We start from the raw sequence: 239,951 nt of genomic DNA, 5'->3' as shown, positions 1-239,951 counted from the left end.
AGTACATTTGAAGGCAAATACTTTTGTACTTTTACTCAAGTTGAGGTCTAGAGTATGGACTTCTACTTTTACTGGAGTAATATTTTACCTTGGGTGTCTCTACTTTAACTCAAATACATGGTTTGTGTACTTCGTCCACCTCTGGTAGACAAACACTGAGAACTGAAACATTGTAAGGGGGAGCGAGGAGGCGGACGCACACGCTGAGATAAGCGAGATTTATTATGGGCAAATCCAGGGTCGTGGTCAAAACAGTCCAGGTTCATGTAGCTGATATGGACAGATCGAGGGACAGACATGACAAAAACTAGAATCGAGACATCAAACAGAGACCAATACAATCATACAAAGACCAGATACAAAGACTGGCAAACGCAAGGGGCAAACACAGGGCTTAAATACACGGAACATTGAGGGACAGGTGAAAACAATCAGGGGCGGAGTTACAAAACGAAAACAGGAACACATGGACGGGACCGGGAGGGGCCAACCGTGACAAACATCAGCAGATTTCAGAAATTCAGACAGTCCTGCAAATCCAGACAGTCCTGCAAATCTCTGACCTCATGATTGAACTCTGTTATGATTCTGTACGAAATAATTCAACTCAATTCCTGAAATTTCAAATTTCACTACAATTCAGTTCAATTAAATTATCATGGTTTGATTATAAATCATTTCTAAAACTACACTGAATAAATGAACAGCAAACTTTATTATGTATGTATTATTTGTTTGTAATAACATTCTTATTGAATATTATTATAATTGATTAGAACTAATTCAACATTATTGTAAAAAGACAGGAGGCTGAGCTGGAGGTGGCGGAGATGAAGAAGCTGAGATTTTCGTTGGGAGTGAAAAGGATGGACAAGATTAGAAATGAGCAGATCAGAGGGACAGTGAAGGTGGAGCAGTTTGGAGATAAAGCCAGAGAGGCCAGGTTGAGATGGTTTGGACATGTGTTAAGGAGCAATAGTGAATATATTGGTCAAAGAATGTTGGAGATGGTGCTGTCGGGTAGAAGGAGAAGAGGTAGACCTCATTGAAGGTTTATGGATGTAGTGAAGGTGGACGTGGAGATGGTTGGTGTAAAAGTAGAGGAGGCAATGGATAGGGCAAGATGGAGGCAGTTGATCCGCTGTGGCAACCCCTAAAGGGAGCAGCCGAAAGAAGAAGAAGAGTAAAGTGGATCAGGTCAGAAGTTGATAATCTTTGAGGTTTGAATTCATGTATTTGTAATTGTTGCCTTTTTAGAAAATAGAAATTTAAACAGGTTTAATTGTGTTTTGTTATCACATTAAGTGCATTTTAGTTTACAATTTTGCACAACTGCTACATTTGGATGCCACTACTGTAGATTTTTCTAAAAAATGAGGAGGTTCCTGAGCTGTTCAGCAAGTCCTACCTGAACACAGATTCTTTTGTGCCTGAAAATGTGTGGAGGTATAATATATTGAAACAGGCTAGTTGTGGTTTGTGACAGTGTATGATTCACTGTCATCTATAAACATGGACTAAAGTACATCAGCCCCTCTTCACAGGCTCATAACTCCGGATGTGAGTGTTGTATGATCTCGTGTTGAGATGGAATGGAAAAGGCGGCTCTACATATTCAGGAGGGGTTTGAACTGGATTTCTGAGCTGGATCATCACAAAGACACACAGACAGATATAGATGTAGAGAATCTGAGGCATGGGTGAGTCTGTGGAGCCCAGAGGAATAACTGTAAAATATTTGTAAAACTTTAAATTCACTGCTAGATTATTATATAGGCCTCTAGTGCGGGTCAAGAAATATCACCAACAGGTTGACCCACATTACAGAGGAGGTGTGCCACCAGCAGATGAAGTACATCTTCACCTGCAGGAAGAGAAATCAGTGAGAGACACTGTATTTCCAAAAGTACTCTGTCGTCTGCCTTCACACGCATATGAACTTGAGTGACATCCCATTCTTAATCCACAGAGTTTAATATGATGTCAGCCCACCCTTTGCAGCTATAACAGCTTCAACTCTTCTGGGAAGGCTTTCCACAAGGCCTAGGAGTGTGTTTATGGGAATTTTTGACTGTTCTTCCAGAAGCACATTTATGAGGTCAGACACTGATGTTGAATGAGAAGGCCTGGCTCGCAGTCTCCGCTCTAATTCATCCCAAAGGTGTTCTATCAGGTTGAGGTCAGGGCTCTGTGCAGGCCAGTCTAGTTCTTTGGCGGTGCTTTACACCACTGCATTCCATGCTTTGAATTGTGCTTGGTGATGTAAGGCTTGGATGCAGCTGCTCGGCCATGGAAACCCATTCCATGAAGCTCTCTATGCTGTTCTTGAGCTGATCTGAAGGCCACATGAAGTTTGGAGGTCTGTAAAGATTGACTCTGCAGAAGGTTGGTCAACCACGGAAGTGATTGGAACACCTGAATTCAGTGATTTGGATGGGTGAGTGAAGACTTTTGGAAATATAGTGTACTTGTGTTGGAATATTAGCCTCAGTATTTCTTGGTATGTGATCAAACAGATAATAAGCAGCATCACACTTTCACTTATAGGCATAAAATTTATCATAAAGCAGGTACAGATGACGGAAGAGGTCCAGAGCATGGACACAAACTTACTCTGAAGTGGACTTGGAGTAGGCCTGCAGGTAAACCTGCCAGTTGTTCAGCACCATGATGTTGTACAGCAGAACCAGAGCAGACTGAAGATGACAGTAATGAAAGAATCAGGCAAAAGTCCAGCACATTAAACAAGCTTATCACCCCAATCTAAACAGAACCTCGTATCTCTGAGGAAGTAACTTTACAGGACAAGGAAAATGTTCTTAAAGGCCAGTGTTAATGTGTCCCGGAGGGGACAAGGGGCAAAAATAAAACTTAATTTGAGTGAACCTTTTGCAATTCATATTCGTTCATCTTTTCTTTTTCTTTTTGTGTGCGCATGTTTTTTATTCCCGCTGAAATAAAATCAGTGTAGTACATACAGACCATTTTATGGGTCCTATGTAAAAGCTGGCTGTTCCCTGAAACTGCCTGCCAGGCTCTGACGTGTTATATTGATGTGATGATGGACTGTGATGCTCATTAGGTCTGATTCTGATCTGGGGGCATTAGGAGGAAACTGCAGCATCAATCTAGCTAATCAAAACCGCCAGACAGTTTCACGGAACAGCCTGTAGAGTCATCGGTGCAGCTGGAGTTTCACAGTGAAATGAAGGAGGACAATAAACTACAAACAGAACTTTCATTAAACTTCACTTTCTAATGATCATATTCACAAAGGTTGTAAAGTTACTTCCTCAGAGATCTGAGGTTTTGTTCCAACTGTGGTGATAAGCTTGCTTATAAAGAAAATGTGCATGATTTAAAAAAGAAAAGAAAAGAAAAATACTGGCCACAAATAAAAGAAAATGACCATGAATTCAGGAAAAAATGCACATTACTAAAAGAAAACAGTCAATAAATTATAAAAAATTCATGTCAAAATTGACAATGTAGAAAGCAAATTTTCAAATGATGTAAAAGAAAACTGATACAAGGTTCTGATCCTACAGCAGTGCCATGGTTCTGTAAACTTAGTCAGAACATCTCTCAATAGAACAATTAAACACGGAGGGTATTCTGATGTTCCAACAGAATCGTTCTGAAAGTTCTGTATAAAGATGAGCTTTATTGATCAGTGTACGTGCTTACAGTGGACTGTGTATTGATTTAGTCAGTATACAGTCAGGGCTCAGGACTCACTGTTTTCCTAGCCGTCTCGAAAAATATTGACCTGCTGTGTTGACATTACTCTTCCCTAGAATTCAAATTTCAGGCAGCAGCACATAGAACACATGCTTAGCACACACACACACGTGCACACACACACACACACACTCAATGCTTACAAACACAGCTGTAGTCCATTAAAACAGTTACACTATATTTCCAAAAGTATTCACTCACCCATCCAAATCATTAAATTCAGGTGTTCCAATCATTTCCATGGCCACAGGTGTATAAAACCAAGCCCCTACGCCTGCTGACTGCTTCTACAGACATTAGTGAAAGAATGGGTCGCTCTCAGGAGCTCAGTGAATTCCAGCATGGTACCGTGATCGGACACCACCTGTGCAAGTCCAGTCATGAAATTTCCTCACTACTAAATATTCCACAGTCAACTGTCAGTGGGATTATAACAAAGTGGAAGCTAGTGGGAATGACAGCAACTTGGACACGAAGTTGTCGCCCACGTAAAATGAAAGAGCGTGGTCAGCAGATGCTGAGGGGCATAGTGTGCAGAGGTCACCAACTTTGTGCAGAGTCAATCACTACAGACCTCCAAACTTCATGTGGCCTTCAGATCAGCTCAAGAACAGCGTAGAGAGCTTCATGGAATGAGCTTCCATGGCCAAGCAGCTGCATCCAAGCCTTACATCACCAAGCGCAATGCAAAGCGTGGAACGCAGTGGTGTAAAGCGCTGCCACTGGACTCCAGAGCAGTGGAGACGTGTTCTCTGGAGTGACCAATCACGCTTCTCCATCTGGCAATTTCATGGATGAGTCTGGGTTTGGCGGTTGCAAGGAGAACGGTACTTGTCTGACTTCATTGTGCCAAGTGTAAAGTTAGGTGGAGGGGGGATTATGGTGTGGGGTTGTTGTTCAGGAGTTGGGCTCGGCCCTTTAGTTCCAGTGAAAGGAACTCTTAATGCTTCACCACTCCCGACTTTGTGGGAACAGTTTGGGGACAGCCCCTTCCTGTTCCAACATGACTGCACACCAGCACACCAGTACACAAAGCAGATCCATAAAGAAATGGATGAGCGAGTTTGGTGTGGAAGAACTTGACTGGCCTGCACAGAGACCTGACCTCAACCCAATAGAAAAGCTTTAGGATGAAGTAGAGCAGAGCAGAGACTGCGAGCCAGGCCTTCTTGTCCAACGTCAGTGTCTGACCTCACAAATGCGCTTCTGGAAGAACGGTCAAAAATTTCCTTAAACACACTCCAAGGAGCGTCCTTTCCCCAATCAGCCATGCTCCTTCATTTTTAAATAGCTAGAATAGCGGCACCACAAAACCAGACATGATCTCCACTTTTAAACTGGGCGAGCGACAGAGAGCACCACAGCTTAGAACTTCAGATTGAGCAGCGTTCAACTTTCACTTCAATAATTAACACTTTCAGACCGCTAACCCCTCACGCCTTTTCCCTCTTTTTGTTTTCTCCCTCTCTCTTTCTATTTCTTGTCCTACACAGGTTCTCCTCAGCCCTTTCAACATGGCGTCTTCCCAGGACCGAGCTCTCCAGGCCCTGAGCTCAGAGTTGGCCCGGCTGGACCGGCAGATCACCGCCCTCCTGAAGAGGCAGGACGGGCTCCTTCAGCAGAAGTCGCAGCTCGAAGTCTCCCGGGAAGTTTCCCCCTCTGTGGTCGCGCCAGCTTCGACTCTTCGAACACCGGGAGACGCCGTTCTCATGCCAGCCCCAGCCCCACCTGGTCCCTGGGAACGCCAGCGCCGCAGACGGCCTTCCAGACCTTCACCGCCACCCCAGCCGGTCTTCACCTCCTGCAACCGATTCGCTGCCCTCAGCTCACCGCCTACGCCTTCACCTACGCCTTGGGCCCCGTCGCCCGCCCCAGCGCCTCGGTACTCTGCACAGGACTCGGTTTATGTTATTGGTAGTTCTATTGTCCGCCATGTTAGAGTCAGAGGTGTAAACAGCCACGCCACTGTCTCCTGTTTTCCAGGCGCCCGGGTTTTAGACATCGCCAAGCGCCTCCCCTCAGCCCTCCGCAGACGCGACGCCTTCGGGACCGTGGTTATCCACGTCAGGACCAACGTCATCTCCGGCCTTCTTCCCACCTACCGGCGGGGATCCGAGCGGTTCAGCAGAACTCTCACAGAACATCGAGAGGGCCATCCGCTGACTTCAAAGCGGTCACATAAGTAACGGCAAAAATAGAAACGTTACTACTCATCATGCTAATGTTACTGCTAGAAATAAGCCGATTGGTAGCACTTCTACAAATGCTTATTTGACTTGTGTTGCACCATGTAATTTTAAACATGGACTAAGAAGTGATTAAAGCCTTAATCTGAAATTAAAACCTTAAGCAGCCGTTCATTTTGATTGGTGGATGTGGCAGTATAAGCAACAGCAGCATGACTCTCCACACTAATCACTGTCTGCGTGCCAATGTTTCACATTATGAGTGAAAACTAATGCAACTCAAAGAGCGAATGATTCCAGATGTATTTGAGGATCTCCTAATGGGATCTAAAGGTGTCCCACAGGAAGGCAGTTGCTGCTAATGACAACAATCTTCAGCTTGGTTTTCGTGAATTTCAGTGGAAGCCTGTTTTTTCTGCAGATAAACTCGACATTATGTCTTAAACTCAGTGTAACGGAGCTCTCGTCCGTTCCATGCTGTAAGCTATTGTAAGGGACAAAAACACAAGACAACCTCCAAGTTTTAAAGACTCTTTTATTGTTACCCACATAGCTGCAGTGGCAAACACCAGGCGGACCTTTTTGAGACTCTGCAAATCAAAACAATTGTGATTACCTTGCACTGTTCAGGGTGGCCAACTGATGGTGTAGAGAATGACCAATTTATCTATGACTCTATTTATTTAAAAGAACTGTTTATTTTGAGATGAGTTTGACTTACCTGCTTGTTCCAGCATGGCAGCAGCCTGTTGCAGGTCAAAAGACCCGAGCCTAGGGGGGTTGTGGGTTATGTAGTCTTGGGGTTGTCCTATAAGTGGTGTGTTCCATCTCCCATGCTTGAGCAGGGGAAGGGGGACCAGCTTTCATGGTTCCAAATAGTAGTTGCAGTAGGAATGCTTTAATATTAAATGTTTATATTTATATTAAAATATTGATTACATAATAAAATAGATTAACTAAAGTAAAATGTATAAATATAAAGTGAATTTGTACATTTGAAAACTTACCTGCAAACTTACCTGTGGTTGGTTTAATCCAATAGGTTGAGGGGTTTGTAAAATGGAGAACTCGCAGGTTTGGTTAGTCAGGGTGAAGCTGGCTTGGTGTGCAGTTCTGTTTGAAAGGCCATGGTTGAAGGCATTTTTTTTTTTATGAGTTTGTATCAAGTTGATCAGTTTATTTTGTTTTGTTTTTTTTATTTTTATTTTCATTTTTTTGAATTAATTATTTTTGGGATTTTGGAACACCGTGCACTTTGTACTATGGACTTAATAAACCTTCCTGCATCGGAACTTCCAGTTTTCCAGTGTTTTTAAACCTCCACTCAGCTATCCTGTAACACTCAGAATAGGTTTTATTTAGAAAATGACCATATTTAATTTCATTATTATTATTATTATTATTATTATTATCAGTATGACGACATTAAAACATATTCAACTTGTTGTCCAGCAGTACTTAGTTAACTGTTTTTCCTCATTGAACCAAGACAACAGTGTCGTGGCAGAGCGGCACTCATGTTGTTAATAGGCTAGCGATGTATATCAGCTCTGTGTCAGCAGAAGGGCGCCGTTTAGGCAGCACTGAGAAGAATGTTTAAAATATATATAACACCTGTTGGTAATTTTAATCAAAATATTTTAAAAACAAATCGCTGCTGTCAGAAGAAAACATTGTATCTCCAATTTTGTCATTTTTCAGTTTTTGATGTAATTTGAAAATGCCGGTCATCCTTTACATTGTGTGTAGATTTTATGAAGGATGGACCAAAAGAAACGGCCCAAAATGACTTGGGGAAAAGCCATCTGGTTCCACTGACTTACATTAAAAGTAAAGTAGGCTTTTTCCTTCTCCTGTAAAGTTCCCATTTTGGAGATACGTTTTCTTCCAACAACAGCGACATGCTCTGTATTATTCTGCACGCTGTAGTTTTACAGTAAAAGTTCAATAATAATAATTACTTAAATCTAAAGCTTTACACAGAGAATTACTGGAGTAGCTGGTTAGCCTGTTAGTTCAGTTAGTTATCCACCAAGCTGTCCATCCTCAATCAACTAGTTCAACAAAACTGCCGTTCTATATGGAGGATATTTAGTGTTCAGCTGTTACTTCATTTATTCACAGTTTATAGCTATAAAACTTGATTTAGTGAAATCTGCTGCTATTTATGTTCTTTTATTTCAGTGATGTACACAAAAGCTACTTGAGTGCTCGTAGCGCCTCCTTGGGGGGAGAACCGTTAACCACCAGGGACTGAGTTACGACAAAGTCCTTATACATTTTTTATGCTCTATATTATATGGGGGTCAATTTAAACTTCCAACTTTTGAATCTTAAATTTAATCCCTGAATTAAATTTGATCTGACTTTATAGAAACGGTGCAACAAGATTAAATATAATCTAGATTTCCTGCAAAAGTGATCTGTAAATAATGGATTAAATCAATGTAAGTTTGATGCGACATGATAAACAGATAATTCTTGATTTATTCCAAGATTAATCCTTGCTGGTGCAGCCAACCCACAGTGCTGTTCATATAAGGGCAAAGCAGCTGCAGATACAGACTGATTGCTCTGTTAGTTTCAGGTCCAGATTAAGAGCCTTTGGTCATTAGAGTTATGGTGCCCTGCCCTCACGCACTCTGCAAACATTACAGTCTCACTATCGCACAGGCCACGTATTCACTGATTCACTTTGTCACTGTTTTGCTGACTTCTACTATTCATTTTGAACTCCTCATCAAACAGCTTGTTCTAGATAAACTTACCGAGTCAGAACTGCTCACAGTGGTGGTGATAGGAACCAGACGTCCCCCTCTAAAAGCTCCTCACAGAAAGTTCCTACATGAAATGGTTCTGAATTCACTGCCTGATGACTGAGATGCTGTTTTATGATAGTTTAGAGAACTTAAACTCCATTCATGGTGGAGGGATACATGCAGGGCGCTGTGCGGCAAAATAGTCTCCAAAGAAAACTTATTATTCCAGATTTTCCACTATTTTCCATCATCAACATTCCATATAAACTCAGAAGACTCATATAGGTTCACTGGTGGTTCTGGACGATAAATAAAATGCCTGTTCCTATCACCACCACTGTTAAGATATCTGAACCATTTCACACCAAACCGCCCTGAACTGCTCTGATTACACCTCACACACGGGATTATACAGACATAACTTGGGTTGCCTATAAAAATGTGTTATCTGATAATTACAATTTTAAAAGTTTTTAAAGTGCCATTTTTTTGGAGCAATCTTTTGTGCCTCCATGCGGTCACCCTCACACATATGGTAGATCTGGCCATGGCAGAGGTGGACGGACTACACAAATTAAGTACTTGAGTTAAAGTAGAGATAGCCAAGGTAAAATATTACTCCAGTAAAAGTAGAAGTCCTTACTCTAGACCTCAACTTAAGTAAAGTACAGATACATGAAAAAACTACAGTAAACTACAGTACAGTAACTACAAAACTACAGTACAGTAATGAATTACATTTACTTAGTTACTGTCCACCACCGGGCCATGGTTAGTTTGCTGTGGCTGTAAGATTATAGTACAAATCAATATTTAAATGTGACCCGCAGCTGGATGGCTCATTATCTTCAACAGAGTCACTGAAACCTGAATTTTGACAGATAGAATTCCATAAGAAAAGTAACACTGTGCATTTAAAGTGACCTCTTCCTTTAAAAGTGACCAGCCATGATTGGACAGTCAACATTAACGTTGAGGATGACCCGTAAGAAGTGGAAAACGATGAGCATGTTTATGAACTGAGCCGTTTCCTACAGAGACAGCACACCTTTCAGACTGGAGCTTCTGCAAAACACACACACACACACACACACACATACACACACACACACACACCAGAGGATCAACCTCCAACATTAACTTGCTAGATAAAAACACATCAGATAGCTAACAATAACAACATAAACATGCTTTGTGTGTTCACATCTAGGGGTAGGGGGTCCTGATTCTTGTTGAGATGGAGGGATACGGCAAAGTGTTAGAACTACATGGCCCTCCAAACGGAGGTTTTTCAGAGACTCTCCAAATAAAGTCTTATAAGGAAAAAAGAAAAATGGCCATATGGCTGAATAAGAGACCAAATGTGAGAACTCTCTTTGTTAAAAAATGAACCATCACTATAGCAACCGTATCTTATTGTCATCTCAGTGTAATATGGCCCTTTTCTTCTTAACAAACATTAAAACCGCTAGTAATATGCTGATGTCTCGGTAGCTTAATTTCCCATTCCACCTAAATTGGAACAGCAAGCCGGTGAATAGCTAGCTGCGTTCTGAAGCCTGGACTGCAGCAGCAGGAGTGCGGGTCCTTGGTAGGACTGTCCAATGAAGACTCCTCCTTAGTAGCCTGTTGTTCACTCAAATGGAGCAGCACCAATGACACTGCATGGTGACACCACTAGGGCGGCGCCAAACTCACAAGGGAGCTGGTGAGAAAAGGGAGCCACTGCATTGAGTTTACTACGTTTGAATTTTTTCGGAAATGGAGGAGATGATCTTAACTAGTGCAATAATCTACATATTTACAAACACTTCTAAATAAAATACGATATATGGTCAAATTTTAATTAATCAGTGGTTTTACACTTTATAAGGTAATGAAGATGAATTCAAGGACATGAGCATTTTACACTTTAAAACAAGCTCTGCTCCAACGGCTTCATTTTCCGTCATTTTCCGTGATTCCGTGATGATTTTCCGTTTTTTTTTCTCCTTTGCGTCATTCATGCTCAGAGAACTGTGGGTAACCGAAGGCCTGGAAGGAAACATCTGATGTGACCTTGAAAAACAGCCCACTATGACACAGTGGCCAAGAAACACAGCCAAGCTGCTGACTTCAGTTACTCAACTGTACTTTTTTATTTGAGGGTCCCATTTCATACGGAAGATTTCAACCACTACCCCTTGTAAGGCCAAAGACCGATCTGTGATTCAGTGCAGCAGAAACAAGGACTCTAGCCATGAGAGAGAAAGAGAGAATGATAACATTTGCTAATCAGTAAAATAAAAAAAGACCTTTACTCTTATTTTTAGGGGCCGGGACTCAATGTAGGGGTGCTTGAGCAGCACATGCTGTAGCTGAGACGGTCACAGCCTGAGTCGGGGTAATGAGGATGATTGATATCCATGTGTTTATTGATCAGTGACTGAATGAGGAGAACAGTGACCTCTAACAGCTTCAGCTTCTGCCAGAGCTGACGATACACACTCCAAAAACATGGTTCTTCAAGGATTCTTTAGTAATGAAAATGGTTCTGTGTAGAACCATGAACACTCAAGGAACCCTTTGTGTCACGATTGGCCCCTCCCACTCCAGTCCATGTGCGTTTTTGTTTTGGTTTGGCCCATGTGTATTTGTTTTGGTTTTTAGTCCAGCCCCCTCGTTTCAAGACTCCACCCCTGATTGTCTCCACCTGTTTTCCACCTGTCCCTCGTTTTCCCTGTGTATTTAAGCCCTGTGTTTGCCCCTTGTCTTGACTGGTCTTTGTTTGTTATCTGCTGTGTTGGTGTCTGAATTGTTATCTGCTGTGTTGGATGTTCTGTTTGTTCTGCTGGATTCTGGATTCTGGATTCTGGATTCTGGATTCTGGATTCTGGATTCTGGATTGTCTGTCATGTCTGCCCCCCAATCTATCCGTGTTGGCTCATTGACTGTCAATGTCTGGACTGTCTTGACCGTGACCCTGGATTTGCCCTTAAAAAAATCTCCGCATATGCGTCCAACTCCTCGCTCCCCGTCACACTACGCATGATTTAGAAGTTCTTTGCATGGTGAAATGGTTCTTCAGAGTGATGTAGAACGTGCTGCAGATGGTTCTATATAGCACCTTTTTTTTAAAAAAAAAGGAAGTCAAATGTAATCCCTAAAACAGTTCTTCTATTGTTACAAGCTTGACTGAAAGACTATCTTATCGTATCTTAGAGTCGATGGTGAAGAAGAGCATGGATCTCACCAACTGGAGCTCTACAGGACGTATACCTGAAGAACCTTTAACAGAGGAAAAAAACAGACAAAGGAGTCCTGTCTGTTCTTGTTTTACTCTCACTCGTTTTCTACATCACTATCTATCACTGCTGTCAGAACAAAACCTCAAATCTCCAAAATCATAACTTTTTCATTTGTCCTGTTTGATTTTGTATGATTTTAGTCTTTATTTGATCATGTAGTTCAGCTCATTTTAGTTAAAACTGATTAAATTCCATTTTATTTTATTTTCTGTGCCTTTGGGCTGTAAAAGCTGGGCTGCGCTGAAAATAAGTGTCACCCTCGATGTGTTCCAGAGTGAAAAGTTTAACTCTGCATTTTGGCCAGCAGTAATAACACTAGTGCACCTACGAGCAGTAGAAGAGTGAAGCAGCTGTCAAAGATGTTGATCCAAAAGGAGACAAACCTCCTCCAGCCTGCGGCCACCAGCCTCGCTTCCAGCTCGGATGCATAACAGCCGACGGAGAAGCAGTTTATTAACTTTTAGATGAAACAGAACAACCAGCTCAGTTATTTTTCATCATGCATATTAAATATTGTTGTTCTGCAGGTTTGCATGTTGAGCTACATGTACCTCAGTGTAGTGTCTCGATCGCTGTGTCAGAGTCTTCTGAGAGTCCATCACCAGCACTGTCTGGAAAAAAGAAGCCATATCGGAAAACTGGTGATGGATGGGAAAGGTTTGTGATGGTCGTGCAGCATTTGACCACTAGAGGTCAACGTGAGAGCTGATTTCACACTCACAGGTCACTGAATAGCCAGGGATATTTGGTTAAGTTGAATTAAGTCATTTATGACCAAATACTTCAAAAAATACAGCAAGAAAATTAGACGCAGATTTTTTGTTTTGTGAGAGCAGCTGAAATTTGGCATGAGGCCACTGTGGCACTCACTGCCTGTCCAACCAACATCTTGCATTTTAAATAACGCTTATTGTTTCATATCTCAAATATTGATCAAAGCCGCAATCTTGGAAAAACAAAACAAAAAAAGGTCCTAAAAATAATTCAGGCAGTAACTTTTAAAAATCTTACACACATCCATACGTTACCCAAATATTACTGCAACCTGGCTAGTTCTGAATCAGGCAGTACCATTTGTTTACTCCAGCTGTCGTAGTTAAGAGTCATTTTGTTGCTGTTTTTTTCTGAAGTCTTCGGTCCGAATGGGTTACTTGTTTTGTAAATGTTACACTTTTTCCTGAAAAAGTTAATGTTAATGTTAATTAATGTTAAAAATTATGTTAATTAATGTTTGATCATCTTTCATAAAGTGATAAAGGTGTGTGCTTTCTTGCTGCGTACAAATGCCTATATCCTTAAATTCAATTACAATTAAATCACATTTTCTGGTCAGTAAGTGTGATTTTATAGTGTTGCTCCAGTAAAAACACTGTAATATTAGAATAAATACAAATACAGCAGTCAGTAATCAGAATTTGCTGTTTTCAGTAAAGTTCTAAAAATGTAGGTGAGAACCGGTGAGGTGTAGGTGAGGACCGCAGTGAGAAGACCGCAGTGAGAAGAACAGTTAGAAGAACAGTTAGTGTGTGTGTGTGTGTCTCTTACAAAAATGCAGATGATGTTAGCGAGAGCCACTGTGTTGGTCATCAGAACGCTGAATGTTTTACTGCTGGAGAAACACTGGAGTGCACTTAGGAACCTGGAGGAGTACAGCGGAACTGCAGGCTGCTAAGCACAACACAAACACACAGACACACAACAGTCCTTCATCAACACCACTATTACACAGTTTATAACCCAGTAATTACATCTGACTTTGACTGTTTTTGCAAGATTGACTCTTCACTTTTCTTTAACTTTTTTGCAAGAACGCTTTTTCAATCTTTTTAATTCGCTACCCACTTTTTACATTAGAGAACAGATTAAATTAAAACTAAAACTTTGATTTAACTTTAATTAATTAGTAACATTTGTTTCACATTGTCAGGTACTTCGGAGCGGAGGACAGGGAGCTCTTTGGTCCCGACACCACTTTATTAGAAACACCCACCGTGTATTTCCACTCACTGGCTGCTTTATTAGAAACACCCACCTTGTGCTTCCACTCACTGGCCGCTTTATTAGAAACACCTACCTTGAGTGAGTGGAAGCACACGGTGAGTGTTTCTACCCTAACCATAACCCAAGTGAGACAGTATCAAGAGAACCTCCCTAAGAACTTGAGGAAGAACCACTGAGAGGAGCCGAGACTCAAAAGGAATAACTCCTTAAGACTTACAGTATAATATCAATAACTACTGTACACAGTATAGTACAGGATGAGTAATAGTAGACTAATAAAGAGTAAATGTTTAGTCTTCACCTTTGGCAGGAGTGACTGACCAGTTCCTAATGATCTGAGGGTTCTGCTCGGCTCATATCGCTGCAGCAGGTCAGATAAAGACTGCTCCTGACCATTAAAACGTTTGTAGAGAAGTAACAGCTCCTAAGTCTATTCTGGAGCAGACTGGTAGCTCATCTGGTCCAAATATCATAGAACTGTGTTTTGTATCAGTCTGTTATCAGACATTTTCATCAAAATTGAGTTTTTTCACATTATGTCACATTATGACAAGTTGTGTGCATTTTTGGGCTCTTCAACTAAAAAACAAAAGTGTTCGATTCCCAATGTCAAACTCTGACGTAGTTCTATAAGGTTCTATCTGCAAGCCAATCAGCACCAATCAGCTCAATGACTGCGGGAGTTATATGAATAAATATTAAATATTATACAGAAAACTTTGTATCTCCATTTCTGTCATTTTTGACAATTTCAAAATACCTGTTGCATTTTACATTGTGTGTAAATTTCATGATGAATGGACCAAAAGAAATGACCCAAAATGACTCGGAAAGACGTCTGGTTCCATTTACTTACATTAAAAGTACAGTATGTCTTATTTCTCCTGTAAAGTTACCATTTTGGAGATACAAGATCTTGTTCTGACAAGTAATTATACTTAATCTGCAGTGCTTTGTGGTATGAAAAAAATAAAATTTATCCTAAAACAAGAAATAAATGATGAATAAATAAACAATACAAATTAATGTCATAAGAATTTCTTAGAAAGCATTAAATTTAAGGTTCTGATCATATGGACACTCTGATAGAACACTAATTTTATGTTTTAATCAAATTACGAGTGTAAATTGTTTGTGTTCCTTTAAAATCGTTGCTTCTGTACATGTCAGACAGAACCTTATAACTCCAAGCAGATTCTGTTTGCATTTGGCCTGTTCCAAAAACCCATTTACAGATTTGTTGGGATTATAATTTTGTACATTTAGAATAACTCTGAGTGTCTGACATTGTCATGTATGAAGAGGCATGTTCCACATATCAGTTTACATTTACGGCATTTGGCAGACGCTCTTATCCAGAGCAACTTACAATTTGATCATTTTACACAGGCGAAGGTGGTGTTAGGAGTCTTGCCCAAGGACTCTTATTGATATAGTGTAGGGTGCTTGTCCAAGCAGGGGATTGAACCCCAGTCTACAGTGTAGAAGGCAGAGGTGTTAACCACTACACTAACCAACCAATAGCAGTTCTGCTATTTGGAAATCAAAATCTTTGAAGCTCCGTATTTTAAACTGCACAGGACGCAGACGGAGCCTCACCATTCCAAGAGGACGATTTGTAGCAGAGATGTTTCAGTTTGCTTGTATAGAATATACGAATGCTTCTCAAATAGTTTGAGTTATATAGTAAAAAATCTGAAGGTGTTGTTTTGTGCCCCGTTCTCCTCCATTAGACTTTCTAAGACACGACTGCTCCCTGATCCCCACACGGGGCCTCCAGAGCGGGCAGCACAGGTCAGAAGTCATGGATAGGGAGGAGAGCAATGACTGCTTTCAGAGCTCCACACAAACACCCAGAGAGACAGTTAATGCTTAGAGAACGCAGCTACTGAGAGGAACAACAGAGCATGCTGTAATAATTAGGAAGATGTGGATGCTTCATTAAAGGGCTCATAACTTACATTTTCTCATACTTAAAAAGCAGAGCTGCTTATAACTTCAACTTGAACAGGCAGGGCTAAACTGCCCTCCAGCCTGAATGGGTAAATATTTGTAAATGAGTTTGTTTTTGTGGCATTAACTCAAAATGGACTGTTTTTCAATATAGTTTAAATATCTGGCCTGGTGATCAGTATGTTTTGAACCTTTTATACGTTTACCATGTTTAAATACTATATCAAACTTACTTATTTAAAAAAAGCTGAAAAGGAAGTTTGCCATGATGTGTGCTCCTTCATATTTATACAACAGTTAGTTCTAGTCATGCAAGCTGATTGGTTGAGAAGCATTTCTTTTCACAAACACTGTATCACTCTGCTGAGCAATGACTTGGACAGCTGTAGGATTCGTCAAACTAAATGGGCTGTAAGAAGCTTTACAGACTGGCTGGAACGAAACAACATTAATACTGACCTGGAAAAACTGACAAAACTGAGCTGAACTTGATATTGTGGCAGTTTTATGGCTCAGTCTGTATCTCAGAAGGTGAGGCTTACAGCAGACTGTGCAGCGAGTGGGCAGAGGTTATTACTCTGATGTAGCCACAAGCTGCTTGTTAAGGAACTATAATTTGGTGGAAGGAACTGAACATTAAAACATATTAAAAGCTGTATTCACGGCCCAGTTGATTAATTTCTTACTTTATTTATTTAACTGTTGTGTAAAAGAAATAAAACACATCACTTATAACATCACGGCTGTGATGATCTACAGAAACCAAATCACAGCTGTGATGTTATTTCGCGATAACACACTCCCTCTCGTGTTCTATTGTTTAATAATCACATTAAAATAAATTCCTTACCACTGGTAGATCCTTGAAAAGTACCATCTGTATATCTGAATTGACCTTCGGTCCATGATTGATTTATGATTGATGGATCTATACTGAGAAAATAAAATTACACAAAAAAACAATGACATGAACAGCATCATTTCCAACTCTACACAAAACACATTTTGATGAGACTGATGTTGTTTAGTAATAGTTGATGTTTTCATATGTTAACAGCATCTTCTGTCAGTACCACAGCCTGCTGCAGTTTCAGCTCCTCTTCTGGATTGAGCCCTCCGGTGTTAGAGCCCTCACAGCGGGGTGAATGGGTGACGACTCGGCGGTCTAGCCGGAAAGCTAAGGCTAATGCTAACGCTGAGGCCAAAGCTAGCCCACCGGAACACCACGCTCCTCCGATTCACGTGTCAAACAGGTTTGCCCCACTCAGTGAAGCACCCACTGTGAAGCCTGTTAAAAGTACTCTGGTTATAGGAGACTCGATTGTCCGACACGTGAAATTAGCTACTCCTTTAGGGGCGCCAGCAGTAACTGTTAGATGTTTATCGGGACCCAGAGCACCAGACATTAGTGGCAACCTTAGACTGTTAGCTGATAAGAGATATTCGAGGATAGTTATTCATGTAGGGGCCAATGATATCCGTCTGCGGCAGTCTGAGATAACTAAGGCTAATATTAGAGAGGTGACTAAACAGGCCCAGACGATGTCCGATGCCATAATTTACTCTGGCCCCATCCCAATGCGGCGCGGCACTGAAGCCTACAGCAGGCTTTCGGCGTTAAACTGCTGGATGTCCAAGTGGTGTTCCGAAAATCAAGAGGGCTTTGTAGATAATTGAATGCGTTTTTGAGGGCAAGCCTGGTCTTATAGGTAGGGATGGTGTCCACCCCACGCGGGAGGGTGCTGCCTTACTTTCATGCAGCATAGCTCATAGTCTTTTAGTTAGTCGGCAGAGTAGTGTAAACTGCTGACAGTCCAGAGCCAGGACCAGGCCGCAGACAGACAGGTTAAACCGAACGTCTGCGATCTGCCTTGAGGTGTCACCCAGGTTCAACTTTATAGATACTGTGTCTTTGCCCCGAATTAAAACTAAATTTAATCATAGAAAAACTCAATCAGCCCGTTTAAACAACCTAATCAACATATGTCCGTATTCTGGTGATAACACCTTAGATCTAAAATTTGGACTACTCAATATAAGATCACTAAACTCAAAAGCAGCCATCGTAAATGAAATTATAAGCCATCATAAATTTGACATTTTCTGTCTTACTGAAATGTGGGTTAGACCAGATGAATATGCCGCTTTAAATGAAGCCACGCCTGTAGGCTATAATTATGCACATAGGCCAAGATTATTAGGCAAGGGAGGTGGAGTACCAAATCTACCAAAATACTCCAGATATTAGTCAGAAACATTGCAACACTTTTACTTCCTTTGAGGTCCTTTCTATTCACATTACAAATCCGGTCACAAAAAAGAACGCATTTTCATTATTTAACATTTACAGGCCACCAGGGCCCTACTCTGAATTTTTAAAAGAATTTAGTGATTTCGCTGCAAACCTGGCTGTGTGCAACGATGAAGGAATAATTGTAGGAGATTTTAATATTCACTTTGAGAAGGTAGATGACGCACTAAAAAAGGCATTTACCTCAATTCTAGACTCTGTTGGTTTTACCCAAAATGTAACAGGGCCGACACACTACTGCCTACGTTAGATTTAGTTTTGACACTAGGTCTTAACATAGACAAGCTTCATATCCTACCGCAAACCTCAGCAATCTCTGACCATTAATTTCATATGAACTACCTCTTAGCCATAATATATGTATGTCCCCTCGTTTTTCTACAAAGCGCTCAATAAAACCTTCTACCACCCTACAATTTATAGAAAATCTGCCAGAGCTATCAACCCCAGTCTCCACTCCATCAGACCCAATGGAACTAGATTTACTAACCGATTATTTAGAAAATACTCCGATCTACTTTAGAACATGTGGCGCCACTTAAAATAAAAAGAATAAGGCAGAAAAAGCTCGCCCCGTGGTACAACAATAAAACCCGTACCTTAAAACAAACAGCTCGGAAACTAGAGCGGAAATGGCGACAAATCAAGTGGAAGTGACGGCCTTATAGAGTATAGAAATGCTCTCACAAAAGCTCGCTCAGCATATCTGGCCTTGTCGATTGAGAATAATAAATATAATCCTAGAGTTCTGTTTAGTGTGATTTCCCAAATCACAAAAAATCAGGGAGGTACTGAACCAGAAATCCCAGCAACTCTCACCAGTGAAGTTTTTATGGACTTCTTTAATAATAAAATTGAAAATATTAGACAACAAATTCAACCCACAGTATTAAACTCAACTTGGCTGTCATCTGACTTGGCTGATATAAAACAAAACACAGTTGTAGAAAAGAGCCTGGAAACTTTTTACCCACTCCCACAGCTAGAGCTAGAGAAGATTATCTATTCTGCAAATTGCACAACCTGCATACTCGATGCAATTCCCTCAAAATTACTCAAAGAAGTACTGCCAGTTATTATAAACCCTATTTTAACTATAGTAAACACGTCCCTTAGTCTGGGCCATGTACCCAAAGCTTTTAAACTAGCAGTTTTCAAACCCCTGATCAAGAAACCAAATCTTGATGTTAGCATATTGTCTAATTACTGGCCTGTTTCTAACTTACCGTTTACATCAAAGATCTTAGAAAAAGCTGTGGCCCAACAAAATTTCAATCTGGATTCAGGCCACATCACAGCACTGAGACGGCTCTAGTTAAGATAACTAATGATCTTCTTCTTGCCTCTGATCAAGGCTACGTATCCCTGTTAGTGGTACTTGACCTCAGCACAGTTTTTGATACAATAGACCACAATATCTCCTAGAAAGGTTAGAAAACATGGTTGGAGTCACAGGGACAGCATGGTTCCAATCTTACCTATCAGAACGTTATCAGTTCATTAGTGTAAACAATTTATCTTCCAGTTATTCAAAAGTAAGATTTGTTCCGCAGGGCTCTATTTTAGGACCTTTTTATTTACTCTATACATGTTACCGTTAGGCACAGTTATAAGTAACCACAGCATTAACTTTCATTGTTACACAGACGTTACGCAACTGTACATATCAGCCAAGCCTTATGACAAATACAGATTAAAGAAAATGGAGGACTGTGTAAAAGATGTGAAATGCTAGATGTCATGGAACTTCCTCCTACTAAACAGTAACAAAACATAGCTTCTCCTTCTGGGTCCAAAATTAGCAAGAAATAAACTACCAGATTTAATTTTAAATCTCGCCGACTTTCCAGTTACACCAGGCTCAGCATCAGAAAATCTTGGCGTCATAATTGATTCAGATTTATCATTCACTCTTGTGAAAACAAATATGTTTGGTACATCAGTACATTCGGATTACCATTCCGATTGCAAAAATTGCCAGACATGACAGGTTAAAAAAAAAAAAAAAAAAAAAAGATTTATCATTCGATCAACACATAGGCAGCATCACTAGGACAGCTTTTCTGCATCTTCGCAACATTGCCAAGATAAGAAATGCCCTGTCCCTGCGTGATGTGGAAACACTAGTACATGCCTTTATTACTTCCAGGCTAGACGACTGTAACGCACTACTGTCAGGATGTACGAGCAGGAATTTAAGCAAACTTCAACTAGTCCAAGCCAGGGTCCTCATTAAAACTAGAAAATTTGATCATATCAGTCCAGTGCTATCATCACTTCATTGGCTGCCTGTTAAATTCCGTATTGATTATAAAATTCTTTTATTGACATATAAAGTCCTACATGGTCTTGCTCCTGAGTACTTACAAGACCTTATTTCCCATTATGAGCCATCGCGACTACTCAGATCGCAGAGTGCTTGCTTATTAATAGTTCCCAGAATTCATAAGGCTGCAGCTGGGGGAAGAGCTTTTTCTTATAAAGCCCCCAAACTCTGGAATGATCTTCCAGAAAATGTCCGGGACTCAGTCTCAATCTTTAAGACTAGGCGGAAAACTCACTTGTTCAGTTTAGCTTTTGGTAGGTAATGTTCCCCCCTTAGATAAAGGCAGCAGATCCAGGGGTCCATGGACACAGGGAATTATAGTAAACTGAGACGCTGGTGCTGTCGTCCCGCTGCTCGCACGTAGTCACTCAGGATTGTGGACGGTGGAGCGGAGGGATGCCAAACTGTTTCAGAGTGCTGCCGTGTCTGTGTGTCCTTCTGGTTCTCTCCTTTTAGCTAAGCTGTCATAGTCAGATCTGCCGGAGTCGTTAGCCACACTCTGTAAGTGTTTACATCCCCTGTTTTACATACAAACAGACAGAATAAAACTAATTCCCTCTCCCTGCTTTTTTTCCAAGTATACAATCACCCATATGTACGGCCGGACACTGAAGGACGACTGACTGTCGAGCCCTCCTGCTACCCACTTCAGACCAGCTGCCCACGCCCCAGCTACCACCACCTGCCTTGGACTAGCTGTCCCACCCTACACTGATGTTCTCATAGACTCCTAATTATTCCTACTACCAATACTACTGCTACTATTATCACTTGTAGGTAGTTTGACCAGAGGAGGATGGGTCCCCCCTGGTGAGCCTGGTTCCTCCCAAGGTTTCTTCCTCAGTTCTGATGGAGGGTTTTTACATTTTTTACATTCTTGTTAAAACTTTGTCTTTTCTGGAATTCTGTGAAGCTGCTTTGTGACAGCATCCGTTGTAAAAAGTGTCACAAATAAATTTGATTTGACTTGATTTGGAGAAAGAACAGACACTTTGACCAGATTCAGATTGTTACAGTGTTTTCCAAACCCAGGACAGTATCAATATGCCTTTACCAGTTTTGTTGATATTGGGTGCAGTTTTTGATACAACTGACCAAGATATTTTAATAGAAAAGCTTGAAAAACTGTCAGTTTAGAAGGACAAGTTTCTGCCTTTAGGTTTTGCTTGACAGACTGCTTCCAATTCATCAGTGTAAATGGGCAGTTGAAATGAACATAGAAGAACGCAATGTGGTGTTCCACAGGGCTCTGTTTTAGGGCCCTTACTGTTCTCACTTTACAGCTCCCAAGTACATAATACATAAACAAAGTGTTGCCTTTCACTTTGTGCTGATGATGCTCAGTTTTACATGCCAGTTTAAGCTAATTCAAGGACACATAAAAGAAGCCTGTGTTAAAGACTTATAAGCCTGGAACGTCCTCCCGCTAAACCCTGATAAAGCAGAAGCATTACTGATGGGTCCTAACGTAACTCAAAAATAAGGTTGCAGATTTTGTCTTTGACATTTATTTGTCTAACCAAAAGCTGCTGTTAAATACCTTGATGCTACATAGCACTGGACAGAGTCTCATATCAATAATATCTATAAGACATTTGATCATTTGAGAACATGCTAGCTCTACACTGTCAGAGAAAAGTGTACAGTGCAAGTACATTTTTCATTCATCAAGATAGAAATGTAGAGTAAATGTACCATCAAAAGCAGATAAATAGATAGATAGATCGATCACCATCAAAAGCACATCAATGGTTTTAAAGTCTAATTGTATATCTTAAATTTTTGGAGGGGAAACTTGCATATCTGTGTGTATGGAGTCAATAAAACTAAATATAATTGCAATGCACTGTGGTACAGCTATGCTGACTAAAGGTACTGAAGGCATTCTCTTGAGGGTTCCACCCCAGAGAATGTCTAGTACCTTTATTTCTGAGAGTGTACAGAGAAATCTGTGGATGCTTTGTTCATTATGAACTAAATACTTCATTAGTTCATTATTTCAACGTGTTTCTGGCTGGCTGCTGCTGAGGAAGGCTTACCGCAAACATCTAGGATCTCTTACGCCTCAGTGAGTGGAACATTATTTATTTATAGAGCTTCTGAACTCGGGAAAAGCATTCTGGAGAATATTAGGAGTACAAGCCCAACAGGGTTTTTTTTCATCCACATTAAGAACATATTTGTCTTTGCTAGCACATTTTTAAAACTATAATACTTAATTTTTTCCTAGTCAGCCTTAACAAAAAGGGTTCCATTATGATATGGAAAAAATACTGATTTGTAACAATAGTGTAACCCTTTTTGGTGCTGTATAGAAACATTTTAAAAGGGTTCTTTAACCTCTTAAATGGTCAGGACCCACCAGCAGGCCCAAAGTTTTACTACACACATCTATAAGCTACAGCTCAGCCAGTTTGCATAGAAGTCCCTGTACTTACTGAATAATAAGCCTTAGTGTGTGATAATCCTGGGATTGTAAGGGGTTAAAGAAGCAGATACAGCTGAAGATCCACCTGCCTATGAAACAGAACCATTGCATTTACTAAAGAACACTAGAAAATCTTTTTAAAAGAATGATGTTGTTCAAAATGGTGTTGTTATTTTCATTTCAACTGGACTTCCTGTGTAAAGACCTTTTGAGAACCTTGAGATTTCATAAATAGAATAAAAAAGGGCTAATTAAATATTCATCTTCTTATACAATCCAATTCAAATCCACCTATGGTTACAGACTGTAATTACCCCCCCAAACAGATGACCTCCTGCATCTGGGATCGTCCGAGCCGCAGCTCCACGGTTTCATCAGAATGCTGCAGGGTATTAGAGCAAATCTCTCCATACTTTTGCATTATTTGAGCCAGACCCTGAGGAGAGAATCCATTGAGCTCCTGTGTCCTTCACACCATCACACTGTGTCCCTGACGCTATTTCACACCAGCGTCTGGACCAGCACGACAGCCTTTTGACACTTCCAGACGAAGATCCACAAACATCAAACTCAAGGCATCTACTATGAAACTAATGTGTGAGCTGTGTGGTCATGAGAGTGAGGAACCACATACTGATCCTTAGAGCTTAATGGGTTAATTTAATTGCTAATTCAGCCGGTCACCCAGCATAGAAATGCTGATTGACCAGCATACCAGCATCCAAAACACAAGATATGCTGGTTTTGCTGGTGACCACGGGCTACTCCACACAGCAGTTTAGCCAGATCTTAAGCCCAAAGTCAAGCTGTCCAGTATGAAAAGAGCTGAGGAGCATTCTGGACAGTCCTCATCTTTGGGCTGAAGTGATGTGGCTAACTGATAACTCTTGCTTTGTGAAACACCCCCAGCTATGCTGGTCTTTACTGGTTTTTCTAGTTGGGTCATTACAACAATAATCTGCAAATTAAATATTGTATAATAATCTGTTTAATTAAATTCCATCACTAGACGGCATTTTTGAGAAATAACGTTAATAATCACAGTATTTTATCAATTAATTTATGCTGATGCTGTTTTGCCGTTGACGTTTTGGGATCCATGATGTTTGTAGGCAATAGAAGCTCTGCGGACTACACATCCCACGATCCTGTGCGGTGCGTTTTCAATCCTTCGCTAATCGTATCATCCCCAGGCTGTGAGTGCGGGCTCAGGCCGGGATGGCAGCGTGAATCCCGTGGTTTTAGCTCTTCTGCGCCGTCAGGGACCCTCAGGCTCTCCGTTTTCGCGGAAAATAAAGGAGATAAAGCGATGAAAATGGACGTGAGCGCCGTTATAGCGCAGATGGAGACGGGCGAGCAGGACGCAGCGCTGGCCGCCTTACAGAGATACAACAAAGAGGTAAAGCTCACAAAATGGAATAAATCTGCTGGATCAGCCTGGGATTGAGTGAGATATAACGTTATATGTACGTGGATGGATGTGTCCGGATAGACCGGATAGAGAGGGGGAAGGAGCAAAGCAGCAGCACTGATTCAGCATCAGCACCCTGGAATAAAACTCATAATAACAAACACACCAGCGTAGTCTTAATGCACACTCCTAAAAAGAGGGTCCTCTAGAAAGGGAATGGTCCTATATAGAACCAGAGACGCTCACAGAACCGTTTGACGTTTAAATGGTTCATTGCATGGTGGAAATGTGTTGTATGTGGTTCTATATAGAACCAAAAGGGTTCTTCTATTAGTATGATTGCATGCTTGTAACAATAGCAGAACCTTTTTTGGTGCTATACACATTTATTGCCATACACACACCATGCATAGAACCATTTAAGCATAAAACAAGTTCTAAATAGAACCATTACCTTATATGTGTATATATAGACACACACACACACACACACACACATACATATATACATATATATGCTGGCAAATAGATAGCCAACTACAGTCTCTGTCCTGGTTATTTAGGAAGCACTGCTATTAAGCATGTGTTATTAAGTGTGTTATTAGGCGTGTTATTCCTCTCTGTTGGGTGGTTCACTCGTCTCTGTCTGACTGCCTGCATGTCAGTAAGCTGCTAAAATGCTGTGAAGCAACTAGAAACTTCCTTGATGTTTTGCCACACACACACACACACACACACACACATACACACACACACACACACACATACACACACACAAAGTAGCTGTGTTGCGTAAGTCTTCAGAATAGAAAAGCCAAAACAGACCTGAGGGACTGTGAGTGAGGATCAGCAATATGGCAAAAATTTAGCATCCTTGAGATCTCTGACATGTTTAAGAAACATTTGCTGTATATACACTATATTTCCATAAGTATTCAGTCACCCATCCAAAAAATTGAATTCAGGTGTTTGCGTCACTTCCATGGCCACAGGTGTATAAAACCCTCCATCTGCCAATCCGATGGATGAGTCTGTGTTTGTTTGCCAGGAGAACGGTACTTGTCTGACTGCATTGTGCCAAGTGTAAAGTTTGGTGGAGGGGGGATTATGGTGTGAGGTTGTTTTTCAGGAGTTGGGCTCGGCCCCTTAGTTCCAGTGAAAGGAACTCTTAGTTTCCCAAAATCATTTTTCTCCGAGTTTCTGCACCAATGACCAATAATTAGTTTTTTTCATGATTCAATTGTAGAAAATTTTGTGACATCCACTGAGAAATATCTGACACACAGCTGGTCAGTCTGTCTGCAGAGACTTGATCCTCGTAAAATATTTCAACTTTTTTTCTCAAAGTCTATTATTTTTATTTTTATTAACAGTGACCCTAAAACTCCATTGAGGCACGGTGCACTTTAGCACTCAGTGGCCCGCTCTGTTTGAGTGGTGTACTGCTTTGTGGCTGAGCTGTTGTTGCTCCTAGATGCTTCCATTTCACAATAATAGCACTTGTATATACTGTATGTATATATGCAGACATGAATAGTGTTACATAAACGTATATAAATGTCATAAAAAAAGAATGAATAAGGATGGTGTCATAGTTTGCTGCCATCCAGGTATATATTATTGTGCAGTTTATGCAGATAAACATCCGTTGTTGTTCAAACATCAGTTGTGCAGTGTTCTGGAAGTACTTACTGTACATATCATATACTCAGAGAAAAGTATTGTGTTAAAGTAAAAGCTGTACCACTTTTGCTATAGTGGAGAACCATGTGTTAGCAATGCTAAGTTTTTAATTCTAAGGGTTTTTTGGTCACAAATAGCTCTGAATTATCTGTTATGTTTTAAAACAGCATTAAACAATATTATTATGGTAAATAATTAATAATAATGAATTAATTAATGAGTGTAATAGAGATGAGAATGTATGAATACAGGAGTTAGCATGTGTATGTATGCTACATGCTAATAAACACCACACATTCACTCACGGCAGAGGCTAAAGGCTAAAGCTAACAGGCGTACAAAATCTTAGTGGCACCGGTTTATATAATAAACACTGGTTAATGTGTCTTGCAGGCAACATCAAGACACCAGCACCACAAATAGATTCTTTCAGCTCAGTCAGATCCCGGGGATCTAAACGGATTCGGTTTGATCCTGATTTTCCTGAGCCGACTGTATCGGTTAGCTTAGCTTAGCGCTCTAATCTTCTTCTGGGCTGTAGGAGGGAATTAATAGCGCTGTGCTGATGAGCGAGGCTTAGCAGCAGACCGTGCAGATATATCAGCCTGGAGGAGTTAATACAGTGAGGATCGTTAGGTTATTGATTTTTACAAAAAATATGGATATTATTGAATTTTAAAATGAGCAGCTTTGTGATTATAACACCACAGAGCAGCTGTAACAGTGAGCAGCATTGGAGTGGGAAAAGGCACCTTTTAAAACTGAGTTGTGCTGTTTATATATTAATAAAGGCGTTCATAATGAAGATTCATATTCATATTCATATGGACCCCCCCCCCCCCCCCTTCCAGTCAGCTCTCCTACTGCAAACCCAGCTTTTCTCAATGTCACTGTCATTTATTCTTGTTGACATGTTTAACGCTTTTGTTTTGCGGTTATCATAGTTGGGCAGAATACTTTGAAAAAGTAGTGATGGCTGGATACTGAATAGACCGTTCTAAATGTATTCAATAATATGTTCTAATTCAGTACATAAAATGAATGTATTCAAAAAACCATTTTGGGTACATTTACAATGCATGTTGGTAATGGATCCCGTTGATTTATCAGTCTACTCAGGCTTTAGCAGGACATTCTGTGTGTGTAAACAGGCTGTCCTCTTTAGATTTTGTCTAAGAAGCATGTCTGCTACATGTTATCTGCTGATTTTAAAGTAGTTAATAGACAAGCATTGATGTTTCTTTTGAAGTATTTTTTATTTAGTTACTATGTATTCTAAGTATTCTAATAAAAATTTTAAAATAACTGTATTCTGAATACATATTCCCAATGCTTGTATTCCGTTAAATCCTGGGGGTTATCGTTAAGTTTTTTGTTGTTACTGTTGCTTATGTAATAACTGTTAGTATTAAGAATATAACAAATTAGTACAGTATTAAAAATGTTTTATATGTAAATATGAGCCTTTGTATATGACACGCCCCTCACTCTTCAGAAGCACTATCAATGATCAAAACTAGGTATCACAGTACTGCCTATCAGAGTGAAATGGGTGGAGTCATGGGCGGGGCTTGTGCTGTAGACAAACCCACATTCAAATGTTTTTTTTTTTCTGCAGAGCTCATAAATTCTAGTGATTGTGGGTTTTGGGGTTTATTTTGTTAAATTAAAAATCAACAATGATACAGAAGCTGCAATTATCATTACATACAGTAGAATGCAAAAGTAAACACATAATTTACATGAGATTAATAACTTTCAATACAAGAAATTAATGTTATATGTGCATTTCTTCTACAGTTAAACATACTATATTAATCAAAATAAAATAAAATTTACCTTAATTACTTTTCCCCTTCGTAGTTGTGCATTAAAATGCAAATATTAAAATGTTCAAAGGTACGTCTCTGTAGAGGACCTGCTTATTTTCACTTAGAAAATCAACAACAACATGGAACTGGGTATTTTTGGTCATACTCCTGTCCAGTAAGATGTGGTGGTGTTGAGATGTTTTTGTGTTGTTTTTCTCTCTGCAGAAGAGCCAGTGCTTCTCCTTCCCCTCAGAGGAACAGGAGGACCGAGAGGTACAGCATCTCCACCACAATAAACACACCATTCATGCTTTATCCCTTTAAACTCTCAGGTCTGTGTGGGTCCACAACTCAGGTCCTCACTCTCATTACTACAGAACTCAGCTTCATAGATGACATGGAATAATTCATAGTAGACACTGAATAGTTCATAGTAAGTACTAAATAATCCATGCTCATGATACTCAATAATTCATAGTAGATACTAAATTATATAATTTGCTGACACTGAATAATTCAAACTAAATATTGGAATATTTATAGTAGTTTGCTGAATAGTTCATACTCTGTACTGAATAATTCATAATAAGTACTGAAAAATTAATGTTAAGTAGTGCAAATTTCAAGTTAGATACTGAATAATTCATAGTAGATACTGAGTAATTCACAGCAGATACAGAATAAGTTTTAGTAGATTCTAGCTGTGGTCAGAATAAGTGTTTATTGCAAGGTAGTTGCAGTTACTTGTAGTGCTATTGCATGATATGTGTTTATGAATAATTTTATTTCACCTTTCCTTCATTTATTCATTCACATCTTATTTTCAGCCTTGATGTGCACTGTTTTCGATTGGTTGTTGTTAAGCCTGTGTTCTCTCTTTTTGCATGCTGTTTGTGAAAGAGTGGAGAGCTGGAAAAGGTACACAGAAGCTCACACTGGTAGATGTAGTGGAATATTAATGCACATCACAAAGTTTATTTTCAGATTTTTTCTAGAGAATAAACTTTGAGGTGTTGTAACATGGCACTGTGGTTCATGAGGAAATCTGCTGTTTCATCCTCATCTATACTGACTTCACGAAAAAACTAAAAGCTTCATATTTTTTCTTTTAAAGGCGACAATGCAAATAACAGACCAGAGGCTTCTTCAGGGGCTCTTTAGTGAAGGCTGAGCTTATCTGCTGTATATATGAAAAGGGTTTTGTATAGCACCAAAAAGCGTTCTACTAAAATAACCTTTTTGACACTATATAAAACCCTTTTCACTAAGAGTGTAGAGCATAATAAGGCCATGCAGGTCTTGTCAACAAACGCATGGCTTTATATGAATTATTTTGACTCATAGCTCATTAAATCCCATTTTCCAACCTTTTTATCCCTTAGAATTAAACAGGCTGTTCTACAGCTGAATTTCTGTATATGGACTGTATAGACTGGGTACAATTAATAATATTTACAAATTGAACTCCTTCATTGCAAAAAGTGAGGAAAAATTTATTTTCCACAATATAGGCCCTTTAAATTCTACACTTTTAGGAAAGCTTCAGACATTGATAAATATATGAAATGGTATAAAGTACATATATATAACTCATGAAAAAGACATGCCATGAGAGTGTGTCTGTACTGCTGCATTGGAACTCAATTTTCAATGGGAACGCCAATATTTCAAAATTTCTGTGTAAATTGTTAAGATGTAATCAGAGCGGTTCTGAGTGGTTTGGTGTGAAACGTTCTAGAGAAACCTACAGAGTCAGAACTGTTCACAGTGGTGGTGATAGGAACCAGATGTCCACATCTAAAAGCTCCCTCACAGAAAGTTCCTAGATCAAGTGGTTATGAATTCACTGCCTGATGACTGAGACGCTGTTTTATGATAGTTTAGAGAACTTAAACCCCGTTTATGGTGGAGGGAGACATGCAGGGCGCTGTGAGGCAAAATAATATAAACTCGTGTAGGTTCTCTGGTGGTCCTGGATGGTAAATAAAATGTCTATATCTGTGTTGTAGTCATGGCGACGCCTGGTTCCTATCACCACCACTGTAAAAACATCTGAACCATTTCACACCAAACTGCTCTGAACCTCTCTGATTATACCTCACACACTCAGTTATGCAAGCATTTTTTAAAAATTGGTGGAATTCCCCTGTAAATATCCCCTCACATCAGCCTTAGAATTCACCTGACCCCTCCTGCTCATTCTGATGTTGTTGTCTTTTCTTCAGCGTTTGGGGAAGCTGGTTTTGGGATTTTTGGAGCGAGATCTCCAGCCATCCTGTAAGCTGGCCTGCCTGGAGACCATCCGCATTCTGTCTCGGGACAAAAGCAGCCTGGCTCCGTTCTCCAGCCGCCACGCCGTCCAGACGCTGGCCCGGCACGCAGCGGTCAGCTTGGGGCAGGGCAACCGGACGCCAGAGATGCCAGATATAGATGTGATTGTTGAGGCTCTGAAGTGTCTGTGTAACCTGGTATTTAACAGCAGCGAAGCGCAGGAGGCGGCGGCGCAGCTGCAGCTGGTGTTCGGTGTGGCGGAGAGGCTAAAGCAGTGCCGCGAGCCACAGTGGAACCATGACGTTCGCTTTTTTGATCTCCGTTTGACCTTCCTGCTGACCGCAATTCGTGTGGACGTGCGCACGCAGCTGGCCCGTGAGCTCAGGGGTGCCGCCCTACTGACCGAAGTGCTGGACGCCACACTGGGGCTCCGCTGGCTGGACACATACGAGGTGGCGCGGGCTGGAGCGGAGGGGCAAAGTGAGGTCCCCCCGCTTGGCAGGATGGAAACGGAGAGAGCCATGGAGATCCTGAAGATCCTCTTCAATGTCACGTTTGACACCAACCGCCGCAAAGTGGACGAGGTGAGGGCTGCTTCTGAACATCTGGGGACTCTAAATGACGGGGGGTCCTAGCGGTGGGACCCTATTCACACCAGTCATATTGCTTTATTTTGTACAGAAGAAAGGAAAAAATTCTTAGAGGGGAAAAACTTAATTAATGCTTAATGTATAAAATACGTAAATAGTATAGACGTGTTATGGAGTTTCATGCAATATTTTACATCTGACTGACTTCAGTATATTTATTTGTTTCCTTCTGCATCTAGTTAAGTTGGCTTGACAAAGCCAGTGTACTGTTCTTCATTTAACCTCTTAAATGGCCAGGGCCCATAGTTTTATCCTTAGAACAGCTCAGCTAGTTTGCATTGAAGTCCCTGTAGTTACTGAATAATAAGGCTTCGTATGTAATAAGCCTGAGATTTTAAGGGGTTCATTATTCTAGCTTATTCTGTTATGCTTTTTGCAGTTTACTAGCTAAAACCACAAAACTTTGCATGACCATAGCACCTATGCATGAGTAGTGCACTGATTGCAAACACAGTTTTAATGCAGCATTTGTTCAAAGCATTTGTTTTTTTCCAGAGGAAATGAATGTGAAAATATGTTAAAATTCACATCTAACTGCCACAAATTATTTCACAAAGGAAGTGTCCCATAGTGCCCCTCATACAGACTCACATACAAACTAGCACGCATACACACATATTAGCGACCACCTGGAATACCTTTGAAGAGGAGGTGGACGCATATGCTGAGATAAGCAAGATTTATTCGGGGCAAATCCATTCTCAGGGTCAAGACAGTCCATGGTCATATAGCCAACATGGATCGATCGGGAATTAGACATGGTAGATGGAAACAGACAAACACTACACTAGAATCTCATGCATCAAACATACAACCTAAATAAAACATCATAGAAACAAAGACCAACGAACACTAGGGGCAAACGCAGGGCTTAAGTATAAACAGGGATAATGACAGAAAACATGACACAGGTTGAAAACAGGTGTAACCAATCAGGGGAGGAGTCAAGAAAACAAGGGGGCATGGCAAAGAACTCAAAACAAGGAAGCACATGGGTGACTGGGAAGTAGATACAAGCACATGGATATCTGGGAGGGGCTAATCGTGACACAGTGGCTCTGCAACACCTTAGCAACCACCTGGTATTCCATAGCAATGGCCTAGCAGGACTGTGTCTTTCACGTGGAATACCATCACAACAGCCCAGTCACACCTTAGCAACTGCCTTGGATACTTTAGCCTCGGCCTAGCAACACCTTATCAACCACCCGGGATTCCATAGCAACAGCCTAGCAGCACCATATCATTCATTTAGAGTAGCATGAAATCAGCCCAGTAACACCCGAGCAACCACTTGGGATACCTTAGCCTTAGCCTAGCAACACCTTAACAACCACCTGGGATACCTCAGAATTGGTCTAGCAACACCTTAGCAAATACCTGTGATAACCGCTATGGCCTAGCAACACCTTAGCAACCACCCAAGATTCCATAGCAACAGCCTAGAAACAGTGTACCAGACACTTGGTGTAACATCACAATAGCAATAACACCTTAGCAACCAATTGGGATACCTCAGAATCTGTGCGCAAATTGTAGTCAAATAAACTGGATTTATATTATCGAAAACATGGATTCCAACCTTTTGCTGAGCAGTGTAAATGTACGGGCAGTGGTTTCAATTAAGACAGTGTTTGGAAGTGACTCTGTGGGGTTGTTTATGTCTCTGTAAATCCCTCAGTTAATCTGGTTAACGTAATCAGTGTATACTGTACTGAACTGTCCTACAGGAGGAAGCAGCCACCTACAGACACCTGGGGGCCATACTGAGACACTGCTTAATGAGCACAGCGGAGGGAGAGGAGCGCACCGAGGAGTTCCACAGGTACACCAACACACACACACACACACACACACACACCAATCAGACATAACAGTATGACCTCCTTGTTTCTACACTCATTGTCCATTTTATCAGCTCCACTTACTGTATAGCTGCTTTGTAGTTCTACAGTTACAGACTGTAGTCCATCTGTTTCTCTGATACTTTGTTACCCCCTTTTACCCTGTTCTTCAGTGGTCAGGACCCCCATGGACCCTCACAGAGCAGGTACTGTTTGAGTGGTGGGTCATTATCAGCACTGCAGTAACACTGACATGGTGGTGGTGTGTTAGTGTGTGTTGTGCTGGTGCTGCTGGAGTTTTTTTTAAACACTGTGTCCACTCACTGTCCACTCTATTAGACACTTCTACCTTGTCTGCCCACCTTGTAGATGTAAAGTCAGAGACAAGAGCTCATCTGCTGCTGCACAGTTTGTGTTGGTCATCCTCTAGTCCTTCATCAGTGGTCACACAATGCTGCCCACAGGACGCTGTTGGCTGGATATTTTTGGTTGGAGGACTATTCTCAGTCCAGCAGCCACACTGAGGTGTTTAAAAACTCCAGCAGCACTGCTGTGTCTTTGAGCAGTACCTGCTCCCGGGTCCATGGGGGTCCTGACCACTGAAGAACAGGGTAAAAGGGGGTAACAAAGTATCAGAGAAACAGATGGACTACAGTCTGTAACTGTAGAACTACAAAGGGCACCTATGCAGTAAGTGAAGCTGATAAAATGGACAATGAGTGTAGAAACAAGGAGGTGGTCAGAATGTTACGCCTGACTGGTGGATTTATTATAACGTAAGTGAAAATCTAGATACATTCACCCTCTGAGAAGCTGCAGGAACACCATAGTCAGGTGTATTTATATTCACTGACACACGTTCTGCTTTACCTGCTCCGTTTCTACAGCCTCAGGTTCCACCTTATAAAACCACAGTGATGAATTAGAACAGAGCTGTTGGGATTTCAGTCTAATTAGTCCTCTCAGAAAACTAATAAAATGAAACAAGCTCAGGGACACAGAAAGGATTTCAGGACTGAAGCTGCTAAAGGTCTAAACTTTTTAATAAATCAAGCATATCAAAGACTCTTGTGTGCTTGTTATATTTTAAAAGTCTGTGGACTTTCTAAGTTAACAATGTATTTTCATTACAGTCCAATCGCTTCCCTCAAAAATAGGGGGCTGCTTTGAAGCCATGTCACTAAAACACACTGTTACAGTCCAGTCTAGGGTAGGTGGCAGTTCAAAGTGTTTCAAACGAACAGAAAAATAAAAGCAATAGATAATAATGCAGCTTATAACATTCCTGAGATCCAGCACCTCCAGCTTTTGCAAAGAATTTTGAAAGTAATAAAATATAAGAGAAAACTATTTTTAAAAATCAGTAGGCCTAAATATTTAAAAAGAAATGCAGTGACAATAATAATGTTACGATGTGACAGGATGAGAGGTTAGACGGTTTATTAGTCTAACTAGCAGCCAAGGCAAAAAAAGGGGGCAAAACACAAAGGAGTAGTCCAAGTTCAGTCCAAATGTCCAATAACCAATCCAAACAACCAGCAAAAGTACCAAAAAGGGAAAGACAACAGATGTAGTCAAAAACACTAATCCAAAAGGTCAAAATCACAGATAAACAAGAGAGAACAGGGAGAATACACTCAGCAAGTTTCAGAGAAAACAATACCTCACACTGACTGACTGTCAAACCAAGCCTTATGTACTCAGGTGATGCAGTTAAAAGTCTGGGGACTGTGAGTGCTGATAGGTGCGCAAGGCTGAGTCCGGAGTCACAGGCTCTCCCAGGTTATTCTGGGAGTTGGAATTCAACTGATGAGTCCAATGTGTGACAAATAATAATAATAATAATAATAATAATAATAATAATAATATTACATGGAGCCTGGAAATGTGCAAAAAAAGTAAAAAATGATAAAAATGGAGATGCAGTTTTTGCGCAAAAGTGATGATATAATATATATATATATATATATATATATATATATATATATATATATATATATATATATATTGCTGCTGTCAGAAGAAAACCTTGTATCTCCAAAATAGTAATTTTACAGGAGAAGGAAAAACATACTTTACTTTCAATGTAAGTCAATAGAACCAGAATTTTTCCCATGTCAATTTTTCCCATGTCAGTTATTTCTTTTAGGCCGTTCATCATCATACAATTTACAAACTATGTAAAGAGTAAAAGATACTCTTTGGCAGAAAAATGCCAAAAAAGGAGATACAAGGTTTTCTTCCGACAGCAACGATACACACACACACACAAACACACATATATATATATATATATATATATAAATAAAAACCAGATATGAGGAATGTTACTGTCATGTGTTTGTGTCCTGCAGTCACACAGTGAACCTTATGGGGAATCTTCCTCTGCCGTGTTTGGACGTGTTGCTGATGCCGAAAGTACAGCAGGGCTCCATTGAGTACATGGGAGTCAACATGGACGCTGTTAACATGCTTCTGGACTTCATGGAGAAAAGACTGGACAGGGTGAACCCATCTGAACATCATTCTCTCCTCCATACACATGACACAGCCAGCCAGAAACATTAGCATTAGCTCTATGTGCATTAATGCAGATATGCCATGTAAATTGTATACATATTTAAATGACAGTATCACCTGTTAACGACTCCTGGGGCTTCTCTGAGTCCTGCTGCCTGAGTTGATTGTTTTTTGTGTGTGGCTGCCTGTGAGGGTGCAATGGGGAATTCCTGCTCCAGCTGCTGCTCCGAGCTCCAACAGCAACGCAGCAGGTGTTTACCTGCAGTTCAACAGTAACGTGGTGTTCCTCTGATTTTCAGGGAAATAAACTGAAGGAGACGCTGCTGCCCTCCCTCAACCTACTGACCGAGAGCGCCCGCATCCACAGGGAGACCAGGAAGTTCTTACGGATGAAAGTGAGATGAAGTGTTCACAGTACATTCGTTCAGGATCAGTAAGAAATATGGTTAAGTGAAGTTGTCATGCATGTGTGTGTGTACTCAGGTGCTCCCCCCACTGCGGGACGTGAGGAATAAACCTGAAGAAGGTAACGCTCTCCGGAATAAATTGGTGCGTCTGATGACCCACATCGACACAGACGTGAAGACCTGTGCTGCAGAGTTCCTCTTTGTTCTGTGCAAAGAGAGCGGTGAGAGCCTTAGGTGTTCATTTACTGACCAATTTGGCTAAAGAAATAGGAATTAGATTAATTAAATAAGGGCTAACCACCCAGCCTCCTTCACGAAAATTACTTAACAGATGTGAAGCACAAGAAATACACCTTTAATATCATTGAGCTCATTTGGTGAACGTAAAGAAAGGAATACATATGGAAATGTTGGATTGACAGGAGTTCTTTATGTGTCCTTTATGTGGCAGTGTCACGATTCATTAAGTACACGGGTTATGGAAACGCCGCTGGACTGCTGGCCGCACGTGGGCTGATGAGGGGCGGTGGGGAGCCAGGCCTTTACTCTGAGGATGAAGACAGTGACACTGAGGAATACAGAGAGGCCAAACCACAGTGAGTCAAACTAAATTAACAAATTAACTGCACCTAAAGTCACACCACACCAGAGAAACTACACCTACAGTCACACCACACCAAATAAACTACACCTACAGTCATACCACACCAGAGAAACTACCCCTACAGTCACACCACACCAGATAAACTACATTTACAGTTGCACCATACCAGATAAACTACACCTCCAGTCGCGCCACACCAGATAAACTACACCTCCAGTAGCGCCACACCAGATAAACTACACCTCCAGTCGCGCCACACCAGATAAACTACACCTAGTCACACCACACCAGATAAACTTAACTAAACCTACAGTCACACTACACCAGATAAACTACACCTATAGTCACACTACACCAGGTTAACTACTTCTACAGTCACACTACACCAGATATTCACCTTTTCCAGTTTACCACAGCCTGAGAAACATCCAGTCCTGCCTGTATGTGAGTGTGATGTGTTGTTTTTCTGGTCAGTATTAACCCTGTAACGGGCCGTGTGGAGGACGAGCAGCCAAATCCCATGGAAGGGATGACAGAAGAGCAGAAGGAGTATGAGGCTATGAAGCTCGTCAACATGTTTGACAAACTCTCCAGGTACAGAGAAGGAGAAGCTCCCTGTCCCAATTAGGAATGGATATCGGTTCTAGTGTTTTTAGGAAGATCATATATCACTAGTATAAAACCAAGGGCTAATCAAATGGTCTCAAATTTAAATAATTTCAGTACTCATATCTTTGTGGCATGTGCCGCCCCCCCGGGCCCCGACGATGACGGCCGCGAGAGACGGCGGGGCCCGAACACGATGAACCTCGGTGAGGACGCCAGGGAGAGAGCTGTGATGGTGGAGGGGGCGGAGCGCAAAGCCCGAGCTCCCCAGATAGATGCAAGTCACGAGAGTGACAGTGGGACGAAGAGCATGAGGACGCTGGTGCTGGCCACAAGAGGCACCACAGGAAGGAACGAGTCCCGAGCTACACCGCCTGGGCCCCACCCCCTGTTACGCAGTGAGGCCGCTTCACTAAGCTTTTCAGCTCTTCACTCTGTCTCTCGCTGCTGCTTGTCCCTCTCTCTCGCTCTGTTCCCTCTCAGCTCTTTTTAAAGGCGCTGAGCACTTGAGCCGAGAGGGAACGAAAGCTTGCCGCTCCGCCTCCTCATTACCGCCCCCAGCTTGCAGCACGGCCGCCTGGGTCGAACATGAGGTGTAGTGAAGCAGCCTCGCTGTAACAGGGGCAGGGCCCAGGCAGCAGAGCTCGAGCCTTGTTCCTTGTTCTGGTGCCTCTCATAGCCGGCACCAGCGTCCTCATCCTCCTCCTCCTCCCACCGTCACTCTCGTGACTCGCGTCTGTCAGAGCTCGGGCTTTGCGCTCCGCCCCCTCCACCATCGCAGCTGTCTCTCTGGCATCCTTGCCGAGGTTCATCGCCTCTGGGTGTTCGGGCCCCGCCTTCCTGCCGGCTCTTACGGCTGTCATCGTGGAGCGGGCCACAATCTTCTTTAAAAGTGATGTAAGTAAACACCACCAGCTTTCCTTCAAAGCACACACCAGGACAACACATATTTGTACAGTTACAGTAAGTAAAGTCTAGCAGTGCTGATGATCATTTCATACTTATGTAAACTTGATTTTAGTGTGAAAGCATAGTGAGATGATTAATACTGAAATAATTTTGAGAACCATTGTGTTGGTTGATAATACGGCAGTAAATTTAGTCCCAAACTTTTCTGCTTTTATAAAAGGAAAAAAACGAATGGCGTGCATATTTTTCATGATTATATGCCACTGATACGCATTCTGCAAACCTATAGGCTTATTTGGTGATTCCATACAGGAAAGGAGGCAGGTAGTAATAGTAAATGAGTAATTAATGGTAAAATAAACACACGACAGTGTAGTATTTAGATGTATGCCACGTAGACCTGACTTTCTCACTCATACGTTTAGTCAGATTTAGCAGATTGAGGATTCTCCACAAGGGGGAGCTTTAAGCACTGTAGTCACATCACTGAAAGAGGGGAAACCCACACCAGCAGGAGCTCACTTTGCGTGTATATGAACTAAAAGTCCTGAAACAAATATTTTCACATGTGATATTGTTTTGGTCTGAATGTCAGTTATCAGAAAATTACATTTTTAAATGAAAGTTTTATCCAGACAGACCAAGAAGACGTGGCTATTTCTACTAAACATTTTAAAAGGCAGGAATTCCCCAGATTTGATTTTGCTTGTTGTTTAAGTCAGAACAGAGAAATAACTGCTGGACTTTTTCTTTCAGAGATCATGTGATCCAGCCCATGAAGCTTGACGCAGACGGTAAGATGACGAAGCTGGAGCCACACGAGCTGCACTGCCTGTCCCAGCAGCCCTTCATCAACCCCCACCAGGATGAGGAAGAGGAGGAAGAACATTCAGACTGAGCACATCAGCGAGCATTCTACTGCGGGCTGATGATGTCATCACGCAATAAGGGGAGGAGGCCGAATAGATCCACAGCAGCTTCTTAAACATAACTCTTTCTCTGTCACACTGGACATGCACAGTTTTCCTCTAACACACACTTTCAAACCTACGTTCTACATTGTGTTTAAGCGTTCTGTTGTTCTCTTCAGCCATTCTGCTTACAATTTGGGTTCTGTTTAGCCATTCAGTTCAGTTGTTACATTCAGGTGTTTTTTGTTAAGTTGTTCTGTTCAGTCTTTCAGTTCAGGGGTTCTATTAACTTTTCTGTTCAGCTGTTCAGTTCAGCCATTTTAAACTGTTCTATTCGGCTGTTCTGTTCGGCTGTTCGGTTCAGCCATTTTAAACTGTTCTGTTCAGCTGTCCTGTTCGGCTGTTCTGTTCAGCTGTTCAGTTCAGACATTTTAAACTGTTCTGTTCAGCTGTTCTGTTCAGCTGTTCAGTTCTGCCATTTATAAACTGTTCTGTTCAGCTGTTCTGTTCGGCTGTTCTGTTCAGCTGTTCAGTTCAGCCATTTATAAACTGTTCTGTTCAGCTGTTCTGTTCGGCTGTTCTGTTCAGCTGTTCAGTTCAGCCATTTATAAACTGTTCTGTTCAGCTGTTCTGTTCGGCTGTTCTGTTCAGCTGTTCAGTTCAGCCATTTATAAACTGTTCTGTTCAGCTGTTCTGTTCGGCTGTTCTGTTCAGCTGTTCAGTTCAGACATTTTAAACTGTTCTGTTCAGCTGTTCTGTTCGGCTTTTCGGTTCAGCCATTTTAAACTGTTCTATTCGGCTGTTCTGTTCTGTTCTTCAGTTCAGACATTTTAAACTGTTCTGTTCAGCTGTTCTGTTCGGCTTTTCGGTTCAGCCATTTTAAACTGTTCTATTCGGCTGTTCTGTTCAGCTGTTCAGTTCAGCCATTTTAAACTGTTCTGTTCGGCTGTTCTGTTCAGCTGTTCAGTTCAGACATTTTAAACTGTTCTGTTCAGCTGTTCTGTTCGGCTTTTCGGTTCAGCCATTTTAAACTGTTCTATTCGGCTGTTCTGTTCAGCTGTTCAGTTCAGCCATTTATAAACTGTTCTCTTCAGCTGTTCTGTTCGGCTGTTCTGTTCAGCTGTTCAGTTCAGACATTTTAAACTGTTCTGTTTAGCCATTTGACTGTTCTGTTCAGCTGTTCAGTTCAGCCATTCTGTTCAGCTGATCAGTTCAACTGATCTGTTCAGCTGTTCTGTTCAGCTGTTTGGTTGTTCTGTTCAGCTGTTCAGTTCAGCCATTCTGTTTTTTAGCTGTTCTGTTCTGCTGGTCTGTTTGGCTGTTTTGTTCAGCTATTCTGTTTGGCTGTTCTGCTCAGCTGTTCAGTTGTTTTGTTCTGCTGTACGGCTGTTCAGTTCAGCCATTCTGTTTTTCGACTGTTCTGTCTGGCTGTTCTGTTTGGCTGTAATATTTTCCGGATGCTGCTGGCTCGTTCAGGTTTGGTCTCTGTAAAGTTGTTATATTATGAATCTCTGACATCACTGGAGAGCTGCTTCTGCTGAAAGAGTTCAGGCTGCGTTCACATTCACGAAAAAAATGAAAAGTCGGGTAAACCTAAAATTTTAAATCAGCCTTCTGCATTATTTGCAGTCAGGAATTCTCTTTTATGCGCTCACTCAGTTCCCATAAACACACTATGGCTCCCCCACCACACAGAGCACACACCCCGCCCCCAGGAAAAAATCCACCAAAGGTTATATAAGGAGGCAGAGGCTTAAACTGTATTTTATAGACCTGGTGAGTTTTGAACTTTTGAGAAAAATTAGCTTAGCTGAGAAAAATAAAGAAAAAAAGCCATGGAAGAAATTGACTTCAAATTTGACCTCAGCTCTGATTTTATCGTTTAGGTCTGATCTCTTTGCTTTGATGGTTCACTTTTGTGTGTGCATGTGATCTGTTTCTGTGTTAAGTGTGAGCACATCTGCTTAATCAGTAACGTCATGTATGATACAGACTGAATAGCAAGACATCATTCAGGCTTTAACGTTGACTGTCATGTTGGGAAGGAGAGCTTAACTCAGTTTATCTTTAAACAGCTTGCTAAATATTATTAAATAGACATAATAGAATGTACATAAAAATGAAACAAAATTAACTGATAGGACCATCTACAGCACATTCTCTGTCAATTAGAAGAGCGTTTCACAATGCAAAGAACCATTTATGCATGCAGAGGGTTCTTTGAGTGTTCATGGTTCTATGTAAAACCATTTTCTTTACTGAAGAACCATCTTTTTTGAGTGTGCAGTTGCCACAAACAACAAAAGTAACGTTTACCAGATAGTCCATCATGAAATGTCCTCCACTTTTATCTGTGCTGGATGATGACCACAGCAAAGTGTGCGCGCAGTCTGACTGTTCACATTGTTGTCGCCATGGCAACTTGACGGACACAAATGTGATCTAGGAGCGCGTGTGAAAGTGGATCGGATCCAGTTTGAAAAGATCAGCATTGAAAAAGGCTACGTTCACATTAGCAGGCTGAAGTGGTTCAAATCAGATTTTTTCCCAAATGTGACTCAGATCTGGTGTTTTCAGGGCTGTGTGGATGCAAATCTGATCTTTTCAAATCCAACCTGAGCCACTTTCATATGTGGTCCTACAGATACGTATCCGATTGGTGACCATGTGACCTTAATGTGATGCTCAGATCAGAATTCATGTGCTTTTTTTCCACTGCGCTGCGCCATCATTCAGCGTTACCATGGCAAGAGCGCCAAACAGCAGATAAAGCCTGTAAACCTGTAAAGCCTCGCCTGGCTCTAATAATGAAGCTGAGAGCTGGTCCAAGTTTATGATCTTCTCAGCGAAGCTTGTTCTGCTCGTTAGTTTGTGCTGATGATGCAGTGATTGTCATGTGACGTTACTGAGTAGGATGAGCTCATGAGGGTTCATTTCATGCTGGTTCATCACATTAATGACTGACCTAAACGAATGTGAATCATCAAGTCAGAGAGATCGGATTTGAGCAACAAAGCTTGTAATGTGAACGTAGCTAAAATCACTTCAGTGTCCAAAATCAGATTTGGGTGGTGTGGTGTAAACAGCCTCTGCAGCGCTTTTAGGTACCATACTGGTTTTTAGTTGTATTGCGGTGTCGTGCTCTGCTTTAATGCGCTGATATTTATTTATTTCTTCATGCTGGGCTTTAGCACCAACTGAAGCAGAGCAAAGCGCTACATATATCGCAGTACATGGATGCCGTACGGCAGCGGACGTCCTCTAAAACCTCTTTATTTTGGGTTTAACAGCTTCTCTGATCACTCCTTCTCCTCTGGAAGTACAATCATCTGCTGAAGTAGTGATTTCCTGATTTTTGTTCTCTGCTAAAGTGGAGCGTTACTCTATATTGTCTTAGATGGCTTTGTGATATTTTGGTAAAGAATATGTAAAGTATTATGAAAGATTAAGAACGTGACGTGCTTAATATAATTTGTATCACGCTGTGTTACGAGATGTTTTGTTGTGAAATTAACGATAAAATTAAAGAAAGTTGAATTTTCGTTGCCCCTCATTTGAAATTTCTATTCATGTTTGTTAATTTTGCAGCTCTTTGTCCTTTCGGAAATTTTGATAATTCTGTGATGTGGCCTTTCAAGCCCCAAATGAAGACAACACTATTCTTGTGGGGTCATGTTTACTTTTACAGGCTTGACTTTTAGCTTAAGACAAGTATTTTATTAATATTAACGCACATTAGTATTCATAATAAATTGGTGTTAAGTTTATTGCAGTTAGAGAAATGCGCTCCTCACAGTTGAGTCTTCTGTTCCACCTTAAATGGGGCAGCAGCTGGGCCAGTCGTGGGCTGGAGGTTAAGGAACCAGCTGGTTCGATTCCCAGACCTGACAACACATAACTGAGGTGTCCTTCAGCAAGACGCCTAACCCCCAACTGCTCCCCAGGCACTGTGGATAGGGCTGCCCACCGCTCCAGGTAAGTGTGCTCACTGCCCCTTAGTAGTGCATCTTCACTAGTGTGTATGTGGTGTTTCACTGTACGGATGGGTTAAACACGGAGCTCAAATTTCCCCAATGTGGGACTAATAAGGGTAACTTAATCTTAATTAAGCTACATTCTGGTGCCTGAAAGCAACAGTTGCACCGTTTACGGTGGAATGGAAGATTAGACTGTAATGTTTAAGTGTTTATTATTATCTTTGTGTTAATCTGTTTGATTTTTCCTAAACAGTATGTGCAGCATAGTCAGCTCTTGGTCAGTGTTAAAGTTCATTAAACAAACCAAAATTTTAAAAAGCCAAAACAAAAATTGTGATAGCTCTTAATGTCTATCTGTTTGAAATGTGTTTATTTATTTACTGTTATCTTCTTGGGTACATTTAAAACGTTTTGGCTCTGTACTTCCACTTAAAGGGGAAATCCACCCATTTTTTTCCACCACAACTTCAAGACGTTAACAGTGGTTTGGTTTAAGGTGCTTCATTGCAGAGAAGCTTAACGGCTTGGATTCCTTTACAGTGGTGGTGACAGGAACCTGGAGCTGTAGCGTTTGCAATGCAAATCTAATTAGTTTATTTACCGTCCAAACCCACCAGTGAGCTTACGTGTGTCTTCTGGGTGTTTGCATGTGTCAATAATGATGGTAGAAGAGTAGTAAATCTGGAAAAAACAAGTTTTTGGAGAATATTTTGCCTCACTATGGGGCCTCTGCTGACTCTCCCCACCATGACTATATTAAAAATATGCTTTAAGCCAAAGGAAAGTAGCAAAGCTGTCACAAAGCAACCGAGTCTCGATATGCTTTCTGTGAGGGAGCTGGTACAGGCTATGGACTCTTCAGACGTCTGGTTCCTATCACCACCACTGTGAACAAATCTGACTCAGTAAATTTCTCTAGAGCACAGCGTTTCACACCAAACTGCTCTGAATGACTGTGTACATCTTAACCGTTTACATATGCAGAGTTCCCCTTTTAGGTACAGATTTAGTGTTTACTACGGGGCCCTTGGGTGACGTCCTTCATAAATAAAAATAATGCGTGGCCACGAATTAGTAAGGCGTGGGAATGAGATGATTAAGTTGTGGCCATGACTTAGTAAAATGTGGGAACGAGATCCTAATGTGTGGCCACGACTTAGTAAAGCATGGGAACAATATCCTGTGTAAGGCGTGGGAATGAGATGATCAAGTTGTGGCCACGACTTAGTAAAGCGTGGGAACGAGATCCTAATGTGTGGCCGCGACTGAGTAAAGCATGTGAACAAGATCCTAATGCGTGGCCACGACTAAGAAAGGCGTTGGAATGAGATGATTAAGTTGTGGCCATGACTTAGTAAAATGTGGGAACAAGATCATAATGTGTGGCCATGACTTAGTAAAGTGTGGGAACAAGATCCTAATACTTGGCCACGACTTAGTAAAGCGCGGGAACAAGATCCTAATGCATGGTCACAACTTAATAAGTCGCAATCTCGTTCCCACGCGTTAATAAGGCGTGGCCAGGGGGCTCCGTAGGGTTTTCTTCTGTCGCGTCCCCGTCGCCCCCTGACTGTTACGCTCTTGTCATGCCGCTGGGTGTCAGTGGCGAGTTAACGGCGATTCACACTGAAATCCAAAGAAAAAGAGAGTCGACAGTCGGACAGTTAGCAGTTAGCACGTCAAGCTAACGATAGCACATCATTGAAGCGATAAACAGTAAAATATTAATTTTTCGAGATGAAAGACGCGGTCGGGTTCCTCAAACTTCAACAGAGCAGCAGCGCTACGCCAGAAATGGCAGCAGAATGGCACAAACTGGAGGACTGCTACAACAGAAAGTAAGAATAAAGCGGCGAGGCTGAGTCACTTAGCAGCGGAGCTAACAGAGCAACATTAATACAGCGATAATAACGACTTAATACCGTAATAACACGGCGGTAACACGAGGGGTTATTAATGCAGGAGCAGAGCATTTAATAAAATAGTGAACGGTTCGGTACAGTAATAACAAGGATTTGATGTCCAGGCTGAAGTTGGTTTTCTATTCACAGCATCGTCTAATTCGAATTCTACGTTCCACCTTAAATGACCGGTTTCGGCGTAGCGGAGCACAGGCGACAGAACGAGCTGCCGCACTGTTTAAGGTGGAACGGAAAATTCGAGCAAGTAGTGAACTTCAGCCTCCTGATTTAATGCAGTAATTAAGATATGTAACCTATGTTCTACTATTCAATCTTCTGTAGTTTTAAAAAGATGTCGATTCAAAGAGTATACGTTTAGCTCAGTTCTCTAGCTTGATTTTTAATAAAAGCACTTGCTTCAAATGTGTCCAAGTTAGCTACTGCTTGCCAACATCTGCTCATTACGAGCCAGTCAGAACGGATCAGAGCTGTAACTAGAGATAGACTAAAGGGGAACGTCACCCATTTGTCATAATTTCTCCATACCTGAATGTGTGAGGTGTAATCAGAGAGGTTCTGAGCGGTTTGGTGTGAAATGGTTCAGATGTCTTTACAGTGGTGGTGATGGGAACCAGACGTCGCCATGAATACAACACAGATATAGACATTTTATTTACCATCCAGAACCACCAGAGAACCTACACGAGTCTTCTGAGTTTATATGGAATGTTGAGGATGGAAAATAGTGGAAAATCTGGAATAATACGTTTTCTTTGGGGACTATTTTGCCGCACAGGTCCCTGCATGTATCCCTCCACCATGAATGGAGTTTAAGTTCTCTAAACTCTCATAAAACAGCGTCTCAGTCATCAGGCAGTGAATTCAGAACCATTTCATGTAGGAACTTTCTGTGAGGAGCTTTTAGAGGTGGACGTCTGGTTCCTATCACCACCACTGTGAGCAGTTCTGACTCGGTAAGTTTATCTAGAACAGAGCGTTTCACACCAAACCGCTCTGTTTACATCTGAACCGTTTAATTATGTAGAATTGTTTACCCCCTTTTAACCCAGAGTGAGAATAGGACGGTTCTCGATAGGTTAAGGTCTTGATAACAAGGTTTTAGAGAATGATATATTGTTATAGTGACACACATAAACTCCTCCTTCGCTGTATTGAATAGGGGTGTAGCACTGCGTCATAAAACTGTGATATCACAACGCAAAACTGTGAAGGTGTGACTGCGCATCAAGGATAATGGACATTCTGTTAATTGTGCCGTCTAATACAAACACATTGTTTAAACACCAGTGTTTACAAGCGATCAGCACCAGTCTTCACCTCACTCCAGCACTCATCCTTCCTCCCAGCCCTAGTGTCATTACTAAGCCTTGCGGTAACATGATTATAGTAATTAGTTCTTCCTTCATTCAAATTTTGTTCAAAATAATGTGAGAATACTGAGTTGTGGACCTGGTATCGTGAATCGAATCATGGGCTGAGTGTATCGTTGCTCCCTACTGTTAAACCCTCCGTTGTGTGCTGCTGAAACTCACAGATATGAGATGTTTTGCTTTTCTTTGAAAGGCTGTGGCACCAGCTGACTCTGAAGTTGACGGACTTTGTGCAAGACCCCTATTTCTCCAAAGGTGACGCCCTCATCCAGGTAATACATCCGTAAATCAAAAAATTAAACAGCGAGTAACAAAATCATGAGCACTTTAAGAGTACGACACATTAACAGCACGCTTATTTTCCTCTGTTTGTTTTACAGCTTTATGAAAACTTCATCAGTGATTTTGAACACAGGTGAGTTTGTGTGTCAGACTTGCTCTGTTTCTGTTTGAGAAAATGTTGGTGGAAGCAAAGTGGTTTAAATAGTAATAAAATCGATTCTTAGATGCGTCGCGATGCAGACGATTCTGAATCGATTCACAAATGTCAAAAATCGATAACAAAAACACAGCTGGATGATCAAGAAATCCGACCGGCTCTGCATTAAAGCCAGGTTTGTTCAGGAGTCACATCTCAAATGTTAAGAAGAGCCGTTTTGTCCTTTCAAAACAAATCAAACCATCTTGCCAGCCACAACATTTAATGTCCAGTATGTCTCAGTGTGTGCTGATGTTGTAGTATAGACTAAACAATATAAACTGCTCTGCTTTAAGCTTTAACTAGTTAGGCAGCTTTCCTCCTGTCTCTGCCAGAAAACTTTCATCTGAAGTAGAGCAGCTTATTGAAAAATATCTCATCATTCGGCTGTTTTACGAGGCTGAAGTCGCTTCACATTCGGCAGCTTCTCGTTCAAATTTTTCCGTTCCTCCTTAAATTCTGACTGAGGCACTGAATGTAACTGCTGCACCGTTTAAGGTGGAATGGGAAAACTAGAAAGAGAAGCGACTTCATTTTCGCAATGTTTTAGTGTTTGTCTCTCGTTGCAGATTTAACGTTGCTGGAAACCAACTGTGCCACTTATGAATGCCAATAAGTCTCCAAATGTTTGTCTTCACTAAATCTCTCTCTGCCTTTTTTGTTCTGCTAGCCAGGAGTGACCGTGTTACTCAGTGACCTGCAGTCTGGTTGAGAAACAGGGCTTTGCGCTATGTTGCTCACGTCCTGTCTCACTGATATTTTACTGACACAGTGACCCCTGAATCTCTACAACACTACCACATCTGGAGTTATAAAATCACAAAAGAAAATAGACAGGACGGCTGTAACATGTGCTGTGTGAACGTTCACTATCACTAGATCTTATTTCACCGTAACTGCACATTTTATCACAGATGAGTGGCAGCAGCGTCTCATGTGCTCCAAGCAAAAGCAGTGAATGAGAGCCTTCCAGTTCACTCACCCCATCACTTCAATTTGATTTATTAATAAAAGATATTGGAAGTAAATTAATTAAAGATCATTACCAATACTTTGCTTTAAAAGTACCAAGTCGTCACACAGTGAGAAAATAGAAATCCTGTATAGAAAAAAAAATGTTTTGATAATCGTTTTATAATCGCATCACGGCCTCTGAATCATAATCCAATCATGAGGTGCCAAGAGATTCCCACCCCTAATTACATTATATCCTAAATTTTCTAGAATGCCTCTTGAGTTTTTCCAAGCTGGAAATGTCCTGATAAAAGGACATTACTGAAAAGGCTGAGATTCAGAGGAAAGAAATTCAAATGAGAGTCCAGAAAGGTTTATGGTTAATGACGCTCCACAGTGCTGAACGCTGTCAGTAGGTCACTCACTATGGCTACGTTCACATTACCAGGCTGGAATGGCACAAATCAGATTTTTTGCCCTGATGTGACTCGGGTCTGATCAGGTTTTCCTAGATCATATGCGTATCCGATTCGTGGCCATATGACCTTAATGTGACGCTCAGATCGGAATTCACATGCCTTTTTTTCCCCACTGCGCGTGCGCCGTCATTCAGCGTTACCATGGCAACAGTGCCAAACAGACGTTAAAGCCTGTAAACGGTGGAAAAGTAGCTCGTCTCACCTTTTTCTCCTTCGTCTGGCTCTAATAATGAAGCTGAGAGCTGATCAGAGTTAATGATCTTCTCAGTGAAGCTCGTTCTGCTCGTTAGTTTGTGCTGATGATGCAGTGATACAGTCACGTGACGTTACTGAGTAGGATGAGCTCATGAGGGTCGTTTCTGCAATTATCAAATCACAAGAGCTGCAATTGTATTTATACCTTACCTAATTCAACATTTTCTTAGTAAGTTTTAAGTTGGGGAAATTTAACCTGATAACACAGTTCATGACCTGGGAGTCTGACACACTACGTTCAGCCTTCAAGCCAAAAGCCTAAAAAATGAATGTGCTGATCGTCTTGGTTAAAAAAAGGAAAAAAGCTCAATTTATAATCAGAAAATGTGTATCAAAATAATCGCATTTAAGTCCCAATATATTGTCACATGGGTTGCTTTTGTGAATAGCTTGTTCATTTACGTATTGTTTTTTGGATAATTATTTTTGTATTATGTGGATTAATCTTCAGAAAATAATTGCATTTAAATTGCAATCACAATATTAGCCAGAAAAATTGCGATGCACTTTATATTTTTTTCTTCATGCCTAATTTAACTGTTTATATTTGAATTCAGCGTATAGTATTTATGTTATGTGACGGTGTTTACCATCATAGTTATTATCAGGAGTCCTCTCTTAAGTGCCTTTGTTCTCGTTTTCAATTTCAGAATCAATCCATTGTCGTTAGTAGAAATCATCCTCCACGTTGTCGGACGAATGCCAGGTAAAATACTCAACTTACAAATACTTTATACACCAATCAGGCATAACATTATATCCTTGTTTCTACACTCATTGTCCATTTTATCAGCTCCACTTACTGTATAGCTGCACTTTGTAGTTCTACAGTTACAGACTGTAGTCCATCTGTGTCTCTGATGCTTTGTTAGCCCCCTTTTACCCTGTTCTTGAGTGGTGGGTCATTCTCAGCACTGCAGTAACACCGATGTGGTGGTGGTGTTTTAGCGTGTGTTGTGCTGGTCTGAGTGGATCAGACACAGCAGTGCTGCTGGAGTTTTTAAACACCTCATTGCCGCTGCTAGACTGAGAATAGTCCACCAACCAAAAACATCTAGCTTACAGCGTCCTGTGGGCAGCGTCCTGTGACCGCTGATGAAGGCCTAGAGAATGACCAACACAAACTGTGCAGCAGCAGATGAGCTGTTGTCTCTGACTTTACATCTACAAGGTGGACCGACAAGGTAGGAGTGTCTAATAGAGTGGACAGTGAGTGGACACCGTGTTTAAAACTCCAGCAGCACTGCTGTGTCTGATCCACTCATACAAGCGCAACACACACTAACACTCCACCACCACGTCAGTTTTACTGCAGTGCTGAGGATGATCCACCACCCGAATAGTACCTGCTCTGTGAGGGTCCATGGGGGTCCTGACCACTGAAGAACAGGGTAAAAGGGGGTAACAAAGTATCAGAGAAACAGATGGACTACAGTCTGTAACTGTAGAACCACAAAGTGCAGCTATACAGTAAGTGGAGCTGAAGCAAGGTCATAATTATGCCTGATGCCATAATTAGTTTTGCCTGATGGGTGTAAATTCTGTCGCACTATTGAATGGAATTATTGGAATATTAACCTTGTTTACTTTCAACAGATCCAAACACTGCCATAACTTTTCTTGAGAAAACAAAAGAGAAGGTATGACAGCCTTACAGGCTGATATACTTATGATTTCTTTACATTTTCCTTCCTTTTCTTTGTAGTTTATATATGGAGGTGATATAATTAAAATGTTATGTTTTTGTGTTTTTCCTTCAAATAAGGTGAAAGTGAGTGATGAAGCGGTTATTCTCTGTAAAACGGTGATCGGCAGCCTCAAGCTAGACATCAACGATTTACCTGCTACTAAGGTGAGTCACACAGCACTGGGTTACTGTAGGAGTGGGTGATGCGATGTCTTATCATTATGGTGATGAATCGTGTCTCCAAACTCTTTTGAAGGTCATTCTACAGAAACACCCATTTTTGTGTACCTAGTGTTTACAGATATATTCCACTTGAAAACCAAGTCAGGGTTACAATTTATTTATATTTTAAAATAAAACATTGAGTTATTTTACCTCCCATCGACCCACCACCAATGGGAGGGGCAGTAGTAGGGGTTCGGTACGTTGTGGATCGGGCAGTGTCCGAAGGCGTGGGCCTTGGCGTTCTGATCCTCGGTTGCTGAAACTGGCTTTTGGAACTTGGAACGTTACCTCACTGGCGGGGAAGGAGCCTGAGTTGGTGCGCGAGGTTGAGAGATACCGGCTAGATATAGTCGGGCTCACCTCAACACACAGCTTGGGCTCTGTGTCCAATCTCCTTGAGAGGGGCTGGACTTTATTCTTTTCTGGAGTTGCCCATGGTGAGAGGCAGCGGGCAGGTGTGGGCTTTCTCATAGCCCCTCGACTCGGTGCCTGTATGTTGGGGTTTTCTCCGGTGGACGAGAGGGTAGCTTCCCTACGCCTTCGGGTTGGGGAACGGGTCCTGACTGTTGTCTGTGCTTATGCACCGAACAGCAGTTCAGAGTACCCAGCCTTCTTAGAGTCCTTGGGAAGGGTGCTTGAAAGTGCTCCTCCTGGAGACTCTATTGTCCTACTGGGGGACTTCAACGCTCACGTGGGCAATGACAGTGAGACCTGGAGGGGTGTGATTGGGAGGAATGGCCTCTCTGATCTGAACCCAAGTGGTGTTCAGTTTTTGGACTTCTGCGCAAACCACAGTTTGTCCATCACGAACACCATGTTTGAACACAAGGATGTCCATAAGTGCACATGGCACCAGGACACCCTAGGCCACAGTTCAATGATTGACTTTGTAGTCGTGTCATCGGACTTGCGGCCATGTGTTTTGGACACTCGGGTAAAGAGAGGAGCTGAGCTGTCAACTGATCACCACCTGGTGGTGAGTTGGATCAGGTGGTGGGGGAAGATGCCGGTCAGACCAGGCAAGCCCAAACGCATAGTGAGGGTTTGCTGGGAACGTCTAGCAGAAGAACCTGTCAGATTGATCTTCAACTCACACCTCCGTCAGAACTTTGACCAGATATCGGGGGAGGTGGGGGACATTGACTCAGAATGGGCCATGTTCCGTTCCTCCATTGCTGAAGCGGCTGACTGTAGCTGTGGCCGTAAGGTAGTTGGTGCCTGCCGGGGCGGTAATCCTCGAACCCGGTGGTGGACTCCCCAGGTGAGAGATGCCGTCAAGCTGAAGAAGGAGTCCTACCAGGCATGGTTGGCCTGTGGGACACCAGAGGCAGCTGGCAGGTATCGACAGGCCAAGCGATCTGCGGCTTCAGTTGTTGCCAAGGCAAAAACCCGTGTATGGGAGGAGTTTGGTGAGGCCTTGGAAAGTGACTTTAAGTCGGCTCCGAAAAGATTCTGGCAAACTGTCAGGCGACTCAGAAGGGGAAAGCAGTGTGCCACTAGCACTGTATATAGTGGAGATGGTGTGCTGCTGACTTCGACTGAAGACGTAATTGGGCGGTGGAAGGAATACTTTGAGGACCTTCTCAATCCCACCGACACGTTCTCCAGTGAGGAGGCTGAGTCTGGGGACATGGGAATAGGCTTGTCCATTACTGAGGCCGAAGTCGCTAAGGTAGTTAAGAAGCTCCTTGGTGACAAGGCTCCAGGGGTGGATGAGATCCGCCCTGAGTTCCTCAAGGCTCTGGATGTTGTGGGGCTGTCTTGGCTGACACGCCTTTTCAACATTGCGTGGACATCGGGGGCGGTGCCACTGGATTGGCAGACTGGGGTGGTGGTGCCTCTTTTTAAAAAAGGGGACCGGAGGGTGTGTTCCAACTACAGGGGGATCACACTCCTCAGCCTCCCCGGCAAGGTCTATGCAGGGGTACTGGAGAAGAGAGTCCGGCTTATAGTCGAACCTCGGATCCAGGAGGAACAGTGCGGGTTCCGGCCTGGTCGTGGAACACTGGACCAACTCTTCACCCTCTCCAGGATTCTGGAGGGTTCATGGGAGTTTGCCCAACCAGTCCACATGTGCTTTGTGGATCTGGAGAAGGCATTCGACTGTGTTCCCCGGGGTATTCTGTGGGAGGTGCTTCGGGAGTACGGGGTACATGGCTCTTTGCTACGAGCCATTCAGGCCCTGTACAAACAAAGCTGGAGTTTGGTTCGCATAGCCGGCAGTAAGTCAGACTCGTTCCCAGTGAGAGTTGGACTCCGTCAGGGCTGCCCTTTTCTAGGCGCAGTCAAGGGATGGAGGGTGTCCGGTTTGGTGACCTCAGGGTCACATCACTGCTGTTTGCAGATGATGTGGTCCTATTGGGGACATCAGGCCGCGAACTTCAGCTTTCGCTGGATCGGTTTGCAGTCGAGTGGGAAGCGGCTGGGATGAGAATCAGTACCTCTAAATCCGAGACCATGGTTCTCAGGCGGAAAAGGGTGGAGAGCCCTCTCTGGGTCGGGGATAGGCGCTTGCTTCAAGTGGAGGAGTTCAAGTATCTCGGGGTCTTGTTCACGAGTGATGGTACAAGGGAGCGGGAGATTGACAGGCGGATTGGTGCTGGTTCAGCAGTGATGCGGGCTCTTTACCTGTCTGTTGTGGTAAAGAAAGAGCTGAGCCATAAGGCAAGGCTCTCGATTTACCGGTCGATCTACGTTCCCACCCTCACCTATGGTCATGAGCTTTGGGTAATGACCGAAAGAATAAGATCGCGAATACAAGCGGCCGAAATGAGTTTCCTCCGCAGGGTGTCTGGACTCTCCCTTAGAGATAGGGTGAGAAGTTCAGTCATCCGGGAGGGACTCGGAGTAGAGCCGCTGCTTCTTCACGTCGAGAGGAGCCAGCTGAGGTGGTTCGGGCATCTGGTTAGGATGCCTCCTGGACGCCTCCCTCGGGAGGTGTCACAGGCGAGTCCACCTGGGAGGAGACCCCGGGGAAGACCCAGGACACGCTGGCGCGACTATATCGCCCAGCTGGCCTGGGAGCGCCTCGGAATCCCCCTTGGAGAGCTGGTGGAAGTGGCTGGGGAAAGGGAGGTCTGGGCTTCATTGCTTAGGATGCTGCCCCCGCGACCCGAACCCCGGACAAGCGGAAGATAATGGATGGATGGAGTTATTTTAACAGTTACACCTTCTTGAGCCTCAATTCAGCGATATTGGTTTTTAAATCAATCATAATGAATTCCAATCACCACAAAAGAGCTCGTCCCCACAGAAAAAAAAGAACATGTTTTTCTGCAATTTTAACTTCAATAATCTATATATGACTATGGAATATATAAACTAATGCTTTTAGCTGAAGTCACTGATGTGACCGACTTTATTCTGAGATAATTGTGAAAAATAGAAGACAAATGGGTTAAATTCCATATTTTAGGGGATGTTCCATGATTGCCAGCATGTGGTTTGATACTCAGTAGCAGTTATTTTTGTAAAATGCATTGTTCATTAAAAATGTCTCTGGTGTTTCCTTTATTATGTGGAACAGAAAAGAGGATGTTTCTGTAGAACGACCTTTGAGTGTATAATGAGTGTGATCAGTACTTCTATATGCATGGATCATAATTAACATACATTAAGGTTTTCACACCTGTCCCAAGTAAGTTTTTTTTTTTTTTTACACTGTCGTTTATTGTTTAGAAACTGATCGAGGAAGTGGAGGAGATGCTGAACAACCTGCCAGGCGTGACATCTGTACATGGGCGATTCTACGACCTCTCCAGCAAATATTACCGCATTATTGGAAACCACGCGCTCTACTATAAGGATGCTCTGCGGTACCTGGGCTGTGTGGACGCAAAGGACCTGCCAGGTAATCCTGACCACTGGAGAGATTGTCACAGTAGGAATAAAGCCGAGCCACACCCACCCCCCCCCCCCTTGTGATGTCACTTATGAGCATCTGTGGGCCAAAAGAGATTCAGTGTGTGCTTTCAACAACAGACATAAGACATGAAAAGACATAAATACCCTGTTATAGCCGTTTATCTCCAAAAAAGGGAATGTAGGAAGGCTGAATGCAGATGGAGTAAAATCAAGATTCAGATCCACAAAGAAATCTTCAAAGATGTGCACAGCTAAACAATCCTTGTTCTCCAGTGTTATCAGTGATAATATTAAAAACAGCAGAATACGCCGTGGTTAACGAACTAACAAAGCCACCTGCATATCTGGCCCCTAAGTTAGTATCACCTGAGAAATGTAATGAGTTTACATACTTCTTAACACTGAAATCCTTCTTGGACAAGCCTGTAGACATCTATATCCACCAAAGAGTCCCATGTCCCATCATCACAAAGATATCATTGTTGAAATGTCCCAGTTTAGTGCTATGAAATAGCGAAATTTTAAGCGATGCAGAGAGTCATCTCAAACCCTCCACTTGTAGTCTTGTTTAAACACTACAGTTTGTTTTGTACAGTAGTCTGTCCAGAACTGGTTGCAGTGGGAGGGGTATTGGTTGCAGTGGGAGGAGTTTCAGTCACAGTGGGAGAGGTTTCTGTTGCAGTGGGAGGGGTTTCGGGTGTCTTGGAGAGACTGATGTATTTACGCTGCCATAACGCGGCTCAAATGCCTCTCAGTCCTCCTGATGTGATCTAAGTGATCAGATCTGTGTCTGTTTAAATGCGTTTTGGCTGCATTTACGCTCAAATTTTTGCCTCATCCAGATAATCCTGATACTCAAGATGCACAAAATGACCAGGGGTAAACAGGAAATCCCCATCTGTACCTTGATGTATTCCCAAGTGAAACTGAGTTAGCTGAGTGATATGACAGATTGTCTATAATCTGACCAGAGAAATAATTCAATAAGGTAAAAAGCAGGTTGACGTTTCTTTAAAGGCTACGTGATGAATCGGTTTTACAGTAAACCGGTTTCGTTCTGTTTTGTTGCTCTTGTGATCGTGTTTGTGTTGCTCGTCTTCCTGCAGAGGCGGAGCAGCAGGAGAGGGCCTTCACGCTGGGATTGGCTGGACTGCTCGGGGAGGGCGTGTATAATTTCGGAGAGCTGGTATGATTCAAATGCAATTTTTATGAAATAACAATGATTTAATACACTAGACAGCAATTTGATTGGGATTCATCTCTGTACAGTTTCAGCTTCTTCAAGATATATTAAAGTGCATTTAAAAATATATAAAGAAAAATTAGCTGATCAAAATGATGTGGCCGCAGAGCACCTAGTGACATGTTTAACATGGAATCAAAACATGTAAACAAACGCAGGGATGTTGCAATACACTTTTTTTTTTGTCTCTGATTCGGTTTAACGATCACAGTGAAAAAATATGAATGAAGGACTTGCACGGGTAGTAATGAATGTGCTGTTTTTATAGATATTTGACGGTTGTGTTGGTGTTTAAAGTTTGAGACGACTGACTGTTTTTCAGCTGATGCATCCAGTGCTGGAGTCTCTGAGGAACACAGATAAACAGTGGCTGATCGAGACGCTCTATGCCTTTAACTCGGGGAACGTGGAGAAGTTCAGAGCCCTGAAATCCGCCTGGGGACAGCAGGTGAGTTTGTAAAGTTCATTAAAACTGTTACAGGAAATATTCTGTAATTTTAAGCTGTGTAAAACACATCATCATCAGTCTGAAGGTGGTGATTCAACTGATTGATTTGGAATATTAGAAATATTTATGTTTAATAATATCAACTAAATGAAGTATCCCAGTATGCACTCACTTTGTTGGCCAAAATAACCCTCTCGGGCATTTAATAAAATAAAAGCATAAAACTGAAACGCAGACAGTTTGCTGTTTATTTTCTACAGCTGTGTAGTACATATGACTGGATGAACTGATGTATCCACTGTATTTTTAGAAGTAATTCATACCAAACAAGATTTCTATGCCTAAACATTTCTGAGCTGCTGTGTGCAAAAGTTTGGGTGCTCCTGATCAAATTCCATGTTGTTAATTCTCTAATTCAACTCTACACAGATACAGTTCTGCACATTATAATACACAGGGTTGTACTGTTTATTTACTGAATTTAACACGTTGGGAAGCAATAAAACATAGCATAAAATACACAGGGTGCATTTTATTTGTTAAATTCAGTAAATAAACAGTAACTGCATTAAAATGTGCAGAATTGTGTCTCTGTAGAGATCGTGTTTTCTCATTTACACTCAGTCAACAACAACATGGAATTTGATGAGGCATGTTTAAACTTTTGCATATGACTGTAGATCCAAATTTGTAAGCTTACAGCACCAAAAACCGCTAAAACCTCACCCACAAACAAGCTAGCTAATGAAATGCTACCATATATATAGACAGTGGTGGACAGTAACTCAGTAAATGTAATTAGTTTCTGTACTTAAGTATTTTTTGGTGTATCTGTACTGAGGTTTTTCCACTACTGGGCGACTTTTTATTTTCACTCCACTACATTTCAGAGTCTAATATCCGACTTTTTCCTCCACTACATTTTGAGAAATCTGTCGTTCCTTTTGGTTTCTGTGTGTATAAAAACGTAACATGTCAAAACGAAAGAAGCGCAAAGCCAGAGCACCAATCAGGTTTTGACCTGTTGGTCATACCGACCCAGTGCAGCACGCGGTTCAACGTCAGCGCAGCAGCATAAAACTTTGGGAGAGTCTGTTCAACATAAATGATGAACTAACCTAACTTTGTGTAAATAGAGCACAATATAGAAATATGTCCACATATGCAGTCGAGACTGACGCGGCTTTTTTCTGAATTTCTACAAACACCATTTCATTTTATAGTAAATGAGTTTGGGCTGGTTTATGTTTATGAACAGAGGCCTACAGATCAACATAGTAAAGGAGCTCATTTGCGATCCTGAGTTTAAAGCCAGTTTTTATTCAACTTGAACTTGGAACTAAGTTGTAAATAAATCTGAAACTGAAACTTTGCTTGTGTGTAAAAAGTGATTTCAGAGCCACTCGGTTCTCCCTGATGGAAACTGTTTACCTTCAGTGTTTTGTGCTTCTGATCATTTTAATAGACGTCAGCGTCACTAATTAATGACGTTCTATTAAAAGACTGGTTTACCAAGAGAGACGCTGGAGGATTTTCACCTGAAATGATTTAATAAAGCAAGAGTCTTTTTATAAAAACAGTAATAGGACATCAGTCATAATTACTCTTTTAGTACTTTTACTTTCAATACTTAAGTACATTTGAAGGTAAATACTTTAGTACTTTTACTCAAGTGGAGGTCTAAAGGGAGGACCTTCTACTTTTACTGGAGAAATATTTTACCTTGAGTATCTACTTAAACTCAAGTACATGGTTTGTGTACTTTATCCACCGCTGTATATAAATAACACAACAGTTGTTCTCTGTAAGAGATGATGTTTATTTCACTGCATGGAATGTGTTTTTTGCACACGTGACAACCATCCAAAAGCTAAATTTGAGGGTTTTTTTTTTTCCGGGGGTCTTTTCAGCCATGCTACATCAATGTGCTAATGACACGCTTGTTGTGCATCAGATCATGTTGATGAGCGCCCCAGCGCCCCCTACTGTGTGCTCCATGTTCAGGAGATGGACTGGTTTAGAAATTGCACTCTCAATTTGTTGCCACCCTAATTAATCAGTGTTCCCCCACATTTAGCCCAAAATCTCCAATAGATAACAGGAATGCTCTGCTGGGATGTACTGTGTGTTTGGCAGAGTTAGGTGTGTTTATGCTGCTGAATATGTGTTAATAGCTGTGTCTGTGTTCCAGCCTGATCTCGCAGCTCAGGAGCCAAAACTCATGCAGAAGATCCAGCTGCTGTGTGTGATGGAGGTAAGACATTTCCACCTGCAGGACTCACATCGTTTGGGGTGGCGTGTTGTTTGTATCTGTATTGGTGTTGCATAATTTTGGTGACAGTTTGTTGAGCAGAGACAGCTTATAAACTGAAAGTTTCTACATCATGATATGTTCATCATTATGTGACAAACAGTCAAAATGTTGATGAAGTGACTGCAGTGTCCTCTTGTCCTCTTTCAGTAGTCTGTGGTTGCTTGGAAACAACAACATAACTAAATGAACAACTTTTCTAGGCAAAATATTTATCATGATTATTACTAATAATAATTTGTTCATTGAAAATCATGTATTTTATGTTTTATACTGTCAGCCATTTGATAGAAACTTTAAGTCATGAGAGGCTGTGTTACATAGATTTCACCAGAAGTAAGGGAGGTTGTTAGGCACGATGTTAAGCGGAGTAAAAAATGCCTAAAATATGATAATTATCATTAAATTATCACATCAGAGTGTTTTAGTCGAGACTGCTTTTTGAAAGAGCTCATTGACATGTACCAGTCTTAAAGGCGCAGTAACAAAAAATGGATATGTATAACAAAAACAATGAATTTTGACTGTAAGTTGATCTCTTCTGGGGAGAAAATTGTAGGATATGGGCCCTTTAATACCAAATTCACTTGATCTGTGTGGTCATTTTAGAACTGTTCTGCAGTGTTTTCTGATTGCCACTTGTTTTCTTCATTTCTCCAGATGACGTTCACCAGACCAGCGAATCACAGGCAGCTCACGTTCCAGGAAATCGCTCAGAGCACCAAGGTCCCAGTGAACGAGGTGCGTTTCACTTCCTCTGAATAGGAAGCCAACTTCAGCCTCCACACTCCAACATTGTCTCCACCAGAAGGAAGCTGAGGTCCTAATGGTGATGCTAAAGCCACCGTGCACTAAGCCAGATGGTCAGGGTCAACAAAATAACGTCTAAATTAAATGTTTTGACACCTTTTCTACTCTTTCCTGGAGTGAAGGCAATGTGTAAGTTGAGTAGCTCCTCCCTTCTCTATCATTTAGACTGCGAGTTCTCATCCTATGCGAATTGGCCATAAACTTTACAGTATATTGGTATTTCACCACCTCCCGGTGTAAAAGTAATCTCATCTGAAAGGGCTTAATAACTACAGACTCGTAAGAGTTAAGTTTCTGCCATCTTTTCCTCTTTATAGAAAACAGGAGCTCCGCTACCCTTTTACTGAGTGTGTTATTTCTGTCTCAGGTGGAACTCCTGGTGATGAAGGCTCTGTCTGTCGGCCTCATTAAAGGCAGTATCGATGAGGTGGATCAGAAGGTGCAGATGACATGGGTGCAGCCGCGGGTGCTGGACCTGCCACAGGTAACGCAGACTCCTCCCACTTACACCTGCACTAATGTCAGCATCACCATAGTAAGATGGAGGGTTTAATTCATTCTTAAAACGAGATGAAGGCTGGCTTTACACATCTAGGTTGTCTTGCAACGTTAGTTGCTTGAAACCTACATGGCACTAAACTGCGCTTGAGTTGCATAATATAAAGTGTCCTGCAACTCATATAAAACTCTCATCTCTCAGGAGTCTCAACTTCATGAAACGGTCAATCATAATGTGATCATGTCAGACAACATACTTTAAAATGACCGATTTTACTGGATTAATGGACAGTAACATAAAACAGAAGACAGTTCATTGGGTGGGTGGAAGAACGCCCCCCCCCCGTGGTATTTAGGTTTTCAGTTTCCTGGCTTTCTGAGCCATGACCACAAACAGCCGCGTTAATTATCCAGATAATGATCATCTCAGTCTGAGCCACTTTTGAAGATCCTGATCCTTCTGATGTTTGTGAAAAAGTTCTGTGTGCTGGAACACCGCTCTCTGTCATCTTGGTTGTGGTCATGCCAACAGCAGAGGTGGCCATGATGGGTCAGTGCGTTTTGTTTGCTGCCAAAAGTTCACAAAAATTGAACAGAGAGGGAATAAAATAATTTAGCTTTTTTGCCACCTAGGAAATGGTGTTTGGTGTGCAAGATACACTCAGTTACACACATACTCTTATTAATTTACTGTCGTCCAAATAAATTGCATTCAGTATGTAAAGGCCTTAACTGCCAAGTTGCATGGAAATTGTTACAAGCAACTCACAGCATTTAACTAGTTGCGTGAAAGTTTGTCTGTGTAAAGCCTCAGACTAGGGCTAGATGCCATAATAAACATTGTAAAAGCAGCAATTTGATACCTTTAATACTGACGCACAGTATCTGTCTGTTTCAGTGACTGTTTTCTCCTAAAAAATGAGGTTTCTGAATGCTGTGGTGGGTTTTGTTTGATTTGTAACGTAACCAAACGACTAGATTTTGTCACAAACTACCTTTTCAAACATTGAAAGACATGAACAGGAATATCAGTCAGAACAACCTCTCTGCTGAATTTGAATGCGTTTAGTGCAGTAGGTGGTTTGATGGGGTTTTTGTTGTGTCTGTGTGCAGATCAAGGGCATGAAGGAGCGTCTGGACTTCTGGTGTGGAGACGTGAAGAGCATGGCGATCCTGGTGGAGCAGCAGGCACAGGACATCCTCACATAACCACACACAGTTCAGCACACAGACCCATCAGAACATGTTCTTTACTTGTGATACGTTAGTGCATGACTTTACATACTTCATTAAAGAGACTTTCTCAGAGCTTCTGTGTTTTTAATTTGTTAGGCAGTTGTGTGGGGAATAGTCAGACCTTTAGCAAAATTAGCAATTATTATTTCTAATACAGATAAATAAATAATGTATTATTGTCATTATTACTGTAAAGAAATCCGATTGGTTCATATAATGTAGAGAGGGCACAGCCTGCGGCTCTGCCTTTTCATGTCACTAGCTGCTCATGTTGGAGTTTAAACTCGTTTAAATTTCATGTCCTCGTCGTCTGCCTCCAGCAGTGTCGGTATAATTACTGAAAGAATAATCCATTGCTTATGATTGATGACTGCTCTCAAAAACAAATGGGATTCATTTTTGCTTATGAAAAAAGGTCATTTAATTACTCACCATTTCTAAATGACTAAACCCACAAGCACATCTGTAACAGCTGGCAATTGAGAGAAAAACTAATTTCAGTGCTTTATTAAAAATAAAAACGGTCACTGTAAACAACGTTAACGCTCCCTGTCTGTGGAAAGGAAAGTCCTACCTGATTACAGCGACAAACAGCTGATGCTGTTTAAAAGCCTAGAATCTAGCCCAAAACTACAGGGGCCTCAAAATAGAAGATAGATAGACAGACAGACAGACAGAACTTTATTGATCCCGGGGGGAAATTGTAGTGTTTCAGTAGCAAGACATATAATTACACATCCATCCATCCATCCATTTTCTAAGCCGCTTCTCCGTCAGGGTCACGGGGGGTGTTGGAGCCTATCCCAGCAGTCATCGGGCAGAAGGCAGGATACACCCTGGACAGGTCGCCAGTCCATCGCAGGGCGGACAGACAGACACAGACAGTCAATCACACACTCACACCTAGGGGCAGTGTAGCATGTCCACTCGACCTGACTGCATGTCTTTGGACTGTGGGAGGAAACCGGAGAACCCGGAGGAAACCCACGCAGACACGGGGAGAACATGCAAACTCCACACAGAGAGGACCCTGGTCACCCAGCTGGGGAATGGAACCCAGGCCCTCCTCGCTGTGAGGCGACAGCGCTACCCACCACGCCACCGTGCCGCCCATAATTACACATAAACTCACATAAACTATGCATAAAAATACAAAATAAAATAAATTTAGACAGAAGTTAAAGTACAAGAGAAATAAAGTATAAAAGTATCTATTTACATATTCACATGGCATATAAGACAGATTCACTGTATTTAAAGAGAGCAGGCACTGCGTGGTATGAGGCAGTCTAACAGCACATATTAAAGACATGACTAACTTTGAGTTGCATCAATATTGTAGTGCAAAGTGTATAGTGAAAAGTGTCATTACAGTAATAGTTGTGATATATTGAATAGAATAGAGCACTCACTACAACAGACTAGTAGAATGTCCATAGGAGCTTAGCGCACATATCAAATGACCTCAGCTTCCTCAGGAAGCAGAGATGGCTTTGGCCTCTCTTGTACACCGCAAGAGTGTTACAGCTCCAGTCCAGCTTGTTGTCCAAGTGCACACCCAGATATTTGTATGTCCTAACCACCTCCACATCAACATCATCAATAGTGAAAATGATGAAAAGGTGTTGTGATCTGGGTCAGAAAAATGAGAGCAAAAAATGTTGGAGTGGTTTAAGAACTGGGTCTACATACTGACTGATTGTGGTCCAAATTAGTGTTTAAAGCAAACATCATTATCATCATTGTTCCCCAGGCCAACTTAGAACGACCTAGAATGACCCCGGAGTCTTGTCCCGGTAGGCCGTGCCTGGTACAACCCACCGGGAGGCATCCAGGGGGCATCCAGATCAGATGCCCGAATCACCTCAGCTGGCTCCTCTCAATGCGGCGCAGTAGCAGCTCTACTCTGAGCTCCTCCCAGATAACCGAGCTCCTCACTCTATCTAATAGAGTGTAGCCCGCCACCCTGTAAAGAAAGCTCATTTCCGCCGCTTGTATTCACGATATCATTCCCCACAGCTCATGACCATAGGTGAGGGTCGTGATGTAGACGATCGGTAAACAGAGAGCTTCGCCTTTTGGCTCAGCTCCCTTTTCACCACTACAGTTCAGTACAGTGACCGCGTTACTGCTGCTGCCTGTCCCAGCCTGTGGCCAATCTTACGATCCCTCTTCCCATCACTCATGAACAAGATCCTAAGATACTTAAACTCCTCCACCTGGGGCAGGTCCTTTCCCTTTACCTGGAGTGGGCATGCCATCCTTTTCCAGTCTAAGACCATGGACTCGGAGGTGCTGACCCGCATACCAACCGCTTCACACTCAGCTGCAAACCACTCAAGCAAGTGCTAGAGGCATCCATGTGATTCAGCCAAAAGAACAACATTATCTGCAAATAGCAGAGATGCCACCCTCTGGCCTCCACATATAATGCCCTCCTGATCCCTGCTACACCCTGCTACTCTGTCCATCAATATCACGAACAGGAGTGGAGACAGGGCACAACTCTGGCACTGTCCAACACTAACACTGAAGGAGTCTGACTTAACGCTAAGTATACAAACACAGCTCTCACACCAGGAGTACAGAGATTAGATGGACCGAAGAAGTAGCACTGGCACCCCATACTCATGGAGGACCTCCCACAAAATATCTTGATGAACACGATCATAAGCCTTCTCCAAGTCCACAAAACACATGTAGACTGGGTTGGCAAACTCCCATGCCCTCTCAACAATCTGTGAGAGGGTGAAAAGCTGGTCCATTGTTCCACGGCCAGGACGGAATCTGCATTGTTCCTCCTCAATCTGAGGTTCTGGACGAATCTCATCCACGCCTTGCCACTGAAGAGCTTACCAACTACCTCAGTGACCTCCACCAGGGAAATGGAAACTTGACACACCAGAAGCCTCTGGTCCTGACTACCATGAGGGAGGCATGTCTCCCGGATTAAGGAGTTCCTCAAAGTGTTCCTTCCAACGACCGACAGTTTCCTCATTTTAAGCCAGAGTTTCTCCACCCTTGCCAAATACAGCTTGGGTGCAGCCACCCTGACTGTTCCTGAGTTGCAGAACAGTTGTCTAGAATGTCTTTGAGGCCGATTGAAAGTCTTTTTCCATGGCCTCACCAAACTCCTCCCATGCCCTGGACACTACCCCCAGGCCTGGCTCCAGGGGTAGGTCCCGGTGACCGTCTCCCAGGCAGGGTACACGATTTTCTGTGTGTGTTATGCATGGTGGGGTTTTGCAAACAGTGGACACAATTAGTCTTAAAGAGTCTTACATATCCAGACCAACCACTTCATTCAAACCACCTCCCTGTACACTCACTGTCCGCTTTATCATCTCTACTGACCAGATAGTTTCATTCTGTAGTTCTATAGTTACACACTAGTCCATCTGTTCCTCTGAGTACTTTGTTACACTGCTCTTCAGAGTAGGTACTATTCAGGTGGTGGATTATTCTCAGCACTGCAGTAACACTGACATGGTGGTGGTGTGTTAGTGTGTTGTGCTGGTGCGAGTGGATCAGACACAGCAGTGCTGCTGGAGTTTTTAAACACTGTCTCCACTCACTGTCCACTCTATTAGACACTCCTACCTTGTCAGTCCACCTTGTAGATGTAAAGTCAGAGTCGATAGCTCATCTGCTGCTGCACAGTTTGTGTTGGTCATCCTTTAGTCCTTCATCAGTGGTCACAGGATGCTGCCCACAGGACACTGTTAGCAGTCCAGCAGCAACACTGAGGTGTTTAAAACTCCAGCAACACTGCAGTGTATGATCCACTTGCACCAGCGCAACACACACTAACACACCACCACCACGTCAGTGTTACTGCACTGTACTATACACAGATAACAGGAGTTTTACTTGGAGATTTTAGGGAAAAGTCTCTGTTTTTCAAAATACTAAGCTTGGTTAAAGGACCTTTCCTGGTCCATAATTTAAAGAGCCAATATCATGGAAAAACCAGTTTCCTCTGCTTTTTGGAGCAAAACATCCTGATGTAGCTTGTGAACATACTGTCCATACAGTCCAGATGAGCTGCAAACACAGCCCGTTTTAAATTCATATTTGCATGTAGAGTATCTTCCTACTGATTCTGATACTGACCCTCTGGGGATATGAGGAGTGTTTCAGCCTGTGAGGCTTTTTCAAGTGTGAACATTAATTGTGGTTTTAAGTACGTTATCACACAAATGTTTCAAGTGAAGCTTAAAGGGGAAAGAAAATGCAAGTCAATGTATTTTCCACGCTCTTTAAGCTCTTCCAGTGTCTCTCTGAGCCTAAAAATGAGTCACAGCAGCGTCCCACGCAGCTGCACTGCGTTGCTATGGACAGCAGCGTAATCTCCCTGTTTATCTGCTGAGAGAAGCATGAAGAACAGCATTCGCCCAAAAACAAGCAGCTCCAGCCTGAAAACAGCCACAGCAGGCTTTACATACAGTCTTAGACAGGAAAGACGGTTCTTCAAGGGTTCTTTAGTATAGAAAATGGTTAAATGTCAGATAGAGAGATAGAGACATAGATAGACAGACAGACAGACAGACATAGATATGCAGACAGAGATAGATAGATAGATAGATAGATAGATAGATAGATAGATAGATAGATAGATAGATATAAACAGACAGACAGGTATATAGATAGACAAATACAGTCAGAAAGACAGACAGGTATATAGATGGACAGATACAGACAGGTATATATAGATAGATACAGATAGACAGATACAGACAGACAGATAGACGGACACATATAAATATACAGACAGACATAGACAGACAGACAGGTAGATAGATACAGACAGATAGATACAAACAGACAGATAGACAGACAGGTATATAGATAGACAGATACAGACAGAAAGACAGACACGTATATAGATGGACAGATACAGACAGGTATATATAGACACAGACAGATATAAACAGATAGACAGATATAAACAGAGAGATAGATACAAACAGATAGACAGACCAATAGATTAACAGACAGATATATAGACAGACAGATATATCGATAGATATAGAGAGACAGGTATATAGATAGATGGATAGACAGATATATAGATAGACAGATACACAGTTATTTAGACAGATAGTTATATATAGATAGATATAAACAGATAGATATATAGACAGACAGATATATAGATAGACATAGACAGATAGATACAAACAGAAAGACAGGTATACAGATAGATAGATAAACAGATATATAGACAGATATGTAGATAGATAGATATAGAAAGGTATATTGATAGATGGATAGATAGACAGATAGACAGATATATAGATACACATACAGATAGCTACAGATAGACAGGTATATAGATAGATAAATAGACAGATATATAGATAGACAGACATATATATATATATATATATAAAATGTGTGTATATATCTGTACATATCTCCAAAATAGTAACTCACCTCAATCTCCTTTAAAAAGGTTTTCCCAGGTACAAGCCCTTTAAACTTTCTAAATGATCAGTAGTAATGCAAGTTTTTTCATGTAATGTCGTACTGTTATGCTTTTACTGTTTAATGGTAAAATAGTTTAACTAATTTAACGTATAAACAGACTAAATCTGTCTGGATCACCATCACAGAGAGATATAACAGTATTTTAGGGCAGCAGCTGAACATTCAGCTCCTCCTGGTTAGAATTATCAGTCAAACCTAAACTAATAAATGGCATTGGAAGTTTTCTTAGCAAATACTTGCTGCTATGTGTGAAGTGTAAAGTGTATTGATCAGTTGTGGTTTCTGGACACAGGACGAGGCGTTTGTTTCTGTAGTTTAGTAAATTAAATCATTTATTAATCAGAAATTAAACAGGCTGGAGAGGAATGCAGACAACAGGACGGTCAGCACGAGCGGTCACTCAGGGACGTTTCTTGTAGTTCTCCAGATTTGCCAGGATCCACCCGGATGGGACCAGGATGGTCGCAAACATCACAACCATAGCAAAGGTCTGCTCCTGCAGTGGACAGACACAGGGAGGCACTAATGAGCTCAGTATACAAGTTATATTGAGGAATGACAAACACCACTTGACATTTACTCAGTTCCATATGCTCAATAGAAAATAGTTCATACTGAATAAATTATACTAGATGCTGAATAATTCATAGTAATGATTCATAGTAGGTGGTGACTAATTCATGGAAGATGCTGAATAATTCAGAATAATGATTGAACAATTCATAGTAGATATTGAGAAAATTAGATGCTGAATAATTCAGAGTAATGACTGAATAAAGTATAATACATGCTGAATAAATTATAATAGATACTGCATAATTCAGAGTAATGACAAATTATAAGAGACACTGAATAATTCAGAGTAATGACTGAATAAATTATAATAGATGCTGAATAATTCATATTAGATACTGAATAATTCATACTAAATGTCTAAATGACATGACTAAATGACAGTCATTTATAGTTTTAAGTTGAACAAAATATAGTACAATAATAAGTTTAACATTAAGAACTGAAGTTTAGGGTTTAAGGGATTAATATCTCACTCAGTCTGTCTGAACGTGTGTGTGTATAAAACTCTAGAGATCAGACATTTGATCAGACGTTCATCAGTTCCTGTTCCACAGCTAAATTAGCACCGGTTCTGAGTGGTGTGTAAGGTTATAAAATGTTGAACAGCCATATGTTGGCCGAACTGTACACATCTGAGATCTGGAGACTGTATTATTTCTTTAGTTCCACCGCATGAGGCCTGTGTTTGTCCCAGTCTCTGAGAACACAGACCAATAGAAATAGACCATACATAGACATTAATGGAAAACTGCACGTGCTCTGTTCTAGATAAACTTGCTGAGTCACAACTGCTCACAGTGGTGGTGATAGGAACCAGACGACCCCCTCTAAAAGCTCCCTCACAGAAAGTTCCTACATGAAATGGTTGTGAATTCACTGCTTGGCATCTGAGACGATGTACAATAACTTTGAGAAAGGCCCTAAAATCCAGTTATGGTGGAGGGATACATGCAGATACATGCATTGTGAGGCAAAATAGCCCCTATGGTTCCCATCACCACCACTGTGAAGGAATCTGAGTGAGTGATTTTCTGTAAAACAGAGCATGTTCCACCAAACCACTCACACCTCAGCCCCTGAACTGTGCAGAAATTCTGGTGGAATTCCCTTTAAGGGGTGTGGAGATGGTTCTGAATGGCCCTATCCACAGCGCTGGGCCTGGTTCTGCCACTGAAACCCTTTTTTCTCAGGAAATTAAGCATGCTCTGGTCTAATTTTACAGTCCAGGCATATTTAGGCCAGACTGACCTTGAAGCAGACATGGGTTCTGGTCTGGAGCAGTTCTGTGGCTTTATCCGGTCACAAGGTCAGACGTTTGGTGGACGTCCAGGATTATTTTATTCAACGGGAGGAGGTCAGGGAGGCCCATCGGGGCAGGTGGAGCACAAAAAAGGCACAAAGGTGGAGGAAGAAGGCGGCCAGGCTGAAAGACGCGCGCGCCAAACTTTATATAGACGTGCAGAAGTTGATAAGGCGTCGCGCGCAGCCGTACGTGAGGACACCAGCAGCTCTAATGGCGCGTGTGGTGTTATTGGCTTCCTCTCACATCAATAAGCTGGAGGAGCCGAGATGAGCCGAGAGGAGACAGTCTGAGGCCGAGCAGCCAAATCAGGCTATTTAGCTCATTAACGGGCTGAATAGAGGCGCGTGCGTGGCGCGTGAGCGCGCGGCTGCAGGCATGGTACTCACCGCGGCGGAAAGGTGGTGTTTGGCCGGTTTGACGGAGATCTGAGCTCTGGGGGGGACGAAGTTCTGCCTCAGAGGAGCTCTGAGGAGGTTCAGCGAGCGACTCCACAGCGGCATGGTTCTCCTGTTCTCCCTGTCTGAGTGAGGAATTCCGAGCTGGTGGAGCTTCTGGACTCTGGACTCTGTGTGCGTCTCTCTGCGTCCACCTGCTGTTTACTGCCTCACTGCGTAAGTGCGGTCTGGCGCTGAGACTCGGGACCCGCCCTCTGCTGTACGCACCCAGAAAGCGTCTCTCCTTCCAGGGTTCTTCAGTAAAGGCAATGCTTGTGTTCAGAACCATGAGATCCATACAGAACCTTAAATTTACATCCTTAATTTTTTTTTGCATGGTGGATTTGTCCTTCAGGTTGATGGAGAATGTGGTGAAAATCCACCATGAGCAGTCAAAGAACCCTCTGCACGATTAAAGGGTTCTTTGCATGGTGCATTTCTGAAAATGGTTCTATATAGCACCAAAAAAGGTTCCTCTGTTATTATAAGTTTGACATTGGACACAACATTAGAACCTTTATTGGTGCTATGTACACACATTATAAGGAAGGTTCTTCAGGGTGTCTTTAGTACTATATAGAACCATTTAATTTACTAAACAACCCTGGAAGACCATGTTTTTCAAGTGTGTACATAGCACCAATAAGGGTTCTGATGTTGGTATGGCACCATGCAAAGAACTGTTTAATCATGCAAATGGTTCTTTGAGTGTTCATGGTTCTATATATAACCATTTCCTTTACTAAACAACCCTGGAAGAACCATCTTTTTCAAGTGTGTACATAGCACCAATAAGGGTTCTGCTGTTGGTACGGCACCATGCAAAGAACCCTTTAATCTTGCAAATGGTTCTTTGAGTGTTCGTGGTTCTATATATAACCATTTTCTTTACTAAAGAATCCTTGAAGAACTTTTTCAAGTGTGTACATAGCACCAATAAGGGTTCTGCTATGGGTTCTGCTATCACATTCCAAAAAAAGTTGAACCGGGGCAACAAAAGGCTGGTAAAGCTCTGCAACTAATTAGGTTAATTGGCAGCGTCAGTAACATGACTGGGTATAAAGAGCATCTCAGGGAGGCGGAGAATTTCAGAAGTAAAGAGGAGGAGTGGTTCACCACTCAGTGAAAGACTGCACCATCAAATAGACCAACAATTCAAGAACAACGTTTCTCAACATAAAACAACAAAGAACTTCTGCTTTTCATCGTCTACAGTACATAACATCATTAAAAGACTGTTTTTTGGAAACGAGGTTGTGAAATAAACGTCTATTTCTGGGAATTTGTCTTTGGCTTCACCAGGTTGCACAAAATAAAAATAAATAGCAGAAAAAACTGCACAGACACCCACTACAAACACACCAGTTATCAGATTAATTACAGTACAGCTAAAATTAGCTACGTTTTCATCAGATAGAGTTCGCCCAAAAAAAGAAGCATAAGGAATAAATTAATTAAAGTATTTTTTTACCCTAAAAGGCTCTCCAGAAGGGAGCAGGTCGATTTAGATGAAGACAGAGGATGTGCTGCGCTAAAATAACGACTGAAACTCGACTTGAAAACAGACATTTTGATATATAAGAATTAAACACACGATGCATCTAAATCCTAAAAAAGAAACTGAAAGAAAACAAATTTAGTATTATTTTCTCAAGTGTAAATTTATGGCCTAGCCATGCCTCCCAGTAGAAAGCACCCTATAAATCATGATATTGTATTTTTAATAGGGTAGAATGGTCGTCATAGAAAATGTATAGGAGCGACGGTAAAAGCTTTAATGACAAGTCACAGTAGCTCAGTGTGATTCCACTGGGTTGTTCTGTATGAACGACCGTCTGCTTCACCTTAAAACACATGTCCAACCGCTCAGCTGCTCTCAGACCCAGTTGGCAGGAAGTTCAGCTTTCACTCTGACACCCAAACTCGCTCAGCGCCTACATGGCTGCACTATCCAACTATGGGAGGGGTGAGCGTGGTGGGTGGTGGGTGGTGGGTGGTGGGGGGGGCAGGAAGGCATGCTGTTCTAGCAGTGATCACACCCCTATCACATTCTCTACAGCCTTCCCTTTCACAGCTGCCCTGCATGAAGGACACAGTACAGTGAAGCCAGAACTACACTCAATTGAAATGTGAACATCATTTCCAGTCAATACACGGTTATGAATTTTTCAGGAGATACACTACTCACAAAAAGTTAGGGATATTTGGCTTTCGGGTGAAATTTATGGAAAATGTAACAAGTTCACACTACAGTGATATTATATCATGAAAGTAGGGCATTTAAGTAGAAGCATGCAGTGGTGATTTCCTCATCTCAAAAAATTTATTAAAACAAAAGCCAACATCAGTGGTGGGTAAACCCCAACAAAAATGTAAATGTCTCAATAACTTGTCATGTGCCCTTGAGCATCAATTACAGCTTCACAACGGCGTCTCATGCTGTTCACAAGTCGACTTATTGCCTGCTGAGGCACGGCATCCCACTCTTCTTGAAGGGCGGCCCTCAGGTCATTGAGGTTCTGGGGTACAGAGTTATGAGCCTCTGCATGGCGACTCAGCTGATCCCTTAGGTTTTCTACGGGATTCAGGTCTGGAGAAAGTGCAGGCAACTCCATTTGAGGTACCCCAGTCTCTAGCAGCCGCTCCCTAATGATGCGACCTCGATGAGCTGGAGCATTGTCGTCCATTAAGATGAAAAGAGGCCTGTGTTGTTCATGCAGAGGAACAATGACTGGATTAATGATGCTATTCAGTAGTTTGGGCTCGTCACTGTACCACTCACAAAGTGTAGGGCAGTTCTGTATTGACTGGACACACCTGCCCACACTGTAACACTACCACCACCACCACCACCACCACCTTGCCTTTAAGCTCCTTGTTAGAGAACAGCAAGTTGTGCAAAAAGTACTGAAACATTGAACAGCTGGACATGTGCATTCAAAAGTTTAGAGAAGGTCACATTAAGTTCACCTGTAAAGGTTAGAGTGCATTTTAGGTTCATCCTGAAATTTCACTCAAATAGGGTTAGTAATATCCCAAATTTTTGTGAGCAGTGTATTTGTGAGGAGGTCAGGTATAAGATAAACCACTTGCATAAGGACGGAGAAAGTCACAATGAAAAAAAATAGGAGTTTCCCAAACTCATGATTCATGAAAGTGTCTTAAGAAAGTAAATCTTCAAAGATGTGTTTTTTCTAGATGCGACTGGACAAGCTGGTCAGATGGTGGTCAAGAGAAGGACTGTGCTCTCCATTATGGAGGATGATGGCCATCACTGCACCGTCATCACAGACAAGAGCATGTTTAGAGGCAGGTTGTTGTCACAGAACTGCTCAACTGACAGATTCAGGAGATCCTTTGTCCCCAAAGCCATAAGGCTCTTCAACTCTTCCAGAAAAGAGGAGAGAAGAGGAAAGAGGAGAGATGAGGACTGAGTTGCTCACACTAAATTACAGGTTTATGTTATCTATCTGCACATATGGACACCTTACTGCATTTCTCCACGCCTTATCGCACATCTGGCACATCTGGCACATCTGGACACTTTCAGTACCAGTATCTGCACATATTTATTCAGTATTGTGATTATATGCTGTTGCCTGCGCCTCCTTGTACAGTCATTACTGCACTGCCTTTTTATCTCAGGTTATATTATAACTGAGGGCAGTCGTGGGCTGGAGGTCAGGGAATCGGCCCTGTGACCGGAAGGTTGCTGGTTCAATCCTCTGAGCTGACAGTATGTGACTGAAGTGCCCTTGAACAAGACACCTAACCCCCAACTGCTCCCCAGGCGCTGTGAATAGGGCTGCCCACCGCTCTGGGCAAGTGTGCTCACTGCCCCCTAGTGTGTGTTCACTAATGTGGGTGTGGGTGTTTCACTGCACGGATGGGCTAAATGCGGAGATCTAATTCTTCTGTGTGCAAAACACAGTTGGCGAATTGTTTTTAATTTGATTCAATTATAGATCTTATTGCATATTTTTGTACATTTCTATTTGTATATATGCCTGTTTTTTGTATATATTCTTCATTTATATTGTATCACCTTTATTATTAGAACTGTCCTGTGTTGTGTGAATAATTAATCTATCCATCCATCCATCCATCTATCCAAACTTAATTCTTCAGAAAACAATTATGAGAAATTGTTATTCTTCAAAAAACCTCTATAGAATAATCTTTTCTTTTCCTTACTATTTTCTTAAGAATAATTCTAAGAACAGTGCTATTCAGTGATAGAGATGACAAGCATCTACATTTATCAGGGACGCTGCTGTGGCTGCTTTTCAGCCTCGTCCATCACCCCTCAGTTATCATATATTTTTGGATATTTTCCAATGAGGAAATTTGAACTTTAAATGTTTAGTTTGACGTTTTTCCTCCATTTTGCTCCTCTGAGTGGCTTAAACTAAACAGAAATAACAGTTAATACAGATTCAAACTGTATCTTGCATCGTTTATGGTATGTGGTAAAATGCAACACAGCGTACATAAGAAAGCAATCTAAAAAAAAGCAAGAAAATAATTTTATCTTAAGAGAGTATTTTTTTTTCAAGAACTGGACATAAGAATATTCTGATTAACTTCTTAGTGTTTGTCTTAAGAACCTTGCCAAGTTTTTTCTTTCGTGAATCTGGCTCCTCGACTCCTAAAGCTACAGAGAAAATGTGGCCTCTAACAACCACCTGGAAGAGCTGGTCGACCACAAAACTGCCCCCATCAGATAAACAGCGTTTAAAGCTTTCATCTCTGAGAGAGAGGAGAAGATCACGCTGCTTCAGATCTGAAAACATCCACAGGTGTTTCTTTCCATCCTTCCACTGTGAGAAGACCACTCAGTGCTGTGGGTCTGAAAAGAGGTGTAGCTGATCAAGAAGAACCTCACTGAGGAAAGGAGATAAGACACACCAAAAAAAGAAGCTGAACAATGGACTGACCACCCCAGAGTCCAGACCTCAGCACCATTGAATGGGTTTGATTACTTCAGAAAATCATCAACCAGCTTCTAAGACTGAACTTTGGAGGCGTGTCTGCAGATTCTTTGAGGAGCTGAAAGTGAGGCTCCTGAGAAGAATGGAAGCTGGAATAAAGAGAGAGAAGGACTAACTTACCATAGCTGAGAGGAGATTTAGCTTCTGAGGATTCTGTGTACTTAAACAATGAAAGATGGTCTTTTACTTTTGCACAGTAATGTACATAATTTTATTCATGTGGAAGGACGGATTCATGTGAATTAAAACAACTTATCACCATTTGTCACTGCACAGCTGAGTGAACTCCAACCCCAGATCACTGATTTAAGCTGAAAGTGGGTAATAGTTTAATTACCGAAATTAAAAGTGGACTCGGGCAGTCCAGTAAACAGGAAAACTTACCAAAACACACCGTCAGTTTGACACACAGTGTAATACTGAAACACGTAACAGCAGAACACCTCCATATTTACAAATACAGTGGGGCAAAAAAGTATTTAGTCAGCTACTGATTGTGCAAGTTCTCCTACTTAGAAAGATGAGAGAGGTCTGTCATTTTCATCATAGGTTCACTTCAACTATGAGAGACAAAATGAGAAAAATCCAGGAAATCACATTGTAGGATTTTTAAAGAATTTATTTGTAAATTATGGTGGAAAATAAGTATTTGGTCACCCACAAACAAGCAAGATTTCTGGCTCTCACAGACCTGTAACTTCTTCTTTAAGAAGCTCTTCTGTCCTCCACTTGTTACCTGTATTAATGGCACTCGTTTCACCTCGTTATCTGTATAAAAGACACCTGTCCACAGCCAAAACAGACTCCAAACTCAACCATGGCCAAGACCAAAGAGCTGTCGAAGGACACTAGGAAGAAAATTGTAGACCTGCACCAGGCTGGGAAGAGTGAATCTACAACAGGCAAGCAGGTTGGTGTGAATAAATCAACTGTGGGAGCAATTGTAAGAAAATGGAAGACATACAAGACCACTGATAATCTCCCTCGATCTGGGGTCCACACAAGATCTCATCCCGTGGGGTCAAAATGATCATGAGAACGGTGAACAAAAATCCCAGAACTACACGGAGGGACCTGATGAATGACCTGCAGAGAGCTGGGACCAAAGTACCAAAGGCTACTGTGAATAACACACTACGCCGTGAGGGACTCAAATCCTGTGCCAGGCGTGTCTCCCTGCTTAAGCCAGTACATGTCCAGGCCCGTCTGAAGTTTGCCAGAGAGCATATGGATGATCCAGAAGAGGATTGGGAGAATATCATGTGGTCAGATGAAATCAAAATAGAACTTTTTGGTAAAAACTCAACTCGTTGTGTTTGGAGGAAGAAGAATGCTGAGTTGCATCCCAAGAACACCCTACCTACTGTGAAGAATGGGGTTGGAAACATCAGGTTTTGGAGCTGTTTTTCTGCAAAGGGGACAGGACGACTGATCTGTGTTAAGGGAAGAATGAATGGGGCCATGTATCGTGAGATTTTAAGTCAAAACCTCCTTCCATCAGTGAGAGCATTGAAGATGGAACGTGGCTGGGTCTTCCAGCATGACAATGATCCCAAACACACCCCTCGGGCAACGAAGGAGTGGCTCCGTAACAAGCATTTCAAGGTCATGGAGTGGCCTAGCCAGTCTCCAGACCTTAACCCCATAGAAAATTTGTGGAGGGAGTTGAAAGTCCATGTTGCCCAGCGACAGCCCCAAAACATCACTACTCAAATAAATTCTTTAAAAATCCTACAATGAGATTTCCTGGATTTTTTTTTTCTCATTTTGTCTTTCATAGTTGAAGTGTACGTATGATGAAAATTACAGACCTCTCTCATCTTTCTAAGTAGGAGAACTTGCACAATCAGTGGCTGACTAAATACTTTTTTGCCCCACTGTATACAGAGCAAGAACAAACAGAATAGTTATGAAAACTATGAAACTATGAAAACTGCTCCTTACAAAATTCTCTACTGGTGGATTTTAGTGATGTAATATTACACCAATCAGACATAACATTCTGACCACCTCCTTGTTTCTATGTTCATTGTCCATTTGATCAGCTCCACTTACTGTATAGCTGCACTTTGTAGTTCTACAGTTACAGACTGTAGTCCATCTGTTTCTCTGATACTTTGTTAGCCCCCTTTTACCCTGTTCTTCAGTGGTCAGGACCCCCACAGACCCTCGCAGAGCAGGTGCTATTTGGGTGGTGGGTCATTCTCAGCAATGCAGTAACACTGACGTGGTGGTGGGTTAGTGTGTGTTGCGCTGGTCTGAGTGGATCAGATACAGCAGTGCTGCTGGAGGTTTTAAACAATTCAGTGTTGCTGCTGGACTGAGAATAGTCCACCAACCAAAAATATCCAGCCAACAGCGTCCTGTGGGCAGCGTCCTGTGACCACTGATGAAGGACTAGAGGATGACCAGCACAAACTGCAGCAGCAGTTGAGCTATCGTCTCTGACTTTACATCTATGTGTACATAATTATTAGGCAAGTGAGTATTTTGAGTATTTTTTGAGTATTATCATTTTAGGCATATTTTCTAACTCCAAGCTGGATAAACTTGAATGCTTAATGGATTTAAGCATAGCAGGTGATGTGGATCTGTGTAATGAGGGAGGGTGTGGCCTAAGGAGGTCAACACCCTATTTCAAGGTGTGCATAATTATTAGGCAGCTTTTTTCTTCAGGCAAAATGGGCCAAAAAAGAGATTTAACTGACGCTGAAAAGTCAAAAATTACCAAAAGTCTCTCAGAAAATGCTGAGATATTGGGGCATGATCACAGAACCATCAAACGTTTTGTTGCAAATAGTCAACAGCGTCGCAAGAAACATGTTGAGAAAAAAAGACGCAAAATAACTGCCAAGGATTTGAAAAGAATCAAGCGTGAACCTATCAGGAACCCATTATCTTCCAGTTCTGTCATATTCCAGAACTGCAACCTACCTGGAGTACCAAGAAGTACTAGATGTTCAGCGCTCAGAGTCTAGTCAAGGTAAGGAAGGCTGAAACCCGACCAGCACTGAAAAAGACACATAAGCTCAAGCGTCTAGACTGGTCTAAGAAATATCTGAAGACAGATTTTTCAAAGGTTTTATGGACTGATTAAAAGAGAGTGATTCTTGACGGACCAGACGGATGGGCCCGTGGCTGGATCAGTAACGGGCTCAGAGCTCCACTTCGAGTCAGATGCCAGCAAGGTGGGGTACTGGTATGGGCTGGTATTATTAAATATTAGCTGGTTGGACCTTTTCGGGTTGAAGATGGGCTTAAAATCAACTCCCAAGCCTGCTGCCAGTTTTTAGAAGACACTTTCTTTAAGCAGTGGTCCAGGAAGAATCTGCATCTTTCAAAAAGACAATGATTTTTATGCAGGACATGCTCCATCATATGCATCCAAGTATTCCTCTGCATGGCTCGCCAGTAAAGGCGTTAAAGATGAAAAACCTATGACATGGCCCCCTTCCTCACCTGACCTGAACCCAATTGAGAACTTGTGGGCAATTCTTAAACGGGAGATTTACAGTGAAGGAAAACAGTACACCTCTCTGAACAGGGTCTGGGAGGCTGTGGCTGCTGCTGCACAAAAAGTTGATCGTCAACAGATCAAGAAACTGACAGACTCCATGAATCAAAGACTTATCACTGTTACTGAAAAGAAGGGTGGCTATATTGGTCACTGATTTTATATATATATATATATATATATATATATATATATATATATATATATATATATATATATATATATACATACACACACATACATACATACATATATATACACATATATATACATATATGTATATGTGTCAGAAATGTTTATTGGAAAGGTTTGAGTTGTTCGTTTATAATTCTCACTTGAACAGATGGAAATAAAAAAAGATGGGAAAATAATAATTCTACACAATAATAGTTGCCCAATAATGGTGCACATATAGATATTCTCCTTAAAAAGCCAAAACATCACTTTTACTTTCTTAAACATTCATGTTTGAGGTTTATTAACATTTTGGATTAACTGAGAGCACTGTAGCTGGTGATTAATAAAAATAATACTCAAAAATAAGACCTGCCTAATAATTGTGCACACAGTATAACAGAGTGGACAGTGAGTGGACAGAGTGTTTAAAAACTCCAGCAGCACTGCTGTTTCTGATCCACTCGTGCCAGCACAACACACACTAACACACTACCACTACATCAGTGTTAACTGCAGTGCTGAGAATGACCCACCCCCCGACTAGTACCTGCTCTGTGATGGTCCATGGGGGTCCTGACCACTGAAGAACAGGGTAAAAGGGGGTAACAAAGTATCAGAGAAACAGATGGACTACAGTCTGTAACTGTAGAACTACAAAGTGCAGCTATACAGTAAGTGGAGCTGATAAGATGGACAATGAGCATAGAAACAAGGAGGTGGTCAGAATGTTATGCCTCATCGGGGTATCTACTACAATTATTTTATATACTGACAAATTACTGAATCCTACAAATAAAACATGATTAAAAACCTCTCAGTTAGACGCTGTAAGTTATATGGCATCAAATCTTTTTACAATTGTATTCACATGTTTACAAATCGATCAGTCCTCCTACTCTGTGTAATGAATCAGCATGTTCTGCGCAGTGAAGAACCGTGTGGGTCTCCCAGCTGCCACGGCCTTCAGCTTCTCAAACTCTGCATTCAGGACATTAAAACACCACAGTCAGCAAAAACACACATACATATTGATATTTCAATATATTACAATGCAGATACCACTGATGATTATTACTAATGACTAATATTAAAGATATTTTAATATCAGATAATGTAGTCATAACTAATGACTATTATGAATCATTAACATTCACAATATTTGAATATCAGATAATGCAGTTATGACTGATGACTAATACTTATGACTAATATTATGATATTTTAATGTGATAAGGTAGTTATAGTTAATATAATAATAACAATTACAAATTTATATTCATGATGCTTTAGTATGAGAAAATGCACTTATAACTAATGAATAATAATAATTACTAATATTCATATATCAATCTGAGATAATGCAGTTATAACTAATGACTAATACTAATGACTAATATGATATTTTAAAAGAAGATAATACAGTTATAATTAATGACTATTACTAATCATTACCATTCACAATGGTTTAACATCAGATGATGCAGCTATGATTGATGACTAATGACCAATATGTATGATGTTTTAATATTCTAAGGAAGTTAATAACAATTAACTTAACAATTACTAATAATTTATATTGACATATGACATTTTAATAAGAAAATGCAGTTATAACTAATGAATAATACTAATTACTAATGTTTATATTTCAGTCTGAGATAATGCATTCATAACTAATGGCTATTACCAATGACTAATATTTATGGTATTTTAATATTAGCTAATGCAGTTATAAATAACAATTATGAATTATTAACACATTGTATTCTAATATCAGATCATGAAGTTATAATTAATGTCTATTACTAATCATTAACATTCACAATATTTTAATATCAGATAATGCAGTTATGAATGGCGACTACTACTAATGACTAATATTTATATTTTAATGGGATATGGCAGCTATAATTAATAACAATTACAAATTATTTATATTCATGATATTTTAAAAGGAGGAAATGCTGTTATAATTAGTGAATAATATGAATTACTAGTATTCAGATTTCAGTCTGAGATAATGCAGCTATAACTAATAATAATGACTAATTATTAATAATACACTTTATATTTTACTGTTATATAATACAGTTATAAGAAATGACTGATATTAATGACTATTTTTTATGATATTATAATATCAGATCATGCAGTTAAAAATAATAATTACTAATTTGATAAATTAATAAAAATTCACTGTATTGTGATGTATATCTATCTAACTAGATGTAAATGTCCTTTGTCTAATATGATAGTTTAAATGGAGTTATAACTAATGAGTTATGAATTATGAGTTATGGTCATTCGTACCTTTAATAAATGTGTACCAGCTTTTCAAACCTGAATTATAAATGTTATCATCTCTGTCTGGAACAAATCTTCTGCCATCTGTGGAAAACACAAATCGTACTCATAAAAAACATATTGCAGTGAAATATTCTGTAAATATGCTGTTAGATAAGATAATCCTTTATTAGTCCCACAGCAGGGAAATTCAGTGTTACAGCAGGAAAAGGAGAGCAAGACACCGAGAAAAAGAAAAGAAACAAGAAGAGAATTAACAAGCAAGTAATTAATTACAGTTTGTTACTTGTTACTTTATAGACAAAATATATAATACTACAAATAAAAACGATAAAAATATAAATCTAACCTCCATCCTTTACACAAATTAACAATATACAGAATTATAAATAAAGCTAAATTATTTATTTATTAGTTAGTCGATGTGACAGATGAGTTATGTTTATTATATAATTATCATTAAATTTCATTTTTAGTTTTAAATGACTGGAAGCTCAATGTAAAGGAGAATTGATGTTCTCTGAAAAAGTCTCAAGAAAGCATTTAAAGTCTAGCAACACACCTGCGAGGAGATACCTACTGCGCAAAAACCTTCCCTCAATATATATTTTTCATTTTTAACTAATTAAAAACTTCCCCACATACATTTTTGGAGTTTCTACGTCTTCTGTTCTTTCGGTCTGTCAGCGATTTGCTGTATGGCCACCAGAGGTCTCGCTCTCCAGAATACCAGCCTTCTTCCAAATTAACCACCTGCACCTTATTTCAGTAATCAGCCACTGCTTAAATACCCCTTCCTTTCAGCCAGGCAGTGCCAAGTATTGCCAGTTCACTTGTGTCTGCATACTAAGCGTTTCGGAATGTCTACCTGTCTTGTGTTTCTGACTCTCTGCCTGGACTTTCGGATTTTTGCCTTTGCCTTTTGCCCCTTTGTATTGGATGATTGGTTTTCGGATGGACGTACTGGTTTTGACCTTTTTTCTATACCTTTTGACCACGAGTTTTGGATTGCCCCTTCTACTATTAAATCTGCATATGGATCCTTCTTCAGTTTCTGAGTCTTCTATGTTTCTATGTCTGTTTATTGTATATACTGTCTATGTGTATGTATATTTTCTATTTAAATACTTAGATAAAAACCTACTTTTCCCATATAATATTTACAGTTTTAGTTCATTTCTGCTTTTATTTCCAGCCATCTGGAGGAAAATTAGTTCACAGTTGTTTGAAAGCACAGCTTTAGCACTAACCAATGTGGTATCTGATGGTTTGTGTCCAGCTGGGTATTGATTACACATTTGATTATACTAAGTCAGTTTGTGTCAGTAAATAAGGGAACACTCACATTTACCCTTCAGATACAGCATGGACTGCGGCCCCCAGTTCTTCGACAGAGTTGTCTGGTCATGTATGAAAAACACACATTAGTTAATTAAATGTAATGACATTCAATTAAAATCAAAACAGGAGAAACATTCTTACCTTCTGAACGCACTCCGACTCTGCCACCAAAATCACAAACACGACTGAGCAGGTCCATAAAACCCGAGTCCTCGCTATCTGTTCACGAGGGAATCATCAGTTAAACACAATCGGTTTCAGATTTACATCGAGCTCTGAGCAAAAAGCTGCACAAGAGTATTTACCATTTTCTCCCTACCAGGAAAGGCTGCTGACGAGACGGAGCTGATGATTCTGATCGGTTCGGTTCTCTTCTGCCTTTTTATTCCCATCAGGAGCCGCAGGGCCCCTGGTTCGATAGAGCCTACTGTGAGAAACGGCTCAGGCTCATAGACTGTCCTATCACGGAAAACCGCCCATATTAACCCTCCAAAAGCTGACGTCAAGAACACAACCGCCATAATGAAGATCAATAGTGAGGTTTACCATATACCCCAGTCTCCAAAGTCACACAATCAGTCTCCATGCTGCTGTTTCCATCTAGAAACTCACTGCTGGAGTGATGTCATTTATTTAAAGCAAAGAAACAGACACATCTGGGTGAATACAGGCTGACAGAATCCAAGTACTCTCTATATGTGACAGCATACACTGAAACATTGGTGTTCTGGTGAACATCTCAGATGTTTTCATCCGATAAAATATTGCATTTTTGAAAGAACAGTTAAACAATCTGTATCATTAATAAACAAATTCATAGACAATAGTATAACTTATATAACTTGTATAGAATTACTAGAGAGGTGCTGTAAATATAGGTGTTCGTTTGCGAATAGTACAGAATATTTTGAAATAGCTAGTCATATGAAGTCGAGATGAACATAAATTAAGGAGGTATGAGAAACAAAAAACAACTATAGAATATTTAGAAAAATATACTGAAATATATAATAAATAAGTGCACAAATAAATTGGAAAATAATCTAAATTACTGTAAGGTGCTTATGTAAACATATCAGAACACATCTAACATATTAATTGCACTTCAGTTGCCACTGAGCTACTAAAAGTGCATTAACCGTGCAATAAAATGTGTGCATCATTTCACTATAAATAAAATCTGTTACAAAATTGTGGTGCTTATATATATATATGTGTCGTCAGAAGAAAATCTCATATCTCCAAAATGGTAACTTTTACAGGAGAAGGAAAAAACCTACTTTACTTTTAATATGAGTAAATGGAAGTTGACTTTTTCCCCAAGTCATTTTAGGTCATTTCTTTTAGTCCATTCATCATGAAATTCACATATAATGTAGCGGGTAACAGGTATTTTTAATTATGTCAAAAACTGAAAAAATGTCAAAAATGGAGATGCGAGGTTTCCACCCAACAACAGTGATATATTGCATGTTTTGTGACGCATGTTTATATTTTATTCTTGCGGAAATAATGTACACATTTGAACATCGTGAAAAATTCAAGGCTCTGTTGTTTAGTGCGCTGAAATACTGTATGGAATATTTTCACACACTATAAAAAAATGGTGCTTTCAGCCTTCCAGAAATATATGTGCAAACAACCTGACGTATTCAAAATCAGGCAAATTGAAAGCACTGTGTTTTCCCTATCCTGCCTTCCGCCCGATGGCAGTTGGGATAGGCTCCCACACCCCCTGCGACCCTGAGGGAGAAGCAGCTTAGAAAATGTGTGCGTGTGTGTGTGTGTTTTCCCTCGTCCCTAAAATGGCCTGTGGTAACGGTGGGGGATGCAGTTCCTGATCTACCACTGCACACCTGTGGATTTAAATATTGAGCGCACGATTTGCGTCAGGCACTGTCCAAACTCCTCTAAAATCAGTCTCTCAGCGTGAGGCCGCGTGTGCCCTTCCCGCTCGGCCTCCTCGGCCTGGGCCAGCAGGCAGCCGCATGTAGCTTCCACAACATCGGGCGTGATGCAGGAGAGAGGACACCTATCAACACAAACACACCTTCTATAAACCAGCAGAAACAAGCAGCCCTGCTACTGATGGGTGGAAAAAAACAAGACCACAGTCCAGAAATATAAGACTAAAGAACTGAGACTGGGCTAGATTTATAACATGAACAGCCCTTTTATTTTAACCCCATAAACTCTAGACTTATTATTCACTAACTACTATTAACTGTTCTGTATGGACTATACAATATATAGTAAATACTATTATAGCACTGAACTGACCAATTCTCCCATGAACGTGTTCTTTCAAAAGAATTGCTTGAGGTTGGACAAGCTTTACAGAACACTTAACCTAATGAGAAACTGTAGAACAGACTGGGTATATATCACAATACCTACATTTAGAGCCGGTTATTCATTCAGTCTAATGAGAAACTGTAGAACAGACTCAGTTTATATCACAATACCTACATTTAGAGTCGGTTATTCATTCAGTCTAATGAGAAACTGTAGAACAGACTCGGTTTATATCACAATACCTACATTTAGAGCCAGTTATTCATTCAGCCTAATGAGAAACTGTAGAACTGACTCGGTTTATATCACAATACCTACATTTAGAGTCAGTTATTCATTCAGCCTAATGAGAAACTGTAGAACAGACTTGGTTTATATCACAATACCTACATTTAGAGCCGGTTATTCATTCAGCCTAATGAGAAACTGTAGAACTGACTCGGTTTATATCACAATACCTACATTTAGAGTCAGTTATTCATTCAGTCTAATGAGAAACTGTAGAACAGACTCGGTTTATATCACAATACCTACATTTAGAGCCGGTTATTCATTCAGCCTAATGAGAAACTGTAGAACTGACTCAGTTTATATCACAATACCTACATTTAGAGTCAGTTATTCATTCAGTCTAATGAGAAACTGTAGAACAGACTCGGTTTATATCACAATACCTACATTTAGAGTCAGTTATTCATTCAGCCTAATGAGAAACTGTAGAACAGACTTGGTTTATATCACAATACCTACATTTAGAGTCGGTTATTCATTCAGCCTAATGAGAAACTGTAGAACAGACTCGGTTTATATCACAATACCTACATTTAGAGTCAGTTATTCATTCAGCCTAATGAGAAACTGTAGAACAGACTTGGTTTATATCACAATACCTACATTTAGAGTCAGTTATTCATTTAACTTAATAAGACTCCTGAGTCCTTATGCTTCAATGGGCTAAATGCCCTTTGTTTCACTGCACTAAAACTTGAATTTTTATTGCTTATTCCTGTTTTGTTAAAATTTAACCAGTTTGTCGAAAGATTGATGCCTCACGTAGTCTTTCACACATCGCTACTGCTGACTTTAATTGAGCATTTAACAAGCGTGTCACACATCTCCCTTCATAGGAACTGGATGTGGGAGAAAAACACTGAAAAAAAGACAGAATCACAGGATGCAGGAACAGTGAGGCTGACCTGTGGACTACTCATTATCTCACCTATTAGAGAGTCATGCTGGGCCATGGAGATAAAAGTGGAAAGTGTAGCTAAATACAGCATCCACCAAATCAGTACTTTAGTTCATTACATACACCATCAGATATGGCAGTGTGTAGATGTATTCTTAACCCATGGAAGTCCAGAGCTATTATTATAGTTTTTATATACACTATATGGCCAAAAGTATGTGGACAGCCCTCTATGGAATTCAGGTGTTTCAGCCACACACCATTAACAGGTGTATAAAATCAAGCACACAGCCATGCAGTCTCCATAGACAAGCACTGGCAATAGAATGGGTCTTGTTGCTGCTTGTGGAAACAACATCAGCACAAGAACTGTGCATCTGAAGCTTCATGAAATGGGTCTCCGTGGCTGAGAAGAAGCACACAAGCCTAAGATCGCTATGCGCCAACTGGAGGGGTGTAAAGCGCCGCCACTGGACACTGGAGCAGTGGAACCGTGTTCTCTGAGTGACGAATCCTCTATATCTATCAATCTGATGATGAATCTGGGTTTGCTGGATGTCAGGAGAACGTTACCTACAGGAATGCAGAGCCAGCAGTAAAGTTTGGTGGAGGAGGGATGATGGGCTGGACTGTTTTTCAGGGCTCTCAGTTCCAGCTTTCCAGCTTTGTGTCAGCAGTTTGGGGAAGACCCTTTCCTGTTCCAGCATGACATGGTGTGACCAGTTTGGTGTGGAGGAACTCCAGTGGCCTGCCCAGAGCCCTGACCTTAACCACACTGAAAAACTTTGGGATGAAACAGAATGTTGATTGTGAGCCAGACCCTCTTGTCCAACATCTGTCTGACCTCACAAATGCTCTTTTGACTGAATGCCCATAAATGTCCATAGACACTCTCCAAAATCTTGTGGAAAGCTTCCCATAAGAGAGCGGAGGCCATTAAAGGTGCAAAGGTGGGGACAAACTTTATATCAATGTCCATGGATTTTGGAACAGGATGTCCCACAAGCTAATACAGGTAAGATGGTTAGGTGTCCAAATACTCTTGACCATACAGTGTACAATCAAACCGATCAATTTTTAGAAGACTGAACTGACCAAATAAGTGGAATCAGGAGCTCACCTGAAATGAAAAACTGAAGCCACAACAGCCCTTTGTAGATACTATTTCTGCACTACACATTTAAATGATGGTTCTTCAAGGGTTTTCTTCTTTTTCTTCAGTAAAGAAAATGGTTCTTTACAGAACCATGAACACTCAAAAAACCCATTGCATGAAAAGGGTTGTATATAGCACTAAAAGGTTTCTTCTATTGTTACAAACTTGACATCAAACAATAAAAGAAACCTTTTCGGTTACCGACAAGATCTGTGATTTTAATCCTGTATGAATCTGCGATGTCGGTAGTTTTAAGTCTGATATATTAATTCTGGAGTCCTCAAACTCTGAGCTCCTTCAGTAATAGCAGCCCTGTTCCATTCAACATCACAGTAATCTTGGCAATAAACCTCAGCTTTCTGGTGAGCAGGAAACTGCTAAAATGGAACTCAAGTCCCTGTTCTTTTATCCTCAAATTCAAAACAGAACTGTAATATAAAACATTTTTGGTGATGGGATAATTAGAAGGAGAAGAAAAATTAAATACCTACATCTCACAGGCAGAGTGAGTTGTGTCCTGCTGGGCAGCATTTGTTAAGTTGAATGAGCTCACTTTATTACCCTGATGCTGTTCAAATTTGTTTTGCTTGTTTGTTTGGAGCTATTTAATTGTAATCTCAGCGCTGTGACATTTTGATCTGTTGTTTTTTTTCTTCTGCAAAGCTGTAAACGCAACAATAATTTGACATCAACGTCTTTTCTACTTGCAAACACAAAAGGACTAAAACCTTCGAATCTGCATTTTCTGTACAATTTCTCCACTTGTTTAAGTAAACTGCGAGTTAAAAATGAGGAGCAAAAAATTATATTATGCTTTAGCAATTGCCAGCAATAAGTGTGACTCACTTGGAGCCAGTGCTGTAGATGTCAGTGGCATCAGGGCTTTGCCATGCTGTGTGTTGCCTCACTGGACTTCCATCATAGTTCCGACAGCCAACACACTTGCAGGTGGAAGAGCACATGATCTTGGCCTGTAACACAAACATCATACAGGTTCATCATGATGTCCGGTCAGATCCTGGTAGGACCATGCGCTAGAGGTCTGTGCAGGACTATTTTTTCAGTCCCACTCCCGCCTGCTGCCGCAGAAAATCTGAATCATTTGTCCCACTCCTGCCCAGTGCAATTCCCTCAGTTCTGACATCCATTATCTGACACAGTCTATTGACAAATACACTATCCTCTGCTGGCAGTCTTAGTCATCAGACTCGCTTGTGAAGTAGTTTCACCAAATGCCGTTTATTCCCAGTAAATACAAATCGGGAATTATATACAAAAGTTATTTTTGGTGTTTTGCTGGGCAGCTGTGGCTGTCAGACTGAAGGCTCCACAGTCTCTGTAAACTATGGGAATTTGCGCGTTGTTCATGTGATCGGCTGGTTCACAGCTCTTTCAAATGACATACATTTTAACTGTTCTACTGTTATCATTTTATATTGTTTATATACAGTACTGTGCGAAAGTTTTAGGCATCTAAGCAAAATTTTACCTCAGCAGTGAGTTTATCACAATATACATTAGAATAAAGTCGTATTCATAATTCAAATAAACACAAAAACAATAAAAAGTAACAAGAAATTCTTGGGTCCATATTTTTCCTTGACAGCTTCACAGCCACCACAGAGACTTGTTAATATCTTCAGTTACATCATGAGCACAATTTACTGAATTTACTTTTGCACAGTACTGTGTAAGATTTAGTGATCGTTCTATTTTATTTAGACTGCTGATTAATTAATTTGCAGGATTTCTCCTCAGGTCACTTTTTATGATATCACTTATATATTCATTAATATGGCATGGGCTAAAAAAATGGAGAAAAAAATGGAGTTATGATGTTTTATTATGAGCGATGATCTACTCTTGTTAAATAACCTGTGCCGAAATATAGTGATTATTCTCAGTATGGTTAACGTAGCGAACCCCAAGTTTTTATTGGACTATTTCAGGGCGATATGTGGCCACGCAACTTTGTGAAGGCAGACAAATACCATGAAGAAAGAAAGCTTTTAACACTCTGTGATGTCACAAACTGCTTCACACGAGGGGCAGGAGTCAAGTGCAAGTTTAATTCCTGATGCAAGGTAGGTAATAACAAGCAGGGGGTCAGAGAATGGCAGTCGGCAGATGTGACATGTGAAATGTGATGTGAATTCCAGTTTACAGTGAGGGTCCTTTAGCCAGGGCCCCAAAACAATGAAATCTGCCCCTAACCTCATAACACTCGCAGTAGTTCTTCAGGCAGCCTGAGCGCTTGCAGTTGCAGCCCTTCGTGTGTCGATTTTTCACATCCCCCAACTTCCTGTTGCTGATCTTTGGACGGAAAGCCGCCGGGTTCCTTTCCAAGCAGGTCTGAAATAGCCCAGATAAGTGAAATGTCATCAGTAGAATCAAAGGAAAGAGTAACATGGAGAAAAAAATGACAATATCCAAAATAGAAAGGCTTTCTGATGGAAGTGGACGGTTTTCTGTTATCCTCTCTGCTGGGCAGTAGTGCGTGTTTGGAATTTAATTACTACTTTTAACTTACTAATTTTTTTATTCTTTTATTCTACAGCACTAACAATTTTATTGCCCTACACTAAGTAGGCGCCTAACTTCCTTCTCTATTTGCACTTTGTACACTGCATATGTTTATGTACTGTGATTATGATACATTCTTAATGTCCTTTGCATTCTATGCATCCTAAATGTTATTTCTTCACATGCCAGTGTTTTGATCCCATAATGTACTGGCAAACAAAGTGTTTTCTGATTCTGAAGTATGATGCTGACTGAGGTGGCTGTAGAGAAATGTTGGAACATGTTGTACCTTAATGGCTCTGTATCTCTCAGACTCGTGCTCAATGTTGTTACAGCAGTTGATGCATTTGCAGTTGCTGCAGAATTCTCCGTTTGCAAAGCAGTCACAGTACCTGTCGAGAGATCTGCTTAGTAAAACAACTCACACTGTAAAAAAAGGAACACAAATTATTTGGTGTTTTAATGTAACAGAGTAAGCGACTTGGCTGCATTTTACTGAACTCTAAATAATAAATCGAGAAGAATGTAAGAAAAACGTCGCTTTTTAAGAGGATACATTATGAATACACTGCCTGATGCCTGAGGAATACTTTGCAATAGTTCTGAAAAGATTTTGGCCATTTTTTTTAAATCCATGTATTCATGGCGGAAAGATACATGCATGTTGTTGACAAAATATTTCCCAAAGAAAATGTATTATTTCAGATTTTCCACTATTTTACCATAATCACAATTTAATATAAAAACCCGTGTAGGTTCACTGGTGCTTCTGGATGGTAAATAAAATGTCTATATTTGTGTTGTAGTCATGGCGACCCCTGGTTCCTATCACCATCACTGTAAAACTATCTCATATCAAATCACTCCAAATGACTCTGAACTGCTGAACTGTACAGAAGGTTTGACTCTCCAGTCTGTACAGACACACACAAATACAGCCTGTTTTGTGATTGATGTCACAAAAAACACCACATCTGCCTATTTGGCCTACAGCAGTTTAACTCCGGCCACTTACACCAAAGTTATAAGGAATGTTTCACCCTGAACTACTTTTTTGAATGAGGCACGACTCCTACAAAGCTCATTTACATATATACCTTAAAGGCATAATAACAAAGAAATCTCTTTAATTCTAAGGGACATAGAGTACAAATTAACGAAGTTTTTTTTTTGGTATATAAAATATAAATGTTTATTATAGGGCAAGAAGATTGTAAGATATGGCCTCTTAATATGCACACTTAGCCATGACAAATGAATGAATGAATGAATGAATGTATGAATGAATGAACAAATGAATGATAAATACTTACAGTTTCAAGCACTGTGATTTTGTGCAGTTGCAAGGCTTCTTTGACCGTTCCCAGGCACTGAATAAACATTAAGATCTCTTAAAATTAATATAAACACGTTAGAAGTAGACAACAGATGTAAATAATGTAGAAGTCGTTTAAAGTCAGAAGAAAAATGTTCAAAACAGCACAACAGACGCCAACTGGGCTTTGACCTAAATGTCCTCCAGTAAGTGTACAGGACATGAGGTGTATGTTCGTACCGTACGGTTTGGGCTCCACTGTGGCGTGTCTCCACTGTATCAGCACGAGCAGCACAGGGAGTCTGATGGAACTGCAGGAATGAAAAGCATTATAGAAAACTGAGGATGAAACAAAAACGTGACTTTGGGTCATTTGAGTATTTACATTTTATGTAAAGACTGTGGAATCTGTTATATATTCATGTTACAGTGTTGGTTCACTCTTGGTAGGAATGCATGTTTTATTTTTGTTATATTTTATATTTATTTTATTCATTACATGTGAATGACTGTCTGATACTGTGCACTGTGAGCTCCTGTAACCAAACCCAAATTCCTTGTACGCGTAGCATACCTGGCCAATAAAGCTCGATTCTGATTCTGAGAGGGAATGTGTGACGGCACAGCTGTGATTCAGTCACTAGAGCTTTAATATCTGTGATTTCTTCTACCAAAAGTCAAAAACCTGTGTGAATATCAGGTTCAGCTCAGCTTTATCAGTTTCCTCCAGATGACGCTCAATGTGGTTTTGTTCCAGTTAGTCTGTAAAACGTTTCACAGCCAACTGTATTTGCTGAACTGTGTTCGGTTGGTTTCTGGCTGACTCCAGTTTGTTTAGTCATTCCCAAAAAGCTCACAGGAACTTGAACATTGAAACACGATGTATTCCTGCTATGCCTCTCTTCACCAGAATCTGACCAGACAGGCTGCAGACTGAATATTATAGAAAATATCTAATGTGAGCATTTTGTTTTTGTTTGTGCTAAGGTAAAAAATGGTTAACCAGTCATTACTTAGCATCCAGTGCTCAGCAGAATGATGCCGGGATTGTGAAAAAATCATAACATTCCTCAGTCAATCATACATTTCAATCATAAATTTATGTATGTATTTATATACGTGTGTGCATGAGTTTCCACACTCATGCTCCTCCGGCTGTACGGACAACATCAACACTAGGGGTGGGCAGGGGGTGGGGGTTGGGGAGAATCGATTCTTAGATGCATCGCAATGCAGACATGAACGATTCTGAATCGATTAATAAATGTCAAAAACCGATTTTCTAAATATTTCATTTATACCGTAATGTTGATGGAACACAAAAGGCAAAACTTGGAAGTGCGGAAGTGCAGAACCTAGACAGTCTGGATGAGTGAGAGATCCCCCTGGCTCCCTCTCCATTAAAGCCAGGTTAGGTCAGGAGTCACAACTCAAATGTTAAGAGGGCACATTCTGTCCTTTCAACAAAAATCAGACCACCTTGGGAGACACAACATTTATGTCCAGTATGTCTCAGTATGGGCTAATGTCCTAGTGTAATTTGGGTTAAAATACAGACAAAAATGCAGACTTAAAATGCAAGCTTTAGCTTTTAGTGTTTGACAGTCTCTCGTTGCAGATTGAACTTGCCAGGAAATCAACTGTGTGCTTATAAATGCGAATAACACAACGTTGCTATGTGACCTGCACACCAATTCTCAATCATTGTGAAACAGGGCTTTCACGCTATGTTGCACACGTCCTTTTCGAAGATATTTAACTGACACAGAGAGCAAAATAGAAGTTAAAAAATCACTAAAGAAAACGGACAGGATGGCTGTAACATGTGTTGCGTGAACATCCATTATCACAGGATCTTATTTCACCCTAACAGCGCATTTTATCACAGATGAGTGGCAGCAGCGTCTCATGTGCTCCAAACAAGAGCAGTGAATGAGAGCCTTCCAGGTTACTCACCACATCACTTCCATTTGATTTATTAATAAAAGTTCAAATTAATAAAATATCGGAAGTAAATCCATTAGATCATTACAAATACTTTGCTTTAAAACTACCAAGTCCTGACGCAATGAGAAAATAGAAATCCTCTATAGAAAAAAAAGATGCATCGATAATCGTTTTATAAGTGCATCACTGCCTCTGAATCGTAATCGAATCGAATCATGAGGTGCCAAGAGATTCCCACCCCTAATCTACGCCATAGTCAAACTCATCCCATACTGGGGTGAGTATGTCGGGCGTCGCCGCACTCGCGGCTCTTTCAGTGCGATTTCGAAGATTGTCCAGTGCTGTGGAACCAACGACGAACGCTCTGAGCTGCTGGAGCTTCACTGTCCATGAAAATCACACTGCAGTTATGACGGATTCACTCTTATTGAAGTGGAGAACGCAGAACGCATTCTGCTCAGGGGTCTCATCTAATCTTAGACTGAAGGGAGCCATCTTCCACTGACCGGAGACACTCCAAATCCCCCTCTTACGATTGAACTGTGATTGGTTCCTAGACGCCTCACGGTTGTAAAAATATGCCGCTTTGAAATCGGAGGAATCTTTTTGAATTACCCTTTGTGTGTGTGTATGTGTATATATATATATATATACACACATACATATACATATGTCAGTCATGTAATTTTTCACATGGCTTCTTCATGTCTGCTACTTGTACGTTAGTCCACATTTATGCATGACAGTGAGTCATACGGTGCCAAAAACCACAATAAAGTCTATTAGAGATACTGAACAACTTAAACCCAGTTTGAGGTGAGTGAGTGGTGACTTAGCCCTGCACTTAGCATAATGCTAAATAATGGTATGAGCTTCCATTACTTGTTGGCTACATTAGCATCGTAGCTCCAGACCTGTGAAGTGTACGGTCCTGGCATGGTGTTGAAGGTGTAGCCGGGAGCAGTAGAGATGAGGTTGGAGGACGGGTGGGTATTGGAGTTGGTAAAGGAGGACAGGTATGGTGGAGAAGTGTATCCCCCCGGCACCTGGCTTACAGGTCCATCACCTGGAAGTCAGTCAAGGCCAGTCAATGCTACAGTCATTGTACTGTCAAAGTACTGTTGGGTCCTAGACATTATAAGAGATGTATTGTGCTAATGGATGACACTGTAGTGATGTTTTACCTCGTCCCTGTAGTGGACAGTGTTCAGGAGAGTGTGGGTGGTCTGCAGTATAGAGTGGGGGCTCAGCACTGGACACACTGTGGCCCAGGACCATGGGGTGGATAATCTGACTCGGGCTGCAGTGATTCAGTAAAACCATCTGCCCTCCGCCATTTACATCACACACAACCTGCAAACACAGACACAACAGATTACTCACACTCAAGACTAACGCTCTGATAAACTGGTTCTTCAGAAAGAGTGGAAGCGAGCACCAAATGGTTCTACTTGTTACAGTAGAACTCTTTTTGCTGATGTTTATTACGACCCAAACGATGTGAAACTTTTAGCACAGATACGTATGATTTTTAAGGAAGTAAAAAAACTTACAATCAATAATATAATCTTATGTGAAAAAAGTTAAACAATATATCAAATGATATGATAGACTTATTGGTCTAATCTGCCCTAATCTGTATCTGTACATTAGAGTTCATTGAGGTAGTACCTGACACATATTTCCATTCTGGACTGCAAGCTTCTCTCCCGTCTTTTCACGAGGTGGCATTAAAACAGTGAGCGGATGGCTTGACTGAAAAAAGATTAAACACAGAATCAACTCTGTTAAGTTCACACTGCCTCACTCCTCAGAATGATGCACTTCTATATCTTAATAACAACATTTTTTTTGGATGTACATACCGTCAATCATTTTAGAAGTTTAACTTTAAAAAGGTTCTTCACACTCATACTCACATCTCATTTACATCGGTTCTTTAAAGACCTATCCAATGAAAGATTCTTTAAAGAACCAAACGTGGACATTTTTAGCACCTTTATTTTTGTTCTTGTTAATATAAGGTTGGTAATAAATGATTTTTGCTACTGAAACATGCTTCTTAACTGCACATATGTTTCTAAAAAACAATTCCATATGTCATGCATCCCTCTGACCCAGCTTCAATGAATTAATAACTCCCTTCTCCCTCACCTGAATATTGATATGCAACGGCTATGTCTGATTATGAAGTCTTAGTTAGTATAAAATCCCAGGCTTGTAGTCTAGGTGTTTGTGAGGTATTGCTTTTTACATAGAGCTACTGAGTGGTTTTCATGTTCATCGTTGCTTATCCTGTGTACTGTTTCCATTGCCTGTTTTTCTGGATTCTGCCTTTTGTCTGCCTTTTGTCTTGGATTCTTGTTTTGTCATGCAGGTTTCTCCTGTACAACATCCGAAGGATCCGACCATTTCTTACTCAAGAGGCCACCCAGGTGCTTGTGCAGTCTCTTGTCATCTCAAGGCTTGACTTCTGCAACTTGCCCTTGGCTACACTCTCAGAAAAAAGGTATGAAACTATCACTGGGGTGGGACCCTCAAGGGGTCCATCTCAGTACCTTTAGTCAGGGAACATAACTGAACCATAATCCATTGAAATTATGTTTTCTGAGTTGTACACTGTTAGAAATAAAGGTACTTTACAAGTACATTTTTCATTAATCAAGGTACAAACAATGTAAACAAGCCCTTAAAGGTACAACAGAGGATTTAAGGTCAAATTGTGAACCATATGTAAGTTTCTTGCAGTGGGAAAGTACATTTACACCTTTTCATAACCAAATGTTTTAAATCAGAACATTAGAATAAAAGCCTGAGGGTGAGACAGGGTGTGCGGAGTCAGTATAGCTTATAAATATCATTTCAATGGACTATGGTTCAGTTATGTTCCATGCCTAAAGGTACTGAGATGTACCTTGGAGGGTACCACCTCAGAGACAAGAGGGGTAATGTCCCAGTGACAGTTTCATGCCTTCATTTCTGAGAGTGTTTTGACTCCACACACCCTGGTTATGAAAAGATACAAATTCATACTTTTCCACTGGGAAAAATGTATTTAAGGTTCACAATTGGACCTTAAAACCACTGTAGAACCTTTGAGGGAACATTTACATTGTTTGTACCTCGAATAAAAAATGTACCTGCACAGAACCTTTATTTCTAACATTGTATGCGGGACACTGGACCCCCGTAACTCATCCAGAATGCAGCAGAACAGCTTGTCTTCAATCTTCATAAGTTCAGTCACGTCATTCGACTGCTGCGCTCCCTTCACTGGCTTCTTGTAACTGCATCAGATTTAAAACCTTGATGATACAAAGCCAAAAATGGGCCTTCCTGATGGCTCTGATCAAAACTCGAACTGTATCTTGAGCCCATTGAGCTTAAAGTACAGCTCGTCTTGACCCGCCATCCTTCAAGACACGTGGAAGACAAGTATTAAAACTGTTCTCTGTCCTGGAGTCCAGGTGGTGGAACAAACTCCCACTGGCTGTTCTAACAGCAGAGTCTCTCGCTGTCAAAAAACACAGACTGGAGACTGTCTCTTAACTGAGCACTGAGTTAAGTATTTATTGCAAAGTATAGCACTGCGCTGTTTAATTCTGTTCCTTTTTCTCTGGGTATCAACATGGGCTCTTGTTTCTAGCAGTATCTGAGCTAATTGTAACTATCAAAGATACGTTCTCTGAGTGACAACAAAGCACTTTTTGTAAGTCGCTCTGGATAAGAGCATCTACTAAATGCTGTAAATCTGAACGGATTGTTTGGATCTCTTTTGTTATGTATGTTTTGGATTCATCAGGTCTTACCTTTGGCTTGTTCTTTGACTACACTTGTGTTGAACTCCAGTAAAAATGGTTTTAACCACACATGTCTGACCTGTCTGGCTGTGTTGGGCCATATGGCACCAAAAAAGGTTCTTCTATTGTTTGACATTGTACCAATAGAAGAACTCCCTTTCAATATTATATAGAACCTCTTTCAAAAAGGTTCTGTATAAACTCACATGCACATTCTCCAGCAATCTGAAGAACCACCTCACAATGCAAAGAACCTTCTAGGCACATAAATGCTTCACTGAGCGCTCATGGTTCTATTTAGAAGCACTGGACCTCGTTCACCAATTAATTTGTTCTCCTAAGAAAACGTCTGCGTCAGATTCATGACGTACTCTTTAAGCGCAGAACTGTTCTCACCTTTGTGCTCTTCAGTTCGTGTAGATTCTGTTCTTTGTTCTAAGAACAAATCCCAAATAGGAGAACACTTAGTGTCAGAATCTTCATCAAAACTACATCAGAGGGTTTTAAGATGAAATTTCTTCTTAATCAGGGTTGGTGAATGAGGCCCAGTGTCTTATAAAGAACCATATAAGAACCCCTATAGAACCATCTTTTTAAGAGTGTAAGTGTTCTGGTTAGATCTTACATTTTGGCCCATGTCCAGCTGGTTACACTGTCTGAGCTCTCCAGCAGACTTGTGTCTGGAACAGGCCTGTTTGTAGAGCTCGTCTGCTCCCTCCGAGTTAATGCTGGCCACAGCTTCACGCATCTCCGCCTGTCACAACACAAGATTAAACCATAATACAGATTAAAAGTTCAGGAAAAGGTTAGTAAATTTGTTTCAAATTACTCAAACAAGAACAACAGTGTTTGGCAATGTTTGGGAAATATGGGACAACCTTTCTATAGAACTTCATTGTGAATATTAAAATTTACTTTAAATCTTCATTCTGGACATGAATTTTATTAACTTTATTCTGCTTATTTTATTTATTCTATTCTTGGTGTCTTGTGAAAGAAAATCTTAAATGTGCCTTTTTTCTTAACTACATACTCAAGAAAAAAAGTGTAGATACACTGTATTTCCAAAAGTATTCACTCATCCATATCATTGAATTCAGGTGTTCCAATCACTTCCATGGCCACAGGTGTATAAATCAAGCACCTAGGCCTGCAGACTGCTTCTACAAACATCAGTGAAAGAATGGGTCGCTCTCAGAAGCCCAGTGAATTCCAGTGTGGTACCATGATAGGATGCCACCTGTGCAACAAGTCCAGTTGTGAAATTTCCTCACTACTAAATATTCCACAGTCAACTGTCAATGGGATTATTACAAAGTGGAAGCGATTGGGAACGACAGCAACTCAGCCACGAAGTGGTCGGCCACGTAAAATGACAGAGTGGGGTCAGCGGATGCTGAGGTGTATAGTGTGCAGAGGTCGCCAACTTTCTGCAGAGTCAATCACTACAGACCTCCAAACTTCATGTGGCCTTCAGATTAGTTCAAGAACAGCACAGAGAGCTTCATGGAATGGGTTTCCATGGCCGAGCGGCTGCATCCAAGCCTTACATCACCAAGCGCAATGCAAAGCGTGGAATGCAGTGGTGTAAAGCGCAGTGGAGACGTGTTCTCTAGAGTGACCAATCACGCTTCTCCGTCTGGGAATCTGATGGACGAGTCTGGGTTTGGCAGTTGCCAGGAGAACGGTACTTGTCTGACTGCATTGTGTCAAGTGTAAAGTTTGGTGGAGGGGGGATTATGGTGTGGGGTTGTTTTTTAGGAGTTGGGCTTGGCTCCTTAGTTCCAGTGAAAGGAACTCTTAATGCTTCAGCACCAAGAGATTTTGGACAATTTCATGCTCCCAACTTTGTGGGAACAGTTTGGGGATGGCCCCTTCCTGTTCCAACATGACTGCGCACCAGTGCACAAAGCAAGGTCCATAAAGACGTGGATGAGCGAGTTTGGTGTGGAAGAACTTGACTGGCCTGCACAGAGTCCTGACCTCAACCCAACAGAACACCTTTGGGATGAATTAGAGCGGAGACTGTGAGCCAGGCCTTCTCGTCCAACATCAGTGTCTGACCTCACAAACGCGCTTCTGGAAGAACAGTCAAAAATTCCCATAAACACACTCCTAACCCTTGTGGAAAGCCTTCCCAGAAGAACTGAAGCTGTTATACCCTATGGATTAAGAATGGGATGCCACTCAAGTTCATATGCATGTGAAGGCAGACGATCAAATACTTTTGGCAATATAGCGTAAGTTATTATTCTTTAAAAACCTTTTAAGAATTTTCTTAATTTTTCTCATAACTCTTCTTTTAAGAACAATTATAAGAGCAAGTGGTATTCTTAAAAATATGTTTTTAAATGATTTCTCAACCCAACAACACTTTCTTACACTTTCTCACAGAGTGTAAAAATTGACAGAGTAAACCTCTTATGCTACAAATAGGTTTCACAACACAACTGTCAAAATAAACCAAGGATTTTTCCTTTTGGCTGATTTCTTCACCAGCACTTCCAGTTCAGGTGTGCTAAACTGTTTTTGAACACATGGTTTGATTTTGTTCCTCAGTTTTCTGTCTGTGACGGTTAATGTGATTAAACTGAGTAATCAGTTAACAAAACTATGGTGTAATTTCTGCCAATCTGTAAAAAATAGCATATTTAGAGTCTACATGGCAGATTACATTGCCGTCCACATTAAAAAACGATTAAACTTATTATTAAAATTAATCTCTAAAAAGCACTTGGTCATATTTTTCATAACTTTCATATTTCGCAAGCTACATTCAGAAGCTGGGCATCATATGAGGCTATAACGGTCTTTGTTCCAGTCAAATAGATGGTGATGTCATTTTAAACCCTTACAATAAAAGAAGCTGAACTCAGTTTGTTTTTCTACTGAAAGTCGAACCGTCCATTTATTCCATCTATGCAGTTATTGAGTAATTTGCCTTACGATTTGGTCACAAAAATTCAGATGGACAAGCCGAAATATACCCTGGAGAATAAGGTTAAAAGAATCTTTGAGAACTTATTTATTTATTTATTTATTTATTTATTTATTTATCTTTTTTACCGCTAATTGCATTCAAGAACATTGGGCCTCATTCACCAGTATCTTCCTAAGGTTGTTCTTAGATGTGTTCTGAAAGGTTCTAAGAAAAAGTCTCTGTCAGATTCATGACGTGTTCTTAAAGCGTAGAACCGTTCTCACCTCTGTGTTCTTGAGTGTGAGTAGATTCTGTTCTTACCTAAGAGTAAACCCCACATAAGAGAACATCAGTGAGTCAGAGTCTTCATCAGAACTGCGTTCTGGGTTTAAGAAGGAATTTCTTAAGAACGTTTGGTGAATCAGGCCTATAAACTTAGTGTTCCTCATTACGGAGCCCTACTGGTGACATATGGTGTGAGTATGAGATAACTAAATCCTGGCCATGACTTACTAAGGCGTAGGAACGTGATCCCAATGCATGGCCACAACTAAGTAAGGTGTGTCAAAGAGATAGCTTTGATCATGGCTTAGTAAGGCAAGGCCACACATTAGGACCTCTTTCCCACATGTTAATACGGCGTGGCTATGTGTTATTATGCAAATATGTGTATAACACTATTATAGTATGTTGTCTTGCGCAACTTTGTAGGTTTCAGATATTTGCCAGGAAGCTGTAAACAGGAAAACATGAAGAAATTGCTTCCACAATGATGAGCAGAGGCATCGATGACTCTTAATTGACGGAATAGGACTCAAGAAAGGACCACTAGGAGTACGGAGCCCTGCTGGTGACATCCTGTATAAATTATATTACTTGAAACCTACAAAGTTGTACAGGACAACATATTAGAACATTTTTATACAGATATCTGGTCTTTTATCATTGAAAACGCTAATTTCAATCCACTGACTGGTGTGTTCCTCTGGGCAAAAGTGAGTTTTTTTTTTTATTATTACAGGAAAATAAATGTTTAAATCAAAAAGAGAGAGATATGAAAGATGAAAATTCAGATTCATTGACCCTTGCATGAAGGCATGTACTTACTGAAGGCATCCCACAGAGAAAAGCCTCCTCAGGCGTCCAGGGGTGCGGTGCGTGTTTACCGAGGCCTGGTGGAGGACTCAAGAAATGACAAGGGCCGGCCTGATGCAGCAGGTAATCGGGGTACGAGACGGATGAGTATTGGGCCAAAGAAGGAGAAGGGTCAGAAGAAACTGGACAATAAAATCGGTAACAGTCTAAATCATCGTCCCTGAGTGACTTGTCCACTCCAGGACACCCTGGCCCATCCTGATGTGTGGTATAAAGTAGTGCTCTGTGGTCTCTGTAGTGCTGGACTGGGCCTGAATGAACGCCTTCATTGAAGCTCGTTGAGAACTCCAGATGGCAGTGAGAGGGAACAAACGAACCTCTGCTTAAGTCTCTTTGATACCTGCACTCTGGTCCACTGAAGTCATTCATGTCCTCAAGGTCAAACGTAAAAATATAAAGAAGAAAAGTTATTACACAGGATACAGTACTCAAAACAGTGTGGAACCAAACAACCACTGCATGTAGTTTTACTAAATCTAGGTAGCTAGACATAAAACAATGTATATTTTTATAATAAAAGTATTATAAGCTGCCCTTTATGGCAAATTACTACCTAGCTATGTCTGAAAAAGAAGATTCAGACTAGCTTATGGCTCATTATTAACACCTACTACAGAGTCTTCAAATATTTCCTTTAGATACACTCTATTATGGTTCTTCCAGGGTTCTTTAGTGAAGGGAATGGTTCTGTTTATCTTTATAGAATCATGTCATTCTTAAAGTTCTTTGCCTGGTGAAGTGGTTCTTCAGATCAATGGTGAATATGGTTATATATAGAACCTTTTTAAAAATGGTTCTATATAGCTTCCTCTATAAGGGTTCTGCTATTGTTAGGAGCTTCCCAACAGTAAACCCCTTGGCTCAGTACTATACAGAACCACACACAACATTTTCTCCATCAACCTGAAGACCTACTACACCATGTAAGAACCATTTAATGATGAGATGGTTCTATGTAGAACTCATGGTTCTAAACAGAACCACTGTCTTTACTAACGATCCCATGAAGGACCATCTTTGTAAGTGTAGCCTAAACACGATCCTTACTAACGTTACTAGCTACTGAGGTAACTAGAGCCGTTACAATAGTTACACAGCAGCGCAATAAAACAGTCAAATTATCGCTTATTTTATGATAATTATCGCAATATTGACCTCCAAGAAAGCTGTAATATGAACTAATATAGGGTTCGGCCTCTAAACGGAACATTTAGTCGTGTTTTAACCAGCTTTTAGTCGCAGCTAGCTGAGCTAAATTATGCTAAGCTAAGCTAAGCTAAGCTAAGCGACCCTCCAGCCCAGTCACTGTATTAGCACTCTCACCTATTACCATTACACTGAGTAACGGTGGTTCTGAGGTTCTTATTAAAGGATTTTAATGCTCGAATGTAAATAATATTTCTAATTTAATTTATTTTTCGAGGGGAAATAAAAGCGAGTAAAACCGATAAATGGTGTGATTTATTTCAGCTCGCTGACCAATAACTACTGTGGCAGTAAAGTATATCGCATTAAGATCAAACTTAAAATTAAACATTTAATATGTAAAATGACAACATATCCTCGTGTATGAATCTAAAATGCCCTGCTCATACGTGAAACGTTGGGCTCACGACTAAAATGTACCACCCTGCCACGAAAAAGACCGTTAGAACCGTTAGGATGAACTAAAACACTGATGGTTACCCTCTCTAATCAGGAAAACCATTAGGATTCTTTCAAGTAAACACCAAACACCATTACTGAATATTTAACCTAACACCACCGGGAACCAACAGGGTAGCATTGACATTTCATTCACACAGAGATTTAGACACTTTTTAGCATCTTTATTTAAACTGAAATACATTTTCAGAACTCATATTTATGCCTTGTGTGTTTATGCACAAAATATGTGTGAAAATGATCAAATATTATTTACCTTACTCTCTAATAATGCAGTTATTTAATCGTGAATTTGTTATGGATAAAGAAAGACGACAGAACAGAACCAGATGGCCTGAGTTGGAACAAAATACATGCTCAACCATATCATTTGCAGTACTACAATTCTTAGTTTCTCAGAGAAAAATGAGAGGGTAAGGTGCATCTTAAAGGTCTGGTCCATGACTAGAAAGACGGCAAAAGTACCTTCATCAATATCTAGAGCAATAAGAAATGAAGCTAGATAATACACATCTCCCTCCATGTAGTCCAGAGAGTGGTTCCCAGAAGTGGGTGGACAGGGGACTTCTTTTAATTTTATCAGAGCAGTAAAGTAGCGAAAGCATGCCAACAACTGCATAACAGCCATGGGTTGCCCTCTAAAGATTTATTTAGGTATTTACGATTAAGGCATTGTGTGAATACTCGTAAACATGGGAATAAACTAATGAAATAGTAAACCTACCCCAACTTTTTTTTCTCAAGGCTGTCCTGCTGGTGATCACAATGTCCTGGCTTAAAACCCAGCCAACAACCACAATCCAGTGTCTAGAGAAGAAGGTTAAATACTTATTTTAGTGGAGGAGGTAACAGCAAAATTACACCTTGACATTTGTGGCTTTGTGTAATCATTTTGAGGAAGACTCGCATTTGCGTGACTTTTACTTTGAAGCTCGTTGGCTGGTGACCCTAGCTACAACGGCCTGTGATCACCGTAAACAAAGTTAGCAGGAAATAGTTAATAACCTTTACAGATAATACATATAATATATTAAGGATTTTTACAATGTATATGCTATTTCTTTTGGCTGTCTCATCTGAGGCTAAAATTATTTGGTACATAAGACATGAATACGTAGTTACCTTGTGTGTCTGTACTTCTAATATCTCATCAATTAAAAAAAAATAATAATAATAATTTGTTTTTAACTATATTACTTGATTTTAAAGCGCCGTAAGCTTTTCACTCAATGTGAAAAGCGCTCTATACATAAGCATTACTGTTGTTATTATGTTTTATTTATTTATTTTATTTTATTTATTATTAATTTATTGGTCAACTGCTTGTTAATAGGACTGCATCAGAATAGGCTTATTTCCCTTCGCTCTGTTGTCCCTGGCCAGATGTTAAGAGGCACCCAAAAACCTTATATTATATTATAGCTTATATTTAAAAAAATACTAAATTACCACCTGGCATAAACATAGAGAAATACAGACTAAATAAAAAAATAAATACATACAGACATTACAATACAACTTATACAGACATAACAGGGCACAAAAAATCTATTAATTTATTATTATTATTATTATTATTATTATTATTATTATGACAGACTGACCGTGGTAAAGGAAAGAGGGACTTTGAATTTGTAAAACGCTTACGCAGTACAAACAGTGGAGACTTTTCAGTGGCGAAAGTTTTTTTTAATCACCTTTAAAACATTATTTTTGTGCAGATATGTAGAATTATTGGTGGATTATTTTGTCATGATGTCGTTGGAGCGTAAAAAATGTCATTTGCATAAAGAGATTTCAAAACGAAGTCTTTTTTTTTTAAACAGCGAACTTTCATAACTGTGGTCATGTTATAAAACACTCAAATTCGAGATGCGTTTCTTCTGGGTCTGGAAGCCTTTTGCTCACCCTGTGAACAAAGATAATTATAACGTTAAAACCTAATATTTTTGCTTCCTAGTTGGAATTGGCTTAATGGTTACCACTAGTTTCCTGTAGAAAACATTCAAATCCTAAAAGTGGGTCACAGGTCACCTGTTAAACCATTAGGGTTAGGGTCCATGGGGGTCCTGACCACTGAAGAACAGGGTAAAAGGGGGTAACAAAGTATCAGAGAAACAGATGGACTACAGTCTGTAACTGTAGAACTACAAAGTGCAGCTATACAGCAAGTGGAGCTGATAAAATAGATAATGAGCATAGAAACAAGGAGGTGGTCAGAATGTTACCCCTGACCAGTGTTCAGTAGCTTCACAAATAACAGATCAGATAAGGATGAAAAAAATAAAAGAGCAGAAGATGAAAAACAATGACATGGCAGGAATAAAGTAAATAGTTTTTAAAAAGTTTTAGGGATTCTGGTGATGAATTCCAGGTCATGGTTCCCTGCAGCTACAAGCAGGTTTTTCTAGTTCAGTAACGCTCCGGGCGCCTGAAAGCCGCTCCTATCGCTGATCGAGTCTGAAAAACTGCATTTGTACAGTGATGTGCACGGTCAGTAAGCACTATATAGATAAAAAAGAAACGCAGCCAGAAATGACTGGCCAACCTGTTCATACAGTCCACAGTGACAGTCTGTAGGGGTCACCATTGGTCCATTTGATCAGATCCACTTAAGTAAGTAAGTAAGTGATACTGTTTCGATCCCACAACCGGGGAAATTCCATCTCCGCATTTAACCCATCCATGCAAGTGAAACACCACACACACACTAGGGGGCAGTGAGCACACTTGCCCGGAGCGGTGGGCAGCCCTATCCACGGCGCCCGGGGAGCAATTGGGGGTTAGGTGTCTTGCTCAAGGACACCTCAGTCATGGACTGTCGGCACTGGGGATTGAACGGGCAACCTTCCGGTCACAGGGCCAGTTCCCTAACCTCCAGCCCACGACTGCCCCAACTGTATACTCCTACTGTATAGGAGCACTGTAAATCTTAAATGTTTTAAAATCTACTACTTGTATATAAGTGCCGTGATATGTAATATCACGTTATATGTAAAGTGCTCTGTAAATAAGGATAATTTTTAGTAGTAGGAGTAATAGTAGTGAACTATGCTGCTTGCCACCTGAAAACTATAAAAATGGACCGTAAACAGAAGTTAGGACACTGTTGGGGTTCATCCTAAAGTTAGGACAGGTTTTAGGAGGTTTAGTCTAGTCAGGATGTTTGTGTGATGCTGTTTTCTAATCTGAAGTTAATGATGAGATTATGAAGGTAGGAACTGTTATTCTGGAATAGTCATCATTAACCAATCAGATTTCGGATTCAGAGTTAAGATGTTTTTGTAATGTATATTCATGTGAGAGATTTTTAAAAGTTTTTAAATAATTAGGTGTAGGATATTCCTAAGATTTATGAATAAAGATTACTTCACTGTTTTCTGTTTTCATTTCATAGTTAATCACACTATGGCATGTTGCTCTCGCTCTCTTTCTCGCTCTTTCTCTGTGTCTCTCTGTCTGAAACTTGGAGAAAGCTGCCCTACGAGAAGTTCGGCTCTTTAGCTTCACACACCAAACCTGGGGCCATATTACACAAACTTCTTAACTCTGAACTCCTACCAGAGAACCTGTAGAGAGGAGAATTCCTGCTCTGCAATGTCTTCTGGGTTACTCAGATGCTAGGGGGCGCTCCCAAGCGAGTCCAAAATGAATGAGTTAATATATATATATATTATATAATATATATATATATATATTTTTTTTTTTTTTTTCTCTTTTTTATTGAAAACTTCAAATGTACAACACTGTAAGGCATTACCATTATAAAGTCATGAGACAGCAATGTGCACCTTTTACAGCACTAGAACATTGACTTATAAATCATAAATGAACTGTAGAAACAATCTTCCAGAGCAAGCAATCAATATCAAACTGTCTATACAAAAAAAACATATAGGACAACAAATACATATTAATAATAAAATAAAGTATATACAAATTAGGCTACTTTATTAGTGGGGTTATTTATCAGTAGTTTGTGTAGATCCTTAGCTATTTTGCATTTCATCAATTTTAGGGACGTTGTATACAGTTGAATTTCATTATAGTAGCATGTAAAGATGGGTGTGGTTTTTATAAATTTAGACTTGTGTATAAAAAGTTTGGCCAAAATTAGCAATATATTAACCAACAGGTCCAGTTTTGGATTATCTAATATTACACCAAAAACAATAGTATTATAATCTATTTTAGTAAATGTATTGGTTTTGTTATTTAACCATTCCATGAACTGTTAAATGAAAGGCTTAATATGGAGCATTTGAGCAAAATCAGTTTATAAATGTTTAAACATTTTAATGTAAAACAATTAATTCATTTCCATAAAACATTTCAACACCTCTGCTATATTTTTAAGAGCTTTTAAATTTCAGTTATAGGACTTTAAACGATGCCTTATGTACCTCATGATGTCAGTGAACGCGATCAGCCAATGAGCTGCTCCGCTCGCCAATCAATCATCGCTCAGTAGCAGTAAAGCCCGCCTCCTACTGCCCAAAACCCGTTTGCTGTGGAAAAAGGAAACATACAGGTGAGATGTGTTTTTTAGTGAAATACATCCTGCAGTTTCAGTCTCCATTTCCCAAACGCTTTAGCCGAGCCCGCTAAAGTTACCCCTCCTAATAAACACCTAAATAAACTCCTAAAAATATAACAGGACAAATAAAACTAAAGCGTGATAAACAGAGTGAAGAATATTATGTCAGCGCCCCCTGCTGTTTGTCAGCGTCGCCGCTATGAAAAAGGCCACGCCCCCACAGCGCCATGTGCAGATCACAGGCTTAGGAGCGGCTAGTGAGTTTGGCTGTGGAGGAGAAGCTGAGCTGCTGAACTTTGTTCACCATGACTCTGAACTTCAGTAAGTGTCAGTCCGTGCTGATCACAGGGGCGAGCAGAGGACTGGGCCTGCAGATGGTCAAACAACTGGTCAGCAATGCAGAGAGACCCAAAAAGATCATAGCAACTGCGAGGAAACCGGAAGAAGCTCAGGTAAGCCAGCTCACACTTCCCTGCTGGAAACAACAACAGAAACCATTAAGAATGTCTGCTGGTTCCTGGTGGTGTCCAGTAGTCAGTAATGGTGTTTAGTGTTTGTTTGATGGGTTGATATCACACTGTAAAGCACTCTAATGGTTTAACAGTCCAGATGCTTCTGATGGTTTCCTAATGGGATCTAAAGAAATTAGTGGTCTCTGATGCTGACACTTAAGCCAGTTCACATTAGGATTTTAATGGGTCTAGTGGTCTTTTTTTAAACACCAGCAAACTTTCATAACTTTGTTCATGTTATAAAACACTCAAAGTCGAGATGCGTTTGAGAAGTCCACAGACATCAGGTCACTCTCTTTGAGTGAACAGGTTGGCCGGTCATCTCTGACTGTGCTTCTTTTTATCTATATAGTGCTTACTGACCGCACACCACTGTACCTCACAGAAGCTCAGGACGAATGCAGTTTTTCAGACTTGTTCAGTGATAGGAGCGGCTTTCAGGTGCCCGGAGCTTTACTGAACTGGAAAAACCTGCTTGTAGCTGCAGAGAACCATGACCTGGAGTTCATCACCACAATCTCTAAAACGTCACTCAATGGAGTCTCTTAGTCTCTAACCAGCTCCACCCAGCCTGACACTGTATTTGATTTCAGTTAACTTTTAATATGGTTTTAGTATCTTTAGCCAGTTTTACTTTTATTTTCCTTTGTATTTACTTTATTCCTGCCATGTCATTGTTTTTCATCTTCTGCTCCTTTATTTTTTTTCACCCTTATCTGATCTTAAGCTACTGAACACTGGTCAGGCGTAACATTCTGACCACCTCCTTGTTTCTACGCTCATTGTCCATTTTATCAGCTCCACTTACTGTATAGCTGCACTTTGTAGTTCTACAGTTACAGACTGTAGTCCATCTGTTTCTCTGATACTTGTTAGCCCCCTTTTACCCTGTTCTTCAGTGGTCAGGACCCCCATGGACCCTCACAGAGCAGGTACTATTCAGGTGGTGGGTCATTCTCAGCACTGCAGTGACACTGAAATGGTGGTGGTGTGTTAGTGTGTGTTGTTCTGGTATCAGTGGATCAGACACAGCAGTGTTGATTGTATCATACTGTGATATCCACCATTACAATACCTTCAGAGACTATTGGATCAAATGGAAGTCTTTAATGTTTTCTATGATTTTTCTTCAGCTGGCATTACAAAACCACCAGGAACCATCAAAAACACTTAATGACTTGTGCGTTTTTTTTTTTTTGTTTTGTTTTTTTTCAGCTATCAGCGCAGTTCCTTCAGGTTTCTTCCTTTAAGGTTCTCCGTCTGGACCTTCTTTTTGTCTTCTGTTTTTCAGGATCTGCAGCAGCTTGCAAAATCCCATCCAGACATTCATATTGTGCCTTTAGGTGAGCTGGAATATTTCACTCAGCATGTTTACTCAAAAATTTAAGGGCCCTTATCTTACACCGTACTGGTGTTGTTTTTTCCGCATTCATAACATTTGTTTGGCAAGAGAAGAACAGGGTTTTATTCAGACATGAACATTTCCCAACGTCTCTAAATCCCTTAGACCGGCTGTTTTTGTTGCTTACCTTTAAATATCATATTATTATTGAAAGTGTTTATTTGCCTGTTGATCAAAATAAGCGACTTGTTATAATTTGAATAGTTCTTTCACATCTCGAGCGGATTGTAGGAGTTTTAAAAGTATATCTTTCACACTTTTAAACTGTTTTTGGCTGAAGTTTCTCTGAAAGCAGCAGTTAAAGTGGCAGTACATGGATCAGATCAGCAGGTGGCGCACCAATACTTTAGGTTGATCCTTGAGAGATTAGTTCATAAAAGCACTGTAAATATGTGTAGTTATTGTGCACTTAAGAAGTGTTTATGTTACACTTAAGTAGTTCTAATAACCAAATCTTGTAGATCTGAATAGTTTTAAATAGATTTGTGAATTTGTGATCTGTGAATGTTTCAGACGTGGTCAGTGATGCCAGCATCGACGCTGCTGTCAAAGAAGTCTCCTCCATAGTGGGTCCAGCTGGTCTGAACTGTTTAATCAACAATGCTGGGATCCTGATTGATACTGACCTCAACACAGTGACCAGAGATGCTATGACAAAGACCTTTGAGAGCAACACGGTGGCTCCACTGTTCGTTACGAAGGTAAACAAATGCTTACTTTAACATAATTGAGCAGTCTGAGCTTAGAGTTTGCATCTACAGAAAGACAGTAGTAGTAATAGTAATAGTAGTAATAATAATAATAATAATAATAATAATAATAATAATAATAATAATTACTTGGCTATACTTGATGGTTCCCTTTAGCTCCTCAAGAGGGCAGTCATGGGCTGGAGGCTAGGGAACCAGCCTTGTGTCCAAAAGGCCTCCGGTTGAATCCCCTGAGCCGACAGTACGTGACTGAGGTGTCCTTGAGCAAGACACCTAACACCCAACTGCTCCCTGGGCACTGCGGATAGGGCTGCCCACTGCTCCGGGCAAGTGTGCTCACTGCCCCCTAGTGTGTGTGTGTGTGTCCTCTAGTGTGTATGTGGTGTTTCACTGCGCAGATGTGTTAAATACAGAGGTAAAATTTCTCTGTTGTGGGACTGAAAAGGGTCACTTGATCATAATTCCACAAAGAAGTAAATCTCTTAACAAGCTATCTGAAAAAAGTTTCAGGTTTAGGGCTAAACAATTAAACTGTTTTCTGTAATCTTACATCAAAATGTAATGTCTTTAGCCCGACCTCCAAAATGTCCTCTATTGTTTTTTTTTTTTTTTGATGACATCACTGTGCACCAGTGGGTGGGGTGAAATAATATTAACCAATAATATCATATTTAGAGACGATAAACCTCATTATTCCATACTGTAAGAGTTGACAGAAAACTGGAATATATTTACCATTTTAAACATCATAACTACTAAATTGACTTTATATCTATTTTATTATTCATCTTTTCATCATTTCAAGTCTTTTCATAGTCTTTATATAGTTAAACACACGTACAAACACGATCCTGGAGATCTGGCTGTGTTCCACAATAAACACAACAAAAATCTCAAATTTGCATCTTTTGTTGACTTTTGAAAATAAGTTGACGCAGCGTCTACAGAGAAAGAGAAATTTAGTAACATAAAAAAATGAATGTGGCCTCTTTATGGCTTGATTTGTATGTTGTAGTTTTTCTAAGGTGTTCAATTCAGCAAAAAATAGAAATTGTGCACCAAAATTTTGTAAAAATTGTATTTTTGTGCCGCAGTTGTTGTACTGTTGGCTCAAGCCGCATATGAAGCTACTTGTAATATGTATTTTTCAAAGGTTCTGTATAGAACCATATACAACACATTCTCCTTCAATCTGAAGAACCATTTCACTGCCGTTATTCTGTTTAATGCGAATAGGTGAGAGTGCTAATAGTCTAATACTACAAGGCTCAGCCAGAGATGATCTTAGCTTTGCACGGTGAAATGGTTTTAGATTGATGGAGAAAGTGTTGTATGTTGCTGTCATTGGATTAAAACCTTGTATCTCGAAAATAGTAACTTTACAGGGGGAGGAAAAAACCTACTTTATTTTTAATGTAAGTCAATGGAACCAGACGTCTTTGCAAGTAATTTTGGGTCGGTTCTTTTGGTTCATTCATCATGAAATTTACACAAAATTGAAAAGACCACAGGTGTTTTCAGATTGTCAAAAACTGAAAAACAACAAAAATGAAGATATAAGGTATTGTTCCAACAGCAGCAATATGGTTCTGTATAGCACTGAGAAAGGGTTTTGCCATTATTACGATGTCAGATTTCTAGCAAAAGATGGTTGTTCAGGGGTTCTTTAGTAAAGGCAATGGTTCTGTTTAGAACCATGAGTTCTATGCAGAAGTTATTTAAGCTTAAAAACTCTTTATATGTTATCAACACAGATTCCTCTCAAAGATTCAGCCCAGTTGTCTGTAAACTGGCTTTAATGTAGGCTGTTTGTTTCAGGCGTTCCTGCCGTTGTTGAAGACCGCCGCAGCGGCCGGCCAAGGCAGTGGAATGGGGGTTCACCGCTCAGCTGTGGTCAACATCTCCTCTCTCCTGGGCTCCATCCAGCTCAACTGGGGCGAAGCAGCCAACTTTAAAACCTACGCTTACAGGGTCTCTAAGGTGAGGACCACTGCTGCTGTTCCCCCAGTTCGACCCCAGTGTTGGCTGCATTAGGCTCATAGCTTCAGCGCTTAAGCTAAACTTCATAAATGTGTCCGAAAACATAGTGCAGGATATCCAGTGCACTCAAACAATCCCACAGTGCACCGCCATTGGTTGTGAACAACCAGAAAACCTGTAGAGAGGAGAATTCCTGCTCTGCAATGTCTTCGGTGTTCTCAATTGCTAAGGGGGCGCTCCTGAGCGAGTCCAAAATGAATAGGTTGATATGGAGCATTTGAGCAAAATCATAGTTTATGAATGCTGTAATATTTTTAATGTAAAGGAATTCTTCATTTGTCACAGAACAGCATAAACCATTTTAACACTGTTGTTATATTGTTGAGAGCTTTTAAATTCAAGTTATAGGAGTTTAAAACGGCGCCTCATGTAGCTCCATAACGTCAGTGAGTGCGATCAGCCAGTGAGCTGCTCCGCTAGCCATCACATCAGTCATCACACTCTAGCAGTAAAGCCCCGCCTCCTGCTGCCCAAAACCTATTTACTGTAGAAAAAGGAAATATACAGGTGAGTTTTCTCTGCTGTTTTAGTGAAACACATCCTCCTACTGTCTGAAACTAAAGGAAAGTTCTGAGTCGTTTGATCAGAGACTATTTTAACTTCTCGTTTTCAGCCGTTGAGCCATTCACTCCCATTCATTGAGGACTCACTCGCCGGAGCCCTCTGCTGTTTAGCAGTCCTGTTTATGATGTAACGAGGGAAATAGGAAGCGGCCAGGTTCCTCATAAACCGGCTCTGGTACAACTGATATACCCTATTGAAAAGAGAATACCCATAATGGACTGCATTGTTTTTAAGTAGTCTTTTGTTGCCCCCATCCCAGCTTTTTGTGCTGCTGGCACAAATAAAAAAAATTCCAAAAAATAGTACAAATTCTCAATTTAAACATTTGATATGTTGTATTTGTACTATTGTCCATGAAATATAGAGCTTAAACAAACTGCACGTAATTGCTTTTTATTAAATAACCTTTAAATTAATTAATCTTTAACTGTCTGTGGATCTGTAATTGTACTTTTATCCATGCTAATATTTGTTTTTATCAATATTTTATCCATTTTTTATCTGTTATTTGTGTGGTGGTGTTTTTTTTTTTTTTTTTTTTTTTTTTTTTGTATGTACATAAAGCACCATAAGAGTTTGTTGTTGTTGTTGTTGTTGTTGTTGTTGTTGTTGTTGTTGTTGTTGTTGTTGTTGTTGTTGTTGTTGTTGTTGTTGTTGTTGTTGTTGTTGTTGTTGTTGTTGTTGTTGTTGTTGTTGTTGTTGTTGTTGTTGTTGTTGTTGTTGTTGTTGTTGTTGTTGTTGTTGTTGTTGTTGTTGTTGTTGTTGTTGTTGTTGTTGTTGTTGTTGTTGTTGTTGTTGTTGTTGTTGTTGTTGTTGTTGTTGTTGTTGTTGTTGTTGTTGTTGTTGTTGTTGTTGTTGTTGTTGTTGTTGTTGTTGTTTGGAGGAAAACTGTATAAATTCGATTTTTTTTTTTTTAATATTCATGTGAAGTCTGGCCTGAACATGGTGACTCGGTGTTTGGCGGCTGCTGTGGAGTTAGAGGGGATCCTGTGTGTTGCTCTTCACCCTGGTTGGGTTAGGACTGATATGGGAGGCCCTGAGGTGAGTATACACACACACACACCACACTAGTGCTGCACGATAAATCATATTTTTATCATTATCACGATACGAGCTTCCGCGATAAACACATCGATCAGAACAAATCTAATGACCTTATACACCAGCACCAGAGAGATGCCATTACATTACAGAACAAACTGTTACAAGCCTGCTTCTCTGCACCGGGACTGAACCTGCTTTCCCACACTGGAGAGGAGTAACTTAACCATTTGGCTAAACATCAACTACAAAACACACTCTGAGACCTTAAAACATCCCCATAACCCAGCTTTAATACACATTCAACTAGACAACACACACCTAGACCTTAAAACGTCCCAATAACTCTGCTTTAATGGAAATACAACTACAAAACACACACTGAGACCTTAAAACATCCCCATAACCCAGCTTTAATACACATTCAACTAGACAACACGCACCTAGACCTTAAAATGTCCCAATAACTCTGCTTTAATGGAAATACAACTACAAAACACACACTGAGACCTTAAAACATCCCCATAACTTTGCTTTAATACACATTCAACTACAAAACACACACTGAGACCTTAAAACGTCCCCATAACTCTGCTTTAATGGAAATACAACTACAAAACACACACTGAGACCTTAAAACATCCCCATAACTTTGCTTTAATACACATTCAACTACAAAACACACACCTACACCTTAAAACGTCCCCATAACACGCTGTGTATCATGATGATAATGTTTATCACAATAACCATAAAGTATCTTCTTATTATCTGCTTTTAAGCCAACGGACACAGTACTACACTACATAACTGGCTGACTTTTTTTATTCAGTTTTATTTTTTATTGATGTTTTTCTGTGTCAGTGTATTTGTTTTTGTTATGATCATAATTATGGTTTTAATCTCTTCCAGGCTCCTCTGAGTCCAGAGGAGAGCGTTTCATCCGTGCTGTCTGTTATTTCCGGACTGACTGACAAGGACCATGGGGAATTTTTAAGTTATGTTGGAGAAAAGTTACCATGGTGATCCCAAAGATGCCTTAGTGTGCCGAAGCATGAGATCACAAAGAAACTAAATGGTTATTGTTACAGATACAAACTTCTGGTTGTGTTTAAATGCGATAACTAACTTCATATGTTTGTCCTGTCTTAATAAACACCTTGCTGTCTGTCATCTCACCCGATAAAGTGTGCATGATAACTCCGTCTCATTCTCCTCCTCTGCATCTAGGTTTGATCATTATTGTATGAGGTATAAACGGAGAGGTTCAAAGCGGTTTGATGTGAAACGGTTCAGATGTCTTTACAGTGGTGGTGATAGGAACCAGGCATCACCTGTGCCTACAACACAGATATGGACATTTTATTTACCATTCAGAACCACCAGAGAACCTACACAAGTCTTCTGAGTTTATATGAAATATTGATGATGGAAAATAGTGGGAAAAGCTGAATCATTAATAGGTGCCTTGTTTTTCTGTACTTCTTCTACCTCACCAAAAAAACTCCTCTTTAAATCTTTAAAATGTTTTTAAATATACTAGATTACAAAGAGCTGTGAGCTGCTACTTATATGTGAAGTGTTATGTAAATAAGTTTTTTTTTGTTATTATTATTATTATTATTATTATTATTATTATTATTACTACTACTACTAGTAGTGGTGGTAGTGGTGGTGGTGGTAGTAGTAGTGAGCTACGCTGCCTGACGCAGCTGCCTAAAAACCATAGAACCGGCCTTAAACAGAAGTTAGGACCCTGTTGGGGTTCATCCTGAAGTTAGGACATGTTTAAGGAGGTTTACTCTAGTCAGGATGTGTGTGTGATGCTGTTTTCTGATCTGGAGTTAATGATGAGTTTATGAAGGTAGGAGCTGTTATTCTGGAATAGATACTGAACTAAATTCAGGCCGTACTGAAGTCGTCATGGTGACTAAGCAGATAAAATTTCAGACTTAAGAAAATCATACACACATACCAGGGCACACAAACATCGTCATTCAGAAGCCATTTGAGTGTAAAAATCACAGTTTGCATAAAGAGAGAGTAACCGTCAGTCCATGCTGATCACAGGGGCGAGCAGAGGACTGGGCCTGCAGATGGCCAAACAACTGGTCAGCAGTGCAGAGAGACCTAAAAAGATCATAGCAACTGTGAGGAACCTGGATGGAGCTCGGGTAGGCCAGCTCACACTTCCCTGCTGGAAACAGTCACAGAAACCATTAAGAATGTCTGCTGGTTCCTGGTGGTGTCCAGTAGTCAGTAATGGTGTTTAGTCTTTTCTTTGATGGGTTGATATCACACTGTAAAGGACTCTAATGTTTTAACAGGAATTCTGGGACTGATTCTAATTGCATTTGATGGCTTCCTACAAGACACTTGTGGTCTCTAATGGTAACCATTAAATCAATTCCCATTCAAATAAGCTAAACCACCAGATTTTAATCCTCATTGTTCTAATGGTCTGTTTTCAGTTAGGTAATGTTTTTGCTTCCTAATGGGGATTGGCTTAATGGTTACTACTAGTTTCCTGCACCTTTAGATCCCATTAAAAACACATCAAATCCGTCTGTAGTCAGTCACTGGTCACCTGTTACACCATTAGGATCCTTTACACTGTGAGATCACCCTGTTTAAAAAGTCAAAACACATTACAAAACCACCAGGAAGCAACAGAAACACTGGTTTCTATGTTTCTTCACTTCCTCCAAGTTCCTGAAAGCTGTCCTGCTTGTGAAATAAAAGTTTGTCTGTTTTTCAGGAGCTGCAAGCGACTCGCAAGCTCCCATCCAGACTTTCACATCGTGGCTTTAGGTCAGTGATAATATTTCACTCTCCACATTTACTGAGTAACGTGAGCTGCACTGAAAGAGCCCATCACTGCAGCAATGATCTTTCGTCACGTGAAATTATCTTAAATCTGGTCGATATATTGATAATATTTCACATTTTAATAATAAACTTATTTAAAACAAGTAAAAATTGTCTAGAAATTATTTAAATAATCTTAAACTCATCTTACAGGAACCTCAACACGAGAAATATTAGATTTGTTGGGTAGATTTAATATCATTTTACTTGACTAGATGCCATTTATTGGGGTGATGTCTTACAGTTTACTTGTATGTTATTATTGTCCTCACTTACAACATTTGTATCTTAATCAAAACAGTGTTTTATTCATACATGAACCTTTTCCGGCGTCTCTTTATCTCTCAGACAGGCTGTTTTTGTGGCTTACCTATAAGTCTTGTATACATTTTTGTTTGGTCAAAATAAGTGAGTGATCATAGTTTGAGTAATTGTTTCACAGCTTGAGCTGATTGTATGAGCCAGTATCTCTATAACAGTTTGAAGCTGAGCTGTTTGTCTGTTTGAATTACCCAATTCTGTGAGCAGCACTTGTTTCAGTTATTGTTGCAGTGCATACATCTGACCAGCAGATGGTGCACCGATGCTTTAGGTCAGGGGTGTCAAGACTTTTTTCAAAGGAAGCCAGACTGAAGCATATCAGAGCACCTGAGGGCCAGTCACTCTTTCCCAAAATATTGTTATGAATGATTCAAAATATGAAGTAGTCAAAATATGAAAAATACAAATGTGTGGAAAAATGAACCAAGTGACCCGAGCGTCTCAGCGGTGATCCATTCTGAGAACTTGGCCATGGCCCCCTCATTTAAACCTGCCACCCAAAGTAGATAAATATCCATAAATATCTCCTCTTGATCTCACCTTCTTCTCCTGGACACAGTTCAGTCCAGTGTGAGATCAGAGTTAGTCTGACCCCGTTTTCTCTTGCTCCTGAGAAATAAAACTCATGCTGATTAACTCTTTAGAGTCTCAGACTCGTCTCAGCTGTGTAATATCTCCATAAGAACAGTGTGAAATCTCATCTTTCTCTTATTCAGATCTGTTCTAGATCACAGAACCCTCTCAGCAGTCCATCAGAAGGAGAACTCTTTTCTCCTTCATCACCAGGACGTTCCACAGTGAGACGCTGCTGTTAATCTCCTCTTTTCTCCTTCATCACCAGAACGTCTCACAGTGAGACGCTGCTGTTGATCTCCTCTTTTCTCCTTTGCCACCAGAACGTCTCACAGTGAGACGCTGCTGTTAATCTCCTCTTTTCTCCTTCATCACCAGAACATCTCACAGTGAGACACTGCTGTCGATCTCTTCTTTTCTCCTTCATCACCAGAACGTCTCACAGTGAGACGCTGCTGTTGATCTCCTCTTTTCTCCTTCATCACCAGAACATCTCACAGTGAGACGCTGCTGTTGATCTCTTCTTTTCTCCTTCATCACCAGAACGTCTCACAGTGAGACGCTGCTGTTGATCTCCTCTTTTCTCCTTCATCACCAGAACATCTCACAGTGAGACGCTGCTGTTGATCTCTTCTTTTCTCCTTCATCACCAGAACGTCTCACAGTGAGACTCTGCTGTCGATCTCTTCTTTTCTCCTTCATCACCAGAACGTCTCACAGTGAGACACTGCTGTTATTCTCTTCTTTTCTCCTTCATCACCAGAACGTCTAACAGTGAGACGCTGCTGTTAATCTCCTCTTTTCTCCTTCGTCAGGAATTGAAGCTGTTATAGCTGCAAAGGGTGGGCCGACATGATATTAAGAATGGCATGTCACTCAAGTTCATATGCGTGTGAAGGCAGACGACCAAATACTTTTGGCAATATAGTATATATTCATGTTAAGTTGCTGCTGCGAGAGGAGGATAGATTTCAGCTGTTGTGTCTCTGCCCTCTAACATTTCACTGCTGTTGGAAGAAAACTTCGTATCTCCATTTTTGACATTTTTCAATTTTTGATATAATTTGAAAAGACCTGTTCTCCTTTACATTGTGTGTAAATTTAATGATTAATGGACCAAAAGAAACGGCCCAAAATGACTTAGAAAAAAGTCTGGTTCCATTGACTTACATTAAAACTACAGTATGTTTTTTCTTTCTCCTGTAATGTTACCATTTTGGAGATGCGAGGTTTGGCCAGAGGCTTGGCCTTTGGACACAGTTCCTTTACGTTTATCCATAAGTGCTTCATTAATAAGAGCATGGTGGGATCCGGATCGATAGTGACCTCAACACAGTGACCAGAGACGCTATGATGAAGACCTTTGAGAGCAACACGGTCACTCCACTGTTCATTACGAAGGTAAACAAATGCTTACGTTAACATAATCAGGCAGTCTGAGCTTAGAGTTCGCATCTACAGCACAACAACAACAATAATAATTGGTGGTTCCCTTTAGCGTTTCAACATTAACACCACATACACACTAGTGAGCAGTGAGCACAGTTGCCCAGAGAGGGGGGCAGCTCTATCCGCAGTGCCCGGGAAGCAGTTGGGGGTTAGGTGTCTTGCTCAAGGACACCTCAGTCACGTACTGTCGGCTCTGGGGATTGAATTAGCAACCTTCCGGTCACAGGGGCGGTTCCATAACCTCCAGCCCACGACTGCCCCAAAGGAGCTAGCAGGAAGTGGCAGGTGAGAATTCTACAACTGAAGCACCAATGCAGATTGGTTTAATCAGTGAAATGGTCTCTGAATAATTAAACACACATACGGACGTGTTCCACCCCGAGTGCAACAACTTTAATGTCTTTTTTCACACAAGATACAAAGAAACTGAACAGTGACCTGATAATTACAGCACAGCACTTGTTTATATTCTGGTGAGTGATGATCTGATGTTTCTCACCTGCCTATTGTTTACAGTGCGAGTGCCACAAAATGATTTCACATACATCAGCACAGCACAGTATAGAGCGCCTCCCACTCCCCACCCACAAAGTGCTTTACATACAAGGGACAGTATTATGACCACCTCCTTGTTTCTACATTCAGTGTCCATTTGATCAGCTCCACTTACTGTATAGCTGCTTTGTAGTTCTACAGTTACAGACTGTAGTCCATCTGTTTCTCTGATACTTTGTTACCCCCTTTTACCCTGTTCTTCAGTGGTCAGGACCCCCATGGACCCTCACAAAGCAGGTATTATTTGGGTGGTGGATCATTCTCAGCACTGCAGTAACACTGACGTGGTGGTGGTGTGTTAGTGTGTGTTGTGCTGGTCTGAGTGGATCAGACACAGCAGTGCTGCTGGAGTTTTTAAACATCTCAGTGTCGCTGCTGGACTGAGAATAGTCCACCAACCAAAAATATCCAGCGTCCTGTGGGCAGCGTCCTGTGGGCAGCGTGCTGTGACCCCTGATGAAGGACTAGAGGATGACCAACACAAACTGTGCAGCAGCAGATGAGCCATCGTCTTTGACTTTACATCTACAAAGGGGCCCGACAAAGTAGGAGTGTCTAATAGAGTGGACAGTTAGTGGACCCAGTGTTTAAAAACTCCAGCAGCACTGCTGTGTCTGATCCACTCGCACCAGCACAACACACACTAACACACCACCACCATGTCAGAGTTACTGCAGTGCTGAGAATGAATCCCTTTGCGTGATTAAAGGGTGAAGTGGTTCTTCAGATTGATGAAGAATGTGTTGTATATGGTTCTAGATAGCACCAAAAAGGGTTCTCCATCAATCTGAAGAACTCTTACATGATGCAAAGAATCCTTAATCATGCAAAGGGTTCTTTGAGTGTTCATGGTTCTATATAGAACCATTTTCTTTACTAAAGAACCCTTGAAGGTCTTTTGTAAGAGAGTTTTTTTAGTTGGTTTTCAGTTGATTTACACATGGTTCTTCAGAGGTTCTTTAGTAAAGGCACTGGTTCTATTTAGGACCATGCATTCTGTTAAGAACTATTTCATGCTTTAATGGTTCTGTTTTCATGCTTAAATTGTGAAATGGCTCTTCAGATTGATGGAGAATGTGTTGTATGTGGTTCTGTATAGCACCAGAAATGGTTCTTCTATTGTAATGAGCTTGACATTGTAACAGAACCCATTTTAGTGATATTCAGAACCATTAAATCTATACAAGTCTTAAAAACGATGATTGTTCAGTGGATGTTTACTAAAGAGGATGGTTCTATGTTTCATGGTTAAATGGTCCTTTTACACTTTGGGGAAATTGTTCTTCAGATTGTTGGACAATGCGGAGAAACCTTTTTGAAACTGGTTCTATGTAGCACTTAAGAGTTCTTCTTTTGAGCAATGTCAAGTTTATAACGACAGAAGAACCATTATATAGAGTGCTATATAGAACCGTTCTCAAAAAGTATATACATATAAATATACAAAACATTCTCCATCAATCCGAAGAACCATTTCACCATGAAATAAACCTTTCAAGCAAGAAGTGGTTCTACATAGAACTCATGTTTTTTATAAATAGAACCACTGCCCTTATTAAAGAACCCTCGAAAAGCCATCTTTTTTAGTGTGTAGTTGTAGAAAAGCTGTTTTCTGACAAAAGTATATTAAGTATATTTACAGGTTAAATAACTGTAACTCTTATTCCTCTTAAAGATTCAGCCCAGTTGTCTGTAAACTGGCTTTAATGTAGGCTGTTTGTTTCAGGCGTTCCTGCCGCTGTTGAAGACCGCCGCAGCGGCCGGCCAAGGCAGTGGAATGGGGGTTCACCGCTCAGCTGTGGTCAACATCTCCTCTCTCCTGGGCTCCATCCAGCTCAACTGGGGCGAGGGAGCCAACTTTAAAACCTACGCTTACAGGGTCTCTAAGGTGAGAACTGTTGCTGCTGTTCCCCCAATTCGACCCCAGTGTTGGCTGCATTAGCCTCTCAGCTTCAGCGCTTAAGCTAAAGAAGCAAACTTCAGAAATGTGTCCGAAAACATAGTGCAGGATGTCCAGTGCACTCAAACAATCCCACAGTGCACCGCCATTGATTGTGTACAACCAGAGAACCTGTAGAGAGGAGAATTCCTGCTCTGCAATGTCTTCCGGTGTCCTCAAACACTAGAGGGCGCTCCTGAGTGAGTCCAAAATGAATGGGTTGATACGGAGCATTTGAGCAAAATCATAGTTTATAAATGCTGAAACATTTTAATGTAAAAAAAAAACATTTAATTACATTACGTTAACACTGATGTTATATTTTTAAGAGCTTTTAAACTTGAGTTGTAGGAGTTTAAAACGGCGCTTCATGTAGGTCCATGACGTCAGTGAGCACGAATAGCCAATGAGCAGCTCCGCTCGCCAATCAGTCATCACACTCTAGCAGTAAAGCCCCGCCTCCTGCTGCCCAAAACCCGTTTGCTGTAGAAAAAAGGAAACATACAGCTGAGTTTTCTCTGCTATGTTAGTGAAACACATCCTTCTACTGTCTAAAATTAAAGGAAAGTTCTGGGCGAGTGATTTGAAACTATTTTAACTACTCTTTTTTTAGCCGTTGGGTTCCATTCACTCCCATTCACTGAGGACTCACTCGCAAGCGCCCTCTGCTGTTTAGTCCTGTTTATGATATAATGAGCGAAATAGGAAGTGACGAGGCTCCTCATAAACCGGTTCTGATTTGGTGGGACTAGTGAGGACTCGCTTGCGGGTGCCCTCTGCTGTTCAGTCTTGTTTGTGATATAACGAGGGAAATAGGAAGTGGCCAGGCTCCTCATAAACCGGCTCTGATCTAGTGCAGTCAAACAATCCCGCAATGCACCACGATAAGTAGTGTACAGCTGATGTATCCCCATAAATATACATATCTAGATGCCGTGTTGTCTGTTGTTCTTTATCTGAGGTGATACGTCTGCGTGGCCACCATGTTGGAAAGGTCAAGATTTGCTTGTGAACAGATTCACTTGTATTGAGAGATGAAGAGTCTCAGGATTAAATTAGCCACAACTTACTTATTATTAAACCAATTTCCACCAAATCTGTTTTCTTAAACTATAGACATACATTAGTCTTGGTTGCATGGGCTGCTCTCGGTAGCTTTTATTGCTATTTAATAACTGTGATCGTGCTTGTTAGCAGTCCAGAGCAGCAGGAAAGCATCCACCATAGTTTAGCTTGAGCTCCGGTATAAAAATAATCTCACACACATCAGCAAATCCATCAACATGTGAATCACTTCTAGTCTTAATACACACAAAAAGTGCAATAACCACCCAAAAAACACTGACGTCAGATTTTCATTGAATTTTCCAGTTCTACCTTAAATGGTGCAGCTTGTGGGGCCTGAATGTAACCAATGCATCATTTAAGGTGGAACAGAAAAATTTGAGCAAGAAGCTGTGAATAAGAAGCTAACTTTGTGTAAGAAGATGATGTTGTGAATATCTATGCAAATAACTACTACATAAAGTTAAGATCCGCTGAATAGACTATTAACTGAAATAAGCTTAATATAAAACCAGAGAAAAAACAATCGCATCACATTTATTCCGCTCTCTGAGTGCAATATTCTTGAAATGTGTAATTTGGACAGAATTCTTTTTAAACTGCACTCTGTAATGGTACTGAACACAGTCCAGCAATGATGTAGACCGCCTACACTTAGTTTGGTACTAAGTAACGCTGTAAACTTTGACAGAAAATCACGCAGTAGCCACCATAGTGAGTGAAGCCAGCAAACTAAGGAACACTCGATAAAGAAAATGGTCAGCATGCAGGGGAATAAATTACAACCGTCCTATAAAATATTTATATTTCTTACCTTCCCCCTCGCGGGATTTGTAGCTGTTTTAGAAATAAAGTCACTCAGCTAAAATGGTCACAAAAGTAACTAAGTCTAGCTGCCCAGGCAAGGATGAGCAGAGATACAATGAAAAGATTTAGTGGTTGTATGAGCCCATAAATCATATTCATATTAAATATTCTGGCAGTAAAGAGACCCGTGGCTGTAGCCCAATATCCAGACCCTAAACACGCTCCTGGGCAGCTCCAGTTCTGGACAGACAGAGTCGCTTTTATCAGCATATGCCATATGTCATACATGGAGCCTGAAAAAGTGACGCAGTTTAAAAATTATGTGCTGTTCGTGGATCTCATGGTAGCTACATTCAGGTAGACTGTCTGCCTGTACATTGTTTGGTTCAAAGACTAAAACCCTCTTCTGATGATATATTTTGATGAACTTTTGAAAAACTGCAGCTGCTTTAGGGTGAATGTTTTTTTTTTCCGTTAGCTGGCGAATGAAGAAGGGAGACAGACAGCTAACGTCAGTATTTGGAAGCCAAATGTCTTATTTTAGCCACATAACTATCATCAAAGTGGAGAGAACGGATCAGTCACACCTCAGACAGATCTCAGCTAATAGGCTTCGCTGACTGATTTATAAAGTATTATTATGGACTGTCCAGTTTAACTGGCTGGCTTTTTTATTCAGTTGCACTGATGTTTTTCTATGTCAATGTGTTTGTTTTTGTTATGGTCATCTTAGTTGACACCACAGGGATTCATAATGGATGTATTGCTGCCCATTAGTTCTCCTCATTCCTACTTACAACCTTGGAGTTCGTAAGTACAGCTTAATTTGTGTTCAAGTAGTTTTGGTTGGAAATAAGTGGAAATACTTTTATTTTTCTGTTATTAAAAAGAGTCGGTGCATATTATAAGAGTGTTTCCATGTGTGGATGGTTTCGGCCTGCAGTGTTAATGTTGTAATGAATAACTGAAATATGGCCAGTTGTCAACATCTATCATTGTTTTTTTGTTGACGCCGTCCCCAACACAGAAACTCTGGGCTCAGTGAAAAATCTGAGTTTCGCACTAATAGATACATGTGCATCAATCTCGTAAATATGATATTTCTGACACGGCTTAAAGGCAGCGTTTCGCTGTTGTCAGAAGAAAACCTTGTATCTCCAAAATGGTAACTTTACAGGAGAAGTGAAAAACATACTTCACTTTTAACGTAAGTCAATGGAAGTCATTTTCGGCCATTTCTTTTGAAATTTACACACGAGGTAAAGAATAACAGGCATTTTCGAATTATGTTAAAAACTGAAAAACGTCAAAAATGGAGATATGAGGTTAGGGTTAGAGTTCAGCACAAAACATGTTTATTCTAAGCCGTTCTGGTGATTCTGCACCCAAGCTCATTTATCACAGTTAGAAGTTCAATGATGCACATTTTCAGGTTAGATTCAATTCGATTTAGAGTATTTTCTGTGTTCTGTAGCTCTAATTCTATTCTAAACAGGTTGGTTTGGTTCTGATATATAAAAGTTCTGACTACTGGCCTCTAACAAAATAAACCCCAAAAACCACAAACATTACAATTCATAAAGTCTTCAGAATAAAAGCCCTGTGTGTCATTTGAAAGTGGGTGTGTCTATAGTATAAGCCCAGCCCCCTCCCCACCCACTTTTCTGATCTTAAGGGGCTGAGATGTAATCAGAGAGATTCAGAGCGGTTTGGTGTGAAATGGTACAGATGTCTTTACAGTGGTGGTGATAGCAACCAGGCGTCGCCATGACTACAACACAGATATAAACATTTTATTTACCATCCAGAACCACCAGAGAACCTAAACGAGTCTTCAGAGTTTATATGGAACGTTGATGATAGAAAATAGCGGAAAATCTGTAATAATACGTTTTCTTTGGGGACTATTTTGCCGCACAGCGCCCTGCATGTCTCCCTCCACCATGAATGGAGTTTAAGTTCTCTAAACTATCATAAAACAGCGTCTCAGTCATCAGGCAGTGAATTCAGAACCATTTCATGTAGGAACTTTCTGTGAGGAGCTTTTAGAGGGGGACATCTGGCTCCTATCACCACCACTGTGAACAGCTTTGACTCAGTAAGTTTATCTAGAACAGAGCGTTTCACACCAAACCACTCTGAACTGCTCTGTTTACTTCTTAACCAGTTAATTATGTATGCGTGTGTGAGTGTTGATGATTCACTGGATAATCCTGAATGACCACTGGTGAGCTAAGACCTGGAAAGGCAGACTGGATGGTTAATTATTCATGTATGCTCCTGTTTCACTTGAATGAGCGAGCATGTGACACGTAACAATGCCATCATCTGAGCTGCAAACATGTTTTCTTTATATATTCCTATATAAGCTTGATATATATATATGACTGAAAAGCAGTCAAGTTTCATCCTCAGCTCATGAATAGAAATTGAATATGAATTGAAATTGAATATGAATATGAAACCATGATATCATGAAACAGAGTGAAACAAAGGCCATTTACAACTTTTATTCGTGACACATTCTTCAAATCAGCCATTCAAGTAACTCTTCAGGACTCAGCTCATGTGTCGAGACTGAAGCGAACGATACGTTAATGAAGACGTGGAACAAAAACAGTGCCTGTTCGGGAGAGCTTGGTCAGAAGGTCGGCAGTCAGAGGTCTGAGAAATCTGGTCCGAGTTAAGGCTGACTCAACTCCTCTGATGTGAGAGAGGAAGGCAGATTATCCAGGGCCCCCATTTCTGAAAATAAATAAATATATATATATATATTTAAATGCCACATTAATTCAGTTCAGTACTAAACAGTTTCTGCAAAGACAAAGCCAGATTAATTGAGCTCAGCACCTACTAAAAATGGTTCTTCAAGGGTTCTTTAGTAAAGACAATGGTTCTATCACTCAAAGAACCAAATGCACGGTTAAATTGTTCCCCTGCACGGTGAAGTTGTTTTTCAGATTGAGGGAATGTGTGGCGTGTACTGCCATATAGCACTGAAAGGGGCTCTTCTATTGTATACAAGCTTGACATCATAACAATAGCAGAACCCTTTTTAGGGCCATATAGAACCCTTTTCAAAAACGTTCTATATAGAGCCTTATACAACACATTTTCCATCAATCTGAAGAGCAATTTCACCATGCAAAGAACCATTTTAGCAAGCATGTGCTCATGGTTCTATATAAATGTGTGTGTGTCTATATATATGTATATAGACACACACACATTTATATAGAACCATGAAATATATATATACTATTGTTGACGAAAGACCTTTTTTTGTTTTTGTTTTTTTTGACATAATTTGAAAATACCTGTTGCTTTTTAAATTGTATGTAAATTTCATGATGAATGGATAAAAAGAAATATCCCAAAATTCACTATTGACTTACATTAGAAGTAAAGTAGGTATTTTCCTTCTCCTGTAAAGTTACTATTTTGGAGAGTTTTTTCCGATAACAGTGATACACACACACACACACACACACACACACACACACACACACACACACACATATATGTATATACTTGGACCTGTTTCTTGAATCTCTCTGCTTCAGCGAAAGAACTACAGCATCAAACTCACCTTTCAGTTTGAGATATGATAGAAAGTCTATGATGGTGTGGACAACATCTTCATCTGTTATCCTCAGGGTTCCTTAGAAGGTAGAGAGAATCATTTATTATCGTGTGATTATTATTGTACATTATTATCTAAATTTTGAATGCTGAAAGCAAAAGCTTATTTAGGTTTAATATACACAAACTGACAGCTAAGTATGAAATATGTTAGATACATGGTCCCGCAGTAAACAATACAATGTATTCAGAGTAATACATACAATACATACAACAATAATGTATTCAGAGCTTAAATATTTACAGGGTTATGTTCTGATTGATGACATTAATAGAGATACTTCTAAGCTAAATAAACAAAATCATTACTTATAGGTAATGACCCTAACCCCTAAATTTACACTTCAGAAAATAATACCTTTTTGTATTTTTTCCAAAGCATTCTTTAAAAGTGAAGTTGACAGAAGTAATAGTTTAATTCTTGTCACTAACAAAACACAGAATTTCACTATTTTAGCCTCGCCCCTGCATTTTAGAGCAGGAAATGAGGCTGCATCCCTGTCCCTCGTGGCCACATGGTAAGCAATTAGATTCCATTGTGTCTGAAAGTCAGTAAGGAACATTAAGAATCATCATATTTTCTGCAGTTTAGCACTTTTTAGTGTTTTAATGTAAAATATGGTGATTTTCTGTGTGAACAGCTGCTCAAAGCTGAGTTTGCTGGTCATGAACTGAATTTTTGAGTTTTTGAGCTCAAAATGAGCTAAAATTGTCACTGAACAGTCACGACTGACACATCTGGTAAAGTTTGGTAGAGTTATGATTGATTTGGTAGAGACAAAGTGGAACGTTCAATCATTCAATCACGTTTAGAGTCACTCAAAGCAAAATTATTTTAGTCTGAAGTCCAAGATCAGCTAAAACTCCCAAATGTGTTTCAGCTCTGACTTTGAACCAGTTTAGCAGAATCATCCATACAGCAATAATATTTTCATGTAACATGTAAAAGTATGTGTATGATAAGAGTGGGTGTGGGTGTCCACTTTAAGAGGAGCTTGCCGGTATCTTTACTGTTTTCTAAAGCAGAAAAGTTGGCATCGCTGCTACTTCCTAAGTATCTACTATAATCTTAATTATTTCAATATTTATGTTTGCATTTTTTCTCATTACGCACCACCTGCTGTCCGAGTATGAGAAGGCGTACCTGATTTGAAGTCGTCTTCCATATCCCTCTTCCCTGCCAGGCCATGCTTGTCACTGAGCGTCCTGTGGCTGTCAATGGCATCTGATCACAAAGCACAACCACAAAATAATCCAGTTGATCTGCACACAGGCATATTAGAGCATCTCACACACATACACTGCAGCCCTGTCGCGCGCAACAGGAGCTGCAGGAAGTTTTGGCACCCATTTGTCCTGACAGGTGCATCATCCTGAGGAGTGTATGGACAGAGGAGCAACCTGCAGGGCTTCAGTCATGGAATTGCTTTGAGTTTGTTTTTTGCGTTTTCACCAGTTTTGCATAGGCACAAATGCAGAAGAGCACAGAGTCATGTTCAGAGACAGAAAGAGGGAGCGACCTGCGGAGGGAGGTAGATAATGACGGTGGGATCTCACAGCTCAGCCAAAAACAGCCACACACACATACACACACACACACACACACACACACACACACACACACACACACCCCCACACACACACAGGCAGAGGGAAGCTGGAGGAGAAAGCTTGTTTCCTGAAGGGCTGCTTATACACAATCACTCTGGCTGTAAGGGCCTCTTCTGCTCCATTATGTTACTTGAGTACTGTATATTCACAAGAGGGCTTGGATCTGATTGTTCAGAATTCATTCAGTTAGATTTTTAAAGGCTTAGCCTCTTATTATTTTTGTTATTATTATTATTATGGAGATGTACTTCCATATAATGCTATCTTAGCTTATCTATTTAAAGCAATAGTTTGGTAAAAAATCTAATTTACACTTTTCGCCCCTTACCTCAAATGCTGTTGATCAGCTGAGACACGTTTGGGGTCTGAAGTTCGCTTCTTTAATTTTAGCACTAGTGCTACAAGCAAGGAATGGGCAGTTCAGTCACATTTGATATTGAAATTATTAAATTTAAAAACAGTTAAAACAGCGAGTTGGTGAATATTTAGTTCAGCTGATTCTAAACGTGATCGTGAATTCAGTAATTCCGTGTTGAAAGTTTTATAATACTAAACCTATATATAGGTACACGCATCTTCAGTGGTTTGTTAATAAAGAGAATGGTTCTATTTAGAACCAAGAGTTCTATATTTCATGGATAATGGTTCTTTGCGTTGTGAAACCGTTCTTCAGATTGTTGAAGAATGTAGAGAAACCTTTTTTAAAGAATGGTTCTATAGAACCGAACAGTGTTCTTCTTTTGTACAATGTCAAGTTTATAACATCAGAAGAACCACTTTTGCTGCTACATAGAACCATTTTCAAAAAACGCTCTTTATAGAACCATATCCCTGTTGTCGGATCAAAATAATTTGTATCTCCATTTTTGTTATTTTTCAGTTTTTGATATAATTTGAAAATGCCTGTTACCCTTAACATTGTGTGTAAATTTCATGATGAATAGACCAAAAGAAACGGCCCAAAATGACTTGGAAAGCCGTTTGGTTCCATTGACTTTCATTAAAAGTAAAGTAGGTTTTTTCCTTCTCCTGTAAAGTTACCATTTTGGAGATATGAAGTTTTGTTCCGACAACAGTGATGTACAACAACCTGAAGATCCATTTTAACATGCAAAGAACCATTGAAGCATGGAATGGTTATATACAGAACTCAGTGTTCTAAAGCGAACCATTCCCTTTATTAAGGGACCCTTGAAGTACCAGTTTCTAAGAGTGCAGAGTGTAAAATGTAGTTGATTCTTTGGTTTTAGCGCTGCAGCTATGAGGCTAATGCAGCTAACCAGTAATGGAAGCTATAAACTAATCAATTAGCATAGAGCTAACTGCAGGCCTAAATCATCACACAGCTGCCTCAAACTGTGGAGCAGTTCAGAGTCTCTAATAGTCCTGACTGTTTGGTTTATTACTCTGTATGACTCACTGTGATCTATAAACATGGACTGAAGTATGTTAGCATCTAAACACTAATCTCAAAGCACACGGTGTCAGAACTGAATGATTTAAGCACACAGTTAGCATTATGTTAACATAAGCGCATACAAACTGCCATTAGCCTTGTAGGTCATTTAGATTTACAACATTTATCAGACGCTCTTATCCAGAGCGACATACAATGTGATCATTTTACACAGGTGGGCGAAGACAGTGTTAGGAGTCTTGCCCAAGGACTCTTATTGAGATAGTATAGGGTGCTTGCCCTGGTGGGGGACTGAACCCCAGTCTACAGCGTAGAAAGCAAAGGTGTTAAACTTCAGACACCAAACCAAGCTGAGCGACTTGAGTTAATGACAGAAAACTGTGTAAATTAGATTTTTTTGCCGCCGTCAAACTATTTCTTTAAGAAAGCCTGAGGAGAGTATGTCTTCCCATTTACAGAGGTTTCATTCATTCGCTTTCTGCAGACATTTCCATGCCGTATTAATAATACTGCGCTGACAATACAAACACACAGAGCGATACAGCACAGAGCAATTCCCTGTGTTGACGTGAGCGGCCTGCAGGAGCTAGCTTACATTCACCAAGCAGCTCTTCTCTCCCCCTTGCACTGGGAGCATCCTTTATCTGTATTAGATGATCAATACGACCTGAAACACATGGATGAGGGAATTTTACCTGAACTTACACAACTCCGCCACACAGGCACACCCTGCGTGGCTAACACATGTGTGTGTGCCTAAAATGTGTGTAATTCATATTTAGCATTTAGAGGCTCCCTTTCACACACACATTCACTGACTACAGGCAGACACCCCTCACTGTGCGTAATATAAGGTGAAATGTGTTAAAGAAAGAGTGATATCATAGAATGGCATCTGCACACTTCCGGTATTTAGCATGTTTTTAAAGGGGCACTCCGGCCACGATAGAAAGATTAACTACTGCAACATCTGCTGTAAACATGTTTACTCTCACAACAATGGTGCCGTAAGAGGTTAAATAGGCAGACCACGGTCCAAGTCCAGACCCAGACACTGTCCTATGCAGACCGGGACCTATAACAATTAAACTATGGAGAATTATTTAATTTCAATTCAAGTAAGTGAGGCACACCTAGGGGAGGGATGAGGCGAGAAACAGCAGTCAGAGAAGAAAGTGAGTCAGAGGGAAGTTATTTCACATGTCGTGCTCTAAAAAGAGAAAACTGACAGTAAATGTTGTTGAAATCTGACTGAACTGGACTTTATTTGATTGTTGACTGTATGAGATGCTGATATTCCTATTCGGCTACTTCAGTAAACAGTATATGGCACTGAGTCATGATGCAAGTTAGACATTATGATGATCTCGGCCTTTGCTTGAGGACATTTTCTCTAACTTGACCTTACTGAATTTTAATGAATGACTCCTGATGTAGAGTGAGATTTTCAATTTTCAAGACTAGGAAAAGCCCCTTCTGGTGATGTATCTTGAAGGTGGGAGTAATTTTTGGAACTTTTGGGTGACCATTTGACTTTTATTCAACTAGCTGGTTGAAACAAAACATTTCATGATCCTGTATACATAGTAGCTATGAATACACTATCCCAGAGGAATATATATGTCGTACTTCAGATATGACTGAATATGGGTTGGGCCAAAAAGTATTAGTGGATGAAAACTGAACACTAAATAAGTTTAGTAATGTATTCTGTTACCAAAAAATTGTTTATAAAATTTTATATGAAGTTACAAAAGTCACCTTTTTTGAAGGTGAAAAAAAGCTGACAAAAAGCTCAGTAACGCTGAGATTAATAACCGATCACATTGATTTATCAGTCTACTCAGACTTTAGCAGAGTTCAGTAACGCTGAGATTAATAACCGATCACATTGATTTATCAGTCTATTCAGACTTTAGCAGAGTTCAGTAACGCTGAGATTAATAACCGATCACATTGATTTATCAGTCTACTCAGGCTTTAGCAGAGCTCAGTAATGCTGAGATTAATAACCGATCACACTGATTTATCAGTCTACTCAGGGTTTAGCAGAGCTCAGTAACACTGAGATTAATAACCGATCACATTGATTTATCAGTCTACTCAGGCTTTAGCAGAGCTCAGTAACACTGAGATTAATAACTGATCACATTGATTTATCAGTCTACTCAGGCTTTAGCAGAGATCAGTAACACTGAGATTAATAACTGATCACATTGATTTATCAGTCTACTCAGGCTTTAGCAGAGCTCAATAACACTGAGATTAATAACTGATCACATTGATTTATCAGTCTACTCAGGCTTTAGCAGAGTTCAGTAACACTGAGATTAATAACTGATCACATTGATTTATCAGTCTACTCAGACTTTAGCAGAGCTCAGTAACGCTGAGATTAATAACTGATCACATTGATTTATCAGTCTACTCAGGGGGCGCTCTGACCACTTTCCTTCCCTGTGGAAGTATGACGTATCTGGAAAAACATTGAATTCTATTAAATTGATGAAGGTGAGGGATACACTGCCACGTTACAGTTTGCTGAATAACAAATTAACGTCTAGTTTAGGTCGGAATGCCCCTTTAAGACATCTATGTTCAAATAATTGACCTTCTTAATGAAAATGGAATGAACTGATCAATTTACTCTGACTGACGCTGTTGGAATGTTAATGTAAATGTCGAAAGTTGAGCAGAAAAGTGTTTGTGGATGTGAGAGGGACTTACGCGGGCCCAGCAGGTATCCAGCGCTGTTCAGCGTCCAACCGCGCTTCTCCTTTGCCTTGGGGGGGGTGTGGGTGGGGTGGGGTATGGTTGGGGGGGGGGGGGGGGTCAGTACAAATCACTTTTAGATCAGCATACAGCAGAGTTTACCCATCCCGCTCCTGCACATTCAAATGTTTTCTACTCTAACACGCCCACTTCAACACATTAAAGCCCTTCAGGAGGTTAAAATGGGAGGATCAGAGCAGGAAAAACAAAAGCAGAGGATTTAATAGATACTTAAACACACAGGCAAATAGATATATAGATCATTAAAGCGTGAGGTTTAAATGGATCCATTAGAGCAGGAAAACATTCAAATGTGCAGATAAGAGGGTCAAAACAGGCACAGCTGTCAAAACACTGACCTAAATGAAAGAGATAGATAGATAGATAGATAGATAGATAGATAGATAGATAGATAGATAGATAGATAGATAGATAGATAGATACAGACAGACACAGATAGAGAGATAGATAGATAGATAGATAGATAGATAGATAGATAGATAGAGACAAATGCACTCCTAAACTGTCAATCACACTAAAAACACTAAATATAAAGGTTTATTCATATTAGTCACTGACTCTGGGTGTACTGTGAGTACTTGAAGAGCAAAGGGAACATAATTAGTCCTGTTTTATTGAAGTGAAACAAATAATAACAATAACTAAATTTTTTTTATGGCACTTCTGATTTTTTTTTTGTCAAACCCCAGAAAACCTAAATATCCTAATCCATATCGTGCACCAAAGTATCGTTTTGCTTTAGCCATATCGCCCACCTCTGACTAACTAAGGTCTGCAGAGGTCACTGTTTGTGTGGGTCAGGTGTTGTAATGCTGCGTGATAAAGATCCAGCACCATGTTATTAACGATTAATCAGGAGCTAAAACATTTTAGGCTAAGCATTTAGCCTAGACTCTCAAAAAAAGATGGTTCCTTAAGAGGTCCTGAAACAAAGAAAATGGTTCTATATAGAGCCATGAACACCAAGAACCTTTTACATGATTCAACAGTTCCATACACGGTGGAATCGTTCTTCAGACTGATGGAGAATGTGTTGTAGAACCATTCTGAAAATCTATACAGCCCCAACAAGGGTTCTTCTTCAAGTCTATCGATGTCAACTCTATAGAACCATACACAACACAAGAACCTTTTCATGATGCGAAAAAAACTCTTCAAACATGCAAAGGGTTCTTTGTGTGTTCGCAGTCCTACTTAGAACCATTTTCTTTACTAAAGAACCCTTAAAGAACCATCTTTTTATCCGTGTAGTTACTATCAATTAGCATCACAAGAAGCCAACAGAGTGGAAAAGCCCTGGTGGGAAAAAAAAACATAGAAACCAAACACCAAAAAGTGTGGTTCCTGATGTGTTTTGACTTTTTTGATGGATTGAAATCACAATTTAAAGGATCCTAAAAGCGTCCCAGTTGACCAAAACCTGGTTCTAACTGCATTTCATGGTTTTCTTAATGGGATGTAATGTGTTCTACAGGAAAACAGTGGCCTCTAATGCTAACCATTTAGCCAGTTCCCTATTAGGTTTCAGTGCTAATGGTTTCTAATGGTCCTCTAGCAGGGAGACACCGTTTTAACACGTCCATTTAGTTGTTTGTTAAGGTATAGACCTATTTTAAGTGTGCATGGAGGCCTGACGTTGGCTTTCTGCTCGCCAGCTTGTTTTTCGAATTATCCGTTCCACCTTAAATGGATCGTGGAACGGAAAATTGGAAATGCACAGTGGATATTCGTCGGAAAGTCAATGTGGCACATACCGCTATGACCATGCCCAGAGTTTCCGAGAGGACAGCGCACAGAATGAGGGACACGCAGACTCCGCCAACACACTTCTGCATCTGTAAAGAGGAGAAACAGTAGAAATAGCTCACGAACTCCCACAGTCCCTCCATCAGAGGATAAAGTTAAAGGAGAGAGAAGGAAAGAGAACCCACCCTGAGTGACTGTAGCTGCTCCTTTGGAGAAAAGCTCAAAGTGTGTCCCGTCCTGTTCTAGATGGAGTGAGTGAGGAGCTCCGGCGCTGCTGCTGCCTTTATGAAGCCCGCAGATCCACGGGGCTCTACGTCAGCAGACGGAGTCTGAAAGTCAATTAGCGATGATCCTGCTTTCATATTTAGCTTTTATAGATAGCTTTGTCCTCTTATAACTGCCCTTCACCTATAGAGGCCAAGCTGACTCAACGGAAATAAACCGATAAACTCAATGTGCTTAAATACACCCATCAAACACAGCATTGAAACCACCTCTTTGTTTCTACGCTCAGTGCCCACTTTATCAGCTCCATAGTAGTGTCACTCTGTAGACACAGTTACAGACTGTGGTCAGGACCCCCATAGAGCAGGTACTATTCGGTGTGTTAGTGTGTGTTGCGCTGGTGCGAGTGGATCAGACACAGCAGTGCTGCTGAAATTTTTTGAACACTGTGTCCACTCACTGTCCACTCCATTAGACACCCCTACCTTGTCGGTTTACCATGTAGATGTGAAGACGGTAGCTCATCTGCTGCTGCACAGTTTGGGTTGGTCATCCTCTAGACCTTCATCAGTGGCCACAGGATGCTGCCCGCAAGCCATTTCACCTCTGCATTCTAACCCATCCATGCAGTGAAACACTACATACACACTAGTGAGCACACACACATTAGGGGGCAGTGAGCACGCTTGCCCGGAGTGGTGGGCAGCCCTATCTCCAGCGCTCGGGGAGCAGTTGGGGGTTAGGTGTCTTGCTCAAGGACACCTCAGTCACATACTGTCAGCTCAGGGGATCGAACCAGTGACCTTCGGGTCACAGAGGTGGTTGTAAACAAAAGAGATGGTTTTAATGTTATGGTTGATCAGTGTATGTGAAGTGGCTGATTGTGGATACACTTCTTTACAGTGGCGGTGATGGGAACCAGGGGTCGTAATGACTTCAACATAGATATAGACATTTTATTTACCATCCAGAACCACCAGAGAACCTACACGGGTCTTCTGAGTTTATATGGAATGTTGATGATGGAAAATAGTGGAAAAACCAGGAATAATAAGTTTTCTTTAGGGACTATTTTGTCTCACAGCACCCTGCATGTCATATATCCCTCCAGCATGAGTGCATTTTGAGCCCAAAACCTTGTCAAAACTATCATAAAACAATGTCTCAGACATCAGGCAGTGAATTCATAACCATGTCATACAGGGATGGACTGGTCATCAGGAGGACCAGGCCAGTTCCCGGTGGGCCACTATGTGTGTGGGCCGCTGAGAGAGTGAGAAAGAGAGAAATGCATGGTTGTTTCTAATGTAGTCCCATTAAAATGAGTGGAGACCGCTCAGGACAAACGCTGTTTTATGATAGTTTAGAGAACTTAAACCATTCATGGTGGAGGGAAACATGCAGGGCGTTGTGCAGCAAAACAGTCCCCAAAAAAAACTCATTATTCCAGATTTTCCACTATTTTCCATCATTAACATTCCATATAAACTCAGAAGGCTCGTGTAGGTTCACTGGTGGTTCTGGACAGTAAATAAAATGTCTATATCTGTGTTGTAGTCATGGCAACCCCTGGTTCCCATCATCACCACTGTAAAGACATCTGAACCATTTCACAACAAATTGCACTGAATCTCTCTGACTACACCTCACACATTGAATTATGTGAGAACTTTGGAAAATCAGTGGAATTCCCCTTTAATGTTAATGTATTGTCATTATGGGGGTTGGAGGTGTTGCAGTTTTCGAGGATCATGGTGGTGGTGGGGGGGGGGGGGTTAGTTCCCAGTCCAGTCCTGATTTCATGTAGGAACTTTCTGTGAGGAGGTTTTAGAGGTGGACATCTGGTTCCTATCACCACCACTGTGAACAGTTCTGACTCTGTAAGTTTATCTAGAACAGAGTGTTTCACACCAAAGCACTCTGAATGACTCTCAGGAGGATATTTATGAAGCTGCCTAAGAACATCACAGCGTGTAACGCTGCACCAAGGCACACTCTTAAATCAACTTCTAATTTAAATTATAATTAATCTTATTTATTGCTGGTTTTTATTCCATTTTTATTACTATTTTTATTTTGTATGATTTTTGTATTACTATTTCACTGTAAAGCAATTTGAGATGTGTGCAAAGTGCTCTGTAAATAATCACATTATTTATTATTATTGTTGTTATTGTTGGTTTTGTAAAACAGTAAAAACAAAGACCATTTTTATGAGTGTCCAAACTTTTGACTGGTACTGTGTAATGTAAACTAACCCATATTAAGTGCTAATTACAAATGTACTTATTCCAGGAACAGAGAGCACTTTCACTGTTTATGAAGACGCACAGAGTGGACGGAGCACATGACTTATCAATGCACATTTCAAGAGCTTAGGAAATAAGGCATTACTGAAATACTGACTAGATTAAAAACTTCAACAAGCTGGTAAATCTCCTGCTTTTTGTACGATAGATGAAATATTGGTGCATACATTGAGACGATTAGTGGATTTAAAAAGAACATTTTTCGATAATAATGGTATTTTCATTATTGGAAGCCACTACAAGTATATTACAGTTAAATGCTGTACATCTAGAACTGCTTCGATTTGCAACAGATGACTTTTCACACCAGGTCCAAGCTTCACAGACGTGACAAAAAAAAGAAACAAAGCTTTAAAAGTGTATGTATGTGTGTCTGTATATATATATATATATATATATATATATATATATATATATATATATATATATATATATATATATATATATATATACACTGCTCAAAAAAATACTTAAACAACACAATATAACTCCAAGTAAATCAAACTTCTGTGAAATCAAACTGTCCAAGTAGGAAGCAACACTGATTGACAATCAATTTCACATGCTGTTGTGCAAATGGAACAGACAACATGTGGAAATTATTGGCAATTACCAAGACACACTCAATAAAGGAGTGGTTCTGCAGGTGGGGACCACAGACCACTTCTCAGTACCTTTCTGCTTTCTGGCTGATGTTTTGGTCACTTTTGAATGTTGGTGGTACTTTCACACTCGTGGTAGCATGAGACGGACTCTACAACCCACACAAGTGGCTCAGGTAGTGCAGCTCATCCAGGATGGCACATCAATACAAGCTGTGGCAAGAAGGTTTGCTGTGTCTGTTAGCGTAGTGTCCAGAAGCTGGAGGCGCTACTAGGAGACAGGCCAGTACACCAGGAGACGTGGAGGAGGCCGTAGGAGGGCAACAACACAGCAGCAGGACCGCTACCTCCACCTTTGTGCAAGGAGGAACAGGAGGAGCACTGCCAGAGCCCTGCAAAATTACCTCCAGCAGGCCACAAATGTGCATGTGTCTGCACAAACGGTTAGAAACCGACTCCATGAGGATGGTATGAGGGCCCGACGTCCACAGATGGGGGTTGTGCTCACAGCCCAACACCGTGCAGGACGCTTGGCATTTGCCAGAGAACACCAGGATTGGCAAATTCACCACTGGCGCCCTGTGCTCTTCACAGATGAAAGCAGGTTCACACTGAGCACATGTGACAGACGTGACAGAGTCTGGAGACGCCATGGAGAGCGATCTGCTGCCTGCAACGTCCTTCAGCATGACCGGTTTGGCAGTGGGTCAGTAATGATGTGGGGTGGCATCCATGTGCTCGCCAGAGGTAGCCTGACTGCCATTAGGTACTGAGATGAGATCCTCAGACCCCTTGTGAGACCATATGCTGGTGCGGTTGGCCCTGGGTTCCTCCTAATGCAGGACAATGCTAGATCTCATGTGGCTGGAGTGTGTCAGCAGTTCCTGCAAGATGAAGGCATTGAAGCTATGGACTGGCCCGCCCGTTCCCCAGACCTGAATCCGATTGAGCACATCTGGGACATCATGTCTCGCTCCATCCACCAACCACAGATTGCACCACAGACTGTCCAGGAGTTGGCGGATGCTTTAGTCCAGGTCTGGGAGGAGATCCCTCAGGAGACCATCCCTCACCTCATCAGGAGCATGCCCAGGCGTTGTAGGGAGGTCATACAGGCACGTGGAGGCCACACACAATACTGAGCCTCATTTTGACTTGTTTTAAGGACATCACATCAAAGTTGGATCAGCCTGTCGTGTGTTTTTCCACTTTAATTTTGTGTGTGACTCCAAATCCAGGCCTCCATTGGTTCATAAATTTGATTTCCATTGATGATTTTTGTGTGATTTTGTTGTCAGCACATTCAACTTTGTACAGAACAAAGTATTCAATGAGAATATTTCATTCATTCAGATCTAGGATGTGTTATTTGAGTGTTCCCTTTATTTTTTTGAGCAGTGTATATATATATCACTATTGTTGGAATAAAACCTCCATTTTTCAGTTTTTGACATAATTTGAAAATACCTGTTGTTCTTTACATTGTATATACATTTTATGATGAATGGCCCAAAATGACTTGGAAAAAAATTCTGGTTCCATTGACTTACATTAAAAGTACTTTTTTCTTTCTCCTGTAAAGTTACCATTTTGCAATATAAGAGGTTTTGATCCGACAACAGCGATATACACATGCACACATATATATGTGTGTGTGTGTGTGCGTGTATGTATGTATGTACTAATAAAAAAGAGACATGGCAGATATGTCCATGACTGTTATTAAGGATTTGCAAGTTTCTCCACAAAAAAGATCTCACCAGAGCACTCACCAGTGGTCTCAGAGTAAACTCAGAAAAGAACAGAATACCTTTATTACTGTGAGATTCCCTGCATTGATGCCTAAACTGACAATGATAAGAATAATAATAATAATAGAATAAGTAATATATAAATAATAATGTAATAAAAGTGTTAAAAAAGACTTAAAACACACCCATCACATGCTGATGATTTTATTCTTTATAAATAAATACAATATATAGGAAACTGTGGTCAGGAGACAAATACAAACTAGGATCAGATTTTGCATTTTATATCCATGTAATTAAAGGGTCTGTTATATAGAAAATCACAATTTCATCATGTTCCTAAAATAAAGATTTTGGTCTTGGTTGTGCATAGTTAACATTGTTAAGCATAGTTTAAAGCGTACCATTCACTCCACAGAGGATACAATCCATTTACAGAAACTAGGCCACAAAAATAGCCTGTTTTTTGTGATGTCACAAAAAAAAAAGGAATATACATTGCATACATCGACCTATTCAGTGTACAACAGTTTAGCCCCACCCACCCACACTAAAGTTAAGCACAAGCTACTTTTTGACTAAGGTATAATACAGGACAGCCAATTGGAACAGAGCTCATTTACATATCGTTGCTGTCAGAACAAAACCTTGTATCTATAAAATAGCAACTTTACAGGAGAAGGAAAAGACCTTTACTTTACTTTTAATGTCAATGGAACCAAATGTTTTTCAAAGTAATTTAGGGCTGTTTCTTTTGGTCCATTCATCATGTAATTTACACACAATGGCATTTATATATTATGTCAAAAACTGCAAAACGACGAAATTGGAGATGCGAGCTTTCGGTCCGACAGCAGTCTTAAAGCGACGGTAACAAAAACACACTGTTTAATTCGGAGAGATAAAGAGAGTTTGTAAAAGAGTAAAAAAGAATTACGTGTGTTTACTGTGGACAAAACAAAAGGTACGCATGTCAAACTAGGGACCCCTTCAGGCCAAAGTGCTATGGATATTAACGTTTACCCTCTTCTAATTGTTCTAATTGGATTCAGTCCATGGAGGCCTTGCTGACTGGCTGATGAGCTGAATCGGGTGTGTTTAATGCGGCAGCGTGCTGAAGTCTGCAGCATTTTGGCCTGCGAGGACTGGAGGCTGACACATGTGACGTAAGGTATGGGCCCTTTTGACATGATTAAGTATGATTTGATCCCATTAGTACTGATGAAAGTGACACGTAATAAAGTGGAGACTGTAGCCTTTGGAAGTCCGTTTTTCAGGGTTTATTGCTGTCACTGTGGCAGAGCATGGAAGAAATGCTCCTGGTTATTTAGGTTGGGCGGCTGTGTGTGACGTCATACCACAGGTTTGATGGTGCACCAAAACAATGCCGGAAGCGCCAGGACCTTGGCACACAATGCAACTGCAGGACAAACAGGAGGCAGCAGAGTAGAATTAGAACTGAGAGAAATAGGCAGGTTGTTCTGCGAGCAGCTCTGTGGCTGAAGCTCGGCTGCAGGAGCTCGACGGGCTCCTCGGATTCACAAGCATTTGGATTCAGGCCTTCTGCCTCGCACGGCTCTGGAGCAGGACGCAGAGAGGTCTCCTTGTCCTGAGGGAATCTGCAAGTAAACGCTTCACAGTCTTCAGCGTCAGTTTTCTGTGCACACTGAGGGACAGCAGAGGGCGCTCTGGAATGGCTCCATGCTCCAGGAAAGCTCTGATTGTTACTGTTTGTTTGAAAGAAAGAAAGAATATGTGAATTGTTTTGAATGTCTTTTTAAAAACGGTGATAGTTTGACAAAAACAAGGGGGAATTACACCAATTTTCATAAATATCTACATACCTAAAAGGCTTAAGAAAGTAAAAAGAGTGGTTCAGTGTGAAACGCACTGTTCTAGAGAAACTTACAGAGTCAGAACAGTGGTGAAGAAACCTCCCTCACAGAAAGATATTTCATGAAATGGTTATGAATTCACTCCCTGATGTCTGATTATACTGGACCCTCACAGAGCTATTTGGGTGGTGGGTCATTCTCAGCATTGCAGTAACACTGATGTGGCGGTGCTGTGTTAGTGTGTGTTGTACTGGTACGAGTGGATCAGACAGAGTAGTGTCACTGCTGGACAGAGAATAGTCCACCAACCTAAAATATCCAGCCAACAGCGTCCTGTGGGCAGCGCCCTGTGACCAGTAATGAAGGACTAGAAGATGACTGTGCAGCAGACTGTGCAGACTGTGCAGCAGCAGATGAGCTGTCGTCTCTGACTTTACATCTACAAGGTGAACCGACAAGGTAGGAGTGTCTAATAGAGTGGACAGTGAGTGGACACTGCTGTGTCTGATCCATTCGCACCAGTGCAACACACACTAACACACCACCACCACATCAGTGTTGAGAATGACCCACTACCCAAACAGTACCTGCTGTGTGAGGGTCCATGGGGGTCCTGACCACTGAAGAACAGGGTAAAAGGGGTAACAAAGTTTCAGAGAAACAGATGGACTACAGTCTGTAACTGTAGAACTACAAAGTGCTCCTATACAATAAGTGGAGCTGATAAAATGAACAATGAATGTAGAAACAAGGAGGCGGTCAGAATGTTATGCCTGATCGGTGTGTATTGCGGCTGTCTGTCTTGTGGTGTTTTAGACAGAAAGTATATATGCGATCTATACATTATGTGTTCACCCACTTATCAGACACACATACAAACACTAAAAAGACATCAGCACAGAAGCAACAGTTTTTACATGCGGTACATCTAGGCATGCAGTCCCAAAAATCAGACAGTTTTGGGCCGATTCTTGATTCTTCTTTCCTGTGTGAGTGTTGGTTGACTACCGGGTAGATGTTAGGCATGTGGGCCAGATCTTGGACAGCTTCATACCATTTTGCTTTGTGACTACATTTGTGGGACAACTCTGGCGTGAATGCTGTGGACCAACAGTGTAGTTGGGCCAGACTGAAGCCAGATTTGGGCTATATACTTCAGCTTTACACATTTTACAGAGTGTGGGGCACTAGACCGAGGACCTAGCTGTATTTCGGGCCAAAACAATCCAAGGATGTGGCCCACAAGTGGGTCAGACAAATTTTAGCACCATGTTAATTGTCATAGGCTTCAGTTGCATGTTAGCTACATTAGCCTCATACATTCTTAAAAAAGACGGTTCCTCAGGGGTTCTTTAATAAGACAATGGTTCTATATAGAAGCAATAAATACTCAAAGAACTGTTTGCATGCTTAAGTGATTATTCAGAATGAAGGAGAAGGTGTTGTGTATGGTTCTTTACAGCACCGCAAAGGGTTTTTCTATTGAATACAAGCTTTCAGTGGTGGAGAGTAACTTAAGTTAACTTACTTAAATGTAATTGGTTTCTGTACTTAACTAGTGGGGTTTTTTTTTTGTGTATCTATACTGAAGTTTTTCCATTTTGGGTGACTTTTTGCTTTCATGCCACTACATTTCAACATCTAATATCTGACTTTTTCCTCCACTACATTTAGAGAAATCTGTCGTTCCTTTTGTTTTCTGTGTGTATAAAAACGTAACATGTCAAAACGAAAGAAGCACAAAGCCAGAGCACCAATCAGAGCCCAGCGGTCACTTTGTTTAGAGCTGGTTTTGACCTGTTGGTCACACCGACCCAGTGCAGCACACGGTTCAACGTCAGCGCAGCAGCGTAAAACTTTGGGAGAGTCTGTTCAACATAAATGATGAACTAACCTAACTTTGTGTAAATAGAGCACAAAAGAGAAATATGTCCACATATGCAGTCGAGACTGACGCGGCTTTTTTCTGAATTTCTACAAAAACCGTTTCATTTTATAGTAAATTAGTTTGGGCTGGTTTATGTTTATGCACAGAGACCTACAGATCAACATAGTAAAGGAGCTCATTTGTGATCCTGAGTTTAAAGCCAGTCTTTTAGTACTTTTACTTTATACTTAAGTACATTTGAAGGTAAATACTTTAGTACTTTTACTCAAGTGGAGGTCTTAAGGGAGGAACTTCTACTTTAACTGGAGTGATATTTTACCCTGGGTGTCTCTACTTTAACTCAAGTACATGGTTTGTGTACTTCGTCCACCTCTGCAAGCTTGACATCGTAACAATAGCAGAACCCTTTGTGGTGCTAAATCCTGTAGAACCATGCACAACACATTTGCAATGAATCTGAAAACCATTTCACCATGCAAAGAAGCATTTAAGCATGCAAATGGTTCTTTGAGGGTTTACTGTTTCTACAGAAAAGAACAGTTATCTTTTTAAAGAACCCTTAAACAAGCACCTTTTTAAAGAGTGTCGCTCCAGTGCTGACACTAAAGAAGCGAGCGTGTTGTCAGTGTTATACAGCTCAGGCCCACCAGTAATGTGAACAGCATGGCCTGTGTTCCTCCTTTTTTAAGCTGTGCCTTTTGCTTGAGGGTAGATTCATGTGCACCATGAAGACCACTCGAGATCCGGGGCATCGCTGTCCGTTTCTCGGTTCAGCTGAATGCTCCAGATGATTTGGTGATCTATCCATGGTGTATTTCAGGCTCTCTGGAACACAAACAGCAAAGCGAAACCAATTCCTGGGGTTTAGTAACAATAACAGCTTTGTTTTCTGTCACTTTCCTTCAGAATAAAACAAAATAAAGAATAAATAAAAGCATACAAAACCAAAATGGGTGGCTTTCTGCTTGGAAAGGTAAAGTGGGACAAAGCTTTCTCATTTTAAAACCAAAAAATTTGAAGCAACATAATAGTCGACAACACTACAGCCTTAAAAGGTGAATCCACAGCAGTTTTGATCAAATTTTCGGTATAATTAAGTGGTTAAGATGTAAACCGAGCGGTTCAGAGTGGTTTGGTGTGAAACGCTCTGTTCTAGAGAAACTTACGTCTTAACTGTTCACAGTGGTGGTGATAGGAACCAGACGTCCACCTCTAAAAGCTCCTCACAGAAAGTTCCTACATGAAATTGTTATGAATTCACTGCCTGATGACTGAGACGCTGTTTTATGATCATTTTGAGAAGATTTTGGCTTTAAACTCCATTCATGGTGGAGGGATACATAATATGCTGGGTGCTGTGAGGCAAAATAGTCCCAAAAGAAAACTTATTATTCCAGATTTTCCACTATTTTTCCATCATCAACATTCCATATAAACTCAGAAGACTCATGTAGGTTCTCTGGTGGTTCTGGATAGTAAATAAAATGTCTATATGTGTGTTGTAGTCATGGCGATGCCTGGTTCCTATTACCACCACTGTAAAGACATCTGAACCATTTCACACCAAACCGCACTGATCCTCTCTATTTACGTCTCAAACACTGCAACATGCAGAACATTCGAAAAATCGGTGGAATTCAACTTCAACATTTTACAGCTGGGCTTCTTCTGCCGTCATACTAAGCCATGGATGCACTTGAACCCATAATGATGGCGACACATCGATCATTTGTGACATTAATTCATCTTCAGCAAACATTCAGCAACGTCTATGTAACATTCATTCATATTAAACACACCGATACCAGCATCTACTCTGAGACAACACTACTCTGAGTCTTACTGTGTTGGAGAGCCAACGACCTTCAGTCAGATCTTCACACTGAAACGTCCCAAGAACAATTACGTCATGTCTCACGCCAGAAGACCAGTGTGAGGTAACATTCGATACATGACGTGTCGTATTGACATATAAGCTTGAACGCCCCCCCCCCCCCGTTTTTTATTTTGCAGTCATTGCTTCGCGATTCTTGGAGTCGACTCCGACTCTCGATTCTTGCTGTTGGTATCGATTCTTTGATTTTAAAGTTCCACCTTAAGCGATTCAGCAGTTACCTCAATGGTCCGCCGGCGCCAGAATGCATCTGCAGCGCTTTTTAAGGTGGAACGGGAATTTTAAATAAGAAGGTGGTAGTTAATGGGCAATTCTCAGCTTCATCCTCTTTTAAACCACGTTAAGTGAACAATTACTGTTTCCGTTCCTTGTTTTGCTTCAAGTCAGTGCTGTAACCCGAATGATGAGAAAAACGAGGAGCACCGGTCAGAAAGGTTTTGTCTGAAAGCTGCAAACCCACGCTGCTCAAACTCAGCCGTCAATGTCCCTCGATGAAAAACTGAAAAGGTGGAAGAGTCGATTCCTAGCATTTCGATTCTTTGAATCATTGGTCAAGAGTCGACCCGTCTTCCACGCCTGTTGGAGATGAGGTATCGACTCTTTTGGAGTCGACTCACCATGGCCTAGTTGCAGCACGAGTTAAAACACACCAATACTTTTTACACCAGTACTTTTCGTTCCGTCTTGTGTAGATATTACAGGTCTGGAACGTTTCTTAGTGACCTGTCAGTTAAAATTTCCGTAAACGTTTTGTTAGTATCTTGCATAAAATTACGTCAGGACTGAACGCGCGCTCATTTTTGAATCATAAGCTTAGCATTAGCTTACTGAGGTAACTTAGTTAATGTAGCCTAGCTTAGCGTAGCTAGCCGAATAAAATGTATAGAGAATATTAATATTTTATACTCTTTTAATTTGTTACGTCGTTAATTCCACAGACAAACAGTCGTGTCCTGTGTTGTAAATTCACTTTCGTGATATATAATTTCGGCTTTTGCACAAATACATAACGCTAGCTAGCTAAATTAGCTTATACGCTAAAATCGTCAGATAGCTTAGCTTGGCGTAGCGGCTTCGCTGTTTGAGAGGTTTAGTCTTTATAAACAACAAATTAAGGCCGGTACTATGTTAATAACTCATTGAAGGCATTTTCAAGACTATTTTTACGCTTAAAGATGCCGAAATAGTTACATTTAGTCACTTTTAAGGATAATGCGGTCCAGAGAGTGAACCGTTTCTAACGGACACTATGTAACGTTAGCTTAGCATCGAATATTTGTATTTCTATTTGCAAAAACTAAGAAAGTATAGACATGAAAATTCACATTTAGGTTCATACGCTGCTAAAGCTTTTATTGTTTAGAGTGCAAACGGAACATTTAAACTGAAGTGTTGAAAGTAGATGCCCAGTAGATGTGTGTGTGTGTTTTATATAGAACAAGGAACACCACAAGAACACTTTACATGCTAAAGTTGTTGGGCGAAATGGTTCTTAAGAATATGCTGAAAATGGTTTTATAGTTATACGACTTTCTGTTGTATACAAGTTTGACATCATACAGTATAAAACCATTTTCAAAAAGGTTCTATGTAGTACCCTATACAAATGTTATGCAAAGATCATGGTTCTTTGAGTATTCGTGGTTCTTTATAGAACCATTGTCTTTACAAAAGAACCCTTGACGAACCTTTTTTTAATGTGTAGGGAATCTGCCTGTTAACTTAAGTCTTTCATTTATTGAGGTGTTGATGTTTATTCACTGATTCTTGTCTTGAAATTCGCAGATTCGGATGATGATGGACCCGCCAGCCCCGGCAAACATCACCAACGGCACAACCCTAAGCTCAGATCATCCGTGGAGCTTCTTTGTACACAACCAGCCTGGCATATTACTCACTATATTTGGAGCCTGTCTTTTTGGAGGTAACACCCGCCACTGAATGTACATGCTTTATTTGTTTAACTCACAAAGACAAAACCCACTAATCGGCAGCCGTGGACGAAGTACACAAACCATGTACTTGAGTTAAAGTAGAGACACCCAAGGTAAAATATTTCTCCAGTAAAAGTAGAAGTTCCTCCCTTTAGACCTCCACTTGATTAAAAGTACTAAAGTATTTACCTTCAAATGTACTTAAGTATCAAAAGTAAAAGTACTAAAAGTAATTCTGGCTCTGATGTCCTGTTATAATTTTTATAACGAGACTGGCTTCATGAACTCATTTCAGGTGAAAATCCTCCAGTGTCTCTCTTGGTAAACCAGTCTTTTAATAGAACGTCATTAATTAGTGACGCTGACGTCTATTAAAATTATTATAAGCACAAAACACTGAAGGTAAACAGTTTCCATCAGGGAGAACCGAGTGGCTCTGAAATCACTTTTTACACACAAGCAAAGTTTCAGTTTCAGATTTATTTACAACTTTAGTTCCAAGTTTAAGTTTAATGAAAACTGGCTTTAAACTCAGGATCACAAATGAGCTCCTTTACTATGTTGATCTGTAGGCGTCTGTTCATAAACATAAACCAGCCCAAACTAATTTACTATAAAATGAAATGGTGTTTGTAGAAATTCAGAAAAAAGCCGTGTCAGTCTCGACTGCATATGTGGACATATTTCTATATTGTGCTCTATTTACACAAAGTTAGGTTAGTTCATCATTCATGTCGAACAGACTCTCCCAAAATTTTACGCTGCTGCGCTGACGTTGAACCGTGTGCTGCACTGGGTCGGTGTGAACAACAGGTCAAAACCAGCTCTAAACAAAGTGACCGCTGGGCCCTGATTGGTGCTCTTGCTTTGCGCTTCTTTCATTTTGACTAGTTAAAACTAGTTAAGTACAGAAACTAATTACATTTACTGAGTTACTGTCCACCACTGATAATCAGCATCATTATTTCATGATGGAAATGTGTCAAGTTAAGCCAAATGGCCTGTTTTCAACAGACTGATGTTTATGTGATCATTAAATCTCACACATCCATCAAGGCAGTGTTAAAGGGGTATCCCAAATATTTTTATATTAACTTCCTGCCTAATTAAATGCTTAAGACCCTGTGTTCCTGTCACCACCACTGAAAAAGGCTAGACATCATTGGTGCATGGCTAGGCTTTGGGTCCTAAGGGTTAAGAAGAGTTTGGCCTAATACATAGTTTTAAATCAGTTACATTCATGTTGGAAGGATACATGTACGGCAGCGTGAGGCAAAATAGTCCCCAGCTTTCAACTATCCATCCAAAACTCAGAAGACTCGTCAGGTTCACTGGTGGTTCTTCATGGTAAATAAAATGTCTATATTTGTGCTGTTGTCATGGCGACCCCTGGTTCCTATCACCACCACTGTAAAGTCACCTGAACCTATACAGAAAACAATCACACAGAAGCTATACAGAAAGCAATCACACAAAAATGCAGAAAATCCCTATTGACCAAAAAAAAAACTTTCATGTGAAATACTAACTTAGACACTGAATGACGAGAGTTTGAGCCACTTGTGAGTTGAAGTTTGAGATCTGTGTTGGTCACTAATAGAGGGTCTATAGTAGAGTCCCTGATCTATGGAGAAGAGTTTGTGCCAAATTGAAATGCAGTCACTGCAGTGGAAAAATGTGAAATGCAGTGCACACCTGGCATTACTATTCCATAGTGAGATGCAGGATACCTACTTAAAACAACAAAAACATTAAATCAGCATAATGGATCTTTTACATTTCACTTTGGCACGTCCCAGAGGAAATGAATATCCTAAATAAGATCACCTCTCGATCTTCGGTTCTTCTCCTAGACCTGGTTCAGTCCTGTTTGATGTATGTTCTGTGATATATGATAATGCACACACTTAGCGCAAGTTTAATCTGATTATACTATACTATACTATACTATGGAACAGCTCATAGGTGCGTAGTAATTAAAACTTTGTTCTTTTAATCATCAGCTATCATCAGGACCTTTCTGTCAGTTCTGAAGCTGCCCTACACCATAGTTTTGGCGATGTGTGGTTTTCTGCTGGAAACACTCAGCTTCTATTATCCTGGGGTAAGCTCACAATCACAAATAAAAAGGTTTTAAAAGCAAACAAGCAGAAGACTGAGATCAAGGCTGTTGTATTGACCGAACTGACATTAACGTCTAACGGATCTCCAAATGTTTGTTACAGCTCGAGTTTTACTGCAAGAGTTTAGCGTTGCTTAGGCAATTTCTCAAACAAGTTATTTGTTAAGTTTGTGTTTAGAAATCCCAGCTGTCCAGTATTGTTTTCAGCTGCAGTTTGTCCACTTTGAGGGAAAATAAACAGAGATTTGACCCTGAGACAGCTGTCAGCATCAGAAATGGTTCCGAACTGCACTTTGGGAGTGTATAAACTGAAATATAATATTGTAAAATCGTAAAAATGATCATGTATGAGACTCAATTGCAGGACGGTTAATAAATACATGACAAAAGTGAAACCATTCATATAAAATTCATTTTAGTTTGTTCTTGCCTCCAAAAGTCTAAAAATGTCAGGTGGTACAGCCAAATATGGTCCATATTTGTTGATTAAGAAAACTATCAAAAGAGGTCATTTAGTATAATTATAATTAATATAATTTAGTTAGGCATATAAAATTCTAAATAAAATAGTTTGGCATGATTTTATGTTTGAAAACTTTACAACAAAAACAGAGTTAAATAATAAGGCGTCTCAGGAAGGTGGTGAGATGAGGTCAGTCTTATGATGTCAGTTTACTGCGCTGCAGTGTTAGCTCTTAATGTTCATATCTTGACTTCTTAACCTTGTGATTCAGAGGATCCAGGAGCTTTCCTTTCAAAGTAAAAGTGAATGTACGGCATCAGGGCATCTGCATGCATCCTGTCAGAGTAGAGTGGACGGAGTCGGGGTGGTGCTTATGATATGGACACCCACTCCCACGCTCAGATGACTGGTGTTTAGGAATGCACGATAATATTAGAATCACATCAGTATTGTTGGTTGTGTCGTACTGGTATTGCTAACACAACTGCCATTGGGCAGATGGTTAGAATTGGCTGATATTTCAAATTAATATCTGATGACATACCTATTAAGCTTTGAGTGAGCTGCAGTAAAATATCAGTATTTTACTAATTTTACTGCGTTTGTAACAGTTCAGAAATGTTATATTTCTCTGTAATGGTAGTCCAGGTAAGTCTAATTCCACTTTCTGTGCCTATACATTCTCTGGCTAGGTGCACTTTCTAGTTCTACAGTTACAAACTGTAGTCCATCTGTTTCTCTGATACTTTGTTAGTACCTTGTACTAGTACTTTGTTAGAGCAGGTACTATTTGGGTGGTGACTCACTCTCAGCACTGCAGTAGCAGTGACGTGGTGGTGTGTTTGTGTGTGTTGTGCTGATACGAGTGTAAGAATAGACCACCAACCGAAAAACATCCAGCCAACAGCATCCTTTGACTACAAAGTGCACTTATATAGTAAGTGGAGCTGATAAAATGAACAATGAGCTTAAAAAACAAGGAGGTGCTCATAATGTTATGCCTGATGAGTGTATATATGTATCATTTCACCCATACCAAGTATATAGTGTTCTACATAGAGTGTAAAAGCTGTCATTTTGTGCTAAATCTAGTGGATTTTAAGAGGAATGGTGGAAAGGTAATAGTTTAGATTTGTAGAAAATTCTTGATTAGAAATTTTGATTTCTTATAGCTATTCAGCAACAGTCTGCATTTGAACTGTTAATAAATAAAGGACTTTAAAGTGAAAGAAAACCTTTGCATTCTGCCTATGTTATCTCTCACAATCTCAGTGTTTCACATTTGTAAAATATCACAAAAGAGAGCACCGTTTGTTCTTCTGTCAGCTGATATCTTGATGTTTTTTTTCCCAGGTCAGCTATTACACAAAGGAGATCGCAAACATCAGCCCCCAACTCTTAATTCACACATTCATGCCAGTGCTTATCTTCAGCTGTGCCTTTGAAATGGAGTCACACATGTTTTGGAAATGTCTTATACAGGTGAGGTTGTTGTTTAGAGCCTGAAATGTCAGTGTGTCACTATCTGTGCTGTGCATTAGCCTCTGTACACATAATTCATTACATACCAAAAGTATCGCTATTAATGATACAAAAATGCGAAATGTGTGGACACAATATTTTCACATCCAAACTATGCACACCAGATGCAGCGCTGTTCCTTTTTTGGCCTTTGCTTCTCATAATATAGACAAATTGGGTAGGCTACTTTCCATTTTGGAGAACGAATGGATTTTCACCACCTCATCCAGGAGCTGAAACTTCATGAGTGCTAATACATTCCTTCACAGAGAGGGCAAACTAAAACCGCCATTTGTGAAAAAGCTCTAGTTGCTGGGATGCAGCTGATCCATCATCTTGCATTTTGCTATGGCAACACCAGTGACAACAGTGATAAGTCGAGAGAGTTAATTTATTAATATCATCTTTGGAAAGGCCTTCATAGAGCAAGTCAGGCCACCGTAAATGCTGCTTGTTAATCAAGAGCTGCAGAGGCTTTAAAGCCCATATGTCAAACAGATCAGGCCCACTGGATAATTCTATGAAATTATTTTGATTTTCAATTAATATAGCCTGTTTCACAATATGCTGCACTACAATTCCCAGCATGCGCTGCAACATACTGTGTGCTGCCCACTGCCCCTCCCCCCCCAGTAACAATCTATCCAATTCCACACAAATCCATATCACCAACCACAGTAGCTACATTTCAGCTGTAGTCCAACCCAAATAAACGCTTAACTTATATATATATATATATATATATATATATATATATATATATATATATATATAAAAATATAAGTAATATATATACATATATATATATAAAAATATAAGTAATATATATACATATATTGCAGCTGTTGGAAGTAAACTTTGTATCTCCATTTTTGTCATTTTTCAGCGTTTGACATAATTAAAAATGTCTGTTGTCATTTACATTGTTTGTAAATTTCATGGTGAATGGTCCAGAAGAAACAGCCCAAAAAGGCTTGGAAAGACGTCTGGTTCCATAGACTTACATTAAATGTGGACCATTTTGGGGATACGAGGTTTTCTTTCGAGAGCAGCGATATTTTGAATGAACATTATTAGTTTATTAGAAATTCACAGTGCTGCAGTAGCAATGAGACAGCAAGGCACTCAACAAACAAGGTCCTAACCTTGGTAATTTCTTAACAAGCTTACAATTTGTGACTTATTGCCATATATACAATATATATAAAAAATAAAAAAATGAAGATAAAATAAAAACATAGGTGTTATCTGGCTCTGGCAGATTTGTTCAGATTTTTAAATATGGCCCTTTTAATAGTTGAGTTTGACACTCTTGCTTTAAAGTGATCAAAATCAGCAAAACATTAAATGTACACACTTGCCTCCTTACCTTAAATAAAGTTGATTAGCCATGACATGTTTTATGAAAGTCAGGACAAAATTCAGGCTTCAAGCTCGCTGTTGTTTTTAGCTATGGAAATGTTTGATAGTCTATGTTTATAGATAACAGTGAGTGTGTTTACATGCGCTTAATAATCTGATTACTGCAGAAAATCAGATTTTGTCAGTAATCCGATCATGTTAACATGCACTTGAGTAATCAGATAATGGGAAACTAAAAGAAGAATACCACTTTACCTGAAAATCTAGAAAATGAACAATATTTAAATCCTTTATTTCGTGTTTTGTTTCAGCACTGCTCCAACAGTGTTTTGCTGTATCTCGTAACATCCACCGTCTGATCTGGTGCGTGTGCAGATAAAGAAATCAGTTCAGAAATCAGATAGAAATCAGAGTAAGAGTTTACATGCACTGAAAAATCTGATTACTGAGCTCGAATCCAGCCACTTAATCAGATTTCTTAATCAGATTTTTAGTTTGGAGTATGGTGTTTGCATTACCTATTGAATAATCAGATAGCTGCAGAAATCTGATTATGATTGGATTATTGAGTGCATGTATACGCACTCGTTGAGTTGTACAGTGTCAGAAACCACATAATCAAGTTTATTAGAAATACTGAACAGCTCCACATGCTTTGAGATGCATCTGTGATGATTAAGCTGCAAAACTGATTACACCTTTTAAAGATCTGTTTTTATATGAGTGCCATTTCATTTGAACAGGTGCTGATTCTTGCGGTACCTGGGTGTTTACTCAGCACCTGCCTGACTGGAGTGGTAGTAGTGAAAATGTTTCCCAACTGGAGTTGGTACGTTGGCATGATGTTTGGAGCCATCGTCAGTACTCTCGATCCTTTCATCACTGCATCTCAGCTACACAGTCTTGGTAAGTACCTTCAGCCGTAACAAGAACAGAATCACCACAAGATGTGCTGAAAATATTAGCAGTTAAATTTGGAATTGTACATCAAAACAGCAGTGCATTTATTTTAAATCAGTGAGAATTCAACCAAACCTCACAGGATTTGCCAGGACTCGTAGTTTAGTCCAGCATCATTTCCACACTAAACGTGTACATTTGTATAGTGCTTTCAAGAAGTATGTTGCTTCTACACTACGTGCCGGAAGCCACAGTCACAGCAGACAGAGCGTGTGATAACTAAGCTGAGGCGGTTTTGTCAGTTTCACTATAACTTGTCATTATCAATGTGTTCTCAGTGTTGTCATTAGTTATTATTTGTAAATACTTTTGTCCAATGACAGGCTATGTTCTTTTTTTTTTCCGTTTCTCTATATTCATTAATGTATATTAACTGTAAAATCTTTTCTTCTGTTCATATCGCTTTGTTTGCATTATTGTTTTGCTATCCGGTGTTGACCAGAGAAGGATGGGTTCCTCCTTTGGGTCTTGGTTCCTCTCGAAGTTTCTTCCTCCTGCTCTGAGAGAATTTTTTGTGATGATGCCCCCTGGAACTTGGACCTGGTGTTTCTGTAAAGCTGTAAAGCTTATTCACTAAAAAGCACTGGATAAATAACTTTTGGCTTAATTTTTGTGAGCATTTGGTTTATGAGGTGTGACTAAGCTTTGGACCCAGAACGATTTAAGATACAAACATGCTCCACATATCGTTCAGCAGACCCACCTGTAATTAGCAAGCAGGACGTCATCGAGCTGTGACGTCAGCCTCAGTGAGTATTTCAGCTCAGTAAACCACCTAAAATCCTGATATAATTAACAAAGGGTTAAAACAGAGATATGATTCACAATCAGATCACTGATCAGACTCGGACCTACCATCCAGAGTGATTTCATCCACCTGTGACCATCAATCAACCAGAGATTAGCTACTGTTATACTACATCTCTGCTTTTAGCCTTCATATTATAAACAAAGGGCTTTCAGTTTAAATTGATTGAGTAATAAAAACTTACTGGACCCTATCTGGACTGAGCAGTTAATGACAATGAAGATGATGAAGATGAAGAGTATTAAAAATATCTGATATTAAATATGTTTGTAATTTGTAAAAATTTGTAATTTAAAATAAAACCTGTCTTGCTGTGTATCAGAGTTTTAGGACTCAGAATGATTCTAAGAGGACAGATAATCAATAAAAAACATGCCTGACTTATGTTTTTATTTTTTTGCATAATAACCAACAGAATGGATCACCATCAAAGTAAATTTTTTGGATCAGAAATGAAACAAATGCATAAACATATAAAATTTCTGTCAGAATTTACATGTCAAACAATGGCATCTCTGAGTAGCCCAGGGTCTCCTGAAAATATATTGAATGTGTAATGTGCTTCATTTAGCTTCCCGAAACTACTTTTATAGAGATAAACTTTTACTGATTTTCATCCTAAACCTAATATAACATACCTGGGTCTAACATTCTGATGCCTCAGACAACTGAATTGATCTTGCAGTGCAGAGAAGAAATAAACAGATCAACCAAAGGGCCTCACAATGTATCAGAAGTTCAATACTTTTAATATTTTCAGTACTTTTATTTATTTAAATAGGCTACCACTGCATTTTGCGTACATTCTTAAGAATAAAGTTGTTCTTGGGAGCAAACATGCTACAATAAAACATAATAACTTAGCTTAAAATGAATGAACCAGTTAGCATTATAGCATTTGTATCATGCTAATTGGTGGCCTTTCAGTTTAATTAATTGTTAGCATCATTAGCTTTTTTCCCCCGAGTGTTGGCCTTGTCGTCATGAGATCGGGAGTTCAGTCCCTGGTGATGCTACAGCTGTCCGTGGCCAGAAGTCCAAGAGAGCGCAGGCATCTGTTAGCTGACAGAACTGGTGGTTTTCGTTCGGTTGTCCGATAACATTGCATTAGTGGCAGTTCGAACATGCGGTGGCGCTTCACAGGGTCTCAGAGGAAGCCTGTGCTCACCTTCACCCTCCAACTGGGGGAGCCCTAACTATCAGCTGGAATTGGAGACGACTAAATTGGGAAAAATAAAAAAACTATCCCTGTAAAAATGATCTTTCTTTTTGACAGGAACAGCCAAGCCTCTAATTCTGATTATAGAGGGCGAGTCTTTGTTTACTGACGGCACCGCCTTCATCACATTTGAAGTGTTTAAAGATCTCGCCACTCATCAGATCAACGGTATTCGATGACATCTTTGTAAATATTCATCTATTTTTCTCGTTGTCTGTTGTTTGAGGTTTCTAAACATATCTGTTCTTTCATCCCCAGCTTCATATTTCACTGTGAAACTGGTTCTGAAGGTTTTGGGGAGTCCTCTTATTGGATTTATTATGTCAAAGATTGTTACCTTTTGGCTGTCACACGTCTTCGATGATGGGCTCATAGAAATAACGATCAGCCTCGCCATGACCTACATCTCATTTTATCTGGGTAAGTGATTCCTGAAGATGTTGGTTTAGTGTGTAAGCTGAATTTATAGCCTGTTCATTTTTAACACATTCTCTTTCTCAGTGCTACATCTTCATGTTAAAACACTTCTTTTTGTCCCTGAGTAGCTCAGTGGTTGGACATGTCTGGAGTTATTGCAGTTCTTATAATGGTGCTTCTGCTGGACACGATCACCTTCAGTCCTGAAATTGAAGTCTTCCTGTTACGGTTAGTATCTTAAAGGATACTCCAACATTTTCAACCTAACATCTGTGTGTCGATTTTGTAGTGTATGGTTGATTACCACAGACAGTACTTTTATTTAGGGATGTACTGATATTAATGACGTATACATAAACAACCTGGAATCAGCCAGAAATGAACCCAATACCATTCGCCAAGCTAAATAGGCTGTAAGATTCTTTACAGACTGGCTGGAACAAAACAACATTAATACTGATCTGGCAAAAACTGAAAAAACGGAGCTGAACTTGATATTCTGACAGTTTATGGCTCAGTCTGATTTGGTCAGACTCTGAAGATCAGACTCCAAATTTGGCGAAAGGTATTGGGTTAATTTCTGGCTGATTCCAGGTTGTTTAGATGTTCTTCTGTCACAGCTGCCAACTGAAAAGCTGCTCAGTGGTGACGTCAGTTTAGGAATTTAGTTTAAGGAGCTGGAGAACAAACTGCCGGCTGTGCAGCGAGTGGGCAGAGCTCATTACTCTGACATAGCAACAAGCTGCTCGTTAAGGAACTTTAATTTGGAGGAAGGAACTGAACATTAAAACATATTAAACTCCATGTTCACGGCCCAGTTTATTAATTTCTTACTTTATTTATTTAACTGTTGTTTTAAAGCAATAGAACACTCACATTGCTTCTTGTTCAATATGTTTTTATGTGATAATGATATTGATATATTGACAGGTTTCTCTTTTCCCTGGTTATGTGCAGATTCTGGGAGATGTTGACGTTCCTGGCCAACACTCTTATCTTCTTCATCAGTGGCATCGTCATTGCCCAGGCATTTCATAACGTGGCTTTTAGTGACTTTTTATACATTCTTGGTCTCTACTGTGCTGTTCAAGTGATAAGGTACTCCTTAAACCACACATGGAATGTTTGTCTTCCTTGTTCACTGTTACTAGTTTTATATGAAATATACTATAAAAATGAATGTTTTTACTATTATTATTATCATTACCTGAGTAAAGGTATTGGAGGGGTAGTAACGTGCTGTCTCCTGATTTGTCTTAGGCTGGTGACGGTTGTTCTGCTTTCGCCGCTGCTGTCCTGCTGTGGGTATGGCTTTAACTATCGCTGGGCCTTGGTTTGCATCTGGGGGGCAACTAAAGGGGCTTTCTGCCTCAGCCTCACCCTCATGGCTTATCAGGCAGAAGGACTGGACAAGTTACAAGTACGAGAAAAGGTAATTAGATTCACATGAGACCTTATTCATATGTTAACTTACATGATAATTTGTGGCAATAACTCACATTAATACAGACAGACATGTAATGAAATAGAGCAGAATGTATTTATAGGGAAGAAATAAAATGAACAGCTCAAGTTGTGAAGTTGTCATATATACTGTGTATAACATATTTTGTTGCTTATTTCTTCATTTGAAATACATTAATCCTCTGTGTTCCAGATTTTAGTGCTTTCCTCCGGAATGGTCCTTCTCACCCTTATTATTAATGCAACCACAATGAATATGTTTCTGAAAGTTATCGGTAAGGTTTAACATATTTTAGGATACCAAGAATCTCTTGGTAATCTTTAAATGGTCCTGTTTAAAAAGAAAATGTGTATTATTAGTCAAGACGAGAGTTTTAGAAAATGTTTTTTAATGTTTATAACAAAACCTCAGATCTCCACAATGGTAACTTTACAGGAGAAGGAAAAAGCAAACTTTATTTTAATACAAGTCAATGGAACCAGACGTTTTTCCAAGTCATTTTGGGCCGTTACTTTTCCTCTATTCTTCAGGAAACTTATACATAATATAAAGGAGACCAGGCATTTTCAAATGTCAAATTGAAAAACAGCACAAATGGAGATACAAGGTTTTATTTCAACAACTGCAATATATGTAGATAGATAGATAGATAGATAGATAGATAGATAGATAGATAGATAGATAGAATCTGTGGATGATAGAGCAAAATTGATTGCATATATGAACTTTGTATACAAACAAATACATTTTTACATGATCATATATTTACCTGTTGTTGGCTATTTATTTTCACATTGGCAGGCATGCGTGATATTTCAGAGCCTAAACGCATGGCCATGAACACCGCGCTGCTGCACATGAAGAAGAACGCTCAGAGCACCTTCAACATGCTCAAAGGTGACCGGTTTTTGGCCGATGCCAACTGGGAGATGGTAGAACATCAAGTACTCATCGATGACCCATACAGAACTCCAGACAATACGGTTCGTGTGAGAAAAGGACCAAACTTTCATTTTCAGCCCATTCGTTATTCACAACTGCAGCAGTTCAGTCTGCACTGGTAGGGTTGAGTTAATGGGTCAGACTAGAAAAGTTAGTTAACAGCATTAAAAATTGATGGCAGTCTTATTTTCCAGAAACAGCTGTTTTGTTTTTTCATATTTATAATTTTTTGACATCAAAACAAACGGAAAAGAGTCAGAAGTGCAGTCGCAATCTGTTGAAACAGAATGTAAGCCAAGCGCAAATCGTCCCCTTGGAATAATAAAGTTGATTTTTCACATGTTCTTAATCTGAGACAAATTCTTAACATTATGTTGGGTGTTTTTCAACTTGTGTGCATACTTTATCTAGAAAACAAAGAGGTTCTCCAAAGTCAAACTAGTTTAATCCTATAAGTTTCTGTCTGCGAGCCAGTCAGCACTTCGAATACACACAAGAGGAGCAGTCGGGTTCTGCTTCTTTGTCCTGTCATCGCTCTGCTCAGTGATGGCAGGAAAAGTTCTTAAATATTTCTGAAACATGAAACCAGGTGCCTGTCTTCTTACAGCTCTGAAAAAGTCTTATATTCTTATATTTAATGAATATTAAGCCTTAAAAACTTTTTGAACATTTGAACTGATGTTTCTGTTTAACTAAAGGAGACTTAAATTAATGGTTCCTAAAACTGACCTCTGCACTGGACAAAACATTTAGCACTGACTTTTGTGCTAAATGATGAAGATGAAAAAAGCGATTTATCCTAAAATGAGAAATAGATAATAAAAATAAATGTCATAAATGCCTTAGAGAGCATTAAATTTAACTTTGATAATGTAGACACTCTGTTGCAAAACTGATTTTATATTTTAAAACAAATTGCAAGTTACAGTTTGTAACCTAGCATGCCTGATTTAACTCATCATATATTTATAAGTCCTTTTATTGGTCTAATAAGAACAGAGCAGGCGTGGGGTTCTAACTGGCGTAGAGCAGTTTGTGGAGGAGTTAACTGATGATACATGGTCTCTAAATCTTTTGTGTTGATCTCTAGGTGAAGATTGAGGAGTTCAGTCCCAGTGTGAGGGTCACCAAGTGTCCAGACTGTGACAGTAGCGTCCCCTTAGTCCCGTCGCCACGGAAACTGGATGATATGATGGAGGAGGCCCGTGTGCGCATCCTGACGGCCCTAAAGGTTCGTACGTGCACACTTATACACTGTAAATGTTAGCAGTATAATTAACTACCTTTGTAACTAAACTAGACAAATTTTTCCTCATTATTTTAAAATAAAACACTGTAAACATTGTTTTATATTGTCACGATTGGCCCTCCCAGTCCTGTCCAGGTGCTTCTGTTTTGGTTTTCAGTCCTGCCCTCTTGTTTCATGGCTCCACCCCTGATTGTTCCCACCTGTTTCCCACCTGTCCCTCGTTGTCCTGGTTTGTATTTAAACCCTGTGTTTGCCCCTTGTGTTTGCTGGCCTTTGTGCTGTTTGATGCACTGGTCGTGTTTTTATGTTGGTTCGGTGTTTCTGTGTTTATCATGTCTGACCTGCATTCTGTTCGTGTTGGCTATTTGAACCTGGACCGCCTTGACTATGACCCTGGATTTGCCCACAATAAAAGTCGCTTAATTCAGCACATGCGTCTGCCTTCTTACTCCCTGGCGTTACAAAAATACTGTTAATATTATACTGTTTACTTCCCAATCCGTACAGTTTATAAATGGCCTGCAAAGACCAGCCTATTTTCAATTTGTTGTTTTATGCAATTCATCCAGCCTACAGCAAAAAAGCCAATCAAAAGTACTCATATACATGTATCCGTTTTAAAGACACAGTAACAAATACAGCCAGTTTAATTCTAAGGGATACAGAGAGATATTATGTAAAAAAAAAAAAAAAAAAATTATATTATTGGCATATAAACTTACAAAAACTTCAGGAATTTACTCAAACAATTTAAATGTTCAGAAAAGAAATGTAAATAAAAAAGCAAATATTAGTGAATTTCTAACAAACATAGCTTAGAAACAGCGGTGGACTGTAACAAACTATATGTACCTCATTAATGTTCTGGAGTACTTTTCGAAGTATCTGTACTTTATTGAAGTATTTGCATTTTATGATACTTTTGCTTCCATTAAAAACATTGTATAGTAAAATGTTGGAGGGGAGATTGAAATTTTCCCTGTTTCCCGAAGCAAAGATACGAGAGGAAATGTGGTTATGTCTGTGATATTTTAAGAATTGTTAAATAATATTTTGTGTTATTTGATAATGATTTGATAACTCACAGCATTTTAAGAATACTGGAAAGCAATTTTTTTGTACTTTAACTGCAGTGGAGATCAGATTTTCCAGTTTTATCTGCACTATAAGTACTTAAGTGTTGTACTCACTTAAGAGCTTCATCCACCACTGTAACGCGGAGCGAGGAGACGGACACATACGCTGAGATAAGCGAGATATATTAAGGGCAAATCCAGGGTCATAGTCAAGACAGTCCAGGGTCATAGAGCCAACACATATAGATCAGGGGGCAGACATGACATAAACCAGAATAAACACAGCAAACAGAATCAAACAGCACAGAGATTCAAACAAAGACCGGCAAACACAAGAGGCAAACACAGGGCTTAAATACACAGGGATAACGAGGGTCAGGTGAAAACAATCGGGGCAGAGTAACCAAACAGGGGGCAGGACTAAAACCAAAACAAACGCACATGGACTAAACCAAAACACAACACTTGGACAGGACTGGGATGGGCCAATCGTAACAACCACTGCTTAGAAGCATTTCTTATAAGAATTCTTACAAGAATTTTTCTTATACTTAAAGACGGTTGTAATGTTCAGAATATGACAAGCCCTACTGTTTGCAATAAGCCAAAATAATTTCAGATGTGCCGAAGTAAAGGCAGGTAGTGACCAACATCAGCCTTATTTCCAAACCCCACTGAGTCAAATTGAACCTGACTCGTTCCACACCTCTCGCTGTGTTCTCTTCCACTATGGCTTCACCAATTACTCTATTACATCTTCCCCAGTCAGGACTGACAAGGTTATAATGTCACCCCAGGGTCACAACGGGCTCCAAAAAATCACTGACTCAGTGCTCACTGCTTTACTGTCTGCTTATCTTCAGGAGAGCTACTGGAAGCAGTACAGCTCCGGAATGCTGAACAGGAAAGCCGCAAGGATCCTCGTCAACATGGCCGAGATCATGACCGACCACAAAGGAAAGTCAGTGATTCACCACACCTAGACCCATTATTCAGCTTTGGAGCATTATCTTCTCTTATCTCTTGGCTGTGAGACATAACCATCATCTTTTCATCCAATGGGTCATCTTTGTTTTCTCCAAGACATGGTAGTTAGTGGGCTTGAGGAAAATTGGGTCATCACAGTTATTTTTAAGGTGCTAAAGCCAATGACAATTCACAGCAAAGTACACTGAATAAAGTGTATTGAATTTATACAGTAATGTACATAATTTTCACATGAATGATGTTTGTATCTAAATGGTAACTTTACAGGAGAAGGGAGAAACAAACTTTATTTCAATGTAAGTCAATGGAGCCAGACTTTTTTCCAGGTAATTTTGGGTCATTTCTTTTGGTCCACTTATTGTAAAATTTACACACAGTGTAAAGGGCAACAGGCATTTTCAAATTATGTCAAAAACTGAAAAACTCCAAAATTTAAAATCCCATTTTCTGTTTGCGGCAAAGGAAGAAGTAAAAACGTTCAAAGGGCTTGAGTGTCTCCTACAGCTGTCAAAGTTGTTGCTTAGCAACGGCGTCTCAGTGGAGTGATACAGTGTCTGAGAAAAACTTGTGATGTTATGGTGAAACAACAGCACAATTAGAACGCCTCTAACCAATCAGCTTGTGTGGCCAGAACTAACTGTTGTATAAATAATATATATATTTTTATATAGAGAACTGAAGTCTTAGGTGCCTAAGCACATTATTTAAAACCATTTATCTGGGCAGTAAGTTTGCTTGTGCTTGTAAAAACACCACATATCATTTGAATAAATACAAATGAGCATAAAATACAGTAAATCCCATATCAACAAGACAACAAGAATTTTTTGTTTTCAAAAGAGTAGTTGATGCCTGGTGAGCGAGTCTCTTGTGAGCGAGTCTCTTGGTCTCTTGGAAGTATTGATTAGCCAAATCAGGTATTGGATGATAACTACAAATAATATTGCGCCTCCTTGAGGAACAGTTTAGAAAACATCATATGAAAACTTTGCCATACATAAAATCACTACTTATTGATATTATTTCTATTTGTTCTTATAAATGCACATTTTTCTATTTATTCACCTGAACATAAGTAAACTGATTTTTATTGTATAGAAATTACGCTGCTGTTCTTTGTGCAGTTTACACAACAGCCTTATTTTAGTTGCAGTACTGCAATAGAGATGAGATATAAGTAGGGTGTAAGCAGATTTGAGGTACCTGGCCTCAGTAATTGCCCCTAATCATGCACTTAAACTTCATGATGTATGACTTTAAGTGTGCTTGACACATTATGACCTGAGTTTTGAGCATTTCACTGCATGTCAAGAAACAAAAAGTAATCCAGCATTTAAAAATATATGATATGTAATATGTACAAAATGCAATTATTTTATATTAATTTAGCGAGGGAAATGTTTAAGGGGAGTGTAATATTTGCTTCCTAACGGTCGGTTGCACTACAGGCATAATTATGGATGTAAGCAGTGCATTTCCCAAAATATTCCATTAGTTTAGACTTGCTGTAGTTCGAATAAGGGAATCAGGTGGATCTGCAATAAAACTTGATGTATAAAACTTTTGATTTCACTGTCCTGTGAAGACAAAACAGCTCTGGACTGCCTCACATTTTACTTTTTGGTGACAGAACATAGTTAATCTTTCAGCATTTAAAACAAACTCCTCAGGGGAACAGCAACTTTCACAAGAAACAGAAGTGTGTAAACACTGAGTGAAACAAGTTGAATAGAAATACAGGCGTTCCTATCACTTCAGCCACCACAGAAAGTTGTGTCACTTAATCTTTGTCATTATTGCCAAGATTGAAACTGGAGGATGAGTCCAGAACTGTTGGAGAACCAAACATGCAACAATGTGGGAGTCTAAACTAAATAAAGGATATAAATGATTGATGGAAAAACTCCTTCACAGCTGTCCAAGTACAGTAACGTTAGCTAACATCCACAGAGGGATAAATCAATGGATGGTGAAAATAACTAGAACCTAGAATATCGTGTTTTATGAATATTTCTTTAAGTATCATGATATTATGTTTTTTGCCATATAATCTACCTCTAATGTGTAACCATCTTTAGTCTAAACTAATTAACAATCACTCAGTGCACCACTATTACTCAGAATGGGCATGGTAAATAGTGGACAGATGTAATTCAGAAATGTTTGTTTCCCTCAGGTTCATGACTGTGCAGGATATAAAGAAGTACTGGGAGCCGCAAGGAATCTTTGTAGCCCTGCAGAAGAAATTGGAGGACTGCCTCTATAACGTCAACATTGACAAGCTGAGTCCTCCACGGTAATTCCTGATAACCTGTTGCTTCTGAATCACAGAAAATACACCTTACAGCTAAACAGGGCATAGTTTCCATGGGGATTGTGATCTAGAGCAGTATTTCCCAGGCCTGGTCTTGGAGGTACACTGTTTTGCACATTTCTGTGTTTTCACTGTTCCCAACAAACCTGACCTAGCTGCTTAGCTCCTTAATATCCCCTTACTGAGTCTTAGTGGGTGTGGTAAAGCAGAAAAAGCACTGAAATGTGCAGTTGCATCATGTGTAGTTATACTGCATCCATTCACTCGTTTTCATGGTTACACTAAACCCATTTCCATAGTTATACTACACCCAGTTCCACCGTCACAATACACATACGTCTTTGGTTACACTACACCCTTTTCTATAGATATGCTACACCCATTTCTATGGTTACACTACATCCTTTTCGATAGATACGCTACACCCATTTCTATGGTTACACTACATCCTTTTCTATAGATACACTACATCCATTTCTATGGTTACATTACACCCGTTTCTATAGATACACTACACCCTTTTCTATGGTTACACTACACGCCTTTTTCTATAGATACGCTACACCCATTTCTGTGGTTACACTACACCCGTTTCTATACCATTTCCATGGTTAACATATACCCATGGTTACACTAACCCAATTTCTGTAGTTACACTGCATCCATTCACTCATTTTCATGGTTACACTAAACCCATTTCCATAGTTACACTATACCCAGTTCCACAGTCACAATACACTTATGTCCTTGGTTACACTACACCCTTTTCTATAGATACACTACACCCATTTCTGTGGTTACTCTATGCCCATTTCCATAGTTATGCTATACTCATTACATGGCTGCACTATATACAGTAACATAGAAAGGCACATAATGTTTATGGAACAGAAAAAGATGAAAGGAGCTGTAAGTCTTCTAATGAGAGCATAATCTGTTTTGTCACTGACTTTTATCACAACAATGTAACCTACTCTGGTTAGGCATTACCTGATAAGTAGTGAACGTCCACTCTGGAAATCAATACCACATCCAGTGCAACTAGCAATATTTTGCTTTCTGAATCGCTGAATCTTGTATTTGACTGCAGGAATGCTGTGCAGAAGCTGTGCTGGCAGATTGTCTTTAGTGTCCCCTTTGAGTCTGTCATTTACATCTTAATCCTGCTTAACATTTTTCCCATCATTATTGAGTTCGTCCCAATGACCAGCGATGAATACAGCCAGGAGCTCCACGTGGTGAACTACATCTTCTTTAGCTGCTATGTTGCTGAAGCTGTGCTAAAGGTAGGATCTATTATGATACCATTTGTGTTTAAACAGTAGGTGTTTCCCAGCACAGCCCCGTATGTTAAGGCCAACTTCTGTATATGTTTCAACAGGCACTGGCCATGAGGAAAGCTTACATTTTGAACCCCTGGAACCAGTTTGATCTCTTTATCATTGTACTGGCTGTTGTAGACATAATCATTAACGACTTTGCCGCAAGCTTAGAAGTGCAAATGTTCCGAATCATACGAGTGTCTAAAATGTTCCGCCTTACCAGAGCCCTGCGTCTGATTAAGGTATGCTGAGTTCCACTGATCTCTTTAGAGTTGCAGTCAAAGGTACTGACGTTAGTAGTGAAGATATTACTGAATCTTGAATAGTCAAAATACAGTGCAGGGTTAGACAGCATTAGTATTATTATATATTACATTATTATATTACATTAATTAATTAATATATATATATATATATATATATATATATATATATATATATATATATATATATAATGTATGTACACACACACACATAATGTATAATGTATGTACACACACACACACACACGCTATATTGCCAAAAGCATTTGATCATCTGCCTTCAAACACATATGAACTTGAGTGACATCCCATTCTTAATCCATAGGGTTTAATATGATGTCGGCCCACCCTTTGCAGTTATAACAGCTTCAACTCTTCTGGAAAGGCTTTTCGCAAGGGTTAGGAGTGTGTTAATGGGAATTTTTGACCATTCTTCCAGAAGCACATTTGTCAGGTCAGACACTGATGTTGGACGAGAAGGTCTGGCTCACAGTCTCCGCTCTAATTCATCCCAAAGGTGTTCTGTTGGGTTGAGGTCAGGACTCTGTGCAGGCCAGTCAAGTTCTTCCACACCAAACTCGCTCATCCATGTCTTTATGGACCTTGCTTTGTGCACTGGTGCGCAGTCATGTTGGAACAGGAAGGGGCCGTCCCCAAACTGTTCCCACAAAGTAGGGAGCATGAAATTGTTCTAAATCTCTTGGTGCTGAAGCATTAAGAGTTCCTTTCACTGGAACTAAGGGGCCGAGCCCAACTTCTAAAAAACAACCCCACACCATGATCCCCCCTCCACCAAACTTTACACTTGGCACAATGCAGTCAGACAAGTACCGTCTCCTGGCAACAGCCAATCCCAGACTTGTCCATCGGATTTCTAGACGGAGAAGCGTGATTGGTCACTCCAGAGAACACGTCTCCACTGCTCTAGAGTCCAGTGGCGGTGCTTTACACCACTGCATTCAACACTTTGCATCGCGCTTGGTGGAAATCCATAAAGCTCTCTACACTGTTCTTGAGCTGATCTGAAGGCCACATGAAGTTTGGAGGTCTGTAGTGATTGACTCTGCAGAAAGTTGGCATCCTCTGTGCACTATGCGTCTCAGCATCCGCTGACCCCACTCTGTCATTTTACGTGGCCGACCACTTCATGGCTGAGTTGCTGTCGTTCCCAGTCGCTTCCCACTTATAATACCACTGACAGTTGACTGTGGAATATTTAGTAGTGAGGAAATTTCTTGACTTGACTTGAGTTGTTGCACAGGTGGCGTCCAAACACGGTACCATGCTGGAATTCACTGGGCTCCTGAGAACGACCCATTCTTTCACTATTGTTTGTAGAAGCAATCTGCAGGCCTAGGTGCTTGGTTTTATAAACCTGTGGCCATGGAAGTGATTGGAACACCTGAATTCAATTATTTGGATGGGTGAGTGAATACTTTTGGCAATATAGTGTATATAACTTGGGATAGTATGTAATTGTCCAGTATATAATTGTACATACACGTAATGGGTGTTTTATTAGGTAATAACTTATTAGGTAACACATCATAAATCTGACAATTTTTTCTTAAGAATAAATGTAAGAACATTTTGGTGAATTAGGCCTGTTATCCTTTTTTCAGCTGACAATATAGTTAGAACACCCTGTAGTTCTATAGTTACAGACTGTAGTCCATCTGTTTCTCTGCAAACATTGTGACCATGTTCTTCAGTGGTCAGGACCCACACAGAGCAGGTATTATTTGAGTAGTCAGCCATTCTCAGCACTGCAATGACATTCACATGGTGGTTTGTTGTGCTGGTGCAAGTGGATCAGACACAGCAGTGGATCTGCTGGAGTTTTGAACACTTCAGTGTTGCTGCTGGACTGAGAACCAAAAACATCCAGCTAACATCGTCCTTTGGGCAGCGTCCTGTGACCACTGATGAAGGACTAGAGGATAACCAGGACAAATTGTGCAGCTGCAGATGAGCTGTCGTCTTTGACTTCACATCTACAAGGTGGACCTACAAGGTAGAAGTGTCTAATAGAGTGAACAGTGAGTGGACACAGTGTTTAAAAACTCCAGCAGCACTGCTGTGTCTGATCCACTCGCACAATCACAACACACACTAACACACCACCACCACATCAGTGTCACTGCAGTGCTGAGAATGACCTACCCCCCAAATAGTACCTGCTCTGTGAGGGTCCATGGGGGTCCTGACCACTGAAGAACAGGGTAAAAGGGGGCTAACAAGTATCAGAGAAACAGATGGACTACAGTCTGTATCTGTAGAACTACAAAGTGACACTATACGGTCAGTGGAGCTGATAAACTAGACAATGAGTAGATACAAGTTAGGTGTGGCTAATTAAATGCTCTGTGAGTGTATATACTGTTGGACTTTACAGAATATACTTATAAAAATGGGCAGAGCCCAAAATATAATGGTTCTTACTGATGGTTTAGGAGTCCAGATTTAAACCATATAGAGAATATTTGGTCTCATATTAAACACAAACTAGCTCAGCAGTGTCAGTGCTGAGTGGGTCAATACGGACCCTTCCTTCTATAAAAGACTGGGTGCATGTTTACCCACAAGACTTCATCAGGAAAATCAATCCCATATTAGCATACATTTTCTATTTGTTAAATGATTTGTTATTAAGACCATTAAAACATTAATATTTTGTAATTTTTTACCATATTTTAATTTATTGCACTGGAGTTTACACTCTTTGTTTTGGTCTGTGGGAAGAGACGGTCCCTGAGTCTGTAGTACAAGGACTTCATGAATTCTCTTTACCCTTAGATTATTATTCCCAAGCTGATAACATTAGTCGAGCATCAGATCCATAAACAGCTGAGCCTTGGCTATGATATTGGAAATGGCTTCGTCACTGGTGAGGAGGACATCAGCAAAATCATTGACCACATATCTGATGACCAAACAGTATCTAAGGTATGTTTATGAAGGTTTTTATTCATTAAAGCACACAGGGCTGCACAACACACAAAATACAGTGGGGTCCAGAAGTCCACTTTGGAAAGAACAGTAAGTTTCAGAATTTTGAAAAAAGTTATAATAAAAATAAAAAGTTATAGTTAAGTAAGTTAGAAATAGTCAAGATTATGCAATATTTCTAACAAAATGATAAAATTTAGGCAAATATGTTATAGTGACAATGTTAAGGCATCAGATTGTATTAGTTTTTTCCAGTAAAGCTCGTATTCAGAAGACACTCAGGTGAATTTGATCTACTCATCAGAAGCTTTTGCACACATTTGTGGAGTCCATGTTAGCTCGAGTGCACACACTCATTAAAGCAAAAGGGGGACACATCACCAAATACTAAGAAATTCTGAAATTTATTTATGTTTCACAGACTCTACTACTTGCTTGCATTATTGTGTTGATAATATAGTTTATAATATACTTTAAAAAATAAAAATGTTTTAAATGAGAAAATAATGCAAAATAGAAGCCTGGACCCCACTATATTATCAGTTATGTAGCTGAATATCGCGATTAAAAGGGGGCTAACAAGTATCAGAGAAACAGATGGACTACAGTCTGTATCTGTAGAACTACAAAGTGACACTATACGGTCAGTGGAGCTGATAAACTAGACAATGAGTAGATACAAGTTAGGTGTGGCTAATTAAATGCTCTGTGAGTGTATATACTGTTGGACTTTACAGAATATACTTATAAAAATGGGCAGAGCCCAAAATATAATGGTTCTTACTGATGGTTTAGGAGTCCAGATTTAAACCATATAGAGAATATTTGGTCTCATATTAAACACAAACTAGCTCAGCAGTGTCAGTGCTGAGTGGGTCAATACGGACCCTTCCTTCTATAAAAGACTGGGTGCATGTTTACCCACAAGACTTCATCAGGAAAATCAATCCCATATTAGCATACATTTTCTATTTGTTAAATGATTTGTTATTAAGACCATTAAAACATTAATATTTTGTAATTTAGGCAAATATGTTATAGTGACAATGTTAAGGCATCAGATTGTATTAGTTTTTTCCAGTAAAGCTCGTATTCAGAAGACACTCAGGTGAATTTGATCTACTCATCAGAAGCTTTTGCACACATTTGTGGAGTCCATGTTAGCTCGAGTGCACACACTCATTAAAGCAAAAGGGGGACACATCACCAAATACTAAGAAATTCTGAAATTTATTTATGTTTCACAGACTCTACTACTTGCTTGCATTATTGTGTTGATAATATAGTTTATAATATACTTTAAAAAATAAAAATGTTTTAAATGAGAAAATAATGCAAAATAGAAGCCTGGACCCCACTATATTATCAGTTATGTAGCTGAATATCGCGATTACAGTATGCCTTGCAATATATAAATAGCAGAACTGATTTTTTATGTACTTATTTGTTCGCAGCTTATTTGTTATATTTATTTTTTAATCAATGTATCTATTTATTTATTATTCCCTTTGAGATCTGGATTGAATTGTGTACAGTACTGTGCAGAAGTTTGACATCTGAGAAAATGGCATGTTAAGAATTCAGTATTTAACTGAATTCTTCTAACCAACATATTATTTTTCAAAAGCAGTGTTGGTTAAAATAATTTTTGTCCACTCACTGTCCACTCTATTAGACACTCCTACCCTGTTGGTCCACCTTGTAGATGTAAAGTCAGAGACAACAGCTCATCTGCTGCTGCAGTTTGTGTTGGTCATCCTCTAGTCCTTCATCAGTGGTCACAGGACGCTGTTGGCTGGATATTTTTGGTTGGTGGACTATTCTCAGTCCAGACACTGAGGTGTTTAAAAACTCCAGCAGCACTGCTGTGTCTGATCCACTCAGACCAGCACAACACACACTAACATACCACTACCACGTCAGTGTTACTGAAGTGCTGAGAATGATCCACTACCCAATTAGTACCTGCTCTGTGAGGGTCCATGGGGGTCCTGACCACTGAAGAACAGGGTAAAAGGGGGCTAACAAAGTATCAGAGAAACAGATGGACTGTAACTGTAGAACTACAAAGTGCAGCTATACAGTAAGTGGAGCTGATAAAATGGACAATGAGCGTAGAAACAAAGTCAGAATGTCATGCCTGATCAGTGCATATATTATTAGATATATATTTTATAATCTGGTGCTAAGATGTAAGTATTGCCTTTAAATATAACTGAAGGATATTTTAAAGGCAGTAATTGCTCCTATGACCAAACTTGTTAAATGACCATTTTTTTCAGAAACTTAAGGGCATTCTGGAGATGAACAGGCAGCTTGCTGTAAAAGAAATTGGTAAGAACTTTGTTTTCATTTACAGCACATCTTCACAGTATATCTACCTAAAAAGATAGCTTGAGACAGTTAGCATTTGTTTGTTAAAAAGCCCCAAACATTAAAATAATCAGAACTAAACAGCCCATTGTGATTGTTCTGTGATTGTTTCTGCATCACTTTTACCAGAGAATTTTGTATTCATATCTTTTAAAAGCTGATGCTACAGGCAAAGAAAGATGTCAATGATGTAATTTCTCCTACATCAACATTTTAATGCAATTTTCTTGGCTGTATCTCTTTTGCACAGTGCTGTATATTTGATATTGTTAATTTTAGTTAATTTTTTTATCACATGAATATTCTTGACTTTTAAAAGTGCCACATTGATCTTTATTTTACAGTTATGATGTTTTAAGTACATCACGGTGCTAAATCGCAGTGCACGGTGTCTTTTGTGGAATTAGACCGGCCTGAGAGCTTTGCGGGAAAACAGCATCATGACAGAGAGAAATAGCATGTCAGGTCACACTAGCTCACATTTTGACCTTCTTCGCACATTTCCAGTGGTTGGAGAAAGAAGACGGGAGGGAAAAAGCCTGCTGACTTTTCCTGCTTTTAGAGCAATCTCCACCAACGGCACCATCAAAGGAAATGGGCCGCATCACGAAATATAAATGATTAGGTCTGTTATGAGGGAAGATGAGGCTTAAGAAAAGAGATGCAGGCTGGATGTACCAGCCCATTGTGGGCTGTGAAAAACAGCGTGGGTGCACAGAGGTTCCACCTCAAAGAAGCAGATTACAGGGGCACCGCTGGACAGAATGCCACAAAGCCACATTCTTAGCAGCGTGCGTCTTTTCTCAGCAGCCACGAAACACTTGATTAGCATTAAAATGGTAGATTTGCGGCACTCCCGGCATCAACGCTATCCGAATCACAGATTATAAACATATCAAACGCACTGATGTTCTCGAAATGGATATTGATTCACCCACAGTGCGCCCTGACATGGACTTGTGAGGCGGCTTTATGATCTGAGAACATGTACACCCAGTTTTCACTCATACAGGAAGACACCCGACTTTACGGAACGTTTTTAAATTGCCCATATCTAAATGTTAAAGTTTAAAGAGGGAGCAGTACACACAGTCCACGTATGGAAAATCATTTAGAATTTTAGTTTTTGTGATCTCACAAATACTTTTACATACACCATAACATTCTGACCACCCCCTTGTTTCTACGCTCATTGTCCATTTTATCAGCTCCACTTACTGTGTAGGAGCACTTTGTAGTTCTACAGTTACAGACTGCAGTCCATCTGTTTCTCTGATACTTTGTTAGCCCCCTTTTACCCTGTTCTTCAGTGGTCAGGACCCCATGGACCTCACAGAGCAGGTACTATTTGGGTGGTAGGTCATTTCAGCACTGCAGTAACACTGACATGGTTATGGTGTGTTAGTGTGTGTTGCCCTGGTGCGAGTGGATCAGACACAGCAGTCATAAGGAGCATTTTTTAGCCTGGACTGCCTTTTGAATGAGGAAGCCAATCAGAACAGAGCTCAGCCTGTTTAAACAGCCTGTTTAATTCTAAACGATAAAGAGAGATTGGAAGATCATGTAAAAAAAAAATCATGAATAATTCAAGTGAGAAAATACAAGAAAAATAAGGATGTCGGTTCTTTAATGTACTTTCTGTGCATAATAAAGACTAACTAGGTTTATTTACAGGAGATTTACATTAAACATGCAAATATTTGCAAAAATATTTGAATTAAGCCAAAGGTTAGCATGTTCTGCACTTTTAAGATCAGCCAAAAGAGTTTCAGTATGCTTTTAACAACAGTCTGGAAAAGGAAACTGTTAAGTCTCTATTTAGACTGAACTTGCTCTTCATAGCAAACATTAAGGAAGATACTTTGATGAACATGAAACTGAGTGTTGAACATAAATATACACAAAGCATTAGCACAGAGCTGATTAACATCTGCAGGGATTTTTTGTACTCAATTAAAAAAGATCAATGAGAAAATGCAGATTTCAGAATACGCAAGCTTTTGACAAATGTAAAATGTCTCATGTCTGCAGGTCTGCTTCAGAGAAACTACCCAGAGATAGCCATCTCGGTGAAGACCAGGCAGGCATCTCGAGCCGTGTTGAACAGCGAGAGAGAAACCATCGGATCACTCATGTTAATGGGACTCCTAGATGAAGTGGAATCCAAGAAACTTAAGAAGGTCAGGCTTTGCTTTTTGCTTACAGTAATTTGTAGTAGAATTCCATTTTCATTCGTGTTAGAATTCCATTCTCATTTGTATTAGAATTCCATTTTCATTTGTATTAGAATTCTATTTTCAATTGTATTAGAATTCCATTTTTATTTGTGCTAGAATTCCATTTTCATTTGTATTAGAATTCCGTTTTCATTCATGTTAGAATTCCATTTTCATTTGTATTACAATTCTGTTTTAATTTTTGTTAGAATTCCATTTTTATTTGTGTTAGAATTCCATTTTTATTTGTGCTAGAATTCCATTTACATTTGTGTTAAAATTGCATTTTCATTTGTATTAGAATTCTGTTTTCATTTGTGTTAGAATTCAATTTTTATTTGTGTTAGAATTCCATTTTCTTGCTCACTAATGCAGTGATTAATGTTTCTATGTTTGTGTTTTCATTCAGATGATTGAAATAAGGATGAAGAAACTCACGAAGTTTCCTCCGACCATACCAGCCCCGACAGCCGAGAGCCTTCTACAGAATCTGCCATGGCTCCACAGTGATGTCGCTCAGATTGAGTTTATTAAGGTCAAACCAGAATTTACTTTATCAGTTAATTAAGAGCATTTAGGATGCTGCTGTCGAGAGAAAACCTTGTATCTCCATTTTTCACATGACATGATTTGAAAATGCATATTGCTCTTTACATTGTGTTTAAATATCATGATTGGACCAAAGTGACTTGAAAAAAGGTCTGTTTTCATTGACTTACATTAAAAGTAAAGTAGGTTTTTTTTCTCCTGGAAAATTACCATTTTGGAGATACAAGGTTTTCTTCTGACAACAGTGATATATACATTTATTTTTCTTTTATATTATGACCACCTCCTTGTTTCTACGCTCATTGTCCATTTTATCAGCTCCACTTACTGTATAGCTGCACTTTGTAGTTCTACAGTTACAGACTGTAGTCCATCTGTTTCTCTGATACTTTGTTACCCCCTTTTACCCTGTTCTTCAGTGGTCATATAGATACAAGGAGGTGGTCATGATGTTATGCCTGATCTGTGTATTTACATACATGCACATACATACATATATTCCATATTTATGAAGATTACACAGTTTAATGCAACTGTTAAATTATGAGAAGTGTCTAAAATAAGTTACACATCCTCTTCAGAGAATGCACATCTGCATTTTTAATGCTCAATTACTGTGTGTTTGCTGTATTTAACATATTCAAAAAAAGAGAGCTTGAGAACTTTCCCATTTGATCTTTAATTTTTTCCAATATGTCAAATTCAGCAAATAAAAATAAAGTGTGCACTAAAATTTGCAAATGTTAAAGTTCATTTCCTTTTGAGAGTGTGTTATTAACTTATATTCACTCAAAAAATCAAGCACTGCAGCAGTAAGACTGTCATAACTGCTCTGGGAGACACTGAGTGATTAACCTGGCACTGTCCCTTTTTCAGAAAGTGGCCAAACTTATGATTTTTGACTTTGGAGACATCATAATGCGTGAAAATGACAAACCTCAAGGAATTCATCTCATCGTCTCTGGTGTGGTGAAGGTAAGAGTGACTTGGGCAAAGGGAGACACGGTTACAGTTACGGTTTACAGCTGCTCATCTGTGTTTAGCTACTGCAAACATCACATTACCCTGACGTCCAAGATTTCCTTAACAGGAGTTTAATTGTGTTGTCCTGGACAGTAATTCTGAAAAAACACCAATAGTATATTCTCTGTCCACTGTCAGTGTTGGCATAAGAATCATTAGAAATGTGGTTTAGCTTTGTATCCTGTGTAAAACTAAGTTTTACCAGGCTGCATTGACCCTTATAGCCTATACAAGACTACTGACACAAGACTCATTATGGCTCAGTATTGTTAAAGTGAAATAAAACACAAAACAAGATGAGGTTTGGAGACGCACTCTAAGGCTAAGGATTCACCATAACTTCTGTTGTATCACATCTGCACTAACATGAAAATTCTTGACCAAAACTGAAACAAACAACCAAAAAATTAAACAATGAATAAAGATTTTATTAAATAATCTTTAATCTTTAAACTAAAACATTTACAGTGTGTAGCTGCAAAATTTGCCATGAATTCATGCGTCTTTGACAGCAGAGAACAGTTGTTTATCCAACACATTGAGCTCCATTATTGCTGATGATTCTTTGCTGTGTATCTGTGGTTTGTAAACGTTTCCATCAGCTCATAAACTGAGTGCACTGGCGATGTCGGCGTTCTCACAAAGTTTCCTTTCTATTTTGTTCTGCAAATCGAGTCGTGTTTTAAGGTGCTATTAGACCTGTAGTGGAAAAGTTCTTGGACGTCTTGATGCTCCACATGAACAGAGACTGTAAGTAGAAATTGTAATAGTATAATATTTACACTGTTGATCTGCTCATCAAAGGGCTTGATGAGCAGCGTAGTAAAGAAAGCAAACAGCATTTTTAATTTCTCATTATCAGTAAAATTATTTGTTAAGTGTTAAATTTTGATGTTTAGGGCTGAAAGATCATCCATCCATCCATCCATCCATCCATCCTCCACCGCTTTTCAAATCACAAGAGCTGCAATTAAAAATTTTTTTTTAAATTTGATTTGAAAATTGCATTGACATTGCAAATACAGTATTAAAATGACTAATCTTTCAGCCCAGTCAACGTGACCCAGCTGAAACATTAGTCATTTTAATACTGTATTTGCAATGTCAATGCAATTTTCAAATCACAAGAGTTGCAATTTTAATTATAGCCTGTAACATTATCTTAGTTTTAAGTGGGAGAAAGTCAACCTGTTAGCATTGCTTGTGACCGGTCTGTACATGAGTTCAGTGAGATGCAACCAAACATCCATGTGCTGTGACATCACTTCCACCACTATCTGCCGTTTAATGGCAGCGTTAAAGCCTCAGAAAATGTCCCCAAATTATTGTAACAAGTGGAGTTGAGTCTAGTCGAGCTGGTGCCATGCAGTGTAAAGCGCCTAAACTTTAAAACTGTAAAAATAAAGAATATATGCCTTTGTTCCAAACATTACTGAGGCCACTGAATGAGTAGATAAAGCTGTTCAGGGAATCCTGACTGTTTTTAAACTGAAGCATCTTGTGGAACTCACTCATGTTTCGCAGGCTACTCGTTCTCCACAAGGGGGCGCCATTAGCTGTCAGTTCGCTTTTAATGTTTCATAAGAGCAGAGCGTCCTTATTTAGAGTTACAGTGAACAAACATGTGGTTCTGTTCTGTAAATAGTTTAATTATTTTTATTTTGCACAGCTCTGAGTAGTGCTTTTGTCATTTTTGGCAAAATATTTTTTGCACAGCAAAAAATAATAATAATTTATTGTATATTATATTATCACTGTGATATTAAACAGCACTTCATTTCAAGTCATTCTGTACTCACATGCACACTCACACGTCACAAAAACAAGAAAAGTGTTTTGGCTATTTTTTAACTTATTGCCCAAAATAAATGTCACACCTAAATACGGCTTATGACGAAGATCATTTAGAAGCATTTAGGATCAGGACAGCGTTGACAGCTCAAAGAGGGCAATACAAACGGAGTGGATGTCTAACATAAGTGAGGAAAGACACGTGGGCTCAACGCTGTATAATATACCCCCCCAGCTCTGGAAGATAATGAGAATGACTAATTTGCCTTAAAGAACACACCTGTAGTGTAAGTCTTGTTTCAGCTTTAATTATCCTGCTCCCACACGCACTGAGAACCAGGGGAGAACATAACACAGAACATGCAGGTAATGCCATTAATATGTGCAAATTACACTTGATTCCTCACTTTTTACCACCTTATAATGGAGCACAATATTACCAATTTCAACACATTACAATGTGACACTGCAATTATGGGTTATTTGGAAAGATAGGGCATAATAGGCCTGTCTTTCAGAGCCACTACATTTACTTGCTTTATGATGCATCAGCTGGGGAAGTGCTTCGCTCCTTATAGACTTTACTGTCCTTCTGTCACATGCTGCTCTCCAGCCTGCTGCTCAGATTAGTACATTTATTTGATTTTATATGCTGTCTGTGTGCAGTACTGTCTTAGGCAGCCACTGTTTATCTGGGCAGAAGTGTGTTTTTATTAGTAAAAACACTATATAATGCTTAAATAAATACAAATAAATATTACAGTGGTTGGTAATCAGTAATCAAATACAATAAATAATACAGTTGTCAAATCAGAATGTGCTGTTTTCAGTTCAGTGAGAAGAACACAGTTACAAGAACACAGGTTTGGTTCTTGACTGGTTTTTGGTGATCTCCAGCATCACATTGATTTGTTTAGTTCCATTATTTAACCCTGTCCTGTATGCATTATGAGAGCAATGTTTAAAAAATGTTTCTTTCACTTTTTTGCATAAAACAGATCTGATAAAATAAAAAATATAATAATAATAATAATAATGTATGAATGGACCTTTTGGGTTATGGTTGCCATGAAGCAACATTTATGTGACAATGGAAAAAAATTATAGTTTCAAGAAATATGATATTTCTATGTCTAAATATTTAGAATGAAAATGAAAAGCTGCATTTCTTTAAACTACTAAAATTATATTTTTAAAAAATGCTTTTCAGTTTTCTAAATAAATAGAAACCCCAACATTATTCTAAATAAAATAAAATTATAAATGGAAAAAAATATATAATGACTGCACTGACTAGCCAAATCCATTTGCACTATGTTGCTTTTAGGCAGCAAACATATTTCAGTGATTTCTACTAATTGTTTATATGGTAGTGAATGTAAAATAAATTAATTTTACATTCTAATAGAGATTAATTGTATTTTTGAACTGATGAAAAAATATTTTTCTTTAAGACAAATTGTCTGTTGTAGTAACCAGTGGTAGACGAAGTACACAAACCATGTACTTGAATTTAAAGTAGATACTCAAGGTAAAATATTACTCCAGTAAAAGTTCCTCCTTTTAGTAAAAGTACTAAAGTATTTCCTTCAAATGTACTTAAGTATCAAAAGTAAAAGTACTAAAAAATTAATTATGCCTCTAATGTCCTGTTATCATTTTTATAACAAGACTCGCTTCATGAACTCATTTCAGGTGAAAATCCTCCAGCGTCTCTCTTGGTAAACCAGTCTTTTAATAGAACGTCATTAAGTAGTGACGCTGACAAACTAGCCATTAGGGGTGTACTTTGTGTACTTCTGGTGCCGGTACCAAGCCCGGATAAATGGTGATGGTTGCGTCAGGAAGGGCAGAAATGGAGTAGGGATAATCCTAAAGGAACAGCTTGTGAAAAGTGTTCTGGATGTAAAGAGAGTGTCAGACAGGATCATGAGCCTGAAGTTGGAGGTTGATGGTGTGATTTTAAATGTGGTCAGGTCATATGCACCATTGTTGGTTAGAGGAGAAAGAGGAATTTTGGAGTAAGATGGATGAAGTGGTAGATGTGTCCCTAGAGAGGAGAGATTAGTGATTGGTGCAGACTTCATTGGACATGTTGGTGAAGGGAACAGAGGGGATGAAGAGGTGCTGGGTATGTATGGTGTGAAAGACAGAAATGCGGAAGGTCAGATGGTTGTAGATTTCGCAAAGAGAATGGAAATAGCTGTGGTGAACACGTATTTTCAGAAGAGGGAAGAGCACAGGGTGACATACAAGAGTGGAGGGAGGTGCACAGAGGTGGATTATATCCTTAGCAGGAGATGCCACCTAAAGGAGATTGGAGATTGTAAAGTGGTACCAGGGGAAAGTGTAGCATGGCAGCATAGGGTGGTTGTCTGTAGAATGAGATTGGAAACAAAGAAGAGGAAGAGAGTGAAGACAGAGCCAAAGATTAGATGGTGGAAGCTGAAGGAGGAGGATGGTTGAAGGCCGTTCAGGGAAAAATTGCAACAGGCCTTGGGGGCAGTGAGGAGCTACCTGAGGACTGGGAAACTACAGGGAACAGCTGAAAGAAGAAGAAGAAGAATTAGTGACGCTGACGTCTATTAAAATGATCATAAGCACAAAACACTGAAGGTAAACAGTTTCCATCAGGGAGAACCGAGTGGCTCTGAAATCACTTTTTACACACAAGCAAAGTTTCAGTTTAAGATTTATTTACAACTTAGTTCCAAGTTTAAGTTGAATAAAAACTGGCTTTAAACTCAGGATCACAGATGAGCTCCTTTACTATTTTGATCTGTAGGCCTCTGTTCATAAACATAAACCAGCCCAAACTCATTTACTATAAAATGAAAGTGTTTGTAGAAATTCAGAAAAAAGCCGCATCAGTCTCGACTGCATATGTGGACATATTTCTATATTGTGCTCTATTTACACAAAGTTAGGTTAGTTCATCATTTATTCGTTTTGACATGTTACGTTTTTATACACACAGAAACCAAAAGGAACGACAGATTTCTCAAAATGTAGTGGAGGAAAAAGTCAGATATTAGACTCTGAAATGTAGTGGAGTGAAAATAAAAAGTTGCCCAAAGTGGAAAATCTTCAGTACAGATACATGAAAAAGGTAGTTAAGTACAGAAACTAATTCAGTTTACTTAGTTACTGTCCATCACTGGTAAATACATGTCATTGTAAAGTGAGGAAAATGAGTTTGTTGCCCTGAGGCAACATCATGCAATCGAGGGTTAATGAAGACGTGATTAGATAAAGCAGGTATTGGGTGGTCACTGTAAATACTGGACTTCCTCCAGGAGAGATTTGGAAATGGTTAAGATAAAACAATCACAGTGGATTGAACAGTGTTCATTTTCTGTTTGTGGCAAGGTAAGAAATAAAAACGTTCAAATGGTTTGGGCGTCTCCTACAGCTGTCAAATTCGTTGCTTGGCAACGGTGCCTCAGCGGAGTGATAGTGTCTGTGAAAACCAAGTGGTTAGAACGCCTCTCAACCAATCAACTAACTGTTGTATAAACAAGCTGTCAATAATGGGTCACCTTAAAGTAGCTGAATTCACTCATTAGAAGGGCTGTCTGAATACTTGCAATGTTTCTGAAACCTTTACAAAACTTAACAGGGGTGCTGACAGTTTAGGTTTCTGATGAAGCACAGCGTCAGATCAAGGCAGGTGGAGATCATGAAGTGGAAAAGTTAGTGGAGGTTGTCCTTAGATCCTCTCTGTCTCCATCACACAAACACGTCAGAGGGCTTTAATCCGCATCCCTCCGGTCAGCACCAATGATCAAGTATGCACTCTCCTGAAGGAATAAAAGTATCAGTAGACAATGATGACTCTACAGACCAAGCATCACAGGAAGGGTGAACTGCTGGGGTTCAATAATAAACCCTCTTTTGCTTTTAAAATGGACAGAACACATATTACACATTACGTATCCTCTGACAGATCAGCTGCACTGATATTTGACCTAGAAAGTAGCAGGACGTGGTCCAGTTATGTGATCTCTCAGACCCTTTTAATAGCCGCATGTATTAAAGAGACTGTAATTACTCCTGAAATATTTGTCTCCAGGTTACGGGGGGTCAACTCAGGACACAATATCATGCTGTTGTTCAAACTGATGGACTTCGTAATTTTTTAATCGAAGTCGGCTTGATTTTCTGCGTTGATTAAAACCATCATCACTGACAGTAATTAATGTCATTTGTATTCATTTTAATATTATTTTTTCCTGAGCAAATATACACTTATTACTCAGATACATACAACCTTAAAAAATGGTTCTTTAGTACAGAAAAAGATTCTATATGGAGCCATAAACACTCTTTAATCATGCAAAGGGTTTTTTGAGTGTTCATTGTTCAACATAGAACCATTTCTACTGTAAGTTAATATTGTCTTTCACACAGTCTGAAACTCACAGACTTTGTAATTTTGCTGCTTGATTTTCTGCATTTTATGGAGGCATTAAAATCAGGCTAACCAGTCAGATCATCAGGATGGCAGCAGAACAGTCCATGTCATTTGTAGCGATGCCCAACATCGTATACGACAGTCAGAATGCTGAATGTAGTACATGTTTATATTTACACATGAAAACATTTTAAATCTAGTCAATATGTGTATAACATCTCTTATTATGAGATTATTTTGAGAATGTATTATTATTTAACCTATTTCCTGCATTTGTCTTGTACTTATTCACCCCTGACGTCCACTTATAAAGTTTTTGTAGATTTATGTACCAAAATGTTAATAATTAATAATTTTTTTTCTTATTTACCATTTTCAACCTTGCTTTGTGAATTCAAAACGGGCTGTTTTTGCAGTTTGGTTCCCATATATGGACTGTATACAGTGAGGAGCCAACTGCAGGTTTCTGAAACCGGCATAATTTAGCTTGTTTCAAGGTTATTTCTCATAATAAGACAATTTCACTACATAAAATTACTTAAAATTTGTAAAAATTTGTAGGAATAGGTTGAATAATTTTATAAAAGTCTTACCCCAATCTCATAATGAGGAATATTAGATATGTTGACTAAATAAACAGTTATTAAAACTTTGATAAAGCTCATATAGATGTTATTGTGGTATTGTTGATTTTTGGTTCTTAGTGCGGGTAATTGCTGGTTATTCATTCTCTTAATGACTATTAGATTTATTCTTGAATTTTGTTTGTTTTTGTCTTGTTTATGACAAAGGATGATGTTAAAGATGTATGTTGCTGATTTCACTTATCACAATATTATTTTTCAGGTAATACTTTCAGATGGTTGCATATTTATCACCTGCTCATTCTGCTGCAGATGACGGGATCGAGTCCAGGTTACGGAGGGAGAGAGCAGAAGGAGAAGAGTCATGTTATTGATTACCAAAGCAGGGGCACCATTATAGGCGAGCTAAACTGCCTCACACAGCAGCCTCTCGAGTTCACTGTTACCTGTGAGAGCGCCACACAGGTCAGACCACCGCTAAGAAGCATCCACAGTGTTCAGTTAGAATGATAGTTTGGTCAAAAATTTAGGTAACGCCTTATTTGGATAGCCGACTTTAGATGCTTTGTTATTAAATATTTGCTAAATTGAACATAATTTTCTTTAACTCTAAACCTGGCGCTAACCCTAACCGTAATCTCAACCCAAAACCTAAACCCCAGGTCCAAATCCTAACCTTAATCCCACCACTGTTTCAACAGATAGGTTGTTCACCAATTGAACATTTGTAGATAATCTTCAGTAATTGTGTAGCTGTTCAGCTGTTCAGTATCTCCAAAAGACGTGATTATGTGGTTTCTGACACTGTATGACTCACAAGTTGTGTTCCAAAGTCTAGGCTGCAACCGAGGAAGGCTGCATTTCTTGGCCGTTGGGTCATAGCAGGCCGTTCCAAAGAAGGACCGTTTGTATACAGCCTAGAAATGCAGCCTACGCTCGGAAGTGACTTCAAGAACGCATGAGATGTATCCTTCCCGACCTTCAGTTACCCACAGTTCGCTGCGTTGAGCGACGCAACAGAGAAAAAAAACAGCACAACAAAAATAGCAGGAAACAAAGCTGTTGGAGCAGAGCTTATAGTTTACATTTTTTAAATGTAAATTGTTCACATACTTGAATTTCCCTTTGTTACCTTATAAAGTGTAAAACCACTGATTAATTAAAGAATTCAACCATATATTGTATTTTATTCTGAAGTGTTTGTAAATATGTAGTTCATCGTACTAATTAAGATCATCCCCGTTTATGTGAAAAAACGAAGAAGTAATAAACTCAATGCAGCAGCTTTATTTTCTCACAAGTCAGTTCCCTCATGAGTTTGGCACCGCTCTGGTAGCATCACTACGCAGCCTCATCAAGACTGTCCCATTTGTGTGACCAATAGGCTATTAAGGAGGAGTCTTCATAGGACAGTCCTACCGTGGACACGCACTACCTGTTATCTATAAACATGGACTAAAGTACATTAGCAATAGCTACAGTAGCAGCAGCCTCATGAAGTAAATCGGTAAGCAGCCAAACTATCGTTTCAATCCAACCAGGCAAGTTTCCTACTTGGTGATAAACACAGTGTTGCTGGTTTGCCTTTCTGCTGCATCTCAAGAGCGAATAATAAATAGAGTTTTCTGTTGTTATTTTTTCCTCAACATGTTTATAGAACAGCACTAACATTCATACTTGGTGAATCCTCTTGTTCTTTTTTTAGGTCACTGCCATTGAAATGACTAATTTGGGCTGTTTTGCTCAAATGACCAGTTGTGTGATTTTCACACGGTAACCATGGAGATGAGTTTAATTGCCCAGCCAAGCCCACTGTTACTCCTGCGTAGGTGCTGTATTGACTGTGTTTTCCCGCAGACGTGCTTCATTGGCATTAACTCGCTGTTTGAGGCTTTCGATGTGTTCTATGAGGACCCCTCCCTGGAGTACAAAATGTGGCTTTCGCTGGCAATCAGAATCGCCACCACCGTCTTCATGGAGAACATCAATTATCAGGTGCCCACCTGCTCATTTGCGGCAAATTCACATTCAGTCACAAAAAAGGATTGAAAACATCATGCCTCCAAAATGGCAGCTTTACAGGAGAAGAAGAAAACGTTCCTGGTGTAAGATTTTGTTCTAATTCTGGACCATTTCTGTTTCTGGTCATTCACCATCAAATGCTCTCATGGTTTAAAGGATAGCTAATCTATTATTGTTCTACTAAACCCTGATCGGCAAGATATAACGGCCAAACTGTCTTGGCATGCTTTAAAAAAGTTGAATCATGTATTCCATACTAAGCTACAATTAATCATGAAATACATGACACCATCATATACATTCAACTGTAAGAACTCTTACAATGCACTGGCCACTTTATTGCCTTGTGCTTCCACTCTCTGGCCACTTTATTAGAAACACCTGCCTTGTACTTTCACTCTCTGGCCACTTTATTAGAAACACCCACCTTGTACTTTCACTCTCTGGCCACTTATATCTTATGTGCTCCCACCTAAATTGGGGGTCACAACATGCTTCCCTTGATCCGCCTTGTCGTGGCGGAAAGGCTTGTGTGGTCTAGGGATCTTCAGAACTAAGTCATCAGGAGCAATATGCCTGGTAGGGTCTCCCAGGCTGAACAGGTCTGGAGTGAAGACCCAGACTAACACAATCCAAAAACCCACCATGAAAAACGGGCACTGAATACCATGTACCCTGCCCAGGATAGGGTCACCGGGACCTACCCCTGGAGCCAGGCCTGGGGGTAGTGTCCCCCGGTGAGCGTCTGGTGGCCAGGCAGCCCATGCTGGGCTCAAACCGAAGAGGCAACATGGCGGGGGGGACCATGTGGGCCCACCACCCGCAATGTCCAGCATGGGGGAGTGGTGTAGTGCTGCACAGGCAGTGGGAGATTGCAGGCGGCCCTTGGCGGCTGCCAACTGTCTCTTGGCACGTGTAATGTAACCTCACTGAGCCGTTAGGAGCCGGAGCTTGTGCGGGAGGTTGAGAGGTACCAACTAGATATAGTTGGGCTCATCTCCACCCACAGTTTCAGCTCTGAAACCAAACTCCTTGATAGGGTGGTCCCTCCCTTTACAAGCGGCGGAAATGAGCTTTCTTCGCAGGGTGGCGGGCTACACTCTGTTTGCTAGGGTGAGGAGCTCAGCCATCCGGGAGGAGCTCGGAGTAGAGCCGCTACTCCTCCGCATTGAGAGGAGCCAGCTGAGGTGGTTCGGGCATCTGATTCGGATGCCACCTGGACGCTTCCCGGTGGGGGTGTACCAGGCACAGTCTACAGGGATAAGACCCCGGGGTCGTCCTAGGACCCGCTGGAGGGATTACATCTCCAAGTTGGCCTCCCAAATGCTACCGTGAACCTATCTGGATTAAGCGGTTAGCGATGATGATGATGATCATGAACATGCGGCTCTTTTACTGACCTGTTGTGGGTCCACAGCTGAATTAGATTTGTAGGTAAAAATAAAATCCTCCTTTTTTCAAAGTAAAATAAAGCTCTGCTGATCGTTCAACACTGTTTAACAATAAATGGTCTTAAATGCTGGAGTTAATGTAGAACTGCTGATTCACCCTGAATATTGGCATGCAGACTGCTTGTCACCATAGCAATGCAATCTCGCCTAGATAGTAACTAACGAAAAAACAAAGAGATAGATTTAAAATGTGTGAGGACAACAAGCGGAGTTTCCAATAAAGTGGCCAGTACATGTACTCTAAAAACCTCCTTTTTAAACTCTTGTTAAAAAGCTGTTTAAGTGAATAAGCTGTGCTGATTGTGTTGCAGGGCTGGACCCACCACAAGATGTGCTTGTACCTGTCCAATGCGTACCTGATGGACGTGGAGGTGAACGAGAAGGTGCTGCTATATGATGGCAGCATACAGGATGTGGTGGTGATTTACGGCAGCTGCAGTGACGTGCAGGATCAGCGCTCCTTTCAGGCTCCAGCTCTCATTAGCAAGACCACTTACCAGGTTACTGAAACAGCAATTACACACCTCCAGGGAACACCTGCCCACACACTGATGTTAAAGAGCAGCACTGAGATTTACTCACCTTTCACACTGCACACTGCCCTTTGGTCCTCATGAACATGACTCCTCATTTCATCTTCTTGGTCTCATGATGCTGAGACGCTGCTTTTTTTGCCTCTCAAATAAATCAGCTCTCCTAATATATTTCTCCAAATAAGAATTAAAATATAGTTTAATATATTTTTAAAATATAGTCAGAATCAAGTATATCATCCCTCTTGTAATAAATCTTGCATGTCAGAAACGGTATCTCCATAGGAGAAGTAAAAATGTCCGTAAACTTTCAGTTCAGAGTTTCTCAATCAGTGGGCTGCGAAGCACCCTGTGGCGGTCCGCGGGCCTGAACACTGGGGAGGCCGTAGTTCGTAGTGGGCTGGTAACATCACTTTAACGTCATAACAACATGGGAAAAAAACTTAACATCATCATTTACAATTAAAAAGCAAATATTTTACAATTATAACCAATATACACTGATCAGGCCTAACATGACCACCTCCTTGTTTCTGTGCTCTTCGTTCATTTTATCAGTTCCACTTATTATATAGATGCACTTTGTAGTTCTACAGTTACAGACTGTAGTCCATTTGTTTCTCTGCTTACTTTGTTAACCCCTTTTACCCTGTTCTTCAGTGGTCAGCACCCCCATGGACCCTCATAGAGCAGGTACTATTTGGGTGGTGGATCATTCTCAGCACTGCAGTAAAATTGATGTGGTGGTGGTGTGTTAGTATGTGCTGTGCTGGTCTGAGTGGATCAGACACAGGAGTGCTGCTGGATTTTGGATCAGAGTGCATTTTTGGCCAAGCATCAGTGACACGAGTGGTTAAACCCTTAACAAGCTGTGGACCCGAAGTTTTATTACACACTTCTATAACCTAAAAAAAAAATTATTTTGCACTGAAGTCCCTGTGCACACTTGAAAAAGATGGTTCCTCAAGGGTTCTTTACTAAAGAAAATGGTTCTATATAGATCCTTGAACAATCAAAGGACAATTTGCTTGATTATAGGGTTCTGGGTTCTTCAGATTGATAGAGGATGTGCTGTAGATGGTTCAAAATAGAATCTTTTTGAAAATGCTTCCAAGTAGCTTGGAATGCTGTGCTTGTTACAATAGAAGAACCCCTTTTGATGCTATAAAGACCCGTTTTCAAAAAGGATATTTTTGTGATATTGTGTGATATTTTTCTTTAAACTAAACCCTACAGGAAGACCATGAGCCAGTTCAAATGCTCTGTGTTATTAGGTCACCTTTCTCCACTTAATTATACTTTGGTAAGACAGCTGTAAATCATGCAGGATATAATTAATATTACAGCTCTTACAACTTGAAAACTGCAATTTTTCAACTTTTCTTTTAATTAAAATGGCTGTATAAAAGCCACTGATCATTCAGGTGTCACTAAAACCTTCTCAAATCTATCGTACAACGTCTCAGACATCAGGCAGTGAACTCATAACCATTTCATGTAGTAACTTTCTGTGAGGGAGCTTTTAGAAGAGGACGTCTGGTTCATATCACCACCACTGTGAGCAGTTCTGACTCGGTAAGTTTCACTAAAACTGAGCGTTTCACTCCAAACCATTCTGAACCACTCTGTTTTCATCTCAACTGTTTAATCATGTGGGAATTTGGTAAGATTGGTGGAATTCCCCTCTTTAAAGGCCACCTTCCTAAACATGGAACAAATCTAGTCTAAATTGCCGTGTCAGTTGCTCCAGGTTTTAGGAATTAAGAATTTAAACAAATAAGCCAGGTCTGGAAAACTGATCCTAAATATTTAGAAAATAATTTCAATATTTAATTAGGGAGTTATATTCATGTTACAGCTGAAGACTGGTGAACATTTAAACTTAATTTCTTCTGGGACTCATTATGGATTAACTGTTCTACCGCCACCTGCTGATGTTGGGTCAGAAGTGCAGTTTGCTGTGCATGGACAGTTTGCACCCCCTACTGCCCAAAGCTGTTACTTTATCGTATCAGAATTGACCTTATTGAAAAGAATTAAATGTCTTTTTTCTCTTTAAGCTGATATAATGGTGTGATTGTTTTCGTAAAGCAGGTTCTTTGGGTTATATTATTACAGTAGAACAGACAGATTTACTAGATAAGCAGCTTTTTGATTGTAGTTACACAACAAATAACTTATACATAAAAAGCTTGGTGCAGTTTCTTTAAAAATATCCATCCATCCATCCATCCATTTCCTAAGCCGCTTCTCCGTCAGGGTCGCGGGGGGATGCTGGAGCCTATCCCAGCAGTCTTCGGGCGGAAGGCAGGATACACCCTGGAAAATATGAATTTGTTAAATATTTAGTTTTTATTAGAGTTTGTAGCAGACCTCACATCTCTGAAACGGCCACCGTATAGGAGGGAGAAAACATTTAGTTTAACGTTTTGTGTTTTTATTCCAAATGATTTTAAAAATATCACTAATAATCAATAGTACTTAAACTCACTGTGAATGTGAAATTATATGTGTTAAAAATTGTGTTTCTCCTTTTTCAGAATTCCTGCATAATTAAACGGTTCAGAATGGTTTGCTGTGAAACGCTCTGTTCTGGTGATAGGAACCAGACGTCCACCTCTAAAATCCAGAACCATCAGCCAACTATGGAATTAGACCTCTGCATTTAACCCATCCATGCAGTGAAACACCCACATACATGCACACTAGTGTGCACACACACTAGGGGGCAATGAGCACACTTGTCCGGAGCTGTGGGCAGCCCTATCCAACAGCACCCGGGGAGTAATTGGGGATTAGGTGTCTTGCTCAAGGACACCTCAGTCACATACGGTCAGCTCAGGGGATAAAACCGGCGACCTTCCAGTCACAGAGCTGGTTTCCTAACCTCCAGCCCACGACTGCCCCGTGCTCCCTCATTTACTGCCTGATGACTGAGACGCTGTTTTATGATAGTTTTGAGAACTAAAACTCCATTCATGGTGGAGGGATACATGCAGGGCGCTGTGCGGCAAAATAGTCCCCAAAGAAAACTATTATTCATCAACATTCCATATAAACTCAGAAGAGTTGTGTAGGTTCACTGGTGGTTACGAATGGTAAGTAAAATGTCTATATCTGTGTTGTAGTTATGGCGACCCCTGGTTCTTATCATCACCATTGTAAAGACATCTCAGTCGAATTGGAGTGAATTATGAGGATTTTCCTTTGACCAGGGACGTGAACTAACAAGATAAACCCTGCTGTTTATTTGCAGATGTAGGTAAATAACTAACGTGTCTTTGATGGTATTGATTCAGGTTCTGGGCACAGCGAACATCACCAAACTGCTGATCATTCCGAGCACTTCTGCAAACGTAAAGGACACGAAGTCTGAAATCCTGATAATGGACAGCGCCCTCTGTCTACTACATGTAGCACAGCAGCGGGGTAAAACATCACTGACTCTGGAGTCTAGAGAAAATGCTGTGAATCTTTGTGTTTAGAAACTAAACTTTATTTCTGTTTCCTCTTTCAGCTCCCAGTTGTGAGAGCTCAGGACTGGAGACAGTAAGTGATTTTTTCAAACATGATGATTAAGTGCTATATGTAGGCCACCATCAATATCCCAGATCATTTAAAGAGCCCATACTCTACATATTTACTTATATTGTATAGAAGGTGATTCAAAAAAATGAATCCGATTTCAAAGTGCCATGTTTTTACAACCATGAGGCACTGAGGAACCAATCACAACCCAATTGAAAGAGGGCGTCACAGAGTTTCTGACTGTCAGTGAAGGACAGGTCCCTTCAGTCTGAGAGGAGAAGAGACCCCTGAGTAGAAAGCGTTCTGCATTCTTCACTTCAATAAGAGTGAATCCATCATAACTGTGCAATGTGGTATTCATTTGCAGTGAACCTCCAACAGCTCAGAGCGTTCGTCACTGAGTGCAGCGACACCTGACATGCTCAATCAAGTATGGGATGAGTTTGATTGTGGTGTTGATGTCGTCCGTACAGCTGGAGGAGGTTCAAACTGAGACCTTGTACAGTTACATAATAAACTATATTTATTCATTTACACCATTTACATTGATCTGTAATGATTTACAATTGAAATCAATCATTTTGAAATCGGATGAATCTTTTTTAATCACCCTGTATTTATTTTTCTCTGAGGTCGACTCATGTTTGTGTAGCTTTATGTTATTAAAAAAAAAGCCTGATAAACAGTCGTTAGCAAAAATGTAAGCACCCCTAATCAAATGTCGTTTTGTTGACTTTCTAAGTGAAAATAAGGCAACACATCCTCTACAGCCCATGTGTCAAACACAAGGCCCGTGACGCAGTCCTGTTCAGTCCATGAAATTATTTTAATTTTCTGTTCTTAGTAGCTTATTTCACCCTGAGATGCACTACAATCCCAGCATGCACTGCAACATAGTGTGCGTTCTGACCCCCAACAACAATCTGTGGGTCAGCGGTTACACAAAAAGATAAAATGCCTGGTGTCTAGTTCAAGCAAACAGGCAGGTTAAAAAAATATATGTAACACAGTTTATTTTTATTTAGAATAATTAATTTTAATATTTTTTTGAATAAACGCTGTACAATAAGTATCAGTCAATTTTGCTGTTGCAGTATTGGCATATTTTGATTAAATACTGGTCCGTTTGAGTTGCGGCAAAACGTAAGCAAAACTGAAATATAAACACAGCTGTTCCACTGAAATGTTTTAATACGGCCCTTTCAGTGGTTGTGTTTGACATCCTTGCTCTACAGGGGCCGACATAAAGGTTTTTTTTTTTTTTGCAAATTTTAGTGCGCTGTTCATGTTTATTTGCCAGCATATTGAAATAAAAAGTTTCCCACAGGCCACATTTTATGTCCTGTTTTTTCCAGTAAGTAATATTAAGCAGTAAGTGTGTATTAAGAAGTTTGTAGACGATGTAGAGGATGTATTCACTTATTTTCAATGAAATGCACTTTAACCAGAGCTGCCCAAACCTTTGCATATGACAGTATGTAAATGAGCTCTGTTCTGATAGGCTGAAACAAGGGCTGGGGAAAATTGGGGGAAATATCTAACTGTGATTTTCCCCACTAATATTGCATCTGCAATTTAAATTGTGATTTTTTTTTAATAAATTGAGATTCAGGCCTGATTTATTTTGGTCAAGAAGATCAGATTATCCACCTTTTTTGGCTTGAGGCTTGACCCCTGAACGAAGTGAGCCAAACTGCCAGTAAGTCATGGCTGTGATGTCACAACACATGGAAGTTTGTTTTTTTCTGATTGGTCTAACTCACCTACAGGCAGTTCGTAAGCTCTTACTAGTTGTAGTTTTCCCTCTTAAAACTTCTTTAAGGGTTCTTTAGTAAAGACAATGATTTTACGTAGAACCATGAACAGTCAACAGCTCATTTGCATGCTTAAGAGGTTCTTTGCATAGTTCATTATATTTATGGAGAGCGTGTTGTTAATGGTTCTATATAGCACCAAAATATTAAACAAGCTTGACACTCTAACAATAGTAGAATCCTTTTTGGTGCACTATTGTCAAAAGTATTCACTAACTCATCCAAATCATTGAATTCAGGTCCAATCACTTCCATGGACTCAGGTGTATAAAACCAAGCCCCTAGGCCTGCAGACTGCTTCTACAGACATTAGTGAAAGAATGGGTCACTCTCAGGAGCTCAGTGAATTCCAGCGTGGTACCGTGATCGGATGCCACCTGTGCAGAGGTCACCCACTTTCTGCAGAGTCAATAACTACAGACCTCCAAACTTCATGTGGCCTTCAGATCAGCTCAAGAACAGCATAGAGAACTTCATGGAATGGGTTTCCATGGCTGAGCAGCTGCATCCAAGCCTTACATCACCAAGCGCAATGCAAATCGTAGCATCGAATGCAGTGGTGTAAAGCACTGTCACTGCACTCTAGAGCAGTGGAGACGTGTTCTCTGGAGTGACCAATCATGCTTCTCCGTCTGGAAATCCGATGGACGAGTCTCGGATTGGCTGTTGCCAGAAGGATGGTTACTTGTCTGATTGCATTGTGCCGAGTATAAAGTTTGGTGGAGGGGGGATTATTATGGTGTGGGGTTGTTTTTCAGGAGTTGGGCTCGGCCACAACAACTCGGTCAGTTGGTCTGACGTCACAAATGCGCTTCTGGAAGAACAGTCAAAAATTCCCATAAACACACTCTTAACCCTTGCGGAAAGCCTTCCCAGAAGAGTTGAAGCTGTTATAACTGCAAAGGGTGGGCCGACATCATATCACATCACCCCCCTATGGATTAAGAATGGGATGTCACTCAAGTTCATATGCGCGTGAAGCCAGACGAGCGAATACTTTTGGCAATATAGTGTAGAACCATATACAACACATTCTCCATCAGTCTGAAGAACTATTTCACCATGCACAGGCAAAAGGGTCTTTGAGTGCTCATGGTTCTGTGCAGAATGATTGTCTTTATTAAAGAACCATCTTTTTAAGAACCTTGAAGAACCTTGAAATTGCAGCTCTTGCGATTTGAAAATATTACGATTTTAATATAAAAACGATATACAATACTCCTTATAATCTAAGCATAAATGGGTGGGGCCAAACTGCAGCAAGCTGAATGTGTAAATGAGTTTTTGTGACATCACAAGAGCTGTTCACATTAGCAGAACTTTTCAGCTTAGCTTTCATGTATGGACATTAAAGTCATTTTAAAAAGGAAGGAAAGGAAAATTGTCCAAGGCCCTTCAAGCTCAAAGGCAACAGGAGAGGAGTTCAGGGTCAGTCTCTGGACAGTCCTCACTTTGGGGTTAAAGTGATATTTGTGATATTGGTGACAAATGTCATTTCTACATTTTCTCCCCAGCTGATCAGCCAAGACACGATTTGTGCTTTAGTTTCTGCTGGAGCCATGAGGCTAACAAACACTGACTGAGCACTTCATTAAGTCCACCTCCCTGTTTCTACACTCATTGTCCACTTTATCAGCCCCACTGACCGTATTGTTACCCTGTTCTTCAGTGGTCAGGACCCCCATGGACCCCCACAGAGCAGGTGTTATTTAGGTGGTGGGCCATTCTGTAGATGGCTACCGAGACAATAGCATACTGTTAGTCATTGTTTATGCTTGTTATGAAGAAAAACGACCAAAATACACTGTACACTGTTATTTTAATTTTTAACAGAAAATTCTCATATTTGTGGGTTTCTTTGGTCTCTTGTTCTCCATCTGGCCTGTTTTGCTTTTTTCCTCATAAAAAAGAGTCTCTGAAAAACCTCAGTTTGGAGGGTCATGTAGCCCCAACACTTCGCCCCACCCCTCTATCTCAACAAGAACTGGGACACCCTATTTCTAGGAGCGAGAGGTGAAATGGGACTGGGCCTAAGTGCGTTTACATGCACTTATATCATAATTAATTCATTCATAAGATTTAGTCAGCAATCCAATCAACGCGTTTACATGCTCCTATTATCAGATATTGGGGAAACTGGGTCTACTTGAGTCAGACAGTAATCAGATTTCAAGACCTTACTCTGATCTAAGGAATCAGGCTGTGCTGTTTACATGATCATTTGAATAATCAGATAACAGTTGTCTGATTATTAATATAGTCGTGTTTTTAGCTCAGTAATCAGATTTTTTGGCGCATGTGAACTCTTGCTCCGATCTCTTTCACTTTTAAGGTGACACTGAAACCGACTACATGCTCAACAAAATAAGGGATTTAAATATTCCTAATCTTCTAGATGATGTATATTCATAAGTGTATTAATAACTTATGAATAACATAACATAACATTAATAACAAATTCATACTCAAAGTGGTGATAAAAAAAGCTGCAGCATGAAGTTTGAAATTTATGTTACGTTTACGTCACGTCTTCTGTGAGTTTATTGGCTGGTTGTAAAGCAGAAATCTGATTACTGTCTGACTCATGTAGACCTGGAGTTTCCCCATTTCCTGATTACCCAAGTTCAAGTAAACACGTTGATCAGATTACTGACAAAATCACGTTTTGTAGCTATCTATTTATTCAGTACCTGTAAATGCACTCACTGACGTGGATTAAACAAAATTAGGTAATTGTGACCCTTTAACACCCAGTTTGAGCTGGGTGAGATGATGTAGGTGTGCAGGTACAATTAGCATCAGGCTAATTGGTTAGTATAAACTTTCACGACATGTTAGCTGAATTAGCCTCGTAGCTCCAGTGCTAAAACTAAAGAAGCGAACACGTCTCGGCTGACTGGCGTCACATGAGGTGAGGAGGGGAAACTAGAAATGGGATTTTTCACCAAACTGTCCTTGCAGTAGATCTGCTGAATGGTTTGATGTGAAGGTTGGTGTTGTAGGTGCGGTCAGAAGAGCTATTTGCAGAAGCAGAAGAGAACATGGCAGAACAGGAACCAGGCCCATCCAGCCAGTTTCACAGCACAGCCCCACATCATCAATTTAACTCAATTTAATATTTCAGATTTTTACTTACTACAGTGAAGTGTCTGAATCCTGCAGTAATAAACATAAATGTATAAAGTCTTCACAAACTTCTACCAACATTTTTTAGAACAAAAACTTAATTTTAGCTGTTGAGGTGATCAGAAAAGGTTTGTGTAGAACGTGTGTTGATTCTCTGTATTTTAAGTACCATTAAACCCGTCTCTGCTAAGGCCCGTTTGCTTTCTACAAATATCTAGAAACCTTAGATTGGACTTTAAAAGGGACATCTAGAAAATCCCTCGTGCTGCATTTTTCTCCAAGAGCCACTCCAATAATTCATTTTTACATGACTATTTTCCAACCTCTTTTCAAACATGCTGTTTTTCTTATGATCTTTAACACTGGTTCTTAAAGTCTCCTCTAAAGGCTCTTCATAGAACATAATCCTCATATTTTTACATTTACAGCATTTGGCTGACGCTTTTATCCAGAGCGACTTACAATTTGATCATTTTTACACAGGAAGGCGAAGGTGGTGTTAGGAGTCTTGCCCAAGGACTCTTATTGGTATAGTGTAGGGTGTTTACCCAGGTGGGGATCGAACCCGTCTACAGTGTAGAAGGCAGAGGTGTTAACCACTACACTATCCCAACCACTAATTCATTAAAACCATTTCATATCTAAACGCTCCGTTGTCTTCATCATTACTTTCCAAACCCGCTGCAGCAGCTTCAGCAGCTGTAAACTCTCTGACGCCGTTTCACACGAGTCTCCGATGTGGACTGAATGAAGAATGAAGAGTTTCTGGTGTGTCAGTCAGTCTTTAGTGATTTCCTGAGTGTCCATTGGCCAGTTTCACACAGAATGTATACGGACACACAAATCCACCAGCTCCACACGGTGAGAGGCAGATGATGTGTAGCTTAGCTCCTCTTCATAGGCTCATAACTCCTGATGCGAATGTCGTATGATCTCATGATAAGATGGAATGGAAAGGGCGGCTCTACAGATTCAGGAAGGGTTTGAACTGGATTTCTGAGCTGTGTCATCATAAAGATACAGAGAGAGAGAGATTTTTATGCACGACCCCAGAGGGTTAAGACTAATATATGTAAATGAGCTCTGTCCTGATTGGGCTCCCCTGTACTGTAAGTGTTACAGAAATGACTCCTTATATCAGTGTGAATGTGTGGCAAATGGATGTATGTAAATGAACTGGACTTTGTGTAAAAAAAAAAAACTTCCGTAGATGCCGTATATGGACCCACTATTTCACCCCTCAGTCCTACCCCTCTGCTTTGCGCATTCTCCTCTAGGGGTAGGGGATCCCGATTCTTGTTGAGAAAGAGGGGTGGGGTGAAGTGTTGGGAGTACATGACCCTCCAAACTGAGGTTTTGCAGAGACGGAGTGATATGAGAAAAAAGAAAACCCGGCAAGACTGAGAACAAGTGACCAAAGAGACCCACAAATATGAGAATTTTCTCCATTGCAAATTACGATAACCATCATATTCTCAGTTTAAAGTTTTAATATATTATGGTCTTTTTCTTCATAACAAGCATTTAAAAAAACGCTAGTAGTGTTGACGCCTCGGTAACTAGATAAATGTCTAGATAAAGCTCCTCAAGAATTGGTGGCATAGGAAAAAAATGCAAACAAGAAGCTGGAGAATATCTGACTTCAGCTTCACATCACTGAAGAATTAGGGTATTGATAAATAATTGCCCCCTTCTCTGAAGGCTTATGATCCCTAAATGTAACCACAGCCCTGGAGTGAGGAGCTGAACTTTCCCCTCCTCTGCTGTCACTGCAGCTGGGCAGGGTTGCCTACAGAGCAGCGCTAGTAGCTGTTAATGAAGTGATGCTCTTTTTATTTGAGGGTCCCACGTCAGAGGGAAGTTGTGTTGTGATTTTCTTTATCGATCACAGCAGCATTCTGATACAGCAACTTGTAAACTTGGCATGCATTTTTATCTCCAACAAAACTGCTTACTGTATAGCTGCACTCTGTAGTTCTACAGTTACAGACTGTAGTCTATCTGTTTCTCTGATACTTTGTTACCCCCTTTTACCCTGTTCTTCAGTGGTCAGGACCCCCATGGACCCTTACAGAGCAGGTACTATTTGGGTGGTGGATCATTCTAAGCACTGCAGTAATGCTGATGTGGTGGTGGTGGTATGTTATGCTGGTCTGAGTGGATCAGACACAGCAGTTCTGCTGGAGTTTTAAAACACCTCAGTGTCACTGCTGGACTGAGAACCAAAAATATCCAGCCAACAGCGTCCTGTGACCATTGATGAAGGACTAGATGACCAGCACAAACTGCAGCAGCAGATGAGCTGTCGTCTCTGTCTTTACATCTACAAGGTGGACCGACAAGGTTGGAGTGTCTAATAAAGTGGACAGTGTTTAAAAACTCCAGCAGCACTCCTGTGTCTGATCCACTTGCACCAGCACAACACACACTAACACACCATGTCAGTGTTACTCCAGTGCTGAGAATGATCCACCACCCAAATAGTACCTGCTCTGTGAGGGTCCATGGGGGTCCTGACCACTGAAGAACAGGGTAAAAGGGGGTAACAAAGTATCAGAGAAACAGATGGACTACAGTCTGTAACTGTAGAACTACAGAGTGCAGCTATACAGTAAGTGGAACTGATAAAATGGACAGTGAGCGTAGAAACAAGGAGGTGGTCAGAATGTTACGCCTGATTGGTGCGTGTTAAACTGAATGAAGCTGTAGCCACCAACACAAAATAAAATAAAAAGTAAAAAGCTGATGAACACTCGAAGATGGAATGAACGTGAATTAAGAGATTTCCTTGTTTCTTGCTGGCACAGATAGCATTTTATTAAAAAAAAAAATGGAAAAAGAGATGAACAAAAGAAGAACGGTGGATGCACGATTGAAGCACTAATCAGGAAAATCTCTGTCCCAGCATTCTCCAGGTAGAAAAGTTGACCTGCGTGGTTAAAAACAGGGCCAGTTTCTCCACAGGCCATCAGAGAGAGGGGGAGGGGGAGAGAGAGAGAGAGAGAGAGAGAGAGAGAGAGAGAGAGAGAGAGAGGGAGGGAGGGAGGGAGGGGGAGAGAGAGAGAGAGAGAGAGAGAGAGAGAGAGAGAGAGAGAGAGAGAGAGAGAGAGAGAGAGAGAGAGAGAGAGAGAGAGAGAGAGAGAGAGAGAGAGAGAGAGAGAGAGAGAGAGAGAGAGAGAGAGAGAGAGGTCACTCTCAGGAGCTACATACAAACCGGACACCACCTGAGCTTCTCTGATCAACCTTGCAAGGTTCCAACGTCGGGGGGGGGGGGAGAGAAGGGGACATTTTCATGGCTCTTAGTAACAATATTTTACCTACTTCTCAAATAAGTTAAAAACTATACCAAAAACGTCTTTTCTTTTCCAATCTCGCTCATGTTGAAAGGATACAAGAAACATTTACAAATAATACCTGTGGCAAAATAAACCATTTGAATATTTAAAACACTAATAAATTTATGAATAAAAAGACCGACAGATTGCCAATTTACATTTTTTTCGTAGCTGTTGCTTTTACTTGGAAATTAAATACCAGATTTTGTGCAAGAGGAACCCCTATCAAAAAAAAAAAAAAATAAAGAAAAAGGAAAAAAGAAACAGCTTATCTTTTGGTCACACTGTGTTCCAATCGGTATAGTTTGGTTATTAATCTTCTGTTTCTGTATACATTTGTCTTTTTATAAAATATTTTTATTCATACAATCATTTTAACTATAGCAACATTACTATTAACTTTGAGTGGCAAGATATCAGACAGATCACCTCATAAGAACAATAGTATATAAACGAATGCAAAAAAAAAATCATTAGAGTACGTTTCTCTTCATACAGTTCGAATTTTTCTGTACAGCTGTCTAATATGAATATTGCTGGTCCTGATCTGGTGAAGTTAGTCTGTTGCGGTAGCGCTGGCTCCCGGTCGGCACCCCCTGGTGGTAGGGAGGAGCTAAAACTGGCATTGCCCGTTATCACACCGGGCCATTCACCGCTGCCTCCGGGGAGGGCACGCACTGTTCGATTCTGAAGGAGACATGAGGGGGAGATAAATGGTCAGCTTCTCAAACAACAGTCCAGAAAACATGTTTAAAAGACATTTATCATGTTAAATTATTCAGGAAGTCTAGGACTAATTTCTAGGCTCGGTTACTGGAAACAATGTGGCTGTCACTAGAACAAAAAACGTTATCAGAAAACAAACAACTTAAACGCATGTTAAATGTACAAATATTTTCCCGCCTCATGTAATTCTGCTGTAAAGCTATTGGTCCATTAGTCATGAAAAAACAGGTTGTGCCGACAGTGATGCACATCATGATATTTGCAAGCGCATCATGAGAGGACGTCTTGAAGAGATTATTTTTTTGGTTAAGCTGGTTCACAATCTGTCTCTCAACTCTTGGCCACATGCATTTACACTTGGTGGTCAAACACATCTCCAGTTAGTTGGACTAAAATCTGATTGCTGTTTGGGACGAAATATGCAAATCTGCTTGTTACCCGGTGACCAACCGTTCACACCTGAAGTATGTTTTGCACAATCGTGTCTGTTCATGATGCTATTAAGCATTTAGTTTTTGTCCCCCACCAGGAACGACCACCATGATCATCTACCTCACAGATGTGGACCACACAGACAGATGCACTGCATGGAGAGGAGCTTTGCCAGTACTGGAAAGAGGTTTTAGCTGTACTGGGAGGAGTTTCAGTGGTACTAAATAAGGCTTAGAATTGTACTGGGAGGAGCCTGGCTTGTACTGGGAGAAGCCTGTATTCTTGAATGCATCTTTGAGAGGGATGCATTTATGCTGCTATAATGTGGCTCAAAAGGGTCTCAGTTCACCCTGAAGTATTTTGTGCTGTTCCAACACTGCCGTTATATTTTTGAACGGTTGAACTTAACATCTCGTACGTCGTCAGTGAAACCAAACAGCTTCACTCAATAAGTCGAGTAGCTCTACAACCAATCAGCACTCCGTAGCAGCAATACACAGAAATAGTCTGCTTTTTTACTGAAATGCATCCTTCTACTTTCCAAAATTAAAGGCAGGTACCGAACAGCTGGTTAAAAACTATTTTAAAAACTTTGTTTTCAGCCGTTTCTCTCCATTCAGAAACGGCAATTCACCTCTCCATTCACCCCGAATTGCTACATTTCCTTCAGGATCAATAAAGCATCCATCCATCCATCCATCCATCCATCCATCCATCCATCCATCCATCCATCCATCCATCCATCCATCCATCCATCCATCCATCCATCCATCCATCCATCCATCCATCCATCCATCCATCCATCCATCCATCCATCCATCCATCCATCCAAGCATCCAAGCATCCAAGCATCCAAGCATCCATCCAAGCATCCATCCAAGCATCCATCTGTTTTTTATATCACAGCAGAAATAGGAAGTGGCCAGGCTCCACTTGAACCAGATCTGACACAATCACAGAAAAGGAAAAATAAAAATACATTAAGAGGAAGCAGTGCAGTTGGCTGGTTAAAGGGGAAATAAATAAATTAATAAATAAATACACCTGCCACTGCTATCTTACAGTCCCTGATGGTTTTAGGAAAAACTGATGTACTTACTTGGCTTCTTCCATGGCTGCCGCGTTCTCGAGTGGACCGTTGAGAGCCTCGCAAGTAGCTTTTGTTTTCTCTTCTAAGTGCTTTGCACTGTCAGACGAAAGTGGGAGAGCTGACTCAGTTATACTAATTGTATCGGAATAAAAAGGTAAATAAACACTGAGGCAGATAGCAAGATTGAGTTTGTGGTTTTATTTTTGGTGTCAGGAGGCACTACACAACTCGGGAAAGGGGGGGGGGGGGGGGGGGGGGGGGGCAAAAAGAAAAGGGCTCGATTTCTCAGCACAGCACGGCCGGTCAGTCAGACGCCCCTTACCCTGATTTCTGACAGTTGCTAGCAGGCAGCGTAGATGCATTCCTCTCGCCTTCACCGCTCTCCCCAACAACATACTTTGCAGATGCATCTTCAGAGGTAGATCGCTTCTCCTCACTGAAAGACAAAAACCATGTCGTTTTAAACGCCGTCTACTTCTAAGCAAGACCCAACTGTAAAACACTGAACAGAAACATGCACGACAGAGTGGACCACATCAAAAGCGACAGGGGCAAACAGAACGTGTCGAAAATGGGGGTCGGGCTGGAAAACAAGACGTGATGATGTACAGCACATGGGGAAGCAGAGGGACGTCTGCTCAAATTTAGGTGCAAACTGAATCGGTTATGGGAGTCTGCCTGAAGATGGGTTTCGTTTAGAAGAAGGATGTGAGATGATGGTGAAGAAGGATCATTCCTGAGTGGGCAACACGCCAGCTTAGCCGCCATCTTTAACCCTTACAAGTCTGACCTGCATCTGGCGATGGCAAGTTCACAACGTCATTTTGTACGGATTATTTCTGGCTCACAAGTAGAGAAGCTGCTGAAAAAAGGGGCCGCAGTCACTAAAGTGTCTTAGTAAAGATAAACTTCTTAAGTGTGTTTTTCCCCCCTCAACTTCATGCTTAAGACAAAAAAAAAAAAGTTATGAAAATTGTTTTATTTGTTCTAAGAACTTCTGAAGAATTCGCTCTTCTGTTCTCAACTATTTTCTTAAGAGCAATTCTCGAAAACATGTTCTTGAACTTATGACGGAGTGACCCTCATCTTTGGCTTTAAGGCTATGTTCACATTGCCAGGTTGAAGCGGCACAAATACAATTTTTAGCCCTATTGTGACAAATATGATCTCAAACGCGACCTGAGCCAACTTTCATATGTGGTCCTAGACACGTATCCGATTCGTGGCCATATGACCTTAATGTGACGCTCAGATCGGAATTCATGTTTTTTCTCCCCACTGCACTGCACAATCATTCGGTGTTACCGTGGCAACAGCACCAAACAGACGTTAAAGCCTGTAAATGGTGGAAAAGCAGCTCATCTCACCTTTTTCTCCTTCGTCTGGCTCTAATAATGAATCTGAGAGCTGATCAGTTACTGATCTTCTCAGCGAAGCTCGTTCTGCTCGTTAGTTTGTGCTGATGATGCAGTGATTCAGTCACGTGACGTCACTGAGTAGGATGAGCTCATGAGGGTCATTTCAGGACACCAGTTCATCACATTAATGACAGATTTGAGTCACTGACCTAAACGAGTGTGAACCATCGAGTCAGAGAGATCGGCTCTGAGCAGTGAGGCTTGTAATGTGAACGTAGCTGAAGAGTTGACAAGGTGAACATCTAAATTTATCAGTTTATCCGCCCGTCCTCATCTCTCGCTTTCTGCCGTCACTCCACAATTATTGTATTTTCCAAGGTGGATTTTTTCCCCCATGCTGGCCGTTTCTTCCTCCATCACCTCTAGATCTTGTTTGCAATTTTAACTTTTAAACTTTTGACGTCTTTTGATGCGTTTTTTTTTTTCCCTTCATTTTGCTCCTCTGAGCAAATTAACTTAATAATGAAATACATTTAATTTGTATTTACTTCTTGCACCGTTTATGGTACATGGTAAAGTGCAACACAGCGTACATAAGAAAGAAAAAAAAAAAAAAAGATTTTCTTAATCTTAATTATCTTAATAGAATATTTGAGAACTTAAATTTTGCTGAGAACATTATGAACTTATCTTGCTTTGCAAGTGCTTTAATTTTTTGAATGCGGCCCCAGATTCTTAACTTTCGATCTATACAGCATTTATGCTTTAAAGAAGAGATTTTATAAACATTTTGAATGTGTACCATCTTGTTTTGCAGAAAATAAAACTACAGGAATCAAACCTGTCCATGCAGAATATTAGTGCAATAACCTTTTCTCTGTGAATATATAATGCAAAACACATACATAACTAACGAGACTTGGAAGGGTTAAATCAGTTTGCGTGTATTACTGCCGGCATAAAGCTTTGCTCCGTTTTACTCAGTTATCTACAGACTTTGAGAATCCGATGCCATTCATTATTATAAATGCAGAGTAAAAAGCCAGCACTCAATGAATTCAGATTTGCAGCAAATTTCTGGAGGCCATCATCTTCAACACTGTGCTAATGTAGCTATTCATTCCCCACTTACAAAGGTTCTTTCATAACAACTGCAGAGTCATTCAGCCTAACGAGAAACTGTAGAACAGACTCAGTTTATATCACAATGCCTACATTTAGAGTCGGTTATTCAGAACTAGTGCTCTGTAAAGCTCAACCTCAACAGTAGGTATGAAGGAAGACCTTTGTGGGCGGAGCCTGGATAGTGGTACCCATCTTTTGTGCATGATTAGAACCAAAAACGGATGAGTTTTGTTTATATGAAGGATCGTGACTTGCGAGTTCCTCACTCTTTTTTTTTTTTTTTTTTTAATGCTGAATTCTTTCAAGCGGAGGGCCTGTGGGCATTTAATTACCATCAACAACCTGCACATCTGGCGTTAACATGCAAATGGAGATGGAGAAATAACCATTAAAAACGAAAACAAACAGAACAGAACATGACGTTAAATTAGAACTGAATGGCTGACATGGAAAAAACAGACACGGCAGAGGGCTGCCCCCTCCTCCTGATTGGCTGTACATACCGATAAGATTTCAACACCCTGAATCCCCGTGCACGCAGAGAGAGAGAGGAAGCGCATGTTTTAACAGTGGAAGGACACACTTTTGTTTTTCAAGCAGAAACAAAAACAGATGCTGGCTCTGTACACAGAGTGACACTAAATCAAAACAAACAAACAGTTTATACATTTCTGAAGCCCTAAGAGAGGGCAGGTCCCCGGCCTGCTGGCTGTGGGAGGGGGAAAAGGGCGGGACTTCGTGCGGAGTGACATGAAGCCGGGTTTGAGGGGAGGGGTTTTGGGGTGGGGAGGGTGATGAAGGAAAGCCCTGTGTAGTGAAAGGGCTCACCTCTTGAAAACAGCAGTTTCGGTTTTGGCATCTACAGTAAGGCTGAGCGTTTCCTTCATGGAGCCGTTGGTGACCGTCTCCGTGATTCGGTCGCTGGCCGGTTCCTCGTCCGCATCCGAACCTCCCAACTTGCCTCTGGGAGAAACGGGTGTCTGGGCAGCTTCATCAGTGGACCACTGCCCTGCACCTGCAGAGGGGAACAACGTTTAACCTGCAAGTCTAGTCACACCACTGTCAATCACGTAAATCAGGGCTTCACACCAACACCATCCTGGGAACGATTAAACCAGCACACAGGACAAAACCTTTAGGGGCCGCGTCAGGGACATCGTAGCTGTTCAAGCACACCAAAAATACGGTGATTAAAAAAATATTCATCCGATTTCAAAGAGCCGTTTTTGTTTTTTAAAACAAAAAACAAACGCCAGGCGTCAATGAACTAATCACAATCCAACTGAAAGAGGGGGTCATGCAAACATTTAACTCTTTCAGACTCCAATTCCATCCCAGGGCTGAATGATGATCTCGCTCTATTTTCCTTCTAAAGGTACCCAAAAACGAAATATTTATAACTGTTTATAGTCACGGTTTGCTATCTGTTCCTAAAGCTTATTAAAACAGTGCATGATGATCCTGAACAGCAGCAACATTCGAACATTAATATTAATTCTAATAATTGCAAGAAAACCTAAACACAATTTGAATTTACAGATTTGCATTTCAAGAGCATGGTTCAAGGAATACAGTGACGCTTGCAAATGTTACAGCGCTTCTAATACCCAAGCGTATTCACATAAAAGTATTTATGGACCACAGATGTGTATGAAGTGTGTATTCTGTGTATTACTATCTGACATTTGCTGGTTTTGGAAACCTGCAGTACAGCAATTCACAAATTTTAGAGAAGAATGTAGTTTATGAAGGCAGTTTAATAGTTTGGTCGCTCAGTTTTCATCTTGGCTGGCAATATTTCTCAGAATGTTCTGAAACACTTCTGGGAAAAAAAAAAAAAGTTAGAGCCCTTTTCTTTCAGCAAAACAAGACCAGACACAATAAAGGCCACTACACACCAACAAACAGCATGAAAATGCAAAATATTCTGACATTCAGGAGCTGAAACCTTAAAATCTCCTTCATTCATAGCTCAGATCTCCAAGTCGGCCTAAGCAGATTTTAGATGCAGCTCGAGGCGAAGTAGAGTTCTGTGTTCTCAAAAACTTTCACTGTCCGAAAGATCACATTTGGAGCGCATGATATCAGTATGTGCTTTAACTATTTAATGATGTCCAAACAGATTGCCTAAATAAATCAAGTGTGGCGTGTAAAAGCTTTCCATCAAATTCAAATCACAATATAAATCTTCCTCTACTTACAAACAAATATGAGAATGAAAAGTTTAGAAATCTGTTTGACAGTTTCTCCACTTATTTAAACAAACTAAACTAAACAGAGGTCCAAGAGTTTTCAGCTGATCTGAAGAGCTATGGAGATTTACAGTTGAGGAGTTTAGGCTCACCTGCAGGCGCATTCACCCCGAGAGGATCCACCGTCTCTACATTCGTCTCCATGGCTACAGGGGAGTTGCTCCTCAGTGGGTCTTTGGGGCTGAGAAGAACAAAGAACAAATCAGAAAAGGTCTGACACGTCCATGTAAACACCTCAATCAGAATAGTCTGGTCTGATTGAGGCCATTCGGAATGCAGTTTCTATCCGACTGATCGAGGTGGGTAATCCTGTAAATAATCCATGAAATGGAAGAATAATATCTATGTAAACGACTGTATCCAATTACATTCCCTATCGGAAAGTTTAAGTCCGTTCTGCATGTGCGTCGTGAAAGGTTTATACCGTTCAACACGGCGGAGCAGAAACTGGTCAGCAAAGGAGATGAAGTTTATGCTCTGGTCTTTAAAAGACGGTGGGACGGACGTCCAGCTTGTGTCTCAGAACACGACGTCTTACTCTCTGCCTTCTTTTGAAGCAAATCAAAAACACGCACCTGTCATGACTGACACATTCCAATAATAACACAAAAGGTGTGTGGTTGCATTGAAACAACTGCCTCAGACAGTTTTAACCTACTTCCTTCATTTTCCATAACAAAAACGACAAAGAAGCAGCCAGCAGAGGACCATTTTAAGTAAAAATGTGGTTGAAATGATGATTCTTAGAAGTGTGTACTGAACTCGACTGCCTAACTAATTTCATGAGTTCCACAGTTTGGAAGCATAAGAACAGAAGGAAGCCGCTTGACCGTGTCTGTAGCTCAGACGGCCGTTTTTGAGAAGGACAACGTGCTCTGAATAAACGTAACGTAGAAAGGCTGTATAGCTTCTTCACAGTGAAACACAATCTCAGAACTGTACAGCCACTATGCAGCAATCAATAATAAAGCATCTAAATTAAATTAAACGTTGAATTCGTTAAGAGTCCAACCTCACAGGCAAGTGCACCAGAGTAAGAGCATCAGTACAGCAGGTAGGTCCAGGTGCGGCAGAGGATTAGCTCACCTCACAGGTGTGAAGCTGGAGAAGTCGGCCCAGCCGGTCTCCGTGGCGACAGTGGTAGTAGGTGAGCTCCAGGCTGCAGGTTCGGTGGGAGAGGAGAGTGGAGCATTCGACGCGCTGCCTGTATCCATAGGGATGTCATCAAAGTTAGCTGTCCAAACAGGTCCTGAAAACGAGTCGGTCAGGAGAGGAACTGGATTAAGATCAAGGACAAACACGGCAGTCGGGGCTCAACTTGCATGACATAATGGCCCAATCGATAATAATGGGCGATAATAATGTCTCTTTGAAGGCATATGATGCCCTAAAATGTAACTAAAGCCCAGCAGTGAAGAGCTGAACTTTACCCTCTACTGCTGTCACTGCAGACGGGCAGGGTCGCCTACAGAGCAGCGGTAGTAGAGGTTAATGAAGTGATGCTCCGGATGGTCTCATTTCGTAGGGAAGATTTCAACCACTACCGCTTATAACCCAGTTCCAAGGCACGGTGACACTCAAAAACAAGGGGTAAAAACAAGAAATGGGACTGGACCAACATCTACACAGCTGTGTACATTAGGTGTTAATGCATTCTCTGCGACATCCAGTTCCACTCTGAAATTTAAACAAGAAAGGCAGTAAATCTGAAGTCTTACATGGATAAGAATTTAACTGACAATTTGAGAAGTTTTCAACACAACTTTGTTCATCATTACTCCACGAGATGTATTTGCCGCCACACAGCTTTCTTTAGGACATCACTCTGTTGTCACTCTCTAATCAAGGGCCCGCAAAATGGAAAGGTCTACTAGTTTTGTCTATTTATTTAATTCATTTCTTTGTTTCCTTTGAGAGTAGGTACTTTGGACGAGCCCCAAAAAAATAATAAAATAATAAACAGTCCATTTTCTCAGCTAGCTTCGTCACATTATCTCGTAATTTATTCCCCTTCGTAAAAAGTGATTTTGTAGGACTTCAGGCGAATTTTTCTGCAAAGACGCACATAAACCTTTTCACTGAGTCACAACAGAGAAAGGATTTGAATGTAAGCGTAGACTGCAGAGGTCACAAATATCAACTGGGTTATTTTCACAAACATGAGCAATGATGTCTGATTAAACAATCAAAACAAATGATTTTGAGTAACATTTTCCAATCTAAGTGACCAAACTCATCACTGCACTGCAGTAACGTCTGAAAATAAATCTGATAAATCTGCAACTTTTTTTTTTTCAGCGTGATCCAACAGTTAAAAGTAATTCCACATCACTCAAATGGTGTCTGTACATGTCATGGTAATGAGTAGCAGTTGATCCAGTCAGTTATTACAGCACTGCATACATGATTTAATACCATCCTCATACAGATCATTCTGTCTGAGGCCGGTCAGCGTCAATTTGGGGTCAGTAATGTGTTCTCCTCACCTTCTCCACTGTCCACTTCCATTCTGTCATCAGCAGCAGTGTTAGCCGGCTCAAATGGGTCCCGCTTCACATCTTCCTCCTCAGAGTCTGTGCTCTCCTCACTGTCAGTGCTGCCTGAGCTCCTGTGAAACACAAACATTGAGAACATTGGTTTTCCCCAATGGGCAAAACCTCGACCTTATCTGGCCAGCAAATTGCTTTTTATTATTTATTAATACGGCTTTTAAAAACGCCTTCAACCTATTAGTTTTACCCAACATCACATTCTCAATGGCTGTAATGGTCTACCATGAGCAGCCAGATGCTTTCAGATAAAAACATAATATTTCACTCACACTAATGTTTATAGTACACCACTGATTTTATTTATCTAATCTTAAAGTTTTTTTTTTGCTTATGGTGCAAAATAAAACTAAAGCTGGTCTATAAAAGATAAGTAGCTCTTTCTCAGCATCTGTATATCTGATCAGGCTGAGAAAGAGCGTAGGCTGAACCTTTTAGCTTATTTATAAGGGTTTTTTTAAGACCTGCAACATTTCCATCTTCCTTTTAAAAACACAGCATACAGAACACAGTAGCTTGTACATTATTGAAGCAGGCAATCTGCGCTCGTTTTTACGCAACTTTCAAGAATAAGGCCCATTCTGCTCAAATTATGTAGAAACTTTTTCTGGAAGGAAGTCTGGAAGAAAGTTTGGAAGAAAGGAAAGAAAAGACATTTGGAAGAAAGGAAAGAAAAGAAAAGACATTTGGAAGAAAGGAAAGAAAAGAAAAGACGTTTGGAAGAAAGTATGGACATTTGGAAGTAAGGAAGTCTGGAAGTTTAGAAGTAAAGAAGTTTCGAAGAAAGTCTGGAAGTTAGGAAGCTTGGAAGGAAGACTGAAATCTGGAAGATAGGCAGGAAGCTTGGAAATAAAGTTTAGAGGTTTGAAAGTAAGGAAGCTTGGAAGGAAGCAGAGAAGTCTGGAAGAAAGGAAGGAAGGAAGGAAGTTTTGAAGTAAAGAAGCCTGGAAGTAAGGAAGGAAGGACGTCATTAGCACATTACACGTACCAAAATGCACATCCTGGTTTGTTCAGACTAAAGTTCGTCCAGTGGGAATATGTTACCTGGGGCGCCTCTGAGCTTCGGGAGCAAACGTCATGTCTTTCTCATCCCAAATATCTTCCTCGTCTGATCCAGCGTCTTCAAACTGCTGGATTTTCTCTTTACAGCACGCCTCAAAGAGAGCCATGTTCGCCTGCGGAAACATACACGCACACAAACCACCACACTGTACGAGCAGTTCTCCACCAACGGTAGCACCAAGATCTTACTACGCAAACAGCATCCAAAGTGAATCACTAAATGTTTAAATATTATTTCCTGGCTTTTAATTCATCTACTGGTGCAGCAGTAAAGAAAAAAAAAAAAACGTTTTTTTTTATGACCACTGCTGTGAGATGAGCACATTTAACATACTTACACTTTCATTTGTATTCAAGGAAAAATTGATGTCTGATATTCTATCAAAGGGAATACTGCAAGGTTAAAGAGAACAGAGTTTAGTTCAGTTAAATCCGTTAAGACAGTGACACAACAGCTTACAAACACATACACAAGGTGAAGAAAACAGGACCCCGTCACCCACAACACAGACAGATGGGAAAAAAAAACCCTTTCAGATACTCCAATAGGAACCAAATTACAATACCAACAACTGGATAAAGACAAAAGGATAAATCAAACTGCAATCATCTGTACTATTGGTGCTACTCTGGGGACCTTAGACAGGGAAGTACTGTGATTTATGATTATCAGATGTACGAGTTTCTCAGGGGTAACACTAGGGATGTGCATTGGTGAGGAAAAGCCATGTTCGGGTGAGGAAGAAGGCAAAGCCAGTTTACTTCAGGATGTCTAATATTTAGGAACAATTCACACTGGATAAGAATCTCAGTCTAAACCACAGCTACCTGATTTACGTACCACCTTTATTCCAGAAAAGAGCAGTAAGGATTTGTCATTATTTCATTTACCCTGACCATTTACCTTCCTGTCTTAGGTGAACACAGTGAGTCAAGAAGCATTAACATTAGCCGGGAGTTCACAACAGTCGACTACACCGCATTAAAATCAAACTTTGTCTTTTTTTTTTTTTCCATCTGTTCTGAGCTACACACGTGAAACAGGACAGTAACATCACATATTAGCTTGATTTTACCAACAGAGAAGGAAGCAGCTTCCTATTCACCAGCTCCTTGTCCCATTCCACCTTAAATGGTGCAGCAGTTACGTTCTGTCGCCTCAGGATGCATTTAGGCAATGCATGATCGGTTCAGCACGTCGAGTTTGAGGCATGCGGTGCAGCGAAAAGAGACGGCCTGAACTTTATGCAGATTAACCCGGCCAATGCGATGCGTCTATCCAATTAGAAGACAGCTGGTTTTCGCACAAGTGCTCATAACACAACATGTGAAACATCTGTTCCATAGTCAAACATTCTGGTGGAGGAAAAGCGACAAACTATTCCAACCTAGACATTTTTAAAAATATATTTGTAATTACTAACATACTAAATTTGTTTTTTGATTAGAAAATCTGCACATTTATTAATTAAAATTTGGCATGATTTAATTGAATGACGCGGGGAACGTCTTTGATTACACTCACATGAAGCCAGCTTCATCGAATTAATCGGCAATTAATCAAAACAGAAATTCAGAACCTCTAAGCGATGTAATCTTGCCCGTGTTGGGTATTTAGATTTTTTTTTTCAAATCCTGTTAATCCTTTCCCGACTCCGTGCGTTGATGTACCATCCCCTTAAAAACGTGCTCTGGCCACATCCACTCAGCGACATGGAAGGTAAGGCTACGTTCACACAGCAGGTAAAATGGCCCAAATCTGATTTTCTCTCCAAATCAGATTTAATTTTTCAGATTACGTTTTTAATTGTGATCTGTATGCCACATCGGTCTGCTCCTAAACCGACCCACATGAGCAAAATAACAGCGCTTCACGCTTTTATGGACAGCAAAGATAATTTATAATGCACATCCCTAGGAAATATTCCAACAAGATGGGTTTTTAACCCATTTTTTAAGGCTTTCAGTTAGTCTGTTTTAAATACTTAACATTCACAGACACAATGATGAGCCAAGGCCGTTAATAATCATCATTTTACATTGTTTTTCATGTAATTGCTGGTCCCATAACGAGTCTGAATACTGAAGTTAACTACACAGCCCTTATTTAGTCTTATGGACATATGCTACTGATTTGTCTTGATTTAATACAGCTTTTGTTTTCTGGCCTGCACCACAGCACAGCTGGCATCTCCCACCCAAATAAACCCCCCAAAACCCTACAGGCCTTGTTTCCAGACGCAGACCGAACCTAGGCGAACAGGATGTTACGATCAGGTTTCTGGAACATCTGTTTAGCTCAGGCTTTGTCTGCATGTGGACAAAAATTAAGCAGCCTTTAGCGCCTCCACTGGCAGGGAAAGGAAAAGTCATGCAGGATGAGTACTCACTCCACAACATCGTCCTGATCGGCAAACTCTTCGTCATTGAAGCCAAACTGCTCAATAAAATTGGACGTCATTTGTTGCATCTGATAATCAGAAAAGGCCTGGCAAACCCAGGACCAACGATAATGATATAGTCTCGACACTACAAGTTCTTCATTTCAAAAACACATCAGTTAATCACTTTAACAGAACGTGCACGCTACGCGTGACGACAAAGGCATCATTAGTTAAAACAGAGATGTTAGCCTTACTAGATACAGTATTAGTGCCGGAACAAACAGATTAAGACTAAAACAGACAGCGGAAAATAAACAGGGAAATATGAAGAGGAGCTCATTACTTTACAGACTTACTTGTTGCAGAGAAGAGTCCTGGTGGAAACCGCTGTCTTTGAAATCTACCTCATCATCACTGGATGAGTGAATATGATGCGTGTTAACCTGCAAATGCAAATAAATTAATAAATAAAAGCATTTCCATTACTGGAACTTCAAAAAGCTACAGGTACCAGAACCTCATTTTTGCTCAGAGCCTTTCCCTCAACAGAATTTAAAAGGGCCCATATGCTCCACGTCATTTGTATTATAAATCATACAACTTATATTAAAAAAAGAGGTTATGTACAGATCTCCACACTGATCCGCTGTGCCTCTTTCAAAAAGCACTCTGAGTGGAAATACTCCTTGTAACTTCAGTGTGAGTGAGTGGGGCTAAACCTGACAGGCTGAGTAGATGGAGACATAAATAAGCTGGTTTTTGTGAATGAATTCAAAACAGGCTGCTGTGTCTAAGACTGAGGTATGTAAATAAGCTCTGTTCTGATTAATTGTGCATATTCGCAGTACTAAAACACTGAACAACTGGATGCTTTAATTCTGCTCTTTGTAAAGAGTCGTTTTAAACTAAAGTAACATAACATTTGAAACACTGAAAAAAATTTGCATGCATAGCTTTGATAGTGTGTGTGTGTGTGTGTATATATATATATATATATATATATATATATATATATATATATATATATATATATATATATATATATATATATATATATATATATATATATATATATTATTATTTTTTTTTTTAATACGATGCTACTGGTTTCCTTTTTTGGATCTTTTGTCTTATCAGATGTTTGAAAATCTAAACATGACAGTGTATCATGTAAATTTAATTAAATATCATGATATTAATTTGTCATATTGCCCACCACAAGTCCTGACCCTTTCAGCTGAAAATGAAAACGTCAGGAGTGCCCATGTTTCCACCAAACGCTTTTCATCTCAACGAGTAAACATTACACTTCCAGTCTTTCCTCCTGGTTACCGTTTCATAGTAAGTGGTGCCCAAATTATCAGTGGTCATTCAAACTTGACTCATAATACGTGGGCTGACTGGTTGAGAAGCGCTCGAACCGCGCTGTTATTTCACCGTAACATCACTAAGCTAAGGAACTTTGTAGGAGACGCTGAAGCCAATTGAACGTTTTTTTTTTTACTTCTTACTTTGCCACAAACAGAAAACGGACATTTTAAGATCACATTTGACCGACAGCCGATTTGGTCCGACTCTGAAGACGAGACGACACTAAATTCCCCAAACCGTCGTGACCACTGAGCAGCTTTTCAGACGACAGCTGTGACAGAAGAACAGCTAAACAACCTGAAAACAGCCAAAAAGGAACCCGATACCATTCGCCAAACTAAATGGGCTGCAAGACGTTTTACAGACTGGCTGGAACAAAACAACATTAATACTGATCTGGCAAAAACCGACAAAACTGAGCTGAACCGGATATTGTGACAAGTTTATTGCTCAGTCCATACTTCAGAAGGCGAGGCGCACAGCAGACTGTGCAGCAAGTGGGCGCAGCTCGTTACTCTGACGTAGCAACAAGCTGCTCGTTAAGGAACTATAAATGTTTGGTGTAAGGAGCTGAACATTAAAACAAAGGCCGCGTTCACGGCCAAGTTTATTAACTCTTTATTTATTTAAGTGTTGTATTAAAACAACAGAACACCTGAGGAGTGTGTTAGCGCCAATAACATCACAGCTCTTCTGATCTACGGCCACCAAATCACAGCTGTGATGTTATTTCTCAATGACACACTTCCTCTGTGTTCTATTGCTTAAGCAAGCCATGAAATCTAAACAAATGTGTTTAGGACATCACACTACATACAGTGAATTAAGTACTCAAATTGGGTGATTATAATTTTTTTTTTTTTTTTTAATTCCAGAGCTAAAAACACTTGAAGCCGCTCCTTGGCACCTGAATGTTTTATGTCTATTTTGAAGGTAAACGTGTAATAATTTGGGCATACAGTTAGCATCATGCTAATCAGTGAGCTATAAGAGTTTATAACTTGTTACATTAGCCTGTAGCTCCAGAGTTAAAACGAAATAAGAAAGCTTTAGACACCAAACATCTTGGCGGCTGCTTGGCTACATTTGGGCTGAGAGAGGAAAGCTAACGTACTGAAAAGAGCACTAAGCTTGTTCTCCTGAAACCTGAGCCACAACGCAAGCAGCTTATGAACCGTCATTCAGAAGCACTACCTGGACAAAACATCCCTCAGATGCTTTGACAGATGGAGGAACCAAGCCAGGCCAACACTGGAATTAAACACAGCAACACATGACACTTACTAAGTCTACAGTGTTTTTCTTGTTTGTGTCTGCTAGCTGCCCCGAGGTGAAGGCTTCCCATCTCTCCCGGTCGTCCTCCTGCAGCTCTGCGGAAGACAGTAACGGAAGAGATTCGGTTATGTTAGCACAGCTAGAAAAAGACCTTCAAAATGAGGGAAAAGAAGCAGCATTAAATAAAATCATAAATTCATGACTGTTCATGATCTGATGCTCTGCAGATCCACAGGCTGTTCTGATCTGTGTGTTCAGCTCACACAGATCAGCTGTTTATTTATAGGCAAACAGGTGCATTACAGTGACTCCGTTATATTAGTGAATATCAACCGTTTTTGATCAGCAGCCATGTCCAGTATGTCCAGGAGGCATGTCCAGTCTATCAGTGTTTTTACCAGTGTGTGGACGCCAGATGGCGGTAATCAAGGAGTGAAAGAACAATCAAAAGAGTGAAAACACACCTGAGATGAGCTGCTGGATCTGAGTCCCGTTGGGGCCCTTGTCACTGTTATGCACTATAGAGTTGGCTATTCTGGTCAGGTGACCCATGTAGCCTCTCCGACGACCACCTTCAAGCCTAGAGAAAGATTTAATTAAAGGAGTGAGACAGAAATAGGAAGGTGAAGAAAAAGAAAAAAAAAGTAATTGGGGAGGGAAAAAAAAAAGTAAAAGAATAGAATAGAGAAAAAGAAACAAAGAAAAAAGTGAGACAGAAAGAGAAAGAAAAAAAAGAAAATGAAGAGGAAAATAATGGAGGGTAAAAGACAGAGAGAGAAAGACATTGTGGGAGAAAACTGCCTGTCTATAATCACATTGCCTGTAACGTTTCCAAGGTGTCTGTGTTCATTACTCACTGTTCGCTCTCGTTGGAGCTCCACGCATCTAAGATTCTCTGGATCAGTCGGCACTTCTGAAAGAGCTGAGGGACAAAAACAAACAGCCTCAAGAGTTAAATTAAACAAAAACAAGCAGGTTTAAAAACTGAGATTTGGCTGAAGGCTAAACACTCACGTGTGTGATGAGGATGTTTTCTCTAATGGGCTCTTGGTCTTCATCTCTGTTTATTTCTGCGTCGCTTTGGGTCGGTGGCATTGCTAATATCATGGCAGTACAGATTTCTACTTGTATGTGCAGGAAGTTGTTCCATATGTATTTGAAGTACATATCCTGGAGATACGATGAGGAAACAGTAACTACATCAGTTCATATCTTTAAGCCCCACTCTTGATAAAATGTTAGTTTATTTCTTTATTTCTGTGTGACGCATTAAAAGGTGCAGTGTGTAAGATTTATCATCATCAATGCGGTAGCAGTTGGGGGAGCAGAGAATTCCACCTCAAGAGGCTCCTCTCAATGCGGAGGAGCAGTGGCTCTACTCCGAGCTCCTCCCAAAAGACCGAGCTCCTCACCTAAGCAAGTAGAGTGTAGCCACCACCCTGTGAAGAGGCTCATTTACGCCTCTTGTATTCGTGATCTCAAACAGAGAGCTTCGTCTGTCCCAGCCTGTGGTCGATCTCATGATCCCTCTTCCCATCACTCGTGATCAAGACCCCGAGATACTTAAACTCCTCCACCTGGGGCAGGTCCTCTCCCCTTACCTGGAGTGGACATGGCATCCTTTTCCAGGCTGGGACCATGGACTCAGACTTGGAGGTGCTGATTGGCATACGAACAGCTTCACACTGGAGCGCTGGGGGCACCCATGCGATACAAACAAAAGAACATCTACAAACAGCAGAGACACCACCCTCCAGCCTCCACACATAATGCCCTCCTGACCTCAGCTACACATTGACACCTTGTCCATAAATATCACAAACAGGAGTGGGGACGGGGCACAACCCTGGCAGAGTAGAACGACAACACTAAACGAGCTTGACTTAATGCAGAGTACACAAACACAGGTCAAACACTGGCCCTAGTGCATCTCATCGAATCCATGGGCCAGAGAAGCTTTTTATTATTTTAGTTTTAATTATAATTAATGTTGTGCTGTAACCCAAACTGGCCAACATGGATACAAAAATGTAAATGTCCCCAGGAGCTCGGTCTTTCAAACCTAACCATTTGCTTTAAATAGACACCTGGCATCCTCTTTGCTGCAAGTTCGTTAAGACTTCGGCTCAGTTTCTGAGCTGCTGATCTGACGTTAAGTATTTATATTGGTTGAACTGCAGCTGAAATGCACTTTGGTGATGTGACTGGTGTGGAACTGCGCAGAATTGTGCGGAATTGAGGTGTACCCACTGTTCCATAGATTGTTGCTGAGGGAAGAGAGTCGGAACACATTATGCTGCATGCTGGGGACTGTAGTGCAATAGACTGATATTAATAGAAAATTAAAGCACCTCTGCAGGCCAAATTGGATTGCGCAGTGGGTCTAATTTGGTCTGTGGGCCTTGTGTTTGACACATGGGCTCTAGAGGGCACCTTTGTCGTGTTTACACTGAAGAGGCAGCGTGAAGAATTATTCAGCACAAGAAAAAGTGAGAGACTGTGACTCCTCACAGGAGTCACAGAGAGGAGAAAACATTAAGCAAAATGAAATTGGGATGGATGACGGCAGAAAACCTAATGGCCAGCGTAGGTTCTACTACAACAGAGGTCGGCAATATGGGGTTCTTTAACTGCCCTGCTGCAGTTCTATAGCAGAGTTAGATTTTTAGGTAAACAAAATAAACGAATCCTCATTTGTACTGAAACAAAGCTCTGCTGATCGTTCCAACACAGTTTTAACAATAAATGACGATGCTTAAACGCTGGAGTTAATTTATATTTGCTAATTCACCCTTAAACCAAAAGTTGTCTGCTTTGCTATGGTGACCAGCAGTCTCTGTGCCGATGTTCAGGGTTAATGTATGACCTGTTGGTGACCTGTTGATTGCAGTCTGCAACCTCTCCACTAAACCTTACACACTGCACCTTCATTGATTATTTGTCAGCAGGACTTACAAGAATGACTCCCAGCATGTTGAGGTTGATCAGCTCCTGGTTGATGATATGCGTGTTGGCCTGCAGAAGACTGGCCACTAGTCTGACCACATTAAGTCGCGTGTTCCCCACAGGCGGGTCCAGCACCCCCCACGTGGTCTTCAGAACGGTTTTCTGATCAAACAAAAGCAAACCTCAAATCACTCTTAATGGTTAGGTTGACTTAAATATCTTTCATAAAAGAACAGGACCACTTAAAGAGAATAATTAAGCAGAACAGCTGGTTAACGTGCATCTTCAAAAATTCTGTGATTTCTCTCTTGCCCACTGCCACTAGTAAGAAAATCTAACCACAGGATTTGAAGAAACCAGGGATTGTATTACAGAAACTTCTTAAGTCTGAAATTTTATCTGCTTAGTCACAATGACGACTTCAGTATGGACTGGAATTAGTTCAGTATCTATTCCAGAATAACAGTTCCTACCTTCATAAATCTCATCATTAACTCCAGATCAGAAAACAGCATCACACACACATCCTGACTAGACTAAACCTCCTAAATCCTGTCCTAACCTTAGGATGAACCACAACAGGGTCCTGACTTCTGTTTAAGGCCCATTTCTCTGGTTTACAGGCGGTGAGTGAGGCAGTGTAGTTCACTACCAGCATAACGAGCTGCATTCATTTCTACTGTAAAACGCTGCTTTCACTGGGAGATGTTTTTCTTTTCTAACTCTGCGTTTTAAAATTTCAGATGCTGCTGACTCGAACTCCACAGCCCCTCTGATCAACCTTCCTGTGTTAATGTTGATGAAATGTTACAGTGGTTGTTGTGAATAACAAGGAGATGGAGCTCAATGTGTCTGTTTATTAGGATAACAAAGTTATTCATACTGTATTGATCGCTTAGTTCCATACATTACCGACTGCATGGTAAATTACATTTTCAAGCTACAGAAGAAAGCTTTAAGAATTATAAAATCAATCTGATTATAATGAACCAACCAACACATTTATTAATTTACAAGCTTTAAAATTTAATACTTCACAGAAAATGTATAAACCACAGAATAATTCACTTCCTAACTGTATTCAGATGTAAAGCCAGTATAAAAATAGGAGAATATATGTGCTTAAAAACACTACTAAGGGCAAATATAAATAAGTTTTACATCTGTCAAAGGAGTGAACAAACTGAGGTATGATCATTATTTTGTACGAAATGTTTGTTTTTATTTTCTCTTTAGTGTCTAAACCTTGTAGTGAAACGATTGTCTATTAGAGCATATTGGGTTAAAACGGGAGTCAAAATAAGCCTAAGCTTCAGAAGACACCTTTCTTAGTCAATGCATTTTGTATTGCTTGTCTTTACTCTATATTTAAGACCTTACTTTTTTATTTTTGTGTGTGTATTTATCTGAGAAAATTATAAACAAAGGCTGAAATAATTTACTACTACTAGAATAAGAGTTCTCTGTTGATGTTTTAACTTATTTTCTTGAAGAAAAACAAAACATAGAATCTGAGCAGGTGCGCATTAAGTTTTGCTGCTCTTCAAGAAATTTACTGATGCCGATTCTAGTACTTCTCCAAATCTATTACATTACTATATTAGTCCGACATAAAGCCTGTGTAAAAGAACAAGAATAACCTTTTGTTCCAACTGGTTAAGGAACGTTAAGTAAGTGCTGCAACACAGAATGGAAATGTTTAAATGTCCATGCTGCCCAGAGAAAAACAGATTTAAAAAAAAAAAAAAAAAAAAAAAAAAAGTTCCTAAAACGATAAAGAATGCATCATACAAATTCAGAACTTTTTGTCCTTTTATTTGCATACACAGCACAACAGACAGTGGCAGTCATGGGCTGGAGATTAGGGAACCAGCCCAGTGACCGGAAGGTCGCCGGTTCAATCCCCTGAGCTGACAGTACATGAGTGAGGTGTCCTTGAGCAAGACACCTAACCCCAAACTGCTCCCCAGGCGCTGCGGATAGGGCTGCCCACCGCTCCGGGCAAGTGTGCTCACTGCCCCCTAGTGTGTGTGTTCACTAGTGTGTATGTGGGGTTTCACTGCACTGATGGGTTAAATGCAGAGGTGAAATTTCCCCGTTGTGGGACTAATAAGGGTCACCTAATCTAATCTTAATCAGAATCAGTGTCGTTGTAGCTCCTTCATCAAAGTGCTGTTTGAGAAAATAACCCCACCTACACTCACCTTTGGAGGCTCCAGCAGGAGCTGGTGGAAATCTTTCAGTCTGGGTCTGACTGCATCAAGAATGCTCTGATTAACTGAGAAGGATGGGTGATTAAGTCCAGGAGGACAGAGCTCCAGATGGCCTTCAAACCTGCAAATCAAAAGAGTACACAATCTCTATTTAGAGAAAGCTGCAATCAGAACGAACATAAATGTGCATGCAAAGAAAAAACACTGAGGACACTGGCACTCACGCTGGTCGCCGCGTCTCAAACAGCGTTAGAAGAATCTGGATTACGCTGACTATCGCAGACTCGTTCTTCTCTTTGTCAAAGATGTTGGACAGCAGCTGCTCTACAGTCTCTTGTCTAGGAAAAAAGGAAAATAATCAAACATGCCTCTTTTTTTCTTCTTAATTATAGATTGCAATTTGAAAGAGTGCAATTATAATTATGCACTTTAATTGTAGACTACAGTAGCCACGTTTACACACAGCCTGAATCTGTTAATAAACCGGCTAATAGCTCAGAAAATAGATGTGCAGAGATTAAGTACAGGACCTACAGTGCTAAAGCTCTCCTCCGATATTCATTCATTTTTCACCTGTAACACTGGCACCATGCCAACGTTTGCATGGCCTGCCATCACTGATCAGGCATGGAATGGTTTTAGGGTGTAATTATCCCTTAATTTTACATTTACATTTATGGCATTTGACTGACACTCTTATCCAGAGCGACTTACAATTTGATCATTTTACACAGGCAGGCCAAGGTGGTGTTAGGAGTCTTGCCCAAGGACTCTTATTGCTATAGTGTAGGGTGTTTGCCCAGGTGGGGATTGAACCCCAGTCGACAGTGTAGAAGGCAGAGGTGTTAACCACTACACTATCCCAACCATTAATGAATAATGAAGAGCAGTTGAGCCATTTATTGTATAAAAAAGTAAGCAAAAACAGTAGTGTCCTATAGCTTGCCTCATTTTTGTAATGAAAAAAAAATCATCTAGGGAACCTTTGAGTTTTGATTCTTCGCAGATGAAACATTTCTGAACGTCTGGAACCAAATGACTTCCACAGAGAAGTCCGGCACTACCAATCAAAATGCGGTAGGCAAAAATTTTGGTGAAGCAGGAATTTTCAAAGTATTTTTGTTGCCATGTAAATTGGAGGTGTGTAACAAAGCCATTTCTAGGCTTTTCTTCAGGCAAAACCTACAATTTACATTCAGTACAATTCATGCTAAAGAGAAAAGGGAAACTGAGATGAACACGCTTCATTACACTGTTACAAAAACAACATTAGTTATTTTGACGACGCTGGAGACATTGTAGGAAAAATTATGCTGATGATTGTCATGTTTTTTGGGGATGCAGGGCCCTTACTCCCTTCTGGAAGGAGATGTATAAAAATTTAGAAGCTATTTCTGGAATGAACATTCCTTTGAAATGTGATTCCATATATCTGGCTAACAATTCTTTCAAGACGTGGAACAGCAAGGATAGGAAACTGGCTCTCACTTTTTGTAGCTAGTGAAAAGGCAATTACCACATATAATACAAGATATTTACATAAAGGAAAAGCTCTCCACCCCCCTCAACGATGCAAAAGGAATTACTTAAGCAGACATGGGCAAACAGAGTGAGTATGTAAAACGGCCTGATTTTATTTTTCTGAACTGAAAAATGTTTAGAATGCAAGCTCCCCTTTTTATGCTCTGCTGTAAGTAGTTTTATTTTAAAGGGACATATTCTAAAACACTGAAAAAAACTGATTTGTGCAATGAGGATTACATTGTATATTCACTTCTCTGTATGTTAAACGTAGCATTGATGCATTCTGTCGAAGATTTTTAATTTCACAAAAATACAATTTCCTAACAAGTACACACACTTAAAAAAAGAAAATCATTCAGACTATCAATGCAATAATAAAATGATTAATAGATTAACTGATACTACATAATCATGATCAACTATAAACTGAAGCGAGCGAGCTCGCCCTGATGAGACGTACTTCTCCAGTGTGGCCAGCAGGGGGTCGGGCTCAGAGCAACCCTGTACCTGGAACATCTGATCTCTGCTGAGGCGGATGATCTCACACAGCGACTGGGAAGCGTTTGAGTGCCTCTACAGAAGAAAGAAAACAAAATTATTAAAGCAAAGCGCCAGAGCAGGGCAGTGTATTATTAAGGGTTTACTTACATCCTCATCCTGAGAGGGCTGCAACATGTCCACCAGCCGCTGGATCACCTTCTCCTCGTTCAACCACTGATGAAGCAGATGAAGACAACACTTCAAACAATGTTCTAGTAATTTCTGCATCATGCCTAAAGCCAGAGACAGACTCAACGCAAGTACGCCAACACATGGCAAATGCTTGGTTCTTCTGTACAAACATACCATGTATTCTTAAGTTACTGTGGTACTGCAGGGGGCGCTAAAGGACAAATGAGAGAAGATCTACTGCTATTCCATCGGCTTCACCAGCTAAACGTGGGCAGGAGACTCCACTCCTTGTCTATTTTGGCAGTTGAGAAAACACGTTTGCGGTATGAGACTGCTTTGAGTGTCTTGATGTTGTTATAGTGCCCCCTGCTGTAAAGTTCAGAATGCAGCTGGAGTTATGAAACGTGTCATGACATTGTTGAACGCAACTACGTGTGAAACCCCGTCTGCGTAGCTTAAAGCGTCTGCTTTCGCATCCTTGCGCAAAGTGCGTTTTGAGCCTCAGAACTGGGGTGTCAAACTCAGGCCCTGAGAGGTGACAGCTCTGCAGAGATTAACATTTTCCATTATTTTGTCACTTAACAAATCCTCACTGGTTGAGTCAGAGATGTTAATCGAGGTGGGATGCCTACCCCTACAATGCCGCGTTCCACCAGAGCTGCAGTATGACCCTTCAAACTGAGTAGAGACTGAATATTCAAAGAGAGAATAAGGAAATAAGGCGGCACTCACGTTTAAAACATCTTGCCTAAGCTGCTGCGGCTCGATGCAGGTGAGCATCCTGAGGAGAAGGTCCATGATGGCTGAGGTTCCTATATGTTTGATCATTAGATCCACAAAGTCTTCCCTCTTTCTCAGGAACTCCACAATCTACACACAACACAGCAGTCAAACAATGAGGTTTGGGTTAGGTTTTGTGAAAGTCAAATTTATTCAGGTTCTGATTAGACGGTTTTCTAGTTTTAAAAACACACCAAAGAGAACTTTAAACAATTCTGTAAAAGTTATTTCAAATTGATTTGAAGCACCGAACAAAAGAACCACACTTATCTTTTTACAATCAATTGCCAGGTTTGAGGCGTTTCTAACAAGCGACGGTAACAATTTATTTGGGTGGTCCGCTGTAAATGCTTCGTAGATGTTCAGTCTCTCTTTAAGTAACATTCAACTCAAGGTCTTATACATGCAAGTGAACTTGAAGTTAAGCGTGGACGATTCTATTAATTTCTTTAACCCTAAACCTAATCCTAACCTGAACCTTAAGGAAAACCTACTTCTACTCCTGAATGTAACTCCATCCATAAGTAACGATCATCAACCGAGTATCACCACACAGTTTGTTAATAACTTAATCTGTAGATCATCTATAAGGGACCATCCAAATAAAGTGTGACCCAAAACCACTCTGGATGCTAGCGTCATGGCAAACTATTGTTTAAGGACTAGAAGGCTGAATAATGCAAAGCCCAAACATTAGAGTTACAAGGTAGGTCAGTAATGTGCTGCGTTTTGAGGGTGAAAACACTATTAGATGAACTATACTTGGAAATCCAGCACTCAAACTCGTTCTTGACTAAGGGTAACATTAGTGAACTCACGTGCTCCGGCTTTCTGCCAATGAGAATGCTCAGGACTTTGCTGAAAAAGCTGGCCAGGAGCGGGTTCAGAGGAGGCTCGTTCTGCAGAAAGCCGTAAAGTTTCATCAATAAACTGTCGTCCTCGCCTAATCTGTCATTGATCTGTCCAACATCTGAAGTGAGGAGCTCGCAGGATATGTTGGGGTACCTAAGAAATGATACAGAACACAAAACATAAGCTACAGAATAAAAATCCAGATATACATTTTTTAAAATAAATCTATTAAACCTACACACCTGTACATGGATTTTCAGGGATTTTTAGAAAATATATATAGTCCACGAACGCTTAAAGAACCCTTTGCATGGTAAAACAGTTCTTCAGATTGATGGAAAATGGTTCTATATAATACCTTTTTTGAAAAGGGTTCTATATAGCATGAAAAAAAAAAAACTACTGTTAAAGACCAGATATCATAAAACCCTTTTCAAAAAAGTTCTATACAAAACGTCTGTAGCACATTCTCCATCAATCTGAACAACCACTTAATGATGAACAACCCTTTCAAAGGGTTCTTTAAGTGTTCATGTTCTATATAGAAACATTTACTTTACTGAAGAACCCCTGAAGAACCATAATTTTTAAGAGTGCAGGCTCATGTAACTTAAGATGGATAAATACAGGAAAAATCTAAATGTATGCTACTGAAATAAACAGGAACCTAGAGAGCCGCACCCTGTTACAAGATTACTGTGTTATTTCTGTGTTGCACAGTCAAAAAAGATGGTTCTTCAAGGGTTCTTTAGTAAAGAAAATGTCTTTTTATAGAACCATGAAAACAAAGAACTCTTTGCTTGATTCAAGGGTTCTCTGGATCATGAAAACTTTCTTTCTGATGGACAATGTGCTGTATATCGTTTTATATAGAACCTATTTGAAAATGGATCCATATAGCACCCAGAAGGAACCTTCTACTGTTATCTCAAAAACGCTTTTGGGTGTCATATAGAACCTTTTCGAAAAGGCATCTATGTAGAACCATCTATAGCACATTCATGCACATTTTCCATCAACCCAACTAACCTATTTGTGGTATAAAAAAATCCTTTAATCACGCAAAATGTTCTGTGTGCTCATGGTTCTATAAAAGAACCATTTTCTTTACTAACCATCTTTAAGAGAGTACGTCATAACACAGGCACCTGAATCTGTAATTGAGAGCAGAAAACTAATCCGAAGTGTAAGCATACACTCAAAACCAGCTACAGAAACCCGCAGTCTCAAGTAAGAGGTCTCGGAAAGTCATCCTGCTCGCTAACGGATCTTACTTGTATTTAATTTTCTCCTCCACGTCGTCATTTGGCTCCTGAGTGATGTATCCCACCAGGTCCTCCATGCACTGCGGTCGCACAAGGAAGTCCACCAGCTTGTGGTTCTGAGCTTTACACTCCTGAAGAACGTCCTCTTCGTCCATCACCTCCGTCAGAGTCACGTCCTCCTTGTCCAGGAGTGTGTCGATGTGCGACGTCGTGTGCAGATCAAACTTCCAAAACATGGTGCTTCTGTACAAGAAGGAAAACAAAAAGAATGATTCTTTCTGGATCTTCAGCAGCAAAGACAAAGCTTTAAAATAAAATAATAATAATAATAATAATAATAATAATAATAATAATAATAATAATAATAATAACAACAACAACAACAACAACAACAACAACAACAACCATACAATATCCTTGTATTAGACTCTCAAGGGAAAGCAAGGTACTCAAAAGGGTAAAAGGGGTAAAAAGAAGAGAATTAACTTAATTACTTTGCAGAGGGTTGCAGTTTTGCTTATAGCTGTTTAGACAATAAACTCTGGCTACAAAATTTCACAAACTAATTATAAAAAATAACAATATAAACAAACAATAAAATTGAATTTTTTTTTATTTAATTTAACACTAAGTGGTAATATTTTACCCAAACAGCACATGAAGTACTGATTATATTGCACACAGGAATGATGATGAATTAACAATATAAACAGAAAAGCAACATAATAATAACAGTAAATATGTATACAACATTTTTTCAAAACAAGCTTGCAAAATAGATAGAATAGGCAAAACGAAACAGAAACAAGACTAAAAAGAAGAGACAGTAAAATCTGACCCAAAATACAGAAATTCAACTTAACTGTTTTCACAGAGTTGCCAGCTTATTAGCTTCCCATCATCTAGCCCCTCAGTAACAGTCAGTTTCTGACCACAGAGCTGCTCTCAGCTGGAAATTTGAGTGAACAGTCCACTTTCAAGCTAGCAGCGATACTAATGTGTGCAAAGACCTACGACTGCTGTGTCTGATACACTCGCACCAACAGCACACACCACCACGTCAGCCCCACTGCTGAGTGGAGAGAGGCCTGATAAACAGTGCAGTAACAGATGAGCTACAGTCTATTTGTACCTACAAAGTGCACCTGTATGGTAGGTGTTTGATAAAATGGCCAAGTGCACATACATGGAAGGAAGGGCTGAACAATTAAATCAATTAAACCTAAATGTTCAAGTGCTAAAATAAAACATAACACAAGGTTGCAGGAAAAAAGGCTTGTGGCTGCTTGTACAAAACATAAGCATTTAAGTTTAAAAGATGCATTTAAAGCTGTATATTCTTGTTAAACCTTAAACTTTAAATTATAACCATTGATTTTTCTTCACTTTCCAGTTAACATTTCCCTGAAAGATTTTAGGTAGTTAACGGGGAAAAACAGAAATGACCAATGTACAGAAAATAACCACAGTTAAATCACAATACTGTCTGAAAAACTGTCTGCCCCAATGGTACATTTCCAATAAACTGGTCAAGTGCACCTACACGTTAGGCGTTTTCGATAAAATGGCCCATGCGCATGGCTACAAGATAGGGGTTTCTAATAAACTGGACACTCAGTGTAACAGCCACATGACTGATAATCAAGATTAAAATGTAAAGATCCACAGAGAGCAGCTTTACTGTGATTATGGAATACGTACCTGAGCGTAACACAGCTCAGAGGGTAAAAACGCTGATTAAAAAGAAAAGAACGCTTGAACTTCTTGGGACTTCTGGCCCATTCCAGGCACTGCGGGCAGCAGAGAGACGCTAAGGAACAGCACACATGCAGCAGAGCCCACCTTGGCCACAGCAATGCACTCAACAGGCACCTGAAACACAACAACAAAACAGAATTATTAGAGACAGAAACACCACATGAGCACAAAGCCACAAACCAGACTCAGCAGAAACAGAGCTTCTGGATTTCAGCAACACTTCAGTCTGATCTCTGAAGCTTAAACTTCTACACTTCTAAAGCTCTGGTCACGTGCATGAAACATCTGAAGTACAGCCGGGTCTCGGATTCTCCACTTTAGCTTGCTGTGTAAAATCTAAGGAAACGTAAACGTCTCTGGATAAAAGCTCTAAAAAGTTTAATTTAAAGCTTTTTAAGATGAGATCATCCTTTATTGGTCCCACAACTGGGGAAGTTCACAGAGCTACAGCAACAACGGGAGAGCAAGGTACTCAACAGAAGAATAACAAAGAACAGAATAAACAAGGTATTAACCTTATTAATTACTTAACAAGGTTTGTTTGTTATCATATAGATGATATTACTTGAAATGCATTATATATATATATATATATATATATATATATATATATATATATATATATATATATATATATACACACACACACACACACACACACACACACACACATACACTACCATGTATTTACATGTACAACCTTGAAATGATAATCAGCGTTAAGATCTTTAAACGTAGAATATTAATCATTTCATTGTTTATAAGGAAACTGCAAACCTGTAGATTAAACACTACGTTTCACTGTATATAGATTTCAAATCTTAAAATTTTTACATTTTCTTTAAATAGCCAACTACTATCACTGTTGTCAGAAGAAAAACCTTGAATCTCCAATTTTGTATTTTCAGTTTTTGACATAATTTGAAAAATGTCTTTATATTGTGTGTAAATTTCACGACGAATAAACCAAGAGAAACGACAAAATGACATAGAAAAAAAATTCTGGTTCCACTGACTTGCATTAAAAGTAAAAGTATGTTTTTTCCTTTTCCTGTCAAGTTACAGTGTTAGAGAAATGAGGTTTTATTCCGACAACAGCAATATATTTATTTTATATATTTGTCATTTATGTACATCTCTAATACATAAACATACATATATCGTTTTAGTAACCGCTCATTAATCTAATCTGCTAAAAGCCAAAGCTGGCTGCATCTTTTCAGGACCACACAGCATCAATGAAAGTTTTATCTCTCCCCCATGGACACAAACCGCTGAGGTTAAAGGTTAAAAAAAGCCGTGTTGATGTTCATGAAAGACTAAGAGAAAGGAAAGCTCAATAGCCTGAAGGGGGGCTGGGCAGGTCACAGAAAGCTCAGTCACAGGGTCTTTAATACACTGCTGTAAACGTTTCGTATACAGCTGGGCCACACTGATCAGTACACTGCCCTGTATAATAAAAACCAATTACAAAGTATCCACACAAACCTTAAGGGTGGCTTCACAGACCTACACTTAAACCTAAACCTAGACTAAGTAGGATTCTATATGTAAAACATTATGCTCTGAATTTTTAATTTGGGCAATTCAGATTTATTTAGAGGCAAATTGTTCATAGTCGCAAAATAATTAACATTATTTACTCTTTAAACAAGACAAACTGACCTATAATTACGTCTAAACCTAGACTAAACAATAGTCTCAATAGTAAAAGACTATCATCGCACAATTTAGTCCAAGATCAAGCTAAAACCGCTTCTGGTCCTAAACTTATAAAAAGCGATATCATCCCAACAAAGACAATTTTCTAACAAAAATACTAACATCAGGGTGTCTACAAGCATCCTCAGGCTAAGTTATATAGTCTAAAGAAATACACTGAATTTTGAATTTGTGCGATTCAGATTCCCTTAGAGCCAAACTGGCACCAAAAAAAAAAAAAACCTCACAAATTAACATTATTTACTCTTTAAAGGAGACAAACTGACCTATAATTACATTTAAACCTGGAACAAAAAATTATTTAATGATAAAACACGGTACATAAAATCATGGTACAGTTTAGCCCAAGATCAGGCTAAAACCACGTCCACAAAACTGGTCCTAAAACTATAAAAAGCAAAGTTATTCCACAAAAGACATTTTACCAACAAATCACTAATACCAGGGTGTCTGTAGGCATCCTCAGTATAATTTAAATAGTCTTTAGAAATGCTCTGACTAGGAATTTGGACGATTCAGATTTATTTAGAGCCAAACTGGCCAAGTCACAAAATAAGTAACATTATTTGCTCTTTAAATGAGACAATCTGATCTATAATTACACCTAAGCTTAAACTACAAATAGATTTTAATGGTAAAACACTATAGTAGTCCAGTTTAGTCCAATATCAGGCTAAATTCACTTTAATGTATACTGTCTCTACATTGTGTGTATGTTTAATATAATATGTTTGTTTTTCTTGTATTTTTATTTTTACTTATTTACTTTCTGTAAAGTGATCAACTGAGCCTCACCTCAAGCATTTCAATGCATAAATGTCCTGACATGTTGTGCAAATGACAAATAAAGATGAAAATTGACACCTGAACTTGAAACTTAAAACCATATCCATGAAACTGATCCTAAACTTATAAAAAGCAATGTCATCCCAACACAGACAATAAACAAAAACACTAATATCAGGGTGTCTGCAAGTTAAATAGTCTTTAGAAATGCTCTGAACTTTGAATTTGGGTGATTCAGATTTATTTAGAGCCAAACTAGCCAAAGTCACAAAATAATTAACATTATTTACTCTTTAAATGAGACAATCTGACCTATAAATAAACCTAAACCTAGACTAAAAAAGGTTTTTCGTGGTAAATCACCATCACAGTTTAGTCCAGGATCAGGCTGATACACTATTTTAAATGATTAAATGTAAAATTGTTTGGCTTTTTAAACAACACAGACTAAATGAAGTGCTACACTGACAGTAAGAGGTGACTGGCTATTCAGCACAATGACTCATTATAATCATATACTCATTTATCCTGTGATATTGTTCATCAATCTTGTTATAAGCTGATTAGGAACTCCGAGAATAAGCCAAGAATGTTTACCTGCTGTCTAAAAGAGCGTGACGGTAAGAGCCGACTCTCCATTCAGCACAATGAGTCACGTATAATTATGCTGTAATATCGTGGTTCAAAAAACAGCGCGAGTGCTCTTACCTGCCTCACCTTATTTACCTCATAAACCTGCAACACAGATCAGATACAACCACAGTTATAAACACGCTGACTGCTGATTGCGTGTTTAACAATTCCGACAATCAACTCCAATAGTTAAAGACCTTAACGCCACCCTAAACGTAATTTAAAACCCAAAAGACTTGTTTAACCACCTCTTTGTGTGTGCAACCTGTATAAAAGAACAATAATAACCAAACAAAAACCAAACAGCACTATTCTGCATCCTAAAATCTAGGCCAAGTAAACAAATTTAAGGCAGTCTAATGCTGAAGGCCTTTAATTTGGAAAATCTTATTTTAAATGAACAAATATCGCACATCTACCCAAACTGCCTTATCATTTCTGCCCACTGAATCAGTCTACACCCACACCCACTTGAAACGTTTTCAGTTTTACTTTCCAGAGACACAAACCCACAAGTATTAGCCTACTGACAGAGAGTCCTCTGTAGCTTTTCAGGACCAAAACATGGTGTTAGAGTGCTACCAACAGTGTAGGGCTTGGCAATATGACGCTATTTATCATTATCGTGATGAATTACTCGTCAGTATGTAATAATATGCTATATATATTGTGAGTATTTGTAAGTACTTGAACACCACCTCATTTAAAAGAAGTATAATTAGTGCTGTGTAACTGGACTGGGTTCAGCACATAGTAACTAAACGCTGAATAATATAATTAAATGTATATTTATTTTAACGTGATACTGCTGGTTCTTTTATGTCCATTCCAACTTATCCGAAAAAAATAAATATCATGACATGGTGTATCGTTAAGAGAGGTTAGTAATTGGAGGGCCACGGTCCGAGTCGGGACCCAGACGCTGTCCTATGTGGACCTGGGCCTCTAACCAATAAACTATGGAGAGTTATTTCATTTCGACGGGGTGGTCTTATTTTAAATGGCATAACTTTGCTAGCCATTACGGTATAAGTTCAGCGGCCGGAGACTCACAGACCAATCCCATGCGTTGTAAATATCACACGTGACGCTACTCAACCAATCAGATCTGTGCATTACGATGAGCGCTGAGACTCGCTTGAGTGATGCCACACAGGGGAGGGACGAGGCGAGAAACAGCAGTCAGAGAAGGAAGTGAGTCAGAGGCAAGTTATTTCACACTATGTCAACTAAAAAGATAAAACTGACAGTAAATGTTGTTGAAATCTGACTGAACTGGACTTTATTTGATTGTTGACTGTATGAGATGCTGATATTCCTACTCGGCTACTTCAGTAAACCGTATATGGCACTGAGTCATGATGTTCCAGATCTTTACTTGAGGATATTGTCTTTAACTGGACCTTACTGAATTTTAATTAAAGACTCCTGATCTAGACAAATCAATATATGGGCAAAACTAATACAGATAGAGTCAGACAGTTATTTAAAACCCAATGATTTCGACTATGTTTTTACCTTATCAAAAAATAGCATTCATTATGTAATGCCATCATCCATGCATGACCACAAGTCATCAAGCGGTCAATCTACTGCTTAACCAGCTGGGCTACATTATCATGTTTTTTTCCTTTTTTTTAAAACCCAGACTGAAATGCAATGCTAATTTTGAGGCTCTTTCTGGCACCATAAACCAAAAAGGTATCACTTACTTCTTCGCTGTGCTCATAAAACACAAATCGTATTTTTTTTATGATTTGTGTTTTGTTACACTGTGTACATCTGATCCGGTTAGTTTTGGTTTCACATTGTCATTAAGGGAGCAACTAAAGAACTCTGACACACCTACGTCGCCACTGCCTGCAAGGCTGCATCGCCCTATGCTTAGCGGTGACTGGTTTGTCTGACGGCAGCGTGTGGTCAGTTCGGTGGGCAGCCTTTTCTATGTGAACGGGGAAAAGTGAATATACTCTCTCCTTCTCCCTCTCACTGATCCACTAAGAAACTGATCAGTTTCAGCACTTTTGTGTTTTTTCAAGCTGACTTTCGACTTTTTTTTGTCAGAATAAATTTCAGTTAAACATTACATTTTTACTTCTCTGCTGGGCTTTTACTCTTCTGTTGCTTAGTAGGTGACAATAGCCTGCCACAACTTCCTGTATTTGGTCCAAAAAAGTCTTTTCACACTGCAAATGAATCGAACCATGGTTCGGTTTGGTACGAGGCACCTTTCACACCTGCTATTTTAGTCCTGCTTAAGATCCAGACCAAACAAGGTAGTTGTGAAAGCTCCCCCTGAAACGACTCCAAACTTTGACAGTCCACATTACAGTACAGGTCGAAATGTCACGTCACGATTCTTCAGGATGTTTTTACGATACACATCACAATATTTATTTTGTCTGACATCTGATCAGTTAAAAAAGTAAACCCACATTTTAAAAGTAAGCCCACGCTGCGCTGCACCAAGTTAAACCTAGTTAAAGAGGACAGATTATGTTCTCTTTGTAGTCAAAAAACACAGCTGGTGAGTGTTAAGTACTGACAAGATCATATCGCTGTTGTCGGCAGAAAACTTTATATCTACATTTTTGTCGTTTTTCAGTTTTAGACATAATTTGAAAATACCTGTTACCCTTTACATTATATACAAATTTCATGATGATGGGACAAAAGGAAAGGACCTAAAATGACTTGTGAAAAAAATCTGCATCCACTGACTTACATTAAAAGCAAAGTAAGGTTTTTCCCTCTCCTGTAAAGTCATCATTCTGGAGATACGAGGTTTTCTTCCGACAACAGCGATATATACGATAAGCTCAGAAAAGCATACTGTAATGCAATTTATCACTATAACAATATGGCCATATTGTCCAGCTCTACATAACAGTAAAACAACATAGCAGCCCGCTATTAATTAACAAACAAATTTATAAGAAACAGATTACGAACTTCGGAAATAAGCTAAATGTTAACCTGCTGTCTAGAGAGCTTATTAATAAAAAATGTTGATCAATAAACATTGAGAAATTCACATAAATAAAGACATTCACTTTGTTCGATTTTGCTCTGAATACTATAAAAACAAAACATGCCTAAATAAACTTTAAGGGCTGGATTCACAAACCTATAATCTCTCCTAAACCTAGACTAAAAAGGATTTTAATGTTAAATCACCATCATCACACAGTTTAGTCCAGGATCGGTCTAGAACCATGCCCATGATCCTATAAATTCATTCCACAAATCATTTTACTAATGAATGAGAATCTATACAGACATCCTCAAGTTAAATGTAATAGTCTTTAGAAATGATTAGCTGCGAATATGGACTATTCAGATTTTTGTAGAGCCAAACTGGACGGTTTCTATCAGCTAAAGTCACAACATAAAGACCATTTACTCTCTAAACGATACAAACTCCCATTTTCAAGTCTTAAACGTAAATTCATTTGGTTTGTTAAACAACACTAATAAAATAAAGTGCTACACTGAAGAGTAAGAGGTGCCTGGCTATTCAGCAGGACGACTCGTATGTTATTTACTCATTTATCCTGCAATATTGTTCAATCTTGATATAAGCTGACTAGGAACTCGGAGAATAAGCCAAGTGTGTTTACCTGCTGTCTAAAATACCTTATTAATAAACAATCCAGACCAATAAACAACACGATACTCACGTAAACAGAGACACCTCGTTTGTTTTCATCTAAACCCGATAACCCCACCATTTAGCCGGCTGCGTTAACCGGATTACACACTGTTCCGTCGGTTCATATTATACGAAGCTCAAGTAAGCTTATCGTATTCGAATTGTTCCCGTTCTACCTTAAACGCAACGTAAATGCTGCATCATTTAAGGTGGAACGTGTAAATTCGACCAAGAAGCCGGCGAATAGGACCCTTCAGCCTCGTTCGTGCTCAGTCAAAACGATGAACAAAACTCCATAAACATCGTCAAACCTGTATCTGGTGGCGAATCGTATGAATTCCACTCTCTTTTATCAAAAAGTAAGTTAACGGACTCCACTGCAGGGCCCGGCGTTAGCTCCCTGAGCTAAGCTAAAGCTACATTCAAGCCCTGAGCGAACAGGACTCCGCAGGCGAGCCTGTTAGCATTAGCTCGCTTCCGCCAGCTGCTCGGTCCAAAAACGCTTTTAAAATTTCTGCTCACATAACACACCGGCTTGTAATTCACCGCGAAGGCGTTGTGCTTGGGTTAAACGCAAAAGAAAGGGTTCTGAGCCGCGTCGGTGAGCCGGAGCCCGACTGCGCAGAGCGGAAACATTTAGCTTTAGCGTTAGCTTAGCATTAGCATAAGCAGGCTAAGCTAACGCTCCCCTCAGAGCCTCTAGTAGCGAAGAAGCAGAAAAACGTACCGATTAAGAGCTTTTCACGCCGCGGGAGCCCGACATTGAGCTCGAAGAAACCTTAAATAAAACGTCGAGCAGAAGTGTAAAAGATATAAACATGAGAAAGTTGACGATAATAAATGTTAAAGTCTTGACAGGCGCGAAAAAACAAGACAGGGCACTTTTTCAAGATGACGGCGTCGTCCCCTTCCCCCAACCGCGGCGGCAGTGCATGTCAATCAAACCGCCTGCTAAACGTCGATTGGCTCAAACGCGCGTCAATCTCGCCGTTGCCGTTCGAAATGTAACCGAAGACAAACAAAATACCCATTTTCAGCTGGAGAAAACGAACACTGTATACGGTCCTTGAAACAGCAGAGCGATTCGGAATACGTGCGTATTCATTTCATTGTTTTTTTGGAGCAAAATGACAAGTTGGGCACGCCCTCTCCGACTAAGACCAATAAAATATGCGGATGCAACGGTAACCCGCAATTTGATTGGACGCTGCGGTTTGCTCGATCGCAACGCCCGCCTCCGCAAGCCGTTTTCAACATTTTAGCGCAGAAATGTCTTACAAATGAAACATCTCACCGGTTTCTTCAGGGCGAGTCACGTTCCTCCCGCAGATCCCCGCATATTTAAACGTTCACAGCAGGACAGGTGGTTTTTAGAGAAATTTAAACGTGGAGGGAAGACGCTCCGCTCTGCCCGTCGTGCTGCGCTTGTTCTTGCCTTAGCAACAGCCTGGCGTCACTGTGATCGACAGGGCTGTTGGCCAATCAGAAGCGCGTTCTCGTCTACAGCAGCAGCAAAGCTGGCCAGCAGTGGTTCAAGCAGAGTTGGCCTAAATCTCTGTTGGCATCTTTAGTGCATATCGTGGTTAAAATGAGTGATAATGTGATAATATGTTGATGTGTGCACACTATCTGAGCATGATCAGTCTCCAGATCCTCTCTCTCTGGGCTGTGCTTCTTCATTTACTGCTAGGCAGCTCACTTCTTCTATTGATAAAATATAGGTCAGACTGTCCAGGGATCATTTACCCATTACTGCCCGCTTCAGTGTCGCGTAGCAAATTTGACCTGACATCTGACCCTTAGCTTAGTTCAGAAGTACTCTGAGAAAGCACAATCTAAAAAAAATGGTTCTTCAAGGTTCTGTATAGAACCATGAAGAGCCAAAGTACCCTCTGAATGATCGAAGGGTTCTATGCATCATGAAATGGCTCTACAGCTTGATGGATGATGTGTTCTACTGTAAGTAGAACCTTCCTGAAAATGGTTCTATGTAGTACCCAAAAGGGTTCATCTGTTGTTTCAATGTCAAGCTTGTAACCATAAGACCATTTATAGCCCATTAAACAGGCTTTTGTAAATGAGCTCTGTTCTGATTGGCTGCTCCCTCATTCAAAAGCAGTCTAGGTTGAAACATTCCTTATAACATCAGCATGAGTGGGCGGGGCTAAACTGCTGTAGGCAGAGTAGGTGGATGTAAGTAAATGTGTTGGTTTTTGTAACATCACAAAAACTATGAATTCGAAAAAGGCTCAGCTTCTCTGTATACGCTGTCCAGACTAGTGAGCAAGCAGTATGCTTTGAAACATAATCAAACTAAGTCTTTCAGCAGTGTTGGATGAAGCAGGCCACTCAGTCTCACAGACACAGCTGAACACGCTTTCACCTAGAAACTCTATTTTAGTTTCAAATGGTAGAGAAAGTTGTCGTTTCTGAAACCGTAAAATATCTCATCATTTTATCAATTCGTTTTAGAGTTATGAGCAATTGTTTGGCACTAGGCACAGAAAACTGCCCCATTCACTCCCATGTAAATTTCTCAAAATCAGAATCTCCTTATTTCAAGATCTTCTCTGTGTTTAACTCGTCATAACTTAGACACTTTCTTCTCAATACACACAACATTACACCAAAATTATCCTCAAGGGGTCTTCTCTCACACCATCCATCTGGTTAAGCGATAGAGTAAACATTTCCCAAGTTATGACTGTTGTTCAGAGGGTGTAAATCGGACTCAAACAAGGCTTCTCCACTAAGAGCTGCATAATAACAGAGTGACAGTTCATTTGAATGGGCACTTAAAACTACAATAAAATTGTCTGGGTGCTTGTTTCCTCTAAGATTACATGCATCATTATCATTATTGTCGGAGTCTCCGTCTTCACTGCAGCTCAGGCTCGGCTGCAGTTTTCCTCCTCGGAAAGAAGCGAGAGCAGATGGCCTTAATACATCTAGCATGTTTCAAATTAGGCCTGTCATTGAAGTGTGTTCTTTATTAGCTCCAGTGGCCGAGGGCTGTCGACATGCGGGACTTCCCTTTGAAGCTTTCTCTTTTAAAACCATGTTGTGAGAGGAATCCCCTCTTACTGACATGACACACTCCGTGTTGCCTTTTCCATCATCCTCTGTGCTTTTAAATTCCTTTTACTGCGCGCACGCACACACACACACACACACACACACACACACACACACACACACACACACACACACACATGTATTCCCAATATGTATTATATATGTAAATCTACCTGGTTCTTCAGATTGATGGAGAATGTGTTGTATATGGCTCTGTCAAAGTGTCACAGTGTAGCAGAACTGTTTTTTGTGATATAGAAGTACTTGCAAAAAGGTTCTATATATAACCACATACAACACATTCTCCATCAATCTGAGGAACCATTTCACCATGCAGACAATCACTTAATTGTGTTCTTTGTTCTATATAGAACCATTGTCTTTACTAAAGAACACCTGAAGAACATTTTTATTAAGGAGTTTACTGTATTTGCTTTAATACTACTGCTATGATTCTTATATTATGTTTTATATATATATATATATATATATATATATAGATAGATAGATATAAACACACACACACACACACAGTATATGATATACAGGGTGGGCCATTTATATGTATACAGCCAAATAAAATGGGAATGGTTGGTGATATTAACTTCCTGTTTGTGGCACATTAGTTTATGGGAGGGGGAAAACTTTTCAAGATGGGTGGTGACCATGGCGGCCATTTTGAAGTCGGCTATTTTGGATCCAACTTTAGTTTTTTCAATGGGAAGAGGGTCGAGTGACACATCAAACTTATTGAGAATTTAACTGCCTTCAGATGACCCCAAAGATAAAAGTCTAAGGGGGTCAGATCGGGAGACCTTGGGGGCCTTTCAACTGGCCCACAACGACCAATCCACTTTGAAAGCTGACACGTTCCCTGAGTTTTTCCAACAAGATGGTGCACCACCACATTATGGGTGTCAGGTCCGAGCATTCCTAGATGAACAGTTTCCTGGAAAGTGGATTGGTCGTCGTGGGCCAGTTGAATGGCCCCCAAGGTCTCCCGATCCGACCCCCTTAGACTTTTATCTTTGGGGTCATCTGAAGGCGAAGTCTATGCTGTGAAGATACGAGATGTGCAGCACCTGAAACTACGGATACTGGGAGCCTGTGCTGGAGTTTCTTCTGCGGTGTTGCTCTCAGTGTGTTTAGTGGGAGAAGAGGGTTCCATTGACAATCCAACACAACGACCAGCACTTTGAACACATTTTGTAAGTGGTCAGAAACTCTTAAATAACTCATGAAAGAATAAAGTTATGTGAAAACCAAGCACAGCACTGTTTTTCTTGAGAAATTCTAAATAAGGTTGATGTGTCACTCGACCCTCTTCCCACTGAAAAAAACTAAAGTTGGATCCAAAATGGCCGACTTCAAAATAGCCACCATGGTCAGCACCCATCTTGAAAAGTTTTCCCCTTCCCATAAACTAATGTGCCACAAACAGGAAGTTAATATCACCAACCATTCCCATTTTATTTGCGTGTCTCCATATAAATGGCCCACCCTGTATAATACAGGAACCCTTTTTTGTACTATGTAGAACCATACACAACACATTCTTCATCAACCTGAAGAACCGTTTCACCACCTCAAAAAAGTATTCGTCACGATTGGTCCCTCCCAGTCTTGTCCATGTGCTCCTATAGTGTTTCAGTCTTCCATGTGCTTCTTTGTTTTGGTTCCTTCCTAGTCCGGCCCCCTTGTTTTCTGACTCCACCCCTGATTGTTCCACCTTTTTTCCCACCTGTGTCCTGTTATCCCTTGTTAGCCCTCTTGTATTTAAGCCCTGTGTTTTCCCTAGGCTTGTGCTGGTCTTTGTTTGATATGTTTGAGGTTTGATGTGTTGTATGTTGTTTGATCTTCTGGCCTTGTTGTTAGTTCAACCTGCTTATTTTCATGATGTCCATCCCACTTTATCTTCATGTTGGCTCTCTGACCATGGACTGCCTAGACCCTGGTTTTGGATTTGCCCATAATAAATCTCGCTCGTCTCTGCACATGCGTCCGCCTCAACATTACTTCCCATCATTACATTACAATTTATAAATTATTGTAATAATCTGTAATTTGCTATAAATACTTCCTCTGTTTAAAGACAAAATGGCAAATACATTTTATAGTGTGTAGCCTTGAGCAGGGGGGCCTAAACTTTTTGTTACATTGGGGCCAGAGTACAATGTCTGTGTTGTTGAACCAAAAAGACAAAACAGTGTATACATAAAGAAAGGTGGTGTTATATTAACGTTAGATAAATACAATTTTAAATGGATCAGATTTTAATAAGCGAGCTTATCTCTCATACAAATCTCTCAAACAAAGTGAGCTCTTCACTTTGACCACAAGGAGGCAGCAGCAGGTCAATCCTCACAAACTACAATACAAAATGTAAACATATCAATAACAATCAGAATATTCTTGGTAATAACAGTGTTATACAGAATTAAAACACAGCCTCTCAGGCTAAATGCTGTTTGTAAGCTGTACATCAGAGCTGTGCCAGTGAGGCGAGGTCTGCATTTAACATATTACTTAAAAGGGAATTCCACCCATTTTTCAGAATTTCTCCTTAATTAGACAGTTAATCTGTAAACAGAGTCATACAGAACGGCTCCGAGTGGTTTGGTGTGAACTGCTCTGTTCTAGAGAAAGTTACCGAGTACGAACTGTTCTCAGTGGTGGTGATAGGAACCAGACGTCCACCTCTAAAAGCTCCTCACAGAAAGTTCCTACATGAAATGGTTCTGAATTCACTGCCTGATGACTGAGACGCTGTTTTATGATGGTTTAGAGAACTTAAACTCCATTCATGGTGGAGGGAGACATGCAGGGCGCTGTGCGGCAAAATAGTCCCCAAAGAAAACTAATTATTCCAGATTTTCCACTATTTTCCATCATCAACATTCCATATAAACTCAGAAGACTTATGTAGGTTCTCTGGTGGTTCTGGATGGTAAATAAATGTCTATATTTGTGTTGTAGTCATGGTGACGCCTGGTTCCTATCACCACCACTGTAAAGAGGTCTGAACCATTTCACACCAAACCGCTCTGAACACTGAATTGATTGATTGATTGAACTGATTCCAATAGTGTTAAAGTTTCATATTCAGTACATCAAACACTTTAACTGTTTGATCAGTACTGCAGTGAATCTATCAAAGCCCCGTCACAATGAATCACATGAAAAGAGAAGAAATGAAATGAGAACCCAACGTTCCTTAAAATAGAACCTTTATTATATATAAAAATGCTTTTGATACAAAAATTGTCACAAGTGTGCATTACATGAGGCATCTGTACACAGAAATGAAGGCGAGTCGGTTTTTTCGTGGCACTAAAATGTTAGAAGAGTCTGTCGGGTTCACAGAGAGCGGCTGACCGGCCACAGCGCGGCACTAAACGGTCAGCAGAACGTATTTCAGTCACATTCAGGGCTCACACAGACAGCCTTGATGCTGCAGAAGTGGACAAGAATCTACGGCTACGAACTCCAGTGGGGTATTGGGGGGGATCCATCATAAAGCAGGATTTATCAGTATATCCGGATAACGTGTTCCTTGTTTCATGTAAGTTTATGATCTTAGATAGTTTTGCTTGTTTCATTTTAGGATATAATGATTTAAAATGAGTAAAAATGGGCTGAATGCACTTAATTCATAAACTAAATTCAACTTAAAATAAGAAAAATTAGATTAGATAGATTTAAAATGATTTTACTTGCCAAGAAAGTGATAAAGTAAATACAGTACATACTTCAGTTACAGAGCTTTAGTGAATACAGTGGCTCTATTCAAAGCCATACACGTTCAAAAGAACCATTTGCATGCTTAAAGGGTTATCTGCATCATGAATGGCTCTTCAAATTGGAGAACGTGTTGCAGATGGTTCTATACAGCACCAAAAAGGGTTCTTCTATTCCGACAAGCTTGAAATCACTAAAGAACCACTTTCTCCATCAGTCAGAAGAACCACTTCGCTATGAAAAGAACCATTTAAGCATGCAAATGTGTATGGTTCTCTATAGAACCACTGTCTTTACCAAAGACCCCTTGAAGAACCATATTTTTCAAGCAAGTAAATACTTTTAAAGTAAACACAGCAGCCAAATCTATAGCATTCAGTCAATGACGCATACAACAGAAATCAATAGGCTGCAGCTGCCCATTGACTTCCATTATAAGTGCGTCTCAAGTCAATGAGTCTCCGGCTGTTTTCCAAGTTCAGGAAAACGTGTAGAAATGATCATCTGTGGTACCTGATCTTGTGCTACGCATGCAACAGATAGAGCTTCGGCTGAAAATGCACTGGAGTAGCTCTTTAAACCAGACGTTAGTGCTGCCCAGTCAAAACAGCCTTCTGCTCCTGAATAAGCTTTGGCTCAATTTATCCAGCTAAACTGACACATCCTGCTTTGAGAAAGCCATTTTTGCCTGCTTTATATAGCGAATTCAGTCTAAACAGGACTTCTGCACATTTCACATGGCTACAGGCTGAAGAGAATTAGCTCAAATTAGGATTAAAGCGGTAGTTCGGCTGTTTCATCACCGCATTACAGTGACTGTGCGATTTATGGTGGAAAAACAAGCTGCTATTTATACCTCATTCATCGAATTACAGCAATAGTTAAACAAAAAAAATCGACACATTTATGCCATCAGCCAAGACACGTTCGGTGCTTCTTGGAGCTACGAGGCTAAAATAGCTAATTATGGAAGCTTATATCCCACCAATTAGCACCTGCAAAGTCATTACAGCTCGGGAATCTCTAATAAACTTGATTGTGTTTTCTTACACACTTATCCATAAATGTGGATGAAAATTTGCCGAACTATCGCTTTAAGGAAACTGCAGGAATGCTTGGCTAAAAGGTGGCGCTAATAAATCCCCCCAGAGCAAAATACAAGCAGAAATTTGTGTGGACACAACTTTTGTAAGTGCTTAATTCTGAAATAAATCAATAATTACATTGATCTAGTACATTACGCACCATTACTACAGGAGCTACAACTGCATACTAATCAGCTATCGGGATTAACGCGATTAAAGAGGGGAAAGTAAAATAAAACTAAAAAAACAGATCCTGAAAAGAAAAAGACATCAATAAAAAGTAAAAATAAAACTCTGTGCTGTCTGTTTGGCGCTTGATGAGGACAGAAGGGCCCACGAGCAGAACACTAAAAACCCCTCACTGAAATAATAGCTTAGTTTAACCTAAAAAACAGAAAACGAAAAAAAAAGGTCCAACAGGTCTCCAAAGGTCATCGCTGGAGATTTTAGCAACATAACTGTTCGCCTCGCAGGGCCCGACGTGATCTCTGGTTAGAACCGTGAGAAATTCCGGGCTAAATGTGGGTGAGAACAAACTGAAAGTTCGCCTCGTTACCACATCACATTCGGTCCCGCAAGACTACATCCAGAGCAGGCCGACGCCTCTTTAGGCGGACTTTGAACAGTATTTGCTTTAATGCCAGGAACAGAGACAGAAACACTGCTGGCTCACAGTTCAGTAAAACACACAAACACACACAGATCACAGGCCAAAAGTGTGGAAGCAAACTCTTATTTTTGTTTAAAACATTCTAAAATATTCTACAGATAACATTCATGTCCAATCAGTACATTTAGAATGAAGTATGATCAGTTAAAATGCCAGAGAGCTTGTTCTGATCGGTCTATATCAGGGGTGCCTAAACTTTTAGGCTCAAATCGCAGTGTTTGAGGCGGGCCGGGGGTCATAAAGGCAAAACAATATACAAATAAAGTAGGTGGGTTTCAAAAACTGTATTTTATGATTGTATTTTGTTGCTAAAGAATTTGTATATCACTGTTGTCAGATTAAAATCTCGTATCTCTAAAACAGTAACTTTACACGGAGAAGGAAAAAACACACTGTACTTTTAATGTAAGTCAATGGAACCAGACGTCTTTCCGAGTCATTTTGGGTCATTTCTTTTGGTCCATTCACCATGAAATTTACAAAAAAAATGAATGTACAACAGGCATTTTCAGATTATGTCAAAAACTGAAAAACGACAAAAATGGAGATACAAGGGTTTGTTCTGACAGCAGCGATAAGAAACCTCTGTAACTTATAGGAAGGAAAACATCACACCGTATCCACTACAATTTCAAATCATTTTCATAAAATATAATTTTCACTTTTATTTCCAATTAGATTCAGATTTTCTTTAGTTTTGGTGAAAATCATAGCAGTCATGTGAGCAAAGGAGTGAATTAAGTAATCAATTAGGTTATGAATCATATACTTTGACCAGTTTTATTTATTTATTTATTTTGCTCTGGGCCATATGTCAAATTTCAGGTAGACATTAAAGGGTTAAGTTGTGTTTACTGAGGCCTAATTTATCAAAAGTAATAGAATTTACAATAGAATATAACCAGAAACTCATAAAAAAGGGAAATTCCATCTATTTTCCAAAAATTCCTGCATAATTCAGTGTGTGAGGTTTAATCAGAGAGATTCAGAGCGGTTTGGTGTGAAATGGTTCAGATGTCTTTACAGTGGTGGTGATAGGAACCAGGCGTCGCCATGACTACAACACAGATATAGACATTTTATTTACCGTCCAGAACCACCAGAGAACCTACACGAGTCCTCTGAGTTTATATGGAATGTTGATGGAAAATAGTGGAAAAACTGGAATAATCAGTTTTCTTTGGGGACTATTTTGCCGCACAGCCCCCTGCATGTCTCCCTTCACCATGAATGGAGTTTAAGTTCTCTAAACTATCATAAAACAGCATCTCAGTCATCAGGCAGTGAATTCAGAACCATTTCATGTAGGAACTTTCTGTGAGGAGCTTTTAGAGGTGGACGTTTGGTTCCTATCACCACCATTGTGAGCAGTTCAGGACTCTGTGTTTCACACCAAACCACTCTGAACCGCTCTGTTTACATCTTAAACACTTAATTATGCAGGATTTTTGATAATTTGTTGGAATTCCCCTTCAGCAATCAGCTCCTGTATCTCTGTTCTGGCTTCATAAACATATTGTTGTCTAATCTCCTAATTTTACAACGTTGGTGTCGCTTGCAGACTTTTGGCCTGTTGTGTACGTACACTTCTGACAACTCATATAGGCTCCTTCAAATTATTGGCATTTTACATGAATAGATATAAATCTGTACACGACTGAAGCGGAGATCTTGCTATGAGATTAATAACATTACAATTAAAAATATTAATCAGTATCAGTATGATTTCACAATCAACCTACGGTCAGTTTAATATTTATATTTATATATATATTTATATACATATACAGACGTGATTTTGCTGGCTGTTTGTCATTATTCAGAGTGAAGGATTATGTACAATAGCAGCAAACACACTTTTGGTAAACAGAACTAGCCAAACATTTTTGCTTGGAACCGTTTCGTATTCACATACAAAACAATCGACAGAACACACGGCCGTTACGACAAATTATTTACTTAATTATACATATATACAATATATCTGCTCTAAATTGGTTTGGCAATTTTTTGGTTTTGTATTATTTCATAGGATTTAAATAAGTCTTTCTCCCCCATGTAACCCAACTAAGCTCCGCCCACAAATGTTTTTTTTTTTCATTGCTACTGTTGTGAGGTTGAGCTTTACACTGGTAAAACCCCATTCAACCTAATGAGAAACTGTAGAACAGACTCGGTTTATATCACAATACCTACATTTAGAGTCGGTTATTCATTCAGCCTAATGAGAAACTGTAGAACTGACTCGGTTTATATC

At 40.1% G+C, this 239,951-nt stretch overlaps 10 protein-coding genes and 1 long non-coding RNA gene across 22 annotated transcripts; 6 read left to right on the top strand and 5 right to left on the bottom strand.

The window, feature by feature from the left end:
• Positions 1–24,146: 24,146 nt before the first annotated feature.
• ric8a (RIC8 guanine nucleotide exchange factor A) lies at positions 24,147–41,244 on the top strand. Of its 4 annotated transcripts, none has more exons than XM_037540706.1 (11): positions 24,147–24,391; positions 28,123–28,170; positions 28,798–28,815; positions 30,123–30,752; positions 32,549–32,643; positions 35,017–35,167; positions 35,482–35,577; positions 35,639–35,810; positions 36,041–36,185; positions 36,668–36,787; positions 38,465–41,244. In XM_037540706.1, the coding sequence occupies exons 1-11, from the start codon at positions 24,302–24,304 to the stop codon at positions 38,604–38,606; spliced, it is 1,707 nt and encodes a 568-aa protein (XP_037396603.1). In that variant the 5' UTR covers positions 24,147–24,301; the 3' UTR covers positions 38,607–41,244. The 4 variants fall into 4 exon arrangements, with proteins under 4 accessions (XP_037396603.1, XP_037396604.1, XP_017578978.1 ...); XM_017723489.2 differs by having other exon boundaries at positions 24,148–24,391; positions 35,666–35,810; XM_037540707.1 differs by lacking the exon at positions 28,798–28,815.
• A 2,970-nt stretch (positions 41,245–44,214) lies between these two features.
• On the top strand, positions 44,215–60,449 carry psmd13 (proteasome 26S subunit, non-ATPase 13). The gene is made up of 13 exons (XM_017723488.2): positions 44,215–44,434; positions 46,082–46,160; positions 46,269–46,303; positions 48,705–48,760; positions 49,651–49,694; positions 49,820–49,906; positions 53,645–53,816; positions 54,937–55,016; positions 55,396–55,521; positions 57,713–57,775; positions 58,493–58,573; positions 59,010–59,126; positions 60,254–60,449. Exons 1-13 carry the CDS (start codon positions 44,334–44,336, stop codon positions 60,347–60,349), a joined length of 1,137 nt encoding a protein of 378 aa, XP_017578977.1. The 5' UTR covers positions 44,215–44,333; the 3' UTR covers positions 60,350–60,449.
• A 5,722-nt stretch (positions 60,450–66,171) lies between these two features.
• LOC108443059 (cytochrome c oxidase subunit 8B, mitochondrial) lies at positions 66,172–68,384 on the bottom strand. The gene is made up of 2 exons (XM_017723459.2): positions 68,132–68,384; positions 66,172–66,362 (listed from the first exon to the last, which is right to left on the bottom strand). The coding sequence occupies exons 1-2, from the start codon at positions 68,243–68,245 to the stop codon at positions 66,267–66,269; spliced, it is 210 nt and encodes a 69-aa protein (XP_017578948.1). The 5' UTR covers positions 68,246–68,384; the 3' UTR covers positions 66,172–66,266.
• Positions 68,385–81,965: 13,581 nt separating this feature from the next.
• tesmin (testis expressed metallothionein like protein) lies at positions 81,966–101,377 on the bottom strand. 2 transcript variants are annotated; one of them, XM_017723485.1, is made up of 12 exons: positions 101,196–101,377; positions 98,759–99,178; positions 95,357–95,485; positions 92,603–92,686; positions 92,116–92,284; positions 91,846–91,997; positions 89,225–89,295; positions 88,983–89,039; positions 87,959–88,061; positions 87,361–87,498; positions 85,993–86,117; positions 81,966–82,538 (listed from the first exon to the last, which is right to left on the bottom strand). In XM_017723485.1, exons 2-12 carry the CDS (start codon positions 99,173–99,175, stop codon positions 82,349–82,351), a joined length of 1,635 nt encoding a protein of 544 aa, XP_017578974.1. In that variant the 5' UTR covers positions 99,176–99,178; positions 101,196–101,377; the 3' UTR covers positions 81,966–82,348. The 2 variants fall into 2 exon arrangements, with proteins under 2 accessions (XP_017578974.1, XP_017578975.1); XM_017723486.2 differs by lacking the exon at positions 101,196–101,377 and adding an exon at positions 97,936–97,972 and having other exon boundaries at positions 98,759–98,812.
• Positions 101,378–105,216: 3,839 nt separating this feature from the next.
• Positions 105,217–112,460, top strand: LOC108443058 (C-factor-like). Its single transcript, XM_017723458.1, has 6 exons — positions 105,217–105,460; positions 106,812–106,863; positions 107,436–107,623; positions 109,451–109,612; positions 111,167–111,277; positions 112,190–112,460. The coding sequence occupies exons 1-6, from the start codon at positions 105,314–105,316 to the stop codon at positions 112,301–112,303; spliced, it is 774 nt and encodes a 257-aa protein (XP_017578947.1). The 5' UTR covers positions 105,217–105,313; the 3' UTR covers positions 112,304–112,460.
• A 491-nt stretch (positions 112,461–112,951) lies between these two features.
• On the top strand, positions 112,952–122,334 carry LOC119263872 ((-)-isopiperitenone reductase-like). Its single transcript, XM_037540653.1, has 6 exons — positions 112,952–113,451; positions 114,036–114,197; positions 115,194–115,263; positions 116,337–116,440; positions 118,770–118,931; positions 122,329–122,334. Exons 1-6 carry the CDS (start codon positions 113,335–113,337, stop codon positions 122,332–122,334), a joined length of 621 nt encoding a protein of 206 aa, XP_037396550.1. The 5' UTR covers positions 112,952–113,334.
• Positions 122,335–123,349: 1,015 nt separating this feature from the next.
• Positions 123,350–132,382, bottom strand: gal (galanin/GMAP prepropeptide). Of its 2 annotated transcripts, XM_017723482.2 has the most exons (7): positions 132,249–132,382; positions 132,072–132,152; positions 130,252–130,306; positions 128,120–128,191; positions 125,641–125,721; positions 124,444–124,515; positions 123,350–123,599 (listed from the first exon to the last, which is right to left on the bottom strand). In XM_017723482.2, the coding sequence occupies exons 2-7, from the start codon at positions 132,150–132,152 to the stop codon at positions 123,538–123,540; spliced, it is 423 nt and encodes a 140-aa protein (XP_017578971.1). In that variant the 5' UTR covers positions 132,249–132,382; the 3' UTR covers positions 123,350–123,537. The 2 variants fall into 2 exon arrangements, with proteins under 2 accessions (XP_017578971.1, XP_017578973.1); XM_017723484.2 differs by lacking the exon at positions 128,120–128,191.
• A 5,833-nt stretch (positions 132,383–138,215) lies between these two features.
• Positions 138,216–141,492, bottom strand: LOC108443070. The gene is made up of 2 exons (XR_001859105.1): positions 141,321–141,492; positions 138,216–138,677 (listed from the first exon to the last, which is right to left on the bottom strand). It is a non-coding gene; the product is annotated as an uncharacterized LOC108443070 (long non-coding RNA).
• Positions 141,493–150,808: 9,316 nt separating this feature from the next.
• LOC108443056 (sodium/hydrogen exchanger 7-like) lies at positions 150,809–154,641 on the top strand. Its single transcript, XM_017723457.1, has 6 exons — positions 150,809–150,875; positions 153,014–153,124; positions 153,215–153,376; positions 153,502–153,601; positions 154,331–154,422; positions 154,634–154,641. The coding sequence occupies exons 1-6, from the start codon at positions 150,809–150,811 to the stop codon at positions 154,639–154,641; spliced, it is 540 nt and encodes a 179-aa protein (XP_017578946.1).
• A 1,000-nt stretch (positions 154,642–155,641) lies between these two features.
• On the top strand, positions 155,642–191,822 carry LOC119263871 (sodium/hydrogen exchanger 10-like). The gene is made up of 18 exons (XM_037540652.1): positions 155,642–155,821; positions 156,871–157,011; positions 158,969–159,066; positions 161,269–161,388; positions 162,497–162,692; positions 162,788–162,970; positions 165,788–165,937; positions 168,223–168,274; positions 170,345–170,493; positions 170,939–171,064; positions 171,955–172,053; positions 179,203–179,355; positions 180,748–180,885; positions 182,675–182,863; positions 183,557–183,589; positions 186,196–186,325; positions 186,414–186,445; positions 191,241–191,822. Exons 1-18 carry the CDS (start codon positions 155,642–155,644, stop codon positions 191,352–191,354), a joined length of 2,283 nt encoding a protein of 760 aa, XP_037396549.1. The 3' UTR covers positions 191,355–191,822.
• A 3,030-nt stretch (positions 191,823–194,852) lies between these two features.
• ppp6r3 (protein phosphatase 6, regulatory subunit 3) lies at positions 194,853–230,573 on the bottom strand. 7 transcript variants are annotated; one of them, XM_017723476.2, is made up of 26 exons: positions 230,421–230,573; positions 222,277–222,447; positions 220,585–220,818; positions 219,277–219,463; positions 218,411–218,548; positions 217,655–217,720; positions 217,467–217,579; positions 215,707–215,820; positions 215,474–215,603; positions 213,279–213,431; positions 211,338–211,493; positions 211,181–211,245; positions 210,788–210,903; positions 210,333–210,418; positions 208,034–208,120; positions 207,684–207,781; positions 205,632–205,686; positions 205,276–205,406; positions 204,169–204,290; positions 202,769–202,931; positions 201,775–201,863; positions 200,259–200,445; positions 199,934–199,951; positions 197,270–197,383; positions 196,957–197,043; positions 194,853–195,386 (listed from the first exon to the last, which is right to left on the bottom strand). In XM_017723476.2, the coding sequence occupies exons 3-26, from the start codon at positions 220,809–220,811 to the stop codon at positions 195,335–195,337; spliced, it is 2,754 nt and encodes a 917-aa protein (XP_017578965.1). In that variant the 5' UTR covers positions 220,812–220,818; positions 222,277–222,447; positions 230,421–230,573; the 3' UTR covers positions 194,853–195,334. The 7 variants fall into 7 exon arrangements, with proteins under 7 accessions (XP_017578965.1, XP_017578964.1, XP_017578968.1 ...); XM_017723475.1 differs by lacking the exon at positions 230,421–230,573 and adding an exon at positions 229,854–230,042; XM_017723479.1 differs by lacking the exon at positions 230,421–230,573 and adding an exon at positions 229,854–230,042 and having other exon boundaries at positions 207,684–207,763.
• Positions 230,574–239,951: the final 9,378 nt, after the last annotated feature.

The sequence above is a fragment of the Pygocentrus nattereri genome, chromosome 8 (assembly GCF_015220715.1).
Source record: "Pygocentrus nattereri isolate fPygNat1 chromosome 8, fPygNat1.pri, whole genome shotgun sequence".
Taxonomy (NCBI): Eukaryota; Metazoa; Chordata; class Actinopteri; order Characiformes; family Serrasalmidae; genus Pygocentrus; species Pygocentrus nattereri.
This window is presented reverse-complemented; position numbering and strand designations above follow the sequence as displayed.

Coding starts and splice junctions, on each gene's coding strand:
- tesmin (XM_017723485.1), bottom strand. CDS start 99,175: ATGAATGACTTCAGTGGACCAGAGTGCAGGTATCAAAGAGACTTAAGC. Junction 88,062..88,982: donor AAATCACAGTGCTTGAAACT/GTAAGTATTTAT, acceptor ATCTCTCGACAG/GTACTGTGACTGCTTTGCAA. Junction 82,539..85,992: donor ATCTACAGCACTGGCTCCAA/GTGAGTCACACT, acceptor TTGTGTTGATAG/GTGTCCTCTCTCCTGCATCA.
- gal (XM_017723482.2), bottom strand. CDS start 132,152: ATGCAGAAGTGTGTTGGCGGAGTCTGCGTGTCCCTCATTCTGTGCGCT. Junction 125,722..128,119: donor AGAAGAGCTGCTTGGTGAAT/GTAAGCTAGCTC, acceptor CTTTGTGATCAG/ATGCCATTGACAGCCACAGG. Junction 124,516..125,640: donor GGAAGACGACTTCAAATCAG/GTACGCCTTCTC, acceptor CTACCTTCTAAG/GAACCCTGAGGATAACAGAT.
- LOC119263872 (XM_037540653.1), top strand. CDS start 113,335: ATGCTGATCACAGGGGCGAGCAGAGGACTGGGCCTGCAGATGGCCAAA. Junction 113,452..114,035: donor GGAACCTGGATGGAGCTCGG/GTAGGCCAGCTC, acceptor TCTGTTTTTCAG/GAGCTGCAAGCGACTCGCAA. Junction 114,198..115,193: donor GTGAAATTATCTTAAATCTG/GTCGATATATTG, acceptor GATCTGTTCTAG/ATCACAGAACCCTCTCAGCA.
- psmd13 (XM_017723488.2), top strand. CDS start 44,334: ATGAAAGACGCGGTCGGGTTCCTCAAACTTCAACAGAGCAGCAGCGCT. Junction 49,907..53,644: donor ACGATTTACCTGCTACTAAG/GTGAGTCACACA, acceptor TTTATTGTTTAG/AAACTGATCGAGGAAGTGGA. Junction 57,776..58,492: donor AGCTGCTGTGTGTGATGGAG/GTAAGACATTTC, acceptor TCATTTCTCCAG/ATGACGTTCACCAGACCAGC.
- LOC108443059 (XM_017723459.2), bottom strand. CDS start 68,245: ATGCCGCTGTGGAGTCGCTCGCTGAACCTCCTCAGAGCTCCTCTGAGG. Junction 66,363..68,131: donor AACACCACCTTTCCGCCGCG/GTGAGTACCATG, acceptor TGTCCACTGCAG/GAGCAGACCTTTGCTATGGT.
- LOC119263871 (XM_037540652.1), top strand. CDS start 155,642: ATGCGTGATATTTCAGAGCCTAAACGCATGGCCATGAACACCGCGCTG. Junction 165,938..168,222: donor ATGACCAAACAGTATCTAAG/GTATGTTTATGA, acceptor CATTTTTTTCAG/AAACTTAAGGGCATTCTGGA. Junction 179,356..180,747: donor CCTGTGAGAGCGCCACACAG/GTCAGACCACCG, acceptor GTTTTCCCGCAG/ACGTGCTTCATTGGCATTAA.
- ppp6r3 (XM_017723476.2), bottom strand. CDS start 220,811: ATGTTTTGGAAGTTTGATCTGCACACGACGTCGCACATCGACACACTC. Junction 218,549..219,276: donor TTGGCAGAAAGCCGGAGCAC/GTGAGTTCACTA, acceptor TGTTGTGTGTAG/ATTGTGGAGTTCCTGAGAAA. Junction 217,721..218,410: donor TTAGGCAAGATGTTTTAAAC/GTGAGTGCCGCC, acceptor CTGCTTCATCAG/TGGTTGAACGAGGAGAAGGT.
- ric8a (XM_037540706.1), top strand. CDS start 24,302: ATGAAAATGGACGTGAGCGCCGTTATAGCGCAGATGGAGACGGGCGAG. Junction 35,811..36,040: donor TGTTCTGTGCAAAGAGAGCG/GTGAGAGCCTTA, acceptor TTTATGTGGCAG/TGTCACGATTCATTAAGTAC. Junction 36,788..38,464: donor ATGTTTGACAAACTCTCCAG/GTACAGAGAAGG, acceptor TTTTTCTTTCAG/AGATCATGTGATCCAGCCCA.
- LOC108443058 (XM_017723458.1), top strand. CDS start 105,314: ATGACTCTGAACTTCAGTAAGTGTCAGTCCGTGCTGATCACAGGGGCG. Junction 109,613..111,166: donor ACGCTTACAGGGTCTCTAAG/GTGAGGACCACT, acceptor ATTCATGTGAAG/TCTGGCCTGAACATGGTGAC. Junction 111,278..112,189: donor CTGATATGGGAGGCCCTGAG/GTGAGTATACAC, acceptor AATCTCTTCCAG/GCTCCTCTGAGTCCAGAGGA.
- LOC108443056 (XM_017723457.1), top strand. CDS start 150,809: ATGATGTTTGGAGCCATCGTCAGTACTCTCGATCCTTTCATCACTGCA. Junction 153,125..153,214: donor CGCCACTCATCAGATCAACG/GTATTCGATGAC, acceptor TTTCATCCCCAG/CTTCATATTTCACTGTGAAA. Junction 153,377..153,501: donor CTACATCTCATTTTATCTGG/GTAAGTGATTCC, acceptor GTCCCTGAGTAG/CTCAGTGGTTGGACATGTCT.